At 39.8% G+C, this 286,165-nt stretch overlaps 15 protein-coding genes and 2 long non-coding RNA genes across 21 annotated transcripts; 8 read left to right on the top strand and 9 right to left on the bottom strand.

Moving 5' to 3' along the window:
• Positions 1-26,320: 26,320 nt before the first annotated feature.
• Positions 26,321-29,227, bottom strand: LOC130186507 (beta-1,3-galactosyl-O-glycosyl-glycoprotein beta-1,6-N-acetylglucosaminyltransferase 4-like). Its single transcript, XM_056403681.1, has 3 exons — positions 28,655-29,227; positions 28,508-28,560; positions 26,321-28,360 (listed from the first exon to the last, which is right to left on the bottom strand). Exon 3 carries the CDS (start codon positions 28,357-28,359, stop codon positions 27,028-27,030), a length of 1,332 nt encoding a protein of 443 aa, XP_056259656.1. The 5' UTR covers position 28,360; positions 28,508-28,560; positions 28,655-29,227; the 3' UTR covers positions 26,321-27,027.
• Positions 29,228-31,675: 2,448 nt separating this feature from the next.
• Positions 31,676-38,902, top strand: LOC130186897 (3-hydroxy-3-methylglutaryl-coenzyme A reductase-like). The gene is made up of 20 exons (XM_056404226.1): positions 31,676-31,815; positions 32,303-32,506; positions 32,590-32,701; positions 32,808-32,895; positions 33,311-33,395; positions 33,509-33,614; positions 33,717-33,823; positions 33,918-34,037; positions 34,140-34,273; positions 34,388-34,674; positions 34,774-34,925; positions 35,013-35,207; positions 35,524-35,682; positions 35,766-35,923; positions 36,015-36,120; positions 36,214-36,384; positions 36,493-36,633; positions 36,850-37,008; positions 37,480-37,634; positions 37,724-38,902. Exons 2-20 carry the CDS (start codon positions 32,345-32,347, stop codon positions 37,776-37,778), a joined length of 2,652 nt encoding a protein of 883 aa, XP_056260201.1. The 5' UTR covers positions 31,676-31,815; positions 32,303-32,344; the 3' UTR covers positions 37,779-38,902.
• A 56-nt stretch (positions 38,903-38,958) lies between these two features.
• LOC130186541 (ceramide transfer protein-like) lies at positions 38,959-58,908 on the bottom strand. 2 transcript variants are annotated; one of them, XM_056403732.1, is made up of 18 exons: positions 58,226-58,908; positions 56,540-56,674; positions 49,166-49,282; positions 46,460-46,567; positions 46,110-46,248; positions 45,026-45,109; positions 44,696-44,853; positions 44,310-44,402; positions 44,129-44,215; positions 43,900-43,992; positions 43,640-43,708; positions 42,886-42,981; positions 42,554-42,686; positions 42,388-42,458; positions 42,169-42,297; positions 41,948-42,077; positions 41,031-41,167; positions 38,959-40,944 (listed from the first exon to the last, which is right to left on the bottom strand). In XM_056403732.1, exons 1-17 carry the CDS (start codon positions 58,334-58,336, stop codon positions 41,040-41,042), a joined length of 1,881 nt encoding a protein of 626 aa, XP_056259707.1. In that variant the 5' UTR covers positions 58,337-58,908; the 3' UTR covers positions 38,959-40,944; positions 41,031-41,039. The 2 variants fall into 2 exon arrangements, with proteins under 2 accessions (XP_056259707.1, XP_056259706.1); XM_056403731.1 differs by lacking the exon at positions 43,640-43,708 and having other exon boundaries at positions 58,226-58,907.
• Positions 58,909-67,121: 8,213 nt separating this feature from the next.
• Positions 67,122-69,376, top strand: LOC130186742 (uncharacterized). The gene is made up of 4 exons (XR_008830343.1): positions 67,122-67,217; positions 67,342-67,388; positions 67,751-67,871; positions 68,537-69,376. It is a non-coding gene; the product is annotated as an uncharacterized LOC130186742 (long non-coding RNA).
• Positions 69,377-83,020: 13,644 nt separating this feature from the next.
• On the top strand, positions 83,021-119,696 carry LOC130186639 (synaptic vesicle glycoprotein 2C-like). Of its 2 annotated transcripts, none has more exons than XM_056403861.1 (13): positions 83,021-83,248; positions 92,319-93,239; positions 101,613-101,793; positions 103,651-103,802; positions 108,803-108,936; positions 109,598-109,687; positions 109,839-109,949; positions 110,056-110,144; positions 111,484-111,648; positions 112,788-112,921; positions 114,550-114,753; positions 114,837-114,996; positions 115,981-119,696. In XM_056403861.1, exons 2-13 carry the CDS (start codon positions 92,633-92,635, stop codon positions 116,162-116,164), a joined length of 2,211 nt encoding a protein of 736 aa, XP_056259836.1. In that variant the 5' UTR covers positions 83,021-83,248; positions 92,319-92,632; the 3' UTR covers positions 116,165-119,696. The 2 variants fall into 2 exon arrangements, with proteins under 2 accessions (XP_056259836.1, XP_056259837.1); XM_056403862.1 differs by lacking the exon at positions 83,021-83,248 and adding an exon at positions 83,861-84,088.
• Positions 119,697-122,512: 2,816 nt separating this feature from the next.
• LOC130186029 (proteinase-activated receptor 3) lies at positions 122,513-125,172 on the bottom strand. The gene is made up of 2 exons (XM_056402722.1): positions 124,704-125,172; positions 122,513-124,073 (listed from the first exon to the last, which is right to left on the bottom strand). Exons 1-2 carry the CDS (start codon positions 124,768-124,770, stop codon positions 123,025-123,027), a joined length of 1,116 nt encoding a protein of 371 aa, XP_056258697.1. The 5' UTR covers positions 124,771-125,172; the 3' UTR covers positions 122,513-123,024.
• Positions 125,173-133,357: 8,185 nt separating this feature from the next.
• On the top strand, positions 133,358-136,750 carry LOC130186535 (proteinase-activated receptor 1-like). The gene is made up of 2 exons (XM_056403724.1): positions 133,358-133,564; positions 134,910-136,750. The coding sequence occupies exons 1-2, from the start codon at positions 133,492-133,494 to the stop codon at positions 136,163-136,165; spliced, it is 1,329 nt and encodes a 442-aa protein (XP_056259699.1). The 5' UTR covers positions 133,358-133,491; the 3' UTR covers positions 136,166-136,750.
• Positions 136,751-138,085: 1,335 nt separating this feature from the next.
• f2rl1.1 (coagulation factor II (thrombin) receptor-like 1, tandem duplicate 1) lies at positions 138,086-140,209 on the top strand. The gene is made up of 2 exons (XM_056403726.1): positions 138,086-138,431; positions 138,775-140,209. Exons 1-2 carry the CDS (start codon positions 138,359-138,361, stop codon positions 139,830-139,832), a joined length of 1,131 nt encoding a protein of 376 aa, XP_056259701.1. The 5' UTR covers positions 138,086-138,358; the 3' UTR covers positions 139,833-140,209.
• A 1,913-nt stretch (positions 140,210-142,122) lies between these two features.
• Positions 142,123-144,550, top strand: f2rl1.2 (coagulation factor II (thrombin) receptor-like 1, tandem duplicate 2). Its single transcript, XM_056403725.1, has 2 exons — positions 142,123-142,331; positions 142,848-144,550. The coding sequence occupies exons 1-2, from the start codon at positions 142,265-142,267 to the stop codon at positions 143,942-143,944; spliced, it is 1,164 nt and encodes a 387-aa protein (XP_056259700.1). The 5' UTR covers positions 142,123-142,264; the 3' UTR covers positions 143,945-144,550.
• Positions 144,551-147,325: 2,775 nt separating this feature from the next.
• On the bottom strand, positions 147,326-148,897 carry ch25hl2 (cholesterol 25-hydroxylase like 2). Its single transcript, XM_056403903.1, has one exon. It carries the CDS (start codon positions 148,667-148,669, stop codon positions 147,773-147,775), a length of 897 nt encoding a protein of 298 aa, XP_056259878.1. The 5' UTR covers positions 148,670-148,897; the 3' UTR covers positions 147,326-147,772.
• A 7,251-nt stretch (positions 148,898-156,148) lies between these two features.
• Positions 156,149-159,309, top strand: s100z (S100 calcium binding protein Z). The gene is made up of 2 exons (XM_056403859.1): positions 156,149-156,313; positions 158,366-159,309. The coding sequence occupies exons 1-2, from the start codon at positions 156,173-156,175 to the stop codon at positions 158,519-158,521; spliced, it is 297 nt and encodes a 98-aa protein (XP_056259834.1). The 5' UTR covers positions 156,149-156,172; the 3' UTR covers positions 158,522-159,309.
• A 1,228-nt stretch (positions 159,310-160,537) lies between these two features.
• Positions 160,538-163,700, bottom strand: LOC130186145 (uncharacterized). 2 transcript variants are annotated; one of them, XR_008830254.1, is made up of 4 exons: positions 163,612-163,651; positions 162,464-162,481; positions 161,587-161,674; positions 160,538-160,619 (listed from the first exon to the last, which is right to left on the bottom strand). It is a non-coding gene; the product is annotated as an uncharacterized LOC130186145 (long non-coding RNA). The 2 variants fall into 2 exon arrangements; XR_008830255.1 differs by lacking the exon at positions 162,464-162,481 and having other exon boundaries at positions 163,612-163,700.
• A 2,975-nt stretch (positions 163,701-166,675) lies between these two features.
• crhbp (corticotropin releasing hormone binding protein) lies at positions 166,676-170,706 on the bottom strand. Its single transcript, XM_056402776.1, has 7 exons — positions 170,548-170,706; positions 170,350-170,443; positions 169,866-170,023; positions 169,118-169,328; positions 168,437-168,582; positions 167,159-167,276; positions 166,676-167,055 (listed from the first exon to the last, which is right to left on the bottom strand). Exons 1-7 carry the CDS (start codon positions 170,635-170,637, stop codon positions 166,901-166,903), a joined length of 972 nt encoding a protein of 323 aa, XP_056258751.1. The 5' UTR covers positions 170,638-170,706; the 3' UTR covers positions 166,676-166,900.
• A 10,565-nt stretch (positions 170,707-181,271) lies between these two features.
• pde8b (phosphodiesterase 8B) lies at positions 181,272-234,232 on the top strand. 2 transcript variants are annotated; one of them, XM_056403712.1, is made up of 22 exons: positions 181,272-181,660; positions 196,025-196,081; positions 202,353-202,543; positions 204,577-204,636; positions 204,740-204,797; positions 205,081-205,169; positions 205,305-205,383; positions 206,135-206,275; positions 206,396-206,484; positions 206,582-206,636; positions 209,392-209,443; positions 209,862-209,939; positions 210,496-210,572; positions 212,442-212,606; positions 213,516-213,561; positions 214,459-214,588; positions 215,111-215,309; positions 215,704-215,921; positions 216,013-216,151; positions 216,342-216,509; positions 217,050-217,179; positions 231,032-234,232. In XM_056403712.1, exons 1-22 carry the CDS (start codon positions 181,607-181,609, stop codon positions 231,139-231,141), a joined length of 2,385 nt encoding a protein of 794 aa, XP_056259687.1. In that variant the 5' UTR covers positions 181,272-181,606; the 3' UTR covers positions 231,142-234,232. The 2 variants fall into 2 exon arrangements, with proteins under 2 accessions (XP_056259687.1, XP_056259686.1); XM_056403711.1 differs by lacking the exon at positions 181,272-181,660 and adding an exon at positions 183,350-185,565.
• An 8,262-nt stretch (positions 234,233-242,494) lies between these two features.
• On the bottom strand, positions 242,495-251,132 carry wdr41 (WD repeat domain 41). Its single transcript, XM_056404372.1, has 14 exons — positions 250,915-251,132; positions 250,731-250,806; positions 249,272-249,387; positions 248,347-248,395; positions 248,107-248,235; positions 247,958-248,020; positions 247,131-247,242; positions 246,968-247,030; positions 246,769-246,873; positions 245,912-246,096; positions 245,713-245,834; positions 244,463-244,548; positions 243,134-243,267; positions 242,495-243,035 (listed from the first exon to the last, which is right to left on the bottom strand). The coding sequence occupies exons 2-14, from the start codon at positions 250,776-250,778 to the stop codon at positions 242,895-242,897; spliced, it is 1,353 nt and encodes a 450-aa protein (XP_056260347.1). The 5' UTR covers positions 250,779-250,806; positions 250,915-251,132; the 3' UTR covers positions 242,495-242,894.
• Positions 251,133-261,168: 10,036 nt separating this feature from the next.
• Positions 261,169-266,105, bottom strand: otpa (orthopedia homeobox a). The gene is made up of 3 exons (XM_056403857.1): positions 265,899-266,105; positions 264,942-265,354; positions 261,169-262,301 (listed from the first exon to the last, which is right to left on the bottom strand). Exons 1-3 carry the CDS (start codon positions 265,933-265,935, stop codon positions 261,780-261,782), a joined length of 972 nt encoding a protein of 323 aa, XP_056259832.1. The 5' UTR covers positions 265,936-266,105; the 3' UTR covers positions 261,169-261,779.
• Positions 266,106-270,956: 4,851 nt separating this feature from the next.
• On the bottom strand, positions 270,957-283,298 carry tbca (tubulin cofactor a). The gene is made up of 4 exons (XM_056404154.1): positions 283,140-283,298; positions 277,322-277,427; positions 274,010-274,096; positions 270,957-271,967 (listed from the first exon to the last, which is right to left on the bottom strand). The coding sequence occupies exons 1-4, from the start codon at positions 283,190-283,192 to the stop codon at positions 271,887-271,889; spliced, it is 327 nt and encodes a 108-aa protein (XP_056260129.1). The 5' UTR covers positions 283,193-283,298; the 3' UTR covers positions 270,957-271,886.
• Between the last annotated feature and the right edge of the window lie 2,867 nt (positions 283,299-286,165).

Below are 286,165 nucleotides of genomic sequence, written 5' to 3'. Positions count from 1 at the left end.
AAACAAGAAGTGATCAAACAATCATCTTATGTTTGTTTATTACATTATTTCTAAACAGATGTTTGAATTTCTGCATATTTTAGATCACCCACAAGATTGTTGCATATGAAAACATGGTACATATTATATTAAATAATTATAATATAATATATAATACACAAAATATGTCTTTTTATTTTAGGATACACAATAAAGTCATGTTTTAAGCTTCTTGTAAATGAGGATAGCTTGATAAAAAATACATATCTGGTCACTTTCAGGATAAAAACAAGGGTTAATACTACATGTACAGACACTATCCATGTGTATTGTTAGTTCTTTAATATAATAGCTATGAAACTGTTCAGCTATGTTTTCACTTTCATTTCATCAGTCACCACTTTCCCTCATTTTCCAGAGTCAAATCTGTGGGACGTGAAACCCGGGGACGTGACAGTTTTTGTGTGAAATAAGACAAAAGAGGAAAAGCAGCGCTTCAGAAGAATATGTGCCGAGCTTTCCACTGGCACACAGCCACAGCGCCACCAAGTGGATCCACACTGCCACCGCGCAGATGCGACCCCGAGCAGGGCTGACCTCTCCTACTCTCCAGGTCCCTGTGGTGCGTGATAAGGAGGAGGGGCTGATTTCAACAGAGGAGCCAAAATCTGTGTTTAGCATCAATGAAGAGATTCAATTCAAATATATCTGAAGTGCCTTTATTTCAATTTAATTTACTTTGCCAATGCATATATTTTGGTATCAAGGTCATGGGATGAAAAATAATGATTCAGATATGAAAGAAAAAACAGGCTTTTTTTTTTTTTACTCATGAAAGCCACAATCCCAAAACGTAATGTGAAAGATTCATTTGAAAGAACGAGTCAAATAAAAGAAGTGAATCAAACTTTGGAGAGAGACAGAGAGAGAGAGAGAGAGAGAGAGAGAGAGAGAGAGAGAGAATCCATGCAGTATTTTGTCTCCAGCAGGGAGCATGATGTTTTACCGTTTCAATATCCAACTTTTCAGCCCAAGTCTATTTAGAAAAAACACAACTGAGGATGATAGTTTTCTATATTCTGATGAAGAAATTTCACTTATTGTTCCGCGTCTTCCTGTTTCCTTTTAGCCAGATAATGGAGGAACATCGGTGAATGGGATTTTCTTTAAAGCACTATTTGTCAGCTGCAGCTCCGCTATCAGGTGAATTATCTGTACAGAAAGAAAAGCAAGTACATCAAACCACATGTCGCACGTGGACTACGAATTAGGAGTCAGCACAAACACCTGTTCACACAATGTCGCCTGTGTAAACTAGACACTATAAGCAATAGTTTGACATCTGGGAAATACACTTGTTTTAATTCTTGCTGAGACTTAGATGAGAAGATTGAAACCTATCGCAGGTTAAAAAAGAAATAACAAACCCTGTAATGCTCTTTAATTAACATGCAGGATCTTGTTTGTTTAATCAGCCCAAAAAACTGAAGAGGGAGCGAGTAAGTGACTTAAACCGCAACTTTTAATTTTTACACTTTGGTTTCTACTGATTAAACAAATGAGATGCAAAGTGTTTTTTTAACCTTTGGACAGAGCCGCACTGGTAATTTCCCGCTGCTCCCAGTCTGTGCTAAAATAAGCTATGCTAAGCTAACTAGCCTGATATTTAACATTGCTGGGGGACAGGATGGTTGTTCTTTTTGCTTTGTTTTTATAAGAAATAAAATCCCAAACATCCCGCACCATCAGTTTTTATCTTGTTATAATGTCCACAACTTTAATACGAGGCATTGAGAGGTTGTTTTTTACTTCCTGTCTAAAAAAACGAACGTGAAGCGACGTTCTGTTGTCTACAGAGGAATAGTTTACCATCAAATATTTAACATTTAACAAGTAAAAAGAGTTTAAAGAAATATGTATTGGCACAGAACACCAACCCCTTTATAGATAAGACTTGTTTTACAACATAATATCTGACTATATGATCATTAAGGAGGTTTTTTGTTAGTTATTTTTTCATTTTTTTAACCTCATTTCATTCATTTTTCCCCCTCAGTCACTGTTTATGCTGCTTTTAGTGCGCTAATTGTTTTTGAGCTGTACCAAATATTTTACTGACTGTTTGGATAAAGCGTGGATGTTTAGGATTATAATTTACATTATTGTTTTGTATTAAGATGTAATGCTTGGGCCTTGAGTGGCGGAGGAGTTGCTACCTTGGTACTGGCTAATAGCGATCCAAATAAATGTAAAAAATAAATAAATAAATCTTTGTCTTGGCAAGGAAACAAATTTCCCAAAATGTCAAACTGTTCCTTGAATAAGATGTTAAATGAATAATGCAGTGATGGAGTGATTAATTAATCTGTGCAGAGAAGCACAGAGTTGTAATGGTGCTACAGAATATTGCACATTCACCTTTACACGGTTTGTAAAGAAGGGTTCAGGGAAACTTAATGACTGATTGATTTTGTGACGCTCTGTGGAAGTAGCTTTTTCTTTAATCTCATAGTTAAACTGGGCCAAGTGGTAAATTACATTTACTCGTGTGTTTTGCGAGGTATATTTAAGATACAGTGTTTATACAGAACAAGCAAAATGCAGGCTGTTGTCTCCGGAAACCGCAATCTTTCTATCTGCGTGTTTGTGTTTGTGTGTGTGTGTGTGGGTGTGTGTGTGTGGGTGTGTAGGTTTAAACATCGAAAGCTTTGGTTGCAGTTAAGAAAAGATTCGGTTAAACAGACACGTTCTGTCTTTAAGTCACTGATGAACATTTAATCAAGATTTTGATCTTTCCAGAACCCAAACACAACCAGAGGCATGTTAATCAGGCTTTAGCTGCAATTAATGGATGCTGTGTGGCTGGAGCGGCTATTATAGGAAACAAATGAAATACATGTGTCTGTCTTCATTAAAAAGCTCTTATTATTATGTTGTTGAAAAAATGTAAATGGGGGACGGGGAGTTGTGTTTCTATTAAATGCTGTTAACCTTATCAACCTGGTTTGTTGTTTAGGTTTTCTTTAAACTTGGTGAAAAACACTGTAGGATGATGATGATTATATGAGTTGATTATCATGGAGCGACTGTCTGTGGGTTTGCAGTGTCTCATGCTCCTTTCTTGTTTCAGTCAACTCCATCTAGTGGCTGCTGGCTGGAGTGGAAGGGCCCCTGGGAGATGAGATAAGGGCGGGTGTCGCGACCTGGAGGGTGTGGCCAGAGCAGGAGGACGCAGGCCCAGTCCCAACGTCCACCCTCATGGACTCCATGACTTTGAGGCACGTCCTCGAGCAGACAGTCTGAGCCCCTTATGGACACCTTCTGTAAGTATGCGTTTCTGCTGAGGGAATTACCCACAGTTCATAGCGTTGTCATGTACTATGGTAACCTAGGAAAGCTCAGAAGTGTTAAAACGATAAACAACGGCCCATAAAATGGAAGAAACAGGAAGAAACAAGAAGAACAGTTTACAAACAAGCATGAAAGGAACGAACCCAAATGTTAACGTTTGGATATAAACACAGAGCTCACTGGTTGAAAGCCAGAACTGTGTGTATTTATTATATCATATGAACATGATGATGAATCATAAATATACTTTGATCAGATCTGATCCAACATTTCTATTCTGTTTACAAACAGGCAGCGAAGGGAGGGAGTCAAAGTTTGCTCAGTTTGCTTTACCTTAACAAACAGGAAATAACTGCTACAAACATAGGAGAGAGTTTGGAGAATCTAAATGTTCTTGTGAGGGTGAGACAAAGTTCAAATGAGGGCAAAAGCTGTCGTATAAGACGTGGTGTGGTGTAGGAAAGGAAGTATGTGGGCTGTGCGTGTTATGCGAGGTGCCTCTCTTGGTTTGACTCCAAACACCTGCTTCTCTCGCCACCATGTAGTATCCCACTGTCAGTGTATTTAAAACATGTGGAAAATCAGTTTAACTCAACATAAAAAAAGATTTAAGAAAAAATGAATGTCACATATGTGATCAGCTCACCACATCTGTTTTAAAGGCCTTGAAGTGTGCTCTGGAAGTGTTTCATGCTTTATGTGTTTTCTGTCTGTCTGTCGGCGTGGAGACGTCCTGGTAGAAAACCCAATCATCACGACCGTTTTAAAATATTTTCTGAAAGTCCAAATCTGATTCCAACAAAAAAAACTAGCTGATTAATTTAATACCACAGATCACACTCTAAATACCAAAGTACATTGAACAGTATTTTCCTTTTCTCTAGAGAGGTTACTGTGGAAATACTATAAAAAGGCAGAATATTTGGATCGACCCTGGTAATCTTCGAGGATTGTCTTGGCACGTTTTTCTTCATCATTTCTTCCCAGCGACTCCTGCACTCCTTTATAGTTTATTCTATTGATGAAATATTCTTAATTTCTTATAATAAAAAAGATCAACTGAAGGAGTAGTTTATATATTCCTTTTTAGTTTCACAAACCATCACACAATGCATTTTTTTCCAGTCATTTTCTGCTTGTAGTAAATGAATTTTCTAAGGAAGCAGCATTTTGTAATAAACTGTCCTTGTAATTCAGCTCTAGAAAGTAAGTGCTTCTCTTTGTGAGTGACGGAGTTCACAAGGAAGTAGTCAGCGCCTGAACTTTGAATTTCATCTGGCATTATTTGAATGTCTAGAACACCACATGACTTTTGTATTTGTTCCTCATGTTCTTCCAGGAACCATTAAACAGCAGACATGTTGAAAACTACAAAAGCCAGTTTGAATGGAAGAAAGGCTTTGAATTATCTCAGAGAAATACAACGCTGCCATGGAGACACACATAAACTATTTAAATAAATAGAGTGCACCCTGCTGCTTTAATCGGCCATTAATCTGTTCAGTACATTATACTCGAATGGAAATTGCATTATTTCTAAAGGAATGTTTACGCTGAAAACTGTGAAATCATGTGAAAGTAATTCTGCAAATGATTATTCCATCTGTTCATATAAATGTGTCCGTGATTAATGCAAGCAGACAAACAATTAACACACGCACACACACGTGAAAAGGGTTTGCACAGGATATATATAACTGTTTAACAGCTTCTGCGTATTATATCAAAGTTACACAACAACAAAACAAGAGCTTTTTTACATTCACTTGTGTTCCATTGTTGCACTTTAATATCATGCTGCTTTTTATGTCCTGGCTGTTTTCATTTAATTGTTTAATGGATAAATATGCAGAAGGTGAGAGCAGAATTTTATGCTGATTTTTTTAAATTTATTTTTTTGTTTATTTATTTATCTAATAAGGATAATGCAATTTAACATAGATCCAAAACGCAGCATGAAACTGAGTTAATAGCTATTGCTAATTTTCAGCTCTGTTTCATAATAGTAAGTGTATGCTTTGCTGTTAGGATGATGCAGCTGCAAAGGATTGTTCGGTGGGTTGCTGTCAACATGCTGATTAGCTTAGCATGTTAGTTAGCTCAGCTAGGCTGGTTAGCATGGCAATATTAGCCAATAAAGCCTGGTTACTAGCTAAAATGTGCTTGGTGATGCTGGCTATCTTCATTGTTTGATTGTGCGGGTGCAAGGAGAGGCCTGGTGCCTGACTCACAGTTGCCCAATCTCGGTGGCTAATGGTTTGCTGATGGCTGTAGGCTATACATGTAGGCTAAAATTTTGCCATGCTATGCTATGGTAAGGTATGGTAAAGTTGAAACGGGTAAAAATGTCAAAACCAAATTTTTTGTCGACCTATTATCCCACCACTCCGTCCTCCGTACGTGAACTTTGTCGCTACATGACACATAGCTTGACTTCCTCCTTTGCTCTTGTCATAATCACTACGGCGACTAGAGAGCGTTGTCATTTGAACGTTAACATGTATTTGCTGAAAAGACTGATGCTATCTCACAAGATGTCACTTAACAATAGAGTGTAACTATGGGTCGTTGTTTTTTATCAGAGGACAGTCTCCTGAGTTGTGGTTGTTTAGCTTAGCTAATGTTAAATATTAATGCAGCTTTGTCCCCTGTCGGATCAGATTTGTGTTGTGACTTGAAATGCTATGATTAAGAGTGCGAGTGGATATATTGCATTAAATTTGTCATATGATGTGAAATTGTGCACAGACAAGCTAACAAGCTAACAACATGTTCTTTCATACTGTGCTGGGTCTGAGCCAACTGCAGCACTGACCAGTATGTATTGTATAGGCCGTCGTGTTCCAGACTATAAATGGCAGCACAGAAATAGACACGGGCCTCTCGCTCTTGCCTCTGCCCTAACACAACGCATGGTGGAAAGGGTTGCAAAACATGGCAGTTTCAGTTCCAGTCTCTGATGACACGAGTACAAGTAGCATGTGTCCCAGACACTGATGTTAGCCAAACAGAACTGTGCTGAGTGTGTTGGCTTGTCTGCACTTTCATACACTTCATACTGAAACCATTTTTTTCTAAGACTGGCCTATTGGGGCATGGCAGTTTATGCATAGATAAGTTTCAGCATCAAAGCATCATTTAACATGAATACTGAGCTTCCATTTGTGACAACGCCCTCACTTTGTCTCTTTTGCTCTGCTGTTTTTCCCCTGCAGGTAGTTGATAGGCGGAGGTGGGAAGCTTAAACCTGCAGCACTGGGACTCCTGCAGGATCATCCTCAACCTCCCTCTTTTCAGTGAAGTACATTTTGTATCCAGATTCCATGTGTGGCATCTCCTTTTTTTTTTCCAGCCTTGAGCCAGGTGCTAACACTTAAAATAAATAAATTACAAGCGCATTTTCTTTTCAGCGTCCTTCTGAGATATTTGACTGTATATTTGAGGGGTTCATGGTGCTGAGAAGATCATGTGTGTGTGTGTGCTTTATCATGTTTTTTTTATCCTCTTCATCCTTTTCAGATTCTTCTCCTGTAGTCTCTGAAGCTACAGTGACATTGCCTGCATGATACACGCCCCAAACTTCGCCAAGATGAAGTATTATGGTGAAATGCTCTCAAATAGATACGGGCCATGTTGGGTTTACAGCTGTGAACTGAATTTTAAAAAAAGCTGGTTGTCAGATTGAGCTAAATACTCTGTCAGCAGTGGGTTGTATAATCTTAAAAAAACTATCATGTTCCATGTTTGAGGGGATTCGCATAGTTTGGATCAGGCCCTGACTTTGAAAAACAAAGCTGTCAGAATACAACAGCGTAGGTTTGGCTTCAACATTCATGGGAACCCAACAACAACCCTGCCACTCCTCAAAAGCATAGAAGTTGACTTTTTTATGCTGTCAACCAAACGGTTTATAAACATATGAGATCTGAGTTTACATTAATAAATGCCCAAAGACAAATGTAACATATTTACAAGTGTTGAATTTCCATACATGAAAAATCTGTTCATAGGAAGTAAAATCATGTATGAATATACAATATAAGTTATATATGTAAAAATTAGATGTGAAATATGTAATATATATCGTAACATATAGAAGTTTAATGAGCATGTTTTAATAAAGATGCATTTTACTTTGAGTTTTTCATGTAGGTTATGAACTTGTATCTTCATATATCTAGATTATGTATGAATATCATTATAATATATCCTCTTCTAGATGACTCATATGGTGACATCACTCTTGCTTAAGTGACAAATATTTAATATATATGACATAAGTCATAATATAGAAAGATATAAATTGTCATAGTATAGTAAAGCATAAAAATGTATGCCAAGGTATGAAAATGTCATAAAAATGTCATGATATATTAAGGCATAAAATTTTTTTTAAATGTCATAGTTAGGAAAGACATACAATGGCATAGTGAGGAATAAAACATCATAGTGTGTATGTGTGCTGCTCTGCCCTCTGCCTTCCATCATCTCCGCCAAGTGACTCAGCATGTCTATACCTGATCCCCAATCAAGACCTGGGGCAATGAAGGTGGAGAGAAGTAGGTTGGCCAGCACCAGAGTGCCATCCAGCAGCTGTGAAACTGTCTGTGTCTGTGTGTGTGTCTCACCCAGGATAACTGCGAGGATCTATAATGGTTATGATCACTGATAGTGACAGTGATCCTATCGAGTAAGGCAAAAAAATGTCAAAAAACGTCATAATATCGTAAGGGATAAAAATTTCAAAAAACTTCATAGTTATAGTAAGGCATAAAAATGTCAAAAAAAGTTCAATTATAGTAAGGCATTAAAATATCAGAAAATGTCATAGTATAGTAAAGCATAAAAATGTGAAAAAAGACATCATGGTATAGTAAGGCTAAAAAATTTTTTAAAAATGTCATAGTATAGTAAGGAAAAAAATGTCATAGTATAATACAGCATAAAACTTTGTAGTATCATAAGGGATAAAAAATGTAAAAAAATGTCTTAATAAAGTAAGGCATAAAACGTCATAGTATAGTAAGGCATAAAAATTTTAAAAAAAATCATAGTATAGTAAGACATAAAAAATGTAAAAAAACCCATCATAATATAGTGAGGCATAAAAATGTCAAAAAAAGTTCAATTATAGTAAGGCATAAAAATATCAGAAAATATCATAGTATAGTAAAGCATAAAAATGTGAAAAAAGACATCATGGTATAGTAAGGCTAAAAATTTTTTTAAAAATGTCATAGTATAGTAAGGAAAAAAATGTCATAGTATAATACAGCATAAAACTTTGTAGTATCATAAGGGATAAAAAATGTAAAAAAATGTCTTAATAAAGTAAGGCATAAAACGTCATAGTATCGTAAGGGATAAAAATTCAAAAAACGTCATAGTAAAGTAAGGCATACAAAATATTTTAAAAAGTTAAATTATAGTAAGGCATAAAAATGTCAAAAAAAGTTAAATTATAGTAAGGCATAAAAATATGAGAAAATGTCATAGTATAGTAAGGCATGAAAATTTGAAAAAACGTCATAGTATAGTAAGGCATAAAAATTTCAAAAAAACGTCATGATATCGTAAGGAATAAAAATTTCAAAAAACCTCATAATATAGTAAGGTACAAAACGTCATAGTATAGTAAGGCATAAAAATGTGAAACAAAATCATAGTGTAGTAAGGCATAAAAATTTTTAAAAAATGTCATAATATAGTAAGGCATAAAAATTTGAAAAAACGTCATAGTATAGTAAGGCATGAAAATTTGAAAAAACGTCATAGTATAGTAAGGCATAAAAATGTGAAAAAACGTCATAGTATAGTAAGGCATAAAAATTTGAAAAAACGTCATAGTATAGTAAGGCATGAAAATGTGAAAAAACGTCATAGTATAGTAAGGCATAAAAATTTGAAAAAACGTCATAGTATAGTATGGCATGAAAATGTGAAAAAACGTCATAGTATAGTAAGGCATAAAAATTTGAAAAAACGTCATAGTATAGTATGGCATAAAAATGTCAAAAAACATCATAATATCGTAAGGAATAAAAATTTCAAAAAACGTCATAGTATAGTAAGGCATAAAAAGTCATAATATAGTAAGGCATAAAAATGTTAAAAAAAATCATAGTATAGTAAGGCATAAATATTTGAAAAAACGTCATAGTATAGTAAGGCAAAGAAATTTGAAAAAACTTCATAGTATAGTAAGGCATGAAAATTTGAAAAAACATCATAGTATAGTAAGGCATAAAAATGTCAAAAAACATCATAGTATAGTAAGGCATAAAAATGTCAAAAAACATCATGATATCGTAAGGAATAAAAATAAAAAAAAAACGTCATAGTATAGTAAGGCATAAAACGTCATAGTATAGTAAGGCATAAAAATTTGAAAAAACGTCATAGTATAGTAAGGCATAAAACGTCATAGTATAGTAAGGCATAAAAATTTGAAAAAACGTCATAGTATAGTAAGGCTAAAAAATTTTTTAAAAAGTTAAATTATAGTAAGGAATAAAAATGTCAAAAAACGTCATAGTATAGTAAGGCGTAAAAATTTCGAAAATTGTCATAGTACAGTAAGGCATGAAAATTAAAAACAAAACCCATCACAATATAGTGAGGCATAAAAATCTCAAAAAACATAGTATCGTAAGGGATAGAAATTCAAAAAACGTCATAGTATAGTAAGGCATAAAAATGTCAAAAAACGTCATAGTATAGTAAGGCATAAAAATATCAGAAAATGTCATATTATAGTAATGCATAAAAATGTCAAAAAAAGTTAAATTATAGTAAGGCATAAATATTTGAAAAAACGTCATAGTATAGTAAGGCAAAAAAATTTGAAAAAACGTCATAGTATAGTAAGGAATAAAAATGTCAAAAAACGTCATAGTATAGTAAGGCATGAAAATTTGAAAAAACGTCATAGTATAGTAAGGCATAAAAATTTCAAAAAAACGTCATGATATCGTAAGGAATAAAAATTTCAAAAAACCTCATAATATAGTAAGGTACAAAACGTCATAGTATAGTAAGGCATAAAAATGTGAAACAAAATCATAGTGTAGTAAGGCATAAAAATTTTTAAAAAATGTCATAATATAGTAAGGCATAAAAATTTGAAAAAACGTCATAGTATAGTAAGGCATGAAAATGTGAAAAAACGTCATAGTATAGTAAGGCATAAAAATTTGAAAAAACGTCATAGTATAGTAAGGCATGAAAATGTGAAAAAACGTCATAGTATAGTAAGGCATAAAAATGTGAAAAAAACGTCATAGTATAGTAAGGCATAAAAATTTGAAAAAAACGTCATAGTATAGTAAGGCATGAAAATGTGAAAAAACGTCATAGTATAGTAAGGCATAAAACGTCATAGTATAGTAAGGCATAAAAATTTGAAAAAACGTCATAGTATAGTAAGGCATAAAACGTCATAGTATAGTAAGGCATAAAAATTTGAAAAAACGTCATAGTATAGTAAGGCTAAAAATTTTTTTAAAAATGTCATAGTATAGTAAGGCGTAAAAATTTCGAAAAAAGTTAAATTATAGTAAGGCATAAAAATTTGAAAAAACGTCATAGTATAGTAAGGCATAAAAATGTCAAAAAACGTCATAGTATAGTAAGGCATAAAAATATCAGAAAATGTCATATTATAGTAACGCATAAAAATGTCAAAAAAAGTTAAATTATAGTAAGGCAAAAAAATTTGAAAAAACGTCATAGTATAGTAAGGCATAAAAATGTCAAAAAACGTCATAGTATAGTAAGGCATAAAACGGCATAGTATAGTAAGGCATAAAAATATCAGAAAATGTCATATTACAGTAAGGCATAAAAATGTCAAAAAAAGTTAAATTATAGTAAGGCATAAAAATTTGAAAAAACGTCATAGTATAGTAAGGCATAAAAATTTGAAAAAACGTCATAGTATAGTAAGGCATAAAAATTTGAAAAAACGTCATAGTATAGTAAGGCATAAAAATTTGAAAAAACGTCATAGTATAGTAAGGCATGAAAATGTGAAAAAACGTCATAGTATAGTAAGGCATAAAAAATTCAAAAAACGTCATAGAATAGCAAGGCATAAAAATGTGAAAAAAAATCATAGTATAGTAAGGCTAAAATTTTTTTTAAAAATGTCATAGTATAGTAAGACTAAAAACGTCTTAGGATAATATGGCGTAAAACGTCATAGTATAGTAAGGCATAAAAATGTCCAAATAAGTTAAATTATAGTAGGGCATAAAAATATCAGAAAATGTCATAGTATAGTAAGGCATAAATATTTGAAAAAAACTTCATAGTATAGTAAGGCATAAAAATGTGAAAAAACATCATGATATCGTAAGGAATAAAAATGTCAAAAAACGTCATAGTATAGTAAGGCATGAAAATTTGAAAAAACGTCATAGTATAGTAAGGCATAAAAATGTGAAAAAACATCATGATATCGTAAGGAATAAAAATGTCAAAAAACGTCATAGTATAGTAAGGCATAAAAATTTGAAAAAACGTCATAGTATAGTAAGGCATGAAAATTTGAAAAAACGTCATAGTATAGTAAGGCATAAAAATTTGAAAAAACGTCATAGTATAGTAAGGCATAAAAAATTCAAAAAACGTCATAGAATAGCAAGGCATAAAAATGTGAAAAAAAAATCATAGTATAGTAAGGCATAAAAAATTCAAAAAACGTCATAGAATAGCAAGGCATAAAAATGTGAAAAAAAAATCATAGTATAGTAAGGCTAAAATTTTTTTTAAAAATGTCATAGTATAGTAAGACTAAAAACGTCTTAGGATAATACGGCGTAAAACGTCATAGTATAGTAAGGCATAAAAATTTCCAAATAAGTTAAATTATAGTAGGGCATAAAAATATCAGAAAATGTCATAGTATAGTAAGGCATAAATATTTGAAAAAACTTCATAGTATAGTAAGGCATGAAAATTTGAAAAAACGTCATAGTATAGTAAGGCATAAAAATTTCAAAAAACATCATGATATCGTAAGGAATAAAAATTTCAAAAAACGTCATAGTATAGTAAGGCATAAAACGGCATAGTATAGTAAGGCATAAAAATGTAAAAAAAAATCATAGTATAGTAAGGCATAAATATTTGAAAAAACGTCATAGTATAGTAAGGCATAAAAATTTGAAAAAACGTCATAGTATAGTAAGGCATAAAAATTTCAAAAAACGTCATAGTATAGTAAGTCGTAAAAATTTCGTAATTGTCGTAGTATAGTAAGGCATAAAATGTCATAGTATAATACAGCATAAAACATTGTAGTATCATAAGGGATAACATTTTTTTTAAAATGTCTTAATATAGTAAGGCATAAAACGTCATAGTATAGTAAGACATAAAAAATGTAAAAAAAAACCCCATCATAATATAGTGAGGCATAAAAATCTCAAAAAACGTCATAGTATAGTAAGGCATAAAAATGTCAAAAAAAGTTCAATTATAGTAAGGCATAAAAATATCAGAAAATGTCATATTATAGTAAGGCATAAATATTTGTAAAAACGTCAAAAATTGTCATAGCAAAGCAAAGCATAAAAATGTCAAAGAATGTACTAGTATAGTAAGGTATAACACGTCATAGCATAGTAAGGCATAACATTTTTTTTTAAATCTCATAGTTAAGTAAGACACACAACAGCATAGTGAGGAATAAAACATCATAGTATGTATGTGTGCTGCTCTGCCCTCTGCCTTCCATCATCTCTGCCAAGTGACTCAGCATGTCTATACCTGATCCCCAATCAAGACCTGGGGCAATGAAGGTGGAGAGAAGTAGGTTGGCCAGCACCAGAGTGCCATCCAGCAGCTGTGGAACTGTCTGTGTGTGTGTCTCACCCAGGAAAACTGCGAGGATCTATATATATATAGTTATTCTACACTGATAGTGACAGTGATCCTATCGAGTAGTTATTGTTTATTTGGTTTGTATTAGTTTAGTGGTTAAGTAGTGATTTAAGTTAGTCAGTGTTATTGTGAGTTTTCGTTTGTGGTATTTTTTCTTTTGTAAATAAAATTACATCTTTGTTTGGCTGAATCTGTTGTCCTGTTTCTTTCTGTTTTGCAAAGTTCATTTTATTAATTGTTACTTTACTCATCCCCTGAAATCTTTCTGAGAGGGTAACAGTCATATTATTGTAATGCCTAAAAATACCATAGTATAATAAGGCATAAATATTTGTAAAAACGTCATAGTATATTAAGACGTAAAAATGCCAAAAATTGTCATAGTAAAGCAAAGCATAAAAATGTCAAAAAAATGTCCTAGTATAGTAAGGTATAACACGTCATAGCATAGTAAGGCATACATTTTTTTTTTAAATGTCATATTATAGTAAGGCATAAAGATGTAAAAAAAAAAGTCACAGTATAGTAAGGGATAGAAATTTAAAAAAACGTCATAGTATAGTAAGGCATAAAAATTCATAGTATAGTAAGGCATAAAAATCTCAAAAAACATCATAGTATCGTAAGGCATAAAAATATCAGAAAATCTCATAGTATAGTATGGCATAAAAATTTGAAAAGAAGTCATTATATATTAAAGCATACATTTTTTTTTTAAATGTCATTGTTAGGTAAGACATACAACGGCATAGTGAGGAATAAAACATCATATTGTGTATGTGTGCTGCTCTGCCCTCTACCTTCCATCATCTCCGCCAAATGACTCAGCATGTCTATACCTGATCCCCAATCAAGACCTGCGGCAATGACGGTGGAGAGAAGTAGGCTTGGCCAGCACCAGAGTGCCATCCAGCAGCTGTGAAACTGTCTGTGTCTGTGTGTGTGTCTGATCCAGGATAACTGCGAGGATCTCTAAATATATATCTATATCTAGAGTTATCTACATTGATAGTGACAGTGATCCTATCGAGTAGTTATTGTTTATTTGGCTTGTATTAGTTTAGTGGTTAAGTGGTGATTTAAGTTAGTCAGTGTTATTGTGAGTTTTCATTTGTGGTATTTTTTCTTTTGTAAATAAAATTACATCTTTGTTTGGCAGAATCTGTTGTCCTGTTTCTTTCTGTTTTGCAAAGTTCATTTTATTGATTGTTACTTCCCTCATCCCCTGAAATCTTTCTGAGAGGGTAACAGTCATAGTATTGTAAGGCATAAAAAAAGCATAGTATAATAAGGCATAAATATTTGTAAAAACGTCATAGTATATTAAGGCGTAAAAATGTCAAAAATTGTCGTAGTAAAACAAAGCATACACATTTTTTTTTTTAAATGTCATTTTATAGTAAGGCATAAAAATGTAAAAAAAAAGTCACAGTATAATAAGGCATAAAACATCATATAATAGTAAGGCATAAAAATTTCAAAAAACGTCATAATATAGTAAGATATAAAAATGTAAAAGAAAACCATCATAGGCAAAAAGAAATTCAAAAAAGATCATAGTAAAGTAAGGCATAAAACGTCATAGTATAATATGGCATAAAAAATTCCAAAAATGTCATAATATAGTAAGGCATAAAAATGTCATAAAAAAAACATCATAGTATAGTAAGGCACAAAAATTTCAAAAAACGTCATAGTATAGTAAGGCATATAAATTTCAAAAAACGTAATAATATAGTAAGACATAAAAATGTAAAAAAAAAAAAAAACATCATGGTATAGTAGGGCAAAAGAATTTCCAAAAAAATGATTGTATAGTAAGGCTAAAAACGTCATAGTATAATACGCCATAAAAAGTCATAGTATAGTAAGGCATAAAAATTTCAAAAAACGTCATAGTATAGTAAGTCATAAAATTTCATAAAACGTCATAATATACTAAGGCTAAAAATTTTTTTAAAAATGTCATAGTATAGTAAGGCATAAATTTTTTTTTAAAATGTCAGATTATAGTAAGGCATAAAAATGTCAAAAAAAATCATAATATCGTAAGGGATAAAAATTTCAAAAAACGTCATAGTATAGTAAGGCATAAAAATGCAAAAAAAGTCATAGTATAGTAAGGCATAAAAATATCAGAAAATGTCATAGTATAGTAAGGCTAAAAACGTAATAGTATAATACGGCATAAAAAGTCATAGTATAGTAAGGCATAAAAATTTCCAAAAATGTCATAATATAGTAAGACATAAAAATATCAAAAAACGTCATATTATATTAAGGCAAAATAAATTAAAAAACATCATAGTATAGTAAGTCATAAAACGTCATAGTATAGTAAGGCATAAAAATGTTAAAAAAATGTCATAGTATAGTAAGGAATGAAAATGTAAAAAAAAAATACATCATAGTATAGTAAGGCAAAAGAATTTCCAAAAAATCATAGTATAGTAAGGCTAAAAACATCATAGTATAATACGCCATAAAAAGTCATAGTAGAGTAAGGCATAAAAATTTCCAAAAACGTCATAGTATAGTAAGGCTAAAAATTTTTTTTGAAATGTCATAGTATAGTAAGGCATACATTTTTTTTTTAAATGTCATATTATAATAAGGCATAAAATTGTCAAAAAACATCATAATATTGTAAGGGATAAAAATTTCAAAAAACATCATAGTATAGTAAGGCATAAAACGTCATAGTATAGTAAGGCATAAAAATGCAAGAAAAAGCCATAGTATAGTAAGGCATAAAAATATCAGAAAATGTCATATTATAGTAAGGAATAAAACGTCATAGTATAATACTGCATAAAAATTTCCAAAAATGTCTTAACATAGTAAGGCATAACATTGTCAAAAAAAAAAACATCATAGTATAGTAAGGCACAAAAATTTCAAAAAACGTCATAGTATAGTAAGGCATATAGATTTCAAAAAACGTAATAATATAGTAAGACATAAAAATGTAAAAAAAAAAAAAACATCATAGTATAGTAGGGCAGAAGAATTTCCAAAAACGTCATAGTATAGTAAGTCATAAAAATGTCAAAAAACGTCATAGTAAAGTAAGGCTAAACATTTTTTTTGAAATGTCATAGTATAGTAAGGCGTACATTTTTTTTTTTTAAATGTCATATTAAGGCATAAAAATGTCAAAAAACATCATAATATTGTAAGGGATAAAAATTTCAAAAAACATCATAGTATAGTAAGGCATAAAACGTCATAGTATAGTAAGGCATAAAAATGCAAGAAAAAGTCATAGTATAGTAAGGCATAAAAATATCAGAAAATGTCATATTATAGTAAGGAATAAAACGTCATAGTATAATACTGCATAAAAATTTCCAAAAATGTCTTAACATAGTAAGGCATAACATTGTCAAAAAAAAAACATCATAGTATAGTAAGGCACAAAAATTTCAAAAAACGTCATAGTATAGTAAGGCATATAAATTTCAAAAAACGTAATAATATAGTAAGACATAAAAATGTAAAAAAAAAAAAAAACATCATAGTATAGTAGGGCAGAAGAATTTCCAAAAAACGTCATAGTATAGTAAGTCATAAAAATTTCAAAAAACGTCATAGTAAAGTAAGGCTAAACATTTTTTTTGAAATGTCATAGTATAGTAAGGCGTACATTTTTTTTTTTAAATGTCATATTAAGGCATAAAAATGTCAAAAAACATCATAATATCGTAAGGGATAAAAATTTCATAAAACATCATAGTATAGTAAGGCATAAAACGTCATAGTATAGTAAGGCATAAAAATGCAAAAAAAAGTCATAGTATACTAAGGCATAAAAATATCAGAAAATGTCATATTAAAGTAAGGATAGAAACGTCATAGTATAATACGGAATAAAAATTTCCTAAAATGTCTTAACATAGTAAGGCATAACATTGTCAAAAAAAAAAACATCATAGTATAGTAAAGCACAAAAATTTCAAAAAACGTCATGATATAGTAAGACATAAAAAAAAACATCATAGTATAGTAAGGCAAAAGAATTTCCAAAAAAATCATAGTATAGTAAGGCTAAAAACGTCATAGTATAATACACCATAAAAAGTCATAGTATAGTATGGCATAAAAATTTCAAAAAACGTCATAGTATAGTAAGGCATAAAACGTCATAGTATAGTAAGGCATAAAAATGCAAAAAAAAGTCATAGTATAGTAAGGCATAAAAATGTCAAAAAAAGTTCAATTATAGTAAGGCATAAAAATATCAGAAAATGTCATAGTATAGTAAGGCTAAAAACGTCATAGTATAATACGGCATAAAAAGTCATAGTATAGTGAGGCATAAAAATTTCCAGAAATGTCATAATATAGTAAGACATAAAAATGTAAAAAAAAAAACCCATCATAATATAGTAAGGCATAAAAATGTCAAAAAACGCCATATTATAGTAAGGCAAAAAAAATTTCAAAAAACGTCATAGTATAGTAAGGCATAAAAATGTTCAAAAAAACGTCATAATATAGTAAGGCATAAAAATGTCAAAAAACGTCATATTATAGCAAGGCAAAAAAAATTCAAAAAACGTCATAGTATTGTAAGGCTAAAAACGTCATAGTATAATACGCCATAAAAAGTCATAGTATAGTAAGGCATAAAAATTTCAAAAAACGTCATAGTATAGTAAGGTGTAAAAATTTCAAAAAACGTCATAGTATAGTAAGGCATAAAAATGTCAAAGAAAATCATACTAAAGTAATGCAAAAGAATCTCCCAAAAAATCATAGTATAGTAAGGCTAAAAACGTCATAGTATAAAACGCCATAAAAAGTCATAGTATAGTAAGGCATAAAAATTTAGAACAACATCATAGTATAGTAAGGCTTAAAAATTTCCAAAAACGTCATAGTATAGTAAGGCAAAATTTTTTTTTAAAAATGTCATAGTATAGTAAGACATAAAAATGTTAAAAAAACGTCATAGTATAGTAAGACATAAAAATATTTAAAAAAAACATCGTAATATAGTAAGGCATAAAAATGTTAAAAAACGTCATAGTATTGTAAGGCTAAAAACGTCATAGTATAATACGCCATAAAACGTCATAGTATAGTAAGGCATAAAAATTTCAAAAAACGTCATAGTATAGTAAGGTGTAAAAATTTCAAAAAACGTCATAGTATAGTAAGGCATAAAAATGTCAAAGAAAATCATACTAAAGTAATGCAAAAGAATTTCCCAAAAAATCATAGTATAGTAAGGCTAAAAACGTCATAGTATAAAACGCCATAAAAAGTCATAGTATAGTAAGGCATAAAAATTTAGAACAACATCATAGTATAGTAAGGCTTAAAAATTTCCAAAAACGTCATAGTATAGTAAGGCAAAATTTTTTTTTAAAAATGTCATAGTATAGTAAGACATAAAAATGTTAAAAAAACGTCATAGTATAGTAAGACATAAAAATATTTAAAAAAAACATCGTAATATAGTAAGGCATAAAAATGTTAAAAAAACGTCATAGTATCGTAAGTCATAAAAATGTTAAGAAACGTCATAGTATAGCAAGGCATAAAAATGTCATAGTATAGTAAGGCATAAAAATATCAAAAAACATAACATAATAGTGAGGGTAAAAAATTTCTAAAATTGTTATAGTATAGTAAGGCATAAAAATTTTAAATACATCATAGCATAGAATGGCAGAAAATGTCATAGTATAGTGGGGCATAAAAATGTGTAAAACATTATAGTATAGTAACACATAAATATCCCAAAAAAACATCTCAGTATAATACAACATAAAAATGCCCAAAAACATCATAGTATAGTAAGACATAAAAATGTAAAAAAAAAAAAAAAACATCATAGTAAAGTAAGGCATAAAAATGTAAAAAAAAACATCATAGTAAAGTAAGACAAAAATGTGAAAAAAGAAATCATAGTATAGTTAGGCATAAAAATGCAAAAAAAAGTCATATTATAGTAAGGGATAAATATTTCAAAAAACGTCATAGAATAGTAAGGGAAAAAAAAATCATAGGAGAGTAAGACTTAAAAATGTAAAAAAAAACATCATAGTATAGTAAGGCATAAAAATGTGAAAAAAACATCATCGTATAGTAAGGCATAAAAATGTGAAAAAAACGTCATAGTATAGTAAGGCATAACATTTTATTTAAAATGTCATATCATAGTAAAGCATGAGAATGTCAAAAACATCATAATATCGTAAGGGATAAAAATGTCACAAAACGTCATCGTATAGTAAGGCATAAAAATGAGAAAAAAAGTCATGATATAGTAAGGCATAAAAATGTAAAAAAAATCATAGTAAAGTAAGGCAAAAAAAATTCCAAAAAAAACATAGTATAGTAAGGCTAAAAACGTCATAGTATAATACGGCATAAAAAGTCATAGTATAGTAAGGCATAAAAATTTCAAAAACGTCATAGCATAGTAAGGCATAAAAATTTCAAAAAACGTCATAGTATAGTAAGGCTAAAAAACTTTTTTGAAATGTCATAGTATTGTAAGGCATACATTTTTTTTTTAAATGTCATATTATAATAAGGCATAAAAATGTCAAAAACATCATAGTATAGTAAGGCATAAAAATGTCAAAAAACGTCATATTATAGCAAGGCAAAAAAATTTCAAAAAACGTCATAGTATAGCAAGGCATAAAAATGATAAAAAACATCATAGTATAGTAAGGCATAAAAATGTCAAAAAATGTCATAGTATAGCAAGGCATAAAAATGTCATAGTATAGTAAGGCATAAAAATATCAAAAAACATAATAGTATAGTAAGGCTAAAAAACTTTTTTGAAATGTCATAGTATTGTAAGGCATAGATTTTTTTTTTAAATGTCATATTATAATAAGGCATAAAAATGTCAAAAACATCATAGTATAGTAAGACATAAAAATGTAAAAAAAAAAAAAATCATCATAGTAAAGTAAGGCATAAAAATGTAAAAAAAAAACATCATAGTATAGTAAGGCATAAAAATGTCAAAAAACGTCATATTATAGCAAGGCAAAAAAATTTCAAAAAACGTCATAGTATAGTAAGGCATAAAAATTTCAAAAAACGTCATAGTATAGTAAGGCATAAAAACTTCAAAAAACATCATAGTATAGTAAGGCTAAAATTTTTTTTAAAAATGTCATAGTACAGTAAGGCATAACATTTTTTTTTAAATGTCATCTTATAGTAAGGCATAAAAATGTCAAAAAACGTCATAGTATAATACGGCATAAAAATGTCCAAAAATGTCATAATATAATAAGGCATAAAAATGTAAAAAAAAATAACACCATAGTATAGTAAGGCACAAAAATTTTAAAAAACGTCATAATATAGTAAGACATAAAAATGTAAAAAAAAAAACATCATAGTATAGTAAGGCAAAAGAATTTCCAAAAAAATCATGGTATAGTGAGGCTAAAAATGTCATAGTATAATAAGCCATAAAAAGTCATAGTATAGTAAGGCATAAAAATTTGAAAAAACGTCATAGTATAGTAAGGGATAAAAACTTGAAAAAACGTCATAGTATAGTAAGGCATAAAAATGTCAAAAAATGTCATAGTATAGTGAAGCTAAAAAACTTCAAAAATTGTTATAGTATAGTAAGGCATAAAAATTTTAAATACATCATAGTATAGAATGGCAGAAAACGTCATAGTATAGTTTGGCATAAAAGTTTTTAAAACATTATAGTATAGTAACGCATAAATATCCCAAAATAACATTTCAGTATAATACAGCATATAAATGCCTAAAAAAATCATAGTATAGTAAGACATAAAGATGTGAAAAAAAAAAAACATCATAGTAAAGTAAGGCATAAAAATGTAAAAAAAAAAAACATTATAGTATAGTAAGACGTAAAAATGTAAAAAAAAAAAAAAAAAAAAAAATCATAGTATAGTTAGGCATAAATATTTGAAAAAACGTCATAGTATATTAAGGAATAAAATGTCAAAAGTAAGTCTAAAAAATGTCATAAAATGTCATAGTAAAACCTCATAATATAGTAAGGCATAAAACGTTATAGTACAATAAGGTATAAAAATGTCAACAAAAAAACTCATAGTATAGCAAGGCACAAAGTGTAAAAAACATCATGGTATATTGAGGTATAAAATGTCATTATTATGGTCCGTAGTGTTGTGTATATGTGTATGTGTGCTGGTCTGCCCTCTGGGCCACCCTTTTCTCCACCTGGTGATTCGGCACGGGGATCCCTGATCCCCAATCAAGTGGTGGAGGTATAAAGGCGTGGGGAAGAGGCTCTATCCAGCAGCTGTGGAACTTTCTGTGTGTGTGTCTCTTTTCGGAGATAGCTGTGCGGATCTACATTAGTCATCTACACTGATAGTGATAGTGATCCTATCTGTTTGTTATTGTTCATTTGGTTTGTCTAAGTTTTGTGTTAAATTAGTGATTGAAGTTACCCAGTGTTAGTGTCAGTTTTCCTTTGTGTTTTTCTTTTTCTTTTGTGAATAAAATTACTTATTTGTTTGGATGAATCTGTTTTCCTATGTCTTTCTGTTTTGCACAGTTTATTTTATTCATTGTTACATCCCTCAACCCCTGGACTCCTTCAGTCTTAGTAACAGTCATAGTATAGTAAGGTGTCAGGGTTTTGAGGTAAGTAGGACCCAAATGCAGCCAAAACTTGGGGAACGGTGAAGACAGGTTTATTAACCAAAATCATAGACATGAACAGACGACGTGAACAAACCCTGAGCTAAACAGACGAACTGACCCAGACAAAGGGGAGCACAAGGACTATATAGACAAGGGAGGCAAGGGTGATTGAACACAGGTGAAACACATTATAGCGGGGCAGACAATCACCACACAGACACAGGACCAAGACAGGAAGCAAAAACACTGACACACAAGGAAACCAATTACAAAATAAAACAGGAAGTGCAAAAAGTCCAAATAAAACTAACAAAAGGTGTCTGCCATAGCAAACCATGACAGTAAGGCATAAAATGTAATTTTACAGGAAGGCATAAAAATATATATATATATATATATAGTGATATCAATATTATAGTAAGGTATAAAAAAAAACATCATAGTATTCATGGTGACATTTTCATGCGTCTGTCTTTTCTGTGCAGCACAATCAATTAGAATCTTTTGAATTTTATTTTGAATATACTGTTTCAGATAAGAATTTACAAAAATAATCTCACCACTCAGTAGATATTCTTAATTTCTTACATCATAATTTCCTTAATCGATTAAGCTGCTCAACAAAAGGCCAAGATACTTACTTGGTTGATAGAAAATCATTTGATCACATATGGATTCGAAATATCTACCATAACAATACAATAAAATAAAAGACATAATAGGAGATCAACATTTGCATGTATCAAATTTTAATTAAATCATCATATGTGTGCATTTTTGTTGGTTTTTGCCACAGACTGTATTTCAAGTCTCCATGGTTTTGGCATGGAAGGCAGCTATATGCAAAATAATGCAGTTCACACTGTGGCCACGGTGAGGCAGTGTGCCTAAATCACTGGAGTAAAGTGAACTCAAGGTATCAGTTCTTATTTTAGGAACCTATGTAAATATCATAAATGTGAGAAAACAGGTGTGACACTTCAGGCCGATCTTGAAGCTCTGAATGTAATATTGCTAAACACCAGTGTCTGTTAGTTGTGTTACTCAGCTGCTGAGATCCCACTCTTGATGACTGAGGCTCAAAATATTGTATATTCCTCTGGAGAGACAATCAGATGACACTGTGCAGTTGTTCTGAGACACGGAAGTCAAACTGTATTTATGTGTTCCTTATAATGTGCACAATGAACATTAACATCAGCTCTTGCTGAGCAATGCAGCCTGGAAGGAAACCTGACACCTTTGAGACACAAGGTTAGCAAAGGCTACCGAGAGATATTTATGGCTTTTGGTATGACTCATCTTTTTTTCCTAAACCACCATTTTTTTGAAATGTAACCAATCTGCAGAAGAGCATAGACAGCTAGCCTAATAAAAAAGTGAAGAACAAAACTGGAGGTGCACAGTTTAATACCCGTGCCTCATCTGTGTTTATTATTCTGACATGAAGAAAATCAGAAAGCCTTAAGTTCTGCCATTAACAAAAACTGTTGTGTCAGTATTCGCCAGCTATTTGTTTTTATTATATTATTTATTAAATGTATATTTGGTTGGTTCATCATTTGTCTGCACCACAGCTTGCACTAAATAAAGCTTGCAGTGTTACACTGTGGTTAAGATAGCAAGAAAACATCCCACAAGTAAATGTTTCCTCTAGTTGGTTTCCCCACTCTTGTATTCCTGTCTGCTTACATTTAGAAGTTCAGCAATAAAATACAAACTTTTGCTTGTTTGTGAATGAAAATTTGATATAACGTTTACTTGCTAAAATGCATCCTTTCATCAGGAGTGTCTGACATGCTGCTTAGTCACTGTTGTGACGCTGTGTCTAACCATGTAGCTATGCTCAGACTAGTGTTGAAGCTGATTAATGACTCTTTACCACAACTAACTGCAAGGCAGAACAAAACTAAGAAGAAGAAGTGGGTGGTTAACAAGAAGGACGGGGACTTTGCAAACTCGCTGCAGATGCTGTTGAGCTTGTGGAATTTAAACAACTTTAGCAAAAATGCTAACTGTGATTTGCTTAAATCTCGATTGGTGCACAGGTGTATGTGACATCACCTTTTTCCACAGAGATAAAAAGAAATATGGAAATCTCTCGCATGAAACAACCAAAACAGTTCTGACTTTGGCAGAAATTGTATGTTTATTTAAGTTCCCATTACTTATACTTAAAAGCTGAGAGAGAGAGAGAGAGAGAGAGAGAGAGAGAGAATACATTTAAAGGCCTTTAGAGCCCCTAGTTTTGCGATTATAGCATCTTACAAAGCACTGATGAGTTTTTGTTTATAGGAAAAAAACAAGATAATCGTGGTGATTTTCACACCTTTACTCTCAAAGTTAAATCCAATTATGTGACTGTTGGATTTTTAGTTCTCATAGTGGCTTTAAGTATCAGATTAAATGATATATGAGGGTTTGCCAAACAACGTCAATTCACTGACCTTTGCCCTCCAACTCGAACACACCTCGAACACCTGAACACCTGACACTCCTACAGGTGTAGCGTTCGCACGCCAGGTCATCTAGCTCACTCGCACACACATGCACGAACCTGAACGTCCACTAAAATCAATAATTTACTGGAAACTAATAAACCCTCTCGACTCCACCCCCCACCCCCACCCACCCCCACCCACCACCCACCCCCCATGTTCTGTAACTACACAGCTCATAGCAGGAGGAAAGACGCAGATCTGAAGTTAGTGACACTCTGACTGATACAGAGGTGTTAACAGACAAACCCATGTGTGTAAGCTACTTACAGCTTGTATACATTTCCTCATGATTTATAGTAATCAGGGGACATTCCTACTGCAAGTACATCTAACAGTCTGATGTGTGTATGCTGCACTTGAACACAGCGGAGACATTCAGGCCGTCCTCAGTTTTTCTTCCTTGCTCTGCTTTTCAATGACTAAAATACTTTGTGATCCACCTACTTGTTTGTAACCGACAGTGTTGACTATACCTCATGATAACACATGTATATTTCTTCCTGTCCAAGCGTTAGTGGAAGTGAGGCTTCAAAGAACCTTATCTTGCATCACATCTACATTCGCTAGCAAAATGTTATTCATGGTTCAAATTTCACAGTACAGAGGAGGAAGTTGAACTGTACAGCTGATCGGGGGAAAAACACTTGTTCCACTCTCCCTCAGCTTTAGGTGAATATTTTCAGAGCACTTCCTGTTTTCCTGCTTATCTGTAATGCCAAATAATCACTAATGACACGTCTTCTTTTTTTCTTCCAAGGATTCCCATTCAGTGTTGTAATAACTGTGTAATTCAATATGTCACTTCATTGTTGACCTCAGCAAATAAGTTCACACAGTGTTCATGTCATCACAATGATCCAAGTTTTTTTAAACATAGGCTTCACCGATCAGCCACAACATTAAAACCAGTTCCCGGTGTTAATGCTGATTATGTAGTAAAACAACAAATAGAGGTGGGTCGCTTTACTTCCTCCCATGTGCATCACATGCACCGACCACGCTCACAGACAGACACAGCCAAATGCAGCAATGTAGAACATGTATGCTGCACACCGCTAATAGACAGAAGAGATAGAAGCTAAGCTGGGGGCAGCGACTCTATTGTTTCCCTGCTGCTGTTATTAGTGAAAACAAGAAGGATTAGTTAGTGTACAGCATAAACTGCAGATCAGCACGTCTCCCATCCCAAACCACATGAAAACACAAACCATCTATCAGAGAGAAAACACTCTCACAAGACCCTGTTTTCTACAGTATATAACCTGTATGTGCTCAGCAGATGTTCACCAGCCGTGTAGCTGTGCGGTGGAGAAGTGCCGCTGACTGCACAAACAGAATGATGCAGTATTCATACATCACACTCCTCAAGTTTCTCTGTGCTCACCTTGGATCTGAATTTAAGCATGAGCATGATTTTGGAAACCGAGTCTATGATCTGAAATGAAACTGAACATGAAAGCTGAAAACGTCCCGCACACACACAGAGAATGACCTTTATGAAACCTGTGTTGTGTTCAGCAGTTCAACTTTTTCATAGATGTGAGATTTTTCATTGAGGGAAAATAAAGACTGTAGGTATCATTTAATCATTTTAAACTAAGTAATAAGTTTTACAACATGTCTGGATTTGTAAGCTGCACAATACAGATATTTTAGAGGAATAATTTCAATGGGTGACTTTTAAGCAGTTCCTTCGAGCTCCCACAGGTTCTCAAAATGAGAAAATAAACCACAATATGGTGGCATATACATAAAAGATATACATGCAGAGATGGTAGGTTGGTTGTGTGGTGAGCTGACATACTTCGCTGGCAGAAAGAATGCAGTTGGAACATGCAGCACAGAACTGTGTGATATTACGCTTCACTTTTCTGACTTGCTTATCTGCATTGTTCAGGCCACAGACGAGTTGTATCCACTTGCATTTCCTTATGTGGGAAGAACAAAAAGAAAAAAGAAAAACACAGTGCAAACCACCAGTTTTATTTAAAGTCACATTTAATCATTAGTTCAGAAGGTTGTGTATTTTGAAACCACCTCTAAATGACACTGACAGATTTTGAAACTCTTATGATTAAAATCTTTCCACATACACCAGAAGGAGTTCAGTCTCAAACATAACCACTGATTACAATCTTATTACCTAACCTTTTTAGTCATTCACCCTAATTACAAAAAAACATATTTGTAATTTGCTGTGACCACTAACATTTCCTTTCACTTTCACTGACTTGCTGGTGGAAGTAATCTAAGAGGCAAATATCTCAAAGCCTGGACCATATAAAAGCAAAACTACCTGCGTGGACACACACACCACTGGTCCTTTAATGGTGTCAGGTGTTAGTGTGTTTGAAACTGGCTGAAGTGAAGATGAACGTCCGTGAGAAAGAATCTCTCTCTAATAAACACAGCACTGTGGTAGAGCTGAAACTGATGATTATTTTCATTATAAATTAATTATTTGGTTATAAATCACCAGAAAACTCTGAAAACTTCCCTTAGAGCCCAAGATAACATCATCAGATATCTTTGTTTTGCTCGACCAGCAGTACAAACTTCATAGAGAATCAATTTCCCAGAATGTAAGACAAGAAAAAAGCAGCAAGTTTTCACATTGAAGATGTTTTTTCCTGGAAAAATAACTTAAATGATTAATTGACTATCCACATCGTCTCTACGTTGGTTTACCCTTACGACATGCTGCTGATTGGAATGACTTTTGATTCTCCTCCAGCTTCTCCTCCAGGCACTGAATGATGATGGGGTCGACTTTGGGGTCGAACTTATTGGCGAACCAGTGACCGTAGTTGAGTAACCAACGCATTTCTGCGGCGCCATAAATACAAACGCTGCGAACATGTTGCCCTGAGCAGGGCGGGTACAGGCTCTCCTCCAGGTAATGCCACTTCACCAGCCTGGTCTTACTCTTCAGGTCAGTGACATCGGGCTGGGATCTGGGCACCTCCCCGGGTACACCTGGCAGCCGCACCAGCGTGGCCCAGAAGTGCTCATCGGGAGAGTAGGTGTCCTCTGACCAGGCTAGAAAATCCTTCACCACAGCTGAGGAGTCCATGTGCACAACAAAGTCCCGTGACAAGACAAAATAGGCATTGCCAGAGAAGATCTCGATACCATGAGGCGGCGGCGTTTTCATCTGCTCTGTTTTCACGGGCAGTTTTTTATACTCAAAGCTGGCGTCTCTCAGCTCGTGGCGGAAGGTGAACCTCTTCTTCTTCTGCTCGCTGGGTCGGCTTGACTCCAGCATGTTTGCACCATTCAACTTCTTCAGCTCTGACACCAGCTCCTTATTGGACCTGAGGGGGAAATCTTGGCCGCAGAGGTTGATGACATACTTCCACTTGACCTGTGACCCCAAAAGGTCGGACAGACAGTTGAGGTCAGCCTTCAGTCGACTGATGCTCGCATAGTAGACGGACTCTCGCTTGGAAGCGATGAAGACATTGGGCAAACAGCGGGCCAAACCCTCAATGGCTGCAATGAACTGAGCGGAGGACTTCTGATCGTAGTGAACACAGTAGATGTTGCCCGGTGAGTACAGCACTTTGAGGAGTCTCTCCACCATCCATGCAGATTTATGCACAACCATAGAGTAAGCGAGAGGGAAGTCTCTCTCCTCCTCTGAGACGCACACGTCATCATAACCTCTGGACTTGATGAATAATGGGCAGTTCGACGTGACGTTAACAAGACTTTCATCCGCATCCTCCACAACTTGTTTCCTGCGGATGATCAGAGATTTACCCACCTCCACCGGGTCCATGTCATATATGTCTGAGCAGCTGATGTTGTACTTCTGAAACATCTGGATGTCATCTAAAGCTGCCAGAGGAGGTAGAGATTCGATGATGTAGCTGTACTTAAAGAAGAGCAGGACGCACAGAGTCAGCAGTACCAGGCATGACAGGCATGACAGGCGTGACAGGCGTGACAGGTGTGACAGTAACTGCCTTCTTCTTAGCCTCACACATGAACATGTTGTAATCATTCTGTGGTGAAGGAGAAACGCAATGTGAGGGAACAGAAACCAAAAACTAACTGCAACTTTTTTATAGAAGTCAAACCTATGAAACGTGAGAAACTGACGCGACTCCTGCGCTCAGAAGTCTCAGAAGCTTTGACTCGTACACTCTCACCTTGGTCCAGGTGCCGCTCAGCTGAACGCGTCGCAACCCGGTTCACCAAGAACCTGAAAGTTGTAAGAACAAGGACACATTCAGATTTCCATCAGCTGTTTGTCCCTGCTCACATCAATAAAAGCGATTTGATAATGAACAACTTACCGATGTCAGAAGAAACAACAAGAGTGGACATTTGTCTTCCGTGCCGTTCCACTTTTACGCATGACCGCTCCGACATCTGTGGACACTTTCAGCTTGAAAACATCTCTCCACTCAGAGATACTTCGCCACATGGTTAACCGGAGCGTATGAAGAGGTCAAGAACACGCTCTGAGTCACAGTGGCTTATTGAGAGGGAGAGGGAAAAAATAACCCGGAAAGAGGGAGGGGCTCAGGGACGCTAATAAATGCACCAATAAAATATGACAGATAAAAGCTGCAAGAAAGGTTGTTTGCGTGTCATGTCACCACCGGGTTGATTAAATGTGGATGTTACATGAAGCATAATGAAAAAGTGAATAAAGAGTGCGAGTGAAGAAGCCGAGCGTAAATTTCAGACAATCCCCGAGCAAATGATAGTGGAGCTGCAGCTGATTAAAGAGGATGAATGAAAACCCCGTGGCTCGAGTCATTTGAACTCTGCGAGAAAAAAAAACTGAGAAGATCAAGGAAACTGTGAAAAGTTTGGAACAGCAACATACTTGTTTTGTTTTGTTTTTTTTAGAGAATGTTTAACGGTGAACAACGTCTGTTTAAACCAGATCTACTTGTTTCAGGAGTGAAGAGAAAGTTATTTGTGATTATAATAACCCAAATCTGATGCTTCAAAAAAGAAAACTATTTTATAACTGAGCTATTGACTCAAAGTTTTCTTTCAGAATCAGTTGCACAATCTATTTTTTTTTTTTTAAAACTAATTAAATGTGAAAGATAAATACCAACTGAAGAGTTCTTCTCAACGACTTCAAACAAGCTCTGCTGGCTCAACTCAAAATGATGCAGAGCTTACAGTGTCACCTCTGGATCAGTAAATCAACAGAAGCTTATCCTTTCATTATGAGTGTATGAAATGATATGTCCTCTGTGTTTTTAGGAGCTACAGTTTGCAAGTAGTTTGAACAAACTTCTGCGGCGTGGAACATGTGGTTTGGCACCGAAGAGACACTGAGATTTAAGCTTGACATTATGTTCTTACCAAGCAGGTAAAACCTCATTAACACAAGGAAGAGTCATGTGCTGTCTGAAATTAACTCAATATAACACAATATAGCCTGCATAAGGAACATGTAGCAGTGAATGGGTGGTCTTGGTTCTGGAAAAGATTAATGGAGCTGTGGATTGCATGAAAAAACTTTTTAATTTCACCAACAGAATTGTTGTGGTGCTTAAGCCTCAGTCCCTGTGCCTGTTTAAAAATAGCAGCAGACAGGCCCAGTCTACATATCATTGCACATCATCCAGACCAGATGTTACCGTCTGTTAAAGCAATTTGCGACATTTACTGTGAAAACTGCAGAAAACTCCAATTTAAGGAAGTGGTTTTCACTCAGATACATTAAAAGGTAAAGACTGAAAAAAGTTAGAAGTCAGGCCGTGACCTCTGCAGAGTCACCCACAGGTGTCCAAGAAAACGCAATATTCAGAGAGATAGTGTGCAAAGAAATAAACAGGCAAAGTAAATATTGACACTATAAATGCAAAGTGTGGCTTATAAAATGTGTAATATATAACCAGGACAGAAGAACACCTGCAGGCTCATAAAGGACCTGTAGTGGCTTCCAGGCCCCGAGCTTTAATTTATTACTTAAAACTACTTGTATTGATGTCATATCATTTCTATGAATGACTATAGCCACTTACATGTTGCACTCAGAAGTTGTTACATCAGCCGAAACACAAAGGGAAAGATCAGATGTATATGATGCTTTGTTTTGTCCTGTATTTTACTAGATTTGGACCATTAAGGATGCATGAAATCATGAGCAATTAATGTGTATGTAAGTATGATTCATGCATTAATTCACAACAGGCTGTTTTGTGTGATGTAACCTGTAAGAGATTACACTGTGGAGCCAATTCATTATGTACTTTGTCGTCATAGAAATAGGAAATGTTCAATTTAAATGTCCACATGCTATAAGGAGCACAGAGCAGCTTATTGACTCTGAAACAAACAGGCTATGGTTTGCATAAGTCAATGCAAAGTAAAATATGAAAATTCTATTTGCAGAAAGGCAACATGATTTTCATAAAATAGAATAAGAGCCTCTTTAATCTGTCTCAATAACTCATCCATTACAATTAGAATAATATTTTAATGACTGTGTTACAGTCTCTACAAACTGTTGCTGATACTGTTCTTGAAGGTTCTGTAGATGATCGTCACTGCCACTAGATGTCGCACTACACCACCAGCATCTCAGACCAAAACAACTGCTTCATTGACCACAACCTCCGGCCTCCATTTGGACTTATTTGCTGGGCCCTAGCTGCAGGATTGACTCTGACGGGTCTGGTCAAAACTTCCAAAGCTAACGTGCACACGCTGCCAGATACCAAAACAAAGATCAGGGCCCTTCATAGCAATACTTTAGTGTTTAGCGGTGGAGGTTTTTAATATTTACTACACATTTGGACAAAAACCAAATGACAACAAAGCTCTATCTTGGGGTCCCAAGATATGTAACATATATAATGGAATGAACATTTACTTGCTCTGTTTAATATTGTTTTATGTATTTTCATGTATAGTCTGGAGATGAATGATCTGTGATGTAATGATGCTGAGCCCGAGAAAAGTTTCTCCAAGGGGAAAATAAAATACAGTAATGTGCAAAAGTTTTAGGCACTTTAAATGTTTAGATTCATCATTTATATGATTTTGTTTCATGTGTTATTAAGATTCATTATCATTGCATATGGCAGGAAACTTGTACTGAAACTCCCTAGTGGTCAAACAGGTTTAATATCATTCAAATATCTATCATATTGTATAATAATAAGATAATATACACATCACTTGTACATTGTATGAACAAATACATTATGAAACCAAAACTAAATAAGTAAAAGCTTAAAAAACTACTATTATTTGCCTTTTTTTAAATGTATTTTTTTTCCTATGCTTTCCACAGCCTTCACCTCTGCATCACCTCTCGCCACGCCCCCTTACGTACAACGTAAACATGACGTTGGGGTTTCCGCAAACGCCATGTTGGTTTCGTTACATCAGATCGAAGTAACCAGCCAGCTAAGCGATTTGTGGAAGAGACACTATTATGATGGAAAGGACTCTGTGATCACGGCGAAACTCACCTCTGGAAGTGCGTGAATGTAATTTTGTGTTTATAGACAGTAACTGAAAAAAGTGTTGTGACGATGGGGGGCGAACTGACCTTGGCGACGGTCTGTCGGTTGGTCCGGGTGTGACAGCTAATGTTGCTAATGCTAACCAACGCTAGCAGTAACTCAGCGTACAGTCAGGAGCTACGAGCCTCGTGTTTACATATAGATATTACTTGAGGCACCTGTCTTTGTCTACGACAAAAGGGAACACCTGAGTCTGTCGGCAAATTGTGAGCTAAAAGTTTATCTTTCGCGGTAGTTAGCCATTAACAAGAAGGTATATTGTGGTGTTAACAGCTGTCCGGTGAACATACAGACTGTGGGTTTGTCATCATCACTTAAAATACAGCAGCCACAGTTTCTGCCAACACCTTCTGTCTCACAGTCTTGCAAATTACCTGGACTACATTTTGTCTTGTTGGACTGGAAACGATGGGTTGATGTTATTATCCCTCTCTAATACAGGTGAGGCTGTGACCTTAGGCAGCAGGAAAGAATCCTTAGGCCATGTTGGCACGTCTCTTCAGGCTCCACGGCCTGTTGGTGGCCTCCCACCCATGGGAGGTAATAGTGGGCACCCTGGCTCTCACGGTCTGCCTCGTGTCCATGAACAGCCTGGCAGGGAGCAGCCAGATGTGCAGCTGGAATGAGTGCCCCAAAGTCGAGGAGGTGAGTCAGGGTGTGGGTGTGGCAGGTCGTCTCTGCTGCTCAGACTGTGACTACATGCTAACATGAAGACTGTTTTCTTGCAGAAAGTCCACAGCAGTGACATAATCATCCTGACGGTCACTCGCTGCATGGCCATCGTTTACATCTATTTCCAGTTCAAGAATCTCCGACAACTGGGCTCCAAATATATACTGGGTCAGTATTATGAGCTGGCACTGCTTCACATCGCCCAGCACTGATTTGAAAATGCCACGCTGTGCATATTTAAACTGCCAACTTTCTGTCTTTTCTCTTCTTACAGGTATTGCAGGTTTATTTACAGTGTTTTCCAGCTTTGTGTTCAGCACTGTGGTCATCCACTTCTTCGGGAAAGAGCTGACGGGTCTCAAGTAAGTGTTTCATGTGCACATGTAACATGTTGTTCTGCAGCCAGATCATTGAAGAATTGCAATAATTCAGATCCTAGTTCAGGATTTCTTATGGGTTGTTTTATAGTTGAGGTTACAAGTTACAAGTGCCATTATAATGGTTTGCAGTTCTCTGCAGTTGGACTAAGATTTACAGATTCAGGTTGAGACTCAGACTCAGAGCTGTGCAGCCATTTCACCTTCATGATGAGTCATTTGATTCAGTTGTAAAATCAAAGATAACACTGAATTGATCTTTGATTATTAACTTGTCATGTGACACTTTGCCCACTCAGAAACTTCAGTGTCACTTGTGGCTTTCTGGCGATGTAGACAGGCCGGCGGTGAAATAATACAATGTCATTTCCTGATTGTTATTGAACTGTTTTCCCTCCAGTGAAGCCCTGCCGTTCTTCCTCCTGCTCATCGACCTCTCAAAAGCTTGTGCATTGGCCAAATTTGCTCTCAGCTCAAACTCTCAGGTAATGTCACACACACTGTATTTGCATTTATATGAACTGTAACTGCTGAACTATGTGGTAAAAGTAGATGAGGTGTCACTGAGTAGTGCTTCGGCCACGTGTCTTGTTCATAGGAGGAGGTGAGGGAGAATATTTCCCAGGGCATGGCCATCCTGGGCCCCACCTTCACCCTGGATGCTCTGGTTGAGTGTCTGGTCATTGGGATTGGCACCATGTCAGGTAAGAAATGATAGTATTTCTTCACCTCCAAAACAGTGACAGCTGTGTTCTGTATATTTACTGATGATAAACTGAGCGGAAATCATCTCTGTCATTTTCCAGGTGTGCCTCAATTAGAGATCATGTGTTGTTTTGGCTGCATGTCTGTCCTGGCCAATTACTTTGTCTTCATGACCTTCTTCCCTGCATGTGTCTCACTGGTCCTGGAGGTAAGGATGATTTGTTGGCAGTTATAGTTGAGTCTGACAGGAACTCAAAATGAGTTATTGCATCTGACAGTTAATCTGTGTGTATGCTTTACAGCTGTCCAGGGAAAGTCGTGAGGGTCGTCCAATCTGGCAGCTGGGCCATTTCGCCCGCGTGCTGGCCGAAGAAGAGGACAACAAGCCCAACCCTGTGACCCAGAGGGTTAAAATCATCATGGTGAGAAACTGTATCCAGCTTTGTTACCACAGATGTGAACAATATACTTGAAAGCACGACGGCGTGTGGTCTAACTGGAATATTTCACGATCTCCTCCTCAGTCTCTGGGTCTTGCCTTGGTTCACGCTCAGACTCGACTAGCAGCTGAGAATCCAGGTCAGAGCCGGGCAGTGGACGGGCCCGTAGCGAAGAGACTGGACTCTGATGGAACCGTGTGGCCTCTGAAGCTCACCAGGTAAAAACATCAGAGAAGGAATATCGCTCGTACTGTAACTACATTTGACTCGTCGATTCCTGTGTGGTCACCCACCGATGCATGACTTCCTCTTCTCGGTTCACCCCCTGCCAGTATGGACCTGGAGCAGGTGATAACCCTCGGTCTGGCCCTGCTCCTGGCTGTGAAGTACGTCCTCTTTGAGCAAACGGAGACAGAGTCTTCCCTCTCGCTGAAGACCCCCATTATCAGCTCCTCTCCACCCCAGAAGCCCCGGGTGGCAGACGACTGTTGCAGGAGGGACCTCCCGGCCCAGAAATTCCAGAAGAGCGTGAATTGTGTCTCAACAACCAACCCCACCCCCGCGGCTGTCTCGGACCCCAAACTTTCAGCTGAAGCCGATACAGCGATCAGAGAGAAGGGTGAGACTTACGATGGGCCCTGCTAGCTTTAATAATGTCTGTGTTCACTGATGTTGCTGCTTAACACGACCGTGTGTTTGTCCTGATTCATTTCAATAGAAGTGACTCAGGCTCCAGCAGTCTCATTGGAAAACAGCCCCTGTGTTTCATGTCCTGAGGAGCCTCCTGCTCTGACACCTTTCCCTTTAAGTAGCTGTGATTCAGAGCCTCGTTCGCTGGAGGAATGTGTGGCCGTCCTCTCAGATCCTCAGGTAATAGAAAATCCTCTAAGCACACAAACATCACAAGTTCTGTGTGTGTCTCTGAAAGTTTAATAAGTCTACCGGTTTGCTTCCCAGAGAGGCGCCCGTTTCCTCAGCGACGCCGAGGTGATAAACCTGGTGACCTCGCGTAACATCCTGAACTATAAGCTTGAAGCGGTCCTTGAGACTCCAGAGAGGGGTGTGGCCGTCCGGAGGGAAATGTTATCACCCAAACTGCCCGTTCCCTCCGCCTTGTCCTGTCTGCCCTACAAGGACTACGACTACACGAAGGTATCGGGAGCGTTTTTGTAAAATGAGAAGTGGGATTTATTCTTTTGGTTTAGTAGTAGTTTTTGATTCAGTCATGTAGTTGCACATGATACAGATCACTCTTCAACCTAAAGTGAATTATACATTTTAAAATTTAAATTAGCATTGTTCCATAATTTGACCCGAACTATAGAAATACATCTCCTTTCCTTTTGTGCTGTAAACTTACAAACACTTCTGTATTGGAAAATGATTCTCTGCTGCTGGATTCCTTTAGTTTCTGTGTTCATGTTGCTGGAGCGCGACTGATATTCAGCCTGTGTTTATGATCCTGTAGGTGATGGGCACTTGCTGTGAGAATGTCATCGGGTACATGCCGGTGCCGGTGGGAGTGGCTGGTCCTCTTCTGTTGGACGAGAAGCAGTTTTACGTTCCCATGGCGACCACAGAGGGCTGCCTGGTCGCCAGCACTAACAGGGGATGCAGGGCGCTTTCTGTAAGTGACTGTAGCTGTGTGTGTGCGTTTGTGTGTGTGTGTGTGTGTGTGCGTGTGCTGACTCTGTCTTCCGTCCTGTCCAGCTGAGCGGGGGTTGCCGCAGCAGGATCCTAGCTGACGGTATGACCAGGGGTCCCGTGGTGAGACTGCCCTCGGCGTGCCGGGCTGCAGAGGTCAAAGTCTGGCTCGAGACCCCGGAGGGTTTCAGTCTGATCAAAGAGGTCTTCGACAAGACCAGCAGGTCAGAGGAAATGCTGTGACTGGCTACAGAATCACATACGTGATGTGTTTTTGAAGGACACACAGAACATATGAATATTTGGTCTCACTAGGTTTGCTCGCCTGGAGAAGCTGTTGGTGGGTTTAGCTGGGAGGAACCTTTACATCCGCTTCCAGTCGCAGACAGGAGACGCCATGGGCATGAACATGCTCTCCAAGGTCTGTTGTGAGGAAGTCGGCTGTCAGTGCTCCTGTCGCTTGTATCTCCATGACCATGAATCCTTATCAGTGTGTGCGCTGTGTTTTCCCCAGGGCACTGAACAGGCTCTGCAGAGACTCCAGCAGCAGTATCCAGATGTTGAGGTGCTGTCGCTCAGCGGCAACTACTGCACCGACAAGAAGTCTGCTGCCATAAACTGGATTCTGGGCCGGGGCAAGTCTGCTGTGTGCGAGGCCACCGTCCCCGCCAAGGTGGTCAGGGAGGTAAACACAGCAGAAATGAAACTTTACACTAGAAGACGTGACGGTGTAAAATGTCTGCTCACCAGCCACGATCATCAGTGTGTTTCTAATGTAACGTAACGTCTGTAGGTGCTGAAGAGCAGAACAGCTGCTCTGGTGGAGCTCAACATCAACAAGAACCTGGTGGGCTCGGCCATGGCGGGCAGTATAGGGGGCTTTAATGCTCATGCTGCCAACATCGTAGCAGCCATATACATCGCCTGTGGACAGGTAATCATCACTAGTAATAAATAGTAAATATAAATAGTAATATCAGAACCTTTAAATTGATTTCCTGAATCAAGCTCATGCATGGAAAAAATGAAATCTATGAAACTTTTAACTCTCACCAGTCAGACTGATTCAGCTCGGAATCAGAGACGTGCTGTGAAAAATGAGACATGAATCACGTGATCACGCTCACTGAGTAATACTGCTGCGTTTCAGGATCCTGCTCAGACAATAGGCAGCTCCAACTGCATCACTCAGATGGAGCCTGCTGGTCCAGATGGAGAAGACCTGTACATCAGCTGCACCATGCCCTCCATAGAGCTGGGGACTGTGGGAGGGGGCACCAACCTGCCGCCACAGCAGGCCTGTCTACAGGTAATGCACTTTTTAATTATTTATTTGTTTCAGTTTTAAGTCTCTGAACTCCACTTCACTTCATAACTCATCCTTCAGATGAGTGCACGAATGAATAATTCATTTCAGTACCAAATAAAACTTAATAAAACATTTCTTGAAAGATATTATAGTAGCAAATCATTAGAGAATTTACTCCCATAAAATATATGCACATGCATCCTCATTGTAAATTCACAAAAAAATGAAATGCAGCAAGTAAAGAGCTAGAGGAGGGGAGAGGGGTGATGACTCTGCAGGGACTGTGATGAATCAGGAGGTTTTTAAGGCAGATACTAAATAAGGAAACTGGACAAATATAGGATCTGATGAAATGTGCTTTGTAGAGGAACATAACTCATCATTTCATCGACCTTGCACAGCCAGGATCACACAGGAAACATATCTACGGTGTCACAGTAAATAGCCGTGTCCATTTCTGTCTCTCTTCAGATGCTCGGTGTCCAAGGTACCAGTCCCAACCAGCCCGGTGAGAACGCCCGTCAGCTGGCCCGTGTAGTCTGTGCCACCGTCCTGGCTGGAGAGCTCTCCCTGATGGCTGCTCTGGCTGCCGGACACCTCGTCAAGAGCCACATGAGCCTCAACAGGTCAGACGCCTTCACTCAGCTTCTCCCTGGTCTGTGCATGTTGTAGTTTTCCCTGTGAGTGCTGAACTTGTTCTGTTCTTCACTTCTAGATCCAAAACAAATTTGCCAGAAACACCTTCACAGAAGTCAGAGACAGCTGCGTGACGTTGAATGTTGACGGTCCATCCAGCGCTCCGGATACCGGCACAACACGTCACTGTGAGAATGGAGGGGGGGGGGGGGGGGGCTCCTGATCACCTGGGCTGTGGAAATCCTAAAAGACTAACAAGCTGATGAACAGACCAACACATGCTGAATCAAACAGCCAACGTGTGCTTGTTTTGCGTGTCGCCCGACTGACTGCGAAAAGAGACTTCCTGGGTTGCGTTGTTATGTTGCCGTTACTTATTTGTGCCATTGGTCTGCATCTTAATGCTGCAGTAAAGCCAGAGAAAGCCTTCGCTGTTGTCGACAGTGATCCTTCAGACAACTGGGAATCATGACGGAGCTTGGATCGACAAAATCCACCATTCTGCACAAAGTCTTGAACCAGTATCCTGGGCCTCTCAGGAGTCGTGAAGCCAGAAGCCATCCCTCCGTCACACGTGGGAACACTCAGCTTCTACATACAGTAAATCTCTGTGTAGCTCTCCATCTAAAATGCATGAGGTCAGACCTTCAGACAGCTATAACATGTTTATGTGAAACATTTGCACTCGCCACAAGCTTTGCTCGAGACAGCTCAGTTACTGCAACAAATAACATTAGATGTTTGAAATGCCAACTCGCTGCCTGAATGTATGTTGTACTATATCAGTGTTGTAGGAAATCACTTGCACAACTTTTCCTGAATGAAGGTGCTACTGTATACTGTGTATACTGTAGAGGGACTATGGAAAAACAAAAAGCACCTGCTGTCAGTTTGTCTAGACTCTGATCAACCACCCAGATGAACTGCAGAGGCAGGTTGTTTTTCTTTTCTTTTTCTTTTTTTAAGGCTCATAGGAAAACCAAAGCCATATTAATTTAATAAACTTTTATGGTACACTATTATATGTGTGCAATTATGGATTCATCGGCATGGTGGAGGTAAACGGACGGGTTTAAAGCATCACTGACTACAGGTACCGCAGGTTCTTGTATCGTCATTGATGCTGAAGTGGCCTTACGTAAGAGAGAAGCTGAGCCTCAGCATGTTCTAGTTAGAATATTCAATTGCAAGCTATCTGTGTGAAAAGATTGTCTTGAATGTTTTATTTAAAAAATAAATACCATTATGTTACCTCTTAGTGATGTTTCATTCGTCTTTGTGTAACATGAACAAATGGCTCCAAACATGGAAAACTGGAGGATAGACTTATTTATTTCTCTTTTAAAACAGGGCAGAAGTGCCACGGTGTCACAGTACATTAGTACGAACCAATTATTTACGAAAATGCATTTCTGATTACATTCAGCTTGAACAACCTGCTAAACTTGCTGTTAGAAACGTCTGCGTTTGGGTGAAAGAGCTTCAGCCGGGCGTCTCTCCACTTAGCTGAAAGGTCGAGTTTCATCTGGCTTCACTTTGTCTCTCACCCACGTCCCTCAGCTAGAAGCTCTAAAATCAAAAGCCTTAAGCGTGAAGCAGGTGACACAGCTACAAATCTATTGTCATTGATTATAACCCAGGAAACAACATTTTGTGACAGACTTTTTTCATCTTATAAAAAGGTCCAGATTTGGGTTTTACTCTTACAGAAAAACATATTGAAATTTATTAGGATGAGCACATGAAACTTCCTGTAGGTACATAGTTACTATAAAAACCAACTGCATAGTTGTATAGTTCATTTAAAATGTGAACTATAGAACTATGGATTTTTACTGCAAGATCAACTCAAGTACTTACTAAACTCTGGATTTTGCAGCCCTGCATGTGTCAACATGTTAAGACAGAAAATACAAAGACCTGACTGGACTATGTTACCAGAACGGTTTCAGTACTGTCACCGTCACATGTAACAAACAAGAAATACTGACAGGAAGGTCGAGGTGGCAATACTGCAATTAAATTTAAATCAATCTGGTGTTTTTGTAGCAGTAGGACTTGTAAAAAATATCCTGCTAGCCCTCAGGAAATGTATTGTAGGACACGTTTTAAATTGACTCCAAATGGAGAAAATACAATATTATGGGTAATTCAGCCACGAGGCACTTCACTAGTCATTTTATTGGTGCAGTAACGGCACCTTCTCCCCATCTGAAGCTACATCTTCTTGTTAAACTAAGGCATTTGGGCTCGACTCAGTCACAAAAATGCTTTGCAGACCTTAAGTGAAAATGTTAGCTACACTATTTACAACTTATTTAACATTCAAAATACAGGATGTGCTATGACACGAGAACATATTAACAATGACACAAATATAAAGCCAAGCAAATCATGTACATGAACTCTGTTTTGTACATTATATATACCAAAAACTCTTCGGCTCGTTTCTCCATCAGCGCCGACGAGGCGTTTTCATGAGAGACACGGAGTCAGAGGTCAAGTCTTATTTCATAGGGGTCACGTGTTGATGACAGCCCTCTGGACTTAATACAGACGAGATGAGAATCATCTCAAATCAATCAGTCATGTTGTTTTACTCACAAAAGTTAGCAGCTTCAAAAGAAAGCTGGGAAATGACTAATTAGGAAAAATATGAAAAATCAACACAAAATAGAAACTAAACATTTCAATCTATTAGCGAAGATCTTTTTGTTTATCTTTACAAACCTCTTATAGAACATACGTACATTTAAATATTAATATATATTTGTCAGAAAATAGACACAACCTGACATGACGGCTACTCTGACAAGTCACTCGTCTACATGAGCATGAAAGATGGAATAAACTGCTGCAGGAACGTCTGGGGAGGGAAGGTGACCGGCCCACTGCTGGGTGCATTCATTCTGGAGACAAACAATATCCTTCTGAATAACAGCAATTTAGTATTTGATCAACTGAACCACAATGAGGGGAAGAAAACAAGTAGTAACTGCTCTTGACATGATTACGTTAAATCATGATGTCACTGTCTGGGTTCAATTAAATCAAGAATTTTTTTTTCATGACTGACTCTCAGGGGTTATAAGGGTTGTCTCGCAGGTGTTTGATTGCAGCCACCAGAGGGCGCCATTATTACCCTTCCTCCCCTACTGGAACTAACTTGTAGCCAAGAGCTGGGAAAGAAAACAATCCCTGTGAGGTGCTTGTCTCGTCATGGCAGCAGAGCAGGCGTCAGTCTGAAGATAATGGGTCCTCAGAGCTTCATGGGGAGTTCTGTCCTTGTGTGTGTCAACACTGGAAACATGGAAGATGTACTGAATAAACATTCAGAGACGACACATGAAAATATAAACTCAGATGAGTAAACTCCTGACACCAACCTGTGAGCTTTAGAATAAGATGGGTTTGTCTTCAGTTTTTTCCTGGACGTAGGAGGTGAAGCGCTTCAGGAACTTGGGGTACTCTCTCTTAGCAACGGCCCTGAGCACGGAGGCGGGAGCCCAGCCTCCTGGATTTACTGCACACACACACACACACACACACACACACACACACACACACACACACACACACACACACACACACACACACACACACACACACACACACAGACACAGACACAGACACAGACACAGACACAGGATACCAACGTCACTGAGCATGAAGGTTTGAGCTAATCAGCAATTGCACATTATAGTTTGTCAGAGCAGGTTTCCATTCGTTTGTTCTTTCAAGATGAACATCATATAATATCAGTTTACAGAGGGAAAAATATTCCCCCAGCTACCGGCAGGGTGTTGGCATGAAACAGCCAATGACGCTTAAGTGGATGGTTGATAATAAAAAGCCTTTTCCCTGTTTGAGTGTTTCTCTCCTGCAAGAGACAGTGGAAGAGCTCCAGAGTTTAGACCAAGCTCAACGTTTCAGAGCTTTTTAATACCACATAGAAATAATTTAATAAAAAGTATAAAAGCATGACTGAAAGCCAAGTAAAAATGTTTTTTTCCAAAACTGACACTTATTATGAGAGTCTGAGCTTCCTGGTTGCTATAGCTAGTAGTTGTGACGGTATTTGCTACAGGTTTGATCACCGTGGCAACAATCCCAGCGTAGTTTCTAGGTGTGTAACGTGTCCTGACAGCCTGCAGTCGGAAACACAAACACTTCCTGACTAACATTACGACCTACAGCAGGAAAGTCTTTTGTAAATGACATTTAAGACTTTTGATACCTCCTAAGACCTGCGCACACACTGATCATGTGTCAGCTAAAGCCAGCAGCACAGACGCACTCTCACCATTTGCCACATAGGTGATTTTACACAGGATGTTGTCTCTGCTGATTTCTTTATCTCCCTCCGGTGGACTGACCAGGGTCTGACAGATCATGGCGATGTTGATTTTGGCTCGGACACACTTGTTGGTCGGCTGTGGAAAGTGACAGGACGTAGAATTAAGAGAAGCTGCGGTATCAGAAATAAACACTGTGAAGTGGACCTGACTGGATCTGATGGCTCACCTGAGCGTCGTCATGATCCACGGAGAAATTGCAGACCAGCCAGGTGTCGGGGTCATTCTCGTTGTTGGCTAAGATCTTTCTCATGGCAGACAGGTACAGGACGTCCCGCTGAGACGCAGGCCACACCCGCTGTTGTGCACAAGAGGTGATTATGACAAACGGATCCATCTCACTGCTGATCAAACGTGGTGATTTTATCTATGATCTTGCTGCTCTTACCTTGTGGGCTTGATAGACAATTGCTGCGTTTTCCGACAACGTCTCCACAACATTGAAGTTTTCAATGGTGGCTAAAGGAAGCAGAGAACATGGAGGGTTACGAGGTTTTCACGGTATTTTAACAGTGAATTGTCTCTAAACTCTGAGTTAGAGTTAAAAGACTTACTCTCCCAGTCGTTGCGATAGGCGGTGTCCCAAAAGTAGTGGCAGACCTCGTGACCAGTCACCCCCTTTACTGAATGGGTGGCCTTCAGCGGGTCCAAAACAATCCCATTTTCCTCCACCTCTCTCCTGTACACCTGCACACACACAAGCAAAACAATACATAACCACATTTCCTAATGGAGTACTTGTATAAATCTAGTAGGCTCTGGTCCCATCATACATTCCAGATTAATGTATTTTAAAAACAAATTCAATGTACTTCAGACTTTTTTAAAACAACTTCATAATTTCCTGTGCCAGTCAGAGAATATGTACTTCCATATATAATCATACCTTCATTTCTCCCTCTTCTACAACCAGCTGCCAGTTGGCATCTCCACCAACATCCTGCAGGGAGTAGGTCATGTGACTCTGCACCATCTCCTCCACCTGTAACACAGGGTCAGGGACAGAACGAGGCGGTTATATCGATTATGTAACGACAACTTGAAAAGGTCCTCGGATATGACCAGGGCATAAAGGAGTCAATGTGCAGAGAAAACCAGACAAAGACATCAAATCAAACCTGTATCTCATGTCTTATATCTCTTCTTCAGAAGCTGCTTGACTTGTAATGGTAATGTCACTAGTTCTCGGAAGGAATAAAGTAACAGGACACATCCAACAATTCCCCGAAGACTTACAGCGACAACAAAACAGCCGGGACAAACCACAAACCCATGCAGGCAAGCTAATGTTAACATCATATTATCAAGGGCTGTGGATGGAACATTGTACTGTTACTTCCAGTGACAATCCTCAGAAAAACTTAAAATGAATCAACAAAATGAGACTAAAGTTTCCCTGATGAACACTAGACTAAAACTTTTTTGTCTGGACCTGGTAGCACATCGTCTATAAACAAGAACAATTTATTATTTCACACCACACACTCATGCTTCATGCTGCCACAGTGAGTTAGAGGCTCCTGCAGCATTTTCTTCAAGGAGCTTATGCAGCTACTGGAGATTCATGCAGACATGGTGTTTAGTCTTTACAGGTGAAACACAGGGGTGGGGTGACTGGCTGAGCCTTGGCAGTGAGTTACCTCTGCGCTGAATCTGTGGACATCATGAGGAGCACTGACTATCAGAGCTGGGGAGGGCTGACTATGAGGCTACAGGTGATGATACGATGATGGACAAACAAAATGAAGGGACGAAGAGTCAAAGTTACGCAAAACTGATGTGAGATGTAAAAATGAAACGTGTGAAATGAGAAAAATAAAGAACAGGCAGAACTGTAGGTGGAGCAGGTGGAATGATGAGAGTAGCTGGTGTAGTTTCAGGAAGTGAAGGATTTAACAACCTTGTCAGTGAATCTGTGTGAGCCGGGGCTGGAGTAGACGTCTCCAAGGGGAACAGGGCTGGACCTCTGTATCCTTGTCTTCTCGGTTTGAGACTGGAAACAATCAAACACAGGCAGTTTGATCATACTCGACACCAAAAATCATTTCATTTCACAATGTGTTTCACTATTTAACATCAACTTAGCAGTTCTCATTCTGTAACTTAACACTAATCGAGTTTATGTTCACCTGTTCCTCAATTTTGTCTTGTCTGTCGAGAGCAGCTTCAACTGCATCAAAAAACTCATCCTCATTAATGAGGCTGTTTGGACCCTCCTGCAAATAAAGACGAGAGGGAATGTTACTCTAAAGGATCTTACACAACACAAAGTTCATGTTGTTTAATAGAAGAATTTTATGATTACTTCACCTCATAGTCTGGACCTCCAAAGTGAGACTTTTTCTTCAACTCGTTGAGGGCCGATTTGTAGCTTTCCTCTATTCTTCGCCTCTTCTCCATCTCCTACACACACAAACATCCAAAATCAAGTCACGACCACAACAGCAGAGCAGAAGTTGGAAGGAGACAGTATGGACAGTCTGCTGACCAAGTACCAAATAACACACTAACTTCTCACACTTCTCTCCTGCATTCTCAATTTTACACCATCAATTCATCTTTTTCAAGCAAGAAAAACAATCAAAATTGTCTGACAAATAATGCATGTCATATGGGCTTTCTAAGAAGAAGTCCCTGTTTAAATAATGGATGAAACATGTCCATCTGGACTCTGCAGTGATCCAAATGTTACACACCTTGTCCAGTCTCTTTTGCCAGCTGTCCTCTCTCTTCACCATGAGGTCGATACAGTGGGACAGAGTGGCTAGGATCCCAGCTGTGGTGGCCTTGAATGTGATGGCTTCACCCTTAAAGTCTATGCCATTGATTCCCTTGGGAGTCAATGACTGGAACACTGCACAAAAGAGGAGCACAGGGACTACAGTAAATGCTACTTGTTTTAACAAGCATCACAGCTTTGATCTCACAGCTTTGATTGTTGCTTGTTTAGTCATGAATATTTAATGTTACAGAGAAATACTCAAGATTGGAAACCAGGTTTTCAGGAAGAATTCTGCACCACTCACATTTTTCTTTGCTGCCATTGTTGTTGTGCAGAAAGTCTCCGTCAGGCCGGGTGTTGGGGAAGTCATCTTCATCGTCCTCCACAACTAAAACAAAAAAGGAAAAAGTAGAGTAGACTCAGAGAGGGAAGGTAAGCACAAAAACAACAAACAGGTAGTTGGTGCACACAAGCCTTTTCTTGTAGGACCCTACTGAGAATCAACCAGGGTTCCAGGACAGGGTAGCGCCTTGTGGCCCACTCACAACTCAAACTACACCACACACACAGCACACCATCAGACTGACAGAACGCTGCTGTGCTGGACAGCATGACAATAGTCCGGTTTCATCTTCAGAATAGAGAGAGGGTGAGAGAGGAAGGGAGAGAGAGCGAGGGGCAGATAGAGGGAGGTGAGGAGAACAAAAGCAGGGCTTCATTCACTGTGGTCATCCACAGACGCTCAGCGCAGGCTGCCATGAACAAATGTTCAGCCAGCCAAGACAGGGTGAGGGTGAGGGGGCTTATAGAATAACTGTTTTCTGAGTCACAACAGATGCACAGGAACATTCCTCACAACGCTCACTATATGTTTCTTTAAACCACAAATATTTTCATAATCTGTGGATGGAATATGCAAACTAAAGATTCTCTTAGACGTACACACACACTGTATCCTTCAATTCTGTCCATATAGTGCTTCAACTAAAAATTAGTTTAATTGTAGACTAATCTATTGGTATTTTCTCAATTTCTTGATTAATCTTTTTGTCTATAAGATTCCAGAGAATAGTGAAAATGCTCTGTATCATTCCTCAAATTATCTATTAAGTATTAACAAAACAAAAAGATATTCAGTTTACTATTATCAATCCTTAACTTTGAGAAGCTGGGACCAGTGAATGACAAATAACAAAAAAATGAATCAACTAATGGATTCATTGACTAATAATTTCAGCTATATAATAAAATGGTATTTTCACAATTAAATAATCTTCAGTTCTTGTCAGAAACCCCCCCCCCCCCCCCCCCCCCCCCCCTAAAACACACAACTGAGGAACAAAAGAAAAGAACTGGTCAACAGAAGTGTAGGTGTGTGTGGTTCTTACTTTTGTCTCTCTGCAGCTCATCCTTGGACACGGCATCTGAGCAGCTATCAAAGTATTTCTGAAGTGTGTCCACCTGCCTGCACAAAATATCTCTGAAGGTCTCCATCTCTGCCAGCTTCTCCTTCAGGCTGTGACCCTTCTGAAGAAACAATAAAGCGTCAGAGTGGTTCGGCTTATGTTTATATTTCCATTGGACCACTATGCAATCATTCCAGTGTGTGTCTGCTGACAAAATTCACCACTTGTGTGTGTGTGCTTCTACAAATATCCAAACACCCCTCATGTGTGCAGTTACAAAACTGAAACCAGTGACTTCTTCAGCAAGAGTAAACATGAACCAGAAAGCTCACCTTAAAGGAGGATGTGGAGGTGGCAGAGTAGCCACTGGTGGCTGATGTGAGAGACAGCATGGAGCCATGTCTCCGCAGACTGGACTCTGAGCCATATCCAGAATCAGACTGTAGAAAAAGAAGGAAAAACAGACATGACAAAGGGAAACAAGTAGGCCAAAGCAGCTTTACTTAAAAAATACATTATCATTATTCATTTAAGCCAAAGATTTAATCAAAATTAAAGACAGAGTGGGAGAAAAGGAGACCATGATTCAAAAAACAGCCACAATTCATTAGTGACTTATTAAACAAACAGTGACACAAAACAAAAAAGCAGTAATGACTAATTATTCACTTTAACTGATCTGAGAACTGTCCATCTGACCTGAAGTGCTCCAACTACTATCATTAATGTTTTTATTTAGCAGGGATTCCATTAGAAACTACAAAAACAGCCCAAGAAAACCCTCATAATAATACTCTTAATGTTGTAATGAATCATTTTTGACACAACATAGTGACATCAACATCAGCACATGATACAGATTCAGTAACCATTGCAAAACCACTGAAATAATCAAGCGACTTCCTGTAAAGCTGATTGGTTCCCCTTTCGTCTTATGCAACAGCCTGTCGATAGATGGTGGGTGACGGTGGAGAGGGAAGGTTGACAGATACTGGCAGAGGTGCATGTCCCTTTAAGAGACACTTCCAGTTTCAACCACAGGAGGGCAGGACATGTAAACACACGTGACTGGCATTTGTAAGAGCTTAGGGTTACTGTCGGTCAACGACCAAAAGTAACTCCGCCTGAGTTCACATGGATTTCAGTCACTGCTGTTCACCCTTTAGCCAACATACTGCTACCCCACTGACTTCATCAGCACAGATAGTGCTATCTAACTGTGCCGCTTAATCTGTTTGTTGACAGAAAAGGAAAACAAATACATCTAAGCAAGCAGAGGCTTTGTTGTGGCTAAAGTATTAGATAGAAATCAGAAAATACAACATAAAAGAGCAGTAAAAGTAACATTTATCAGCTGCTGGGTTTCCTGTCAACAATCCCAACTGTTAACTATAATACCTATATACATGGACATGTTTTTAAGCTGCATGCAGCAGAGCAATACTGTGTAACTGTTGTGTAAGTGTGTCTGGTAATTAAAGCCTCAATGCACACATTTACAACAGAGGACATAAAGCAATAAAAGATGACCAACAACAAAACAACAACAAAACAACAAACACAGCTCACTGTAATAGAGACAGTATCCTAGAAACAAGTGTTGTTTTCATATTTAGATGTTTCACTTTCCCAAACTATAGGAGGCCTGATGTGTTAGTTGTGGTGTGTTGTGTCTCCTTGGAGACGCTAGGCTGTGAGTGTTGTGAGTAATGTGGGTTAGACCAGGAAGCAGGACCTTCTAGGAAGAAGAGTTTTCAGTGGTGACTCATTGTGAGTGGGATGATGGCTGGGTGTGCATGTTATGTGTGCAAGGCCGACTCCCCTCCTGCTTTGTCTGAGTCATGGTGGCTCCCTTGTGCTGGAATTAGTGGGGAGGGAAGCCAAAGGGAGGAGGAAGGGGGGTTTCCCAAACTGAGGTCCACAAGTGAGCAGCATGTGTTTTTGCAAATAGACTGAAGGTGTGGAGGCTTCTTTCTTCTCAACTATATCAGACAAACTCACAACTGTGGCTCCACTCTGGAGATTATGGCTTACAAACATACAAATCAGTATGTAAAAACATTTTCTTGATATTATGCACTTGGAAATCCTTCTAATCTTCCCTCTGGCTGGAATGACTAATACACACTGGGTTACACAGGTCACATGGGATTCTTTTCACACACACATTGAATGTGAACAATGGGTGCTACTTACGCTCACCCGGCATTACACAGCTTTTCACACACCACTTAAAAGTTCAACTTGTATTTCAGCCCTGTGTAAATTCACATTGTACTGGTATTTTAGGCAAACAACAAAGCACGTCTAAAGTCCAGGACTAGCTGACTGTTATCTGGGACAGGTTAACCTCAACTTTTCAGGTCTGTTCCCAGAAAATTCATTCAAACAGGGTTATCTTTTGGCTGTGTTTTCCAAACAGCATTGTCAGTAAGTCTTGTAACCCCTCTCAGGGTTAGCAAAGCAAAGCTAGCCCTTCGACAAATCATGCACCAGCTGTGAACCAATTAAGATTAAAGTTTTTCTCCAGACACTCTTTGAACAGTGTAAAAATACTCTGCTATGATTACTATTTTGCTAAATTCTGGATCGGGCTCAATCGGACCCAGACTCAGATGCTGAAATCGACTAGCAGACATTTCGAATAGTAAGCGTAGTTAGCATCTTTTATTTGCTTATGTTGTTTGTTAGCTTGTAACTGGCATTTGCTGACAGTGTTAGCGGTTGTGCTAATGCAAACTCTTGCTCTCTGCACTTACAAGGTTTCAGGTTTATTTTGCCATTACAGTTTACTGTGCTTTAAGGCAAGTAAGTCCTTAAGTCCTATAGACTTGACAACAAAAACAGCAGTTGTTGAAAGAGCATTATTGTTCCCTGGACTCCTCCTGTCTGCCACCACCTCTCACTGACTTTCTAACAGAAACGTACACACATGCATACAAAGATGATAGTTATTTGTTGCAAAAGTGACAATGATTTGGTTTCGTTTGATTCCAGCAGTTCATAACACAGCAGCTGTTAGAGTGTGCATGACTTACCATGTGCAGCTCAATGGAGTCAATCCACTGGTGTCTGTGCTCTGGGTCTTGTGCTCTTAGGTACCACACACTGTCGTTTACGCTTATGTCCAGCCGGCATTCATCAAACGCATGAAGCTAAAAAATACACAGAGGAAGAGGATATAGAACAAACAGTTAGATTAATCAGTGTACACTGAAAATGTACTGCATCAATGATTATATTCAAATGCTCTCGACTTCTGACAGAAGCTGGGACAGGATTAGATATTGGAGGGTTCTGTGAAATGATCCCTGTTTTGCAAAGTCAGCTGGCTTCACAAATATGATAACACTGTCGTAAAAGAGGAAAAGCCAATCTCTTTCTTGCCCAGGACGTGCAGAGAGCGACATATGTGAGTGTCTTTGATTCATGCAAATAACTATTAAAATGACACAGAAAAAGCAAACTGCTAATCTCTCTCCTGTGCCTTATATGGTGGGAGACAATCTGCTCTTGATGGCAATCCACCACAGTTACAGTGATGTGAGTCAAATGTTTCAGTGTAGGCCTATCTCAAAGGGATAGAAGACTAAGATGAGTACCAGAGGCACAGCAGTCTCCACTTTCAGGCACTGTCCCATAGGAGGAGAAGTGGCAGATAACTGGCCTTTTAAGGCAACTTGCAGCACGGAGCATATTCCTAATAGCCCTCCAGTGTACTGTCAGCGTTGTAAAAGTGCTGCGCTGGCATGGCTAGCAACCAAAGACTGTGTGTGTGTGTGTGTGTGTGTGTGTGTGTGTGTGTGTGTGTGTGTGTGTGTGTGTGTGTGTGTGTGTGTGTGTGTGTGTGTGTGTGTGTGCTGGGAGAGGGCGGAGGTACAGGGAGCGGTGGTGACAGCGATGGTATTTACCTGTGCAGTTTTCTCCAGGATTCTACAATGAGTCCTAGTGCTAAATCATTCTAAAGGTCTGATGGCAGTGAGAGAACAGAACGGTCTATGAGAGAGGGTCATAGTCGAGGACACAGAGAGAGGGACAGAGAAGAGATCTTTACATTCCAATGTTGGCCACAATAAGTGCAATCATTTACTATGGAGGGCCAAGAATCTGCAATTTTGCAAGAACCAATACTGCCACTCATTTCACTGAGGAGGAATTTGTGATTGCAGTAAACAACTGTTTGTTTAATTAAGCCATTTATCGATTATTCGGCTTAGTTAATCAATATGGTATTGTGAGTTTAAGTATTATAATTATACCATATTGATTATTCATTTCTAACAATTCTATTAATCGATACAAGATTAACACTGCTTCAAAATCTTATATTCACTGTGACAAGCTATAATAAAGCAGGCACATATGATCATTAACAATTGCAAGCTTGCAATCTAATATGAATGTATAGAGATAGTCTGAGCCCAAACCATTACTGAAGATTCTATTACTTTAGTGAATTGGCAGAATAATAAATGGCCCACTACGGTGCCTTTAAAGAGGTTTCATTGCAGGAGTGTGACTTGGCCATGTTGCCTGACACCTGGACGCCGCCGAGGCCAAGACCAGATGCTCAGCGTCAGTAATGCACAATATGAGGATGAATACTGAAAGCTTTCCAAATAAGATGCCCATTTAAAAGTTACCAGCAGCATTTGCATGTAATCAGCATCAGCAGCAGAGACGGACAAAAAGAGGAAGTGCAAGGAAACCAGCGGTAGCATCTGCCATCAGTTATAAGAAAGACAAAAGAGCAGCGGACAACTTCAGCAGCCTCCTTCTCTCTTAAACCCAGGATCACACTAACTCGTTTCAAAAAACAGCCTCAACAACCCACCAACTACCAGATCAAACCTGCAAAAACCATGTGAAATAAAATAAACATAAAACATTAACAAAGACAACTGATTTTTTTCTTCTGAATATTTTAACACACTTGTTAAGATCGGTAAGAATATAAATCTACTGCACTAAAACCATACGATATTATAGAGATAATGGAATTTTAATGCCAGTTGGTTGCTAGGACAGTGAGAAAATGAGTTCCTCTCAACAACCCCTGGACTATGGGGTCATGGTTATACTGAGGTTGAGGAATGAAAGCCTGCACCAGGTTTCAGAAGTTTATAGGGATCCAAGGCTACAGTAAACAGTAATCCATCACGGGAAGGTCATCTTAGCAGCCTTGCACTTCACTAGATGACATGACGTGCTGAAAATGATCTCAGCCTGGCTGCTATGTGAAAGTCAAGCAGACATAAAAAGCAGTAAAAGATGTATGGAGTGTTTAGTTTGCGTGCCTGTCTACTTGTGCAAAGTCAACGTGTAGAATTTCTGCAGCTCAGTGCATGGTGAAATACCTTTCGGCCTCCTGTGACCATGCTCAGGACAAGCAGATACAAAGAAATAGATAGATGGATGGATATTTTACATCTAATTGGAAAAAAGCACTTTACATACCATTACAAATGAAGATTTAGATCTGTATGACAATAAATCAAATAGGTAGTAAGTTGTTATCATGCCCAGAATGTTGCTACACAATAAATTCTTAAAAATATCCATGACAAAATGTACACTGTGACCATAAGGACATGCACTTCCTTAGCAGTAATGTTTATGTGTATGTAACAAAATAAACACTACAGATGACATAAATGTAATAAACTCTTTCCCTCCAAGATACCAGAGCAGACAGAGAGCTTTTTGTCTTTCTTTAATTCAGCCGACTGTATTGTCATCTTTGCTTATTTTTTGCCAGTGAGGAGTCTCTGCCAGCAACTATTTCTGATGTCTGTCAAATGGCCTCCCTTTTTGTGGGGCCCAGCAGTAGCTCAACCGCAATTATATCTGACTCTTGTGTTATCAGTGTCAGCCTTGTTGGGCTTGTATTTGTGTGTCTTGTTTGTTTTTAGACAGTTTTCAACTGTATGGTCTTGTAAGGGAGCATGTTAGGGAGGAGAGAAACATTTTATGAAGTTTTGTGTATCAAATAATATGAATGCCAAAATCTAAAATGATGAGACAAAGCACTCTGTCTCTGTTCTCTTCAAACATAAACTTCCTACACAGCTTCAAAAAGACTCCCAATCTGTCCTCTCCCCTCCAACCCCTTTTGAGCTGGTGTACGTGTCTGCAGTCACAGTCTCCAGACGTGAAGGGATGGGAGCTCCCTTTAAAACAGCTTGAGATTTTCAGTGCCTAAAAAAAAAAATACAGGGACTGAAACCAATGCAAACACTGAGAAAGCCTACAAAGCTGCTCCAAACCTAACTGAATTTCATTACTCATTTGTGCAAATTTAAACATCATAATTATGCTCTCTGGGCATTCAGACATACAGCGTCTTCTGTATTCTTGCAACATTACTACTATGGTCTGATGCCAGGAACATCTTTCTGCAGACTGGACACTAAAACGGGATCCCCATTGCCCTAGTGGAGGAAACACTGACTCACCAAGTGGTCAGAGTGAAAGGCAGGGGAAAGGAAAGCTAAATCAACAAGGGGACAGTAAGAACAACATTCTGTCCTTGAAACACACACGCGCGCTCACACACACACACACAAACACACTCACACACACACAGAATGGGGAAGGTGTTTCTTGACCCTCTTCATGACCCCCAATGTGTAGAGAATGTCACATCCTATGAGGAAGAGTCTCATTTCCTAGCAGAAGACACTTTCCACAAAGCCTTACGTCAACCCCCCCCCCAAACAGCATGTTTGACATCTACTTGACCCTTGATCTCTCTTTCACCACCTCAAGAGTCTCACTTTGATGTAATGAGGAAAAATCCAAATTGTCACATCCAGTTCCACTGCCTTGCAGAACTCAAAATAATCCAGCCCATAAACTACTACAGATCCAGTCTGCACTACTCACCAATTCCAGTGAGAGAAGGACTTACAAGTAGGCCAGTGTGCCCTTATTAACTAACCACAGATCTAAAAATGGTGTTGGTGGTTAGCAGCTTTTGTAGGGTACAGATGCAAACCTGCAACAAGGACATTGCACCATTGTGACTTTGTCATTCATGAAACAGGAACAAGAGGGGTATTACCAACCTTATATGGTCAGTTAGCAGGCCACCTCTAATACATGCTGTAGTACTGAGTATTCAATAATGCTAAAAGTCTGAGTAATTCACAAAATATTATAGAGGTATATGCATGAGCCTCTACCTCACGGTGAGCCACTGAATGTACAGAACAAAGGGAGATGAATGGTTAACATTAGAAAATGGTACAAATGTATTTCAAACTAAACTGGTTATAGTTTCTATTTAATCCAGTCAATGATAATTTTGACTTGCTGTCAACCTGTGTTTACTAATCTACTGTAATCTACAAGCGCGTCTATTACTAATGCTAATGTTGTTTATCTCTAACATGAATACACTCACAGTTACTGTATGTTGGCTGATACGCTGAACGTTATCAAATTCAATAAGTGTCATCAAGTTCCCTTGTAATGAAGGTGGCTGTGAGCACGTGAGGAGGGTGCGTATGACCTACCTACACTATTGTATAAAGACAGCTGGTGGACACAATGAACTGAACAGTGTATAATCATTAATGTAATCCAACCCAGCAGCTACTCTGCAAGAATACTGCCGACTTCAAAGTTTACATTGTCCAATTTTAGTTGAGACTGTGTCAAACAGATGCTGTTTCAAATCTGTTGAAATTTCATTGTACCAGACCAAACATAAGAAATAAAACAAAGCAGAGAGGAGTGGGCCACCAGCAATGAGCTGCAGGAGTCTGTTATTATATTGTGTTGAGTTCTGAGAAATGATTTCAAAAACTTGCTCTTCTACAATGAAGAAATCAAGTGTTATCTTACAGTTTCTCAACTAGTGCGGTGCAGTTTTTGAATGACTCATATTGCAGTTTAGACAATTGACTTCCCTCTGAGATAATACTATATTTGCTCACGTGTATTCACATGGTGTGACAAGGTCTTATATGGACACTCTTTTACCCGATCCAGAATTCTAATCTTATAGTCATATCTAAATGGTGTCACAATGCATGTGAAAGTAGCTATTACCAGTTTCTTTTCTTTACATTTATCTGAAGAAATACATCTGGACACATCACTAGTCCTGTGTCTGAGAACACTGCATCTTGGTGCATGTGTGTCTGATAGTTATTATCAGAGCTATGAGGAAAAATAACAAGATGGAGAAATCAAAGAAATAAATACTGACGAAAAACAGAGAATATTTTAGTTCAAAAAAGGCAATAACTGTCTGTTGATGACCATCACCAGCTGTAACTCTTCATTATTTACCCCATAAACTTCTGAGGCGTATTTCCATTGGAATGAGAAATGACTACAGTAGAGCACCACATGGAGGTTAATATTTACATAGGCTGGGAATGGATAAAGCTGAGCAAATACAGCTAATAGCCAAGCCTGTTTCATGCCGACTGGGAACAGTAACTTATTCATTTCCCTTGTTACTGTTTGGAGAGAGACACACAGACTGAGCCTCAGTCAATGACTGACCTGGGCTCCCACTGAAACATGATGAAAGGTGAAACAGTGTGAACAGCCGTCATTAAACACTGTTGACACATTTGGATTTATTATATCTGTGCTTAGCAAAGTGTGAGTTCTTTTAAATCCTTGAGACGGGATATTATTAAAAGTCTGATAAGTATGGAGTGTCTGCTTTGATATAATTTGCTACCTCTATCTCAGCTGCATTTCACGGTCTAGCCTATACAGTGACACAGCATTACTAGTCTCATGATGAAGTGTTACCACATAGCATGCTGTTTTGGGACTAGAACAGTCACCTGACAAGCCAGTTACCCTCAAGCGAGCTTGGGACATAATCAGGAGTTCTTTGGAAAAAAAAAAAAAATAGGGTAACACCTGCAGGTGAAGATCGGGTTTGAGAAACTCCAGGGTAAAGTTTCTCATTAGAGTTGCCAACAGTGAGTCGAGCCTTAGGCCTACATATGGATCCAGGAAAGAACAGAGGCTTTCCTTCATGAATTTAAGAGAAACATATGGTGGATGCAAAACAACTGAATCATATCTTATACATCACGTGACAAAAATGCTCAAAACCATGTGAGAGGCTAATGGAGAAAGACTGGGGGTGGACTGAAGGCCTCTGGAAGCAGAAACAGAAATGTCTGACTTTGCTCTTCAGATTTCACCACATGAGCTCCTCAGGTGATCAACTTTGTTCCATTCATGTTGAATTTCACAGTATATTACAGTGTGGCTTTGAGTATATGTAAAACAACTTTTTATACCTTTGTAGGTAAAGTCAAAGCACCATTTTATATTGAAAGGTTAAGACAGCAACAACTGCAGAAACAATGACACAGCATTTTCATCCCTGCTGAAAAAGTTCTTCTGAGCTCCTTAATCACACAAGTGGAGCTGTTCCCACAGGCAAGCCAAAGCAAATGCAATGTGCAACACACAACGAAAATTGATTTTCTATAAAGAAGCAAATTCCTTTTTCTCCAGCACATTTTGTCATCACTTGTGACAAGAACAAAGCACACAGTGTGGGAGAAGAAAGTGTGGCCAAAGCTGAAATCCAGTGAATATTACACAGATTTCTGACCAAAACAGACATAGATGATTGTACAATTATCCTATCAGCTTTCTCCTACTTTCTGATCACCACTAATACAATAACTGCCTAAGCACCATTTAGTCAATGGCTACACAGACTAAGACAAATTTACCAGCCAGTTCACCTGATGGCAACTGTTATTCCTTAACTGATTTGTAATGACTTAATCTTGTTTTCACAAATTTCTGACCTGATTATCAAAATGTTTACACAGCAATATTAACCCTAAATATCAAAATAATTGGGTCAGACGGAATTGATTAGCCCCTACTTACTACAGCTATTCAACCAATATAAAGAAAAGGTCAAGATTGACATTAAATCCTTTCTTTTGGTATGGCTCCTCTGTCAGACACCTCTACTCCATTCATGAACAACACTGTACACCATTTGTTGTGGAGGGAATATACCCACTGTGGTTATCATGGACATGCAACCAAAATGCTTGAACACCAGACCGCCTGGCTGTCTGGCTTTTATAGGTGGAAGGTCAAACTAGAGCGAAACATAGCCAACAGGGTATCAGCTGAAGCTGCAGGTGAAGTGACACAAAAGTAGTTTGTGACTCTACTTTGCAATTTAAATATACACACACAAAGTATCCTCTTGAGTCTTGAAAAGCAGCCACAGTAAGTTGTACGGTTTTGGTGGCTTAAACAGCAAGAACGTTGTTTCCTCCCTCTTAGAAAATATACAGAAGAATTCTTACACAAACAGCGATGCTCATTCTTGTTAAGACATTTTGAAAAACACAAACAACAAAAGAGTGACACTTCTAGGAAAGAGTCTCAGTGCTACTTACAGTAATAACAGCTTTACTGAGGCAGAGGGACCCTCGACAGCCATACTCGGTCTCGTCCTGAGACTTGTAGTAGCTCAGTGTGTTGTTTTTCAGCACCACCCAACGGTCCTGCCAGCCGTGGATGTAGTTTGTCCACTGAAAAAAAAAGTATTTTTATTAATATCTTTGTAAACTGGTGGACAAGTAAAATAGAAAAACCTCTACAATGTAATGGAAGCTTTGCATAAACACCACCTTACTTAAAATGTTCAGTCGTCACTGAGACCTTCTACTTTAGTTCTTGGTATGTTGGTTCAAATTGTATGTTTAGAGGTTGTACTTTGTGGTGGTGTTGTGTTGAAAAGTGTCCACCTCATGTTCTCAACTTTGAAAACATATTAAACATCTTACAATATAATTTAGTTTACTACAACAAAACCACAAACTACAACCTCAACAATCACCACAGAGCTGAATCATCAACACAAAAGTAACAGAAAGCTAGTCTTTATTAGACTGTTAAATTAGAGAGTGATTTCCACTTTTCTGGTAACTCAGAAATTACAAACAAAAAATGTATATCCCTAATCTGAGATGCTTACACCTCTGGGAAAACCTGTGTTAGGACACGTGAGATTTTATGTAAGGTGTAGACTCATTAATCCTCACAAGATTTATGACGTGTAAAGGGTTTAGTATGATTGAACAGGTGAGCTTTTCTGGATGCCAATCTGCTTAATCTCACAATATGCTTGGTTAGCAGGTCAGCATGCAATCTGTTTAGAAACAACCAGTCTACAGTAGGATTAATACCACATTATCTTGCCAGGGGCTTAACAAATTAAAACGGCGGCCAGTTTGCCCAAAACAAAGTCTTGCCCAAGTGAGCAGAAGCAGATGGCAAAATAGGTTACCAAGGCTTTGTCTAGCAGTAGACTTAACTGTCTGTTTACCAAAGAAAAACAGAACAGGTCACCAATAGCCTGGAGAGTTGTTATTTACACAGTGCACTCAATTAAGCACTCATACTTATACGAGTACCCCAATGAATGTTTTCCAACACCTTGCATGTTGTTGTCAAAGTATTTTTTACAGTATCACTGGACATTTGCTCATAACACTAACATGATAACATTTGCTGTATCCACATTGTTATCATAGTAATGTGTAAAATTGCTTCAACCTCTGAAATGAACTCGTCTGTATTCAACCACAATATCTGCACAATGTACCCCAGGCAAAAAATACCACCTGCCCCAATTATCTACATTGGTAACAGCTTTGTGGAACCAACTGTGACCACCACATGCTTACACAGTAAACCTAGAATCAACTATCAACGTCACCCACTCCTGCAGTAAATGAATGAGAAACTATTTTTGATGGATTTATGAGCTAATGTAGCTAGCTGTGCATTACATACCCCACTATTCAATTTCACTAGGGGGCTTTCCTTTTGCTTCAGTGGGGATTACCGATGTAATATTACTGGGCGCCAATGTGGAAACGTTCATGGACGGTTGCAGGATGCCGGATAACCCTTCCCTCAAACATACATGCCATGATTTGTCATAACATTGGCAGAGTGCCTCATTTCGCCCTGATATGAACACAGGCGCCTTCTTGACAGTTGTGCCCTTAGCACTTGGCAGTGACATTGACCGGTGCATTTAGAGGATATTCGGTTTTGATCAAAACATGACTTACCTTGCTGAGGACTCCACTGAACTGGCCGGTACTGACAGGATGTCCAGACTCCTCTCTTGGCTCTAAATCTTCCTCGGAACCGGAGGAGTTCCAGCTCTGGTTATCTGACATTTCCTTAACGTTTTGTGGCTAACGCTTCTCAAGCCGAGAGTAAAAACAATATGAACTTGGCATATATCGCCAAGGTAGCTACGTTTAAACTGACAGTATTAAATGAGATGCGTGTGACAAGAAAAATAAAGAGCAGCGGTTCACGGAATCATGTTGTATTGTTATCGACTGGCTAATAGCTCTCAGTGCAAGAGGGGTTAACCCAAATAGCTGAGGCTAGCAAGCTCCAACCGCGTAGGTAGACGTTAGATAGACGTTAGGTAGACGATAGTTAGCTAAAACGATTGGCAAACATTCTGTGGTCGAATAATCCAGGTAAACGTTAGCTGTCAACTCTGCGCTACCGCCCCTTTTCGACGGCGTACGTTGAGTCCCAAAAGTGGCAGAAAAAGGATGAAACGCGGATAAATGTGGTCAGGCTGGCTTCAGCAGTCACAGGTAATCCGGCGCTGACTGTAGGAGAAATGCTGGAGGCTGTGGCAACAGTTGTTTACCTCTGTAGACTGGTGACAGCTCTCCAGCTCAACGCCATGTTCAACTGACGTCTGCTGCTTCTTCTTGCTTGGGTGAGCGCGTGTTTCAACTTGTGTGGTGCGCAGGGGCGCTGGCTCGTGTGACGTCACCTAATCCACTCCTTATTTGGACCAAGGCTCCGCCTCCTGTTTATGGCACTGAAAATAGACCGAGGAGTAGTACAGAGCAGGAAGAGGAGTAAAGGAGAATAGACTGAGGAGTAGTAGAACATAGACTGGGGAATACTACAGAAAAGAGTGACGAATACTAGAGAATAGACTGAGGAGTATTTTAAACTAGGCCAAGGAGTATTTGAAAATACACTGAGGAGTACAGAGGTGTAACAAGTGTGATGCTCCAGATTACTGAAAGTGCAACTATTAGTCCAATTTAGCTTTAATACACTGAAAGACAGGACTTTAATAAATTATCATTACAATGTCTTTCTTAATAAAACAAACAATCATTTATGCTTTCAGATAAGTGCTGTTTTTCAGCAGGTCCAGGGACTAAAATTCTCTGTGGGCCTCCACTGACCCCCTTTTTCTTGGTGTGTATTCCAGAATCCAGAATAAATTTAGACATAATTTTGGCACCATGTCAAAGATGGGCTATAATGCACAACTGCTTTGTATCATTTGTGTTGTAGGTACAACTTCGTAATCAATCAAATGATCATAAATAACTCACACACAGTGAATATGGAGCATTCATGGCCTCTGAAGGACTGAGGTTCTTCTTGCCCACTTTGCCCAGTTGACATTTGTATTTGTAAATTACACGCAGTTATGATAAGCAATTCACAATAACATAGTGACCTACTGTATGAGGACATTCAGAGATGTCAACCAACATACACAAGACTTAAGAGGAAAAAAAATCAAATTCATAATAAATGATCCAGATCTGCCCCGAAATTTAATTGGTTCTTCCCAAGTCCAGGTCCCATCCCTCCACCAGGGTCTGTGGAAATTGTTTCTTGTACTTGATCCTGCTGAAAATTGAACAGACACAGGTGAAAACATATGCTCCACGGAGGATGTTAGTTAATTTTATATATTTCTCTACAACACTGCATATTCATCAAGACTGTGAGCTTGTTGTTTAACTGTCATCACATTTTGATTAAACTGATGCTAAACTCTTATAACAGATGTTAGTCTACACTACGGTTAAGTTTTAATCCCAAAAAACAGTTTTCTAAATGACTATTAACTCTTAGAGATCATCTGTTTCCTTTACACCTGGGTTAATATTTTTAGTGAATTAAATCATGGTGAAAGAACACATCTTCTTTACAACGCTTCTTTATAATGAGGGCCTCTGGAGCTCCACCAGCACCCCTGGGATTGTGCCTTTAACAACCAGCAAAGACTGCAGTCAGGATCAGCACTTAGTGTTGACATTAGTGCCTGTCCAGTAAGACATTAGCATATATAAATATATATGACGTCAAATTATTAGAAAGGTTCATTTGCAAGGAAATGAAAAATCTATTCATACATCCATATACACCTGTGTATTTAATGGCTATACAATCTGCCGGCACGCAAGTCCATTATTTCTGATGGGATAGAAACTGATAGTGGAAATAATAACCAAAGATATTCGAGATCCCATTATAATTCAGAATAAACAACCACTTTACTTTACCACTTGTTTTTAGGTTGTTTATGAGGTCAATGGAGCTACAGTACCTGGGTAGTAAAAAGTATTAAATTAACTGTAGCATAAATCCTTTTATCATGGGGTCAGGGTTTAAAATAATGATGTTTCTCTGATTTAATGAACTAAACAGCCCAATAAAGAAAAATTATAAAACACATAAAGTCACTTAAGGATAGGGGGAAAAAGCACATAAGGCATAATTCCAGGTTAACAGTAAAATATTTAACCTCATGATGCTAAATGACATAATACAGTCATTCATGAAGAATGTTCCCTTTCTCTGTCTCCTTCCTTCACATAAGCCTCTACCAGGCCTGTGCTTATGTACACCGTGAGTCATGTGATAATCTTTATGCGATTTGCGACACACACACACACACACACACACACAGTACAGTAACAGGAGAGGAGAGGAGAGGAGAGGAGAGCCTTTAGTCATGTCATGGGTTTTGTGAGTCTGATTCAGTTCCATGAAATCATGAGACCTGGAAAGGAAGAAACCACAAGACTTCCATTAGCTGCACAATCCAACTCTTCTCTGCCATTAAAAGGAAAAGTCTGAGTGGCAGGATGCTGAGACTTCAGCCAGTTGACAGGTTTTTGAAAGCTGTATCCACCACAAAAGTCAACTCACTAATCCAAATTATATTTGCTAGAATAGCTTTATCAGTGGTTTCTGGAGTTATTGTCTGTTTGACAGATTATTCGCTCTTCAAATCTTTTATTTTCAGGCTTTCGGGTGTGACAGTTTAATCTGCACACTACATGTGATAACCACACTGCACAGGAGAAGAAAGTACAGTACAGTAAAAGAGGGTGAGACGAGACAAGGGTCTTATCTCTCAGCCTTTTCCAGTGAAATCAGCTTTGATTCAGCCTCACAGCCAATCCTCTTGTTTCAGATTGAGTCCCAGAAAACACTAACAGTCACTTGGCAACGTGGTGGTATAATGCCACGGGGAAGGGCTTGTAGATAACCTGTTGTTTGGATGGATAAGCTTTCAGCAGTTGATTCAATCACAGTGACATACAAATCGCTCCTGACTTAGTGGCTCTGTGATTCATTTAGAGGCCAGGAGTCAAGGACCATGACTCAGGCAGGGCTGATCAAGCAGTAATGTGATTAAATCACATCCTCTTCTGAGCTGCAGATTCCTCATGGGTCAGCAGCTCCAAGTGGGTGAAAAGGAAAGGAAGCAGCTGGTCCACCAGGATGGATTGTTATTTTTATTTTTCCTCTGTGTCAAGCACTTCCTTGTGGACAGGAATATAACTGTTCAGTTCAGAGGAAATATTATTCTTTTAAATTCACGTCCCGGCAGCCACTCCTTTAAGTGGGCTGCACTCATTGTAGTTTTCTCTGATTACAGCAGTTAAGCCTCAGAGTGCTTTTTTTCTAAAGATATTTATTAGCAACAGGCTGTTTTACACCAGCTGCTTGTGGACGTGACTCATGGAGCACAGCCTCTGGAGGAGCTTTACATAAGAAACCTCAGGAAAGGTTGGAGGAGCAGAGTGTGACCTGCCTCACAAGCTCACTCTGCCCTCTGCTGGCGGCCGCTGCTATCAGACACACACTGTAGATAATTATAAAGGTGTTTGTGTGGTTTTATCTCATTAAGGTGCAACAGCTGTGACACCGATCCTGACATCATGACGTGCCTTATTTGCCGACTTGGAACGAGTTGCCAGGAAACGAGGAGGAAGTGTTAAAATGTTTACTGGCTGCATATGACCTGGTACACACTGTACGTGAGGCTTGATTTGATTTGAGGACACAGAGTGGGACAGACAAACATTATATACATTATACACACTATATGTAAATTATAGCAGTTAGTTTAATGATACGCAATAAGATTTTATTTTGTAAAATATTTCATTCTGTGAATGTTGTTTTGAATTTCACCCAAAAAAATAAAAATAAACCAAAAATAAAAGTAAAACAAGTTTTGTACTTTTTCACTGTGACAGTCTGATTACATTGTAATTTATTTCATTTTGTTTTAGTATTTAGTTCAGCAATTTGTTACAGTGAATATACAGTGGCAAATAAATAAGTCCCTCTGTATTTCCTTATGATAATAATACCATATTTCACAAAGCTACAAAAAACAAAGAGCAGAGTGAGGAAAAGCCTCTCTCTGTGGGCTGATGTCAGTAGATAAAGTCTAAACCTTTTTCCTATGGAAATAAAAAAATAAATTGCCTGCTTTACATTTAGATACTTTATACATCGCCTGAGGTTTGTTATTCCCACACAGTCTGTCTTTGATGTCTGTGGAGCACAGACAGGTGAGAAAGGAGAAAATAAACTGTTTCAGGGAACTGGGGAGTTTCAGTGGCTGAGAAGCAAAAGGAACACTAAAAAATATGGTTCCCGTCACATAGATCAGTGTGGACTCATGCATTATGGATACTAGTTGTATTTCTGTCCTTGCTGCTGGACAGATGAGAAATATTTACCCAGAGTGGCTCCAGTTTCCTCCTCAGCAACAGGAGCTCTCACTTAACACACCCTCTTAATACAGACTTAGTCTTTGTTTGAGTAGGTAACTTTATAATATCATAAATGAATGAATCATGTTTTTACAGGAGCTCTGCTGTTCACATGACCTGAATACACAGTCCCACCTGTGTGATGCTTTGGCCTTGGTAGAACGTGTTTTGTTTTGTTCTGTACTGAACTCAGTCTTCATAAAACCATGACAAATAATACATTGTTTGAAAGCTGTAAGTCTCTTGATTCTTATCACTATATCATATCAGTGCAACAGCTGTTGACACAGAGGTGGTTCGGACTTGTGGCTGTGGCTCCACAGTGTTTACTACAGGCCTTTTATTCCCTTTGTTATGCCACTGAAACCAGCGAGGCAAACAAACTTACATTTCTATCATGTTTTTGCCTCTTTAACTTTGATTCAGTATCACTTTTTACTCATTCTGACTTTCTAGCTATAAAGTTTAAAGAGTTATCTTTCAAAGGAGACCAGGATTATGACTGTAATCAAAAGGGTTGCAGAACAGTAACGTTTTTAATTTCTTTTGGGCTTTGCAGGTTAAACCTCTCAATTCCCAAATTCTTCACAGTTGGTTTTTATTTGATTAATAAAAGAGCCTCCAATTTTGAGATTTCTATGAATTAATACATATTTTTATTATGTGTTTATGATTAGTAGTCAGTCTGCATATACAAAACAGAGAAATAGGAATAAAGGAACAGATTCCCAAAGTGTTTTTATTGCTACTAAAGGTGAGTTATGGAACTATTCCATGTTCTCACATAATCTTTTTCCTTTCAACACCATTTCACATGCATAATTCAAAGTATGGCAGTGTCATTGTATTACAGTGATCCAGCCTTTATGGCCAGGACAGCTGTGCTGATAACATACTGTATGTTATTAATCTACTTTTCTTTTTAAACAGAGGGATCCTTATCACTGTCTTTTATTCTTTTGATAGACTATTTTCATGTGATTACAAGACTGTGCATGTTCTGTGTCTTACCACAGGTATTGTCTGTTTTATCTATTTCAGTCCTCAGACACTCAGGGTCATTTCTCCTCACAGTATAATCCAAGTGTCATTGTTAAGGCTTCCCAAAACTCAGCTGAACAGACAGGCCTTCGAGAACAAAATGTGTGTAAACGACTCTATGAAACGACATGGACTGCTGCAAACTGAAGAATGAAAACGAATAGTTAAACGTGCTCAACTTCAATCATGTGATGTGATAAGAAAACAGAGAGTCAACCTGCAAATTGAATGTTTATGACTCTCAGCAGAAACAGTGGTTTTGTGTGAAACTAAACTTAAAGGTTGACTGATGGATTGTCATGCTAAACTGTGCTAATGATAGACAGTTTGTGTGGCTCCTTCAGTAAATTCATGCGTCACTAGAATAATCCAAAATCACAGGGAGGGAAACTAGTGTCCAGTATGACCAGTAGGAGGCAGTGTGGTATTCTGGTTCACTGTAGATTAACGTCTGGCTCCGCCTCTGGTCAAAACCAAGTATATGTATACTGTATGTGTGTATGATGCATGTTCATTCATGTGGAAATGAGAAAAGTTGGGAAAAGTTATTTATTTTAGTTATTTTTACATTTTTAGTTTATTTATGATACATTGACTGGTTCTGGTAAAACCCAGTTGAGGATCTAGAGCTGTTTTACCTTGTTTTCCTCAGTGAATTCAATTTTGCAAACCTTAGCCTTCCATCAGGACATCTTACTGTATTGAATCTTGAAGAATCAGGGGAGGAAGAAATGTCAGAAAAGAAAAGAAAAACATTGAATATTATTGGAAAGTATGAAAATATAAAAAACTGAATACATCCCATAATGTCCTAATTGAGTTGAACATTTTAAAGATTGAATAGAATTTCTTTGTTGAAGTGTCTAGAAGGAGACAGTAGAATAATAAAGAATGTCAATGTATGTAGTTTAGCATCAACAACGCTGTGAGAAGTAGCTGTTTCTAATGGCAATGATTACAGTGTGCATTAGCACAGACCATAACACACACTCGTTCACACCTGCAGTCCCCCATCAAAGCACTCTGTCATGCTACACTTGCTGAGCTATTTCCATAATTGATTTACAGAATAAGACTTGTCTCCTGACAGAGGAAACACTGAGCCACTGAACTGTGCGAAGCTTCCTAATGGAGAAACCCTTTCATGGCTGCCACAGTAGTTTGCCATTATCCACAATATCAATGTGTGTCACTCAGTTTTAGTCAATTCTATGAAAGGCTGTTAGACCAAAACTGAATACTTCACTTGCACATACAAATATACTGGTACCAAGCACTTGCACATACTGTACATGCATACTATCAGGCATATACTGTACATGTATACATACAGTTATGCATGTGTAGGGCAGTAGCCTAAATAAGCCACTGGGTGTCACAGTTTATTCCCAGGTGAATCCCGGTTTTGGTATGACCGCTGTGGGACACCGTAGTTTTGAGAAGCGTTCCGTGCGGGACGCCATCTTGGTTTAATGTTTTCTTCGCTCACGGTACAAGGTAAGCAGTGTTCACAGCAGCCTGTAACATCTTAAAATAGCTTCATTTAACTTTCAGTCTGTCATGGGTTTGAGACGTGAGCAGTTGTATTTCCTGTCTTAAGCTTGTTCGTAATATTGGCTAGCCGGCTAGCTTTCTGTTCCTCACTGCAGCACTCGAGAAGTGGAGATGGTAATCTGGTTGATTACAAGTACACATGCTATTCATCTGCTAATTACCTAAGCTTAAATGTTAGTGATGGCTTCTCTCTCTATTGCTCGGTGTTTCAGAAACTTCAGTGTAAAAGATTGTGATGTCCGATGTTAGCGGGTCTTAGCGGGTTTTTTGACCAGTGGAGTGGACCAGTGTTTATTCTCTGAGCCTCTGGTGACTCGGTACCAAGCTAATTGCTAATAGTTAAACGGCTAACGGTAACGTGTGCTGTTGGCCAGGTAAAATGATAATGGAAAATAATTCCAAACGGCACTTTTGCTTTTTTCATTTTCAACTAAAACGGGTTGAGAAGGTCCTTCAGCAGCAGCACAATTTAGTTTTATGCTGGCCATACCAGCTCAGTATTGTGAAAGTCAACTACCGTTGGGGAGGGATTGTGTGCCTGTCTGCAGTGGTGCTGTATGAAGTTGTGTGTCAACTGGAGAAGGTTAAGACAGCACCCTTGATGTCGATAAGGTTGCACATGAATATCTAATCCGATACAAATTTTTAATACTTACTCATACACTTATTTTCACATTATGCATGCATATCTACCTACGTGTTTATGAATACGTATGTATATATATATATAGCATATGTATGTATGTACATGCATAACTTTATGTATGTATATACATGGTTGTATGCATGTATGTACAAGTGCTTAGTACCAATATATATCAGGGTTTTCCTGCATAGAGAATTCAAATTTCTGATACTTGTTTTCTCGGAACTCGGTGGATTTGACGTTCGTAACTGCAATTGCGTCTGTACGCCACTATGGCAATGTAGTGGCGCTGTATCGTAATCTGTGCATCAAGCGGAGCCATCCGAAATAGGCAAAGAAGAAGAATACGAACGCGCTGGATTTTCTGCCTGCAGAAGGAAGCGGCGACCTGATTTGAGTGCAGACAGCATTAGTTCTTCTAATACGGTTAATTTGTTAGGACTGAAAGTAGGCCACGTTCTCAGTCTACAACCCATTCCCATATAGGCTCAAGTTAGGGTGCTAATGATTTTGAGCTTGTAAAGTGATGTTCACAAATAATTCTGAAGTTGGTAATTGTAAATTAACCTTTGTAATCCTGTAAAATAAATCTGCATGAGAAACAATTGTGCTTGTGGCAAAGAGATTTATGTTTGTGTTAAAAAAATGGTGTGATTAAAGTGTGCATCTGTGATGAGGTTTCACAAAGACACTGAATGATGAACTGCTTTTGTTAATGTGTACAAATACAGCGCTCAAAGTTCCCACACAGTGTTTGACACCGTAGTTACAAGTACAAATTTTGACGACGTTTTTACACGTGAATCTGATTTGACAATGACAGTCCAATCACAGAGTCCACCTTTTTAAAATCTTTCCAGGATTCCTGTTAACAGTACCTGCAGTTGGAGCTGTGCGGCTACCTCATTTGAAACTGATAGGAGCTTCCTGCAAAACTTGCACCTGACTGAGTTAATAATGGTAAGTGTAATGAATTTTAGTTAAATGTTACTCCATAATGTGTTGTGAACAGTTGCCTAAAATGACCTGGTTTTCCCTGCAATGGAAAGTTTGCTTTATTTTGTATATTCATGTGTTTTCACAGGGATACCAGAATCCAGCTCAGGCCAGTGCCACAACCAGCAATAAATGGTAAGTCATCGGCATGACTACACCCCAACAAAATAAAATTATATACTGTAAATGAGTGAATAAGTAAGATGTGGTGGAGTTTCATGTTGTTATACAACCCTCTGTCAAATGATAAATACATGAACTGTGTAACCTTTATTTCACTTATTTAGTATATATTTTGCATTATGACATATTCCTTATTATTACCACCTGTAAACGATGAGTTGGCTGTTCTAGTGAATATGCAGGACAAGTGAAGATAACTGCCAACTGAGTGTAGCCTACATGTAGAAAATACCAATTATGCTGTAAACAGCAAATGGACTGCATGATTACAATAAACTCAATGTAAAGAAATGACACTAGTTATCTCTTTACAGGTTGTATGGGTACGAAATGTGGTCTATTTACAATGAGTCTTCATCAGTATGGAATGTCCGAACCCTGCTTCCCTCAGTCTTCAACATGACTGTTTACTGTCACCCTGGCAACGAGGTCCAGGTAAGTAGTTAACGTTAGTAGCCTGCGTATTAACAATGAACAATGAAATTGTAATTTCTTAACAAAACAAATATCAAAACCAAAAGCCAAAATATCGAAGACCTTAACCAGGTTTTGTCACTTAATATCTTACAACCGTTAACGTAGCGCACGTTACTTGTCGCCGATTATTTGAGGAAATGAAACAGCTCAAGGAAGACCGTGTGCTCTTACTTTGAAAAGCGGAAATGGCGGCGTCAGCAAGCGATCACTTGTTTTCCGATACAAATTGATTTTCGTTCAGACCGGCAGAAGGTTGGTCTCAAAACGTAAATCCACAAGCGTGATGGAAAAAAAATTGATTCAAAAATGTTTGAAAGTTGTAAATATTAGGAAGATATTCACTCATGTTTTTCATTTATTTGTAAATGAATTGAATGTATTCACAGGTATGTTTTTATTTGGGAAATTTGTTTGTAGATCCGTTCTATATTTGCAAGATACTTTTTAAGAGTTTACAAATGTATTTTTTGTATTTGTGGAAGGTGTTTTATATCTGCAGATCACACATTTACTCACTGATTGTCAATCAGTTCAAATAAATATTGAGACAAAATCTACCTCCATACCCATCCCTCTTTCCACCATACTCCCTTTCTACTCTCTTCTTCACTCTTCAAATCCAGACTTCCTCTTCTGTCTTCTTCTCACCTGTTCTCCACCCCTCTCCTCCTGGTTCTTCCTTTCTATTCCTGCTTCCTCTCCTGGTCCACAGGTTGTCCTGTCCTGTCCCCGCGCTCTCTTACTCATTTCCCCCCATGGCTAGTCCAGCTTGCTTAAAATAAATAATAATATAAATGGCTAATTCCCCAGTACAGTACTAATAGAGCTCCATTGATTTTCTGGTCCAGTCAGAGAGACTAAGAGGAAATGAAACCAAGTTTAAGACATAAATATAAATAATGTTATAATAAACTTAATAAAAGATTATTTTGGGAAAACATCCATGGCTGGAGCCTCATAAGCTGCCACCTCGCTCCGCCTATCCTCTCCTCCCTCCATCCCTGTTTGAAAGACAACAGAGCAGAACGGCAGCGAGTGGCAGCCTGAAATACAGCTCATTTGTCAGTGACACGGGAATGCTTTGACCTTCCCAAGACAGGCAGGCATTGCCAACTCAGCAGTTTCTCTTTCTAGTCGAATTACAGTCGTCATTCGCATGAGCGAGACTGGCTCCCCTCGTTTATACGGCCGAGAAGCGCGGCAGACACAACACGCAGCTTAACCATGACGTGTTATTTATTTATTTATTAATTTGGGTGTGTGTGTCTGTGAGTGTACTGTCACTTTTGTCTTCCTTTTACTTGGTAGTTTTGTGTATTTACTAGCTTTTGACATGCTGTTTGTGTTATGCATAGTTGTTGGCAGCACTGGAGCGAATGTGCAGACTGTAACTGGGTTGACTGAAACTTAAAGTTGAATAAATAACAGGTGACAGGTGTGCATAATGAGCTTTCAGTCTCTATTAACCCCCCCCCCCCCCCCCCCCCGCATGATCATACAGGACTGTGAGCAAACAACCAGTAGGCTACACTGCTGCACTGTCCTCAGATATGATGTTCCTTTCTTCCTCTCTCTGTGTCTGTTTGTTTTTCCTCCTGTAACAACACTAACAGCAGTTATGATTTCATGAGGTTTACCGATGATGCTATAATCACTACTGCTGATCTTGAAACTCATCTGCAGTTAATGTACCAAAAATTTTTATTTTTAAATGTATTATTATTGTTACTCATCTCAGGCTGCTTTTGCACTGGGTCAGTGTTATACTGATAAAACAAGGAAACTATACAGTGCAATATGTAAACAAACCAAAAATAAATGCAAGCGGACAGTTCAAATTAAAGCATTTGAATTTTTGAATTTTTTGCTGAAGACATTTTAATATTCAGAACAAAGAATGCACAGGTGTTACTAACATTAAGGATGCATCTGCTCCACTTAAGCGTCCCACGCTACCTGAGGTAGACATAAGTCAATACTGGGCCTGGAAGTGCAGCCTCCATTATTGTCATTAATGTGCACCTGCGTTTGACAAAGTCAAGATGTCTGCCATGAGAAAGGCCTATTGGGACAGACTATCTCTCCTCATGGTGCTGAATATTTTAAAACATCAAGAAACGAATTAAACAATTGCAATTTCATACATTTTTTGTAGTTACTTAGCATAGAGACTAATAACATTAGCAGTTGCTTTGTTGCATTAAAGTGTCCTGAAAAGTCATGCAAGTGTGACATCATCATGTACAACACCAGGGACCTGCGACCGGCAAAAATAGATTCATGACATTGGTGCTTTTTCTGCTGCAAAATGTGAAAAAGGTTGGCAGATTAACTGTGTTATAATAGGCTATGTAACAAATTCTTAAAGGTATCACTGATTTATAGCTGACAGTATTTAGATATCATAATGTAGAGTGTATTTTTAGACCTTACAGAACTCTGCTGGCAGGCTTTTAACCACAACCGATGTTTTAGCCTGTCTACACTGGCTCCAAATATGTTTTAGAATAGATTTTAAGATTTTTCTGATTAGTTTTAAAGCTCTCTCCAGAGTTTAGTCAGGACCCCCGAGGAAGTCAGGTTGGCGTAATTTGTGATCTCCTTTAAGTCCCTGCGTAAAACTTACTTTTATAGTAGAGCTATTGGTTTTCTTACATACTGATTGTTTTCATTGTTTTATCTGTTTTTCTTCTATTTGAAATCTATTGATTTCATTGATTCAATTTTATTGCTACCTTTGTTAAGCACTTTGTAACATAGATTTTGAAAAGTGCTCTATAAATAAGGATTATTATTATTATATTATGATTTTTTCATCAGAAGTTGGAAGTAGTGGTGGAAGAATGAGGTTTGGTGCTTTATGGACAGAGAAATCCATCAGATTTACTTGATAAATGAATGAGTGAATAAATGTTCATAATCAATAGATTTGAATCTGTTGGAAGGCTGACATTTAACCCATGGTTCTCCAGGGCAGTTAAAAGATCAGGGTAAAAATAGTAAAGTCGGTGAGTAAGGGTGTAGTCAAACTTTATCAGTCACGTGTATGAGTGGTCCAGGAATGATTTATGAACCTGCTTTAACTCACTGGAGGAGAGCTGCTTATATAAGATGACGCACTGTTGTGAACATGAGATAAGTGACCCTAACTCATTGTATATTCTGATAGAAGACAAGCTATAGATTTTCTCAGAGAAACAGCGTTCTTAAAACTCTGTGTCTGTGGATGACGCAGGCTGTGAATATTAATAAGTCCTATAAGTATGTCTGCGTACAAGCTTCCACGGCACACTGAGTTTGAGGAAACCTGTGGGAAATGCTGACTGACTGAAAAAAGGGAACTGTCTGAAATGTATCACGACAATGACTCCTCTCATTAATGAATTGTCTAATGATTCTCTACCATCGTCAGTCACTGAATCTGTCACAGGAGTGTGTACTGAAGAAACCACTTAACCTTCTGAGAGCCGCTGACAGTTGATAAGAGGAGAGCAGGCCTGAAAATAAAGTCTGCATTTACAGATCCGCAGCTCATATGCAGTCATACAGAAAAGTGTGTGAATGAGCGCATGAACACGCCCCCTGACTGTGAGCTGTGTTCACTCAGAACAGCCTGAGAGATGCTATAAGATCTGCTGTACAGACCTTTCTTCAGTCGGCAGATAGACCTTTTCAGTTTAATCTTAATTAAATTACACACAGGACCAAGAAAAATAGCTTGGGGGCAGAGGCTGTCACTTCCATGTCATTGTGCTGGATTGTTACCTGGATGGTCATAAATCCTTGCATTCAGTTACTGTTAATAACCTGGTTTCGGGGAAAATGGTCCCTTTATCTAAGGTGTGAGGAAAACTGAAATCCTGACCTTCCTGCTATGTTCACTTGTCTGTTTCTTTCCGATGGTCACTCCAATCTAAAACACACAATCATTGTTTATTAAATCACAACAACAATTTTTTGTCCAGTTGCTATAATGACCTGTTTTTGTCCTTTTCCCACTAATATGCTCATATTTTAAAATGTATGGCTCAAAATTAAATGGCCAAATAGAATTTTACATCTTTTCGTCTATCAAGATTAGAGCCAGAGGGAATGATCTAAATAAAAATATTAAACAAAGAACACAACTTTCTTATTTTTTTCCAAACTTAAAATAGTTTTAATGTACTGTTTGGTTTAATTTTCAAATACTATTAATAAAGGTTTAAAATGGCTAAATTCAGATTTATTGATATTAAATTTCTCATGAATAATCACCAAATTGATTCTAGTTTGTTAATACTGTTATTGAAGATACCAAACGTTACATTTTCCCAGTAAAGAGAAAAGGCCGACGAAGCAGTTGTTTTGGTCCGAGATGCTGGTGGAATAGTGCGACATCTGGTGGCCGTGACGATCGTTTACAGAACATTTAAAAGCTGATAAAGGGAGCATGTTGGCAAACATTTGACTATGTGCACATCCAGATATGGAGCAACATAACCATTCATTTGGGGTCATGTTTGTGTCCACCTGATGATGAATCTAATATTCGTTCGCCTTTAAGCTCTGTTTTGGTCTCCACCAACTCCTGAACGAAAAAAATAAAACAAAAGACACTAAAACGCCGCAGGAAACTGAAGTAGGTGATAGTTTTCTATGGGTTTATTACCATCAGCAGCCCGTTTGCACACTATAATTTGATCCATTGTTACTATAAAAAATATTGTGTAGCCAATAAAATTTGTGCAGTGTTGTTATCCTGCTGTATACAAAATAATTGTCTCCTCGAAAGTGGAAACTGGCTCCAGCTGATTCCAGACTATTTCAGAGAGAAAGGTTCACAGTTACAATGTTTAAGTCGTGTTCGGGTTGAAATGTGAAATAGATTGGCAGATAATGGCTAAAAACCTGCTGAACTTGTTGTTTTATGGGGGATTCCAGCTGTGTTCATTTAGCCATTTTGTTTTCGAGCTCGTGGCAGACATTTCTAGCACCTTCTGGATATATTTGAAAGGATAAAAACAACCCTATAATACGTATAGAGCTGCATAGGATGCCACTGTCCTTTCTCCTCCACACTCTGCAGCAATCAGTGAAGAGTTTGTGCGTGTGGGTGAGTAGGAAACTGGAGGTCTGGATGATTATGCTGGGTCTGTAATGGCTGCTGCAAGAACAGCCCTCATGGATGTAACAAACCAGTGTCCTCTCCTTCCCTTGCTCAAACTAATGGCTGCTCGTTATGGAAGTAATTAAGAGAAGGATTCATTGATGGCTTTAACCTGTCAGCTCAATCCAGATGAAAGTGCTGAGCCAAGGATGCACTGTAGCAGCCAGATTCACCAGCCGAGGAATCCCCAGCTGTGAGTCACACAACGCTTTATTGTTGTATGAGACATTAGGGAGTGGGAGGGAAGCCGCCCTGCGGAAATCTTTGATTCCCTTCACTGCTCATCTGCCTCAGTTTATGAAAATGGGATCCTCAGTGTAATGCAAATCAGCTCTGATCAATGTCAGTGAAGAGATGATGACACAAAGCAAAGACAGTTCACAGTATAACCATATGAGCTGATTATGTTTCTCCTTTTTGCCTTTTCCTTCTGTGTTAGTACATTTAGCTTATCCTGCTGTTGTCAGCAGCACTTTGAAATCTTGGAAAGGTTCATGGTGACATTGATATGGTCTCCCTGTATGTTTTCAAACCTTCTTTCAACAGAGGAGTTGATGGATCCGGTTTAATCACATGACAGTATTTTTTTTTATTTCAAAGACAATTTCAAAGGCTTGGGGTGATGACGACCCCTCAGCTGTAGAAGGACACTATAAATACAGCCTTCTTGAGGTATTGTGCGTTGACTATTGGACCGTGTAGAAATGCACTTCTGTTCTGAATAGCCCCAGCTGCTGCTTGTGCACTTAGATCACGTATCCATCCCATTTCGGGCCTCAGCACCCCCTCCAGCAGTTACGGCCATCCCCAGCTCATTGCCTTTGGGGGGGGGGGGGAGTTTGGGTAACTTCCTCAACACCCCAGTGACCTTCACAAATGCAACTGGCTTTTATGGCATTGTGCGTACAGGAGGAAACAAGAAGGAACACTGAACAATGAGAATGTGATCATGAGGTGAGCAGTTTTTATCATGGTTTGGGAGTTACTGCACCGGCAATATTGTCACAGCCCATATGGCTTGCAGTAAATAAAAGCAGTGTTAAAGCTCAAAGCACATTAGAGCCGAGCCTGAGAAGTATAAGGTTTTATTTTCGACAGGTGAGCCAAAGATGCTTCCCTTCGGTGATATCAGCGGCCTGTGTGATAAGGTTCCCTGAGTGACTGTGGGCAACATGTTGGGCTCTCAGGAGCAATGTGGGCTTTCACTTCTACTCCATGGAAATCCTCCATTGATCAGAGATTCCTTTATGTCACTGTGAATCCTTGACATTTTTGACAGGATGTCTCTGACATTTCAAATATTATTTTTGAAGCGTCAAACAAAGTGAAGTGTGTTACTTCCCTGCATATGGGGAGAAAATGATCTATAGCCGTCTTGTTCTCGGTGACGTGTCTGGCTCTGACCCATTGGTGAGTTAAACCAGTCCTGGATGCTATCAGAGTTAGCAGCCCTGTGTAGCTCTTTGTTGGATCTGAGGAAGTTGCAGCTTCACCCAACAATGGCATCATGTTAGCTAAACACTTTCCTCATCCTCAAAGCTTTTTCTCTAGTAATGTTAAGAATGAAAACATGGGTCCAACAGGGTGATATTACAACAGAATAACAGTCAAATCTTACACTTTTCATGCACCTACGAAGAACAATGCTGTAATTTCCATGTCTTCTACATGGATCATCAACTGATGATGATGCTAACTTTTTTCCTGTGACATGAAGGTTTAGCCTCGCTCTTTCTTTGCAAGATACGAAGCCTTTTAAATGCATATTTTTGAAACATTTTACAAGTCAGCCAGCGACAGGGTTTGCAACCATTAAGTCAACGTTGAACTGCTTGTGTGCAAGAACCACAGTAGAAAGCTCTATAGACGTGGCAGTATGGAGTGGACAAGGCTTAGAAAATGTTCAACTTCACCTGCGATCCGTTTATTTTGTCATGACTTGTCTCTCATCGCTTTTGCAATGCTTCATTTCTCCAGTGACGATGAGGACTGACGTATGGCGATGATTCTCACGATCACAATCCTCCTCTGTCTCCGTCTCCGCTGTCCTCTTCAGACATGACCCTGCTGTTTTTACATCTAAACTCTTGCTGAGTCACACTGACAGCAGTGGTACAAAGTCTTTGACACTCACCAGGAAACTGGTCAGTGATTCCAGCGAAATATGACTGCAGATTGCTTTTCGCCTGTTGTTCCTCTAAGCTGCTGCCATATGACATCAGTAGACTGTGAGGTTGTTAGAGCAGGGCTTGAATAGCATTGTAATAGGATTAGCCTTGTCATATGCAGTTATTTCTGGGAAAGCTCTGCACTGTAATACTGGCCCCTGTGCGTTGATTCAATTACATACTGTATATTATGTATAAAAACTCGCACACCACCACAAACACTCTCTTCCTTCCAAACCGAAAGTGTCCGTACGACATTCACACACCACTGCTGTAACCTCTTTAGAAGGTCAGTGTCTGACATGAAAAACGTAAGTAATGGATTGACAAGCGCCCTCCTTTTCCACCGGTTTCCACCCGTGATGTTATATATCGCTCCGTTTTCTGCCCCCACTTTGTTTACCACTCTGCCACTGATCAATATTTGTAGTCTCCTCTTTAACCCTCGATCTAGCTTCTCTTATCACTTCTTGTCTCCCCCGGACAATAAATCTAACACGAATCCCCGTGAGCTGCGGTCAATACTTCATAGTGCCACCGACACTTCACGCTTCATATTTCACCCAAAGGTGTGCAGCCTTCTTGACCAAGCTTTCCCGAATAATGAAATTGATTTTTTTCGGTTGTGAAATGGGCTATTCAATTGTCTTTGGCGTTCAGTAATCGCATTAAATGAAGCTCTTGTGTTTGTGAAATGAGTACAGATCAGTCTACACATTAAGGTGCAGGGTTAGCGGTATTTAAAGTCAAACTTAAATTAGAATTCTCCTCATGTTTTGTGTTTGGAAATATAAACTGTAAATATACTGCAGCCATTGTGGGTGTACTTTTCCATTTTTTAAGATTTGTAGAAATTATTATTATTATTTTTTTTTTAGAAAGACTGATGAAAGATATGTTGAATGAGAGATTGCATTGATTACGCCAGGACACGCCCTTAAGTTTTTGCTAAGAAAGCAAAAGTTAGCAAACTAGGCTAACTCGTCTTTGCTAGGAAAGGGAAAGCTAGTAAGATTGATTCCCAGTCAATAAACAAAATATATTATAAACCCCTTCTGGTAACATCCAGTCATGTTGTTTAGAAGCTGCTGCATCACGCTCCACAGCAGTTTTAAAAAGGCTGCACCAAATTCAGAAACACATTCCCCATAAAATAAAACAGACAGTTTCCTTTATTTTCATTAGAGACTTTGCAGTGTCACTAAATGTTCCTGGTGCAAAAAACAACTAGGCCACTGGCAAACAAGTAGTTCAGTGCTGTTTCTTTAAACTCTCACACACAGTTAGCTTGACACATATTTCGTTGTCTGTTTGATATGATGGGCTTTCTTTCTATTGTAATACGGAAACAATTAATGTTGTTTAGAGGCTTTTAGGCTTTTTGTTTACAGCTTTTTGTGCTTAAAAAAATGGAATTCATCAAGCCTTCATAGTAGTTCCACTTAATGTCCTGAATTGCTCTTTCTTTACGAGAAAACATTTGAAAGTTTTGTTCTTCTCTTGTAGCACGACATGTTTTCGGAGTGAGGTGACACATAGGTTCTTCAGAAAAGCAGAGGAGTCATGCACAGGATCAGTAATGAGACAATGTGATTAAAAACACAGGAACTGATGTAGGATGGTTTCAGACGACCAGGCACAGCAACAGAGTGGAAGAAAACAAGAGTGTAGTGGTGGGAAACGGGTAAGGCTAATTGTGTCAGTTCTTTCTTTCTTTCTTTCTTTCTTTCTTTCTTTCTTTCTTTCTTTCTTTCTTTCTTTCTTTCTTTCTTCACCCAACCTCTGGCTGACAAGGAGGTGGAAAGCAATTAACATCACTGTCACTATCCATCTATTATCCTCCATCCTAATGGAAGATGACAAATTATTGAGTGTGATATAGGATGCTATGGCCCACCTCCTAAACCTCGTGTGTGTGTGTGTGTGTGTGTGTGTGTGTGTGTGTGCGTGTGCGTGTGCGTGTGTGTGTGTGTGTGTGAGAGACAGATAGGACAGAATGGGGCAATGTAGTTTGCATTCACCCTGAAATAATTTAAACTAGGCCTGTGCAGTTTTGTGTTACAGTATCTGAAGCAGGAATCACAGGGACACAGTAACTTGCTGGACACATAATAAATGTCATAAATGACAGGTGAAGTGATGCTACGATGTGGTCACCATGAGCGGTACAACACATTCTTTGCTGCTGTTATATTCTGCAATCACCTGAGTCACAAGCACTGTCATTATAAACTATTTAAATGCTTGGTTCATCCATATTACTGTGGATTATCCAGAGCTGTTAGCTAAGCTAAGGGAAGCTAAGCTAAGTTAATCGTCTCCTGGGTCTTGCTTCATAGTTGACGCACAAACATGAGTGGTATCAATCCTCTCATCTTACTCTTGACAAGAAAGTAGATAAACGTATCTCCAGAAAATATCAGACTTTTTTTTTTAAGGTCACTGCAACAGTCTCTTCCTTCAGGACACTTCCTCAACTCTTTTCCAGTTGTTCCCCACCTCCCCCACTTCTGGTCACCACCGTTGGTTTTTTTTTATCCCCACACACTGACATGTATGACTGACTGTACCTGAGGGTATATTTCCCCTCTAATAGAAAGGTCTTCCTCTTCTTTACTGCGGGCCACAAATGTTGTTTCTTATCTTTGGGACCATCAACCTCCAGGCCCCGCCCCTCTCTCTCCCCTCTCACTGCTCTAATCTCTCCATCTCTTTTCCTTACACTTCACATTTAGCAACTCCAGAGGATGTTGCGCAAACAATCCCTTTCCTTGAAGTTTTATGAATTACCACCTGTATGTCAATTCAACTTCTGTCCGTGCTCATGAAAACTCCTACTAGTCCAGAGGTCGCCTCGGCAACCTGAGTGTGATTACATGTTGCGTTGACTGATGTGCCCTGGCTATACCGCCGCCCACACTTGCCTCATTGCATTATGTTTCACATGACACTTACTCACGCATGCACTTGACAGCATCTATACACCCACATACACACAGATGTCATTTGCAGTGTTTGTAATAAGTACACCGGTGGCTTTTTCTTTTTTTTTAAGGGTAGAGACTTTCAAAGATGGTATTTTTCTCTTTACTAACCCTCCATTTGTTCAACTGATGGGAAAAGAAAGTGAAAGAAGAGAGGAATAGGTTATTGCCCTGAGGCCTTTTCCAGCATCACCAGATTCATGTCGTACAGGGTTGTGTGGGTCTTTTAATGCTCAGGAAACAGGCTGGTCTTCTGTGATATTATATTTGTACCTTTTATAAAGAAGATGCAGTTATTACTGAGAAAAATGATAATGGTAAGATATTAAACTAAGATGATAGTGAGCAGGAGAATAAAAGGAATTTCTTATACTTAGACAAAATGTTTATCTGATTGCTTTCTGCTTGCAGATTTTCAGCTGAGTGTCATAATGTATAAAGAAATATGGTGTCAGCATCAGGTAGTAAACAGATGCAAAGAGTAAAATGGCCATTAGCTGGTTCCACATCAGTTATCTTACATAAGAGACAAACAAACAAACTCTCAGGCCTCTAAATAAGCATTTGCGTCATTTTTCTTTCTCCAAGGAGGAAAATGACTTGACACTTTGACATTTGCAGGAGGTTTGTGGACAAAAGTATCTGCTCTCAGTGGGGTTTGGAGACGTGACACATAAAAAGATCACAGGGCAAAGGCAAATCAGGCTGTTGTCATGGAGCTCTCCCAGGTTACGGAAAATGAATAGATATCAAAAATATCATCTCCACCGGCTCATTGACTGTATTTATTCTATCCTCCATTACGGTCGGAGCAGCCCAGGTGTGACCACTGATCGAAAACAAACATTATACTATTGCTCTATTTTATTCACAGACACAGGAAAAAAAACTCTGACATATTATAGTGTAATAATAAGAATGAATGGCACTGAGGCTGCTATTATTAGGACAATGGTAACATGACTGAAACCTCAAGACACACACATTCAAGTAGAGCAACAGAGGAGTGCTTTTGCTTCTAAATCCTGGTTGTATCTAACAACATAAAAAATACAAATGATAATATATGTGATAATAATAATAATAATATATGATACAATAATTATAATAACAATTTGGCCTCTTTCCCGCACTCTTTATGCTAAGCTAAGTAAGCTAAGGTAAAATAAGTTAAGCTATGGTAAGATAAAGTACGCTAAATTAAACTAAGATAGGATATTCTAAGCTAAGAGAAGCTAAGCTAAACTAAGATAAATTAAGCTAAGCTATGCTAAGTTAAACTTAACTAAGTTAAACTAAGATAATATAAGTAAACTAACCTAAAGTAAGCTTAAATAAGCTAAACTATGTTAAGATAAATTAAGCTAAGTCAAAGTAAGATAAGCTAAGTAAACTCAGATAAGACTAATGTAAGCCCAACTAAGCTATGCTAAAATAAACAAAGCTAAGATAATATAAGATAAGTAAACTAAGATAAGCTATGCTAAGCTGAACTAAGCTTAGTTTAACTAAAATAGTATAAGCTAAGTAAGCTAAGCTAAGATAAGCTAAACAAAGCAAAGTATGCTAAGCTAAGAGAAGCTAAACTAAGCTAAGGAAAGCTAATCAACCCCTGGGTCTTGCTTCAAAGTTGATGCACAAACATGAGAGTGGTATCACTCCTTTCATCTCACTGTTGACAAGAAAGTAAATACGCACATCTCCAAAAAATGTCTGACTGTTTCTTTCAAGGTTTCTGCTACAGTCACTTCTCTTAACTCCTCTCTGTGTTCGAACATTGCCACTCCCCTTCCTCTCATCCTCCTGCAGCATCCTCCTCTGTAACCCTTCACCCCTATGTGTTGAGAAATGTAATTAACCTTGCTTTAACCCGGGATATTCCAGAGGCCATTTGTCTTGTTACTTAACACACCACTCAACAGTATCTCAATCCTCACAAGCCCTTTTATGTAGCTTCGCGAGAGGGCGGAGACAGAAGCCAGAGATGAGGCCACTGTAGTGTGGTTGGCTGAATAAGCAGCTCCGTTCACTATCATCTTAAACAGTTTAAATGAAGTTTGCTATTTTGACAGTAAAATCTGATTCATTCATTCAAGCAAATGCTGTGTAGGTAATGATTTTAGTAAAGTTTAGAAATGTTAATTCCTACCTGGAATAGAGTTTGTCCATTACTTTGTATGAGTCAGTCTTGTTCCAATGTATTTACTCAGTGGTTTGGAAGTTATGTTAAAAAGAAGTAATTACCTTCCTCTAAAAAATACATTTTTCGAAGGTGTGTTTGTGTGTGTGTGCGCGCAAAGTATGAGCAGGAAGATGAGTGGAGTGTGTAATTACACGGAAAACAAAGTAGTGCATCCCGATTCTAAAGCAGACCTTGCTAACAACCCCCTTTGTTTTTTTTACGCATGAAATTATGGGCCCACCAGGGCATATAATTAGAAATCAATTAAACTCCATATCACACATCCAACTAAATTGCTCAAAACAATTTTGCAGTATATTATCTAAGTGTACTCCCCGAAGGCTGTAATATTGAGAGGTCTGGAGAAGAGTGCAAAAAATGTCAAGTTTATTCATGAGTATTGAACAGGATACGAGGACGGTTGTGCGCATGTACTGGTGCAGATGTGAATGAGAGTTTAAAGTAGCGATGAGTGTGTTTACAGTCATATTTCAAAGTGTTTGTGTGGATACTTGTGCAACAGTGATTGTTGCCACACAGAAGCACACAAAATGTTTCACTTAATATCTTCTTTTTTTTAAATTCATATTTATACAGTTGGACAATATCTGAGGTTTCAGGGGATCATCAAGTATCATGGTAAACTTTATAGACATTGTACAAATGAGTAGTCCTCCTCAAGACAAGTAAAGTGATGTTCATGTGTAAAACTATAAGTGGGGGCTGACCAGTTGGATGCAACACCCTGTTCCCCACACTGAACACCACCGGGACCCTTCAGGGGAGACTTCATTCATTGTGACTTTCACATCTATTACATTAATATTACCACAGCCACGTCCATTACATGTTCAACAATAAGGCTTTGTCTTACAGGAGCACACAGAATTTTGAGATCTCTTAATCTTGCTCTTTCTCTCCAGTATTATTCTCCGTGTCCACCCACTCGCTGCATCCTGTACATGATGAAAGTCTGCGAAGGTTCATGAAAAGGAAAAGGAAGAAAGAGAGACAATAACGGAAAAAGAGAGATCTTCATTATGTTGCAGTTCATCCGTTTGCCTGCCCAGATTGTGATTCCTAACATCAAGAGCACATCTCCTCTTATGTTAATGCAGGAACAAATTAGTGGCGGTTCGAGTACTTTCGTGTCGTGCACGTGTGCAGGCATGTCCTGATATGTATAATGTGTGTGTGTGTGTGTGTGTGTGTGTGTGTGTGTGTGTGTATATGTGGGTGTTTTGGGTTTTATTCATTTCAGCCCCTCAAATTCAACAACAGCTGCTGGATAGAAATGCAAATGGATCTGCATTTTTATTGAATGAGTAAGAGGGACGTCCTTCCCGACTTCCTTCCTCACTCCTCGAGATCCCAAAGGTTATTTTTGAGAGCAGAGGAGAGGAGTGCTCATTCACTGCAGTTCATAATGGCCCTTCACTAGCCATGCAGAATAGCATGGGGGGGGGGGGGGGGGGGGTTTACTCTCTGCCCAGACGTTCACACTTAACTCGAACTTTTTGGGGAACCATTTTGCACCGCCCGATACAAAGATTGATTGATAATGAAAATGAGTGTTAAGTGAAGCCCTCATAGAAGCCAATGATAAAATCTTGATGATAATCCATTAAAACGATGGATTGAGATCATAAAGTGTAACTGATACATTGATAACAGCTGAGATGATTTGATTTGGCTGAACTGAGCTCTGGGTTTTGGCAGTTTTATTGGTGCTCCAGTGGTTTTAAAGGTCCCATACAGTCTAAAGGTAGATGTCCAGGTGTTGTTTGATTATAGATCAGGTCTAGGTTCTGTATTAATACTGTGAAAGTATCAAAGCGCTCAGTCCACAGAGAAGAAACTGAGCCTTAAAACCAGCCGTCTGTAACTTTGTGATGTCACAACAAAGCATTCACCGCTCTCAGCTGTGCCCCAAGCCCCGCCCACCTGGACCCACCATCCAAACCTTGTAGGATTTGGTTTCTCTGAGTGTTTTACCTGAAATCTGCTATATTTTTATTTCAGCCAATCAGAAGAGAGGCTCAGAGCCTCCTCTCTTCTGATTGGCTCACCAACCTGTTGTGACAAGAGCTTCATGAGAGAAGCCTGAGAGATGAGATGTAAAACTACACTGAGATTGGGTTTCGGTTCTTAAAACCACAAATAAATCTTCTTCAGGATCAACACCTCAAATAAAACACAGGAAAGTGTAAATTGTGGGACCTTTTAAGATGATAGATTGAGATCATAAAGTGTTATTGATACATTGATAACAGGTGAGATGATCAGCATCAGCATCAGCAGCAGCAGCAGCAGCAGCAGCTGGTTTCCTGCTCCACTCAGTGAACTTCTGATTCCAGCCCTGACTCCTGCTCCTCTTTGTTCTCCTCCTCCAGTCTCACTCAGCAGCTTGTGATCCTGCCAACCTCCCTGCATCACCGGAGCCTTTGCACACAGATACTGTTGCACTACACGGAAATGCTTCACTATTGTCCCTGGCATTCAGGGCCTATACTATTTGATTTCAGTCTTGCCTATTACTCCAGCTCCCCCCCCCCCCCCCCCTCCTCTCCTCTCCTCTCCTCTTCCTCCCTCCCTCCCTCCTCCCCCTCCTAACACACTCACGTTTCCCACCTCCCCTCAGCCTCCCTTCAGCCTCTCTCTCGTCTTCCTTGGACTGCAGCAGAGAAACCGCTGCATCGAAGAAGACAAGAAACAAGAAGAAGAAGAAGAAGAAAAAAAACCCCTTGGCGCGATGCCTCCTGCCTCTGTTGCTGTGTAGAGGAGGGAATCGGAAAAACACACTCCAGACTCATCGAGCACAATATGACGGATCTGATTCTCTCTGGTAGATTGTAAGTATTTCTCTCTCTCTCTCTCTTTTTTTATTAGTATTACATGTGCCAAACTGTAACTTCATCTCCCTCCGCACTCCGCTTTAGTGTAACATAGATCTTATCATTATCCGCCTGTTTGGAGCATTTCATACGCAAAATGGAAACAAGGAGCTGTCTGATGATTAGAAATGTGCTAATAAAATCACGAATAAAGCCTGTGTGCGCGTGATTGACGGAAAAGTTGGGGAACTTTCTAACTTGTCCAGCACGAGCATCACCCGAGTGTGATCAGAATAATAAATTCACACCACATGAACTATGTTTGATCTGAGGGTCCTCGTGCATTTTAATCAGCAGAGTCTGAATCGTGCACCTGCTTCGTTTGTTCTTTGTTTTTTGTTTTTTTTTGGTAAAGTTTATAGAGAAAAGGGGGAAAAATGAGTGTGTGCACAGTGTAAGCAGCTATGTTGTGACTTCTGGGGTCTAACGTGTGTGTGTGTGTGTGTGTGTGTGGGGTGTTGGTGGTGATGGTGCTGAGGCGGGGGTGTGACCGTCCTGACGTGATCAGTGGTCGTGGTAAAGATGAATTGGTACACACGCACGGCGGAGGCAACCCCGGAGCTTTCCCGTCCCCTCGGAGCGCGCACATGCGGTCAGAGTGAATCTGCAGTGAGCTGCGCAGAGAGGCGGCAGATCCGTCCATTACTCAGGGAGTCGGTTGCTCGATGCAGTGAGGGGAGAGTCATCAAACTGTATAGCGCACTGTGCCGCCGCTGCCGCTTCGCAGCATTGATTCCCAGGCAGCAGGACAGCCCGAAATCTAATTATGGGACGCGACTTGCGTCAAAAGACTCCGCGGTGATTGATGCTCTCTTCCTGTGCGTGGTCTGTGCTCAGCCTGTGGAGCCGCTGTGAATAAGGCTGCAGTAGTAAATGGTGCAAGTGGAACAAAGAGGAGGAAAGTGACAGATGAGTTTTGCATAAAGGTGTCCCAGCAGGCTGAATGGAGAGTTTGATGGGATCAAACGTGTCGAAATTCTGAGCAGGCAGGTGTTTGCTCCAGGGCAGTGCTCTGACTGGACAAAGGTTCAGTTTTAATAATCAGTAGATTCATGTTTGCCTTATGCCTGTGTACCTCGGTGTTTGCTTTAGCTCAGCAGATGAGAATCCCAGGCATCTATTCAGTCTGTTTAACCATCTTCTATTGTGTGTGTTATCTCGGCTTCATATATTTGATAGAAAAAGAATAGAGGGTTTGGCTTGAATAGGTCTGCATCACATTTCATGATGAGGGGCAGAAAGCCTGGGAAGAACAGAGAGGTGAACAATATCAAGCCACTCAAAGGTGCAGCTGCTTTCTGTCTGAACACACCTGAAGAGCTGCAGATTTTGTTATCTTTTAACACAAGCAGGCTAGCTGTTTCCCCTTGTTTCCAGTCTTTATGCTAAGCTAAGCTAACCAGCAATTGGCTGTAGCTTTGTATGATCTTCACATCTAAGAAAAAAATGAGTGTAAAAAAGTGTAAAAAAACAAAAATGCAGGTGTAATTTTATCTGTAAAATAAATAATCATAATTTTCTCACAAACAAAAAAAAAAGGAAATACTGATGAGATTCGACAACATTTAAAAATACACAAAATGTAATTTTAACATTTAACATTGCACTGATGACACATGTTCTGGGCATCAGCACAGGGACCCCCACAGCAGCTGGCTAAGCTCCAGCAGTCTGTAAACCCTCACAGCCATTATTATGTACAAGCAATCAGGCAGCTGTGTGTGTGTGTGTGTGTGTGTGTGTGTGTGTGTGTGTGTGTGTGTGTGTGTGTGTGTGTGTGTGTGTGTGTGTGTGTGTTGCCTGCATCGGGAGGAAAAACCCAAGTTAAGTGCTGCGTCGTTTGGTGGTTCCCTCTGCAGCAGTGCTTTTTGCAAAGTTATGAATTCATGCGTTTGTGCTCTTCATTTGTGTTGGGTGGATGTCGGCGCCGTGAGGCACGACGCTGCTGTATAATGTGGTGTGTGCTCATTAGCTACTTTTACTCTGAAGCTGCTCTCCACTGCTCCCCCAGCAGTCATGCAACTTCAACCGCCCCTCGAGGCTGTGTGTTTTAAAGCGCTTGTTCACCAGCCTGTTTCTCCCTTTGGGAAAGCAGAGAACACGTTTCCGGTGCCTTTTTTAAAAAGTTCCTCTTTACTTTACTGGCATGTCTTTAGTTATCTGTGAAAAGCTGTCAGTCAAATCACCATCTGTACTGGTTTGATCTCATTGAGTCACCCGTGCCAGCCTTAGGGGGAAAAAAATCAAGAAGTGTTTTTTTATTTTTTATTCGCCATTTTCCAGCAGTGGTTTTGCAGCGCTCATGATCTCGCAGACGTTGCAGTCAACTTGGGCTGACAGAATGATTTTCCACAGGTTGTGTGAAGATAAACAAGGCTAAGCTTCACTGGTAGGTCCCAGTGAGAAGATGAAATGTGACCCAGGAAGTCAGAGGTCCAAGAGTTTTGGAGGCCTGTCAGACTTTTCAGATCTTTGCAGCAATTATTTTATCTTTCACACAGTGAAACAGTGCACAGTAGTTTTAAATCACTGTGTTACAACATAAGATACCAGGAATGTGCACCTCGTTGTGTTTGAGCGGCCAATACAGTGCGGCGCTGGATGATGACGCATTGCGGCCCGACAAACACTGGGTCACGTTCAATTTTTTGGATGGTTGGCCCTGCATTTTTTTTAGTCTGGAGCCAATCAAATGGCCTCTCCTGACCTCACAATGATGAAAAAAAAAAAAATCAGAGACAGAAAAGAAGAAGATGATCTGCTAGTTCATGTTAAGGTATCTGACTCTGCTATTCCCAATCGGTTTATTAAAATGACAAGACTGAAGGAACACCATTCTTCTTCTAAGTCTTTTAATGGTAGTTCTTACTTTGACAGACAAAAAGCTGATGAAGCTTTTTCCATTTGACTTGAACTCATATTGTGCTCATCCTGCTTCATCTCTGTCAGAAACTAAACCTCTCTTGTGTAGCATCTGCAGATCTTGGCGTGTGGCTTCATTCACACGATGTGCATTAGCAAATGCTCACTGCAGCCATCTGTGGGCACCGCAGAAAGCCTGTAGGGCTCTGCACACACCGCTTGCATTTACATATTGTCAACCAGTATGTCGCATGAAGAGACTGGATCTTGTTTGTCTGACTTGCATGTTCCTGCATTGTTCATCACTTCACATGCACAATGTGTTCGGTTTTGTGCTGAGAAAGTTTTTTTTCCTCTTTCTTTTTTAATGTCCTGCAGAAAACATTTTCTCCATATTCCCTCTGCGCAGTATGAGTGCATCTACCGAGCTCCCGGACTATGCACCTGCAGAGTGTGTGTGTGTGCGCGTGCGTGAGTGAGCGTGTGTGTGCGCGCGTGCATCTACTGTATGCTTGTGTGTGTTTCCGTGAGTGATTAATGAACGTAGCTGGATGGCGTCAGCGGGCCATGACAGCACGACTGCGAGGAAATCATTTCTTCTCTCTCCGTGGACTGCTGATTCAGAGCTCGCAGGAATTTTGCTGATTGCTAAAATCACATCATAAGGGTGCTGTTATAATAACCCCAATCACAGCATCACAGCAGAAGGCGAGGGGAGTCGCCATCAAAACGGAAATAAAAGCGCCCATAAATGATATTAGCTTCCCCGTTTATGGGGGGGAAAGGCCAAGGTTGTGGGTTGAAAAGTAGTGGCTTCTTGTATAACCGTATGTGTTTCCTTACATCAGCAGTATCAGCAGCGTATAAAAAAAAAATGACTGGACATTTGGACGAGACTTTTAAGAATTATCTCTGTAGCTCGAGCTGCATTGAAAGACTTCTAAATGTCAGTAATAGTGACCATTTGCATATGGAGAAGAAACAGTTAGCCTATCATGAATAATGAAATGTCAACAGAAGAGGGACGTCTTTCATATTTCTGCGTTGCCATCAAGACGATGACTTTGAAATTCTTGCCGCACTCGGATGAAAAGAGAAGAGAACGGGTGGAGAAAGACAGAGGGAGGAGAGATTGACAGGAAAACCACAGATCAGCACGGAGGAGGTGAATTCAGACCAGGGATTATACACAGACCAGGCTGCCTGTTATGCACCGTTGTTCATTTTCCCCTCTATTATCAAAAGTTCTCTGAGTGTTGCACTGCAGTCAGTTGATTGGTCTATTTTCTACTTGGCCATTTGGTGCAAGAAACTCTCAGAGCATATCATGAGGTTTATCACAGAGTTCGACCTTTAGTCTCAGACGTCAGGCACTCAGCTGGAGGAGCTGCGCTGCTGGAAATGAGTTCAAGGGAAGTTTGCAAAGAGGAGTGTGCTTACTTTCAGAGAAAATGTCTGTTCCTCTAATAGGCTTTTTTAAGGATATTTTCAACTGTATGAAAAGTACAGCATCTAAAGCTTTAAATAGGTAACCAGCGTTGTTGTGCATGGCCTGCGTTTCCTCCGGGGACTCCGTCTTCCTCCCACAATCCTGAGACATGCAGGTTAATTGCCGTTGAGTGGTTGTTTCTTCTCTCCACGTCGGTCCTGTGATAGACTGGCTCCCTGTCCAGGGTGCACCCTGCCCTCACCCAGTGTCAGCTGGGATTGACTCCAGCACCCCTGCAACCCTAAAAAGGATAATGATAATGAATGAAAAAAACTTAGCTTAGCATAAAGACCAGAAGCAAGGGGAACAGCTAGCCAGCTAGCTCCCTCCCAAGTTAAAGATGAAAATTCGGTGTTTAACCTCGTTAACGTGTCCATGTGGTGTTTTCTATATAATACAAGACATATCATGAATGAAATAATCAACACCATGACTGAGTATTTCCACCTTGAACTGCTGTGACAGTCTCATGAAAACAGATTCAGTCAGTTGGGGGTTCATACACCAGAAACTAACGAACCAATCATGACATTTTGTGGGGACGAGGGGGCGGGGCTAAATAAACCTGAAACCTTGTCAGTACAGAGAATTATAGTTAGCAGCCACTGCCAGTTACAAGCTAACTAACTAGATAAACAGATGCTAACTGTGCTAACCGCTCTGATCCGTCTGTTAGTCTCTGGTCTGACGGGGCTCAAACATGGCTGAGTCTCTTTGATGTTTCCTCCTCTAACCATCTTGATGCTCTCTGCTTTTTCACCTGTCCACCTGGGGCGAGCAGGTGGTGGGCGGGGCACAAGGCCTGAGCCACATTTCTCAATAAGGAAGTAAGAAGTAATTAAAAAGTTGTATCTTGTTTTTTCTGCTGCACAGAAGTGCTGAGTCGACTGACAAACAATTATTTGTCAAGAAATAGTTATATTACATAACTTTACCCTAAAATCTTTGGACAGAGCCAAGCTAGCTGTCTCCACCTGCTTCTAGTCTTCATGATAAGCTAAGCTAATTGTCTCCTGGCTTAATGCACAGATATGAGTGGTATCGATCTTCTCATCTCATCCTGGGCAAGAAAGAAAACAGACATATTAACCAAAGTCATTTTGACAAATGATATTCTCTTTCTGGTGGATACGGTCTTATACAACTATACTGACAAAGTTTTATTGTGCAGCATGTTGTAGCGTGAATCCCACTAGCCACAGGAATTGGAGTTATTGATCTGAAGCCACAGGATGGTGAGATTTTGCTGCTCATCCTGGTGCTTAGATGCATCCGTGACCAGAGGGAGTTAGTGTCTCATCGTCTTGGCCGTGCACAAAGTTAGTTAGAACACATTTCCTACTTCATTTCATTGCTGCATTGCACCAAAATCTCTTGGGCTGCTTTATGTCGCCATGGAGCCCCGGGCTCTTTGCGTTCAAATGACAGATCCCGACTCATGTTTTATCTAATCCCGCAGAGCAAAGGTGAGCAGAAACACCATGCATCAACCTGCCACGCTCTGTTTGGGCACTAACCCAGTCTCAACACTTCAGTGTGTGCTTCCCACTCCGGGGACTGCAGATACAAATAGAGCATGTTAGCATATTGAACCTGATGTAGAAAAAATGGATTCTTTCTTTTCACAGTTATTGTTTGTTACATGACTGAAAGGCTTTGTTGTATCATCTTACACTTCTGACACCAAGACACTATGATACTGAGTGCTACTTGAGTAATACTTGGATTTCAAGGCCTGTTTATTGACATCTTTCTGTGCTGGTTAATTGAAACTGTGCTGAGGACGTCTGTCGTCTGTATGTGAGTCATTTCACAGTGTTTTTGATTAGCTGATACTGATGACTGCTGACAACATCGAAGTTAAAAAAGATGCAATCAATAGTAAACACATAATGCAGAGATAGAAATCTAATTTCAAGAGAGACTTGAATGTGAAAATACATTTAACATGATAAAAACAATTCATGAGCTGAGAGTCCAGAAAGAATTTACAATACAATTTGAATAACAAACAATAAAATTACCAAACTGTAATAAAAATAACACACAAGGAAAATTTTAAACATATAAGATGCCAAGATTAAAAGCAGCTAACAGTCTCATCAGTTAAAACAATTGCATTCTGTTTTTGGGAAGGTTTAAAATCCTTTTTCTAAAATCTTCTAAAACAACTATTTATATATAAACAACGTCAACTTTTAAAGCTGGTAAACTATTATCATTAATTATAGAGGATTTAACTTTAGCTAAAATACATGAGATCAGTGTTTTCCAGTCAAATGGCAAGCCATGAAAATGCTGCTTCACATGAATTGTGCATGTGGCGTATATTTGTATTTGTGCAGTTTGTAATTGCCCTGTCAGTAACAGCGAGCTGAAGGGCTTCGGAGTGTAATGTGAGGGCCCGTAGCTTACTGCAGCGGTCTTTGGGTCTAGTGGCTGCCGGCTGCAGCTTGGCAGACAGACGGCTCGGGCCTGATGCGTTGACAGCTTCTCTGAGAGGCCACGCCAGTGTCACAATTGAGAGAGCCCTAAGGGGAGTCAGTCATACAGGCTGACATGTATTCTGGGCCTGGGAATGAACCAGAGATGAATAAGCTCTGACAGGAAACACAGCCGGTCAAATTTCCAAGAATGTAATTTTCTTTTTCTGAATGTATAATAGTAATGAATAAATGATGACGGGTATGACTAATATTTATTTAATCCAACTTTATTCAGTTCCATTTGACTTGACACAAATGTGCACTGAATTTAAAAGTCTTTGTGTCGAACCAAGACTGTTCTCCCTTTGAAAAATAACCTTAAAGGTTGAAAGCAGCTTATTTCAACCCATAATTTCGTTTCATTGTTGCATGACCTTTCCTTAAACATAACCCTGTAAGTTTTTGTGCCTAAATATAACCAAAAAAACCTGCTCCATAAGCTTAACTGTGTGTTTGTTAGTGTAACCATGACGACAAAGGTCTGGGGCGCCTGCTGCCATAGGGATGCTATTTCAGTAAACAACTGACAAAAGATGTTACAAAACCAGGCAACACAGTGCTGCAATACAATTTATCGTTCACATAATTTTAAATTTTATTTTACATTAACAATGTAAAAACAAAAAACTGTTAAAACCCAAAAATTATAATAATTATTATTATGTATAAATTTAAAAGAAATAGTTTGACACCACTCTCATGTCTGTACTGTAAATACTAAGCTAAAGCCAGGACATGGTTAGCTTAGCTTAGCATAAAGACTGGAAGCAGGGGGAAGCTGTTAGCCTGGCTCTGTCCAAATGTAACTCTAAACTAAGACCAGGACTTTTCTATTCTTTCAAACAGATACAACATGTAAATCAGTGAGCTTTAGAGACTAGCAGGCTAACTCTTCCCGCTGCCGTCTCCTGGCTCTAGCTACATACTTTAACCTGCAATAACTGATGTTTTGGCCAGTTGGGGGCAGCAGAAACAAGCTGTGAACACTACACTGACATCTCTTGGCCTCATTAACAATGAGAACAACTGGCTGCTGAGATGATGCATTTTATCACCTTTTGCAAGGCAATGCAGCCAGAGAGCATGAAGTCTAAAGCAGTGCTGTGGAGATTGAGGGGGGTCACCATGACTTTTGTCAGACTGCTGCACAGAGCAGAGATGTTTCAGGCCCTGAGCGGTCGTCAGTGAAGCTGCTGACTCTTGTGTGTGGCCCTGTGCCATGGTCCTGGAAGAGCTCCAGAAATACTTCAAGGACATCAGTTGTAATTAAAAGGAACTCTGTTGGTTTACAAGCCTGACTGACAGCTTACAGACTTATATCACCATTATACTACATAGCTTCTTTTTTTTTTTTAATGCAGTCATTTTTGTTTGGACTTTTTCTTCTTTTCATTCACACTGGGTTATTGATGGGCTTGTTAAAAGTTTTTCTCTGTATATTTCAAAATAAGACTTGGCACACGTAGGTCAGGCAAACTGCAAGTTTAGTTGTGGGCTGGAGATTTCTCACTACTTCTAAAAACTCAACGAGTCATGCAGTTTATTATCTACACCTTGCTACTTAGCCATTAGCAAAATGTCAGCAATTTGCAAGGCTTTACTTTGGAAAGGTGGCACTAGTGTGAGGACAACTAGTGTCGGAGTATTTCAAGTTTTATTTTTTTATGACTGACAGTCAAATTAGAAAATAAAATCTGTAGCTCCATACATCCAAATATAGGAGCTCTTCAGTAAAGCTTACCTTGGTGAAGCTCGTCTTACTCAGTTTTTGTTGACAGTGTCAAAGAAGCCCTGATTCCACTATAGCTTGTGCCGATTATGAATTGCATTACAAAATAAAGCATTCACTCTTTATAGGATATAATGCAAATATTCTTATTGGGTAATTTTTTTTTTCATATTACAATAGACTGAAATCATCAGATATTTTTCAGCCTGAAAAAAACTCAATGACATTTCACATTTTGTTCTCAATGAATCATTTTCTTTTGTCATTCCCATCTTATTGATGCATTTCACTTCACTAGCAGACTTCAGCTCGTATCAGCTTCAGTGGGAAGTTTGGCTCTCTCCAAGCTGAAATGTTCTTTTTGAAGTTCTTCTCAGTGTGCCAAGAAATGCTGCAGTCAAGTGTTTGTGACGGACAGCTTTTAATCAAGCTAAATGTGCTTTTCTCTCTCTGTCCCCACAGGCTGATGGTCTCCTCTACTGAGCTCTGACACGACTGAGGATCTCTCCGGTTTGAGATCAACTGTCTCCATTTCAAGACTGTCTGGCTTCTCCACATCCAATGGAATCAGACATCATTACTTAATCATTAGTGTCCTGGCAGCTGAGTGGCTTTTCTGCACTGACAAACTGCCTTAAGTCTTGCTCTGTCGGGGGATAGAAGATCAGAAAGAAAGAAAAAACAGGTAGCTTATACTTGCTGCACCTGGCGGACCTAATAAAAGCTCTATAGAGTTGAAGCAAAAGTATTTTAGTGCCAGTTATCCCCGTGCCAAGATGGATGAAACGCACAACAACAGGACTTCCTTGGTCAAAGGTGCCAAGGACATTGCTAAAGAAGCCAAGAGGCACGCTGCCAAAAACTTCAGCAAAGCTGTTGATCGCGCCTCAGATGAATACTCCACTCATCGCAGCTACAACCGCTTCAAGAACGAGGACGAAGAAGAGAACAACTACAACTCTTACACTCAGCAAGACGGCCACTACGCCGACAATGCAGCCAATGACGAGGACGGGGCCTCCAGCGACGCCACGGAGGGCCACGACGATGAAGACGAGATCTACGAGGGGGAGTACCAAGGCGTGCCCGCCTACAACGATGGGAAGCTGCGGGACGGTCAGGTGGCTCTGGGCCAGCCGGTTTCTGACAGCGCCAAGAGCCGCAAGGAGCTGGAAAATGAGAGACAGGCGGACGAGGAGGAGCTGGCCCAGCAGTACGAGCTCATCATGCAGGAGTGTGGCCACGGGAGATTCCAGTGGCAGCTGTTCTTTGTACTCGGGCTTGCGCTCATGTCAGACGGCGTGGAGGTGTTCGTGGTGGGCTTTGTCCTGCCCAGTGCTGAGACAGACATGTGCGTCCCCAACTCTGGAGCCGGATGGCTGGGTAAGGATCTGCAATACAGTGGATTAAGTTATTAAGTATCAACACTTTGCAGAGTTGTTTGTTCTTCTTACACAGATACATTACAAACACTTCTATGACTCACCTGTTTGGACTTATGCCAGGAACACACAGTGTGCGTGGTGGCTGCGTCACTGCTACTGCCAGCTCTATATTCCAACATAGAGTTTGCCTTGGATAATGGTCATCAGCAGGCTACTCAAATGTTGGATTTCTTTTCATTATAAGTTAATTATTGATTTATTTTTGACAGAAAATGTCACTAAAGTACCAATGTCTCCACATGCAGCTGCTAAAATGGTTAAAGAATGTAATATTTATATCACAGACAGTGTGTCTGTTCCAACCTGTTTAAAGGGCACTGAAATGAAAACCCATATGTGATGCAGCCGCCACGCACATGCCACCCAGCCAGTGCGTTCTGGCCTCATACTGAGGGAATGACATATGAGGAGATGGGATAAAACACAAAAGCCTAAAGAGCAATTTAACACCCTTTGAAAATCTTAAATTTGCTAATCTGTAGTTGAACTTGTCACCTTGCTGCAGTGATGTAAGAGCGCACTCCAGGGTGCACCAGTACACCGTGACATCACTGTTGGGTGTGGCTACAGGTGAAGCAGATTAGCAGAGTTTTTTAACATCAAACTCTTGATAGCTGAGGATTTTTTGTCTCCAAACTTCTGAAATCTGAAGTCTAAAATATTTAATATTATAGAAAAATGTATATCACTTGAAACCACACTTTTGGGACTTTATAAGAGAGATGCTGGTTTAAAACATCAAAGTCCTCTTACAGGTCTTGGGAAGTACTACTGCATATGTGAAAATTGTATAACCTTTTGATTCAAGTAATGTTATTTGAAGCAAAATCAATTAGGTCTTTAGAGTAGAAGTTAGAATATGAAAAAATAATCAGAGGGTGCGTAGTTAGAAAGAAGTGAAGCTTACCGGACCTGTGTAGTCTGCCAATCATCTTTGCTTGCGGCTACATTAGCACTAGCATAACACAGCCCTGTCTCTGACCGTGCTGTTGGTGGTCAAGTTGCATTGTGGGAAATGTAAAAGCCAGGCTTTGACATGGAGAATTTGTTGATTAAATAAAAAAAGGACGATATCTCTGGTTCTCTGGATTTTGACACCTTTTCTTTTAAACTGTTCATTGTGACTCCAACAATGTTACAGACGTGCAACGGATCAGCTGAGCGAGCCTCAAACTCACAGGAAAACATTCAACTTAATTGAATGACACTATTTGAAGTGACAACCAAACACACCGTGATGGAAGACAGTAGTGTCTGCGTTCGGAGACGGAAAGAGGAAGCAGCTTTTCAGAGTTTATATATTGATTACAATGAGTCGAAGCTTGAAGCACTTCACTTCACCAGACGTGTTGTTTGCGAGTCTGCGTGCAAACTATCTGAGGTTTGGATTCATTGCCAAGAACAGTGTGACTGTCACACAGTTGACATCCTGAATATCTAATGGGAGAAGTGACAGTGAGAAATCCTGACTGTGGAGAGGTGCAGTGTGACAGCACAAATTCTTCTGGCACCGTTTGCAGAAGCCGTGAATTCAGCTGGAACGACTCTGTAGGCACGGAAAATGTTTTCTGATTGGTGCAGATACAAGAAGTAAAAATACACGACATGTACAGACTGGTGTTACTATTTGGGTGTTGATGGAATTAGTGTCCCCGCTAACAACCTGCTAATGACCCGTGTTGTTCATAACACGCAGGGCTGTGCATGGAGAGCAGCGGTGGGTGACACTTTCAGCGCTAATCTCATTGCTTTAGGAGCTGCGAGCAGGTTGTCATGGCACCAGGTATTTGGATACATGAGTAGGAGGTGTGTTAAGCACGATGGATCTCTCCCACACGAGGAGGGGAAAGTTGTGTTTGTCTGCCGCTAATGTGTCGGCATGTTTGTGAATGTGTGCTGTGTTCGATTCGGCTTCATTATTTTCTCTCGTTAATATTAACAACAACAAAAAAAAAATGGCTGCAGAGCGCTTGCCGTTCTCTCAGCGTTGAAGTCACAATGTGACTGTGTGGTTTCATAAGCAGAAAAGTGAATGCTAACCTTATTTTGTTTGGGTTGCTCTTTTATTCACACAGATTATTCTGACTCATCTCTCAGAGGGAGACAGGAGGGAGAGAATAGAAAGAATGAGTCATTTTACCAACTCACTCGCTCACTGCATAAATAAAAGGATGTGTGTGTGTGTGTGTGTGTGTGTGTGTGTGTGTGTTCACTTGTGGATGTACTTGGAAGAATAAACCTTACACAATGGAGCTGATTGGTGTTTTACCACAGTTTCTCCGTGAAGGTCACAGACTCTTTAAGTGGACAAGAAAAGGAGAGACTGAAGAGAAATAAGATGAAATAAAACAGAGATCATCCTGCACAGTCACTTCTGGTTACAGCTCAATCTTTAGCCAGAGTTTCAAATAGTTTGAGCATTAATAGGTTTATTAGCATCATTTCAATGAACATAAATCATTCACGTTCTCATTGCAAGTAACTGTAGTACAGCACATGCACTGAAAATGTATTAGTTGTGTAGAAATAGTAGTTTTCGTGAGACTGGGTTGTTGCAGCTGTTCTGAACGGCCACACTGGGAACGTCTGCCATTTCAGAGGGGTTGAGATGCAATAAGCATTCAAAGAGGGATAATCCTGCACACTGTTGGACCGTCTCTCCTCTGAAGGGATTCATTGGTGCTGCATTTGTCTATGCACCTAAAAAGTGGAGGAAGTAGTTTTGTGAATAATGAAAAAAAGAGAAACGCTTCTTCCTCTCTCTCTTCTGCAGTATCTTCGCTTGTCAGATTTTTAATTTGGGAAAGTTACAAAAACCTGCTGAACGCAACCTTGCTTTTGATTTCAGATGCTGTTGGACCGTCTGACAAGCTCTTTGACGGTTTTTAGTCTGAATATGTTTTGAAGAGACGGTGGAGATCTCATAATGCATCAACAATAATCCCCAACATCCCCATTAATAATTTCAATTCATATGGACATATTCAAGAAAAATGCAAACTGGAAATGGAAATTTACCTCCCGAACATCTTCATTTATCACCAGTACCAGAGACTTTGTTGTTTTCTTTATTATCACCATATTATCTCCTAATTGTGACTAATCGCCTGTTCTTAAGCAGCATTTTAATTCAGCATAAATTAAGCAAACTTAATAACTACCTAATGTTATTCACTGGTTAATTAAGCATTGCTTTAATAAAAAAGTGTTACCTACACAACAGCACATACAATACGTGACAAATATTAAAAGACACACCAATCTTCAAAGGTGAATAGGAGCCACTACTTAAAAACACAGAGTCTTTTGCATATCATGGCTTTCCCTTTTTAATATCATATAAAAGGTGAGATGTCTCCAGATATGGGATGTTCCTTTTTTTTTTCTTCTTTCTTGTCTGTCCTCTCTTGTTGCCCTCCTGCTGTAATCCCTCTCTTACACTCTCTCTCTGTCTCACAGCCATGCAGCCGATCTGAAGATACGGGCTGGAGTTAATCTCTGCAGCATTGTGCTTCACTGCAGTTTAGCCATGGTAGACTGGCTCACGTACCTCCCCAGAGAAAGAGAGGGAGAGCGCCGCTTTCATACACTTCCTATCACATTTCCCCCCCTCACCTCCACCTCCCCTCTCTCTTCCACCACATACTGTTTTAATTTGTCTGCAGTTGGCATTTTGTTGGGTGTTTGGTACAATGCGTGTGAGCCCTGCTGCAGGTGCTGCACAGAGTCAGGACCTGAAAGGAGCACGTCTGCGTCAGGGTCAGTGCGGGTGAGCTTTGTGTAGCTGATGTTGCGGTTACTTTGCGTGCGCGATCGCAAAAACGCCATCGACAGCCGAAGTGAACCAACACAATGCCAGTGATGAATAGGCTCTGCTGCAGCCCGGGGTTAGTTAATTAAACAATCCAGGGACAACAACATTTGCTAGGATCTCTTCATTCCCCCGTCTCTCTCGCTTTTCTTCTTCACAACAAAGCACCACCACAGGATCTATTCACCTATTCACCGTCCAGGCGAAGAGCTTTGCAATTCAATGTGGCTTCACCGTAAAAAAAAAAAAGAAAAACCCCTACGATTGAGTCGTTGTGTGTGTCTCTTGTGGCGTCGAGTATTGATTTGAGTGGACAACGTGAAGAAAGAGGAGTCGTGTGTGAACGCTGCGACTTGTTTCCACAGTGAAGATGTTGAGCAATCAGAAAAGACTTAGAAATCAATCCCCGCATGAAAGAATTTCTAATATAATAAATTTATCACGTGAGAATGGATGGATGATGTCATCCTCTTCGCCAAATTCAACAAAAATATGTATTTTTTTTCTTTTGATTCTGAACAAATGAAAATGACCGGAGTGAACGACTCATCGTTTCTGCCTCTTTGACAGTGATTAGTTTCAAATGTTTTACAACAATAATTAGAGGCTGCACAATTAATGGAAGTTATAATTGAAACTCAGTCTGGCTGAGTGCAATATATAAAGGTAAAGATAAAGGTAAAATGTGTCACAACATTATCATGCATTGTTAGCAAGCGCTGTGGTGCTACAGAGACGCTCCGAGCTACAAGTGCATATTTTTCCAGACGTGGAGGAACATGTTTGTTTGGTAAAATCCCTACAACAAAAATCACATCATCATTTTTTACATCTTTCTCTGTGAAAATTAAATGGGGAAAAAAAAAAAAAAAACTACCATTCCAACTGAAATTGCAAACGCAAATCTCAAAATGCAGTTCACAGTTAGATGAACTTAATTTAACTCAGACAGAAGTGCTGAGTGTTTCTGAGTGAACAGCACTGTTGCGAAAACAAATCAGCAGGTGTTGATGTAATTAATATCTGAGGGATATGCTTTGTTTCCAGGGCTCTGCTCTTCCCTCCCTCCCTCCCTCCCTCCCTCCCTCCCTCCTTGCCTCCCACTCCTCTGCTTTCTCTCCCTGCTGAAGCCCACCTGTCAATCAACGCACGCTCCTCTGGGAATCCCCTCATCTGTTGAAATCCTGAAGCTCTCACTTAATGTCCTGAATGTTCCCACTGAGGAAATTAGAGCTGGATTCTCCCGACTGCTGTCTGTCTGCCTGCGCTCTCCTCTCATCCATGCCAGGACACGGCATGGTGGGGGCGAGGAGGGGGAAAAAAAAAGAAACGCAGAGCAGAAAGTTGTCAAGAGAGAATTACACTTACACATAAGAGCTAATTACTTCTGGAGACAACTTAAGCGTTAGCTGAAATAATCCCTGTAGATGCAGAGGGAAGCTGCACAGTGTACCGTTAAAGAGAGCGTAGACACCGTCTGCGGGGAGCGTCTGCTTCAAGAGAAAGATTAGCACCGCAGTTCAGGTGGGCTCAGCACAACTTTACTGAGTCTGACTGTGTCGCGGCATCAAACCACAGAGTTCCTGCTGGATTTTAAACACATTTAAAGGACTGATTCACTCAAATTGTATATCTATATTCATATCTAGACATCTTCTTTTTGAACTACTTTCTACTGAGATGTCCAGGTGCTCTCACTGGGTAGTAAAATCACATCAGCTAGCAGCTAACGTTAGCACCGAGCCTGTTAGCGAGATCATTGCTTCTTCTGCAGCAAGTTCACGAGACAGGCTGCAATGCATGATGGTCTAGCTTGATCGGTTTAGGATACATCTTCTGTACTCTACATTTTTGTGTGCTAGTTGAAAATAGGAAAGTAGGATTCACTATATAGAGAGCGAGTGGATATTTCAAACACGGCCTTGTTTTAGTGCAGTTTCTTAATGTGAAGGACTTTTAATACTTTTTATCTCATTAATCCGTCATTAAAAATAATATAATACAGAATCACATCATATACCACAACGTAGACTCAGCTTAGGTTTGGTTGTTGGCTGCTCACTTTGCGTTGATAGCAGGATAAAAACCTTTTCTTGTGGTGGTGGACACCAGATATTCAGTTGTTAGTGTGGTTCCCTTCACAAGGCCAAACACTTGCTCTACTGTTTTTAATTGACCCTTGCGTATAAAAATAAAAACCCTGCTTTTCCTAAAGCGAATGGAGGTTATAACATCTGACCCGAGTTTGAACCCTGCAGCAAAGCATAAATCCAGTCCCTGAAAGATTCATACTGCATCTCAACCCCCCCCCCCCTCCCCCCCCAAACACACCACCATCACCCTCCCCCTTTATTACAGATACAAGAAACCCAGCGTGAGGGGAGCCATAAAACAAATGAGCTGATGTTCCCAGATAGCATCTTCTTCGGTACACGCGTTCACACTCATTGTTTGTGTGTAGCAACACCAATCAGAAGATGTCAGCGGCAGCTTTGTGCAGAACGCAGCAGTTTTGATATTCACTTTGATATTTGTAAGCTAGCGGCGGCGGTAGCTCGCTCTTTCCGTCCCGCTGCCTACAGGAGAGCCTCCTCTGCAGTGGCGGTGCATAGATAGATCCAGTGGCTGTCACCTGTAATGAATCACTAGCTCTCAGCATCATGTCTGCGCAGCTCGATAAGACCTTCTACTTTCAGTGTATCTGTCCCATCGCCTCAAACAGAGCGAGGGAGGAACACAGAAAAAGAGAAAGGAGGAGAAGGCTTCCTTTTCTCTGGCCGCTGCCTCGTCAAACAATCACATCTCCCCCTCCACACACATTAGCATTTTTATTAGCACGTAGAGAGTAAAGTGGATTATTTACTGGCCTGAAAACCCCCCCCTCCCCCCCCCCCCAACCGCACCTCAGCCTTCTCCACCACCCCCTTTTCCTTTATGCCGCATATTCCCGGGGGACAGGAAGAGAAATGACCCCCGACTTCCTGCGCACAAGCAGCAGCAAGAGACCAACGCCTGGACTGTAAAAAAAAAAAAAAGACGGGCTGTGAGGTCAACTGCTGCTCTGTTTCCCCCCGACAGTCACTTTACGGAATATCAGTTAGCAGACAGAGTCGTTTCACTCAGACACAATTAAAGCTGAGTCAAATCTCGATTATCCCACGTGAGATATTTGCTTTAAAGGCATCGAATTTCGATATTAGATACCAAACGCAAACATCTCCAAAGCAAAATAAACCCTCCACTGAAGCACATGAAGAGAGACTTCAGTTTTTATCGTGTAACACGGCACCGAACTGTTTGTGTTATCAGATGCTGATCCTGCCGCCGTGAGTTCATCTGAGTTCATGCAAACTCAGACATATCGACTTCCATAATTACAGGCAGGAAATGGAAAACTCTGCCTCCCGGTCGAGTAGATCCGCGGCGCCTTGGCCTCACGGTCTTGCATCTCGTAGCCGCTCCAAGCCAAACTCAACTAATCGATCCCAACTCTGCTATTTATAGAGACTTACATTTTATGTGACCTCTCAGTGTTCTGTCGATAGCCGGGAAATAACAGAACCAATTTCAGTCTGAGCTCTGTTACTCTACTGATGCACTTGGAAAGCACCACTTAATGCTTCAGGTGATGGTTAGCAGGTGTGTGTATTTGTGTGCAGCTGTGTGTGTGTGTGTCCAATACCAATGCAATAATAGACCACTGGTATCTGCAGTGGCACCAGTTGTGAGAGCAATCTAACAGAACAGCAAAAAAAGTTCATGATTGAATACGGTGTAATGTTGCTGTGGCTCGGCGTGCCTGTGTGTGCTGCGGCTGTGGCTACATTAGCTTTACCCTGTAAAAATGTAGATGTTTGGAGGACTCACAAAATGCAGTTTATTAAAGAGCCAGGCATTTTCCTCAGGAGCTGGTGGAGACCAAAGCGGAGCAAGAAGGAGAGCTCCACGTCTGCTGTTTGTTTAACAGTTCACCATATTAACTTGAGAGGTACTGATATCTCGGTGTTGTGTTTACAGCTGATTTCTGCTGTTCCCAAGTGGCCCAAAACAAGGTTACGTCTAGGTGTAGTCCACGGCTGGACTGTGTCATATTTGCATTCAGCCTCGTATCAATCAGCTGGTTTCTCTTATTTAGATTTAGTGCAAACTGCTTGTTCGCACTAAATCATTTTGGAAAGGGCGACGACCAAAAATATCATCTGTTTATGTTAAAAGACAAAACAAATATCAGCTGATACATTATCAGGTTTTTTGAAGCCTCAGACATCAGTGTTGGTTCTGGTTCTGGTTCTGGGACTGTGAATGTGCAGTCAGTCAGATCTGGTTCTGTTCTGGTTCTCTGACGGCAAACTGTGTCTCCTTCTTTCCAAAGTTTAATGTTTTTCTTCTTTTTTTTTTATCCACTCAGCAGTTTTCACTTACAAACATTTGACTCCAGATGGTTGTGATCATTTACATCTTTTTCCTCCCCTCTGTCTCCCCCTCCCTCCCTCCCTCCAGGTAGCATAGTGTATCTGGGGATGATGTTTGGAGCCTTTTTCTGGGGCGGCCTGTCAGACAAGTTGGGCCGTAAACAGTGCCTGCTGATATCCATGTCCGTCAACGGCTTCTTCGCCTTCCTCTCCTCCTTCGTTCAAGGCTACAGCATGTTCCTCCTCTGCCGCATGGTGTCTGGCTTTGGGTGAGTCCTCTTAACGCTTCTCCTTTTTCTCTCATCTCCTGTCTCTCCCCTGGATCACCCCGTCCTCCCCTGTGTGTGTTTGAGGCGACTGTAGCATCTCCGAGGACTTTTCCCCCCCCCCCGCCTCTCCGGCCCGATCTGTCCTCCCACCGGTTCCTCTGCCGTCTCCCCTCCTCCTCCAAAGTCAAAGCACATGACAGGAGGTTATTCTAACTGCCTGGCACCAGCCCATCCTCATCCCCGTGTGTGTGTGTGTGTGTGTGTGTGTGTGTGTGTGTGTGTGTGTGTGTGTGTGTGTGTGTGTGTGTGTGTGTGTGTGTGTGTGTGTGTGGGTGTGGGTGTGGGTGTGGGTGTGTGTGGGTGTGTGTGGGTGTGTGGGATGGAAGGAACACTTGCAGAAATGAGCCGAGCGCGCTAAGTGAACATCTGGCGGTGAGCGCTGGTGTGGTCTGCTTGGCTGCCCACGTCCTCGATGAATGACACGCCCCTCCCATCAGATCAGTGATCTGACATCCCTGTTCACACAGTACATGTCTCACAGAGGTCAGCTAAAGTTCAAAGGTCATTCTACTGAGGGAAATGGAAAGTAAATGCTATGAGACACAGTTCTTAAATTTGACCAGTGACGATGAGTTGAGGTGATGCAGGTCGATGATGAGCCTCAGTTACAGTAAGGTGTATTACCTGTACTGGGTAGAGCTGTCAAAACCAGGAAGTGTTACTGCTCTTCTATTTTCAGACATATAAAATCATTAGTGTAAAGTGTACATACCTCCACATCACCCATTAGAGGCCACCAGTCCAGCCTGTTTCCAGTTTAATCATCACCAGATTCACATTCGCTTCTGTTTAATTACAGTTGTATAAGCAACTATAAGGAGAAGAAAAAAAAAACTGCCACTTCCTTAATGGCTTTGCTTTAAATTTTTAATCAGTAGCTTTTATTTCATCTCTTAATTCTCAGGTTTATAGTGAAACACATTCATTCTTTAGCTTTAATACCTTTGAGAATCTGTACGATTGTTGTGGAAATGTGCCTGAGCGAACGGATCTATAGTGTTTGGAGCTGTGGTGGTATTGGTGACGGTGTAACGGATCTCTAAGGGGAATGCTGGGACTTCTATTTATTTTCTTTTTTTTATGTTCTTTTTACACCCTCAGTCCGGAAGGAATACGATCCAGCCCCGAGAGTTGTTGTCAGATTGACTTACCTCATTAACTCGGTGACCGTGATCATTTAGACCGTGATCTTTAACGCCTTAAGAAGATAAATATGTGGGAATAACACATCATAAATCCATTACTGGATACATATATTTTATCTATTGTATTTACATATATGTAACAAATATACTCAACTCACTATAATCCAAACATTTATTCAACAGCCTCTGATTCTGTCCGGTAATGCAACAGTGAAGACGCCTCAGAGATTAAATTACACACTTGTAATATCCTGTGTGCTGCATTATGCTTCTTCTTTCATTTTCCCCGGTCAGTTGATGACAACATGGCTTCCTCCAACAAATCTGCAGCGGACAGCGTCGCTGCTTCCTGATGGTTCAGGTTTTGAAACAGGCCTGAACAGCTGACCGCTCGACCCTGTTTCTGCCCTGATGGCGAAAATTAGTCGAAATCTGACGTCCTCAAAGGCTCATTGCATAATCACAAGTTGCATGTTTGACTTATTTACAGTATTTTAAGAGTTCTTATCATTCACAGTTCATTTGCTTCTATTATTTCAAACCCCAAACGCCCTGATGATTTTACGTAACCATGAATCTGTTTTGAATGTTGTTGTTTTTTTTTGCATGCGTGACCGAGGCACACAGAGTTAATTACAGACTGTGTTTGCAGGATTGGTGGAGCTGTGCCAATAGTATTCTCGTACTTTGCGGAGGTGTTGGCTCGAGAGAAGAGAGGAGAGCATCTGAGCTGGCTCTGCATGTTCTGGATGATCGGAGGGATTTATGCCTCAGCCATGGCCTGGGCCATCATCCCACACTACGGTGAGTGACAGCTGTGACCTGATGTAACAGTCATGATGTGAGCACCAAGCTGTGGACACTGCACCACAGAGTTTTGTCATAATAGGAACATAACAATTACAACAAATTATAATCGTTAAAAGAAAACTGCTGCGTTCATAATTTATTCTTTAAGGTGCTGGTGAGACGTGAAGTCAGATCCAGGAAGTTCAGTCTGGGTTTATAGGCTCATCAGACACTAAAACCCTGCACAGCAAATTAACTCTAAGTATCATGAGACAAGATTTTACAACCAGGTTATCTACCAAGAATGTGTGCAACATGTATTTGATTGGCCAGCGTGCATTTGGCCGGATGATGTCACACTGCATTGCAGCAAAAGTTGAGTCAAGTTCAACCTTTTTGCCACAGGCCCGTTACAGTCGGGACATTGGCTGTGTGACCTGATTGGCTCCATTTGAAATAAATAGACAATCACATTTTAAATGAAAGGGGGGAGGGGCTGCATTGTGTCGTGAGGGGCTCAAGTTGGTCTGAATCCGGCTTTAGAGACAAGACAAGAAATTTGAACCACTACTAGAGACCCAACCAGAGGATCTGAGGCAGTAAACATGTTGTAGGGAATTACCAGATCAGGAGTTGAAAAAACAGCAATCAGGGACACAGAGACTGAAGTAAATACGCTCACTCATCTTGGAGAGAAAGTTGAAGATGAAGTTTTCGTGCCGCTGTGTTTTTTTCGACTCAGCCTGTCAAAACAGTTGTTCAGTGACTGCGGCTCTGGAGGAGAAAATAGCCGCGATGATGAAGGGCTGCATCGACTCGGGCTTCGAGGACACACATTTATAATACAAAGCTGTAAGAAAACACAGCGCACAGTCTCAAAGACTCGGGTGTCCACAATGCAGCTATTGAGTTGCATTATGGAGAATTTAAGATCCAGTGTTTCAGAGTTTGATCCGTACTGGAGACTAAAAGCTACGGATACTGACTATTAATTTATTCTGTATATTTTCAATTTATCGATAGTGTAATGAAAACTCGCTGGAGTACAAAGCCTGGCGGCAGCATGTCTTATTAGCTGTAGCCTGCTGAGACCACAATAAAGTGCATTACAATAATTTAGTGAGGATGGGAGATAAAAGCAAGGATGAAATTCTCCAGATGAGCGAATGAGTGAAAAGATCCTGGTTTTGTGCCTCAGCATAAAGAGAGTCAAAGATTACAGGCTTCAGACACCTGGACTGGACAGAGGAGGAGTCGTGACCTGGTCATTTAACTGTAGGACATCCAGCAGATAATGGAAGACGTAATACGTAATAATACAGTAATGTACTTTACGTAATGTGCGTTGCTCGATGTGCAAGAAATGAAGGAAGAGACCTTCTTCTCTGCACAGAGGACACAGATACAGATGGTGTGTAGAATTGGAGCAAATTAAAGATAAAGTGACTTAATGTGCATCTTTTCCAAACTGGAGAAGTTTCTCTCTGTCAGGAATCATTGGCGTCACTAGTTTAAACATTACAGCGAATAGAGATGGCAGTAAAGTTTGACTTTGCGGCACGGTTGTTGCTCTTGACGACGCTTCCCTGCTGTAGTGAAACACATACATCGCAACATGATTCATAAATCCCCCAGTCCCCGGGCTTAATTTAGAAATCAAGACCCTCCGGGGTAGCACACACACACACACACACACACACACACACACACACACACACACACACACAGAGACGCACACAAAGCAGGTGGCGGTGTAGGTGGAGGCTCTGACAATAGCAGCAGCAGAAAAAGCAGCAAAGCATATGTCAGCCTGCACGGTGGATGCGCACATGAAGGCCTTTCACAGCAAATTGGTCCCAGAATCAGTAAAGTGAGAAACCCAGGGGGGGGGGGGGGGGGGGGGACGTCAGCTGACACGGCGAAGAAGGATGAAATGTTCAGTTTTTATTTTTTTTGCAGCAACTTTTCCAAAACTGTTCCAGAGCAGCGTGCTGTGGTCTTAAAAATATACATAATGTCTATAAACGGTATTTGTGTTAATTTCATGGGATTTTATGTGACCGTGTTGGAGGCAGTAAAAGAAAAAAGAGAAAAAAAAAGTAAAAGCTCGGCTGATATTACAAATCTCATAAAACTGTAGCGAGGCCGAGCTGGAGGATAACAGAGAGGGGAGGAGGTGTGTGTCACAGGATAAGAACAAAATGAGCGAAATGAAATCAATCTGGCGAGAAGGGGTGTGGACGGGGAAAGAAGAGCAGAGAAAGAGATTAGGAGGACAAGGAGGGGGGGGGTGCGCTTGATTTATGTGGCCTGTGTCAGGGATAATCGAACGGTGGAGGGATACAGCAGAGGGCTGGAGGGAGGCGCAGAGAGAAAACAAAGAGAAAAGGCACAGAGTGAAACAGTATTAAAAGAAAGGAGGAGAGAAGGGATGAGCAAAGAGGAAAAGGACAATGTTCTCCTCCCAGACTGTGTGTGTGGCTCTGTAATGCAGAGGCGCCGGGTTGATTAAGTACCTCCACCGAGTGGCGTTCTTATCTAGAATAAAGTCACAAGACCGATGAAAACTTCTCCACAACATGTAAAGAAAACTTATCTGAACTTCTTCGGTCTTGGCCGCGAATCGAGACCCTTAAAGAGAACATCACATGCTGCGCAGGGAACAATCTGATGCAGCTGCACAAAGTGGGATTATGTCGTTTACAATCCCCTCGTCCCTCATGAAGGAAGGGAATTGTGGGGATGGAAAACTATGAGAACCATAGAGAGGTAATGGCAGAATCAAAATGCTGACACTTCAAATCAAAACCAGGGTTTGATTTTATCTTTAAAGGAGCTGTTTGTAAGTGTCGCTATCGCTGCATAGCTAACGTTAGCATCAACAGCTGTTTAGTTCAGCATCAAACGTCATACCTTTACTCGCCTACAGCTGTTTCCAGATGCTCACAGATGGATGCAAATGTTTGTATCTCTGTTCAAGATATAAGTTTCCATCTTCAGTCTGCGTGTCTGTCTTCACAAACTTTACTTGTGTGAGTGCGAGAGCGCCGACGGAGGCTCATAATTGAGGTCAATTGATTAGACGCCACTGTTTTAACTCATTTTCTTTCTCCGAGATGCAGCGGTGTGTGGGTAATAGGTTCCGCCGCAGTGCTCTTTGCATTGACTGGTGGACAAAGGTCAGATAACTCTTTGTGCGTGCGTGTGTGTGTTTGTGTGTGTGTGTGTGTGTGTGTGTGTCGTTTTGTCTTCTTTAAGGTGTCAAGAATGTGATGGAGAAAAAGAAGTGGGAAGTTCGACAAAAAGAAAATCTGCCTGCTGTGACTAGCTTTATACTGTGTGTGTGTGTGTGTGTGTGTGTGTGTGTATGTGTGTGTGTGTCGCAGTGTATGATGTTAGTGTTTGTCTGTATGCTTTTCTGTATAACAGTATATGTGTGTGTTCATGCACGCATAGTGCTTAAAAATTTGTCTGACAGCACTGAACGATGGCCAAGGACATTGTGTGTGTGTGTGTGTGTGTGTGTGTGTGTGTGTGTGTGTGTGCATGTCTCAGTTGTGCTCACTTACTGTAGAGTAGGGACATAAATCTTGCTGAGTATCTGAATCAGTCAGCCATCCCCTCCAGTCCATTATAGCTATAATCCCCCTAATGAGGTTTGTACTGGTACAGGCTGGAGCAGGCCCACAGGCCACACACACACACACACACACACACATTCCTACCCTACCACCAGCAGTGTTTGGACTACGCCAACCAGGTGTGGACCACCATTATTTTGAAAAACACAAACACTAAACTGCTTTTGTAATTTTCTCTTAAAAATTGTTGAGGGGACTTGCGGCTCTGGACGATGTCGACCTCCACTGTGTTTTGAGCACTGCTACTGCCGCCAACTAAGAGATTCTCCTGTTACTTCCTGTGTGTGGTCAACAGGAAACACACATACATTTCACCAGATTAGTAAAAAAAAAAAAAGAAGCAAATGTGGGTCATGTTCCTCTGAGGACCGCCAGGCTCCTTCCCTAATGTAACAAGCCAGCTTCACAGGGGCCGAACTAATGAAGCATGTAGTCAATTCTTAACAAGTTTTTCGCAAGGAAATTATCCTAAAATTGCCAACGATGTGCAAATATCAGTCTAAACTCAAACACATTTTTGTGATAATGAGTTCATAATGAGTTTTGATCTTTAACTCTGACTTACATCTCTCTGTCATGCCCAGGGATTCAAGCTCTTCCTTTGATAACATACCAACATTGTTCTTTTTCTAATGGAATAAAACAGAACATCTGAAGAGAGAGTTCTGCAGTGCGGAGAGCCCAGCACAAATAACGTGTCCCTGCTTTACAAGTTGACTTTGCAATTAAGGTATGAGTGAATCCTGCATTAGACAAAGTTGTGCAATAAATTGTTGTTTCTGGATTTGACCCCTGGATGGAAACAGCAGTGTCTCTGTCCATGGTGCTGAAAACTTCAACCTCAGGCTTCATCCCGTTCAGACCGCTGCACCCTATAGCAACTTCCCAGACCTCCCTAGCAACCACTTGAAGATGCCAAGCAGCCACGTCAATCACCGTAGCAACCCCCGGCACAGCTTGCAAACATGTAAAGACAACAAAGACAACTACCTGAACGCAGAGAAAGTATCCACGCCGTGTAGCGTTCACCGGCTGTAGCAACACCTCAGCAACTAAATACGCTGTCCCAAATATTCTGCAAACATCTCGGTAAAAACCTTTTTAACATCATCAGCTTGTGGCAGAGAAACAGCTGGTGTGTTTGTCCGTGAGCGTAACAGAGTGAAATATAAAAACCTGCAGTGACTCCAACCATGAAGGAAAGAGAAAAATAAATGAAATGGAGTGAAAACTACAGAAGCTATAAATCAAGTTTTTGTGTCATTAAAGTTTTATGTCTTGTCATGTTATATAGGATTGAACTTACGACATACGACATTATTTCTGACTATATATATATGTGTGTGCGTGTGTGTGTCCTCGTCCTTTGTGCAGGCTGGAGTTTCAGCATGGGCTCGGCCTACCAGTTCCACAGCTGGAGAGTGTTTGTGGTGGTGTGTGCGCTGCCGTGCGTCTCCGCAGTGGTCGCTCTCACTTTTATGCCTGAGAGCCCCCGCTTCTACCTGGAGGTGAGAGAGAGAGAGAGAGAGTTATAATGATACGTATGGATAAGAAAATGTATTTGCTTTATTTTAAGAAAAACAAACGCAGATTTCAAACTGTGGGGGGGGGCATGAAGGGAGAGATGTAAAACCCCACAAAAAATCTTTAGTCCTTCTCGGAGTCATAACTCAGTCAAATCTGAACATTTAGACATGACACACACGTTTTTTGATTCAGTGTAATTTATACTTCCCGATCATCTCTAATGTCCATGGCCATAAATCTGCTTAGAATCTTCCTCCTCCTTGTAAAAGTAAAGTGAAGTGATAGCTGTCGATACATGCGTGGGCACATTGCAAACAGGAAGTGCTAGTGGCTAATTTGGCATACTTTTTGATGGTGCCATTTTGCCAAACATGAATAAATTAAGGCTAAAAAAAACGAATTCACTCGGAGTTGTGCCAACATTATACTTCTAATTACGTCCCCAGAGGGAGATTTATGAGGAGGGGGGCGAACTTTGAAAACTCCTGGGCACACGTTATAATTTTCTCACAAATATATAGAGTATAAAGAGAATCCAAATCTAAGAAACCCTCAGGAATAAAAGCCAGATCAAGTCCAGCCACTTGAGATTTCTAATGTGCACACGTTAACATAATACGTTCAAGTTGTCTTTTCTCCTAGATGGGTAAACACGACGAGGCCTGGATGGTGCTCAAACACATCCACGACACCAACATGCGCGCCCGCGGAGAGCCGGAGAGAGTCTTCACTGTGAGTGTACACACACACACACACACACACACACACACACACACACACACACACACACACACACACACACACACTGGCCTCTACACTTGGCAACCCCCCCCCGCTGCTGCAGTGCCATCAGCAGGTGACAGATCAGTGTCTCCCCCTGCAGGTGAACCGGATAAAAATCCCCAAACAGCTGGACGAGCTGGTGGAGATGCAGAATGAGTCAGCCAACCCTGTGCTCAAGGTCCTCTTCAAGATCAAGGCCGAGCTCAGAGGAGTATGCCGCTGCTTTGTCTTTGCCCTGGTTTGTTTTATACTCCGTTTTTTTTAACGGTTGTAAAAGATTTCTAATTATGTAAAAATTGTTTCCCTTTTATAAATAGATCTGGTTGACTTTTATGAGATGCTTCAACTACCCAGTAAAGGACAACACTATGAAACTGGCTGCAGTCTGGTTCACTCTGTCTTTTGGGTAAGAAGTTTGCTGCAGAGTCTTTGGCCTCACCTCCAGCTCGACTCCTGCACCTCTCTGTTATCATTGTTTGCCTCCGTCATGTTGAATGATGCTGTATTCTGCCCCGGGTGATACTTAGCTGAGTCACCACTACTTTCCTGCTTAATAACTGATTTTCGTTGTAGCTCTCGTCTCGGAGGCAGATGCTCTCACACGTGTATCGTCCTGATGAATGTTGACAGGTTAGATTAGAAGGAGAGAACCGCTGCTTCGATGAGTTACAGTGTGAACATGTTGGAAATTTTCAGCCCTGAGGAAAATTTTTAAAAATTAAAAAGAGACAAAAGTAGGTTGTGTTATAATACAAAAAAATAATAATTTATTCTATTCTATTCTGGTTTCATATTTTCTTTTTGTCTGACTTCCTCGCTCAGACACCATCTACTCCACAACACTGTCATTTCCTCTTTATCATTTTTATATGGACATACACACACATGTACAGACATTTAAAGACACTCACACACACACATATTTAGCCGCTATGTTACCAGATTTAATTAAGATGAATCGCAGTCACAAAGTCACTATTTACTCTATTTACTTCACCCTGGCCTTTTGTTCAGCACTGTGCAGCATTTCATTCAATAAAGATTTATTGAAGAAGGAAAATAACTGACTTGCTAAAGGACAGTTAGCAACTTCTGCCGCTCTGTCACACACTTTTCTCCAAAATACCTCCTAACTGTGTGTAGACGCACAAGCAGATTGACTTCACCACTCATCACAGCGTTTCCAATGGAATTAACTGAATTTTCTGTAAAGTGTTGATGCTGGGGTTGAACAATTAATTGAAATATTATCGAAATTACAATATGACTAATTCAATGTTGAAATTGCAGGAGCTGAAAGTGTTGCGGTGCTACACGGACTCTTACTGACTGAAGGGAACACGCTAAGAAAAATCCCATCGCCAATTTTTAAAAAATATTTTTTCTGTGAAAATGAAACGTAAAAGTGAACACTCCGACTGAAATCAAGACTCGTGTCGCAATCGCAATATCTGCCGAAATATGATTCGTTTTTCATATCGTTCAGCTCTTAAGACCAAACGCCACCAGAGGGAGAAACCCCTCTGCTGATTGGGTCACCACCTCCTATCCTCAGAGGAGATGTGATTGGCTGCTCTGAAACCTAATCTGCGCCCTTATTAGGAAATGTTTTGTCCATTTCCTCTCTTGCATTTACATGTGCTTTCATTGGCTACAGGTGATCGGTATTAACCATCATACTAAAATGAGCCTCAGATGATTGAGGCGACCCGTAGCCTGATGACGCGCTGTGTCGTTGTGTCCAGGTACTACGGGCTGTCTGTGTGGTTCCCTGACGTCATCAAGCACCTTCAGGCCGACGAGTACGCCTCCAGAGTGAAGATCCACAACAACGAACGCATTGAAGACTTCACCTTCAACTTCACCCTGGAGAACCAGATCCAAAGAAACTCTGTCTTTATGAACGACAGGTAAAACAAAAAAGAAGTATGATTAAGAAATTGTTAAACCTCGTGAGCCTCGCTCTGCGCGGCGTTGTGTTTAAGGCTTGCTGCTTGTCCCGCTGTGGGATGGCAGGGACTATTCGTCATTCCCACAAACAGCACACCTCTGCTGGTAATATTCATCCTGCCTCCTTTATCTCTCTCACCACCAGGAAATTAAAAGGCGTATCTCTCTCTCTCTCTCTCCCACACACACACACACACACACACACACACACACACACAAATCTTACTTCTCCTCCTGGTTATGATTCTCACTTACACAAAGGCCACAGAGGAGATGCATCGATTCGCTGTTTTTGTTCTTTTCCATCCTCGTTGGAGACGTTTATTAAGAGGAAAAAATCAAAGAGCAGTATCATGAAACTGTGCAGCAGCAAACAACAGATACAGAGATCAATAACAGACTGGCAAGGCCCTGTCATGTTAGACATGCTGAAGGACACTTTATACTTAAGTAGCAGCATCCCTTTGTAAAACTGCTCTGTTACAAGTAGAAGCTGAGCATTTAAAGAACAGAAGTTGATACCTGATGTTTTCCTCAGGAGTCGGCAGAGACCAAGAGCGGAGCTAAGAGAGACGGAGCGTTAGATTCACCAGAATCAGAAACATGAAAACAAGCAACTGTTTGCTAACAAGTTCACTTTATCAATTTAAAAAGTGATGATGTGTCGTGTTCACTTGTACCTGCTGAACAGTGGTTCCCAACCTGTGGGCGGACAAATCATTTGCAAGCAGTAAAATGTACAAAATGTAATGATCATACCAATAATGAATCGATGAGGGATCTCTACCTGTCGAACAGAACAGAAAAAGCTTCCCCTGCTTTCAGCTCAGTCCTATCATTAAAAATACAAAGTGCTCTCAGAACGTGTCGTTTGGCCTCCGTGTGGTTACGAGGTCGCGTGTGGGCCGACAACATTTTGAGATTTTGGAGTGAGCTGTGAAATGGAAAAGGTCGGGAACCGCTGTGGTAGAGTCTGATCACTGCTGTCAGAAATATGTTCCCAACCTGTTCATCCTGATACTTACATCCATGTCCTCTCCTCCTCCTCCTCCTCCTCCTCCTCCTCCTCCTCTCCTCCTCCTCCTCCTCCTCCTCACAGGTTCATCACTATGAAGTTCAAGTCGGTCACGTTCATCGACTCGTCTTTCATCAACTGTTATTTTGAAGACGTCTCCTCAGTGGGATCTTCCTTCAATAACTGCACCATTGTGGACTGCTTCTTCTACAACACGGGTGAGTGTCCACCTGCGCTGAGGGGTTTCCCTCCACCCCCCCACCCCCCAACCCCCCCCCCCTCAGAAAATCCTATTATGTACTGTAGGTGCCTCACACATAAGTCTCAATCAGCTGCTGTGTCTCTCTCAGACAGTTCATTTTAGCTCTGATGTCCAAGAGAAGAAAGAATGGGTTTGAACATTTATGGCTTTGCTTTTTGTGTCACTAAATTACTGCTTAACCTCTCTGGCCCTGCACAGATTGGCTCTCTGAAGTCATGTGACTGTAGCTAGCTGAGGAACTGAAACAGGCTCGCTGCAGAGCGTTTGTTTTTTTTGTATTTGATGTTTTAGATTCAAGACAGTAAGGAATTTAAACTTCCTGCTTCTTCCCCTGTTCACTCGCTGAATAATTCATCACAGCTTGTTTTGTTTTGTAAAGACATCTGAAACCGAGGCTTCTGTATCTGACGCATCTGTGCTGAATCCCGGCGATGATATAAAAGTGCAGTCCGATCACTTTGTGGCTGAACCCCAAACACGAGCGGGAGGAAGAGGAAAAAGCAGGAGAGGCATTTTAACTGTTCTGAGAGAACCGGAGCTGAATCAGACCTTGTGGGAGCGCCGGGTGGAAAAACTAGTTCCCTCCAGCGCTGAACATGGAAACAGTAAGGGCACGTCAGGTTGCTGGTAATGCCCCATGGGAAATGCAGTCTCTTTGCCCCCAGCAATGTGTCTCTGGAGAGCGGAGCATAAAGAGAAACGAGGGGGAGAGAGAATGAGAGGGGGGAGGGAGCAGAGGTGAGAGCAGGAAATGTTTTCACACTGCTGCAGCTGCTGAAGTTTATTAATACATCTTTTCTATTTAAGGAAAGAGCCCACAGACATTTAACCTGCACAGAATATTAGTGTGATACAGTCACATACAGTAAAGATGCAAGATCCCATTGAACCCGCAACAGTTTGACACTTATGAATAAAATTCTGCTTCGCTTTATTATTTATTTTGACTTCATTACATGTCGAAAAAAAAGTTTGTTTTTAGACTAAATTAACTTTTCATCAAACCTGATTGGGCTCAAAATTTTGTAGTTTTTTCTAAATGTAATTCAGTAAGAAAAAGAAAAGGAGCAGAAACCAAGGGAGGTGCATGTGTTTTGCACACTGACAGCCAAGATAATAAAACTGTCAATTAAAAATTATATTAAAAACATCCTCAAAGCAACTTAAGGCGGCTCCTTAAGGTGGCTGAATTAATTCACTCACTACATCAGCTTCATTAAACGTCCAGACACCAACTAGTGTTTCTAAGACGGAGTAATATTACTAGTAACTACTTATAAAATACAACTTCAATTAGGAATATTCACCATGTGAGTATAAAATAAACTATTTATTATAGAAATTTCTTTCTGCTGCTGCACGAATGTGTGCATCTTTTTATTATTAGAAGCACGACACGACAGCAGCCAAGTCTAAAACCATCAATAAAACAAATAAACACTTCCAGATCAAAATCACCAGCAGTCAGAAGAATTTGTCACAACAAAATCTTACTGTGGAAGTTTTCCAGCTGATAAAAGCGTCGTCTTCGAGCATTAATTCAACACAGTGCGAAAACTGAACTCTTGTCTCTCACGTTTACAGATGTCGATGACACCAAGCTCACGAATTCAAGGGTGATCAACAGCTCCTTCCACCACAACAAGACGGGCTGTCAGATGACCTTTGAAGATGATTACAGCGCCTACTGGGTTTACTTCGTCAACTTCCTGGGAACGCTGGCCGTGCTGCCTGGAAACATCGTCTCTGCTCTCCTCATGGACAAAATAGGGCGTCTTAGCATGTTGGGTATGACATCACACTGTCCCCGCTCTCCTTTTCTCCTGCAAAATGAGGCTTGTCGTGTTGATGTGTCGCGTTGTGTCCTGCAGGAGGCTCCATGGTGCTGTCAGGCATCAGCTGCTTCTTCCTCTGGTTCGGCACCAGCGAGTCCATGATGATCTTCATGCTGTGTCTCTACAACGGCCTCAGCATCTCCGCCTGGAACTCCCTGGATGTGGTCACCACTGAGCTGTACCCGACAGACAGGAGGTGAGTGCCGCACACGCAACTGTAAAGGTTGCATAAGTTTGTAAGTGTGGGAAAGTTTTTGCTATCGCTACATAGCCGACGTTAGCATTAACAGCTGTTTAATTAACTGACTATAAGAAATCTGTCTCCAGCTTGTTTTGCTTCTATCGCTACTTTTCTTCTACTGAAGTTAGCATGCTAACCAGCTAGCTGCGGTCTGGCCTGGTCTCAGAATACTGAGTCACTGTGGCGTCCGGCGTCTGCCCTCAGTTCAGCATGAGAAGACGAAGAAGTAGAGCTGATCAGAGGCTGTATTCTAAAGAAAGGTGACAAAGGTCACTTGGTTAAATTTTGTTGACTACTGATGCCGTGAACTTGCTCTTTGTTCTTTGTTTGAAGGAAACAACTGCTTCAAAACACATCTGGTAATGTGACTCATAAAATCTCCTTCAGGGTCGTTCACGTCTCTCATTTCACCCTCCTGACAGACTGTTCTCACCTGTTTACAATCTAATCTTAGTCATTATTAGAAGAAGTATTAAAATCTCAAAATGTAATGACTCAAAATCTCTGATTTGTTTCAACAGTGGTGTTAATTTTCCTCTCTGTAAAAGTCACACATCTCTTGAGCTCAATTTTAGCTTCGAGCTACGAATCCAAACTTATTTGAAAAAGTTGCATGGAAAAGATGCGTATACAGTGAAGTAGGATTCTGCCACTACAGTGAATATGAGTTGCTCGCCTTATATTTAATTCTGGATGATCATTAGAAACATGACGAAGCCACCATCTTTTTTTCCAGTTGGGAGATTTGAATTTGGATCGGCCATTAAAAGTTCTTCAGACACTCTTAAAATAAAATCTATATTCTTCCATGAGAAACTTTTTCAGAATAAAATACAGTGCAGTTGCTACTTCAAGTTTTCCAGAGATGGAATGACACAAACATAAAGCACATATCTGACCCTCTCCTCTACATCTTCGTCCTTGTCTCCTTGTTTTCAGGGGCACAGGATTTGGCTTCTGTAACGCCATGTGTAAGCTGGCAGCCGTGCTGGGCAACCTGATCTTTGGCTCGCTGGTTGGCATCACCAAGGCTATCCCCATCCTGCTGGCATCGTCCGTGCTGGTTGGCGGCGGCCTGGTGGGGCTCCGACTGCCAGACACTCGTGCCAATGTCCTCATGTAAACCTCAACACAGAGCAGTTATGTTGTTTACCAGGTATTTACTCAGTTTTACTGAATAATTCGTTCGCGGGCGACAGTACGGTTTATTTGAATATCACTAACACGTCGCGTAGCTGTGATCATTCTTGTGTTTATTATTTGACAAATAATGTCAGCATGTCCACAAACTCAAATACAGGACACTGATTGTTATTCTGTTGTTTCTGAGTAAAATACCTGGTAAATTAGGAGAATGAAATGCAGTTTAACTTTGCAGAGAGCTGCGGATATAAAGAGTTTGAAGACAACAATCAAAGGTTTAAAAAAATCTGGAAATCTGTTTACCACAGCCCCCGGGTGTTCTTGTTACTCTGAGGACACAAGCTAGAGTTATTAGTGGTTAAAAAAACTCTGTATATCAGCAGCTCATTATCTTCCATGGGCGGTTTCACACATGCAACCCACAAACGCATGTGTCAAAGCTGCAAAAGGCTTGGACTTCCAACAACATCCCCCTTTTCAAAACCCTGCTCAGCCTCTCTCAGATGTGTGTGGGGGGGTGGGTGGGGGGGGTAATGTGGCTGATTAAAACCATGACATGTTTTTTTTACACTTTTTCTGTGCAAATTAAACAAACAACATATTACACGTTGGCTTTGCAGGTGCTGGTAAGTGGATTTGGTTCTCTTTGGACAGAGCCAGGCTAGCTGTTTCCCTCTGCTTTCAGTCTTTATGCTAAGCTAAGCTAACCGGCTGCTGGCTCTAACTTCATGAGGGTGGTATCAGCAGCGCTCAGCAAGAAAGTGAATAACTGTATATAATTCAACAAGAAGCACGAGTCATTTTGTAGCAGCTGAGTATTTGTGATTTTTTTTTTTTTTTTCTTTGTTATTTATTGCTTCACCAGTTTCTGAACCTGCGATCAATATCCCACTGATGTTTGATGATGTTCAAGCCTTTTGCCGCACTTTGCAAGAATGACAAGGCCATAGAGAAAAAAAAAACAGAAAAGAAAAAAGATCAATAACGATAAAGTAGTTTAGTCAAAAACCGGCAACTTCAGCAGCTACATTTCTTAAGTGAAAAGAAGTTTACATTTTCTGCTTTTTACAGTAAGAGACTTTTGAGATTGGAAACCTTTTGTCTGAATGCTTCCTCTCTCCCTCTCTCGTGTCTGTGTTGTGTTCGTCTCGTGGCGCCGAGCTCACCATGAAGGGCTTTGCTCTCAGTCGTAATCTGATCTGTCAAGAAGAATTTATACTGTAGGAAACCTCTGCTGTTATAAGAAAAAAAATCTGCTCTTCTCCTTGTGTTTTTCTTTTTTTCCTCCCCCTCCCTCCTCTCTATCTGTCTCACTGTCATGGTGTCTCTCGACCCGCCTTGTCCTCCTGTCCTCTCTGTTTATCTCTTCCTGCCTTGCTGCTGCTCCCTCCAAAACTCAAAGGCCTTTCTCAAATGTCGTGCCTCTCTCTCCATTGAGCTCGTCTCTCCTTCCAAACCTCGCTGGAAGCTTTGCTGCTCTGCCCTGCTTTTTTTGGTCTCTTCATCTCTTGATACTGCTGTGTGTGTGTGTGTGTGTGTGTGTGTGTGTGTGTGTGTGTGTGTGTGTGTGTGTGTGTGTGTGTGTGTCTGTGTGTGTGTGTGTGTGTGTCTGTGTGTGTGTGTGTGTGTGTGTCTGTGTGTGTGTGTGTGTGTGTGTGTGTGTGTGTGTGTCTGTCTGTGTCTGAGTGTGTGTGTGTCCAGGAATACGTGTCTTAAACACAGTCAGCATCTCATGTGTAGAAAGCCGAAGTTTTTCTTCTTTCAATGTTCTTTTCTATACCAGGAAACTGGGATCTTTGGAGGATCTGAACCACATGACGAAGCGAAATTAAAAGCCATGCGTAAAGGGTCAGTTCACCCAAATTTCATAAAGACATATTTACCAGTCATGCAGGTAGTTTTGGAGTTTTGGCGCTGAGTTTTTGGCCTTTTAAAACAATGGAAGTGAATAAAAATTAGTTTCTACAGCTCTAAACTTAATGCTAAATGCTAACATCACTATGCTAGCGTGCTCACAATGACCATGCTAACATGCTGATGTTTAGCAGGTCTAATGTTTACCGTATTCATAATCTTTCTTTTTTGTGTTACCATGGTAACGTACGCTAATCACAACCATAGACTGTAAATAAAGACGGACGGAGCTTCTGTGACGTCACCCACAGGTTTCTGAAGAGCGGTTTTGGAGCTGCTGCGCCATCGGCATCTTGGCAGTGCCTGACTCCGCCTTCTACCTCCTGGCTAATCCAAAAAAGGGAGGAGGGGCCGTGTGAGGAGCCAAGACTTCGGTGCATGCTGGTTTGTGGCAAGCATACGCTCACCCACCTGTCACTGAAAGCGGCCACGCCCTCAATTATGTTTTTATTACATTACATTTTTCAGTGCTGTGAGCGCCAAACACAAAACTTCATTCATCTCCATTGTACTGAGACACAGGCAGAGACCTTACAGAGGGACTTTTGGGCAAATTTAACTAAAACTATCTGCATGGCTAGATAATTACTAAATAAGAAAATATGTGTTTTTTTTATTTGGGTGAACAGACCCTTTAAAACCTCTTATGAATGGTACTTGCTGCTACAATGTCAATGCATCGATGTTAAAATGCATTAGGTAATTTGTAAAGTAAAATCCTGTGACATGTTTTCTCTCTCTGGGTTTGTTCAGTTGTACAACAAAAAGTCAATTAACACAAAAGTGCAGTACTGTTTCACTCATTTTCTTTTCCCAATGATAATTAGCGTCAACATACGTGGCGTTCTGTTGCTTCTATTGTATTTCTTCTTCTCTGGAAAAACAAATGAGTTCTCCTACATTTAGCGATTTCCTTTGAAGGCTTCATTTTTCTGACTGAAATGCAACTCTTTGAAGATATTACTCGGGTTTCCTGATGAATATGTCCGATGCTTTGTCTGTCAGCTTGTCTGTACCGCCCCCCTCCTCCCAACGCCACCACCACCTGTGCTGAACAAACTCACTGTTTCCAAAAAAAAGAAATCCTGCATGTTTGTTACTGAAGTTCCTCTGTTGTGTGTGTGCTTTTTTTTTGTTTGTTTGTTTGTTTCGGTGTCTTCGCCGCTCCTCTGCGGGAGGAAGCAGACGTGCGAGTCCCCCGGGTCAAAGGTGAATGTATCATTCTCGTGTGTTGTCAGATTTGTCGTGGACAGGTGTTCATTATACCGAGTTGACTTCTAGGTCATTGTGAAAGGGCATGCCAGTGGTTGAGATGACTGTCTGTTCTACAAGGTGTTGTGTAGCAGGGGTGGTCAAATCTGCTTTTATGGGAGGTTTCCTGTTTGATTTAATCGTTATCGTAAAGTCACTGAAGCAGCAACATTGTGACTCTCAGATTTGAAAACCTCTGCTATCGAACGATATGTGGAGGTGTGTGTAAAAGCAATTACCTGTCCTTGATATGATTTATTTTGATAAGAAAAGGCTCAAGTGAATGCAGTGTTAAGGTGGATTCCTCTGGTGTCTACATATTGAATAAAGAATTTCATTTGAAAAGCTGTCAGGCTTTTGTTCAGTGTGTTCAGTGTAACCAGATGTGGCTGCAACAACTTACACCAGCAGATGGCGCCATTTATACAGCTTTCACCCGATCAGGTTGTCTGTTATGGAGCCTTATTTTATGACTAACATCTTGATAAATTTATGATGGCTTCCTGGTGGGTGTTGGTGTTTGTTTGAAGCTGTGTGGGAGGAAAAGTCATTAAGATTCAATCGTGCGATATCAGCGCTGGTCACAATCCTTGTTAAACCACAGGGGGACGTGGGGGAATTAGATGTTCATTCAGAGGGGCCGAATGAAAACAAAACAATAGATCAGTTACAGGATAATGGTGAATAATGTTCACTCGCATAAGATAACTTAGCCACTACAAGTTACTAGCCGTATTATACCAAGTACGGCAGCAGTATTAAAACCCCTCAGTGTATTAATGATAATAATAACAATAATAATAATAAACTTTATTTGTATAGCACCTTTCATACAAGAAATGTAGCACAGAGTGCATCACCTGAAAAAACATAAAATGAACTTACAAACATTGATGTAAAATGAAAAACATCAAAAGAACAACGGCGATTTATTGTTTATGAATTCGGATGTTAATTTTTAAGAGGAAAACTTGTTTCTTCCTTCAAAAGCTACGTATTCTGAAACAAATCTTTTGTTTTAGCAGTAAAGTTGGTCAGAAACAATCATCTGAAGAAAGTAAAAAGTAGGACAATATGTAATTTTACCAACAAAATAAAGAAATTAAGATTCGTATTATCGCTTCATCGTCATGTGATACAGCAAACTACATAACATCCAATGAGTAAACTTTTATATAGATTTATATTCAATTAAAAAATGAACCTGTCATAGAAACATGACTGGCATGCATTGCTTATGTATTTTCCTATGCATACAAAATATATACAGTACCACAAGAGCTTAAACCTAGAAGGTCTAAAGGAACTTGAGTTATAAAGAGAATAACAAGAACGACAAAACTACTGTGGGCTTAATTTTTCACAGGATCGCCCACAGATCAGCAGGTGACGTGTCGGTGTGGACAGCGTGCTGTGAGCAGCCAAGTGACTAATAAACCAGCACAATAGATAATCTATATTGTCATCAGATCACACCAAGAGAACCAACATTGGAGGTAGGTAGGTACATGCAGGAGCTATATGCAAGTTCTGCTATTGCTACATGGCTAACATTAGCAACAGCTGTTTACTTACCAGTCTAGAAGAAACATGAGTTCAGCATCAAACTTCATTCCTTTACTCACTGAGAGCTGTATCCAGAGGTGGAAAGCAACCCATTTGTTTTGCTCCTATTTCTATCACTTCTTTTCTCATTCTGAAGTTAGCATGCTAACCAGCTAGCCCCAGTCCGGGCGGCTCGCCTTGTCACTTTCCGATACCGACTCACTGTAGCATCTAGGCTGCCCTGAAGAAGCAGCGCTGCTCAGGGGATGTATTACAACCTCTTGTCTTGTAAAAGCAAGAATGGCTGAAGCTCAGGGCAAGACTGGTAAGTAAACAGCTGTTGATGCTAATGTTAGCTATGTAGCAATAGCAAAACTTACAAATAGCTCCTTTTAAATCTTTGCAAGTACAACTCAGCCAGACCGGCTCCAGTCTGGTGGCATTAATTACCCAAAACCTACAAAGGGTCTCTGAGATACTTGGAGCCTCTGTTGTCATAAATATTAAGTAGTATGGAGTTAGACAGCTCAAGCATTCAAAGCAACCGCCCTGAACTGTTGGAATCTACTGTTGGCCAACATGTGCTTTTGGTTTCAGACCAAACCCAATCTTGACACAACTAGTTCTGAGAAAAGTGTTTTTCCCAGGCCCCAACCCATGAAAAGATTGAGTAATCACAGCACCTCAGGGTAACAGATTCTTTTCTCAGTTAACTAAGAGTCTACAGACACATTCTCAGCTCTGTGAGGCTGTGCTGAATGCTAAACGTTTTGACTTGATGATGCCGTCAGGTGAGAAGTGAGGGGATCACCAAAGTTATCACAATTCATCCTGAGGGGAACATGAATGTCTGTGCAAAACTTAATGACAATCCATCCAGTAGCTGTTGAGACATTTCACTCAAAACTACAAATGTCGACCCTCATGGTGGTGCAAGAGAAAATGTCAGGGCATCGCTAAAGTCAGTAGGGTTCCTCATCTAGGGACCATGAATGTCAGAGCGAAAGTTCATTAGAATTCATCTAATACTATAATACAATACTCAGAAATGGACCCGACCTACTTTGCGTCAACAGTCGAGGTCGGTGGTGGTGGTTTAATGGTGTGGGGACTTTTTTCTTGACACACATTGGGCCCTTAATACCAGTCAATCATGGTCTGACTCCCACAGCCTCTCTGAGTGTTGTTGCTGACTGTGGGCAGAATTACAAAGTAAAGCTTACCACATCTCGTGGAATTAATGGCATGATGAGCTGAGGCTGTGTGAGAGCAGAGGGAGGAACTACCGGATTCCTTTGTTGCATGTACCTAATATAGTACAGTAATACAGTGAGTGGGGGTGGGGGTGTTATGTCAGCCACAGACCTGTCACATGCTGTGCAGGAAATGCTAACTATGAGGAAGGCGTAATTGGGGGGGGCGGGTAATTATCTTCCTGAGTTGTTCAAACCGTAAGATAAACAAAGATTAGATCTACAGCTATTCTATATAGTGAAGCTCTACGTTGTAGAAAATGTACATATAGCTTGGCAGTAGGAACAGGGATTCAAATGAATTTGGCTTCAGCGATATCTAAAACAATATAAAACATCTTAATAAATAATACAAAGATACAAAATCAAGTTTACATTTTAATGTACAGACATCATGGCTCCATACATGATTACAGGAATAAACACATCTGCTATGCTGCTCATTTTCTGACTGTTTCACATGGCTTTTGGCCAGCTATAGATTTCAAGCATAAACACCCCTGGTAAGTAAACTGCTGCTAATGCTAATGTTGGCTATGCAGCAATAGCAAAACTTCAAATAGCTCCTTTAAACCATGAACTCTCATGTCTGTTACTTTAAAATTAATACATCATATCTTTCATATATACACGTATTTATAATTCTCGCTTCTATCTCTGTCACAGACAGACTCACACATGAAAAAACTATATTTTCTGTATTAAAAACAATAATTCTATTTACAGGAAAAACATTGCTTGTTTACTACAGTATAAATACAACACAGATCCTTTTTCTTTCTCTTTGGATTCCAGCCACAGAGAACATCTGCCTTCCTCATCAGCTACAAAATATAAATCAAAGCCAGGTCTTGGTAACATGTACAGCGGGTCTCTCTTAGACGGATAAGCTGAGGGATATGCCCTTAAAGCCCCTCAGGTATTTCCTGGAGCCTGCAGACTTGGACATGAGGAGAAAGAGGAAAGGGTCCAGGCAGGAGTGGAGGCAGCACAAACACACCGCCACCTTAAAGTACATGTACAAACTCTCTGTTCCGTCCACGAACAGCTGCACGTAATGGAGGAAGTGTAGGATCCCGGCGGGGAGAAAACACACCAGGAAGATCACGAACACCAGCGAGCTCGCCTTGATGTACATCGCCCAGTCGAGGTGGGATTGGTTGAGCTCGCAGATGATTCGGGCGTAGCACACAACAGTGACCACCAGCGGCACCAGGAGGCCGAAGAGGGTCAGGATCAGGTTGTAGTAGAGCAGGAACATATGGGAGTCATGGTCCAGAGGCAGTACGTCATGGCAGGTGATGCGCTCCTGCCCCTGGAGCCTATAGCTCTGCTGGATGAGGAGCTCGGGGACGATGGCGGCTCCGAACACCAACCACAGGGCCAGAGTCACCCAGGCGGTGCACATCCTCTTGGGGAGCGTTTTGTACATGAACGGGTGCACTACAGCCAGGTAGCGCTTGATGCTGATGCAGGCCAGCGTCTGGGCCGAGCAGTAGAGGTTGCCATAGAAACAGGCCGTGACCACTCGACAGGCAGCCTCTCCGAGAACCCAGTGGTTTCCATGGAGATGGTAGTGAGCCTTGAAGAAGAGGGAGAAGAGGAGGAAGAGGTCGGAGACAGCCAGGCTGCAGTACAGGATGGCAGAGGACACTTTCCTAATTTTAGAGGCCAGCGAGCACAAGATGGCAAGGTTGGCCGGGACCCCGACAGTAACCACCAAAATATAAATAATGGGGATGACCCGGGTGCTGAGAGGGCCGTCGAGGTACTCTGCTGTGCCGTTGCTTAGTAACCGCAGTTCTGGACGGTAATGAGATGAATTGGGAGCTTGAGTCCCATTCGAGGAGAATGTCGGATAGACTGGATCCCCTTTAAATACTCTGGGCACAGGAAAGACATCCGCAGGTCTTTTCCTGTTATTATCTGCAATGAAAACACAAAAGTTCATGATAGTTATGATATTCATTGTATTTAAACACATTTCATCAAAACAAAATTCAACTGTCATCATCAATAAACAATATCCTGAAAATCGAGACATCAGACGAAGATTAGGGCACAAACTAACAGATTAAACTGAGATGAATCCTTCAGTTAATGTCAGAATAAGTGAAATAACACTCCCCGAAGAACAAGGAAACACCTTCAAAAGACGTGTTTTGTCTGAGCAAGAATCCAAAACCCAAAGATTTAATTTAATACTGAATTCAAAAAAGGGAAATAATTAATAACTTGTCAAAACAGTTTTTTCTGCTAATTTTAATGGTTTGTTTAATCAATGAATTGAATTGTTTCAGCTCTAATCCTGATAAAGAACCATTTTGAATCATAATGATATTACACAAGCCATGATGTGAAAGTTGGTGTTACAGTGAGTGAGTGAGTGTGAAACTACTCTACAAGTCATAGCTCGCCTTTAAGGTAAGTGATGAAGACATCAGTGAACAAATCAACCCAAACACAGAAGATCTGATATGATACATAGATGATATGAAAATATTATTAAAGAAATATAATCACATCTCAAACTAAACTTTAATGAGCATCTCTTACCTTCCTCCTGAAGTGCGCCACTTACACCGAGAACCAAAAGGAGAAAAAAGAGATTTAGTTTCCCCATCTTTTCTGTCGGTTGAACGGCTCTGAGCTCGGCTCCTCTCCGGTGTTTCTCAGCTCCACATCTCAGCGCTGCTCAGCGTCACCTCCGTCTGCAGCCGCTCTGTGGGAGTATTTCAGTCACAAACACCTCCCCCCTCATGCAGCCGGGTGAGTGTGGAAAAAACAGACAACTGACATCTTCAGCAGGGTGAACAGAAATGTGGGTTTCCTTTGGTTCTTGTTTTAACATGCACCAGGGAAGTAAACGCCCCCACACTTGGGTCTCTGTTTTTATGAGATACAAAGGTGACAGCGCTGAACCACATTCTTTTTGTTCATGTATGTCTGCCATAAACTATTCACACTATACCTTTTTTTTTTCTACTTTTCTTCTTAAATTCCTCCTTTCAGCGGACTGAAATATTCGCCCCCTGAAATGTCCATATTCTCATGATTCAGCCTCACACACAGTATTTACTACAAGGCCCATCAGGAATCTGTGTCCCAGCTCTGTGATCCCCAGAGGGACGTGGGACGAGGTAATAAACGGAAAGGGGCCACTGGGTGAGCGAGGAAATGTCTGTGTCAAGTGATAAGCTTGTCTCAACACAAGCAGTTTCTTTTCTCTTCACTTCCTCTATCTATTTTAATATTCTAAGTAATTTTTTTTTTTTTTACATGGAGATATTTTACCAGATGGTTGTCCTATTTTAACCCTTTAACCTTTTAGAAAGTTCGCAGAAAAGTTAAGACGTACGCACTAAGTGACATAAAAGCTAAATGTTGTCTTCAGGACACTATTTCAATATTTGTACTTGCCTCTTCCTGCCTCTGGATATTTCTATTATTTATTTATTTATCTAACATCCAGCTGATCACAGATGTGACCTGCGTCTTGTTTTCGTCTTAGTCAAGAAACCACCATCTGTGCTGACCTCCGATTCACATAGATGAAGATCCAGATGTGCGCTATCTATTTCCTGCCTGTGACGTCACAGATCGCAGCATCTATTTCGAGGTCACAGACAACAAATAAACATGTTGTTTTCAGGCAGCAGAAAGTCTGACACCTTATCTTTACTGTAAGATACAGAAAAGGTCAAAGAGAGTTAACACAAATTCATTGTTACCAATATAATTTTTCCAATACATATTTAGAATATTTACTAGACTGATTCATGAACAGGCACAAAAACAAACATGAAACCAATTCACTGTGAAATACACAGAAATGACTATGTAAGGTCTTTTACATAGGAAGCACGATGCACATCCTTCCCCTCTGCTCAACCCTCACAAAGACCTCAACGTCTGCAGATAACATCAGTTTCCTGTAGTCGTCATATCCCAGAATTCCCCTTTCTGTTTCTTATGTCTCTAAAACAGAAACCTGAAAAAAAAACAGGTTAATTAGAAACTATTAAAACTATAAATGTGCTTTTTACTGGTTTGTGAAAAGCACTTTATGTTGAAACTGGGAAAGTAATAGAAAATGTTAGAAAGAAAACCAGCTTTTCCCACCAGAGGGCGATATTCATCTTTATTATAGGATTGTTTTTCACTTATTGTACATTTCATGAATGTAGATTCATGCATTTAATGTGGGTCATTGCTGGTACACTGTAAACAACAGTCCATCAGTGACAGAATATTATTGTGTATAACTGTTAAAATGCCATAAAAACTAAGTTCATTTGTGAGCTTAGATTTATAAAGTCAATATATTGGAAAAATACTCACTAAATGTTTTTATGTTCGTATGACAAGTAATCACTTTCCTGCTCAATCAAATGAAAAGTTTGTGACATTTTTGGTATAATACCAAATATATAGCATATATTAAGATCAATGGATATAATTTGTCCACTCTGTAGAAATTTTCCCATTTGTTTGAACTTGAGGAGCAGTCATTTTCCTGTACGGCGAAATGAAAGATAAAGGATGAGAAAGTGGAAGGAAGAGTGACCATAAGTAGCAGAAACAGCTCGTCATCACTGGGCTGTGTCACTGTGGTTTTGTGCTTCTTTGAAGTTTGAGTGCAAACTGTGTCTTTGGACAGGACTGACAGGAAGTGTGAGCTGTGGGAAAAACAACAAAAAACTCAGGATAATAAATAAAAACATTTCTTCTCCCTCTCTGACAAAGGTTTCCACTGAAATCAGCTTTATTTGGTTTTTACCTTCAGACTTCAACAGTTCTGGTTTAATAAAATAGTTTAATGATTCATGTCATGACAGGAAATGAATCATAAAGCAGAATGAATGACATGACTTTTACAGTGACTTCACAAAAAAAAGAATGGTTTAAAAATGAGAATTCGTCAATGTGATCTTATCTACAACGGAAAAATGTCATTATTGTCATTGTACCTGGTTTGTCCGACGAAATGCACCTTAAAAATACGAAGCATAAATATAAATACAAGAATAAGTTAAAAAAAACGGAATAAGAACGATTTTTTTTATAACTATACGCCAAAAAAACAACTCCCCCACAAAAACCATGTAAAAAAAGTAGGAGGATGTTGCACGGGGGGGGGGGGGGGAGCTATTGCACAAGAGAAGTATTGCACATAATTGTTATTGCAGAGGATAAGTATTGTCTTGTCTATGCCAGGCGGTTTTTCAGTGCACAGTTTATTGTGGTCGTGGCCTTGGGGTAGAAACTTCATTCATCTGAGGGCAGAAGGGTAAAGAAGTCATGGGCGGATGAGATGAGTCTTATAAGATGCAGCACGAGAGCTATGGTCTCCGAGGGCAGGCAGATGTGCTGGTGATTTTCTGCAGAGCCTCCCCACACCGGGACACCAGCAGCCGTTGTGGCACGCTGATCTTAGAAATAAAGTGGTTGCTGTGTAGTTTTAACCAGAGCGTTTCTGCTGGTTAACCACGAGAGATCCTCAGACACGTGGGTGATCGGATCAGCCTCACCACTGTCGAGTCGTCTGCAGATTTAATGTTTGTGTTCATGTTGTGGGTCACTGTGCAGTCAAGAGAGTAGAGGAGAAATAAAAAAAGAATAGAGAAACAGAATCTAAAATAAATAAGATAATTAGAAATACTATATACAATAACATATACAAATGTTAGGTAGGCTTTTTCTGTACATGTACAAATAGGTGCAGTGTGAAGTTGATCAGTTGGCTCTGTGATTATACTGAGGACCAGTCATGATTACTGGTGTTAAAGCATCTGGACTGTAGTCATGGAGACGGGTTATGACTGTCTGCTTCAGGACTGGAATCATGTTGGAAGATTTTAGACGTGGGAACAATTCACTGTGCCAGGGACAGATTGAACATTTTTGGGAACACTCAGCAGCAGCGTCTCTGAGAAACCCGTCCAGACCAGCTGCTTTCCATATGTTGATATGACTGAGTGTGCGTGGGACCTGAGCAGTCTGAATGATAAGTATCTGTCTGCAGTGAGTATGACTGGCTGTGTTCTCGGTACTCAACCACTTTACTTGCAGAGAGATGGGGGTTTTTTTTATACTTCTACTGCAATATTTTACAGAGATATAATCTGCTTTTTACTCCACCACCTTCACTTCATGGCGTCATGACTTGGTTCAAGGTTTAGGAAAAGAAGTCACACATGTTGGGGTAAGAAAAAGAAGAAATAAAAAGCCAAACACAGTGAGACAACCAGCTTTCAAACGCTGCCAACCCAACAGCCCCGATGACTGATGTACTTCCTATGTCTGATCATCACCATCACTTTACCAAGTCACTTCCTGAAAGGAAATGAACCTGAAGAGAACAAAGGACAACTCAAATTAGACCGAACAGAGAGGAAGGAGTGGTGACAGCAGCCACAGTTACTGGACGTTTTCCAGGTTCACACAATCCAAACAATCCAATATTATATAATGAAGAGATTCATATAAATAATTTATGTAGCGATGTTACTGTTTTGACATTTTAAATGTAAGCACGAAGAGACAAAGAGTCGCCCAATGAGACGCTTAAATAATTCCACTATCCATATCATTACCTTATAAAGGTAATATAGTGAAGGTGTCACACACAGTGGCAGTGTGCACATCCCGCAGGCACAAGGACACTGCAGTCGTTTCTCCGGCCACATAATATTTAGATTTGGCTCAAAGATTAAAAATGATTCGTTTGTCATGGTGTGACAGGAGCAACACACTAAGTGGCATCTATTCTGCTTTGTTATGAAGTTTATTTGAGAGTGATGATGACTTGTTTAGGAAGTTGGAAGAAGAGTTGGACTTGATGTTGTACTTCGCTCAATACAAGATATGAAAAGACTTTTTTTATTAGCTCTTCTCTAAAACACAGAGTGAATGCCACCATTGGCCCTTCAGTACATAAGAAGCTTGACCTCTCAGCTCTGCTAACACTCTGGCTTCTCCCAGTGACAGAGATCTTACACAAGAGGCTTTGGTTTTATCACTCAAGTGAATGTGTAAATGATATGTGTGTGTCCAGTTTAAACCAGGGGTAGCTTGCATGTTACATATGAGCAGAGAACGGTTGTGACAACACCAGATCATCCCATCAGAATCATATCTCACATTGAAATCACAGTAGCCACCTCCTCCTTTTCTTCAGAGAGCACGCAAACTCTGACTCTACTGGTAACAGCGGTATCACCGGGGCTCGAAGTGCACGACTCTTACAGAGATCAGAGGCAGGTTCTTTAATACAAAGTACACAGGTAGCCGAGCAGGTACGGGAAACAAACCAAAGGGTTGAGGCTAAACACAAGGTCAGAGAGGAAACTGGAACGATTGTTTATGGGAACGAAGACGAACTGGCACAGGAGACGGAGCACACAGAATAAATACATGAGGAGGGAGGGCGGAGACAAGTGGCCACAGGTGCAACACGTTAGGGGGCGGGGTTGACAATCACAGGAGCGGGAAAAACACAGTGGCAAGAAGTGTAAATCTAGAATGAGAGGGAAAGGTTAGACAAACCAAAATAAAACAGGAAGTGAAAAATAAACTTGAAGAAAACAGAAAACATAAGGTGCAGGACGTGACATGACAACCAGGACAAGATTGTTTGCTGAGGATATTTGAGGGAGACAATTCAGCAACGGACATTACATTACATTAACAACACTCTTATCAGAAGGGAAATTTGGTCCATGCTAAATACTGTTGAGGAAATAGTGTTAAAATTACGACTCTGCCATTAAGGCTGCAAGTCGTCAGTCGCCTTTTCAGCATGTCAGCACTTCCTGTACAGTTTGCTTCATGTCTAAGTTTACACAGTTTATTTTGTTAAGTTATTTTCATAAGTTTCCTCTGTCTGATGGACCAAAACATGAAGTTCCTCTTTCAGTGATGTATACACACCCTGATGCAGCCTATATCTAACTGCTGGTTTTCACAGTTTTACATGTGAATCATACCAGATGGTGAAAATCTGATATACTGTGTGTGGGAGGCTCGTCTCTCTGTGTCTGACCCTCAACGTTTTGTTGCCAAACAGAGACGCTGTCCATACTTTTCTAACTCAGTAGCATAAATTCCTCTGTGATAGTATCGTAGTTCACCTCTGTGTTGTTGTTCTTTTTCTTCTCCCAAGGCCGGTCCTGATCGGATGATGCCCAGAGAATGATAAAATGTGCTAAAGTGCACACAGAAAAAAAACAACAGGAATTTAACTTTCGAAACAGAGGCCTGGAGCTGTGCCAGAAACTTCACCGTGGATGTAATCTCCCACAGTCTGTATCCTGCCTCCTTTTATGAGCAGGAATGAGCTTATGTTAGTTCAGGAACGCCCAGGCCCAAGAGGCTCCAGGAGCAACATGACCTCAGCAGTGGACGCCATGTCCAGCGGCACATTGTTGTATTAACACAGTGTCACATGACCACTTGTATAATGGTGATGAACTACAAAATAATTATGACTCTGGAGTTTCCCTCAGCTCAGTGAAGCTCAGTGAAGTTTTATAGCATCTCTCATGTCATTGTTTTGTGGTATTACCTATCACCTGTCCCCTGACAGGTGAAGTTAGCAAGTAACTGGTGAACATGGTGGATCATTTTTGGGTGTTAGCTGCATAGCAAGTGAGAAGAGAAGCCATTTGAGCAGAATAATAATAAGGGGACCCAGTACTGATCCTTGGGGCACTCCTGTGGGGAGGCAATGGGATGGATTTGTTTGTTTGTTTGTGCAGCAGCTTATTATGACCCATAGTTACGTTTTGTTGCTAGGCGACATCTAGTGGCCGTTGTAATTATGACCGGAGCAAAGGGAAAAGTGCGGTGACGTAGTATTAAGAGAGACAAAGTCCACGTCAAGAGGAGGTTTTGGTGGATGAATGGGTCAACAAAACACAGCAACATGACAGAGGAGAGTAGTGTTCGATGCCCATGGGAAACTAGCTGTTTATATTGTAACCACGACAACAAAGACCGTGTAATGTTGAGGAAGTGCTTATTTCAACCTAAATCACGATCTTTTCCTAAACCTAACTAAGTAGTTTTAGTGTCTAAACCTAAGCAAGCCATGACCATTCTTATTGTAACCATGGCGACAGAGGTAGGTAGGCTACTGTTGGTACAATCTGTGTGTTCATTGTTGTTACCCCGACAACCGAGGTCTGGTGCGCCCCGTAGGGATGCGACTTCAGGAGACACTCCTATGGGGTCGTATCAGAAGACTGACAAAAAACAACCTGACTGGTTGTTCAGGTTGGAGGACTTGTTGCTAGGTAACCGTAGCCTCAGTTTTTGCCTCTCACACGGAGCAGCCAGTGACGTTAGCATCAGCAGAGCTAGATAAAGACCATGTATCTCTCTGCAGCAGCAGCAGCAGCAGCAGTAAACACAACTCACGCTCCTCACTGGTAAGTCTGTATTCAGAGTCTAACAAGATACAGACAAACAGTAACATTAACCTCGGCCTTGAGTTTCCCCTGATTGTCAGGCAACCTCGTAGTGACAGCTGACTCCAGGAAGAATATGATGTGTTAATGTGTGAGCTTCAGAGGTGTTGATAGCTGGATTTTGTTTCCTTTGGACAGAGCCAGGCGAGCTGCTTCCCCTGATTCTGCTCTTCATGCTAAGGTAAACTCATCATCTCCTGCCGCCGGCTTCATGATTGAGTGGAGAGAGTGGCATTAATCTCCTCGTCTATCAACAAAAGTGATTAACGATAGCCACAAAAAATAACAAAATATTACTTTAAGGAAACAGCAAAGGGCCTCATAGGCTCAAATTGATTTGATAAGAAGTAAGAAACAGGCGATTCTGAAAATATTTTTGTGAGGAAGTGTGTTTAGTCTGTGAGTTCAGATATTCAGTCCCAGTGGATGTAAAGCTCAGGATGAATGAGTCAGACAGCTCCCACCTTATCCTGGTCCCATTATCTCCTTCCCTCGATGTCAGTAACTCTCATTAATCTCATTAAGAGAAACTAACCAGCACATTTCTCTTTATTTCTAAGAAAAATACTTTCTGTGCCCCAATGTTATTTTGTTATTTTGTTATTTTGCGTGAGTACAAATTTCCCAGACACAGACACATGAAGGCAAACTCTCCCATGGCTTCAGCTTGTGTGTGAGTGATCCTGATCTCTGCCAGGCAAAACAGAAAATAAATACCACGTGATCTGCTGGAAAAAGAGGCCATTAGAGTCTGACCGGCTAGTTTATATAAGCAAGTAAATAAAGACTATAAACAGGACTTCTAATCTGCTCTGAGACAGGTCATTTTAATGGTTTCGGCCCATCGCTGTCCATCTGATGTGGTTTTTGTATTTGATTGCTACAAATAGAGGAAGTACTTTAGCTTCTCTAGGGATATTGCTTCATGTCAGAAACAGAGTAATGGTGTGTTTATGTAACACAAACTGCACTGTACACTGTGTCCCCCAAAAACTGATAGTGAAAAGTTTTCATCCTAAAGTTAAAAAAAAAATATATATATATATATATATATATATATAGTACAAAAATGTTCACACAACTCAGTCTTCTCAGATTCAGAAACAACACTGCAGTTAGTATTTATGAAAAGTATGTTGTTGTGCCTCACACCACTTTTATATAACTTCCAAATAACAGATATATTCCCAAGGTCAGACATATAATGAATTAATCTGTACTTTTGTTGTCTTCACTATAAGTTTATCTCTGTTCCTCATACTCCGGCCTAGACGCCACACTTTATGTCTGTATCTTCTAACAAAGAGAAAGCACAGGGACCACATTACATTCAAAATAAAATAATCATAATTATGAGATTAAAAAGTCAAAATGATGAATTTTAAACTTTTTTATCTCGTATTTTTTTATAAATCAAGGCGTTTTTATCTCAATTTTATTTTACTGGCAGGAATGGACTTCCACTTACTTGTGAAACCACATTTGTTTAAAAAGTACAAAAACAAAACATCACTGTTCTTTTTATTTATTTTATTTATTCTACTGTCCCTCCATGATGAACCCAGTTTAGTTGAGGTTGATTCAGTGACACATTAACTGTTAAACTGGATCCGGCTGCTGCTGCTGCTGTGAGACGGGAAAGGTGACATCATACGACAGGAATGTCTGTCCGCGTGCATATCTCGCTGCTGATTGGCTGTTTGTGTTTCGGACTCACTGGACTGTGGGCGGAAATCAATCAAACTTTGGCCGACGAATGATCAACAGCAGAGAGAGGTTTGAAGAGGAGCTCGACACACGGAGAGTCCGACGCTGTTTGAGACTGTTTCACTGTTTTTACTCCTTTTTTTTTTTTATCACTTTTCACCAGCGAAATGTTTCCAAAGTTTTTACGAACCTTGCTGGTGGTTGCGGTCTGCGCACGTGCTGCTTCAGCGGTCAGAAACGGTAAGAAGACTTAAGTTATTCTCTAATATTATAATAACAAACGCTTCATTCAAACAACACTGTTAAAAAGCCTTTTTTTTAACAGGTATCTGACAACAAATCTGTAACATTGTCCATTTATTAGTTTTGGTATGAAATACAGGTATGATATAATTTACTATATTGATATGATAGAAGAAGATAAATTGATTTATTAATAATCAGCAGCTGTTTTGGTAATAACCCAAGTGCTTATGTTTCCAGCTTGTCAACGTGATGATTAGTTGTTGTTTTTTGTTTTGTTTTTTTGCTTTAAATCATTGTAAACTTAAAACAAGCCGTCTGATGATCCTAACACTTAGGCTATAAAATGATTATTTTTCATCTTTTGATCTTTAATCTTTTTCATTTCAATCAATCCTTTAGTCTTTGAATTTTAAGAAAAAAAAATCCACATTTGTCTTTTTGTTTTGTTTTGTCAATTTTTGCTTTAAAAAATCAATGAAACCAATTAATTGATTATTCAAAAAGTCAATCATTTTTTAAATAACACTTGGCTAACTGATTTATGGCCCAAGCAATAATTAATCGTTTGATCCATAACCATGAAATGGTAAAAAACCTGCCTATCATGATTTTTCATGGTCAAAGTTGTGGTGTTCAAGTTTCTTGATTTCTCTTCAGATTAAATATTTACAGTTTACTTTTCTAGAGAGAAAAGTAAACTGTAAATATTACTGTTTGAGAGTCTGGAACCAGTAAGTTATATTTTCCACTTTTCCTGTTTGAGGTTTGATTTGAGGTTTTTATCTGAGGAAGTCTATTTGTGGTCCCAAAGTACCAAAAACCATCTCAGTGTAGTTTCACTTCTCCTCTCTCAGGCTCTGAGCCTCTCTTCTGATTGGCTGACTGTTTTCTGAGCGATCTAATAAAAAAATATAGCAGATTTCAGGTAAAACACTCAGTCCAGGGGGGCGGGGCTTGGAGCATGGCTGAGAGCTGTGAATGTTTTGTTGTGACATCACAAAGTTCCAGAAGTCCTGACGGCTGGTTTTAAGGCTCAGTTTCTGAATACAGGCTGTGTGCATTTCTCTGTGGACTGAGGCTTTGATACTTTCACAGTATTAATATAGAAGCTAGACCTGATCTATAATCACACTACACATGGAAATCTACCTTTATACAATCAGTTAGTTGATTCAAAATCAAAACAGTTGCCTATTACTTTTCTGTTGATAGATACTCACTCAATCATTTCTGTTCTATAATATAAATCATGATATGAATAAAAAATACCTTTCACCTCTCACTGTAATATCTTGGATGCCCTGACTCTTTCTCTCTCTCTCTCTCTCTCTCTCTCCAGACACCGTAAGATTGCGGACTTTTGGCCTTTATGAGAGGTCATTCACAGCTGAACCAATACCATTGGATTATATTGATCAAGATAATGTGGTGACCAGATTTAATAACTCTACAGACGCCCGGGTGGCTAACAAAACCAACACCTCAAGGATGGAGGTCTCAGAAGAGGCGCTGCAGTTCCTCACAGGCCCTCTCTCCACCGTCCTCATACCGTCCTTCTACACACTGGTCTTCCTCATCAGCGTGCCCATCAACATCTGCGCGGTGGTGGCGTTCTCTCTGAAGATCCGGCCCAAGAAGACGGCGGCGATCTACATGTTGAACCTGGCCTGTGCCGACCTGCTCTTCGCCGTGCTGCTCCCCTTCAAGATCACCTACCACTTCGGCGGCAACAACTGGATATTCGGGCCGCTCATGTGCCGTGTGGTCACCGCAGCCTTTTACTGGAACATGTATTGCTCTGTTCTGCTCATAGCTTGCATCAGCGTGGACCGTCTTCTGGCTGTAGTCTACCCTATCGACTCCCTGTCCTGGAGGAGGCCACGCAACTCAATCATAGCTTGCGCCGCCATGTGGATACTATCCTTCGTCGGCACCCTGCCCCTCGTCCTTTCCGACCAGACTGTCCGCCTCAGCCAGTTGAACATCATCACCTGCCACGACGTCCAGCCTGCGCATAAGCTGATGTGGCACTACAAGCTCTACTTCATCACCCTGTGCTGCACCCTCTTCTTCCTGCCTCTGCTCGTCACGGTGGTGTCCTACGCTCGGGTGATCTGGTCCCTGAGCCGGGTCCCGCGCGGGGTCGTAGGACGCTTGCGCAGAAGAACCAGAGCAGTGGTGATGGCTCTGACGGTGCTGGTGATATTTGTGCTGTGTTTCACGCCCACAAACTGTCTCCTGCTCGCTCACTACCTGCAGTTTAACGAAGGCGTCACACACCAGGAGAACCCTGACGGCTCCTACGCAGCCTATCTAGTCTTCATGTGTTTGGGAAGTCTGAACTGCCTCCTGGATCCCCTGGTCTACTACTTTGGATCGTCCCAGTGCCAGAGACAACTCTCCAGCATGCTGAGGTGTCAGAAGACCTCAGGGGGCAGCAGCTTCAGTCATTCATCTTCTGACTCGTGCAGATCCAGCTCCAGAGCGATTCTGAAATCCAGCCGGATAGAAAGCTCCAAAATCCACACTACAGTTACGGGAGTGGACTCTTCGCAAGAAAACCTCAACAGCCAGTACAAGAAGCTACTGGTCTGACGGACTGAGCAGACATGACTGCACCACTTAACTGACTCTTTGAAGGTTTTGAAAAGGAGACATGTTTTATTATGAAGTTCAAGCAACAGCAAATAGAGCACAAAGCTAATCTGTAAGGTTTTAGCCGACTGTGTGTGTTTCACTTTCATGATTAGAAGGAAGGAAATCCAGGTTGGAGATTAGATAAGAATGTGATTTCTAGAAGCTGAACATTTGATACTATGAAATGCTTTTATTTTTGCACGGCATGTGTAAGAGCTAATGAGTTTATAACGCAAGTCTAAAGGTATAACATTTAATGAATTTTTTTTTTGTATTTTATTGTGTATAAATCTGATGAAAAGCACTTATGTTTCATGTTTTACTTTGTACTTTTTTGAAAAGCAAAACATGTACAACACTTTTTTTTTTTTTTTTTTTACGTCTTATTGTGTCCAGATAAATGTTCTCATTGTGACAGTGTTTTAAAGAAACAACAGCGATACACAGAGTGAACGAAGCAGCACTGTAGTTAGTTTCATGTTGCCTCCTGCTGGTGTGAAATGTGCTGTACTGAATGTGTGTCCCATTAAAACCGTCACTCGACACCTGTGTCATGGCTCTTCACTCCTCCAGCAGGTGGCGCTGCATTACTGTTAATATTAATGGTAACTGGAGATATAAGGTTGGGGTTAGACATGAAGCTACTGTTTAACTTAACAGTTATTTTTTCATCACTCGATTTATGAAATGTCAAAAAAAAAGAAACACTTCCCATCTCCAAATTTCCAAAACCCAAAGATCTTCAGTTTACAATAATATGAAACTGTGGATGACTTTTTGCCAAACAAAAGGAAAATATTTTTTAATGCACAGCCCATTTTAAACATGACGCCAGGTCAAGCTTTTAAACCAGTGCAGCTTGACCAGCAGAACACACATGTTCATGAAAGACTGAAGGAATACACATCTACTGTATCTGCACATAGTCTCATGTGTAGGTGTTAAGTAGATTCTGCATTTCATCACATGTAAGTGCGTCTACATGTGCATATTCAGAATAAGACGTTTGCATGTAAAAGGAAAAACCTGATTATTTATACTCAGGTGAAATTAATGGTGGGGTCTGATTGTGTGTCTACAAGTGTGTTTTGATTTCTCTACAGCTCATAAATCTGGATAAGGTGTTTACGTGCCACAGTGTCCTGGCTTCTATCGGAAATCCAGGTTTCTCAAAACTAAGATCTTATGTAGGTTTTTCTGAACCCTGTTTACATCTGCTAAACATACTCCAAAACCCCCAGACACGACCAGCATCCTGCTGTGCATGTAAACACACTCAGTGATACAAGAAAAAATACGTCAAACTATCTTTCTATCTAACTTTCCTTTTGCAAACTGCAAAATAACTCCATCAAACTGCAGCGTGCTTTAAATCAAATCACAGCAGTGGTTATTATTTCCTGTGATATTAAGAATCTCCTCTGATGACACACAGGTATGAGATATTATCAGGTTTTATCTGACACAGATCTACAGATATCTTCCCGCCACCGAGAGCTGGTAAAGAAGAAATGTCTGCCAATATAGAAATGTAATATATGACATATATGTCCCAATATCAAGACAGGTGTTCTCATATATGTCACATATAAGAAGATATATTATTATCACATGTATACATCCTCTGGCTATATGAACATATAAGTTTATAACGTATATGAAATACCCATAGTAATATGCAACTGTATTAAAACAACATACCTATAAAAAAAAATGTGTGTGTATCTTTTATATTTGAATATATAATATGAACATATGGTGACAGGCTTTGTAACATATATCTGCAATATAAGCATATATACATGTTTCTATTAGCTCGACATATATGTCAATTTCTAACAGGTTCCATATGTAATTTTTACATATATATATATATAAATATAAATATACATAATATGATTATAGAAATTCAATACATGTACATATATTACATTTGCGTATGGAAGTTCCGGAAGGAAGGAAAACACACTCACACCGCCGACAACATCATGATGGGTGTGTGTTGTGTGAGCCACGCGCGGTCACCTGACCGGGTGACATCACGCAGGTGTCTAAACCAGCTATATTGAAACCGTGTTTAAACCGGCGTCGGGGAGAAGCGAGGCAGGAGCGCACCCGCGGCGGACATTACTATTACTTCCGTTTGCCACCATGACCTTCGGGACGCGATGTTTCCAGCTGCTGCTGCTGTCCAGCTGTGTGACGACCTGCCTGTTGCAGATAGGTAACGTGTCTTCCTCTGTTGTTGTGAATATTCAGCCGCTTCAGGAGGAACAGGATCCAAAACGCGCAGCTCTGACCTCCAGACGTCGAGTTCAGGCCTTGTTTGTTTGGTGTGTGTTGGTTTTTGCCGCCTTTATAGGCTGGATTAGTAAAGTCAGAGTAAACTGATGATAGGAAATATTCAGATGGATCATTGTAACACAGATGACTCAAGTTGAGAGGTGTATTGTCCAAATGCTCACAGCTGACAGGAAGTGAGTTATGTTTTGAGTGTGAGGTGTTTCAGCATGTTCCTGCACACTGAACAAACCGGTTTTACTTCTGCTTTTCATACGTGTTCACAGACGAGAGAGGCTTCACGGGTACGGAGACCAACGACGGGGTGTGGGTCGGCACCAGAGCCAAACAAGTCCTGAGCAGCCGACTCACCACCGTCTTCCTCCCCATCATCTACATCATCGTGTTTGTTGTGGGGCTGCCCACCAACGCCATGGCGATCTGGGTGTTCCTGTTCAGGACCAAGATCAAGCACCCGTCGGCGATCTACATGGCCAACCTGGCTCTGGCCGACCTGCTCTTCGTCATCTGGGTGCCCCTGAAAATAGCGTACCACTTCAACGGCAACGACTGGATCTACGGCGCGGGGTTGTGCAAAGTGCTGGTGGCGTTTTTCTACGGCAACATGTACTGCTCCGTCGCCTTCATCGCCTGTATAAGCATCCAGCGTTACCGGGCCGTGGTGTACCCGCTGTCCCAGCAGCGGAACAGCAACTGTTTGGCGGTTTCCGTCTCCGTCACGATCTGGGCGGTGGTGTGGCTTCTCACGATCCCCCTCTACCTGTACGATCAAGAGGTCCGTGTAACGAACCTCAACATCCTCACCTGCCATGACGTCACCAGGCCCAGTCAGAAGAAGATAGCGGCGGGCTACTTCCTGACAATGGGAACACTGGGATTTGTGGTTCCCACCATGGTGTGCATCATATCCTACGTCCTCATGCTCAAGTCTCTCAGGAACAGCATGGCGGACCCAACCATCGCCAAGAAGCGACGCAAGGCCGTGGTGTTGATCGTCACCGTGTTGGTGATGTTTTTGGTGTGCTTCGCCCCCAGTAACATCATGCTGCTGGTGCACTACATCCACCTGTTGGGCGGGGCCACCAACAACATGTACGGCTTCTACATCACCACCCTGTGCTTGGCGAGTCTCAACAGCTGCATCGACCCTTTCGTGTACTACTTCATCTCGGAGGAATTCAGGGAGCACGTGAAGAACACGCTGCTCTGCAGGAGCGAGAGGACGGTGGAGCGGATGAGGGTTTCCTTCAGCGCCCTCAAATACTCCAAGAAGAGAAACGTGTACACGTCTGATTCAGGGAAGACGCAGAGCTCTGAGTGCTGAGCTCATCCCGGATCATTAAACTGAAATAAAGTGGATTTCTTCAGGGAGAGTCGTCTGCGGTGACGACCTCCGAGAAACTTTGAGCTGTCTTGGTTTTGTAAATTAAGTTTATTTTTATATCATTTATAATACAACTTGTATTATACAACTTGTTGTTTCTTTGATGGAGTTTGATTTTATTGCACTTGGATATGAACATTTGGTCATTTTATTGTGTCTTATCTTTTAGTCTGTGTTGACATTTTATTGAGATGAACTGTATTTGCTTTCAGCCTTGACCGGAAATGGGCAAAGTTCAGGATATCATGAGCTTGTATGTGTTTTTTAAAGTAATATTTTACAGTTTGCCAATAAAAGTAAATGTCCTACTTACTGTATTTCCCTCCTGTCACACTGTTTGGTTCACTGCCATTTTCTCTAAACACAGGCGGTTGGAAAGGTCAGGCTGCGTGTTCCTTATTTTCAAAACCAGTTCTGATATTTAATCTTTACTGTCAGAGTTTGTGTCGGTGATGAGGAAATTCAACTTTGGTTTTCTTAAGTGGAAAAGTTTATTTCATTTTCGCCTTTTAGGACCAAATCACAGTCTGTGTTTAGGTGGCGTATATGAAACTTTACAGAGCAAGTAGGGCTGTACAACTAGTCGAAATATTGAAATCGCAATATGGCAATAAGTGGAGTTTCAATTTTTTCGGGAGTAAAAATCTCATGATCATCATTTTTCCAGTGAAAATTAAATGTGGAAATTACCATTGCCAATAAAATCGTAGCTCATATCACGATCAATTCAATTCAACTCAATTCAATAAACTTTATTTAATTTAAAAGGCACATAGAGATGAAATAAACGCAGTAATATAATACAAAGAACACACCACTAGTGCGAGACAACTGCAGACATTAACAAAAACGTTTTAAAATCTTTGCTTCTTTACATTCCTGTAGCTCTGAGTTCCTGCCTCGGAGTCTCGAGCTTGAGGACGGTAAAACAGTTCAGATTCCTGCAGCGTCAGAACAGCAGGGTGACGTCACTGTTACAGTTTCAGAGTCTTAACTGATCATCTTAGATAATAAGAGCAGGAGAGAGGGCGAGCACATGACCTCACAACAACCAAACTGTTGTCATATCAACAAAAGACAAAGACCAGGCCAAGTTAGCAAAGGATATGTTGTCTAATAATGTTAAATTGGTAGATTAAATATTAACAGTTTTGTTTCATAACATCTGTTGTGCCACACTGTGTGATTTCTGTAATAACATATAGAAAATAATTAGTCAATTAGTCTGTGGACAGAGAATTAATCTGCTATTAATAATGATAAGTGAACCCCTTGTTTCAATCATTTTTCAAGCAAAAATACCAATAATGTTTATTTCATAGATATATCATGGATATATTTGGAAATATCAAATGCATATATTTAGTATGAGTTTAATTTCTGTCGAAAAATCCCATGAAAATGTCACTATTAATACAATTACTTTTTTTATGCCTTATTATACTGTGACATTTTTTGACATTCTTATACTGTACTGTACGTTTGCGTTTATATGCGGTTTTTCTGCATTACTATACAATGGCATTTTTATGCCTTACAATACTATGACTTTTTATGGCTTACTATAACATACTAGAGTTTTTTCAATGTTTTTATGCTTTACTATGAAGGATTTTGAAATTTGTATGCCTTACTGTACTATGACCTTTATTTTGCCTTACTATACTATGATATTTTTATACCTTACTATAAGATGATTTATTTATGAAGCGACACAGTGGTTCAGTGGTTAGAGCTGTCACCTCACATTGAGACGTTTATGGGTTTGAACCCTAGGCCTGGTTTGCATGCTCTCTCTGGGTATTCTGACTTCCTCCTGCAAAAACATGCACATTAGCACATTATGTTATTATGACATAATCTGGATATATGAAGAGATAAGTTTATACCGTATGTGAAATACTAATGGCAAAATGCAACTTTATTTGGAAAACAGGCTCATTAAAAATTGTTATGTTTGTATATGATTTTCTTAATAATTTATAAATTTACACACACATCTATTTTTTATATTAAATATATATATGAACATATACTGACAGGCCTTCAGATGGATATATATTCAGGTAACATATGTCTATAATATAAACACACATACTAAAATATAGCCAGTGTGTTTGTTTTGGAGAGGTGGTGTTGTTGCTGCCTCTCTGACTATTGTCTCTATCCGTGTCCCTTTATTGGGGAAACCGCCACAGAGCAGAACAGGTGGGCGGATACTCGACCATGACGTAAGCGACCAGACAGACAGGTAGTCTCGGGGCGTTTCCTTTTTCTCGGTTGGAGAAGTTAAGCTATATTTAAGAGGTTGTTTGTTGGGGAGAGTGCACCAAAAGAGAAGTGAAGCAGCGACGTGTTGAAATCGCACAGACATGGATTTACCTCGATTATTGACGTTGCTGTTAATTTTCTGCGGCATTTCAGCGTCAGACGCCACAGGTAAGCCCGGAAGTTCCTCTGTGTTGATCGTGGTGGAGGGTTGCGTCGTTTACATAACGATCTAATGGGACACAATTAGTCTTATCTCAAGAGAATACATCGAAGATATTACTAAATAAACTAGTCACAGACAAGATATAAACTACAAGTATATACTACAAGTTTAATCTTTTTAAAACGTGAATATTGGAGCGACTTTTTGACAGAAGTATTTTTAACCTTGGGTCGTGGTCAACTCCCAGACTGACAGGAATGTTGGGAAATGTAGGCGTGCAAACTTTAATCAGCTATTTTATCAGTTCAACCAATGATTATTTACCTATCAGTAGTTTATATTTATTTTTTAGCCTAAAAATTGTCGGAAAATAAAGAAAAATGTTCAACTTCTGATCAACTACAATGACTTAGATGATTAATGTATTATCAGAATCATTTACAATCAATATTCTCCCTATAAACTAATCAGTTGAATCAATAGTTTCAGCCCTAATATATATTTATTTTGTTATGTTTAAGGTGGGTCTAAAACACGTGGGTTCTTCGGGGTTGTGGACCCTGAAAACTCGGGACAAGTTGTCGTGGACCACACAACATCAGAAACGTTGAAGAGTGGCCTCACCACAGTCTTCCTCCCAATCGTTTACATCATCGTTTTTGCGGTGGGGCTTCCCGCCAACGGCATGGCGGTCTGGGTGTTTCTGTTCAGGACCAAGAAGAAGCACCCGTCGTCGATCTACATGGCCAACCTGGCTCTGGCCGACCTGCTCTTTGTCATTTGGACGCCGCTGAAGATCGCCTACCACTTAAACGGCAACGACTGGATCTACGGAGAGCCGCTGTGCAAAGTCCTGGTGGGCTTCTTCTACGGGAACATGTACTGCTCCGTCCTGTTCATCACCTGCCTCAGCGTGCAGAGGTACTGGGTCGTGGCTCACCCTCTGTCCCAGCAGAGGAAGAACAACAAAGTGGCTATCGGTGTGTGTGTAGCCATCTGGGTTTTCATCTGGCTCACCACCACTCCTCTGTACCTGTACGACCACACCGCCAAGCTCAAAGACCCCAACATAACCACCTGCCACGACGTCAGCGTCATACATGACCTGGAGAACCCGTTCCCTTCCATCCAGCTGCCGTACTACTACTTCATCTTCATGGGAATGGTCGTGTTCCTCGTCCCCTGCGTGGTGATCATCGTGGCGTATATTCTGTTGCTCCGCGCTCTGGGGAACAGCATGGAGGAAAGCACGGCGTCAAAGAACCGGCAGAAGGCCGTGATGCTGATCGTGACCGTCCTGGTGACGTTCCTCGTGTGTTTCATCCCCAGTAACATCATGCTGGTGGTGCATTACTCCCTGCTGAAGGACGGCGTGATAAACAACGGCTACGGCTTCTACATCACCACGCTGTGCCTCGCCAGTCTCAACAGCTGCCTGGACCCGTTCATCTACTACTTTGTGTCGGAGGACTTCAGGAACCACGTGAAGAACACTTTGCTGTGCAGGAGCAGCCGGACTGTGGAGAGGATGAGGGTTTCATTCAGCTCCATGAAATACTCCAGGAAGAGCAAGTCGTACGTGTCGGACACTGGGAACACACAGAGCAGTACCTGTTAGCCACACCGTGATACTGATGCCGATAACACGGCGTCATACAGGCTGTGTGGAACTGGGACGCTGTAATATAGGGCCATACATTAAAACCAAGTAACCTCAGAAGCATCATGTAACCAAAGATGAACTTTAAATGTGAAGCTGGTTTTGCTGGTATGAGGTTTGGTGCTAAAATGTGAAACATTAATACATATTTTCCTTTTTTATTATAAATATATACATATATATATGTATAAATGAAGAGAATGCCTGGTAATCGCTGACAGGTAAATGTGCTTTTGACTGACTAGTTTACTGGATTTAAAGCCAATGAAATCCGTAATAAAAACCGCCACATGAACCAGATGTGTGCAGAGGATTTTGGAGCTTAAAGTATCAGGCGTTACGATGCGACTTGTGTTTTGTGTTAAGCTGTACTTATTATTCACTGCTGCCTTTTTCCCTTTCTTGCCTATTCAGCACATTCCTGCAGCAGGTTTTGATTTGCCATTTAAAACCACTTGTACTGACGTGATTTATGTTTGAGTTTTGAAATGATGAAGAAATTGTTGGTATTGTTACTTAGTTATTTTTGTTTTTTTGTTTTTTTAAATAAATGATAAAACAGGATGCAGTTTCTGTGAAACTCCTTTATAGTATTGTGTAACTGATTGAAGCCTGTTAGTCAGTGATATCATGCAGCTGGACAGGAGACGTGACTCACGGCTCTGTGCCTCCTGGAAATGTGAGGAATTCGTGGAATGTGTTTTGAGTCTCGGACCAGTTTTTTTTTGTATATTTTATTTTTAAACGCACGTTAATCTTCACTTGGTTGTTAATGATTGTGTTTTCTGAGGAAGGAGGGAGGGTGAGAGTGGAGGGGCTTGAAGAATGCTTGAGAGCGTGATGAGACATGTTAGGACCGACTGGTTTCAGTGTCAGACCACGTTCCAGCTGTATGTGAAACAGCTCGCTTTCCTACTTGTCCTAATTTAAACTTGTAGCTCATATAATCTGTGTTTCAGTTAAAATCTGCTGCTTAATACGACTAAGAGACAATAGAGTGGCAACAAAGGCTTATTGTGAACTCAGTTGAATGGCCCTGGTCTTTTATCTCCTGATAAGGAGAATGTGAACAGATCGTTTGAAGCAACAGCCCCACCCAAAACAGTCACCCTCCCCCACGTACACACACACACACACACACACACACACGGCCTTTGAATAGTCGCTGACTTCCTGTTTAATGGCTGGTTGAGGCAGAGCTGTGTAAAAGGGTAAATGATTGTTGTGGAGTGTCGTCTTACCTTTTGTCAGCGGTGTGAGTCGATCACCTTGTTTTGTCATGCAGGGCACGGACGGGGCCACTCCCTGGCTGCGTTACACTTACACAGCTCCTTTCAAACATTCCTGAGTTACAGCGTGTTGATGAATCACATGTGAAATAAAGAAATAGCTTAATTAAAGGGATTATACACTACAGGCCTCATATGGACTGGAGAAAGGAATTTGAAACCTGTTAAATCATATTTGTAAAAGTCGACTCTCAGGTTGTGATTTGTAAAAGTTGCTGAACAGTTTGGTGACATCATGAATCGCGATTTCCCGGAGCAGAGTTTATGATCATGAACGATTAGGAAGGAACAACAGGCAGGTCACTGATTACACATTTCCCTGCACTGTATTGCCATGACGGCTGTGAGAGGCGGCGCTGGTATGGAAAGTAATGGACAGTCGTCCATTGTTATGAGCTGTGGTGACTTCACGTGCACAGAAACACTGACAGCAGCAGCACGAGAAAGAGCTCAATGCAACGCAGAGTCTCAATGTTAAATGTATGTATGTAACTTCTGCTGAATTCAAACTATAACAAAAGACGACATTTGGTGACGTCATGAAGGATCATGGGAGTCGGTCAGGAGGTTTTCTTTAAAGTCTCCTCCTCTATATAAACAACAAACTCCAGGATTAAAACCAGGAGAAACACAGAATAAATAAGTTTCACTTTAAAAATCAGTGATTCACACGTGTAGTTCAGTGGACACGTGACGTCTCCGAGCTGAGCTGTCTAACATCTACCTGTTTCTCCAAGGTATGAAAAGAAGTCAGTTAGCTTAGCTTAGCTTAGCACAAAGACAGGAAACACTGTGTGAACAGCTACTCTGGTCCTATCTAAAGGCAACAACCACCAGCACCTCAACATCTCTCTATTTATAACTTTATATCTTGTTTGTTAATTTTTATCCAAAAATCAAAGTGTAAAAAAAAGAAGATGCGGGCTTCTGCTCCACGTGCACGTGTGACGGTTTCTATTGCACATTTCTACCATGCAACATTTTATGGCATGTCCGTAAATTGCAACAATCCTGTGACGACAGCCCCGACGTATGCACGAGTGTATAGATTTCTTCCATAGGGTTGTGGTAGGTTGCAGAACAAACCACTGGTGTACAAACCTCACTGCACACAGTCTGTAGACATTAGTCTTTTCACAATCTTTCATGTTGAAAGAAATAGCTTACACACACACACACACAAACACACACACGCCATCACCAGACGTGGGCGTAAAGTTTGTTTATTTAAACGCAGGATTAATTTAATGAGACATTAAATGAGCCTCAGGCAGGTGAATTCAGTTTCTAAAAAAAGCAACAACATGTTGCAACAGTAACGTGCTGAAAGAGTCCTGACTGCAGGTAACGTCACCTGGTGAAACAACAAAGAGGGAGGAGAGTGATGACCTGCAGAGTTGTGACTCACTGCATTTCCTGTAGGTTTAATCTGTTGAAATAAGTATTATAGATGCAGGTTTCTGTCTGATTCTTGTTGGGAGGGAAAGTGACCTCTGCTGGTTTATTTGCTGAAGGTTAAGTTTTATCATATGTGAGTAAAAGTTGAGTAAAACTTTATTTTAATGAGGAAATCCTGACTCCATATGCAGCCATGAGATTTTATGTGTTTTTTTTTCTTCACAAAAGGTAAAACTAAAGGGGAAAACCTGTTGATTTGCACAGTAATCTCTTTGTTTTTAGCATTTCAAAGATCAACACCTGCTGCTGTGAACATCCTTCAAATATTTCATTCTCACTTTCACAGTTGGAGACTTTGCATCACAGACATTGTTCTCCTCTCGTCTGAGTTTCATGAAGAACTCTTCCAGTAAGAGCATTCATTTTTTTTGTCTGAAAGGGAGGATGATCGATTAGTATTGCGCCCACGCATCATACTGGGGTGCAGCTAAAAGACGGCTATTCATGGGTGTGAGTGAGAGGGTCGGTGCTGAGGAGGGAGAGAGGGAGAATGTACGTGCTAACGTGTGTGTAATCGCTCTGACAGATCACGCCATCGACCGTCGGCTAATTCTCCATCAGAGCTGCTGAGCGGAGATTAACACAGAAAATCTCAAATAGGTGCTTTTATTTATTTTTACTTTTATTTTTCAAAGTAGCTCAAAACATGTTACACATGTACTGAAACGGACCTGAGAATAACAAGGAGACACAGTAACAATACATTAAGATAAATGGAAAAATCTGCAGGGTTGTCTATGCAAAACAAACATTAAAGATAATTCTTCTCAACAACTTACCAGAGAGAAATGTTAGAGAAATAATCAGCTCCTAAACTGTGGAGAATATCCTTGTTCTGCTAGAGAGCAGTGGAGGATTTTCAAAATAAGGTGAGTCTATTTAATAATATGAAAGAGAAAGAGAGGCAGAGAGAGAGAGGACAGAGAGGAAGTGGCCTGCAGGAGAGAGGAGAGAGAGGAAAAACAAGATGAGAGCAGGTACAAAAGAGGCAGACTGAGTACAAGAGAGACAGAGTCAATGGGAGATTAATTCAAGCTCTTTAGTCCTTTCTCCCTTTCATCTCGTCTGGCTCTCCCGTGGCAGGGTGGCTGGAGGGGGTTGGCACAGTGTGGGTGCCCCCCAGCCAGTCCCAGTGAGAGAAGAATGGGGCAAAGTTAGTGCCGGGCCGCTGGTGGTGCGCGTCATGCTTGGGCGTGCCGCCCCAGAGGCCAAAGGGCACCAGGTTATGCACGGCCCACGGGAAGTCGTAGCCGCAGTGGTCCTCGGTGGAGACGTAGACGTTGAAGACCATGAAGCCCCACGTTGTGAGGCAGTGGCACTGGAGCAGGATGGGGTCTACCGTGGCCCAGAATCCCACGCTGAACAGCTCCCAGCCAGATAGGTACTGGGTGACCAGGCTGAAGGGCTGGTTGTACTGGTGGTGCACGGCGTGGAAGGTGCGGTACAACCAGGGGACCCGGTGGTGCAGCAGGTGCCACAGGTAATACTGGAAGTCAAAGACCACCATGCAGCCCAGGATGCCCAGGAAGAAGCTCCAAAGAGTGGGCGCTTCACGAGGCAGCGGGGTGGGCGGCCTCCACAGCCACTGGGCGACCGCAGCGGGGAAGATATAAAGCAGGTGGTTGTAGATGGTGACGCCCAGCGTGGTCCAGATGTTAGGCCAGGTGACCGGTCTGTCGGGATGGAGCCTGTAGCGGTTGATGCAGGGCCAGGCGGGGGCCAGCAGGTCCAGCACGGTGTAAAGACCAACCAGGAAGAAGTAGGTGGAGACGGAGAGCACCACGGGGAAGAGAGGGCTCCTCAGGAGGTCGTGGTGGTTCTGGTGGAGGTAGTCCCAGGCAGGCTGCAGGACCAAGTCCCGGGACTGGCCCCCAGTCACGTTGTCCACATCCGACATCCAGGATAAAGCCTCAGTTTTGAGTAAGCCTGTGCTCATCACTAACGCGGCGTCTCTCTTCCAGAGGAGGGCCGTTCCAAGAGGATTATTTTCTTACAAGCTCCAGGAGATAAAGAGAGTCTAAATGAAAGGAGAGACCCAATCAGCTTCCTCGTATAGGTTAAGCAACAGCAAATTGTCTGGTGATGTTGTGCCAAATTGGACTGGCGGACTGTCTTAGCCCCTTATGTATATTCAAGCCCCACCTCCACCCCCACCACCCCCCTGCATTTTAAAAGAAGGCGCTCTGTAAAGGCTCTTTTTCATGGGCACAAGGAGCGCAGCCAGGACTCAGGAGCCAGGCCACAACAGCTCTCATTTTTGACCCAAATCATGGAGAGAGAGCTTCCGTTTACTGGTGAATTTGACTTTGTCAGCAAACGCACGGGGCTGCTGCGGTGTGGCTGTGAACAGAATAAACTGAGTAAACATTATATCTATACATTAACTACAGCAAGTGACAAATCCCCCACCGTACATGTGAGTTAATCAGCCTGTTAATGTTCCTGCCTCTCTCACTCTCTCTCTCTCTCTCTTTCTCACACACACACACACACACACACACACACACACACACACACACACACACACACACACACACACACATTCACACAAAAGAGTAATTAATCATAGACAAGCTGTCAAATGAGAAATGAATTGAAAAAGCACTTCCTGTCTGATGCTGGATTTTGGCTTTTTGCTCAGTCTGACTTTTGTTTACGTAAGATTTCATTTTTGAAAACGGAGCTGGAGCGGGCGATCGCAGCGCCCGTTTCCATGGTGTGACACCATCATTCTGCAGACATTAATATCATGTGATACCGTGTCTGATGCTCTCCTGCTCTTTACACGGATTTTTCATTAAATGGCATCAAAGTGAAGAACCTGTACGTAGGTTTACACCAGGGAGCCAGTGAGAGGGTCAGACTCTGTCTCACTACAAACTACAACAAAGAGATTTAACATGACATATTGAATTAATTAATCAGGGGCGCCTGTGGCTCAGGAGGTAAAGTGAAGTCTGCATGTTGAAGTGTCCTTGTGTGAGTGTGTGTGTGTGTGTGTGTGTGTGTGTGTGTGTGTGTGTGTGTGTATAGAGAAAGTGCTGTATGAATGGATGAATGTGGTTGAGTGCAAAACACTTTGGGTGTTCAATAAGACAAGAAAAGTTCAATAAGACAAGAAAAGTGCTACATAAGTGCTACATAAGTCTACCCTGCTTTTTAGATTTTATAGTTAGGTTCATTTGTGAGCTGTACAGGCAATGCTTCAGACAGAGCCCGGCTAGCTGTTTCCCCCTGTTTCCAGTGTTTATGCTAAGCTAACTGGCTGCTGGGGAGGAGTTTCTTATCTAACTCTCAGCAAGAAAACATCAGTGTATTTCCCAAAAACTGTTCCTTTTAAGACTCCCTGTTGTCTGACCATATTAATGCTATAGCAACGTAATAACAGCAAGTCAATGTGTAACAAATACAACACATGGCATTTGATAAATAGTTGTGGATCTGCAGGCTAATAGTGCAAAATGCAACTTTAGTTTTTCCTTATGAATTCATGCGGATAGAAACTTCCACCGTAAAACTCAGGAGCCTGTCAGAGATTTCAATTAGTGGTCGTAACAAACAGTGGGTGTTTTTTGACCTGAGAAAAAAGCAGATGAAAAATACATAAGATAGTTTTTCCACGGAGAGGAAGGAACGTCCCTTTAAGACTGGAATGTAAAACACAAACAGGAAGAGAGAAGAACTGTAAACAAGTGCAGTGTAAACAATGAGAGCCCACTGCACAGAGCATTATAAAACACACACACCCGTCTCTGATACCTCAGATCAGCAGGTAGAGGGCGATAAAAGCCAAGTCTTCACCAGACATACACTGCAACATAATGCTGAATGAGGAGAACTGTTGCTGCGTTTGAGAAATAATTCTCCGGCTGCCTTTATTACTTTGATAGGTTGCTGTTTAAGGAAGGTTGGGGCAGGGGAGACGGAGAGGAAGGAGGTGGGAGTGTTCAGTTACAAGAATGAAGTTTTGTGTCAACACTAACACAAGATTTCTGTTTCAACCTCCCACCCTGTTCACAGGTAAACTGGTTTTACCGCACTGACGATATCTGTGCATTTTACAGCCACTACACTGGTTAAATAGGAGGGAAAAAAGTGCCTGAGTAATAAGTGAGCTCGTTTCCTGTGGGACCTTGATGTCAAACCCAAAAGAAGAAGTAAGAAGTCAAAAATAACTATGAGCTCAAGGCAGAAGATCTGACCACTGACTGACTGACTGACTGACTGACTCATCACATCCAAAAGTAGTGACCCAGGAAATCCAGCGCAGCTGTTGGCATGTTGTCAGAAATGATAAGAACAAGCTGCTTCAGAGCCTCAGTGATCAGCAGTGTGAGTAAACGCCGACGATCATAAAACCACATTCGGATTTGTGTTACCACTTGTTGATAAAATACAAAAAGTGGAGCTCGCCACATCACTAATGTTCACCACTAGGCATCTGAGGAGACAATGACAAGGTGTGAGACTCCTGCCACAGCACGTTCAAGAAACACTGTCCAGACTCACCCTGGTTCTGGACGGTCGACACGGGTCCATGCTGCAGAACAAAGACATCTGTTGTATAACCCACAAACGACCCTAAGATGAACTCTCGCTGACACATACAGTGGGTCATTTACTTGTTTGTTATTGGATCCCTATTAGGTTCTGACATTGTGGAAACAGCAGTGTTCAAATCTGGGCCAAGAGAACAAACATTTACAGAATAAAGGCCGACGCCAAAAGGAGCCATCTTTTGTTTGAGACACTCACAGTGTCTCAGAGCCAGCGGCTGTTTACACTGAACTCACTACGCTAACACCTTGTGTCAGGTAAAGTTTCACTTTACTTTACCACCGTACCCTTAATAAAGGGTTTAACACACTATCATGTAGCTATGAGAACATTACAGCTGCTTATTAATAGCTGTAATTACATGATTACACACAAAAACAAAGGTTTGCAGTTTAACACTGTGAGTTGAGCTTGAAGGTTCAATCTCCACCTTGGAAAAACGTTTTTACCAAAATAGAAAAGAAAAAGAAAACTTAACTCAAGGTCCTCTTGCTACATTTCTGTCTTGAGCTTTCTTGAGCTTTCAGACATATTTAATATTAATTTAATATTAATAGTCACTCATTTTCTCTTGCGTGGGCTTCACAAGAGGAGATACACTAGATGGTGGCAAATCCTTTATAAATAACATTTGATTACACATGATAGTGTGTTGGAATATGTTAAGCTATTTGCTTATAAATGCTAAATAGTGAGGAGTGGTTAGGGTTAAAATATATAATATACTGCAGGGTTATTAACACTGGGAACAACTGAAGTCTTGATTTCTTTTACTCCACTTTTACCAAATACAAAGAGAAACGTTCCTGAGGGGGAGTTTTGATCCCTGAATGTTGCCTGTTCAACAGGAAGTCAGCAAAAGTGACATGGAGCACATCACCTGGAGAAAAGGAAGGTCACACCTGGTGTCAGTGTCAGTGTAAATACTGTAGAGCAGGAGAGTTCAGATCAGGCTCAGTACAACGGAGAAGATGATCAGTCCGTTTCTCTGTGCAGGAAAAAACAAGAGGTTGAATCAAAGCTGAAGAATGTTATTTTAAATTAATAATTATCACAAATAATCAGTCAGTGATTTTCAGACTTAGATTCAGACCAGATTCCTCCACAACATTTGAGATGTGTGGAAGAGATAAAGAAGATACAGCCGCCACTTCTTCGTCCTGACTGTGTTCCCTTCTCCGCTTCAGGGTTTGTGACACCTCGTGTTAACAGTATACTGAAGGTATGAAAGGAGCACACCTCCAGGAGCAGAATCCTGTCAGGGCTCATCAACAGGTGCTGCATGGCCTCATCCACTCCAACAGTCTCTGCAAAGGTGGGAAGACAGAGTCCCCGGTGAGCTCGGTGCAGAACAGAGGAGCGGGAAAATCTGAGAATTCAGTGATGAGACAAAAAAACAAGAGTAAGAGTCTGCCGCCGTGCTAGCAGCTCTGTTCTTTCTGAGCTAAATGCTAATATCAGCATGCTAACATACTCACAATGACAATGCTAACATGCCAAAATGTCAGTGTGTTAGCATGCTAACGTTGGCTAATTAGTCCAACAGAAATCACAATGTCATTAGATTTGCAGATAAGTATAGGTGGGAAGTCAGAGGATCACCAAGGTTATTACAGTTCGTCTTCAGGGGAACATGAATGTCTGTAACAAAATGACAATCCATTGAATAGTTGTTGAGATATTTGCTTGTGTGGCTGATAAAATAGAAGGAAATGAATAGATTCATATAAATACAAATAATAACTAGTCATGCTTAAACTGTAAAGATAAGACAAGATAAGATAAGACAAACTTTATTGATCCCATAAGAACAGATCCAAAGAAAAGATAATCAACTTAAAATGACAAAGCTTGAATAATACACACATAAATTACGGATATCAAAAAATTGCACTTGAAATCCAGTGGTGGGTAAAGTGTCTTGTAAAATCCAGCTATTGCATCAAACACATAAAGTGTGTGTCTTACATTTAACTTACGCTGTAGCTGCTGATTTATACTTTACATTTAAGATTCAGCAGCAGTTAATGTAAACATTTCGCTGTTCTCTGAGTCACCTTCCCCGCACTGCAGCAGGACGTTTCCCCGCTCACATACAAAACACAGAACAAATGCATCATCTCCCATTGTCTTTGCAGTGACATTGAAGATACTGCGGAGGACCTGAGGGCCTCACGAGCGGATATAAAATCATACATCATCTGTCAGGTAGGCAGGAGGCGAGGTTTTTTTATCACCTTAAAGACCAGGACCAGGGCTTTAAAATCTCCTGTAAGAGACACACACACACACACACACACACACTCAGTGTTACTCATGTTTTGTGTTTGTATTTAAATGAATCTTGTGATAGCCTTGTGGTTGTTATTAATATTAATGTCATTTCTGCATGAACATGTTGAGTGCAGCTGTTCACCTCTAGAGGGTAGACATGTATCATTGAGATAAAGGCAGTAAATATGTCCTCAAATAAAAGATTAATACACATGTGATGGTGTAAAACACACAACAAGACTTTTCACATTATAATAAATTGTCTTTCTGGTAAATTATTTACTGTTTCCTGCAGAATATAATGTAAAAAAAATTCTGTGCAATGCATGCACTGAGGATCCACAGCTGATATCTAAAACATTATTTTGGATTCTGTTGAATCATTTTAAGAACATTTCAGTATTTGACGTGGTGTCACTGTGCGTCAGACGCTTCACGGTCCACAACACTGACTCTCAGCAGCTGTGAGGGGAAACTGTTTCATCACCTTAATAAATGGAAAGTTCTTCTCTGCGTTGCGGTGGCTGCTGGTGGAGGAAAAGTTGCAGACACACCTGACAACTACAACGTCCCCTCGGGCGTCGTCTTCGGGGGCTGCGGGCTGAATGGAGTGTTATTCTCTGCTGTCAGTTGTGACAGTCGGACACAAAATGACAAAGGATGAAGGAGGCGGCTGCTGCTGCTGCTAAAAATAAACCACTACAATATGAACATGGTGATTCTGAAACCTGATAGTGAAGAAAGAGTCACTGCAACATTTCTAATTCAACTTTATCAAAACCTGAATGACGTGAAACCAGTGGTTGATTTTGGGGCAGAAACATTTGTTGTGATTTTTTTTCATCATTATAAATTATACACATTGTGAAATAATAATATGAGCTAAAAGATTAAACAGGAGGATTAAAATTACACTGTATGTGTCACATTTGAATAAACAATCCCACATTTAAACAGAAAAGAGAGAGGGAGCAGAGTTAAGCTAGTTTCACCAGATTTATGGTTTCTTGTCAATATAATAAGGAACCAGCTGTTGATGTATTTTCTATGTGTTTTTACCACAATATTCACTTGCCAAACAACATTTGCTCATTTCTTTAAGGTTATGTTTCACATCACTTGGTTTATGTTAGAGAATAATGGTCTGGGCTAAAATACAGACATGGTCAAAGTGACTTCAAGCTTTATAAACGTCTATATGAAATCACTTCCTTCCACTCGACCTTAACCAAAGTGCTTTTGTTGCCTAAACTGAATCACATCTAGGATTCAGGTTGAGAACTCAAAGTCCTGCCGTCCAGTAGACGCCTTCGTATCACTTTCTACACTCAGATAAAAACAAATCTTTTACCTCAAAGGGTTTTTTGGTGAAATAAATCAGTAGTGTAGACCAGGGGTGTTTTTCCCGCCCTCCTATTTTGTCTTGTTGTTTTCCAATAAAGCAGAAATACACAAGAATATAATTCAGTGTTCATTAACTTGAAGTTTTGTTTTCCCTCTGTTTGTGATGTGACAGTGTGACACATATTTACTTTACAGAAACAATGTCTTCCAATTCAAATCAAGAGTTTTTGACCTGATACACTCGACAATAAGTCTCACAAGAACTCTGTAGTTATTATTGAAGTTCTTTTTCTAAATGTCAAATACAAGTGGTGTAATAAAAAAGGACACTGAAATGTAACGAAGTAGAAATGTTAAATTAAAATACTCAAGAAAAACTTCAAGTATGTTAAAAAAGTTTCACATTTCACAGCTTTTCTTTTCCGTCCACTTCTGTAAAAAGAAAACAAAGATGGAAACCTGTCGAATCCCCTGAGAGAAATACATCACAGTTCTCGTCCAGCTGATGTTTTCCCATGTGCCGTTTCTCATCCACCAACATTAACCACATCAGTAATAACGGGCTATAAGTGTCTAGAATAAAACAAAATGATGTCACCAGTTTATCACTCCTACAGTAACAGTGTTTTCCTGGGTCGTGCACTAAGATAACTGTATTTACACGTGACTTTAATCAGTAAAAACAGATATTAAAAAAAGGAAAAATGAGCTAAATGCACCTGTTACAGACACATTAAACAATTAGATCATCTTCCTTTCAGATACAGGAGAGATTTCTCTGACAGGTCTGAACCCATCCTCCCTCTGATGAAGTATTGCAGAGCGCTGGAGTCACTTCAGGGATGTCGGCTATCAAGCGATGTGGACACATGTGTGAAGGCCCACAGCACGGCTCAGGGTGTGATGAATACCCACGAGGCCCGCAGGGTTACACTGGTGCGCGTTTTGTTTTTCACTTAACAGCATTGATTAAAACCTGGAAAGGAAGACAGTTACCATGGGCGTCTCACCTGTGGAATTAATTATCAGCACACGGATAGAGGATGGCCCACACGGCCTCTCCTCACTTCCTGATAAACAAGCTGTGCCGCGGCGTCTCTCGTCACATTTGTGCAGGACTCTAACCAGGTAAGGACTCCTCTCCCACCGACAAACAATTAGTCCGTATGTGAATATTGTTCATTTGATTCAATTAAATGTGTTAAAACATAAAAACACTTCCTCCTTTTCAGGAAGCTGCAAGAGTTTCGATCCTTCCAGCAGAATGCCGAGCCAGCTCGAGGGTGCGATGGACGCACTGATAGCAGTTTTCTACAACTACTCTGGGAATGACGGAGACAAATACAAGCTCAACAAGGGCGAGTTGAAGCAGCTGTTGAACAGCGAGCTCACTGACTTCCTCACGGTAAAGTAGACTTTAACATTTTCTTTTCACCAGCGTCTGTTTGTCGGTTTCTTTGTTTGTCAGGAAGATAACGCAAAAAGAAAAAGTGCTGAGCTGATCTGCACCGAGCTCAGTGGAGGGAGGCTCAGGGGTCACGGACCAACTCCTGTATTTTGGGGCAGATCTGGATCATTCACTGTGAATTTGAAAAATGTTTTCAGATGACGTCCGGTGTGTGCTGTTTGACATCGGCCTCGATGGAGGTCTGATGCATCAGAACAGATATATGACCATCCTCACAGTGAGCATCCATTTTAATTACGGGGAATGTGTTGGTGCACCAGAGTGTGGCCGTTACATCTCCCTGTATTGGCTCAATTGATTAATTAATGACCAGTAGTGATCACGGTACTTTAACAATTAAGGATCTTGCTTCACTGGCTCAACAGTGAAATGAGATAACCCTGTTTTCAAATGATCCAAAAAAAGAAAAAAGAAAAAAGAAGAGCGCTCTGACCTTGTTCGAGGAAAATTGTTTTTCATCGATTGCTATCCTGCTGTCAAAGTGTAACTGCTGGTGGCTCTCGCAACAAAGCACTGTGGGAAATAAAGGATGTGGAGACAGAGATAGATAAGGGCATTTGTAATAAGCCCCAGTGTGTGTGTGTGTGTGTGTGTGTGTGTGTGTGTGTGTGTGTGTGTGTGACAGCAGCGTGTGCAAGCCTGAGATTTCAAATGATTGAGACCAACGTGTCAACCGAACGGCCGAGGCCTAAAACCTCCGATGCCTTCAGATACATATATATTTTCTCTTCACTTCTTGTCTTCCCTCATGTGGATGGGAAGCCTCAGGTGCTCACACATCATCATCATCATCATCATCATCATCAGTGGCCCATATCGCCTCCAAATATAGACGCCGCCATGATGTCATCACATCCCCGCGGGCTATAGTCTCCTCGGAGACCAACATTCACCCTCAGTTTCCTCTGACTGAAAACTTTGACACTTGGAAACCGCGTCCTGGTAGATTACTGTATACTTATGGTTTATTTTAGAAATGAGGTGGTTAATATTTAAAAGATGCTCCCCACTCTGAAACTGCTGGACAGCCATGTTTTATTTTTTGTTTACCGGTACTTTAAATTACTCTCTATTATTAATTTATTTTTTATTTACACCGCTTTTTAGTTTAAATTAAACTCATTTATTTTATCAGGTCAAAGGAGACGATTTGACAAACATTATTCAAGACTTCATGAAGTGTGAAGTTGTTGAAAAATAATTTTGAATTCATAGTTTTTTAAAATAAATTGACAGATTAAGTGTTGCTTCATGATTTGAGGAAATTCTAGTGCTTTTATAATTAAATACACCATTGAAACTCCACTGAGTTGGTTAAACTGTGCTGTCACAAAGCTAAAACAAGGCTGGTTGGTTGAAATGTTGAGAAATTTACAATTATTTATATTTATTATTATTATTTTATTATTACTTCTTATACTTCCTTTACAAGTCAAATTTATCTTGATGCTGATAACGATGGCGAGGGCAGACCTGCAGGATTTATCTCAGTGTCTGTGGTTTCTCAGCTCTGACACAAACTAACTCTCGCGCTTGAACGTAGCTTTGAGTCTTTTTGACCATTAAAAATCACAATGCAAAAGTTCTCTGGTGATATTCACCTAATGAAGTGTTTGCCTTCAGTGTGGAGTTTTAATTTCAACCTTTGGCTTCAGCGACGGCCACAACATAAAGATCACGTTGCCCCGTGAGACGGCGGGGAAGGAGAAGCCATGTCTTGTTTCTCAATCCTGGAGGAAACGACCAAAGCAATAAATGTCGAGTGTGATCAGCTGCAGCTCATGGGTCATTTAACAGCAACATCACTCTGCTCTCCACCGGACACAGTCAACACTAAACTCCAATAGCAATCAAACGACGACACGAGTGTTGCTCATCCTACATGTTTCCTGTATCTTGACCTACGTCTGTATGTGTTGAAGGCAGCTTTAATTGCTCAAACAGGAATACAGTGTCCGTCACATAACATCCTCTGTGTTTTGTTTCCAGTCTCAGAAGGATCCGATGCTGGTGGAGAAGATCATGAACGACCTGGACTCTAACAAAGACAACGAGGTGGATTTCAATGAGTTTGTTGTGTTGGTGGCCGCCCTGACCGTCGCCTGCAACGACTTCTTCCAGGAGCAGAAAAAGAAGAGCAAGTAGACGTCTGCACGAAAACCATCTGGAAACCAAACTGTAAATTTTTCCAAATGTCACCACAGTGAATGTCGCATCAGTTGAACAAGTTGTTTTAGCATCTCCCACAGTACAGGATAATGAATGTAACATATATGAACGTAGACACTCACCAAAGTTCAGCCTGGAGCTGTTAAACAATGACGTTGTGATCTCGCACCAAGCTTGTTTAACCCAAGTTATAGTCATTTTTGTAGTAAAGTGCTGTTAGAAACAAGAAAACACAAAGACACCCTTTCCTAAATCTTCCATGGCGTTGTCATTGTAACTTTTTTCCCACCTTGTTTTATCCCAGACTTTCACAGTTTCACAGTAAAAACTCCTCTCGTCTAGTTTTCCCTGTGAAAAACAGCATAGAACGATCACGACTGCCGATAATTTAGTTGCATTCACCTTTAAAAAGACACCTGCGTCGTCTAAAACTGTCTCCGAATCATCCGTCATCATTTTTCTTACAGTTTTCTGCCCCAGCTGACGCCCCAGCCGAGACCCTCCGTCTCGTTCGATTATAAATGTCAAATGTTAAATATCTAATATTTTCCTTTTGAGTCATTGTCAGAGCCTGAAGGTGCAATTACTCAGAGACATTTCTGTGCCTTGTCAGTCTCTGTTGCCCAAGAAGAAACATTTTTTCCCCTCATGCTGATCCAAAGTTAGACTCGTCAGGATTGATACTGAATACTGAACTCAGTGATGAAGATTATGAATGTTCACGGTCTGTAACAGTTAATGCTTTCCTGCCATGTTTAGAAACATTCACCTCCTGTAATGAATGAATCACAGCCACTGAAGACTCTGGGCAACATCATGTAAAAACTAAATAAAAACTATGGTAAATAAAATCTTCCTGGGATACAATAAGTTGTAATGTACTGTATGTTTAGGCATGTGCAGGTATTCACATCCTTTAAGTACCAATACAATAATACAGGGGGAAAGTCCTGCATCCAAAATACTGCCCATGTAAAAACAAAATACTGAATTTTAGATATTAAAAAAGGAAACTGAAGCAAAATTAAAAGTTTTTTCTGCAGAAAAATGGCCCCTGTTACTGATATATAAGACATTATTAGGTTGTTAATGCATCAATGCATCTGTTGTAGCTGGTTGAGGTGGAGCTAGTTTTGACTACAGTCAGGTCGTCCAGTGGTTCAGGTTCAGCCCTCATTAAGACTCAGATTTCTTGTGAAGGGTCACAATCCCAAAACGAGCCAATGTTGTGCATTTGATCAGTTTATGTGAAATCTGAAAACGGATTAATAATTAGGTCGATAGCTGGTTAAACAGTTATCCTCTGAGATGCAGTGGAGGTAAAAGTACATGCAGCTCAAAATAGCTCACAGTACAGTACTTTCCAAAGCTGTGTGTGTGTGTGTGTGTGTGTGTGTGTGTTCCCAATATGCACTGGCCACCTGCGTCCAGCAGCATCAGCCTATCTCTCACACACACACACACACACACACACACACACACACACACACACACACACACACACACACACACACACACACACACACACACACACACACGTCTTCCCCCTCGAGCAGAGATGCTGATACTCTCACCTTGGGAAGGACAGAAGTGCAGACTGAAGCTGTATTTTCTAAGGGTTTTCCTCTGCACGTCCCCTCGTCCCAAAATACCAAACCAGACAGTTAATTAGCGATGACATTCTCGGTTGTGACGTGGAGGAAAATTACTGAAGCAAAAATACAGTTGCTTTCATACGCGCAGATGGTGCTTGCACAAGTCCTCACCGTTACAATGCAATTTGTGTGTGATTGGCTGTAATGGAGCAGGATAATCACGCTGTCTCCCATGGGAAGATGCCATGCAGCAATTATGCTTTTTTCTTTTTGTTCAATTTTGAAAAAGGTTGCAATCAATCATAAGTGTCATTTGATCATTTTTAAATGTGGATATTTATACCCCCCCCCCCCCCCCATTTCCACAGAAACTCTTCAAAAAAGAAATTTCACTGTGATTGCAACAGTTTATTTCCTGTGAAGCATCATGTTTTCAGCAGACGTTTGAGTCATCGGTCGTGATCATCTCTCATCGTTTCCTGTAACAGTATCATCATAAAGGCCCGTTAGTGTGGCGATTAACAAACAATTTAAATGATAGAAGCAAAACTAGGTGCAAACTGAGTTTGATAAGCAGATTCTTCTATGTTTGTTTTACAAATAAAATATCATTATTAAGTTTCTGTTATTTTGTATCAGAAACCAAAGGGAGACCAGAAACACTGACACTGACAAAGAGGAGGATGATGGGATATCATGGGATATGATTGAAATAAAAATTAAAGGCTGAGGTGGAAAAGAAGCACAAAAAGCCGAGAGAAGGCTGATTAAGGATTGAATTAGACAGAAAGACAGCTGAGTCTGGAGATGTTTTATATTCACTAACACATAAGTCAACATTTCTATATAGGGTTGTTTATATCTAAAGGTTTCCAGGACAGTTTCTCCTCACTTCAAGTGTCACTCGTCCGAATGTCGCCGCTACCTGCGACGAATGTCTTTAAAATACGCCTGGAGCCCTTATCTCCCACATGCTGTCTTTTCCCTCGTTTCGTCACTTTGTGCGTCACTGTTTGTGTCATAACTCCTCATTAGGAGTGACCTGTATCTGTGTGCTTACAGTATGTAAAGCCTCAGCTGATGACGGGGAGAGTGTAAATTGAGTGGAAATTGAATGTGATGAGAACCGTGCTCCACCAATAAAAATTATAATAACATAAAGGAAATAATAAAGATATCATGTGATAAATCAGACAGGGCGTATAAATTAAATACCATACAAGGAAATAAAAGAGAAAAACTTGTTCAGAAAAGATGCTGTTTTCAACATTTAACAATCATCCTCTTTTAAACTTAAGCTTCGAACACCTGGACATGAAGAAACACGGGAATCTGAACCCAGATACAAACAATGGAAACAGGTCGAGTGTCATGAAAAGAGACTTTACTCCTCAGTAATTTTCAGAAGAAAAGGGTCAGTTTTCTTTCGGAGCGACGGACACTGACCTTGTTAAAATAGCCGTGGATGCAGGCAGAGGTGAAGGACTTGTACACGGTTGTTGGTCTGACGGAGGTAATAACATCCAGGACCTCGCTGAGGAATCAGACAGGGATAAGATAAAGATCTTTAGAGGACACTTGCGTTGAGACACAACAGTGACAGGATTGCACTGAACAAAAATGAGTCTTTAATGCAGGAAATGGCAGAAACACACCCTTATAGCAAAGACAAAGTATTAATGAACTGTAATTAATTATAGTTTACAAAGTGTGCATGTTTTTACACACTAATATATCTATGGTATATCTATGTGCACTGCAAAAACGTATATTCTAAAACAATTAATTCTTATGACTTGGTCTCAAAATAACACAGTTACTGGTGAAGTATAGTTTAACTTGTACTACTTATATCATTAATGCTCTAACTATGAAATCAGCACATCCAAAGTAGCACACACCTATATTTTAATAGCATAAAGCTTTTATTTGCAGTATGTTTAAAGTCAATATGGCAAAGTATATTTAACAAATGCTCTAAGGCACATGAATGATCTGCCAATTATTTATTTTAATTAATGCCCTTCTACATTTTACTTTCCATCTTAACACGGTGCGAGATGTGAGTTGTCACACGGATTATCGTTGTATTTCTGAACACCGTTTAGTAACAGATGGAGCATGATCCTATTATGAAGCACAGCACGTGAGGATGACAGATTTTCCACAGCAGCTTGCTTTACCCTGGAAAACGGTGTGGTCATCCCTCAGGGGATGACGACAACACACCGGTGAAGAATGTCTTCGTGCAGCCCCTGATGGGCAGTGTACAGCCTGATCTCTCTTTGCATCACGTATGATGCCGCCTGTGATTCATACTCACATGTATGATGTTCACAGTCTGTAACAGAGATGAGAAAGTAAAACTAAATATATATATAATATATTATGGTAAAACTTGTCACATTTGAGCACAAACAGTATAATAAAAGATTTCTTTACACAAATGTTTCTTCATTCTTTCACTTGACCTTTTTAGTCTCTTGTTTTTATAGATAACGTACAGGTTGGTTAAAACTATGACTTATACTCCCAGCCTTTACACTGACTCATGAATAATTACAAGTGAAAATATTAGGATTGTGTTTGAAAGAGTAAACCCAAAATGGAGGACCTGGAAAACATGGCATCAAGGTCTTCATGTTTATACATTTGCCATTAAAGCAGTTGTCTTTAAATGTTGTTGTCGGTTTTGAGCTAAATGCTAACACTCACAGTGAGAATGCTAGCATGCTGATGCTTTCAGGCTTAATGTTTACATATGTTGACCATCTTAGTAAAAACAAAACCAAAAAAAACACCATTCAATGAGTAAATATTCAAGTAATTTCAAAAATATATTTGCCAAGGAAAAGAAAGTGGTGAAATAGAATTAATACAAGCCGACATGGTGATAGCTACATTTGCATTTAGAGCAGTTCTCTTAAAACAGGAGTCTACAGCCATGCTAGCAGCTCCTACATGCTAACACTCACAGTGAGCTGATGCTAGAATGCTAGCTGATGCTAGCTGATGTTTTCGTGTTTAGCATGTTCACCATCATGGTTTAGCATTTTAGCATGCTAACGTTTGCTAATCAACTTAATGTTTGCTGATGCTAGAATGCTAGCTGATGTTTTCAGGCTTAATGTTTAGCATGTTCACCATCATGGTTTAGCATTTTAGCATGCTAACGTTTGCTAATCAACTTAATGTTTGCTGATGCTAGAATGCTAGGTTATGCTGGCTGATGTTTTCAGGCTTAATGTTTACCATGTTCACCATCATGGTTTAGCATGATAATTAGCACTAAACACAAAACACAGCTGTGGCTGATGGGAATGACACTATTTTTGCAGATATTAAACCAAAGTAGTGACAAATTGTTTTCTTGAGGGGAACATGAATGTCTGTGCTAAACTTTATGAATCCATCTGTTTCTTCAGTCTGGACCAAAGTGGTGGATTGAGCAGACATTGTTATAATGATTACCTCAGTCCACAGTCCGGTTCACTGTCCTGTCTCTGTCCCTTCCTTCAGTCATTACCATGCTCTGTCCACTAGATGCCCTCAGACTTTCCTACCTGTCCAGTCACCTGACTCCTACCTATACCTGCCCTGCAGTAACCCCTGATCACCTGATCTCCCCCGCCCACTTACACACCTGTTCCCATTTCCACATGAGCCCTGTCAGTATTTATATCAGCTTATATCCATGTCCTCTCCATGTTGCTTATGTAAGCTTGTTGGAAAACTCCTATTTCCTGTTTAAGTCACCTGTACCTGTGTTTTGACCTACTGCCTTCTTTTGTACCTGTCTGCCAGTCTTGTCCTTTGGACCCTGTTGCCTGAATATTGTAAAGTTAGATTTATGGCACTAGCATAAAAGGTGAGCAAATTTTTCTTAATCTGCAATTAAAAAAAACACCATTCAACAAGCAGATATTCAAACATTTACATATTATACAAAAGTCTTTCCTAAAAAAAAAAACAAACATTGAAAATTACTTGTATTAAACAGACAGTGAGTATAGTATGTCATCAAAACAACAAACATTTCTGCTTAAAAACTGGTTCCTGAATGTGAACGTGTGAAATATTGAGTCTGTATCTGCTCTGAGCTCCTGCTGAGTGATCGACAAATTATTGATAATTTTCTCTCTCAGAAAGGCCAGATTGAAATGTCATGCTTGATTTTCTTAATCTGTAGAGTAATAGAGGAGTTCAGTAGAACCATCATCATTACAATCAACCTGTCAGTTCACAGCACACTTCCTGCAAGCGTCAACTGTTTCAATGAATAAAAGGATGTAAAGTGGTCACAGCAGAGCTTGGGACCGGACTTCTGCTGAGTGTGTGGAAGACATATACTGTATAACTGTGGATTAATCCGCCACTGAAAATAGTCCCCAGCAAATGCATTCTTATTTGAGCAGCATTTGTGCTATGGAATACAATTTCTACCACAGGAAAAATTATGCAAGCTTTATTATTTAACCCATTACAGCACTGAGAAATTAAAGAACTGTCCCTTTAGACAGCTGCACAGCTGCTTTTCTTCCCCTGTACTATTCACATTCAAATTAGTGAAAGACCACTGGAGGTGTTTATCACTACAAATGTACACACACACACACACACACACACACACACACCACACACACACACACACACACACACTGATTTTTCCTGGAAAGACAAGTGTCATCATCACATGCTCGTTCGTCACCAGCTGTGGCTGCAGGTGTCTGTCAATGATAATACACCTGCGGGCCTTTAATCACTGGTCGCCCCATTGGTTTGTGCCATTCAAGACATTATTTTCAGAGATATCTCCTGCTGTTCTCTCTGCAGTGACAGTGAGCGGTGTTTTATAGGGGGGGGGGGGGGGGGTATGATTAAGTTAATGATGATGATGATGACTCTTATATAAGCAGGTGGAGATAATGATAACTGGGACTCAGATCATCTCCATGTCATGAATCAGGTGAGTGACAATGTTTTAAGAAGCCTAGAGAACAACGACCTGTGACCTGTGCCAATACTGTCACTGGAAAAAAAAACATAGTGACACACATGAAGTCAACAGTCCATTGGCTGTGATTACATCATCACTGTCATATCTCCTTCATTCCCCGTCTTTCCTGCTGTTTCCCTTGTGTTTCTTGTTTGTCCCCAGTGGAGGTCGAGCGGGTCATCGACTAATCATCGCAGGTATGATCCCCGGCTCCTCAAGTCCGTGTCTCAATACCCTGAACCCCAAATTGCTCTGGATGGTTGTTCCACCAGTGTACGATGTATGTATGTATGTATGTATGTATGTGGGGGTGAGTGAATGTGGCAAATATTGTGAAGTGCTTTGAGCGGTCGATACAACTAGAAAAGCGAACAGCCTTATATAAGTGCAGTCCATTTACCTTCTATAAATAGATTTCATGGTGGTGCCAGGAGACCGCCAAGGTCATCCGGACACATCGTCTGCGAACCTTGGAAGTCTGTAACAGATTTTATGACAGATATTTCAATAGTAGATGTTGAGCTATTTTACTGGAGGAAAAGTCAAAGGATCAACAAGGTCAGCATACAGGGATCAACAATGTCCGTACAAACTGTCATGGCAACCCAACCATTAGCTGTTGAGGTGTTTCAGGCTGAACTAACGTGGCGGACCAAGCAACGGTCAGACTAACCAGCCATCACAGAGATAGTAGCTGTCACTCAAACCCCTTCATTCATTTCTAAATTTGCCTTTAAACTTCTTTAACCTGAGTAAGAATCGGCCTCATTTCAGTACGCTACTGAACAAATCGAAAACAGAGCTGTCTGGGAAGGTGGAGCAATAAATACCTCCCATATGTGTCCCTCCACTGAAACTGATGAATTGAAAGTAATTTAATGCAGCAGTGAACAGAACAGACAGGGATAGTTGCAGGAAGTGGTGAATATCCTATTTATAGATATACATTTATAGAAAATATGTAGAAAAATAAACATGCTTTCGTGTCACAAACAGAACAGAAAAATAAATGAGAACGCAACATCAGTGTAGATTTATTTTCATTTGCCACTGCTCTGTTTTGGTGTGTGGTCTATTCTGATGAGACTCAAGTCCATTACAGGAACATGAAGCTTTTGTGAAGTGCAGAATGACACCTGGAGACACTTGAATGATCCTTGTGGGAAGTCTTGTTTACATGCTGTTTAGTGCAGCGCTGCTGTGCACAGCAGAAATAAGAGCAACACCACAGTTGAGTGCTTTGTCATGCAGAATAATTTTATTACAAAAAGGTTTTTATACAAATTTAACTGCGTAATGGCAATGAAATGCTTGTTATATATAACACTTGACCTTTCACCCTCCACGTCACCTGCGGCAGGAAATGACTCTTCGTGTATCGTTCGGCAAAAATAATCAGAAGGTAACATTCATTTTTAGCACCATTCCTTTTCAAGAATGTTGACTGTGAACCCGTACGTAACATAAAAACATCATCTTAATAAATACACGTATTGTACACAAAGCAAAAGTAAAAACAAAAGCAGTTCCACCAAACACAAAAGTGATGAAGCTTTATTCAGCAACAGACAACTAAAAAAAAAAGAAGAAACAAACAAACAAACCAAAAAAAGGCGGGTGAATTTTGTAGTTTTAAATATGATAATATCTCTGCGACTGTGTATATTTTATTCTTGACCGGGTGGATCTGATGCTTTTAATAAAATAATTTAAAAAATGTTTGCAGTCAAATGATACACCTGTCACTTTATGATCCTGCAGGGATCAGGTGTTGAAGCAGAAATCCTCCACGTTGTTGAGTTTGATGGTCTGAAGTTCCTGGCTGTCCAGTAGCCGGTAGCTGAAAGACACTCGGTTGACAAACTTCCCGCTGGACACCATCCTCACCACCGTGTTGTCACAGCCGATCTTCATGTGAGCTGCAGGAGGGCGAAGAACGAAGAGTAAGAGTCAGTTTGTATGATGAGAAGGAAAGGAAAGAAGGAAGTAAGGAAGGAAGGAGGGAGATCAATGTGTGCTCACTGGGGCCAGTGAAGGAGATGCAGAGGTCTGTGATGGGCAGCAGCTTCGATGTGTCGATGCCATTTCCTCCCAGCAACTGCACGAAATCTCCAGACTCTGCACATCCAGGCATGGACCTCTGTGGACACCAACACATGGCTTTTTAACACCTGGCAAATACTTTACTTCAAAAGGAGTCAGTTGGAGTGACATTCAGGTTATCACAGTGAATTCATTTAACTGCTCCAGGGTCTATGTTACAGAAAAATACAGGTGAACACAATCAAAATTTAATCTAATAATGATGTTTTAGACACATTCAACGCTTTTGACATCATATTATTCCTCTTCTGATTAAAACAACCCATCTTCGCACTTTCTGGACAAGCAGCCTCATGCACTCACTCTCCTCTTCATTCAACAGCTTCATCGGTCACTTCTTCAAAACGCTTGAGACGACTTGTGCTTATATTCGCAAGGAAAATACAAAGTATAGCTTTTATGATCCTGAAACCCTGTAAAAATGTTACGGAGCAGCTCTTCAACCTCTAACATTAAACCTGCATGAACTGATTTTTTTAGCCACTCGGGGGCAGCAGAAACAAGCTTTAAACACCACACGAATATATAAAAGTTTGAAGTTTAAGTTGCTTATTTAATTTAATCCAAATCCAGTATTCGCTCTCTTTTAGCTCAGTGTTTGGTCTCCAACCAAAACAACGAGCTAAAAGATGCTAAAAAAGCTCTGCAGAGCTGGAGAGAGCTGCAGGGTTAGGGTGTTAGCTCTCTGTGGGTCGGCTGATATGAGCCAAATTCACATTTTCACACATTTCATTTCATCCATTGTTGATGTAACGTGTTGATTTTGGACCTGTTGTGTTGAACAGGTGTGAGCAGGTGTTATTATTATTATTTACTTCTGCATTTCTAAAGCATCAACACAATTATGATATTTTGCAAAAAAACCGGAGTGAGTTAAAAGTAAACTAATCATGACAGAAATTATAATGTGAACCGAGGGCAAAGAATATAAATACACACATGCAAGAACTGTACTTAACGTTCTGGTTTTAAAGGGTCAGTTCACTCAAATCACAACAATAATTTTGAATGCACCAATTTTTCCTGAAGGTGAATACTAAAATGTAACTGAGACATTGTTTCTGGAAAAGACACATTACTGTTGTGTTTTCCTCGTGTTATTTCTCTCTGTTTTTAGAATCATGAACAAACACAGAGAGGAGACGAATCAAGAGCAGTGAGGTCACATTAAAGCAGATGCTACACCTTCTTTCTCACCTTGGGGAAGTCGTTGTAGTGTCCCAGGCTGAACTCTGAGATCTCGATCGCCACTGGGTAAATGATGGAGAAGCTGCAGTTCCTGTGCTGCTGCGGGATCACCATTGTGTAACTGCCCTCTGGTGACTGGGAGATGACATTACAGGCTGCGAAGAGACGAGGAGGGATGTTCGATGGATTCTCAGGTGGAAGCAGAGGAACACACACACACACACACACACACACACACAGCCAGGACCGTGGGCCAACACGAATCATTTATATAGAAGAAAATAGTTATAGTTTTATTTCTGATGATTAGAATTTATTTGTAAAAATCTAAATAAGTGTTCGATGTATTTAACTGACTGAAACTAACTTTGCTTTTTTACAGAATTTACATCTGGTATCATGACTTTAAATGATAATTTTGAAAAATCCTCACACAGGTCGAGTAGAAAACTAATCTGAGATTCAGTTTTGCCTTTTTCTTACATGTTACTGCAAGACTTCACTCAGTGTGCCATGTGGTCATGGTGCAGATCCAGAAACACAGAGATGACAAGCTGTCCCCCGTTGGTGCACTTGATGACTACAGCACCCTGCTGGGCTCGTGTCATCACCACAGACTCGCACATTCATCGCTGCACAAATGGACTGAAATCATGTTTCCACTTTACCAGTGTGACAGCTCATACTCACGGAAAGGGTTGATGTGCTTCCTGACCGTCAGGGTGAAGCTGCTGCCGGCGCTGTGAATGCGGAAGAAGACCATGGCCACGTTCTGAGAGGAGCGCACGCTTCTCCTCAGCGAGCCGGAGTCGCAGTAATCCACGTAGCGCTCGTACAGAGGCAGTGGGTGATCCTGGGAGCTGGGGAACTTCTCTCCTTTCATCACCCAGCCGTCAAACACCTTCATGGGACACAGTGAGAGGGAGAAGCTGAAAGTCAGACATGATTTCTGCAAGGTTTTGCTTAAAGTTTAAATGAACTGTATGTGGAAATATTCGCTCTGTGGGAGAGGAATTGAACATCATGATAGGTTCAGCACGTAGAGAGCATCAGCATGCAACCATGAAGGAGGGTTTTAAAAGGCAGGTCACCTAACGTAAGCAGGTTTATATGCAGTTGCCTTATGTTAAAGGAGCTTTTGTCTAATCAGGAAGTTTCTAAGCTTAGCAAGTTAACTGAGCGCAGTGTTTGGTGGCTTGAAAACAAACACAGCCTGTACCAGAAAAACAGAAGCTAACTCACACTCCATCACCAGTGAATATACAGAACATTATATAACAGACCTAAGACGTTTCTATGCAACAGGAGCTAATGATTTATACTTAAATAAAACATCATTTAAGTTGATAACAGCTTCATTAGATGCTGTTTCACACCTGATGAAGGTGACGTTTTTATCATAAGGAAGAGGAAAATGTTGTTGCAGTTGTTAGTTTACCGTGATGAAGTCTCCCGCCCTGCAGTCGATGTCCACACTGTCGTAGTCCACAGTGATCACCTCAGTGGGCTCTGCCATGAGGAAAGCAGCACAGCTGAGCTGAGGATGCTCCGCTGTGAAGGTGAACTGACCCTCCACCGCCACCATGTCCAGACAACCTGAGAGACACACACATTCACATGTGGATGCAGTTGTACAGAAGAGAACAGCAGACATAAGATGTATTCTCATGATACTTAAATAATAATGATTGTACTATAATTTTTTTCCTTTATTGTCCCTTCCTTCTTTCCTTCTCTAATCTCTATATTCATGAATTTCACAACATTATAGCAAATTTAAATTAGAAACAACTGAGTCCTATGTTTTTATTTTCTTTATAATATAATATGGATTAAAGACAGTGAATGTGACAGAAATAAATGCAAATTTATTTTTAAAAGCTAAAGATAAAAAGCTACAGCCTATGTTTTATATGACTTACGTAAAGGTCGGCGATACATCAACTCCTCAGGTATTTCTCTCTTGAGTTCCGAGTTGAAAAATGAATATAATTCATCTTTTGAGATCTCGTTGTTCTGCAGCGGGAGAAAGTGTAAAGTTTAACAACAGGAGCTTTTCCGCTGTGAATCTTATAAAAGAGCCGGTTCAAAGTTATGATGAAGTATTCTCTGACACTCACCTCGATATATCTGGAGTCTCCCTTGAGGACGGACAGGCACAGCACCAGGAAGAAGAGCTGCTCTCGGAAAGTGCGCTCCATAACGCGCATCTCTGTGTGGAAGGCGGCGCACCTGAGCGGAGAAAGTCTGAGCTGCGCTGCGACCTGCGCCGCTTTTTATAGGAGCAAGTTCTGTAACGACCCACCGACATGGTCGCTGTCACACACCGTGGACCGACACCCCCCCCACCCCCCCTCTCCCCTCACCCTCCCCTCCGGTGCCCTCCATTGCCCAGCCAATTGCGCGGTTGTGACGAGAGCAAGGATGGACAGGTTGAGAGAGAGAGAGAGAGAGAGAGAGAGAGACAGAGAGAGAGAGAGAGAGAGAGAGAGAGACAGAGAGAGAGAGAGAGAGAGAGAGGTGGGCAGATGAAACCTCACAGACATCAGAGGTCATCTTACCTCAGACTCTCTCAGGGATCATTAATCTGCTGATCCGTGATAAAAACTTATTTTAATGTCACTTCACTCCATTTTCAATTTCACCTGTAATTTCTCTATTTTTCTAGGTAAAAAAAAAAAAAAAAATCTGGACAGATTATTGATTGATTGATTGATTGATTGATTGATTGATTGAGCAACACAGTTCCAGTCCACAGTCATGTTATTATAGGCTGTCCAACCAAAGGGTTCAGCTGAATCTGAATTTCACATTTAAAGCAAAACAACCACTTACAGAAGCTTAATGTGAGAAAATGTTAATCATAATAATGTTTTTTTTTTTTTTTACATAAATCTTAAATATCTAAAATTGCATGACAGCTGAGGAAACTGGGTAAATGATCATGTGATCATTTATAAAGTTTAAAAAAACTTCCTAGTTGTATCTATAAAATTCATCAGGCATCAGCTAAGTTTACATCATGGGGCCATAATGAAAACAAAGTCTGGTATTAATAACAATGTTTTTACTCTTTCACAGTTTTTATCATTAGCATACGTGTGGCTAACAAGGGTCAAAGGTCAAGGTGTATTTATCGTTATTCCTCTCCATCTGTATGCAGCACTGACAGCTGCAGTGAACACAATGAAGAAAGAAACAGATAAATAAAGTAAAATACTGAAAGATTCAAGTTCTGCTTATTATTAGTCAAGTTCATTTTATTTCTATATCCCAAAATAACAAAAACATAACATAAAAAGCTATTTACTGTATACAGCTACACTATATGTCGCCATCTATAATTACAGCCTTGGTTTGGATGTGAAAAGCGCAGATGAGGAAGAGGAGAGGAGATGTAGGATGGACGTGGAGGGTGGTGTTTGTGTTTTTCCCCACTGTATTTCTTTGACTGTGTGATAGTAAAAACCGGACGATGAGAAGTTCATATTCACACACCAGCGACAACTCCTGTAACAACCTGCTGCGATTTATACAGCGTTCACTTCACACCCGCAGCACACTCACTAAGCTGCTTTCACGCCTGCCTTGTGTGGCGCAGTCCTGACAAACCCCGGAGCCTTCAGCGCTGTGCACTGCCTCCATGTTTTTTTGAGGGGTGAGAAAACAAGGCAGTTTCTAAAAAAAAAAATGGTCTTGTGCTTTAGTTTCCAGTAGAGGTTAAAATGAAATGTGAATAATAAACAAAATCCAAATGATGCCACACAGCAGGTTCCGTGACAAACTGTGCACACAATCAGTTTTTGATCGTGAATCAGACGCTATAACGAATCATTTCTCTCATCATGTTAAATAAATATTGGGATTGTGCCTCTGTCACACATCTGGTTCTCCTTTTAAAACTACACTTCAGCATCTGTAAAGCATCATTTGCTCGTTCATGGGGATGAGAAACTTATAAACATTCAAATGAAATGAAATACTTGGTTGCTGAAAAGTTTGAAGTTGCATTCACTGACTTATTTTTTATTTTTTTTGACAGTCAAGGACGGCGAGTTCTCGTCTTCCACCTGCCTGAGCTCCGTCCCTCAGGTCTGCAGGTGCCTCCGGCTGCTGGAAAAGGTCAATCCATTCAAATGCAGAAATTAGGCCTCAGTGTAATCCACACGCTTGGTGGCGAGTTGTACAAAACAACATGTTTGCGACTCTGAGATAAGCTAGGTGTCCCAGCATATATATATATATATATATATATACATATATACATATATATGTAGATTTGACGAATCAGAGCCTGGAAAAACCCATTAAAATATTTGCATAAACCCGGAAGGCAAATAGGAAATAAGGAAGAAGATTTTAAAAAAGACGTTTTAATTTAAAGCGAAAAAGTATGAACTGCTCCTTCAGCTGCTTCCAGCTCCTTTTGGACAGATTACATCTCTTCAGTTAAACTCTTTTGTCCCCCCAAGTGTCGCTGTTTAATACAAAAACTAATTTAAATGCTTCTCCTTTCTATTTTGATGCTGAGGAGTTGAACTGAGCCTAAGAGAGACAAAGTTCAGCTCCTGCTCTGGGTTAAACTCAGTAGACTGTTTCTCTCACCGGCCTGACTGACGGACTGAAACATGAAACTCTGGTTTTCTATCCAGACTCACGTTAAATAGGAATCTACCACTGAAATATTTGATTATTATCATCTTAACAGAGAAACAATGATCAAGTTTAAAGATTAACTTCAGACCCCATGACTCTCTCTTTTTAGAGAACCTCTTCACGTTAAGATTAGAACCTGGAATTTTGTCATAATTGCTGTGTGAAGTCCAGGGTTATGGCTAAAAAAAAAAAGAGTTTTGTGAGGTCACACTGAGCTTGACCTTTGACCACCAAAACCTAATCAGTTCATCCTTCAGTCCAAGTGAATGTTTGTGCCAAATGTGAAGAAGTTCCCTTGAGGAGTTCCAGAGATATTGCGCTTACAAGGCCAAAACCGCATTTTGTGAGGGCTCCGTCACCTTGACCTTTGACCACCAAAACCTAATCAGTTCATCCTTGAGTCCAAGTGAATGTTTGTGCCAAATTTGAAGAAGTTCCCTCAAGGCGTTACTGAGATATTGTGTTCACAAGAATGGGGACGGACGGACGGACAACCTGAAAACATAATGCGTCCGGACCTGATCCATAAAATCTTACATCCTGCAGCTTTAAGGCGGGGATATGGTTTGTATGACGTGTTATCTCTGATTCATGATGCTGCAGTTGTTTGTACACACACACAAAAAAAGCAGCAGCTGAAATAAGTGTGTGGAAAATGAACGAAGAGAGCTTGAGACAGACACTTCTACTTTCTCATCCCTGCAGCGCTCACACCTGCACACATGTACCTGTCTCCTGCAGGAGGTCTGAGGTCTCGGTTGTCGACAGGCGGCAAAGTTTCTGAGATTCAAATTGTCCAATCAGGTGCGTTTGAGAATCTGGACCAGACAGAAGTTTAAACTGAGATATTCATTAGAGAAGCTGCTGCTGTGCTGTGTAATAGTCCTGAGAGATTTTTCATTTTTTATTAATGATGTATATCTCACACGTCATCTACTAAATCTGCCTGTTCAGCTTGGTGAGTCTGATTACTCAAGGCCAAAGTGTTTTCCATTATAAAAAAATACATCAGTCTTATGGTATGATTTCTTCACTATAGTCAAATATCAGTAACATACATTTTAAATCAAAACACACTTTTCATTAAGCGCCCTATTTTGAGCCATTTTGAAATGTGTACACACTCAACAGCCACTAAAACTACTTCCTTCCTTCCATTTGCAAAGATGCCGGCCACTCGAGAGCTCATCACTCGAAGCTTCATTAGGCTCCGTCAAATCAGATGCTCCCGTCGGTGTCCTCTCTGGAAGTTATGTACATTATCTTTCAATGGAGCCGCTTCTCTCATAATTAATGTCCACTTTCAGTGAAATATGCTTTTTGCCATCGCAGGAGGAAGGAGTCACATCTGCATGAGTTACAGCTTGTCACTTACGTTTGGTTGAACTCAGTTAGACATCTGTAGATTATAGCCAATAGTAGAAATCTATTCCTTCCTATATTTATCTCAGCACGATTGCTCTGATAACAGCGGCCTCTGTGAAACAATTTGAGGCGAGTGATTTTAAAACAAGTCTACGTGTTCAGACAGAACGTGATGTGAATCATAGAAGCTGCACTGCGACGCCTCATCGCCAGTGGAAAATGTTTTAATGTAAGTGGAAATTTTGCTCAGTATTTCATACTGAAAGTGAAAGTCTCAGGGGCTCACTGAAGTCTTCAGGATTCATCCTCTGGGGGCCGTGAATGTCTCTGCTCCATTTCATCCAACAAGTCCTCCAACCTGAACCACCGTCCAGGTCGTTTTCCTCCAACCCTCAGATCCGCCCCGTAGGAGAGTCTCCTGAGATAAGCGCCCTTACGGTGGCGGGCGTACCGAACATTTGCTCGGTTACATGGTTACACTGATAAACACGCAGACTGTTCCGACATTGGTGTACCCACCTTTGTCGCCGTGGTTACCATAATAACTGCCAAGGCTTGGTTATAGATTTAGGAAAAGAAGGAATGCGAGCTTAGGTGTCGCCGAACAACAAAATCTAACTATGGGTCATAATGACCTGCTGCACACACGACCTTTGTGCTTGTTCCTTCACAGGAGGACAGTCTGGACCAAACGGATGGGCTGCACCAACAGACAGACAGACAGACATCGCCTCAGATAATATTGATTCATCAGTTACAACAACCCTCCCCCCACCCCCTCACCCGCCCTCCATCTCTTGACATTACATCTGACCCCTGGCTCTGATAATGAAAGGTGAATGAAAAAGCCTGGAGCCCTGTGCTGTTGACATTTCACCAATGTTTTTCTGTTTGACGTTTCCTCCATCTGACATATTTTTGAGACAGAAACCTGATAAGCGTATGTGAAAAAAAACAAACAAACAAAAATTATTAATCTGTTACTTTTCAGATGGAAATTCATTAGTGTCCAAAGTTTATACTCCCGATATAAATTCTGAACATGCTGCCCTGCAGGGTCGCGAGCCAAGCACTGTGGCTGAGATGCTGTGACTGAACAACCCTCACACTTAGTGGAGAAATTACATGAAAACTTAAATCCATATTTTCAGCAGCTAACAAGAAAATTGCATTTCTTATCACATGATAAAACTGTCACGCCGCGCTGATGGTCTCCTGTCGATACGTTTTGATGCTCAGACTAATACAAAGTGTGGGAGAGGTGAGGAGACAGCCAGCAGGTCCAGGTTTGATCATATCGTTTCGAGCTTACCGGTAAACTCCAGGACCATCTCCCTACATCTACTCTGACATGCCAGACGTGCAGCGCAATCTCTGAGCAATCTTCATCCAGCAGGTGGACAAGAGAGGATTATTGGTTCTTTGTTGAGGGTGAGGAAGAAAAACAAATTTTCATTTTAAACTTAAGATTGCACTTCATACATCACACGTCACATACGTGCAGGAAAACAAGGAAAAGACCAAGCCGAGAATATGTTACAGCAAAGGGTCATCTGAATGTAAGAGAGAGGTTTGCAGAGCCTTCAAAACATACTATATCCTAAAAGTATAACTATATCTAAAGATCTACAGGCCAGAACAGCCACAGTCGTGTGTGATACTGATATTGGTGCGATTATTTAGTAACAGCACCAATGAGGAGTAGACTCACAAATTATTTTCCAGACATCCATCACCTTTCGACAGTTTCCTACCATATGTGTAAAATTTTATAGGTTGCCATTAGAACTTGATGAGCAATTAATGGACTGAATTATTTAAGATAAGACAAGGTAAAATAAGATTATTAGTCCCACAGTGGGGAAATTTGCAATTAATTAATTTCAAATAATCATCCTCGGGGGTAGAATCAGTTTATAAAGGATTGGATTCCTACATGAAAAAATGCCATTTGTATGCCATATGTAATTTTATGCCATTAAAAGTCTCTTAATCAAAACAATAACAAAAGAAGGTGTTTGGTGACGTCTTGTTTGGATCATGGGAGTTGCCGTCTTTGCAGTCAGCTTCTCCCAGTTTGGATTCCTTCAATGCCAGTCCTTCAGGAGGTTTGTTTTTTTACCTTACATGTGACCAGCTGCCTGTGATAATGAAAGGTGAATGAAGAAGCCTCGAGCTTTGTGCTGCTGACATTTCACCAGTGTTTTTCTGTTTGACGTTTCCTCCGTCTGACAGAGTTTTGAGACCAAACCCCGATAAACGTATCAAGTATGTATCAGGAGGTTTTTATCAGCAGCTGAGTTATCTGCAGAGGTCTCCTCGCCACCACTACAAACGTACGAGGCGATCAAATCTGGTAAAAACACTGAATAAAACAGTTTCACCTTAAAAATCTGAGTTTCTCCAACACTGTTCAGCAGACACATGTCTTGAAGCAGCTGGGAAGTGACCTGTCGCTAATTGTTTGCTCAGTTTGTTTTCTCTGATAACTTAAGATCCAGGCATGCGATGACTACAATTAAAATAAATAGTTAAAAACAACCTGGATCGAAAAAGTATATCTTAAAAATGTGGCTTAAAATTGGATAAAAAGTCAGTTTTGATCACTTCTGTCAGACAACCCACAATGCTGGCTCATGCAGACGGGGATATGACGTCATTGCCGCGAAACCAAATGAAACCGACTGTTACCATGATTGAAATCAGGTATTTCTGTTTATTTTTCGGTTTGAAAATTGCTGGAAACATTGGGGATAATGTAAGTACACAACTCAAAAAATATATATAACATAAATCTAGTTCTTTTTTTAGACATTTTAATGTGGAAAAGTTACATATTATAACTTTAGTGGGTGAAGTAATTCTTCAGTCATTTTATTATCATCATCAATAACTTCATAAAGAACCTCTAAGCAGTACAAACACAGAAATGTGTCTCTGATCCGCCAGACATGTGGTTACTCATCAGAGCGATATCAGTTGGAGAGTTTGTTTCAGAATAAACCGCACTAGTCATCGTGTTGTAATATGCCCCCCAGTGCAGTGATATGACTCTTTGATGTGGTTTTTAAAATAATTTTTAGACACTAATGGTACACACAATAGTGTCATGGAGTGTAAATGTTACAGTAGTCACAGAGTCTGGGTCTGCTTAACGCCCCAGGGAAAAACTGAACTGTGCTCCTCTATTGTCCCTCCCGTGTTCCTGCCAAACTGTGTGTAATGTCAAGTATCCTGCTGCAAGCTACTGACATGCATCCATCAGGTGCCGCACACACATGCTGGAATACTTCCCCTTGACGGTTTGCCAGGTGTCAATTAACCTGTGTAATTGAATTAGACATAAATGCATGTAGGATTATGCACCAGCGTGATATCAAAACTAGATTTTCTCTACAACATAAGGCAACACAATGTGGCAGGACGTGCACTTAATATTTCAGTTTTATTGTGCTTTAATGTTGCTAATTTTTTGCACTAAAACCAAATAACCACAAGCTAATTGCAAATCAATAACCCTGCTACCCAGGGGCATCTTGGATTCTGTGAATAGATGTGAATATGTACCATCTTTCAACTGCAAGTCTTTTATCTACATGTATTTTGTAGTAATTTAACGCCTCTACCAGGTGCCCCGAACACTTTCTTAGAAAACTGATGACTGCTTTTTAATGCACAGCCGAAAGGTCTGTGACAGCCTGATGACCTCAAACCTCCTGTATGTATGCGCACATGTGTACTGTATATGGATGAACACATGCACACACAAGCAAGTGTGAAAGCCTCCTTCAGGCATCAAAGTGTAACATAAGCAGTCTGTAGCATGTGTGTGTGTGTCTGTGTGTGTGTGTGTAAGACGGATTCAGTTCAGCCGTGCATAATTCAGATTTAGGGAAACAAAGGCCTGCTTATGTCATAACAGGGTAAGCTACACAATCTTGCAAGTTGAGCAGAAGAGAATAAAATCCAGCTTCCTGGTAAACAGGATGAGAAGCGCATTCAGCATCTTTAGCCGTTTTTGTGTCTTCCAAGAAAGTCTCTTTAACACATTTATACATCTGATAAACCGACAAAGGCTGATACTAAGAATCCATTTTATTACTTCACTGAAAAATACTTGCCTATAACTCAGAGAAGATCATTTATATCCTGTTTATTGGCTTGTTTGATTTACCACCCACCTGCGTGGTCTTATGTACAGTCTTACGTATTTACAGTCTCTGATGAAAATGTGTCATCTCATAGACTCAGTTGTTGTCTGATTACTGACCAATATGAAACGCCTTTGTTTGTTTGTTTCCCTGTTGTGATCTCAATCTGCTGCCTTTGTTTCCAGAGGAAAAATAGCACTTTTTTATTTTTTTCATCAAGACAATCTTCGGGTATGTCACTTTGTTGTGTTTTATTACTTCCCTCAACACTTGGGCATGCCCCCTTTTCCATGCAATGCTCAAAAAAAAAATGTAAAGAAAGAAAAAGGAAACACCTTAGCGCTCAGGCTGTGGAGCTGATCTGCTGATCTCACCTGCTGTACCTCTCCTGCCATCTGCTGGCCAGCTGAGGAGCCTGCAGGAGTTACACCCCTGTTTCAAATTGAACACTAAAGCTTTTACGCATTTTGTTGGTGAAATATTTATGGAACAGCATTTAATGATAATCTGTCAAATTACATAAAAATGCATCCAAAGCAGTTGTTTCACAGCCCTCATTCAGACGTGCCACACGAATTTGATTTGATGAGTTTTGTCGACTGCTGTTTCTCAGGTCAAGAATGAACTGAAAATACAGGTTCTGATGCATGATTATTTGGCCCTGTTAAAACAATGTGTGACTGTGATCTGTTCAAATGAACACACACACACACACACACACAACTCACACATTCTAGAGACGATCAATAACGTGACCTCTGACCTCCATGAAAAGGAGAAAGCATTATCCCAAACTTAAAAAAGAGAAGTTCTGACCTTAAACCTGCAGCGTAAAGTTAATGGTCACTGTAATTGTTCCTCCATATTAACCATGAAGTTGAGGACAACATTAAGCTGTAGTTAATTATTCTGTTTTTAGACAAAGGAAATGAACATTTTCCATGTAATTAAAGTCGTTTTTAGTACAAATTGACTGTAGCTTTATCACAGCAGCAAGGAAACATTGAAAAAATATAAGAGAAATTTTATTCTGAAAAGACTATGACTTTTAGAGAGACTCACTTGATTTGACTAACTGGCTTTTGAAGTCTCTAAATATTTTAGTGTCTTTAGGAAGGGATCTTTTCAGAGCCATTACAGCCACAAAGAATTGTGTTAATGTAGTTATTAAGCCAACAATGTTTACCACTGTCACCATCTCCATAGTTCGCATGCTAACACTTGCTAATTAGCACTAAACACAAAGTCTATTTGAAGCTGATGGGAATGCCATTAATATTTTTTTTTCTGGTATTCAGTCATAAATCAAATTACTGTACAAACTGATATTTGTAGCTGACAATGGCGCCACATGAAAACCCAGAAGATGATCAAAGTTATTTCAGTTCATCCTCAGGGCGATATAAATGTCTTTACAAGATTTCACGGTGATCAATCCAATAGCTTAGATATTTTGGTCTGGACCAAAGTGGTGGGGTAACCCTCTGACGATGAAATCCCCAGAGCCATATGCGGGTACATCGCTATAACAGTGTAAGGCTGCTTATCTTATGTAGCCTATACTTAATTATATCTTATAGCTAAATATATGTCAGATGTTTTTAGACTTTGAATCTGCTGTCTGCGGGAAAATACACTGAATGCTGACTATATATCAAGACAATATTGAAGGATCAAGAACCAGCAGCTGAAACTTGCCCTGATCTTTGACAGTCACATAAAATAATATGTTTACATTTACATGGCCCTCCATTTGCCAGTACATCTGGACTATTTATGATACTACATTAGTGCATTTTGCAGTTACTGTTCTTTTGGCAGAAGTTATTTCTTACACAAGGGGACTCTCAATTAAAACAACACCACAAGACTGCGTTTGGTGATGGCTGCTTAGCTTTGTTTCGATTGATTCTCTGATAACTTATGACCCGGATGTGCAGGGGAGGTTTAACCGCAGCCGAATTATCCGCAGAAGTGTCCTCCTCTATATATCGGATGGACAAAGCGATCAAAGCCAGTAGACACACCGAATAAAACAGTTTCATTTCAAAAGCCGGAGATTCTCAGATGCTGTCCGGTCAACACAGGAAGTCCCTGAGCGGCTGGGAAATGAGCTGCCTAACATTAGCCTAGCTTTTTTCTCCGATAACTCGAGATCCAGAGGTCCGATGACTAAAATCCTTCAACCTGGGATAATAAATACAAAGTCGAAAACTACCAAGATGTAATCTTAAAAAAATTTGGCTTATAACCGAATAAAAGTCAATTTTTAGTCTCTAGCAGGTAACAACAACGCCGACGCATGCGCATAGGAAATATGACGTCATTGACTGGCGACCAACTGAAAACTGCCGTTAAAATCATGATTAGCTAAATTGGAGAATTGCTGGAAACATTTGTGATAATGTAAGTACAAAATAGAGAAATTAAAAACACAGGTTTAGTCTTTTTAGACATTTTAATGCGTCAAAGTTACACATTATAACTTTTAAAGTAAAAATACTCCCACGGAATTGCACCTGAAGAGCAACAAGCATCTTAATATCACAAGTGGAAAAGATTTCAACTGATTTAGTTAATCTTTTATTTAAAAGTGCGTCATATTTCATAAGTTCATATCTTTTTAAGGTAAATCTTTAAAGTATCTAGTGACTAAAGCTGTCGCGTAAATGCAGTAGAGTAAAAAGTATTTTTCCCCTGAAATGTAGTGAAGTAAAAATAATAAAGTAGCAGTACTTAAGATTATTAGAGTAGTGAGGACACTAGGGCCGCACGGACACCGAGCCTGCCGGTGCAGTCCGGACCTGGGAGGTTATGAAGTTCAGGGGCCGACACTAACTAACTATCCACTCGGTACCTGTGGGACCCCTCGTAAGTCGGCAGCTACTAATACAGTTTTAGGCTATAGTGTCACATATGTATTTACATTGTAATCAGTGCACGCTTAGGCTGAATTCCCCATTATTTTGATTTCACATTGAAGGACAAAACATCGTGGCTTAAAGACATGAGCGGACTGTCAACAGAGGAAAGTGCTATATTTCCCAATGGACCACGAAAGGTAAGAAGTTACTGCAGTTTTAAAAAAAAGTGTTGCTTCGTGCTTCAAGGGAAAACAACTACACAGTAGACAAATCATTAGGGTTAACGCACACAGAGCCAAACCAATGCTGCACCACATGCCTGTAACTTATCTCTTATGATGGGCATTTAAAGCAGAGTCAGAGGAGGAGGGTGTGTGTGTGGTTGTGTCATGGAAAAATATTATTATATAAGCAAAGGTGTCCTCCAGCAGTAGCTTTATATATAGTACATATTTTGTCAGACTATTCCTGCTGTGGTTTTACCTGCAGGTTTCTTCGTAAGACTCCTTTTAAACTGAGAAATACCTGAAGAAAAGTAAATTGCTGAAGTGCTAGAATATGTCTATTTACTCTCATGATGTGTCTAACTTTCATGTGCTTAAGCAATGTCAAAATGGTGGATTAATATATTTTATTGGTTAGTTGTGGACAGCTATTGTCAGCTTGCTGAAATTTGTATATGTGGTTTGCCAGGCTGCCAAAGAAAAGTGGTACTGCAGCCTAGAATATATAGAAAGATATGAAGATAATTAGTGAATTCAAACTTGTATGAAGGTATTTGATCTTGAATCTGCTGGTTTGATACGGTGCTAGTAATCCACAGTTTAAACCCCAGTTGAAAATGTGTGAGGCCTGCCACCAGGGGGCTGTCTGCAGTCTCAACAGGAGATCATTTAATAGCATGTTAAATAAGATGTATTGTACACACTCTCAGACACAAATAACCACAGTGACAATAGTTTATACCTAACAGAGGTGTTGGGAAGAGTGTTTAGATCATTTATTTAAGTTGAATTTGCAATACCCTGTTGTAAAAATACACAACTAGATGTCAAATTCCTGCATTAACAAACATACGTATCAGTAGCAAAATGTATTTAAGTATCAAAATATATTGATATTACTTATTAATACTATTATAAGCCACATTGTTGGAGTATTATTACTGATGTATTGATGTGTGCACAGCATTTTAATGTTTTGTTGTGCTTGAAATGGAGCTAATTTTATAGGGTTTTATATGGAAAATCTTAGTATGTCAGAAAGATACTTGAGTGCAGTGCCAGAGTTAAATGTACTTAGTGACTTTGCACCACTGCTTAAAGGAAAGCAGGGATTATTTTCCTATAACACTATAGCCTCATGTGTCTTTTCCTCTTTTATTAGAGTTATAGAAAGTATTGGGACTTGTTTTCCAGCTCGTACTTATTAGGTATCTGTAGTAGATAAATCATATCAGCCTATGGTGTATTTGTACATATGGCTACACTGGATGAAGTGATGCTGATGGTCTTTTCAGTGTCACTCACTGAAATGATTATGTGCTGCTATAATCCCAGCCTGGACACCGGCCCGGCCTGCCCATATGTAAAGTGTTAAAGCTGCTTCTCTTCACTTGTTGCAGGGTAGTAAACCAAGTGTGTGTGTTTAAAAACACGCTTTAATTTCCTGACAGATGAACTGTGGAAAGTCAAATTTCCTCATTTGATTCATACCTGTGATGTAGGGCACATATTAAACAGCTTCAAATTACTCACTCATTCAGGCATCTTTTTATTACAAAGGTTTTATACATTACTACTAACTTTAGTAATGGTTGATAAATTTATTACTGCTAAATGTTCAACAATAAACATTTACAACTGCAGATGTGATGACTTATTAGAAAGTCAGAAATGGCATTTGCTAACAGTTTACAAACATTTATGACTGCATACTTAATGGCTATTAAAATTGCATACATAGATTTTTTTGGCCACTTGGGAGCAGCAGAAACAAGCTGTAAACACAACACTGCCATATTGTTGCCTTTTGAGTTGCTATGTGGCAAATGTTTGTTTATTTACACGTCCAGCAGACGCAAAGCGACATCATTGTACATTTGGAGTCATGTTTGTGTCCACCTGATGAATGAAAGTACAGTATTCGCCCTCTTTTAGCTCTGTGTTTGGTCTCCACCAGCTCCTGAGGGAAACATCTGACTCTCTAGCTGCTAAATGCTCCACTATGTTCATTAGCTTGTTGCTCACTTTATGTGTTTGCCGTTTGGTGCTGGACAGGTAGTGAATATATGGTTTATCAGAGGTGTTTCACCTGCCGGTTGCATCTGAAAATGAGGTTAACAATCCCTGTCATATTTATCTATATTGTGTAATCCATTGTTGATATAAAATGTTGATCATAGTTGGTTTAAAGGGTCAAGATAAAGCTGGAGGGATGGCAGAGCCAAATGGTGGCCAGTGGTAACCATGACTGAAGCTTTGCTGTGCCATTGGCCACCACACACTGAGCTGTTAAACCAATCTATTGAAGGTTTAACAAAAAGAATAGCCCATTAATATTTAAATGTTGGCTACTTGGTCCTCATTTAGCAGTCACTGTTGCCTGAGTGAGTTAATGAAACACTCTGACTGACATAATGGCTACTCGGTCTAAATCGTGCCTCACAGCAAAGAAATGAACAAGGCACACTAAAGGAAATACTGGTCTCTGTCCTGGAGGTGGATGAGCTCCAGCCAAAGGAAGTGGAACAGTGCTTTTGGATCAATCCAAGTAGGACTGGTCCAAACTGTTATTTTCATGATCTAATAATGTACTTTTTGATTAATTAATTAATAGTTCAATCTATGAAATGTCAAAATTCACAGCTTGAAGCAACAAGCAGCCTCAGATGTCAAAGGTCATTCTTCTCTGACCCCCCCAGACCAAGGCAGAGTTAGACAACAGCACCATTTTGTCAAATTCAAGACGTATGAGATTATATCACGAGATATAAATAATACATGAGCTTAAAGAGAAGGTGAGAAATCGGCAGTGAGTGGTTTTTCATCAGGCCTCCATTACTTTGAAAGCATTATGTCTAATTCAGCATAGTGGGGCCCTTAACTGACTCCTGGAGTCAGGACAGGGACTCTGGGGAGATTAGAGGGTCATGATGGAGAGACAGCTGTGATATAATGTCAGTGTGATGTAAAGAGAGAGAGAGAGAGGGAGAGGGAGAGAGAGAGAGGAGATGGACCGTGGCCAATGATCGGCAAGCAGAGAATAACTAAAGTAGAGACAGAGAGGAGATGTCATAAAGCCAGCTCTTCTCCACAGGCCTAAAATGCGAGCGAGTCACATAGGATGAGCGGAGACACAAAGCCGGATATGAAGCAAGAGGTGATGAGGAGCAGCCAGGTGGTTTAGTCCATTTATTAATTTGATTCATTAGTCCGGGTCATTTCATAGACGCGCTGGCGGTTGATACAGAGCAGCAGCCAGGTCGAGATTATATCCTGAAACACCGTTTGTCCTGAACATGATGTCGAATTCCAAGATCCTACAATAGCGGAGTCTGAGGAGGAACCGGATTCACGGGACGCATGAATTAAACAATCATCTGCACCTCACGTTTCCCCCCCCCCCTCCTCCTCCTTCACCCCCCTCCCTTAATGTGCCCAAACGGAGGTGTGTGGAGGAGAGAGCGATTCGAGCCCGCAGCCGATGCCCGGAGAAAACAGCAGCCTGTGTGCAGGCAGCTGTGGACGACAGGAAGGTGGTACCCAAAGCGTCGGTGTTTATTATCTGGGATCTGACTCTGGAGGCGCGTCGCTGAGGTATGGGCTGCGCTCCCAGTATCCACGTCTCTCAGAGCGGGGTGATCTACTGCCGAGACTCAGACGAATCCAACTCCCCCCACCAGACCACCACCATCTCTCAGGGCACCGCGGCCACGCTACACGGGCTCTTCATCAAGACCGATGCGGCCGAGACCATCCCCTCCGTCATCACCTACCAGAGCCGGCACTCGCGGAACAACTCGTACCGGGATCGCAAGGAGAACAGCGGAGGACAGAGCCGCATCGAGGCCGAGACGCAGACCAGCCACACCAGCGTCAAGGTAGAGTACAGCAGGGAGCAAACACGGTGTACTGGCACTGGCACAGGCTCAGCATCATCACCGGGTCGTGAGTGAGAAATCACACGTGAGGAGGCCTTAATGTTTTTGTTTGTTTGTTTGTTTATTTGTTTGTTTGTTATCAGAGGAGGCCCAAGCCTGTTGGTCAGATTACAGTCACTGTAGTTCATTCAGTCGGATCTCATTCACTACCCTCCCTGCTGCCGGCCATTAGTGAGCACAGTGATTATCAGTTAGTGTATGACATGATATGACAGTGGTTGTGTTAGTGGAGGATCTGATGTGTTTCACTCTGCTGTAGATGTATTTATACTAAATGACAGACGGGCTTCAGATTCAGTGATTTATCAATAAAAAGTCTTTGTAGTTAAGCATCTGTCTGACTTAACGGACCCCAGTTTAGCATCTGCAGGCACTATATTAACATTTATGTTTTATAATACTGTGATGTGGTTGTAAGCAGCTGTGTTTTGTTGTACGGTCATTAACAGCCTCCACCTTTGAGTGCTTATAGTTGTTGAGAAATACATTTACAAACACTTATATCTACGTTCAAGAACATTATAGTGTGTTATAAACCATTGATTAAATGTTATCTGTCATCTATCTTTAAGTGTTACTTAAAGATCAGCTTTGACGCTGAAGTTTTGGTGGAGTTTTGACCACTTCAAACTATTTCCCGTCTCCATGCATCTTATAGACGTCGGTGAAGTTGTCTCACAAATCCCTTCCCTTTTCCTCACTATCAGCTTTGTCAAGAAGCGGTGTAGTCTATACTCTCTGTCTTATAGCAAAAGTTTCTTTACGGACTATTGTTTATTATCTGTAAGCACAGCCCAGCGATCTCCAGGCAAAGGTTCCCAGAAACAGTATAAACTGTCAAATGAGCAGAAACGTGGATCCAGTTGGTTCGTTCTTCAGCAGCAGAGTGTGTGCACCAAAGTGACAAAACTCATCTCATCCGGCTCATCTGATGTTTTACAATCTGACTTCATCCCTTTATTAAACTGTGTTAATTCCAGTGGACAGTTTAAGGCTCTGATGGCTCTGCGTGGCATCCTGAAGTTTGCTTCTGCTAAAAGTCGCCAAACTGACAGATTTAGTCAAATTCAGCATGGGAGGCAAGCTATTAGCCGAATAATCTAAATTATTAAGAACAGATTAAATGAGTTATCAAGTTAACAGCTCATTACATCCATCACGGGGGTTGACTTCAGACTTAAATTAATGTTTGAAGAAAAACTCAGGCTGTACTTACCTGGTTTTTCTGGAGCTTTCAACAACATGTGAAGGTCTTTCTCCGCGGACAGAGCTTGTGATGACAAAAGAAGAAAAAAAAGCTAAAACATGGACCGAAGTTAAGATCTTTTGTCAAGAAAAGGTGAAGAATGAACTTCGACACACAAAAATCAGCTTAGCTCTTGTGTAATAGCTCATTGCATTTAACATGGAAAATGTGCTTAACGTGATGAAACAAATTAATAAGTTAGTGAACGAGTTAATACATAAAAATCAGAGTTTTAAAACATCAGCCCTCCTCAGCAGTTTCACTCAGCAGTTGGGAAGTGTTTCAGCTTGTTGAGTTGTGTACACATCTTGTCATATTAATTGTGTGCTTTTCACTTGTTGATGGATCTCTCTCATGAGGGAGCATGTGAACAGATACTTCCTTATATTTATGATCGAACCCTAGAGGATATAGCTGTGTTTTGTTAAGAAGTAGTGCAGCAGATGATCGTGTCATCAGACCCTCAGAATAGATTAACCCATTCAGGCCTAAAAGAGATTTGGACAGTTTAACAAAACGAAAAACTGCCGTTGTTTGACATTTGCAGATGTTTCTTTTTTAAATAGAGTGTGATTAATATAATTCTGGACTGAACGTTTAGACTTTACAGAGGCTCAACAAGCCCCACGCTCTTTAATTCTCACTTTTCATTAATTTGTTACTTATACTTGTCTTGTCTGGTCCTAATATGGAGGGAAATTGGCACAGTGTGTGGACTGAGTGAAAACATTCAGTCGTCTTAACAGGATGTTTCTCATCAGCGGCTGAAATCATAGAACATATTGCTGCAGCATAGTAACATTTAGGTCCAGCATTTTTATACCTTTTATAGATTTGTGTGTGTGTGTGTGTGTGTGTGTGTGTGTTTGTCAGCTGTTCCTCCGCTCTCCCTCAGCTCCCCTCTGTCTCTGAGGACTGAGAGAGGATCAATGATACCATTTATTATTAAAACCATCTGCCTTCCCCTGCAGGATCTTGATAATCTGCCATGGTGTTGATCACGCTCCCGTGTGTGTTTGTGTGTGTGTGTGTGCGTGCGCGCGCGCGTGTGTGTGTGTGTGTGTGTGTGCATGTTTATATACACAAGTCATTTGTTTACCCCTCTGGTCAGTACAGCAGGGGTGTCAACAGTCACATGTGAAGGAGCTGATGCTGGTGGCCTGTACGGCGATCCCCCCAGGGCCTCTCCAACAGACTCTGACTTATAAGAATATAGAGAGCAGAGAGTGAATTAGCAGTTTCACAGCATCGTTGTGATCACGTCTCGTTTAGACGCACAAAAGTTCAGTGAATAGCAGCAATACATGTTCACTAATCTAATGAACGCTGTTCTGACCGTAGTTTTATAGAAGGATTTTTTATATTTGTTTATCTTTGCAAACAAAATGACATTATTGAGAATAGAAATAGAAAGATAACACAAACAAAGTGTGCATGTGACAAAAGGCAACAGGTGACACGATACAAGAAAGAAGAAGAAAAAACAGGTCAGCAACAAACAGCGGCACAAAAGACCAACATCATGATGACAAGAAACAGACAATCAGAATCTGCATCAAAATGCAGCCAAGAGTAAAAAAAAAAAAAGTTCTCAGATCTTAGCGGATACAGGGAAACGATAAAGTAACGGTGACACACTCCTGAAGGAAAAAAAATGCTGATTCTAGTACATAAATTCTGAAAGAAAAACAGCTGTTCTGGTGTTAGATCCACGAGTCCTTGTTTGCGTAACTGTCCAGGTTTTAATTTTGGTTTACACGTTACAATAATGTGAGTGTATACACCAAAGCTGAGTGTACACAGAGCCCGTATATCCTTTGTGATGTCTCAAAAACAAAGCCGGAGCAGTACGGGCATCACATTCTCTCATAGGTTCACATTATCATTCTCACCAATACTGACAAAGTACAGCTACGTATTCCTTGTGCTGTTTGAGAGAACCTGTGTAGGAAGTGGATCCACGTTGGATCACGTTAATATCCGTTCTCAATAAGCCAAAGTTTTCACACAAAAGACGGTTTTTCAAAAATGCTCAAAATGTTTTGTTTTGTTTTTTGCGTGTATGTGAAAATTAGCTTTTGGAAAATGTTGCTGTTTGTCTGCTCAGAAAAACCTTTGTGGTCTATTAAGCTGTAGTGTGAGGCAGACAGCCCCCTGTCGCCTCTAATCCTCTCTGTGAGCATCACTTTAAATGTCACTGTTGGAAAATCCTGAATCCTGCCCAGGCAGAGGTGGGCTGGGGGCGGGACTCCAGCTCAACCTAACAAGGCTCACCTGAACTGATAACAGGCCTTTGTTTGCGAGAGCATGCTGCAGAATCCATTGTTGTATAAAAGTAAATCTCCTCCTGCTGTTGACTGTAAATTGATGCACTTTGCATGTAAGTTCCTGTTTGTCATCTTGTTGTACTGCTCTTTCTATCAGCTGCTGTTTTCATTGACCTTATAGCTTCAAAATCATCTGTAGTAGTTGTCAAATGAAAGAGAAGTGAAATCCTGGATATAAGAGAATAAGCCAGTGTGATATTGTGCTTCATCCGGTGTCAGTCCCGAGACTCTGGAAGTGAAAACAGCCACTAAAAGACTCACTTTCTCCTCTATTCATGTTTATTTTGTCGCACAACGTCATGGTCATGAAATAGCAGTTTGATCAAGAGCTGCAGTCCAGTCACCATTGTTTTGCTTGTCTGACCAAACAAAATTGATAAATAGGTAAATGAGATCATTTTGTGGGTTTGGATGCATTGAGACACGATGTAAGTGGCTGTAGAGCAGCAGTGGAGAAAGTGGAGTTTTTAATGAGACATTTTCCTGTCTTAGCGTTTCAGTGTTGAGATGTGAGGCTGCACGTTGTTGTAAACGGTGTCTGAGACTTTGCCGACTTAGTTTGGACGTAGTCTGAGCTCAGATGGAAAAGGGGGTGTGTGAGAGCAGGAATGTCATCCGGGCTGTGAAGTGGAAAATAGTTTGGATGTTGGACTGGGACAGCTGTTTACATGCAAAGAAGTTCCTGTAGGTGTGTGTTTACATGCATGTTATCTCACCGGAGCACAGTCTGAATTTTTATTCTGCACAGTCATGTTTCCATGCTCTTCTTTTTTTTTAGTTTTGAAATGTAGTGCCGAATAAAGAGTTTAATACCAGGGATCGCGGTGGTTTCAGGACAAGAGACTTAATTAATTTGGTCAGTGCTGTACATAAAGTCTTGATTGAAAGTCTTACTTTGAGACTAATTCAGATGCTGCAGAATTTTGGGAGATTTCCAAACCAGATTCATGCAGGGCAGTTGGGGAGTAGCACGCAGTAACAAATTGCATAAATAAATATTGAAATAATCAGGCAGAATCTTTCCCAGGATTATCCTGGATCCTCAGTCAAGAAGGATTCATAAGAGGGTGAGTGAAAGCAACTCTCTTAATAGTACCTGTTTATTTTCCATGCCAGCATTTCCCAGCATACCTTGGGTAGAATGAATAGAATTCACTGGACTGGTCACCACTCCATTGCAGCTCATCCTGACCAAAACTGGATTTCTTTTGACATCGATAACTATATTGAGTTCAGTCTGGACCAGAGTGACGGACTGACTGACCAACATTGCCATCCCTAGAACCGCTAGCAGGGCTAAAAACAAACATATCACTTTCCTTTGATGGACAACAAACGTGTATTTGACATTTCTGTACTGGCTGATTTACTGTAACAACAAGGTTTTACTGTTCTCATTGTACTTTGGACTGTGGTGGGAACTTTGAGGAGAGAGGCCAAAACACAATGACTGCACAATATCTAACAAAGCAGAGTAGAAAATAAATGTGAAGCCCCTTTTCCACCGGTCAGAAAGTCCACAAAGACCCACTAACATGTTGCTTTTGTCGGCGTTCACTCCGAAATCAAATGATGCTGCGGTAGATGTGGGTCCCACACGGAGGCTCCGACACTTTCAGGGTCGCTAAACCAGAGATGAGACGCGACAGATCCGTTTTAGTAGTAGCTAGTAATAGCTAGTAGCTCAACTGTGTGTGTATGTGTGTGTGATTGCTCCTTGCAGTTGTGTGTGTGTGTGTCCTCTCCGGCAAACTCGGCTGGCAGTGTAAAAGAAGTCAATCGCCTTTTTTTAGCAGGTTTGTGCCTATCTGCACAAGAATATTGAATTATTTGTCAAAAACCCATGAGAAAAAAAGAGGATCTAATCAACAGTTACTGTAACATCAGCTATGCACAGTAATGTCCTCTACAGCGTGCTATTATTGGCAGCACGATCATCCAATCTGAAGGCTGCATCCAAGAAGCCTGCTCCCGTGACAGAGTTGCCCCACGTCCAAATATCAGTTGATCAGTGAGAGCTCATTGTGTCTAAAGGACAAGAAAGGTGATAACTGCAGCAGTGTACAGACTGAGGCTGACCTCAGGTCCATCTAGGCTCGACAGAAGGCCACCTGCGCTGCAGATAAGCCGAGGCCTTGATGCAAGGACTGTGATTCACGTAAACACCGAGGCCTGGTGTTCACAGTGATGAGTAATGTAAGACGATGAAAGCCGACTGCTGGGTATTTATCTGGCATTACCAAAATAAATCAAACAATGTTTCAGATACAGATGGAAGTGACATAATCCATAGGAGCAGAAGAAGATTTATCCCTGCCCTGAAGGCCACAATAACGTCATCCTGTATCATTTCTGATTTCTAAACAGTGTGCTGAGTTTCAAAGAGCCACACACAAGGTCAAGTCTTGATGAGAGCTACGCCCCTCTTTGTCACTTACTCAAAATGATTAGACATTGGCCTGTAAGTGTAAACAACTCTTTCTGTTCTCCAGCCATAGTGTAAACTAACTAGTCATCTTTATAATCTGCAATCAGTGTAAACAGTGAAAACACCTTCAAAAGAATACGTTAAACACACAGTAACTTTGTTAAGTTTATTGCATTCTGAAGAATAAACCGTGCCATTATATATGCAGTGAAATGGTAGAGCAGGCCCTCCACAATGAAAGCAGTGTTTAATCTGTGTCCTAACAATGTATACAGTATATACAATGACATGATGTACCTGGGCCCCAGTAAGTAAGAGTTTATTTATACAGCACCTTTCAAAGCTAACATTACCAAGTGCTTCACAGAAACAAACAAAGACAATAGAGTTAGCTGAAATCACTCCCAGAGGAAGCTTTAGCATGTTAGCGATTAGCTGAAGAGCTAAGTGAGGGGGTTTCATGCAGGATGCAGGAGAGTTGAAGAGGGGGGTTATGTGAGGCAGCGATACTGCTCGAGGTGAAAGGTGACAGGTGCATGGCGGTGGTCTCAGAGACAAGAAGTTAGGCATCGTAGATCGGCTCATTGATTTCACAGTGGATGGGAAAACGCAACTCAATCAAATCTGAACACAAAGATTTTTTTAGCTTCTCTGCGACTTATACAATTATTGTCTGTGAATCTGCTCAGAAATCACAGAAGATACAACAACGCTCCAGAGAAGAACTGTGATGGCTGTCTTTGTTTTTAATGTTTGATCTGAAAACAGGAACAACTAACGGATATATCTGCAGACTTTTAATGGTGCCAAAGTGTAAACAAAGCTCAAAGCTAACTCCTTTACTCCATGGCAACAATATACATCCTGCCTGCGTCCCTCAGGTTATGGAAACTGTAGTGGTGGCATGATGGTTTTGGTGGTGGCAGGGTGTAGTTGTCTGGATTTTTTCTGAGGGGAAAAGAGAAAGAAATCAACACACAACATACCAAACTTACCCGGCTTATACAGCAGCATATCACCAGCTTCCAGTTTCACTTAAGTTCAGTTTCGAGTTGAGGATTTGAGCTTATTATTTATTCTCCCTCTCTGAGTGTCCTTACAGCGCGTTTTAAACTAATTAGATCTACTGTACATCTTTGTAATGTCACAGTGAAAATTATAAAGGTCTTTCTCTGTGGTTTAGTTCTTCTTTCCTCTCTTTCTTCCTTCTCTCCTCTCTTGCCTTCCCTCCAACTCTCTACGGACTCCAACATCTCATTTCTTTCTACTTTCTCACCTCTTTTTAAATATCTCTGTCTTTCCTCACCTGCCTGTTTTTTGAATCCTTATGAATCAAGTTTATGAGCCCACTTTCAGCCTTTCTCATTTTTCTCCATTTTGCTTGTAACACTCGTCTCACCTCTCAAAGGCTCTTGTCTGTGTACTCTGTCCTAAATCTTCCTTCCCCTCTCCTGTCTTTCCATAAGGGTTTTGTCACCCCCACTTAAGAGGAGGTGGTGTCCTGTGACAACTTCCCCCAACACTTCCTCCATCATCTCCTAACTCCACCGACTGATCTCCCTCCAAACTGTTCTCGCAGTGCCGAGTTGTCCCTGTTTCTACCGCCTTCCTTCCTGTTCTGTTTCACGTCGAGCTGTGTTGTCTTCGTGAAACACAGGATTGCTCATTTTCTCGTGAAGCCTGCCTGAAACCACACTGATGTATTTGGAGTCCCTTCCTTTTTAATTATCGTCACTGACGCACTGCCTTCAACACTGACCCAGCAGATGCTCCTTATCTCGATGGCTCTTTCTCTCCCTCTCACCGCTCACTCAGGTCATCTCTTACTTGATCGACATCAAGACGTCACCATGATCACCGACAGCGTGAAAGTGATTCCTGCGAAGCTTTGCAATAATCCCTTTGTTCCCAGAGACAAAAAGCTGGGATCTGAGGTCCACATGACTTTTACAGCTCAATCTTGCGAGTCTGCTTTCAGAAACCATAGTTTCCTTCGGCTTTCTTCAACATTTCTACGTCCAAACAACCTCCCCAGTTAGAGACCCCCGGACTGTAAAATGCGCTTATAGCTCTTCACCTAAATGTTTAAATCAAGTCCTATAAATGAAAAAACAATATACTGTATTTTGCGATTGCTTTCTTGACCAGCAAAAGTTTGCATAAGCATTTCCTAATCTGATGTGCCAATCAGCAGGAGGTTATAATCTGTCAGTGACCCATCGCTGTTACAAAAATAAAAGCCTTTTCAGATCTTACACCTCTGTTGTTGAGGTTTGGTCAGATTCAGGTACAAAAACGACTTTGTTGGGGTTAAAGTACTTAGTTACAGTTGGGGAACAATCTCCCATGTCGAAGGCTACGTCCACACTGATACGTTTTAGTTTGAAAAAGCATCGCTTTTGCTGCGTTTTCGCCTGCCGTCCACAATACGTCGGAGTTTTCGAGTGCCTTGACGTTTTGCTGACCCTCCCTGGACACCTCCCTCTGAAGGATTTGTGGCTCTACAGCAGTGTCACTCTACTTCCTCCTTTGTTCCTGAAGAGCCATAGCTAGAGTTTACCCAAGACGAGGTGCTCCCAGTCAATTAGCAGTTTTTTCAGCTGCTTAACAGTAGAAAACTCATCATCTTCACTTGTGGATTTTTAGTGTGAAGCAGCTCGAAGGAAGTGTTTTGTGTGTTAACAGCTTACAAACGTCACAAACAGCCTTCACACACCTACTTCCTGATAGCTGTTACTCTCATGCTGCAGCTGTGCTGTGTCCCCATGATGCACTTTGTTTACGGCAGCAAAGAGGCCCGTCTTCTGCACAGGAGATAAGACGTTATTATTATTATTATTATTATTATTATTATTATTATTATTATTATTATTATTATTACTGGGCACATTATGCCTTATATTTTAAAGGCCCTGAACACTTCTGTTCTCAATCAGCATGTTACTGTGAGTGATGTGTTCAACAGGAACACTGTCAGTCCATCCTAATACAACCTCATCCACACAGTCCTGATGAAGCTTTTGAGGGTGAAACAATCAATAATATGTAATGATGATTTGTCAACTTTATTTATACTGCATACTGTCTCAACACTGTTGCTTACGAATGCTGCAATTTTTTTAGTTTGTTCACACATGAAGCAACATGTATGTTTCCCAGAATCACACAGCTGAGGTTCCTTGTGAAGCACCCACAGGTTCTTGATGACGTTAGTGGTCAGTAAGTGGTTTGTAGTGGCTAGTTGAGACTAGGTGTGGGTTGAGGTATGTCCACCTTTTTTTAAGCCTAATTACCACCGACAAGTACTACTGTAATGATGAGTGGTTGAGTCACCGTGCAGCTCCTGTCTACCTCACTGCTTCAGTCACACAGCTGCTCTGTGACTGTGAGTGGAGTTTGTGCGTAGCATGCGTTATTATGGAGCTGGTGCCTCTTGTAGAATTAAGTTAAATCCCCCTCTCAGTATTTTCTTTATCTCTCTTTTCTCTTTCTGTTGATACCTCTGGGATATTTCTCTTCAGCTGGAGAGAGACCTTAATCTGGAGGATTCACCTGTGGGCTATGAGTGTTTGCTTACGAATATGTTACTGGTAAAAACAGCATATTCTGATAAATCCTTTTCAATGAGGGAAAAATGACTCACCAACACAACTCAAAAATAACTGAATAACTGCTGGTTAATTCCCTGGCATGACACAGAGCTGATACAGTATGTTATGGTACACAGCTGATTCACCATGTGTTATGGTGCAAGCATGTGTGTGCATGCATATGCTCAAAAGGAAGCACATGTAGCTGAGTTGCTTATTCACACCAGAATGACGCATGTGCTTAAGAAGCCTGCAGAAGCTGTCCGGGCAGGCTGCAAGACAAAAACACACTCAGACACATATATATACAGCTCAGAGTGCGATGCTCCTGCAGTAGGATTATGCAAGTAAACCTGTGAGTTCAATCTGGTGGTTGGCTGCTAATACCTTCTAAAGAAGGTTCGCAGTGGACAGCTCCATTCTGGGCGCTAATACTGCATGTAAACATCCATGTCTGCAGCGTAGGAGAGGCGATCACCAAACTCTGTATTGAAGAATCCACACGTACGGATATTTGTTGTTTTTTTTAGGAGGCTGTTGTTCTTGTATCCTGTTTCACTCCAGACATCTGCCTTATGAGAAGTCTTATGACGTCTTAAAACTGACGGTAGGAGGTGAGAAAGGAGGTGAAGTGCAACAGGGACAGGCAGGGTCGTGCACGGAAAAGTAATATGCCAATATGCTTCTGGACATGAATGGTAAAATGGTAAGACGTGTTCACAGCTTTCTTTTGTTTTGGTCTGTGTGTGTGTGTGTGTTATGTGCTCGGTCTGTGACAGTCACTCACACACTCATCTGTTGCCTGCAGGTTTCAGCTACAGAAGAATGTGTAGGACCTATGAGACTGACTCAAGAGCCAATTCAGGTAAGACAAACACAGACTCTGTAACATCTGGAGTCATTTTACTCACCACCAGTGTTTGAGGGAGGATGTTTGATGTTAACAGATTTCATGATTTGAACAGCAGACAAGTACTATAAACACTTATGTCCTTCAGTCTGACATAAATGATTGAATCTGAGTTTTAGAAGACAAAACTATGCAAAATGCTGATTTTAAAACTATGAGTATACAACTTTACATGATACAACTTTAGATGATTATTGATATTAGTCTCAGTTGAAATGATTATTTCAGTTCTTGTTGTCATAATAATAATAGTAAACTTTATTTATAGAGCATTTTTCATACTAGAGATGTAGCTCAAAATATAAATTGTACATTAAAATAAGGGCAAATAGGACAATGAAATTAGACAAAGACAGTAGATGATAAAATATGTAAATGACAATACAATTATAAATGGTTATGTGTTGCTTCTTTCTTTGAAAGCAGCAGTACAGATAATGCAGTTGGCAACAAGTGGACCTACTTACATCTTGTGTAACTTGTGCATCGATATGATGATCACCAGTAGAGGCTTGTGCTATGTTCAGGTCACAATGGGATTTTGTTGTTTGTTCCACTTGGAAACTAGTTACATCAGCTGATTAGTGGTCAACACAGATGGCTGTTGGAAGTTGTTTTACCTATCCTGTATCAGAGGACAATGTTTACATAATCTATACAAGAGTATGTTTACATAATCAGAATAAAAATGTTTATATAAAATGGGTAAAAGGTAATACAAGTCTGTCCTAAAACAATAGTCAGGTGCTCATACTGAAACAGGTTTTGCTTGCTCCTATTCAGTTAGATCCTAATGTGATTTCAGTGGAAGTGAAGGAGGGACAAAATCCACAGTCTGTGTTCTGTGCAAAAATGGATTCAACAGTTTGATAGTACAAGTCCTATATGTTGTTTTTTGTTGATTTTAAAGGATATAAATACCAGTTATGGATGATAATATGGGCCAAAACTGGAATCTTGACTCTTTGCTGAGTTTATACTGATTAATTGTACGGTACGTTTGTGGCTTTGAGAGGATGCAGAGTTTGTTTGATGGTCAGATGTTCACCTCCGACTACCTGCAGACACCTTTTCGGTTGTCCGATCATCTTGGCTGTCAACAACTTGGGAATATTGCAAGGTTAGGTAGAGTTGAGTCAGGGATTGTCTGTGCTCATCCTCCTCTGGTTAGGGATTAGGACGTGTGCTTGTCAGATTTGCCCTTATGCAACAAAGAAAGTAAGAGCTCCTGGAGGTGACCAGCTGGTGGAGATGCAGGTAACCGCGGAGCATTCCCTTTGTTCTGGCGGATTCCTACGTCAGGAATCGGCTTCTTTATTAGGTGCTTTGTTTATTGCTTTGATTTAATTTGCTTCGGTTTGAGCTGCGCCGCTTTGACCGATCTCCAGGGGTTTCTGAGTTCAGCCCAGTTCCCACTCCACTGCAGTGATGTGAGAGGCCTGGCATGCCACTCATGTTCATGTTGAGCTACAGTATCCTGATCTATCCCTTCAGCCCCTCCTTCTCCTCCTCCTCCTCCTCTTCCTCCTCCCTCTCCTCCTCCTCACTCACCATGCCAAATAACATCGCACCAGGAATCTCTGACTGCGTGCAGGCAGGTGGAGGGACCAGGGGCTTTATTAAAAAGCCTTCTAAGACCGCATCTCATGCCCCATAAAAACCTTCACCCGCTCTCTCAAAGCAGCACACGAAAGTCGTACCTCCAGCCTTCTGCTGGATCCATGACCTCACCTGACCCTCTCCTGTTTCACTCCTTCCACAGGAACGGAGAGATGAAAAGAGGGAGATAAATGCTCTGCAGGAGAGAGTTATATATTGCGAGTTCTCCTTGACGTTTACTGTTAACTGCCTCACAGTCCTGGAGAGTTTCAACCTCTCTAGATACTGCAGCTTATCTAATGATTCATGTGCTTCGCTCACTGCACAGATAAGTGAAGGTAAAGCCGCACACATGTTGTATATTCAACATGCACGTTCCTGCAGTGAATGTATTATATCTTGTTGGAAAAATCCAAAGGTTTTGTAATTGTGCTACTTTAACCTTTAACCTGCAGGATGGAAACATTATGCAGAACTTTCACTGACAACCAGTGCTGATGACAGGAAACATGACATTAAAGAATTTATAATTCAAAAGATTTGTCAATTAATTGATTAAATCAATAGAAAGTTAATTGGTAAATGATGTTTTTCGGGCTGCCGGCCCGTCTCATTCCCGTGAACGTGATATCTCAGAAACGCCTTAAGGAAATGTCTTCAAATTTTGTACAAACATTCACTTGGACTCAAAGATGAACTAAGTTAAATTTGGTGGTCAAAGGTCAAAGGTCAAGGTAACTGTGACCTCACAAAACACATTTTTGGCCATAGCTCAAGAATTCAAACACTAATTATGACAGAATTTCACACAAAATAATAATAGTAAATTAAAATTATGAATTGTGGACATTTTGATATCCAACAGGTCAAAGATCAACTTCACTCTGACATCATAATGTCCTGCAAAAACACATCTGGTCATTATTCAACGCTGTAGCTCATGAACAGATGGGGAGACTGTGTAAAGTGGTGACACTGATCTTGAAGCTGTAGTGACTGTGTAGAGCTTTCTTGGCTAAACACATGAACACAAACACGGAGTTTGTTTTGTTGGATGAACATACACATTATTACAGTAGACGTGCGGCAGAAAAACAGCAACAAAGCTTAACTGTAAATAAGTCAAGTTAAATCAGTTTTATTTATATATCCCTAAATTCCACAGTCTTCACTACATATTTTGCATGAGTCTGGATGGACTTGGATTTAAACTGGTTGGCAGAGGCATAAAACCTGAGGCGGTGATTCCAGTTTAAGCTAAAATGCCACGAATTCACTGGTTCCAGTTTTTCGAATAGAAAACGAAACTGGTTTTCTTCATCTCCTGTGACAGAAAACTGAATATCTGTGTGTTCTGGACCAAACAAACAGATTTCAAGTTTCTCTCAATTAATATCGAAAAATGTCAATTAAAACTGTATTTATTCAAACTACTTGTTTTATCCAACAAACCAAGTTTAAGAAATCCAGCAAATATTCATGTTCCAGAAGTTGGAATCAATAATTTCTGTGTGTGTGTGTGTGTGTGTGTGTGTGTGTGTGTGTGTGTGTGTGTGTGTGTGTGTGTGTGTGTGTGTGTGTGTGTGTGTGTGTGTGTGTGTGTGTGTGTGTGTGTGTGTGTGTGTGTGTGTGTGTGTCTTTTGTTGAAGAAAAGACATTTCACAAAATCCAATTATTATTATTATTGTTCTTAATATTTTATAACTACTACAAAAACCTTTCACAGCAGAAATCTTATTCACTCATATTGTGTATAAAATGCCCTGAGATTCTGTGCAGTATAATGACATAAAAGCTTAAATCCTTAAACATAAACACAGGATCTCAATGGGCCGCCTTTTACTTTCATGTGCTATCTCTGATTCGCTAAGACTGTGTTACACTCCCACACAGATGAAGCGCTCGCAGTTAGTTAGCCCAATGACTGACTCTGTGTTTGGGAGTCTCCTAACGTCAGGAGGCATCTGGCCTGGGTGTGCAAACCTGGAGGATTAACCTCTGAACTCTAAAAATGTGAGTCAGTTCGCAGCAGAAGTCCGGGATAAGCCTCGGTGCCAGCTGAGCACTAACTAACTGCACAGTGTTTTCATACAAACCACCGAGCCGATAAGTGACTGCGTCGTTTGTGAATCTAAATATGCTGTAAGTTAAAATATGTATTTACTTTAAGGATGATGTAATCACGTAATTGTGGAAAACACAAGTTCATTTGTGTACAATTAGCAGTGAGTTAACACAAGGCTGTGTGTGTGTGTGTGTGTGTGTTGTGTGTGTGTGTGTGTGTGAGAGAGACATGATGGAGTGCAGCCATGTGTTTCAGTGTGTTTGACTGGGTGTACATCGGATGGGGGTTATTAAGACCAACGGCGCCCCCTCCATGCTCGTCGCTGGTGACATATTTGGGTGGCAGGTCAGAGATGTGTGCGGTCGGCGTTGTCCCGGGGTCGGCTGGGTACTCTGTGTGTGGAATTTCACATGCTAGCACCATGGTTACACAAAGCAGTGCCATGGTTACACAAGCCAGCACGGGATCAAAGACTGTGGACCTTTCACAGGCACTCACCAATACTAGCTCATTTTCTCCCCCTCGTTCTCCTCTTCTCCTTCTTCTTCTCCTTCTTCTTCTTCTTCTTTTACATCTTCTTCTTCTGACGCTCCCACCTGTTCTTTTTCCCATATTCCATTTTCAGTTTGCCCTATCTCCAAGTGTGAAGGACGCCATATCTAGATATCGTACTTCTCTTCCTGATTTTAAAAACTGTGCAGGAAGTGTTGGGAGTGGTGACTCTGTTTTTCACCCACTCTCTCTCTGTGCTGCACCTCCCTGCACTCCCTCTGTCACTCTATCCTTTGTTGTCCTTAGAGGGAGTCAGGAGGTGATGCTGCTGCGAGGCAGAGCTGAGTACTGTTGGTTCTGGCTGCAGCCCAGCTGCCTGTGTGTGCGTGAGAGCGTGTGTGTGTGTCTCTACTGTACGTGCCTCTTACACTGCTCTATTTCCTCACCACTGTACCAAAGGTGGCTGGTGTGCTCGTGGTCAAAACACAGTGTGGGATCAAAAACACGAGTCCGTGCTCCGCAGGCTTCAGGTCTGTTGGTGTGAAATACAGAATTCATTTGCGATTGTGCTGCTCGCTTAAACGCTGGAGGAACAATCGGGGGGGGGGGTGTTAGCGTAACATACACATGATGACGCCGTCTGTTCAGCGGTGCCATCCATCCATCCATCCATTTTAAATACCCGCTATTCAGGATCATGGAGGAGGCTGGAGTCTGTCCCAGCATGCACTGAGCAAAAGCCAGAGAGGCGTCCCGTACAGGTTGCCAGCTTGTCACAGGGAAAACAAGCAAACGCATGAACATACTCGCAGGAGATGGACAGTTCACACTGAAGTCTTCAGTTCTCCTGAGATGTGCGTGTTGTGGGACTGTGGCAGGAAACCCACATATAGTCAGAGCAGCAGGGCTGAGACTGAAAACCGGGACTGTCTTACTGTGAGAGGACACAGCTGATCACGAAGCCGCAACCGTTTTTCATTTTCTAAAATTTTCAGATTTTCTGATCAGTTTTCTTTGATTTTTCTAAAAGAAATTGTGTTTGTTTGTTCGCTTCTTTTCTCAAAGAATGAATGAAAGACATTTATAATGACAAAACAAAATTTAATTAAATTGAATTTATTTAATAGGGACAATGGCATTTTACATAGTTCCAGTACAAAACATGAAACTGATGTGTTGCAAAGAGAGTTCATAGCTACTGCTAATCTTCAACTCTTGTCTCTAGTTGGGCTTTTGATTGGTTGTTTTATTTTGTATATGCGTTTGTGCTGGGACAGCACTATAAGTGTTTCAAAATAAAGTAAAATAAAAGAAAAAAAGAAATGAATCCCTTCCATACAGTGACCTCAGAGCACTGGACAAGATGCTTGAATCATCCTTTAAATTGTTTTTAAACTCGTCATTATAATTCTTATAAAAACACACTGAGGAGCATTTAAAGCTTCACTTTGGTCTTTAAAGGATCAAATTCAGTTATTTTACCCCCTAAACTGACTTCTTCCACATGTGTTTTCCAACTTAAAATTTTAATGTGAACAATTTACAGGTCTGTAAAGGTATAAATTAAGCGGTTCTGTCCACTATAGTGGATATAAAGCCCATCCATTAGCTATACCCTCTTATCCCTGTGGGTTGCGGAGGATCTGGAGCTGATCCCAGCTGACATAATATAAGTCTCACATTTTTAAAATAGCCTCAAACTCCACAGGGTTTGTCTCCGTCCATCTATAGCAGTCTGGCAGGCCGGGAATGTAATGACTCCTTGAAAACTGTATGTACAAAATGAGTGAAAGGGTCTAACGGTCAAACCTAGTCCACCTTCAGAAGGTTCAATAACTCGGAGCTGCTGTCACATTGGAGGGTTTTGGCACAAATTTCTATTTTTTAGGTCTTAAAAGAAGGAGGTTTAGCAGTTGCACTTAGTGGCTATCCAGATCTTAAATGTCAGTAACCTTGGTAGTGCTTTAACCTTGGTGTCAGTATTACAGCTGCTGCTCTGTTACCACAGTTTATCACAGCAGTAGCATCCCCGTCTCACCTGGGCGTCCCGCTCCCTTCTGTCTCTCTCAGGTCCTGCTGGTGTTCGCCAAGGAGGACAGCCAAAGCGATGCCTTCTGGTGGGCCTGCGACCGCGCTGGCTTCAGGTGTAACATCGCACGGACACCCGAGTCCGCCGTCGAGTGTTACCTGGACAAGCACCACGAGATTATAGTCATCGATGGACGCCACTCACGCTACTTTGAGCCTGAAGCCGTCTGCCGGTGAGTTATAACTGTGTGACCGACGTGGCAGCTGTTGTTTCACTTCTCCTAGAAATTTGCTTAAAGAAATAGTTGCATGAGAAGACTGACAACGCACTCATGTCTGTACTGTAAATATAAAGTCATAGCCAGCTCAACTCATCACAAAGGCTGGAAACAAGGGGAAACAGCCTGGCTCTGTCCAAAGGGACAAAATCCACCTACCAAAACCTCTAAAGATCAGTAATCTGACCAAGAAACAGTCTGGCCCATCCACCTGATGTTTTTACACTTCACTACAATGTGTTTGTGAGCTTGAGAGGTGTTGTGTGGACCTTTTGGACAGAGCCAGACGAGCTGTTTCCCCCAAAAACGTCTATTCCTTTAATCATTGCAACTGCACATTGATTCCTTCGAGCGCTTGAACTTGGACCGTGATCTTGGCTTCTTCTCCTGTTGCTGTTTTCAGACCAACATGTGTGTTTGACATTAAACAAAGAGTTTGAAGGGCGGAGAAGTTTTCAAACAAAGAGCGAGTAATTCCTCACTGCAGTCAAAAATAATCAATAGCAAAATTATGAGGGTTTTATTTCACTCTAAATGAGTAATAACGAAGAATATCCAGAGTTCATGTCTAAGGCAGCTGCACGGTGTGGAGGGCTTGTTGGCGCCATCTGGTGTTCACTTTAAAGCACCACAGGCAACTACAACCTGAGGCTGCACAAACTGCACGGACTGACGTCTGATAGCTGGAGGCTCAGTTCAGTGTTTTTGCTCTAAAGAGAAGCAGCGGCGGACGCGGCGTCTCACAACTCATAAGAGGCTATTGAAACAGAGTGGCACTCGAGTGAGCTTCATCTACAGATTGTGAGTTTGTTGACATGAAGGCTGGATAGCGGCCCAGGGGGAACCGAGAGGAGTTCAATTGTAGAAGCTTGAACATTTTTTTTTATTTATTTTTTTTCCACAGCAAAAAGCCCCTGGACACTTTTCAGAGACCTCTTTGATTGTAGAAATAACCTCACGCACTGCCTTGTTCTTGCCAGCTGTTTATGTTCACACTGGTAAAACGGGTCTGTGCTATGTTTGTCCCCATTACTTTCTGGCGCGCATTGGCATTTCAAGATTTGTTTAGGAAGTATTTATAGTTCCATATTTTGCACAAATTCCTCCAGATTCATTCTTTGTGAAATTTAAAGTAAATAAAAGCTGGATATTCTTCTGCTTTCCGACGTCTTATTATACAAAGGATGTGTGTTAGGGGCCTTTTGAGAGGGGGGGTTTCCAAGGCCCAAAGTGTTTAATGGTTGTGTTAATGCCTGTGTGAATACCTTATTTATGTTTAAACATCCTCTCTTTTCACAGCCTTGGTATTAAGCTGGTGAAACAGTTGTATCGCTCATTATTTTTAGCTGAGACGACCTCTGTGTTTAATTCTGTCATGATTTCTGCAGACTGCTGGGCTGTAGTTATTGTTAGATGATACAGTGCGAACCCATCCAAAGTTCTTGGTTACACTAAAAGCCACCACCGTATATTTTGCGGAGTGATTTATTGTAAGTGCTTCATTATTTCCCCAAGTAAAGGAACAGATCCATTCGTCTCTCCTGTCTCCTGATGACCACAGTTTGGCAGCTGCTCGCTGTTTGTCCATTGCTCCTTCACTCCTTTCCTTGTCACTATTTTTTCTTTCCCTTTTTCCTCCCCCCTTCCAACCATCCCTATCCGTCATCTGCTCCCTGTGTTCCTCCTCTTCATCCTCCATCACCGTCTTCTTATTCCTCCTCCACCTCCGGTGCCACTTTCCCGTACGAGGTGCCAGTGGTGTGGCTTCGTGGTCGAAACCTCTGAAGCAGATGTTGTGTTTGGTGTTTCTGTGTTAAGCACAGAAATGCCCTGCCCATCTTTTTGTGGCAATGACATCACCCCCCCCCCCTCCTCAAATCTGCCCACATGTTTACCCTACACCTGAGTCCAAGCCACTTCTCCTGAGCTCAAAGTGTTGATGAGATGAACTCCTGTTGACTTTTAATCCATGTCTGTTTTATTTCCAGGTTGATCCGCGCCACAAAGCCCTCGGAAAACACAGTCATTCTCGCCGTCGTGCCACAAAAGTGAGTTTTGAAGTCTTCCATATAGCGTGAACCACTGACAGCATGTTTCTGAAAAATGATCGTGGTTTGCACATGGTAATAATTCTTTTCTGTCACTGTATAGACCGCCTGACCAGGACGAGCCATCTGTTCTTCCTCTCCTCTGTGCTGGATTTAGCAGAGTACGTCCAACGTCTTGCTTTAGCCTGTGACTGTGTTTATAGCAGACGAGCGTAGGCCTCGGCGTGTTGTCCTTGTTTCTCGTAGATGCTTTAAGAGACTTGAGGCGCTTAAATAGCTGCACGTATTGAAAGAGGCTCTTATTGTTCAGCTGCGTTCGATGGTGTGAAAGTGACGTAGGAGGTTGCAAAACAAGTCGCTGCTGAGTGAATCCTGACTCATTCAATTTTCCTCTCGTCTCTCTCCGTCTCCTTCAAACACCACTTAACCCGCTTTGGCCTCCAGAGGTTTGTGGAGAACAGCAGTGTGTCCGCCTGCTACAATGAGCTCATACAGATTGAACATGGAGAGGTGCGCTGCCAGTTCAAACTCAGGTACAGCAGAGCAAAAACACCATCATGTAGTCATATATACACGCATAAATATATATATTTACACATACGAGGTGGTGTTGGTAGTGAAGGTACTATTCCTGCATTCTGAGCTGCTGTGGCTTTATTCATCCGCAGGGCTTGTAACTCTGTCTTCACTGCTTTGGAGCATTGTCAAGAGGCTGTGGAGATCACCAGTGAGGACCACATAATACAGGTAGGGATGACACATACGCACATACATGCACACGCAGTACAAACAGAGCCGAAAGGCACAAAGCTGGAGATATTCTAAATGTTATATTGTAAATAATTTCCCTGTCCTGTCTGTGGGACTCAGCTCCAGGCTCATTGCTTCTCACTAAAGGTTAGGGCTGTCGAGAAATGAGTCACCATCTCAGTTGAAATGATCGTTTCTGCATTTCATTTTCACAGAGAGTTTTTGATACTGATGATTATGATGTTATTTTTTGTTGAGGCTTGTACCAAACAAACGTGTTCCTTTACGTCTGGAGAATATGACCTGAGGGCCGGGGCGTCTCTGTAGCACCACGACGGCACAACCTTACCTTTTCATCAAAAACATTGCAGCTGCTGCAATCGTTGCCATTTTTGATTATGTTTTGATTAAATGTGGAGTCCAACTAAAGATGTGAATCTTTAAAACAGGTCACAAATGTAGGCCCTATGCTTTCAATTACAATAGAAGGCTGAATGATTTCCTAGAGCAGCTGCATCTGTAGTTCCCATTAAACATTATAAACACAACTCAAACTGAAGTGAACACTGTAATTGTTGGGGACTGTTTTTAGTTGCCGATGTGATGCACTAGTGACATTGTATGTGGAATCTATATAAAATAAACTACGGTGCCCGTGTCTCTTCCTAATGAAGAAACATGACGACAATAATAGAAATATAGAATATAACCGTGTTTTAACTTTAACACCTTCCTGGTTTCGTCCCAGTACGTGAACCCGGCGTTCGAGCGGATGATGGGTTACCACAAGGGGGAGCTGATCGGGAAGGAACTGACTGAACTCCCCAAGAGCGACAAGAACAGAGCTGACCTGCTGGACACCATCAACACCTGTATCAAAAAAGGAAAGGTCAGTCACACAGTCCATCCATCCAACCATCCGTCCATCCATCCGTCCATCCGTCCATCCGTCCCTCTGTGCGTTAACAGATCTCTGTTTCATGGCCTGACTGTTCTGTTGTCTCTGAAGGAATGGCAGGGCATTTACTACGCCAGAAAGAAGTCAGGCGACAGTATACAGCAGCATGTGAAGATTACACCTGTAATCGGCCAAGGAGGGTAAGATCACCTTAAACAGCCCAAAGTAAAGACTGTAAGACTGTAGATTCTCAAGAGGTAAGAAATCCCTGACAGGTTCTTCTCTCGCTCTCTACAGTAAAATCCGACATTTCGTCGCCATCAAGAGACCTCACATTGACAACAACAATCAGGTGAGTCATTTTGGTTATGAAACTCTGTGCTCAGTGATGATTTCAGTCATCACTGGATGTTTAGCTGCGCTCTAATAACATCTGGAGGCTGGCTGAGATCAGCAGAGGCTCTTACAAGAAGTCAAACAAGAGCTTTGAACAAAGCGTAGCCATAAAAAAAAAACATCTCCATCACTGATCAGATATGAACCTGGGCTAAAAATTCAAACCTGGAACACCCTTTGTTTATCTGCCCAAAACTAACAGCACCTGCACATTAGCAGCACTTTGAAACTTGAAACCGCTCGCTCTCAAATCTGTCCAATCTGCTGCCGATTTGCAAACTCGGATGATAAATCCTCAGTTTACTAGCAGCTGTTTGGAGAAAGAAAACGCTCCTACAAAATTTACAAAAGCCTTTGACTTCAATAAGCCCACTTTTGAAGGATCACAGTGAGCTGGGTTTGCTGTTGTGTAGCTTAAACAAACGTCAGTCCGTCAGCAGTCCTAATGCTACGGTGCAGCTTGGCCCAATCAAGCCGATGGAGAAATGAATGATTGAGTCCAAACTGGACTCAGGCATTGATTTGATTGAAAACTCTGCTGGCAGTAAGTTTTACATAAATACTTCAGATGAACTGGAGGCTAGAGTGTCAGATTTAAATACTCCCAACAGGGCATGTAGCCTCACAGGCTGCCAGCTCTGCTGAGGAGTGTGCACAGCTCCTCTGAAGCAGCTGTGTCGCTGCTCTCAGCTGGGTTCCAGGCCAATAACGTCATACTACGCTAAGCTACGGCTAAGCACCAGGATCCCCGGCTAAGGCCTGGGAGGGCTAGCAACCAGGCGCCAGGGCTATTTATACCTCAGGCAAAGCTGCACAGGGACTAGCTTTAGCTCATTGCTCCCTTTCATCGTGTGTACATAAGGTGAGTCAGCCGTTGGCATCTGCCTGCCAAAGCCAAATAGCATTCATTCCTGCTTGTTGGGATTGGGAATCCTTCGACATGGCAGCAACTGAGCCCATTGCCGAAATCATGGAAGTCACCCCACACACACACACACACACACACACACACACACACACACACACACACACACACACAACCTGAATTCTGCACCGTCAAACTGAGCGGTATTATCACAATTTCCCTTTTTTTAAACTTCATTTTCAGCGCACGTTATGCGAGTAGGAACAAACGTTTAGTATTCAGTGACATTTTAAACTACAGCGTGTTGTGAGGCGTGTACTACATCCCCACTGAGACACCATTATCTACTTGACAAGCCAAAGGCCGTAGAGGTCTTTTCAGGAGACCACTGATCTGATACTGTTTCCCTGGTTGGGACATTTTCCTCCGAGCAGCTAAAACCCGACATTATTCCTCATCTTTTCCCACCCAGACGTTTTGGCTGTAGAGCACGGTTTCCATTTCATTGTGTTGTTTAGTTAGCAGTATTTGTCTTAAGCGCTCCAGACTTACAGCAGGTTTAGGGTCAGTTTTGTTTGTCTTTCCCTCTCAATTAAGGGCCATCATAATCTCAACTATTTCCCAGCTTTTAGTCAACTTAATTCAAAAACTGTTTTTTTTTTTTTTTTTTTTTAGATGTCTGTTTGTGCTTTGCAGCCCATGAAGCCCATTAAAATGCAGCCAGCTAAATCTGGCAACCTTGTATGTCATTAGAAGTGTTTATACTGTCTTAATCCTATTTACTCAGTATGGGACGCACTGGAGACCCGAGAACAAGCAACTCAGAAATCTAGAAAGGAGTCCTTTTTAAAAAAGAGAAAATGAGCAATTGTCTCACGATGGCACGGATCCTGAAAATGACATTTTACATACACACACTTCAGGCACCCATTTCTCCATGTTTAATTAAATTTGTCTGATTTTTTATATATAAAGATGAATTAATAGTTCATTTGGATGAACCCTTTCATCATCACATGACTGTGCACGATGCGCTGTCAGCAACATGTTAAGGTGCAGTGAGTCACTGGCTGAGGAAAATCTGCTGTAACCGGATTAGAGGCTCTTCATCTCCATATCTACATAACATGAGCGTGACTAACAGGATGTACTGTACAAATTGTCACCTGCATGAAAATATATTATTATGAACAGTGGGAAATGTGCTGTCAGGTTCATGTAGCTCAGAATCTTTTTTAACATCTTATTACGTTTATAAAGTGTCTCTCTTGTGAATCTTAAGCTTCTATTTAATGTTTTTTTTTAAATTAGATGATAGTAAATATTTTAGTCATGAGAGTTAGAGACATAATCTAACAAACTAGTATTTCGTCTCCACTTCTAATGTTCTGTATTTGGCTCCACACAGAAAGTCACCTGCTGATTTTCTGCATGTACAAACATGGAGAGAAACTGAGGAGTTAGAGAGTTTAAAGTTTTCAGGCTGACGGGTTGCAATGCCTTCAGTTTTTACCTTTAGTATAATGATATAAAACACAGATACTGCACTCTGCCTTCGCATAATCTTCAGGGAATGTAAGGAGCAAATACAGAATATAAACAAAAGGCTTTTCTTTCAGTTTTCTTAAACCATTCTTTTAAGAAAATAACCTGTATTTGGATTATTTACAGTTTATAGTTGAAATGTATTTGCTTTGCTGGGGTTTTTTTCTACTAGTAAAATACATTAAAATCAATATTATAAGAAACGACACTTAGCTGGAGTCGCGCAGCTGTTTTCAGGTCGAGTGAGTGTTGACATATCAGAGACTCAGACTTTGATCTGCTCCTGCTCTGTGTCCATCAGGTCCACAAGTTCAACAAAGAGGAGAGATGCAGTGGGGAACATTCTCAATCAGGTAACTGACCACATCACAGTTCTTAATGTCATTTGCGCCTCTTTTCTAATTCAAACAAAGACGATAGCTGGAAATGACATTTCTCTTTGCTCTGTTTGTACGACGTGAACAAAAAAAACAAAATGTCAGCAGCAGCGTTTTATCAAAGTAGACAGATTTACTGTCCAGACAGTTAGAGGACACTGAGGGTTCTGGAAATACCTTTGGATCAGTATGTGCTATGAATTATGTTAGAAATGATGAGTTATGAATAAATTACCTTCTAGGGTTTTCAGTGTAATTGTAATGTATAAGAGGCACAAACTGGGACGAGGTTTAGAAGCTCTTTACAAGCAAATATATTTAATCCAAGACTCTCCATTACTCTAAACATATTGCGTACATTTAATGTCCATGACTTCCCTGTGCCTCTCTGCAGAGTGCCATTCTCTGCGTCACCGGGACAGGAGGAAAGATTCAATTGACGCCCGATCGCTCAGCTCCCGCGGCAGTGACGGTAAGCCCATTCAAACGCCATCATCTGTTTGGATGAATGGAGAGACTCTGCAGAGGAGATGAGCAGGAGAGGCAGAGAATGACGAGGGGCAATGGGATAAATATGCAATGGGAGGAAAAGGAGAAAAAAAGTTCTATTACAAAGGCGGGAACACAAAGGAAGAATGAGATGGAGAAGGGGCAGATGATTGGAGATGGCAAATCAGAGAATGAGTCAGCCTGTGTTGTGGTTGGTACTTGAACTAAAGAGATCTTAAAGAGAGATACTGTGGGCTGATGACATTACAAACCTCCCTCCTCAACTCACTTTGACGCAGCTGCTGCTATTTTCAGGTATCTCAGCTGAGTGCTGCTTCTCCCGCTTCCTTCTTCTCTAATCAACTTGTTTTTCTAACTCTTCTCCTCCTGACATCCTCATTTTCACATTTCTTTATTCTTTACATTTTCTATAAATTCTTTTTTTTATCTTTTATTCATAAGCCCTCTGAGTAAATAACCAGGGTTTGGCTCATTGATAATTATAATACACAAAATCTTTTGTTTTTTCTGAATCACAGCTCCCAGTTTACAGAATCGAAGATATTCCTCCATTGCCAGGATTCACTCCATGACCATCGAGGCTCCCATCACCAAGGTACGCAGCGTTCAGCGTTCAGTCGTTTTGCAAAGCTAACGGTCCCACACGGAAAATTATCTTTGACATTTCAGTTTTGAAGTGTATTTACATTTAAATGTGCACTTTCAACAATCTGCATACTTTATTTTCTCCATTTAAGTGAAACAAAAGACATTTTAAGTACAGATGTATTTTTGTGAACAGGAGAAATTAGTAAAACTTACTTCTACATATGATTTCTTTTAACTACATCATACTTGTTCTTAACAGTTGTTTCAGCATTTCCTATACACGTCAATTTTGAAATGGTTCGTCAATATCCACATCTGTTTTTGTACTTAAATGTCTCTTTGTTTAATCATTATTAGCTTTATTAACAACTGGATTTACATCTTCAAAATTTCCTGAAAACTTTTCAGATAAATTAATTCCAATTTTTTTGAATGGTCAGATATTTTTGGGCCTTACATCCTGTAGTTCAAGTGCTACATAAGACAACATTAAATGTTCTGAGAAAACCATGTAATGGGGTTAAAGGAAGCTATCGTCTGTAGGGATCTTCCTCCAGTAATCAGTTTCATACTGAATCCTTTACGTAAGTCCACGCCTTCAGCAGTGAGGAGAAATCACTGAGCTCATTCTTCGTTCTTCACATGTTGGGTTTTCCCTGTGAATGCAGTTCTCTTATGGCCCATTACCAGCCTGTTTCATCAGGAAGTGCACACAGTTTGATTGCAACACCTCAGTTCTGTCCGTTCGAATCCCTACCACTTTAACGTATCATCCCAACACCACAGAGCCATTCAGCGTCCATTAGGAGCCGTCTTCACTGCCTTAATGTTGTTTGACCGAGCCAATAATGGAGGGTTTGCCTCTTAACAACTGCTAATAGGCAGACATAACAACTAATATGATATCCTATTAGTGAGAAGATGTGTCACTGCCTTGCCTCTCTTTCTGCCACATGATATTTAAACTCACTTTCTTGCTGAATAACCAACTTTATGCACATATTTTCATACTTCAGGAAGTGCTGCTGAGAGGAAGCTGCAGTAGACAGACATAAATACAAACATAACCCCCACCCAACCCCACTTTCTGCAGTATTCGTGCTGTTCTGCACTGTACAGTGTTTTGAGGATAATTTAATTCTGACTGCCTGCTAGATTGTCCCTGAAAAGTGTCACTGTTAATAATTATGAGGTTAAAATTAAAGCTGTTAAACTGTATTCCAAACCAATAACTTTTTAATGGTGAAACTAAATATTCAACTTTATTTTGCGGATGATATTATTTCCTTGCAGGAGACGAGATAATTAGCAGTAAAAGATAAATTTCATTGTTCCCGTGCTCTCCAGGAAGATACATTTCTGGGGATTATTTACAGCATGGATGATGATGTTGTGAAACACACACCGTGTCTTTGGACTCCTTGTTCTGCGCCACTATTTACAGTTGATGCTGTCAACATCAGGGGATTTGTTCTTGTGCGTTTATTTGTGAACATCACATTTTAACAGAAACATTCAATGATTGGGTTCTGTGAATTTTCCATGACGCCACTGACCCCACTGTCATGATGCTGTGAGCAACAATAAACCCAGGTCAAGCTGTCGGCTGGGTCATAATTTGATAATATACGGTATAGAGTATGTCGCATTGTCTCTCTACTTCCTGCTGCAGGTCTGGTGATGTTCTTATGTGTTCAAACAGCAGCTGTATTTAGCTGTTTCGCCCCAGTCAAGATTTCTCCAGCATCACATGCGCATCTCCATGACACATGCACAAAGAAAGGAGCGCTCTGTTACGCTCGTGTCTTGCAGAGGGCTCTTTGTGCATCTGTCTTTGTGTAATATCGGGACTTTTTCTTTCCCCCCTCCACCCCAGGTTATAAACATCATCAATGCGGCGCAGGAGAGCAGTCCGGTGACCGTGGCCGAGGCCCTGGACCGCGTGTTGGAGATCCTGAGAACCACCGAGCTCTACTCCCCTCAGCTCGCCTCCAAGGAAGATGACCCCCACACCAACGACCTGGTTGGGGGGCTCATGAGCGTAAGAGGCCGTATAGATTCTTAGTTTATTCATAAGTGTAGAAGCTTGAAACACTTTATAAGGTTAGAAACACGTTCTCACCTCATACATGTGACACTGAACATTCTTGTTCAACAAAGACATTTTTGGCTTCCAAACTCTGTCAAGTCTGTATTTTCAGAGTGGCAACAGAGACTTTGTTTATTTTATTTTATTTTTTTATTTGTTGAATAAGCTGAACTATGAGGTGAGTCACCGAACACAGATGTTTACGTCTGTTCTGAAACAAGTTTTCAGATCCATCAGATGAAACATCCAGCACGACAGATTTTGTTTATTCTATTTAACAGATAAAACGGTTGAAATTCTTTCTTTTCCTTTTCTTCTTTTTTCCCAACACTGTTGCACTGGGTGAAATGTTCCCTCTTTACCATGAACACACACACACACACACACACACACACACTAGTTTATTTTGCATACACAGTCCTGCTGCCAGAAACACTCACCAAACGTGTGTTAATCCGCAGCTGAAAATAGTCTCTGACAAATGTACTATTTACAGTACAACAATCTGAAGAACATCTCTGAGACACAACACTGATGATTAGGAATTACTGAGTCTTTTAAAAACACAGTTACAGATGTGTATGAGGTTGTTTTTTGTGTGTGTGTTGAGAAGAAACAAATGGGTTCATAGCTCGGAGCTGCAGACTGGCTGCCGAGGTGGGAAAGTAGTAAGAGATGGACTAACATATTTGTCTTTGTGGTATATTTTTACATAAGAAAATAACAACAGAATCTTTTATTCTCTTGTTCCCACTGATAGTAAATATTTATCTTTTGCAGGAAAGTTTTATTGCATGAATTGTGGCACTAATGTACTTCTATATTTGTAATTAATGGAACTGTTTCTCTTTGTTTGTCCAGGATGGGCTGAGAAGACTCTCTGGGAATGAATATGTCTTCTGCAAAAGTAAGTTTTAAGGAACCAATAAATTATCATATTATGCCACCAACCATGTGTAATTATAAAATAATATAATACAATATAATTACTTCTTTGTGGCTGATTAGACCTGAGGTATTAAGTGACGTTACCGAACACCGTGCACTGATTTGAAGTTGCACGTTGTCCAGCTGCTAACAGATGCAACAAAACTAACAGAGGGAAGAAGACGCCATTTAAACCCTTATAGTTCTGAGAAGAAGAATATAAAAGAAATGATTATTCACACTATAATGACTAAGACGAGCCAAACAATGTTGAGTTAATGTCCGAGTGAAGAACATGTAGGAGTACAGACCCTCATCACCACACAGATTATGGAACATGACGGCCGCTGCCTCCGGTGAATCTCATGAATAAATGTTGAGCTTAAGGTGGTTATTGTCAAGATGAAAGCCTCACCATCTTCTTTTAGTTTTCTACCCTGTGAATTCTTCCATCTGAATTTATTATTATGAAATACCCATTATGATGATTAAAGGCACAAGAACACTTAACCGAGAGAAGATCAAAATCAAGAGTCTATTAGCGAAGAGATTCTTCTTTTTCATCAAGATGAAAACAGTGTCCTTACATCAGAACTGCAGCTCCGTCAGCTCTCGCACAGTTTTTTAAACAATCTTATCACACACCATCTTTGACCCACACTCTCAAAGGAGCAGATTTACAAAGTGAGACTCTCAGTCAGTATGTTTGCACATGTATATAGATGTTAAAGAGCCAAGACTGGTACAGTCATTCATTATTTATCCGTCAGATCTCATGCAGAACTGCCTCTTGCTTTGCCCCCTTTTATGGTCAAATCACCTTGAACCGTGTGTGTGTGTGTGTGTGTGTCTGTACACGCTTCTGTCTATCTGCTAGATATGAGCCAGAGCCAGCTGGCCATCCCGGTCACTCTGAATGACGTGCCTCCGTCCATCGCCGAGATGCTGAATGATGAGGAGTGCTGGGAGTTCAACATCCTGGAGTTGGAGGCAGCAACACACAAGAGGTAGACAGTGAATAAAGGAAGACAACATGAGGAGGAAGACTGTTAATCAAAATGTTCAGTATACTGCTTATGTTGTGGATCATGTCAGTTAGTTTCATAGATTACACTTTAACATCCTCCATATTGGCAGTTAATGTCTTCTTACCTTCAAAAAAGCATAAAGACTGGAAGCAAAAGGTTTTTCCAGATGCATAACCCTTACACTTAGTTTTATTGTTAGCTGTTTCCCCTGTTTCTAATCTTAATGCTATGCTAACTACCTGCTGGCTGGACTGGTAGCGACCTTCTCATTCTACCCACAGACAGTCGGCTTTTCTCTACAGAAACTGTGATGTCAAATGATTATCCAAGTGATTCAGGGTAAAAGGATAAAGATTTACATGTGCAAAAAAAGACTTTAAACTCTATGAGGATGGAGGAAGAAGAGACAACAAAGATACTTCGATGTAACGAAAAGAGCAACACACAAAGTATTGGGTAAAGTTCAGGAAAACACTGATTAAGTGTGTGTGACCCCTGCAGACCGCTGACTTACCTCGGGCTGAAGATCTTCACGAGCTTCGGCGTGTGCGAGTTCCTGAACTGCTCGGAGGCCACGCTGCGCTCGTGGCTGCAGCTCATGGAGGCCAGCTACCACTCCTCCAACTCGTACCACAACTCCACGCACGCCGCGGACGTGCTGCACGCCACCGCCTACTTCCTACGCAAAGAGAGAGTCAAGGTTGGAAGAAAAACACGCACACGTTTGAAATGTTGCTTACAGATGCAACAAAACAGTATGAATCCGTATGAATATGATTGGACATTCACAGTCAGCTGTTAGCCAATTGTTAGCCACTGCATCTAAACCAACGCATCACACCAAAGTAGATTCTACAAAAATGGTGTCTCCTTCATGTTGCTAAATGCCATAAAGCCCTAAATAATAACATGCATGCATGTAATGTGGACCACATGGATCATGTATTAATCATCTCTACTGTCATCCAAAACAGGCCCCAAAATGTTTATGATAATCCAGCACATCCTTTAACAACATATCCAGGAAACCAACACGCTCTGGTGCGGCTCAGTCCAGTTCTGACGTCACCCTCTGTCTCTGCTGTCTCTCTCAGGGCAGTCTGGACCAGCTGGACGAGGTGGCGGCGTTGATAGCAGCCACGGTGCATGACGTGGACCACCCAGGCAGAACCAACTCCTTCCTGTGCAACGCTGGCAGTGAACTGGCGATCCTCTACAACGACACCGCCGTGCTGGAGAGCCACCACGCCGCCCTCGCCTTCCAGCTCACCGTGCGGGACAGCAAGAGCAACATCTTTAAGAACATTGACAGGTGTGCAGCGGCAGCTAACGGTGGTGCTGTACTGTTATCTACCGGTGTGCTGCTCTTACACTGATCCAAATCGTTCTTCATCCTCTGGCAGGAATCAGTTCCGAACACTGCGACAGGCCATCATCGACATGGTGCTGGCCACGGAGATGACCAGACACTTCGAGCACGTCAGCAAGTTTGTCAACAGCATCAACAAACCGATGGCTGCCATAGAAGAGACCAGCACAAGTGTGAGTGTTGAACTCAGCAATTCATTGGAAATATACAAATTAGGTTCTTCTAAAGAAGCATTTTATTAGAAATTTACAGACACGTAAAATACAGTGTAACTGAAAGGACTCCGTGTGTCAGTAAATGCTGTACATATATTATTTTTCTGTATATGTGCAGATTCTTATGTGTATCACGTGTTTCCAACAGAGCATGAACAGCGACTGCGACAGTCAGGCCAACATCAGGAACTCTCCAGAGAACCGTCTGCTGATAAAGAGGATGTTGATCAAGTGTGCAGATGTGGCAAACCCCTGCAGACCGCTGGAGCTCTGCATCGAGTGGGCCGGACGGATCTCAGAGGAGTACTTTGCACAGGTGTGTGAACAGCACTAATACAGCTCAGTGTGATTGAACAATGCAGTTAAAAGCTGAGAACAGAGCTGTATCTATAAAAGGGGGACAGGCATTTGTTTCTTTTGATCATTTTCATCGTCTCAATTTGCAGAAATTATCTCATTTATGGTCTCTGACCTTCCAAGCTACAAATATACCTCGAGTTTCCAGTTATTACCTCCACCGAGCAGGTGGTTTTCACCTGAGTCTCTTCGTCGGTTTGTTTGTTTGATTGTCAGCAGAATTACAAAAAGCACTGAACCGATTCACAGCAGACTTGGTGGAGGGATGGAGGGAGGGCCAGGAAAGAACCCATTGAATATTGGTAGAGATCCTGTTTAAGGGGCAGATCCAGGAATTTTTCATCACTTTTCTTAACATTGTGAGATATTTTGGGCATTTCTCGACACTTTTGTCAATTTCTCAGGAAATAATATTTGGATCTTGGTGTAAATAATCAGACATGTCTTTGGTGTTGAGATCGACGACGTTCATTATGATCTCTCTGTGTTTGCCCTGCAGACAGATGAGGAGAAGAGACAAGGGCTGCCAGTGGTGATGCCAGTGTTTGACAGGAACACCTGCAGCGTGCCCAAATCTCAGATCTCCTTCATAGACTACTTCATCACCGATATGTTTGACGCCTGGGATGGTAAGAACATTTTCTGTTGTGTGTTTGCATGCCTCTGCGTTTTGTGTCACACACATGTTTACCATTGATTGATTGATAGATGGCTTATAGCTGAAACCCGTTTGCCCCATATTAAATGTCAAAATTATTCAAGTGTGAGTGCCGGCATCTACTTTATGCAGCCACGACCGTGCACCTGATACAGGAGCCTAATCAGGATTTGGATTTGTCCGCGCTGCCACACTCCTCATATTTACCATGACGCCGGATGATGATGACGTTAGTAAAAGGTCAGGGTCACATTCATAGTTTGGGAGTCAAGACAGGTGCTGCGATCCCGTTGCGCTACAAGCTTAAATGTTTACTTTCAAAGAAGTACTTGCTCCAGAAAAAGTGGTGTGTTTGGAGGTTGTTGCTCTGACACACGTCTGAAGTTCACTTACTGTGAACAGTTTCAGCTGGTTAAAGTTTTTTTTCAGGAACAGGTTGAGCAGAAGGACAACAAGTCAAGAGAAGCAGAGAGGAAGAGCATGGTGCTTGTAGCTCCCCATTCCCACTGAATATCCCTTTTAGTTTAGTCTTCCCAAGAGGGAACTTGTTTACTGTAAACACAACTCTGTTGTCACGGAAAGATTCCTAATGTCAGTGGGACAAAGAGGAAACTGCGTCGGGGGAGGGGAAGTTGGGAAAATAGTAGAGGGGATGGGGGTTTACGATCACTCGGTTTGGGGAAAGACGAGCGGCCAAGCAGAACTTCACTTACACATAAACACAAAAACACAAAAACACACACACATGCAGCCGATTTCAATTCACCAGGGTCACTGTGAGGTCATTGCGGGGTCATCGTTAGGCCCAGAGGTGCAGAGCGGGTCGTCAGTGAGCCGGAAATGAGGATGTAAATAACAAGCTGAGAGAGAGTCTTGCACACACTCTTGAGAACACAAGTGTGTGTGTGTGTGTGTGTGTGTGTGTGTGTGAGTGGAATAGAGGCAGTGAGACCTTTCAACCCCAGCAGTCCTATTATGTGGGAGCCATTACAAAGTGTACATAACATTACATTACCACTGTGCATGAACTAACCACACACACAAACACATGTGTTCCTGCCTAATAGTTCATGTGGAATGATAACAGGAAGAGACGATGGCAGGTGTGTGCAGTCAGTTGACATTTCACTGTAGGTGTTTGTGTTTATTCCTGGTTTCCTGAGGGATTTTTATTTAACCATAAAGGATGGGGGTCACAAGTCTTCCCCAAAATAATAATCACATTTCCATTTGTGCTCTGAAAGAGTGACTGATTATATCTGTGGGCTCACATCATGTGAAAATATCACAGTGGTACCTAACGTCACCAGAAAAAGGCAAATGGTGTTAATTTTTATGCCTTACTATACTATGACGTTTTTTCAAATTTTTTTTGCCTAGCTATACTATGACATTTTATGCCTTACTATACTATGATGTTCTTTCACATTTTTATGCCTTACTATACTATGACGTTTTATGCCTATCTATATTATGATGTTTTTTCAAATTTTTACGCCTTACTATACAATGACTTTTTTCACATTTTTTTGCCTTACTATACTATGACGTTTTTTCACATTTTTTTGCCTTACTATACTATGACATTTTATGCCTTACTATACTATGACGTTTTTTCACATTTTATGCCTTACTATACTATGACGTTTTATGCCTTACTATACTATGACGTTTTTTCATGTTGTTTTGTCTTAATATACTATGACGTTTTTTCACATTTTTATGCCATTTTTATGCCTTGCTATACTATGACGTTTTTTCACATTTTTTTACCTTGCTATACTATGACGTTTTTTCACATTTTTTTGCCTTACTATACTATGACATTTTATGCCTTACTATATTATGACGTTTTTTGACTTGCTATACTATGAAGTTTTTTCACATTTTTTTGCCTTACTATACTATGACGTTTTTTGCCTTGCTATACTATGACGTTTTTTCACATTTTTTTACCTTGCTATACTATGACGTTTTTTCACATTTTTTTGCCTTACTATACTATGACGTTTTATGCCTTACTATACTATGATGTTTTTTTCACATTTTTATGCCTTACTATACTATGACGTTTTATGCCTTACTATACTATGACGTTTTATGCCTTACTATACTATGACGTTTTTTCATGTTTTTTTGCCTTAATATACTATGACGTTTTTTCACATTTTTATGCCATTTTTATGCCTTACTATACTATGACGTTTTTTCATATTTTTATGCCTTACTATACTATTACGTTTTATGCCTTACTATACTATGATGTTTTTTTCACATTTTTATGCCTTACTATACAATGACGTTTTATGCCTTACTATACTATGACGTTTTTTCACATTTGTATGCCTTGCTATACTATGACGTTTTATGCCTCACTATACTATGACGTTTTTTCATATTTTTATGCCTTACTATACAATGACGTTTTATGCCTTACTATACTATGACGTTTTATGCCTTACTATACTATGACGTTTTTTCACATTTGTATGCCTTGCTATACTATGACGTTTTATGCCTCACTATACTATGACGTTTTTTCATATTTTTATGCTTACTATACTATCACGTTTTTTCCAATTTTTATGCCTTACTATACTATGACGTTTTTTCACATTTTTATGCCTTACTATACTATGACGTTTTTTCACATTTTTATGCCTTACTATACTATGACGTTTTTTCAAGTTTTTTTGCCTTGCTATACTATGACGTTTTATGCTTTACTATACTATGACGTTTTTTTCACATTTTTATGCCTTACTATACTATGACGTTTTTTCAAATTTTTTTGCCTTGCTATACTATGACGTTTTTTCACATTTTTATACCTTACTATACTATGACGTTTTTTCATATTTTTATGCCTTACTATACTATGACGTTTTCTGCCTTACTATACTATGACGTTTTTTCACATTTTTTTGCCTTACTATACTATGACGTTTTTTCACATTTTTATGCCTTACTATACTATGACGTTTTTTCACATTTTTTTGCCTTGCTATACTATGACGTTTTATGCCTTACTATACTATGATGTTTTTTTCACATTTTTATGCCTTACTATACAATGACGTTTTATGCCTTACTATACTATGACGTTTTTTCACATTTGTATGCCTTGCTATACTATGACGTTTTATGCCTCACTATACTATGACGTTTTTTCATATTTTTATGCCTTACTATACAATGACATTTTATGCCTTACTATACTATGACGTTTTATGCCTTACTATACTATGACGTTTTTTCACATTTGTATGCCTTGCTATACTATGACGTTTTATGCCTCACTATATTATGACGTTTTTTCATATTTTTATGCCTTACTATACTATCACGTTTTTTCCAATTTTTATGCCTTACTATACTATGACGTTTTTTCACATTTTTATGCCTTACTATACTATGACGTTTTTTCACATTTTTATGCCTTACTATTACTATGACGTTTTTTCAAGTTTTTTTGCCTTGCTATACTATGACGTTTTATGCTTTACTATACTATGACGTTTTTTTCACATTTTTATGCCTTACTATACTATGACGTTTTTTCAAATTTTTTTGCCTTGCTATACTATGACGTTTTTTCACATTTTTATACCTTACTATACTATGACGTTTTTTCATATTTTTATGCCTTACTATACTATGACGTTTTCTGCCTTACTATACTATGACGTTTTTTCACATTTTTATGCCTTACTATACTATGACGTTTTTTCACATTTTTATGCCTTACTATACTATGACGTTTTTTCAAATTTTTTTGCCTTGCTATACTATGACGTTTTATGCCTTACTATACTATGACGTTTTTTCACATTTTTATGCCTTACTATACTATGACGTTTTTTCACATTTTTTTGCCTTGCTATACTATGACGTTTTATGCCTTGCTATACTATGACGTTTTATGCCTTACTATACTATGACGTTTTTTTCACATTTTTATGCCTTACTATACTATGACGTTTTTTCAAATTTTTTTGCCTTGCTATACTATGAAGTTTTTTCACATTTTTATACCTTACTATACTATGACGTTTTTTCATATTTTTATGCCTTACTATACTATGACGTTTTCTGCCTTACTATACTATGACGTTTTTTCACATTTTTATGCCTTACTATACTATGACGTTTTTTCACATTTTTTTGCCTTACTATACTATGACGTTTTATGCCTTACTATACTATGACGTTTTTTCACATTTTTATGCCTTACTATACTATGACGTTTTTTCACATTTTTTTGCATTACTATACTATGACGTTTTTTCATATTTTTATGCCTTACTATACTATTACGTTTTATGCCTTACTATACTATGATGTTTTTTTCACATTTTTATGCCTTACTATACAATGACGTTTTATGCCTTACTATACTATGACGTTTTATGCCTTACTATACTATGACGTTTTTTCACATTTGTATGCCTTGCTATACTATGACGTTTTATGCCTCACTATACTATGACGTTTTTTCATATTTTTATGCCTTACTATACTATTACATTTTATGCCTTACTATACTATCACGTTTTTTCCAATTTTTATGCCTTACTATACTATGACGTTTTTTCACATTTTTATGCCTTACTATACTATGACGTTTTTTCACATTTTTATGCCTTACTATACTATGACGTTTTTTCACATTTTTATGCCTTACTATACTATGACGTTTTTTCAAGTTTTTTTGCCTTGCTATACTATGACGTTTTATGCTTACTATACTATGACGTTTTTTCACATTTTTATGCCTTACTATACTATGACGTTTTTTCAAATTTTTTTGCCTTGCTATACTATGACGTTTTTTCACATTTTTATACCTTACTATACTATGACGTTTTTTCATATTTTTATGCCTTACTATACTATGACGTTTTCTGCCTTACTATACTATGACGTTTTTTCACATTTTTATGCCTTACTATACTATGACGTTTTTTCACATTTTTATGCCTTACTATACTATGACGTTTTTTCACATTTTTTTGCCTTGCTATACTATGACGTTTTATGCCTTACTATACTATGATGTTTTTTTCACATTTTTATGCCTTACTATACAATGACGTTTTATGCCTTACTATACTATGACGTTTTTTCACATTTGTATGCCTTGCTATACTATGACGTTTTATGCCTCACTATACTATGACGTTTTTTCATATTTTTATGCCTTACTATACTGTGACATTTTATGCCTTACTATACTATGACGTTTTATGCCTTACTATACTATGACGTTTTTTCACATTTGTATGCCTTGCTATACTATGACGTTTTATGCCTTACTATATTATGACGTTTTTTCATATTTTTATGCCTTACTATACTATCACGTTTTTTCCAATTTTTATGCCTTACTATACTATGACGTTTTTTCACATTTTTATGCCTTACTATACTATGACGTTTTTTCACATTTTTATGCCTTACTATACTATGACGTTTTTTCAAGTTTTTTTGCCTTGCTATACTATGACGTTTTATGCTTTACTATACTATGACGTTTTTTTCACATTTTTATGCCTTACTATACTATGACGTTTTTTCAAATTTTTTTGCCTTGCTATACTATGACGTTTTTTCACATTTTTATACCTTACTATACTATGACGTTTTTTCATATTTTTATGCCTTACTATACTATGACGTTTTCTGCCTTACTATACTATGACGTTTTTTCACATTTTTATGCCTTACTATACTATGACGTTTTTTCACATTTTTATGCCTTACTATACTATGACGTTTTTTCAAATTTTTTTGCCTTGCTATACTATGACGTTTTATGCCTTACTATACTATGACGTTTTTTCACATTTTTATGCCTTACTATACTATGACGTTTTTTCACATTTTTTTGCCTTGCTATACTATGACGTTTTATGCCTTGCTATACTATGACGTTTTATGCCTTACTATACTATGACGTTTTTTTCACATTTTTATGCCTTACTATACTATGACGTTTTTTCAAATTTTTTTGCCTTGCTATACTATGAAGTTTTTTCACATTTTTATACCTTACTATACTATGACGTTTTTTCATATTTTTATGCCTTACTATACTATGACGTTTTATGCTTACTATACTATGACGTTTTTTCACATTTTTATGCCTTACTATACTATGACGTTTTTTCACATTTTTTTGCCTTACTATACTATGACGTTTTATGCCTTACTATACTATGACGTTTTTTCACATTTTTATGCCTTACTATACTATGACGTTTTTTCACATTTTTTTGCATTACTATACTATGACGTTTTTTCACAATTTATTGCCTTGCTATACTATGACGTTTTTTCACATTTTTATGCCTTACTATACTATGACGTGTTTTCACATTTTTTTGCCTTGCTATACTATGGCGTTTTATGCCTTACTATACTATGACGTTTTTTCATATTTTTATGCCTTACTATACTATTACGTTTTATGCCTTACTATACTATGACGTTTTTTTCACATTTTTATGCCTTACTATACTATGACGTTTTTTCACATTTTTATGCCTTACTATACTATGACGTTTTTTCAAGTTTTTCTGCCTTACTATACTATGACGTTTTTTCACATTTTTTTGCCTTGCTATACTATGACGTTTTATGCCTTACTATACTATGACGTTTTTTTCACATTTTTATGCCTTACTATACTATGACGTTTTTTCCAATTTTTATGCCTTACTATACTATGACGTTTTTTCAAGTTTTTCTGCCTTACTATACTATGACGTTTTTTCAAATTTTTTTGCCTTGCTATACTATGACGTTTTATGCCTTACTATACTATGACGTTTTTTTCACATTTTTATGCCTTACTATACTATGACGTTTTCTGCCTTACTATACTATGACGTTTTTTCAAGTTTTTTTGCCTTGCTATACTATGACATTTTATGCCTTGCTATACTATGACGTTTTTTCATGTTTTTTTGCCTTACTATACTATGACGTTTTTTCACATTTTTATGCCATTTTTATGCCTTGCTATACTATGACGTTTTTTCACATTTTTTTACCTTGCTATACTATGACGTTTTTTCACATTTTTATGCCTTATTATACTATGACATTTTATGCCTTACTATATTATGACGTTTTTTGCCTTGCTATACTATGAAGTTTTTTCACATTTTTTTGCCTTACTATACTATGACGTTTTTTGCCTTGCTATACTATGACGTTTTTTCACATTTTTTTACCTTGCTATACTATGACGTTTTTTTCACATTTTTTTGCCTTACTATACTATGACGTTTTATGCCTTACTATACTATGATGTTTTTTTCACATTTTTATGCCTTACTATACTATGACGTTTTATGCCTTACTATACTATGACGTTTTTTCATGTTTTTTTGCCTTAATATACTATGACGTTTTTTCACATTTTTATGCCATTTTTATGCCTTACTATACTATGACGTTTTTTCATATTTTTATGCCTTACTATACTATTACGTTTTATGCCTTACTATACTATGATGTTTTTTTCACATTTTTATGCCTTACTATACAATGACGTTTTATGCCTTACTATACTATGACGTTTTTTCACATTTGTATGCCTTGCTATACTATGACGTTTTATGCCTCACTATACTATGACGTTTTTTCATATTTTTATGCCTTACTATACAATGACGTTTTATGCCTTACTATACTATGACGTTTTATGCCTTACTATACTATGACGTTTTTTCACATTTGTATGCCTTGCTATACTATGACGTTTTATGCCTCACTATACTATGACGTTTTTTCATATTTTTATGCCTTACTATACTATCACGTTTTTTCCAATTTTTATGCCTTACTATACTATGACGTTTTTTCACATTTTTATGCCTTACTATACTATGACGTTTTTTCACATTTTTATGCCTTACTATACTATGACGTTTTTTCAAGTTTTTTTGCCTTGCTATACTATGACGTTTTATGCCTTACTATACTATGACGTTTTTTTCACATTTTTATGCCTTACTATACTATGACGTTTTTTCAAATTTTTTTGCCTTGCTATACTATGACGTTTTTTCACATTTTTATACCTTACTATACTATGACGTTTTTTCATATTTTTATGCCTTACTATACTATGACGTTTTCTGCCTTACTATACTATGACGTTTTTTCACATTTTTATGCCTTACTATACTATGACGTTTTTTCACATTTTTATGCCTTACTATACTATGACGTTTTTTCACATTTTTTTGCCTTGCTATACTATGACGTTTTATGCCTTACTATACTATGATGTTTTTTTCACATTTTTATGCCTTACTATACAATGACGTTTTATGCCTTACTATACTATGACGTTTTTTCACATTTGTATGCCTTGCTATACTATGACGTTTTATGCCTCACTATACTATGACGTTTTTTCATATTTTTATGCCTTACTATACAATGACGTTTTATGCCTTACTATACTATGACGTTTTATGCCTTACTATACTATGACGTTTTTTCACATTTGTATGCCTTGCTATACTATGACGTTTTATGCCTCACTATACTATGACGTTTTTTCATATTTTTATGCCTTACTATACTATCACGTTTTTTCCAATTTTTATGCCTTACTATACTATGACGTTTTTTCACATTTTTATGCCTTACTATACTATGACGTTTTTTCACATTTTTATGCCTTACTATACTATGACGTTTTTTCAAATTTTTATGCCTTACTAATACTATGACGTTTTATGCCTTACTATACTATGACGTTTTTTCACATTTTTATGCCTTACTATACTATGACGTTTTTTCAAATTTTTTTGCCTTGCTATACTATGACGTTTTTTCACATTTTTATACCTTACTATACTATGACGTTTTTTCATATTTTTATGCCTTACTATACTATGACGTTTTCTGCCTTACTATACTATGACGTTTTTTCACATTTTTATGCCTTACTATACTATGACGTTTTTTCACATTTTTTTGCCTTACTATACTATGACGTTTTATGCCTTACTATACTATGACGTTTTTTCACATTTTTATGCCTTACTATACTATGACGTTTTTTCACATTTTTTTGCATTACTATACTATGACGTTTTTTCACAATTTATTGCCTTGCTATACTATGACGTTTTTTCACATTTTTATGCCTTACTATACTATGACGTTTTTTCACATTTTTTTGCCTTGCTATACTATGACGTTTTATGCCTTACTATACTATGACGTTTTTTCATATTTTTATGCCTTACTATACTATTACGTTTTATGCCTTACTATACTATGACGTTTTTTTCACATTTTTATGCCTTACTATACTATGACGTTTTTTCACATTTTTATGCCTTACTATACTATGACGTTTTTTCAAGTTTTTCTGCCTTACTATACTATGACGTTTTTTCAAATTTTTTTGCCTTGCTATACTATGACGTTTTATGCCTTACTATACTATGACGTTTTTTCACATTTTTATGCCTTACTATACTATGACGTTTTTTCACATTTTTATGCCTTACTATACTATGACGTTTTTTCAAGTTTTTCTGCCTTACTATACTATGACGTTTTTTCAAATTTTTTTGCCTTGCTATACTATGACGTTTTATGCCTTACTATACTATGACGTTTTTTTCACATTTTTATGCCTTACTATACTATGACGTTTTCTGCCTTACTATACTATGACGTTTTTTCAAGTTTTTTTGCCTTGCTATACTATGACATTTTATGCCTTGCTATACTATGACGTTTTTTCAGGTTTTTTTGCCTTGCTATACTATGACGTTTTTTCACATTTTTATGCCTTACTATACTATGACTTTTTTTTCACATTTTTATGCCTTACTATACTATGACGTTTTTTCACATTTTTTTGCCTTGCTATACTATGACGTTTTTTCACATTTTTATGCCTTACTATACTATGACGTTTTTTCACATTTTTTTGCCTTGCTATACTATGACGTTTTTTCACATTTTTTTGCCTTGCTATACTATGACGTTTTATGCCTTGCTATACTATTACGTTTTATGCCTTACTATACTATGACGTTTTTTCAAATTTTTTTGCCTTGCTATACTATGACGTTTTATGCCTTGCTATACTATGACGTTTTATGCCTTACTATACTATGACGTTTTTTTCACATTTTTATGCCTTACTATACTATGACGTTTTTTCACATTTTTTTGCCTTGCTATACTATGACGTTTTTTCACATTTTTATACCTTACTATACTATGACGTTTTTTCATATTTTTATGCCTTACTATACTATGACGTTTTCTGCCTTACTATACTATGACGTTTTTTCACATTTTTATGCCTTACTATACTATGACGTTTTTTCACATTTTTTTGCCTTACTATACTATGACGTTTTATGCCTTACTATACTATGACGTTTTTTCACATTTTTATGCCTTACTATACTATGACGTTTTTTCAAGTTTTTCTGCCTTACTATACTATGACGTTTTTTCAAATTTTTTTGCCTTGCTATACTATGACGTTTTATGCCTTACTATACTATGACGTTTTTTTCACATTTTTATGCCTTACTATACTATGACGTTTTTTCAAGTTTTTCTGCCTTACTATACTATGACGTTTTTTCAAATTTTTTTGCCTTGCTATACTATGACGTTTTTTCACATTTTTATACCTTACTATACTATGACGTTTTTTCATATTTTTATGCCTTACTATACTATGACGTTTTCTGCCTTACTATACTATGACGTTTTTTCAAGTTTTTTTGCCTTGCTATACTATGACATTTTATGCCTTACTATACTATGACGTTTTTTTCAAATTTTTATGCCTTACTAAACTATGACGTTTTTTCAAATTTTTATGCCTTGCTATACTATGACGTTTTTTCACATTTTTATACCTTACTATACTATGACGTTTTTTCATATTTTTATGCCTTACTATACTATGACGTTTTCTGCCTTACTATACTATGACGTTTTTTCACATTTTTATGCCTTACTATACTATGACGTTTTTTCACATTTTTCTGCCTTACTATACTATGACGTTTTTTCACATTTTTATGCCTTACTATACTATGACGTTTTCTGCCTTACTATACTATGACGTTTTTTCACATTTTTATGCCTTACTATACTATGACGTTTTTTCAAATTTTTCTGCCTTACTATACTATGACGTTTTTTCACATTTTTATGCCTTACTATACTATGACGTTTTTTCACATTTTTATGCCTTACTATACTATGACGTTTTTTCACATTTTTTTGCCTTGCTATACTATGACGTTTTATGCCTTGCTATACTATGACGTTTTATGCCTTACTATACTATGACGTTTTTTTCACATTTTTATGCCTTACTATACTATGACGTTTTTTCAAGTTTTTCTGCCTTACTATACTATGACGTTTTTTCAAATTTTTTTGCCTTGCTATACTATGACGTTTTTTCACATTTTTATACCTTACTATACTATGACGTTTTTTCATATTTTTATGCCTTACTATACTATGACGTTTTATGCCTTACTATACTATGACGTTTTTTCAAGTTTTTTTGCCTTGCTATACTATGACATTTTATGCCTTACTATACTATGATGTTTTTTTCAAATTTTTATGCCTTGCTATACTATGACGTTTTTTCAGGTTTTTTTGCCTTGCTATACTATGACGTTTTTTCACATTTTTATGCCTTACTATACTATGACTTTTTTTCACATTTTTTTGCCTTGCTATACTATGACGTTTTTTCACATTTTTATACCTTACTATACTATGACGTTTTTTCACATTTTTATGCCTTACTATACTATGACTTTTTTTCACATTTTTTTGCCTTGCTATACTATGACGTTTTTTCACATTTTTATACCTTACTATACTATGACGTTTTTTCATATTTTTATGCCTTACTATACTATGACGTTTTCTGCCTTACTATACTATGACGTTTTTTCACATTTTTATGCCTTACTATACTATGACGTTTTTTCACATTTTTATGCCTTACTATACTATGACGTTTTTTCACATTTTTATACCTTGCTATACTATGACGTTTTTTCATATTTTTATGCCTTACTATACTATGACGTTTTCTGCCTTACTATACTATGACGTTTTTTCACATTTTTATGCCTTACTATACTATGACGTTTTTTCACATTTTTATGTCTTACTATACTATGACGTTTTTTCACATTTTTTTGCCTTGTTATACTATGACGTTTTATGCCTTACTATACTATGACGTTTTTTCATATTTTTATGCCTTACTATACTATGACGTTTTCTGCCTTACTATACTATGACGTTTTTTCACATTTTTATGCCTTACTATACTATGACGTTTTTTCACATTTTTATGTCTTACTATACTATGACGTTTTTTCACATTTTTTTGCCTTGTTATACTATGACGTTTTATGCCTTACTATACTATGACGTTTTTTCACATTTTTATGCCTTACCATACTATGACGTTTTTTCACATTTTTTTGCCTTGCTATACTATGACGTTTTATGCCTTGCTATACTATGACGTTTTATGCCTTACTATACTATGACGTTTTTTCAAATTTTTTTGCCTTGCTATACTATGACGTTTTTTCACATTTTTATACCTTACTATACTATGACGTTTTTTCATATTTTTATGCCTTACTATACTATGACGTTTTCTGCCTTACTATACTATGACGTTTTTTCACATTTTTATGCCTTACTATACTATGACGTTTTATGCCTTACTATACTATGAAATTTTTTCACATTTTCTTACCTTACCATACTATGACCTGTGGCCATTTCGCGGGTACTCCCACTTCCTCTCACAATCCAAAGACATGCACATTAGGTTAATTGGGATTCTAATGCCTTACTATACTATGACATTTTTATGATTTACAATATTATGACTTATGACATATTTGTCCCCATATAAAGAGGAATGTACCATATGTGTCATTTATAAGAGGACATGTTATATGACATACATGCATCATCTGGATATATAAGGATATAAGTTTATAACATATGAAATACTCATAGTAAAATGCAACTCTATTCAATCATGTTCATTAAAATTCTACGTTTTTTTATGATTTCCTGAATAATTCCTTATTAAATTTAGCTATACATGTCTATCTTTCACATGTACATATAAAATGAACAAATACTGACAGGCTTTGGGAGGGATATATATTTATTTGACATACATCTATAATGTAAACAGAAATACTCAAATACAAAAGTACAGTCAATATATGATATTGTTCCCATTTCTAACAAGTTTTCATATATATAGGCTACACTGTATTTGCATACATGATTTAACTTCATATGTACAGTATATATATTAACATATATTAAAAACAAACATAGATAAGGAGCTTTACTACCTTCTCACTCCACACCCTGAGATTTTTTTTTACTTTTCAAACTTGTAGTTTTCAGACACAACGACGCTGACTCACATGACATCACTTGAGTCGATCAAACACACTTCACACAGTTTCCTCTGGAGACACTTAAACTTTATACAACTTGTCACATATGCAGGATTACTACATGAGACCTGCAAAGGAGGAGGACTGTGGATTTTGTCTCATTCACTTAGACTGGACTTGGATTATGAAGGTTTCTCAGGAATGATTACATTCAAAAAACCCATTTTAATGTACATATGGTCATGGGAGAATTGTTTTAAGGCAGACTTTCTAAAAAAAAAAAAAAAAAAGTGCACCGATACTTCAAATCAACCAAAGCATGATTATCTTCTCTGCATCTCTTCGCAGCCTTCGCCAGCCTGCCTGGTCTCATGGAGCACCTGTCGGAGAACTACAAGTACTGGAAGAACTTGGACGAGATGAAGTGTAAGAGCCTGCGCCCGCCCCCTCCTTCTTGACCAAGTCCTCGTCACCTCCTCTCCATCCATTGCTCCGAGCTGGGTGGGACGCCGAACGCAGCCCTGCGGTGGAACAGTTAGTCTCATCAGCTGTGACTCTCTACCCCCCCACCCCGAGGACTCTGAGACGCTGAACCCTGAGACGCTGTTTCCATCTCAAATCACAGCCTCTTTTCTTGTGTGCTTCTAGCTGGAGGAGGTGTTCTGCCAGTGGAGAACAGGTTGTCATTTGAGGGCCCCCCTCCCCCACCGTCGATACTCAGTTGTATTCCTAACAGAACCTCTGTGAAACTGTGTGGGCCTCACGGCTCGCCTGACAATCTGTACCATACAGTGTAACACACCAGAAACCTGCACTTTAGCTGATCAGGACACTTTCATTCTGAGCTCCCTCTTGCTTTAGTTGCTTCTCACAGTCTTTTTTTTATCAGCTGTTGCATTCACTCTTCTGTCTATTGCTGTAAAAGAAACACGTGAATAAGTCGGTAACCAAATCTAGAGGTACTGACTGAAAATAAGGACCTACAGAGGATCTGTTCATGCGTGGCGCTGAATGTGTGTGTTCATTTTCAAATTGCCAACATGTGAAGGTGCTCAGCTGGAATTATTAACTCTGATGAGCTGTGGTATGAGACACACTTTGACTTGTGTCTGGGACCAGATTCTTAACCAATCAGAGGTCCCTGTTCACCTGCAACTTGTTGGAAGTATTTAAGAACCGGAGCAAACCAGCCAGCACACAGGTTTTCCTAAATGTCCAGCTCCATATGCAGAGGGGGAGTCAGAGAAGGGCTGTTTCTGTGATCAGTTCTAGATTTAAAAATTCATGTAGCTGCGTAACAAACATCTACCGTTGTAGTCATTTCCTCTACGTTGTGGTGAAAGCAGCCGGTGGAGATCTTTGTCAAACCTCGAGGTCGGAACAGAGCTGCGTTGTATCAGGGCTGTTTTAAGTCGGAGTTATCAGATGTTACATTCATAGCTCTGCGACACAAACTGTAGACGTTTGCACCCAAGAAAGAAACAAATCTGACATGTGAGTATCTGAACAATATAGATATAAAAGCCTTCTGACTGTTGTATGGTGCACAAACCTCTAAAGTCTTTATGTATTTGTATGTCTGAGGCAGAAATTGGCCTCACAGCGGCCGGACAGATGTGTGAAGGAGCAGAGGATCCATGTTTGGATCCAGCAGCTGCAGCTCTCACGTGGCTTGTGTTAAACTGACTTTACTGTATTTCCAATCCTTTACCTTTTTTTGATTGGAGGTGTCAGACAGAGGAACATCAGATCAGGAGATTTCTATGCTGTGTCTGCCCTCTGGTGGCTGAATGGGGGCGTTGCAGAAGTCTTGCATTAACAAAAATGCATCCACAGGAAATTAGTTATTACCCCACTGGGAATGGTAATAAAAAAGACAATGATTAATCAAAGTCAGCATTTATGAAACAAACTATCATCTTTAATATCTGAGGTTGAACCAGGCACCAGTATTATGACACTTTTAGACATTTAATTACTTCCTGTATTTTTCAGAGCTTTTATTTTAATGTTGAGGTGTAACAGTATTGAAAAGCACTACTGCCACAGAGAACCACAGAGTGAAATCATTTTATAAATGAAAGAAAACTGGATTTGCAGATATTCCAAAACCTGCCCGAGCTTGCTTGGTGAAATTTCATTACTATCCATTTACCAGTTGTTGTCCCCTAAGGCTCCATCTGAATGATAGGACACGTTGCTGCGTCTGTGTACAGTATGTGTGTGTGCGTTAATCCAGGAAACGCACATTACAGTATTAACCAAAGGCACAGAGAGCTCTTTACAGGTGCCTTATTCTTTGGTCATCTTTACAGAAACAAGTATTTTTTTTTTTTGGTTGAAATAGTTCCTGCTCTAAAGAGAGAAAAAAAATGAAGAAAAAGCCATAAATGTTTTAGATATTTAAGAATAAAATCTGCGCTATGGTCTGTGCTACAGTTTTGGGTTGAGTCAGTGTTCACAGTTCATGACGGTCCGGACGTTTCACCGTTTCTTTTTGTACGACGGAGGTTTTTAAAGACGTGGACTGAATCGGGTGCAGTTGGCTCAAATGTGAATTTCATAATTGTTTTGTCAGCTACTGGTTTCAGTTCACTTCAAAGACACAGAACTGGTCACATCCACGTTCAATGTATTCACTCTGACGTAGTTATTTTATTGATGATGATCAAGGTCTTAATCAATGCCTTAATCCTGTCTCACTGTTTTAGGTCTGCTATTGTTGCAATACACTGTAAAAACTACCTAATGTAACTGCTGTTCTTGTAAATACTCAGCCTATATATCTTTTTGTTTTTTGTTTTTTTGCTTTGCATTTCACAAAATGTGCGTGTGTAACTTTTTTTGTTTTTTGTTTTGGCTGTTTCATGATTTCCAAAATCTCTAAAAACAAAAACGTTTTGATATTTTCCAGTGGCTCCACCTCTGAATGTTTCACAACTGCTATCACTGATCATCAGATGATATTTTTGCAAAGATTTCTATTCTACAGAGACGATTTAAATATTTCCTGCCTTTTCTGTGAGCAGCAGCAGTGACTGGAATGTGATGATGCGAATTAGATCGGATGACAGCCAATCGCTTAACGCCTCGCTCCGAGTGCGCTGAGGCAGAACCGGATTGTATAACTGCTTGTTATGTAATGATAAGCCTTCATCACTTACAGTGATTTCTACTTCCTCTCCCTCATCTCTTGACACTGATGGCCGTGGCTGCGACAACGTGCCAATTCTGTGTTTTGTATCATTCCTATAAACCAAACAATAATTAGAAAGTGATGATATATACGGTACAAATTATTTTTCAAAGAAGGAAAAAAAAAAAAATCATTATCGGCCATGAGGAGTGTAATGTGTTGTTTTGAAAGATTTTACTGCCTCATGCAAAGTAGTGACAGGAGCTTTCTGTCAGTCACTTAAAGTCGACCATGTTTGTTTGAAAAATGTCATGTATTTTATGCTCTCTGGATGATGATGTCTTATTTTGATGTTCCCTGTCAAACACAAAAATGTATTGTGAGAGACAATTAAAGAATTCTTTGAAAATGAACTTGTTCTGTGAATGGCAGCCGCGAGTTCACAGGAATATTTTGACACCGTTGGAAACATGCTTAATGTCTTCATCTTGCCAAGAGTTACGATGAGAAAGTTGTTACCGCTCTCATGTCTGTCCAAAAACATATATATAATGCACAAGAGAGACGGTGCCTTCAAGTGCTGGTTGGCATTAAGGCTACACATGAAATATGGTCACAATCTCCCCTTCCTGACTTACAGCGTTGAATAATAGCCAGTGTTTTTATAGAACATAATGGTGTTGAATTGTAAAAAATAACAATATGCCTTACTATACTATGACGTTTTTTCAAGTTTTTTTGCCTTGCTATACTATGACGTTTTATGCCTTACTATACTATGACGTTTTTTCACATTTTTATGCCTTACTATACTATGACGTTTGTGGACATTTTTATGCCATACTATACTATGACGTTTTATGCCTTATTATACTATGACGTTTTTTCACATTTTTATGCCATACTATGACGTTTTATGCCTTACTATACTATGATGTTTTTTCACATTTTTATGCCTTACTATACTATGACGTTTGTGGACATTTTTATGCCATACTATACTATGACGTTTTATGCCTTATTATACTATGACGTTTTTTCACATTTTTTTGCCTTGCTATACCATGACTTTTTTTCACATTTTTATGCGTTACTATACTATGACGTTTTATGGCTTACTATACTATGACGTTTTTTCACATTTTTATGCCTTACTATACTATGACGTTTTATGCCTTATTATACTATGACATTTTTTCATATTTTTATGCCTTACTATACTATGATGTTTTTTCAAGTTTTTATGCCTTACTATACTATGACGTTTTTTCAAATATTTATGCCTTACTATACTATGACGTTTTTTCATATTTTTATGCCTTACTATACTATGACGTTTTATGCCTTATTATACTATGACGTTTTTTCACATTTTTTTACCTTCCTATACTATGACGTTTTTTCACATTTTTTTGCCTTACTATACTATGACGTTTTTTCACATTTTTATGCCATACCATACTATGACATTTTATGCCTTATTATACTATGACATTTTTTCATATTTTTATGCCTTGCTATACTATGACGTTTTTTCACATTTTTTTGCCTTGATATACTATGACGTTTTTTCCCATTTTTATGCCATACTATACTATGACATTTTATGCCTTATTATACTATGACATTTTTTCATATTTTTATGCCTTGCTATACTATGACGTTTTTTCACATTTTTTTGCCTTGCTATACTATGACGTTTTTTCATATTTTTATGCCTTACCATACTATGACGTTTTATGCCTTATTATACTATGACATTTTTTCAAATTTTTATGCCTTACTATACTATGACGTTTGTGGACATTTTTATGCCATACTATACTATGACGTTTTATGCCTTATTATACTATGACATTTTTTCATATTTTTATGCCTTACTATACTATGACGTTTTTTCAATTTTTTATGCCATACTATACTATGACGTTTTTTCATATCTTTTTGCCTTGCTATACTATGACGTTTTTTCACATTTTTATGCCATACTATACTATGACGTTTTTTCACATTTTTATGCCATACTATACTATGACGTTTTTTCAAATATTTATGCCTTACTATACTATGACGTTTTTTCATATTTTTATGCCTTATTATACTATGACGTTTTTTCACATTTTTTTACCTTGCTATACTACGACGTTTTTTCACATTTTTTTGCCTTGCTATACTATGACGTTTTTTCACATTTTTTTGCCTTGCTATACTATGACGTTTTTTCATATTTTTATGCCTTACCATACTATGACGTTTTATGCCTTATTATACTATGACATTTTTTCAAATTTTTATGCCTTACTATACTATGACGTTTGTGGACATTTTTATGCCATATTATACTATGACGTTTTATGCCTTATTATACTATGACGTTTTTTCACATTTTTTTGCCTTGCTATACTATGACGTTTTTTCACATTTTTATGCCTTACTATACTATGACGTTTTTTCACATTTTTATGCCTTACTATACTATGACGTTTTATCAAATTTTTATGCCTTACTATACTATGACGTTTTTTCACATTTTTATGCCTTACTATACTATGACGTTTTATGCCTTATTATACTATGACATTTTTTCATATTTTTATGCCTTACTATACTATGACGTTTTTTCAATTTTTTATGCCATACTATACTATGACGTTTTTTCACATTTTTATGTCATACTATACTATGACGTTTTATGCCTTATTATACTATGAAGTTTTTTCATGTTTTTATGCCTTACTATACTATGACGTTTTTTCCCATTTTTATGCCTTATTATACTATGACGTTTTTTCACATTTTTTTGCCTTACTATACTATGACGTTTTTTCCCATTTTTATGCCTTACTATACTATGACGTTTGTGGACATTTTTATGCCATACTATACTATGACGTTTTATGGCTTACTATACTATGACGTTTTTTAAAATTTTTATGCCTTATTATACTATGACATTTTTTCATATTTTTATGCCTTACTATACTATGACGTTTTTTCACATTTTTATGCCTTGCTATACTATGACGTTTTTTCAAGTTTTTATGCCATACTATACTATGACGTTTTTTCATATTTTTTTGCCTTGCTATACTATGACGTTTTTTCACATTTTTATGCCATACTATACTATGACGTTTTTTCACATTTTTATGCCATACTATACTATGACGTTTTTTCACATTTTTATGCCATACTATACTATGACGTTTTTTCACATTTTTATGCCTTACTATACTATGACATTTTATGCCTTACTATACTATGACGTTTTTTCACATTTTTATGCCTTACTATACTATGACGTTTTTTCATATTTTTATGCCTTACTATACTATGACGTTTTATGCCTTACTATACTATGACGTTTTTTCAAATTTTTATGCGTTACTATAATATGACATTTTTTCATATTTTTATGCCTTACTATACTATGACGTTTTATGCCTTACTATACTATGACATTTTTTTAATTTTTTATGCCTTATTATACTATGACATTTTTTCAAATTTTTATGCCTTACTATACTATGACGTTTTTTCAAATATTTTTGCCTTGCTATACTATGACATTTGGGGACATTTTTATGCCATACTATACTATGACGTTTTATGCCTTATTATACTATGAAGTTTTTTCATATTTTTATGCCTTACTATACTATGACGTTTTTTCACATTTTTATGCCTTACTATACTATGACGTTTTATGACTTATTATACTATGAAGTTTTTTCATATTTTTATGCCTTACTATACTATGACGTTTTTTCACATTTTTATGCCTTACTATACTATGACGTTTTTTCACATTTTTATGCCTTACTATACTATGACGTTTTATGCCTTATTATACTATGACGTTTTTTCACATTTTTTTGCCTTGCTATACTATGACATTTGGGGACATTTTTATGCCATACTATACTATGACGTTTTATGCCTTATTATACTATGACATTTTTTCATATTTTTATGCCTTATTATACTATGACGTTTTTTCACATTTTTTTGCCTTGCTATACTATGACGTTTTTTCAAATTTTTATGCCTAACTATACTATGACGTTTGGGGACATTTTTATGCAATACTATATTATGACGTTTTATGCCTTATTATACTATGACATTTTTTCATATTTTTATGCCTTATTATACTATGACGTTTTTTCACATTTTTTTGCCTTGCTATACTATGACGTCTTTTCAAATTTTTATGCCTTACTATACTATGACGTTTTTTGACTTACTATACTATGAAGTTTTTTCAATTTTTTTTGCCTAACTATACTATGACGTTTGGGGACATTTTTATGCCATACTATATTATGACGTTTTATGCCTTATTATACAATGACATTTTTTCAAATTTTTATGCCTTATTAAACTATGACGTTTTTTCAAATTTTTATGCCTTACTATACTATGACGTTTTTTCAAATATTTTTGCCTTGCTATACTATGACATTTGGGGACATTTTTATGCCATACTATACTATGACGTTTTATGCCTTATTATACTATGACATTTTTTCATATTTTTATGCCTTATTATACTATGACGTTTTTTCACATTTTTTTGCCTTGCTATACTATGACATTTGGGGACATTTTTATGCCATACTATACTATGACGTTTTATGCCTTATTATACTATGACGTTTTTTCACATTTTTTTGCCTTGCTATACTATGACGTTTTTTCAAATTTTTATGCCTAACTATACTATGACGTTTGGGGACATTTTTATGCAATACTATATTATGACGTTTTATGCCTTATTATACTATGACATTTTTTCATATTTTTATGCCTTATTATACTATGACGTTTTTTCACATTTTTTTGCCTTGCTATACTATGACGTCTTTTCAAATTTTTATGCCTTACTATACTATGACGTTTGGGGACATTTTTATGCCATACTATACTATGACGTTTTATGCCTTATTATACTATGACTTTTTTTTAAATTTTTATGCCTTATTATACTATGACGTTTTTTCACATTTTTTTACCTTGCTATACTATGACGTTTTTTCACATTTTTTTGCCTTGCTATACTATGACGTTTTTTCATATTTTTATGCCTTACCATACTATGACGTTTTATGCCTTATTATACTATGACATTTTTTCAAATTTTTATGCCTTACTATACTATGACGTTTGTGGACATTTTTATGCCATACTATACTATGACGTTTTATGCCTTATTATACTATGACGTTTTTTCACATTTTTTTGCCTTGCTATACCATGACTTTTTTTTCACATTTTTATGCCTTACTATACTATGACGTTTTTTCACATTTTTATGCCTTACTATACTATGACGTTTTATCAAATTTTTATGCCTTACTATACTATGACGTTTTTTCACATTTTTATGCCTTACTATACTATGACGTTTTATGCCTTATTATACTATGACATTTTTTCATATTTTTATGCCTTACTATACTATGACGTTTTTTCAATTTTTTATGCCATACTATACTATGACGTTTTTTCACATTTTTATGCCATATTATACTATGACGTTTTTTCATGTTTTTTTGCCTTGCTATACTATGACGTTTTTTCACATTTTTATGTCATACTATACTATGACGTTTTTTCATATTTTTATGCCTTACTATACTATGACGTTTTTTCATATTTTTATGCCTTACTATACTATGACGTTTTATGCCTTATTATACTATGAAGTTTTTTCATGTTTTTATGCCTTACTATACTATGACGTTTTTTCCCATTTTTATGCCTTATTATACTATGACGTTTTTTCACATTTTTTTGCCTTACTATACTATGACGTTTTTTCCCATTTTTATGCCTTACTATACTATGACGTTTGTGGACATTTTTATGCCATACTATACTGTGACGTTTTATGGCTTACTATACTATGACGTTTTTTAAAATTTTTATGCCTTATTATACTATGACATTTTTTCATATTTTTATGCCTTACTATACTATGACGTTTTTTCACATTTTTATGCCTTGCTATACTATGACGTTTTTTCACATTTTTATGCCATACTATACTATGACGTTTTTTCACATTTTTATGCCATACTATACTATGACGTTTTTTCACATTTTTATGCCATACTATACTATGACGTTTTTTCACATTTTTATGCCTTACTATACTATGACATTTTATGCCTTACTATACTATGACGTTTTTTCACATTTTTATGCCTTACTATACTATGACATTTTTTCATATTTTTATGCCTTACTATACTATGACGTTTTATGCCTTACTATACTATGACGTTTTTTCAAATTTTTATGCGTTACTATAATATGACATTTTTTCATATTTTTATGCCTTACTATACTATGACGTTTTATGCCTTACTATACTATGACATTTTTTTAATTTTTTATGCCTTATTATACTATGACGTTTTTTCACATTTTTATGCCTTACTATACTATGACGTTTTATGACTTATTATACTATGAAGTTTTTTCATATTTTTATGCCTTACTATACTATGACGTTTTTTCACATTTTTATGCCTTACTATACTATGACGTTTTATGACTTATTATACTATGAAGTTTTTTCATATTTTTATGCCTTACTATACTATGACGTTTTTTCACATTTTTATGCCTTACTATACTATGACGTTTTTTCACATTTTTATGCCTTACTATATTATGACGTTTGTGGACATTTTTATGCCTTACTATACTATGACGTTTTTTCAAATATTTTTGCCTTGCTATACTATGACATTTGGGGACATTTTTATGCCATACTATACTATGACGTTTTATGCCTTATTATACTATGACATTTTTTCATATTTTTATGCCTTATTATACTATGACGTTTTTTCACATTTTTTTGCCTTGCTATACTATGACGTTTTTTCAAATTTTTATGCCTAACTATACTATGACGTTTGGGGACATTTTTATGCAATACTATATTATGACGTTTTATGCCTTATTATACTATGACATTTTTTCATATTTTTATGCCTTATTATACTATGACGTTTTTTCACATTTTTTTGCCTTGCTATACTATGACGTCTTTTCAAATTTTTATGCCTTACTATACTATGACGTTTTTTGACTTACTATACTATGAAGTTTTTTCAATTTTTTTTGCCTAACTATACTATGACGTTTGGGGACATTTTTATGCCATACTATATTATGACGTTTTATGCCTTATTATACAATGACATTTTTTCAAATTTTTATGCCTTATTAAACTATGACGTTTTTTCAAATTTTTATGCCTTACTATACTATGACGTTTTTTCAAATATTTTTGCCTTGCTATACTATGACATTTGGGGACATTTTTATGCCTTATTAAACTATGACGTTTTATGCCTTATTATACTATGACTTTTTTTAATTTTTATGCCTTATTATACTATGACGTTTTTTCACATTTTTTTGCCTTGCTATACTATGACATTTGGGGACATTTTTATGCCATACTATACTATGACGTTTTATGCCTTATTATACTATGACGTTTTTTCACATTTTTTTGCCTTGCTATACTATGACTTTTTTTTCACATTTTTTTGCCTAACTATACTATGACGTTTGGGGACATTTTTATGCCATACTATACTATGACGTTTTATGCCTTATTATACTATGACATTTTTTCATATTTTTATGCCTTATTATACTATGACTTTTTTTTCACATTTTTTTGCCTTGCTATACTATGACGTCTTTTCAAATTTTTATGCCTTACTATACTATGACGTTTGGGGACATTTTTATGCCATACTATACTATGACGTTTTATGCCTTATTATACTATGACTTTTTTTAATTTTTATGCCTTATTATACTATGACGTTTTTTCATATTTTTATCCCTTACTATACTATGACGTTTTTTCATATTTTTATGCCTTACTATACTATGACATTTGGGGACATTTTTATGCCATACTATACTATGACGTTTTATGCCCTACTATACTATGATGTTTTTTCACATTTTTTTGCCTCATTATACTATGACGTTTTTTCAAATTTTTATGCTTTACTATAATACTGTTACATTTTATGAACAATAAAATTGTTACTACTTTCATGTCTGCCCAAAAACATATATATAGTATTTTATATAAGAAGTTCCCTCAAAGTGTCCTGAGATATCGTGTTCACAAGAATGGGATGAACGTTCATGCGTAGCCCACCAATTAACTTTGTATCTCGTTTTTTTGTAATCCGTACAAAAGATATTCCACTCACAGGACCGGGTCTTCTAGGGGATCACAACAGGGTATTTGGGGAGAACTGTGAAACCAAACATGAAGAGGCACCAAAATTAGATCTGCAGCAGCCAACAACAAACACTAGTGGCCACTTTATTAGGTACAGCCTGATGCCTGATCCTTGCGATAAAGGTTTTCATTCAATTATAAGCTTTAGCACTGAGGTCACAACTAACAGTCATTGTACTGGACTGCATCATATTGAGGGGTGTTTATAATAATCTGACCCCCCCCCTTAGAAAACACCCCTCAATATAATGCTGTCGTTTCATTTAAATTTTTACTAACATACAAATGTGGAAAATTATAATGATACTGTGGAATTCCATTATAATTTTAGTCTCCTAAAGGCTTCCATATATGGCTGCAGTAATAAAAAAATAATTAAAATTGATACATTTCCAACAAAAACAAAATTTTATAAACTTTATAAAAGGTTGAGTTACAGCAGATCTGTTGTATTGAATTGGATCAGATTGTACAGGTGTAGTGACCAGTGCAGGCACCAGCGTGTGACCCCTAACAGGAAAAGTCCTGTTGATGCTTCACATCAGCGTCAGAGCGTTTAAACACACAAGGCTTGAAATAAAAAAATATTACAATTTGTCTGTTTCTGAGGTATTTACTTATTTTTCTTTTTAAATTTAAGTTAAACACGTGTTTTCAGTCAAAAGGCAAACAACCGTTACATTATCAACGAACGCAAACAACAATCATCATTACACTTAATTGAAATTATTCGTGACCTGCATCAACCTCCCAACTCTCCTTTTTAAAGGCTCAAAGGTCAAAGTTCACAGTCCTCCGTTCTCCTCCAGCTTTTTGAAAAGTGCCAGGCTGCGGAGGTGGGACTGCCTCTCGCCGTTCTTCCACAGAATCAGCAGCTGGTCCGTCGAGCACGTGACCAGACCGTTCTCCTGGAAGCTCACAAACATCTGACAGGGAGACGACAGGGATTCAGTTCATTAAAGCTCTGCTGTCACAGCGCGTTGGAGCTGAACACACAGTTTGTTTGTACATCATAAGATCGTACCTGGACCGCCCCCGAGTGTCCGATGAGGTCGCCCGTCAACTCCAGCATCCGGATGTTGGGAACTTCCATGATTTTCTTTGACGGAGGACCGGCCTGTTTGTTCGACCGGCCGAAAGTCCACATCCCAAAGAACCCTGTAGGATAATGGATGAAAGAGGAGACAGAACTTAAGCACACTATCATGTCTGAGGGAGAAACTACTCTTACATTTGATCAATTGAGCCTGTGAATTTAAAGCTGCTGTAATCAATGCTTTTATATTTACTGTGGATTAAATGATTACATGTATTGTGAAAGGGAAGTTGACTTGGATGTAGATCCCTGTGCTTTTAGCCGTAAGGGCTTTCAATCAAACTCAGAGGGAACGGTTTGAAATGATTCATGTGAGATTGATACAAACCGTTTGTCCTCAGTCCTCGTTTCCTGAATCTTTATACAACGAAGGAGGTAAATGCAAAATCAGCAAAACCGACAGAGTCGCAATGAGCACCTTTAATCATGATAGAAAAATGTTAGAATTTTTCCTTTTCATTCACTATGCTGCCCTCTGCTGGAACCAGCTCTTATCTTACAGTGAGGTTATAGAGGCTTTTCATTGAAAACAGCTGTTTGCTTCTGCTGGAAACAAAGCAGATGAGTGTAAAGTTGTAGAGATAAAACCAAAACAATGAGCTAAACGATGCTAACCCGCTCCACAGAGCTGAACAAAGGTGGCTGAAAGTTCTCTGTGGGTTCTTCACTATCTGCAGCTCCTTTCACTTTACAGTGTAGTTTTGTGAAAGTCTCATTTATGGGAAAAACACCAGGTTGAAATATACAACAATTTTCCTTTAAAGACCACAGGAGATGCAAGTGATTGATTTCTGGTTTTCCTAGAGAGACATAAAGCAAACAACAGACAAATAATTGTCCTGACTGTTCTCTCCGGCCAAGATCTGCTCACCACAGCTCTGCACTGACTGCAGACAATCAGACCATCAAAGACAAGAACGACCACACACACAAACACTCCACTGTACACCATCACCCCAGTCCTGAGTGCAGGGAGAGGACACTTCCCCTTTGATGAACACAATACCACATCTGGACTGCATTAGTTGCACCTCCACACCACCCACACATCAAAACTCACAACTGTAAACACACACAAGTTGATGAAGGTCTTTGAACTTTCTCTTTCACACTCACATGTACGTGATCCGTCACTGGGAACGAGACCCAGTTTCCTTATGATGATAAATCCACAGGAGGAAAATGGGGCGATGCTGTTACGTCTACATGTTTGTACAGAGTCATCCTATCAGCAGTGTGTGTGTGTGTGTGTCTCACCTGGAGAGGCGGGTTCAGCGGGCAAAGGCAGGTCCTGGATCTCCCACATCCTCACACTGCCGTCCTCGGAGCAGGACATCAACTCGCTGAAACAGAGACGGCGTCACAGTCACAGTTTAGTCTCCCAGCTGCTTGAATAATAACCACAAGCTCTTCTGTCTGGATCCGTGTCTAACCCCCGGCTGCTGCTTGTGCAGACGTCTTTACGTTTGTTTTGTTGTCGCCTGGTGATCTCCTCAGACATTACGTTCGAATGACGGAAACCGCACATTAAAGATGATTCACGGAGAGGATCCAGGTTCCTGTGCGCCCATTTCAGAACTGACACATTACTGAGACACTAGTTTCACTGCAACATACACAGTGAAGTGAAGGTCATATACACTGAGCTGGTTGCTTTTTTTAAATGAGAAAACATCATCTCACAGTTTAACGTCAGATAATCTCTGAGATTAAAGTGGTAAATTTATGAGAGAAAATTAACATATTTATGATAAAAGGATCTCAAATATTCTCTGAGATTTTGAACTGTATCTTGTCGACGCGCTGCACCACCGTGCGACTGTTCCAGAGAAGTTACATTCAAACTATTAACAGACGCTTTGTGTTTCACTGAGGGAGAAAACAAACTGGATTTAAAGCTTCTTTAAGATCTCGAAAAGCTGCTATTAAAGAACACGGGTAGTGGCACACTGATACTGTTCAGTCCAGACCACTGGATCACTGGTTTCCTGCCAAGAGGAAGATCAACCAGAGATGCTGCGTGACGATTACACAAGAGGAATAACAGGAAAAAAAAAAGATATGATATATGTAACCCAACCTATGTAAGTCTCTTTAGGTTTCTCTCTTTGCTTTCTGTTGCTGTAAACGACTGAATGATGCGTCTCCAGGAAAACAAAAACAAAAAGTCAGTGTTTGGTTGAACAGGTCACAGCTGGCAGCAGTACACAGCTCCAGGCAGGGGGTCACAAGTATAGATTGCTTTGTTTAAAAGGGATCACTGGCTGCCCGGTTCATCATTTACACTGTTGTAAGTCTCCAAATCCAGGTTTCATGATGGAGAAAATTCTTCTTGCGCTCGGTCTCGAAGCAGATATCACTCACAGAAGCAATCAGCGGAAAATAAACTATTTATCCAAAGACAAAACTAATCATCTTCTGAACTTGATCACACTGAAATCCTACTTTTTTGTCACTTTAAAGAAGGTAGACGCATGAAGGTGTAAGAAGAACGCAGCATGTGTTACCTGTCTGACAGCAGCATGGTGTGGAGGACATTGGAGTCATGGGCGACCTTCCTGTAGGCCAACACTGATTTGGTGAGAATGCTGTACACATAGAGGCCGCTGCCCACCGCTGCCAGGATGAGCTGCAGGACACACAAACCTTTACGTTATTTTATGAATCACAGCAACAAATCAACGTCTCACTCACATCCACCTTCACCTTTCCATTGGTGGTCAGATGCTGGATGGACATCTCGCTGGGTTTGGGAGCCCCGAGTCGTATTTCAGCCTGGGCGCTGGTTTGTGACTCCTCCCACAGGATGTGCTCATAGGCCAGGATGTTCCAATCGATCGCGTCCCATAAGATCAACTCGCCCGCGTGGGAACCGCTCGCAAAGAGCCCGTCTGAGGACGACACGGTGACAAGCAGAACTGGGATTATACACAGTGTACACCTACAGAGGCCCAACGCACTGCCCTTTGCTGCATATCATCCCCTCTCTCTCTCTCTCTCTCTCTCTTTTGTCGCTATCAGAATTAAGGCAAAAAAATAACTTAAAAAGAAAGAAAGAAAAACTAGAATTACCACCGCAGGTTTCTCTGCCTCCTCCACTCCACTAAAATAATATAAAATATGAACCATTTGTGTGAAATTTTGTCATAATTGCTGTGTGAAATCTTCAATAATGGCTAAAAAGTGTTTTCGGATGTCACTGTGACCTTGACCTTTGACCCTTGACCACCAAAATCTGATAAGTTCAACCTTGAGTCCAAGTGAACGTTTGTGCCAGACTTGAGAAGTTCTTGAGATATTGTGTTCACAAGGCCAAAGTCATGCTTTGTGAATTCACCGTGACCTTGACCTTTGAACTCTGACCTTTAGCCACCAAAATCAAATCAATCTGTCAGTCTAGATAACATTTTTACCAAATTTGAAGAAATTACCTCAAGGCGTAAATGTAAAATCTATGACGATGTTTTCTGAATTAGTTTGTGTCTTGTCTCTTTGCGTGTGTTTTCTTAAGTTGCAGTGCGTTGAGCTCGTGTGTCGACTGCAGTTTCCTGAGAGAGACCGACCGTTGATGTTGATCAGAGCTCGAATCTGGTCCTGGTGGTCGGACAGACAGCGGAGTTCAGCCACCGACACGGAGGAATCATGAGAAACCGTCAGCCTGTAGATCACTGCACGGAAGAAGAAACACGGATTCTTTTAAAACCATGAAGTTTTCTTCTATTTGTGCATATCGTGTTCTGTCGGTACTGAACGTCCTCTCACTTATTTCTTTATCCATCGCAGCAGCGATGCAGTTCTTGGGCAGCTCGATCAAAGCGGTTATTCCTGCAAGATGCCGACAACATTAATCAGTTTGTGTGCAAACAGCAGAGTCGGGGGTGAAGGTGTTTTGTGTTTGTTTTTGTTTGTTTTCTCTTCTGCTTACCCGTGTCACTGTGGTTCTGTTTGTGACACTGCAGCTGAAAGTCTCTGTTCCACACACACAGTTCCTCCCCGCCGGAGACCCACACACACAGCCGCTCCAGCACCAGCAAACACTGAGAGAGACACACACACACACGCGCACACACACACACACACACAAATACAATTAGTCTGTAGATGCAGCAATTAACCTCAGTGTGTAGTGTAAGAGTGGAGCTGGATGCCATGGTTGGAATACACATGACAATCTAATGTGTGGATGAACTGTATAGTAAAACACATAAAACACTGATTTAATATTTCTATAGTTACAATTAAAAACCTGTTTCCTACTTTTAATCTTTTAAAAGAAAAACATATATTATTGGTTTGATGCTTTTCAGAGTGGATCGTCATGGCGAACACAGAGAGAGCAGATGTACCTCGACACCTTGAATTGCACAAAGCAGATGTGGACAACACAGACACAACATCAGGAAAGTCTGGATGATGGACTAGTTACAAATCACATGAACAGCATTTCTCAAGCCTCAGGTGAAAGAAAATTCTCCGGACCACCCTGTGGATTCTGCCCAGGATCCCCTCCCTCCGGCACCATAAGACAAGTGCGCCATGATTGCACCAGCACTTTACTGTATTATACAGTATTTTACCGAGTTCTGCTGCCTTCACATTAATCTCTCAGTGTTCGGTTCAGAACTGTGTCGTGTTGGAAGTGTTTTGGAAATGTTGCAAAGTCCGATCTAGAATAATGGCCGCGACTCAGGTTCTTATTCACATTCATGCGATCGCAGTTTTAAGAGAGCATGAAAGAGGTTTATCGTTTACCTTCACAGAGGACTGAAGATCTGAAATGGTCTGGACCCTGTTGCCTGTATCAGGGTCCCACAACTGACAAATAAGATTAAGGAGAATCAAGTTTGAATCACAAACAACAATAATCACACATGGGTGAATTCAGTGTTTGGGGGGGATACACTGAGACTCCTGTCTGAGGAGGCGGTGATGAGGGAGGTGTGCGATGTGAGTCCATCGTTACAGGTGAAGGTGGTTATGGCTGTTATTTGCTGGGAGTGGCCCCTCAGCTCCTGCAGCCTCTCGCCGGTCTAACATCCACACAGACACACACAGAAATAAAAATAAAAATTTGCAATTAGTGCCACCGTGTTGGGTGCAACTTCACACATCATAAAAATAATGAAGCGGCAACTTATTACCTCGATATTCCACACCAAGACAAGGCCATCGTCTCCTGCCGAGGCACATCTGGAAGAGAGAAGATGAAGACTGGTGTGACACAAATACCTCAGTGGAGATGTGCCTCATCTTTAGCAGGTTGGGCTCGTCAAACGCCGCCAGACAATCTCTATTTATGTGAGGAATCATTTCCCGTAGTTCCATCTCCCACCTGAGAAATCTTAAAAAACATCTGTCCCGGGGCTTACCACCTTCACTTGCCCTTTGACCCTGAACCATCCACACTCCCTGCTCCCAAAATCAACAGACAGGATGAGCGGATAGAAAAGAGAGATAAAATGAGAAGAGAGGAACTGTCGAGGATATATTTTCAGACTTCAAAAGCAATCCGGAGAAAATTTTCTGGCCTTTGCCCCCGACTGTGGACCTGTGTGCGGAGAGGACAAGACCCAGAGGAGGGGGTTATTACTGGAGGAGACCAGGCGTGAAGCAACCCCCACCTCCTGACACACACACACACACACACACACACACACACATACACACACATATACTTAGAACTGTTATAAATCCCAATCTGACCACTTATGCAGAGCCACTGTACCATGCCAGTGTGCAGCATGCTTCCACAAAGCAGTGCAGAAAAGAGAGCAGGTGCAAGAGCCTTATACGTGTGAGTGCATGTGTGTATGTGTGTATGTGTGTATGGACAGCATTAAAGGGCTTTGGTCATACTGTACTGTGCACACACAATCACATAGTGGTGATGATTGGGCTCTTGTCATGCTCTGTAGGTTTGCTGTAGGTGAGGATCTCCTGTCAATCACAGGGGGATAGAGGCCAGCCAAGGGTAGAGAGGAGAGAGGTTAGAGAGAAAGAGGGGGAGAGAAAAAGAGGGGAGGGTAGGAGGGGAAGGGAGAGGGGGTGGGTTTGTGGTCTGCTTACCTGAAGTCATCAATCTGCACCAGAAATCGAACAATGTCAAAATGTCCTTTCAGCACCTGCAGCTCAGTGAACCAGTTTTTGGGCTGTTCCTCGCCAATGCACAACACGGGGCTTTTCTGCAGACGTAAGAGGGAAAGTGTTGAGACGAACAGGCTGAGGAGGGGAGGCAGACAGAGGAGGGCTGGAGAGAGTAGAGCAGGGTCACTCCGTGGTGGAAAGGAACTCAATTACTGTGCTTCAGTACAATTTTAAGGGAGTATTTCCTTTATATTTCTACTTTTATACTTACCATAGGGATTCATTGTGCTTTTGACTGCATTACATTTACCTGACAGATTTATAATTCAAATGTTAAAGGCTGCAACTATCGATTATTGTCTCAGGTTCATCTACAGATTATTTCCTAAATTAACTGACTAATCATTTAGTTTCTGAAATTAGTTTCTGAAACAGTTGTTAATTAATTCCCATTAAAATCTGAAAAACAGTCAAAAACCCAAAGATGTTCAGTTTATGATGATATATAACAAAGAAAAACAGCAAATCTTTTCATCTGAGAGGCTGGAACAAGAGGATATTTATCATTTTCACTATTTCTGCTTTAAAAAATGACAAACAATTAATTTATTATCAATATAGTCACTTTTTTTCTGTCTTACGACTAATAAACCAGTAAAGTTCTTATATTAAATATTTATTAAACTTGTAGAAAACAAAGATTAAGCCAGAAAATTATACAAAAACGACCATTGTGAGTGATGATGTAGCTGCTGTAGGTGAAACTGGTTTTAACTACTTTACACTTAACAGTTAACTAGTCCAGTGGTTTCAAACGTTGGGGTCAGGCCCCTACAGAGGGTCACAAGGTAAATCTGAGGGGTCATGAGAAGATTAACGGGACAGGAAACAATCTTGATACACAAGTTTGCTTTCTGTTTTTGGACTTTTTTCAAATCTTCTAATTTTTTTGGGTGAAATACTAAATCATTTTACTTTGCTGAGCCTTCAACAGTTATTTAAATTAAACCATCCGAGCAGCTGGAAGAACTGTTGGTTAAAGAAAATTGGTTATTGACATCAAGTCACGTCTCATCATTCCTGTTCAGAATATTATGTGCAGTTCAACCAAACAGTGACTGTGGCTCTTTACTTTACCTGGAGGATTTTAAGGAGGTGAACTACCTCTACATTAAGAACAACAGGTGTAAATGATAAACATGTGGCCCCTCCTGCTTTTCTTTTTTGGAAGGGCTCCCAAGGCAAATAGGTTGGGAAGCATTTCCTTTAATGTTTACAGATGTCAATGTTATGTTTTTATATAAAAATCAGAGGAGCTATGGCTGTCAGAAAAATGCAGGTAGTGGAGTAAACCCGCTGTGGAGCTGGAAATAGTACTAAAGGTGCAGTACCTGAGTAAATCCGAGTACAGCTAACCGTTACATGACTGTTCACATCTCACCTCCACGGAGCTCTGAGCTTCACGACCCCCGAGAATCCACCGAAGCATGACTTGGTTTGTTAGCAGCTAACGTTAGTTGAAGACACAGAACAAAGCCAGTTTAGACAGTTATATCACTGTTTATGGACCAGAAAACACGGCTAATCAAACAAGCTAACGCTACAGCCGTGTGCGGTATCGTTACCGGTCATTAGCGTAAAGAAAATAAAAAAAGCGCTGTCACTTCATCAAATATCGTCCAATTTATCGCCCTCGTGAGAAGAGTTTGACATGAAACGTCCGGATAATTTCCCCAAAGCTGAAAAAACGTAATGTTGACACTGTTACGTGTAAAGCTACATGATAAAAACAGCTGAATTTCAGTCTCGACCACAACAAATCATTCATGTGACTGCAACTACGGAAGCTTTTGTAGGACAAACTTCATTCAGGTCGATTTATATTTGGGAAGTGAAAGAAACAACAGATGTACACCAAATCATGTTTTTATGATGGGAATGTAGAGATTTAAGAACTCTACTTTTAGCTTCGTGGCATTTATTTATTTATTAAGTTTCCTTAAATATCACCTCCAGACATATTTAAATATATATATATATATTTTGCCTTGAATAATAAAGAAAAATGAAGTTTTTCCATTAAAAAAAGGTTCCACCGGAAGTAGTATTCAGGTGATTTACATTACGTAAAGTACCAATACAACAATGTATCTTAATCTTAATGAATCTTAATGAAGTAAAATTACAAAATTATTCACAGACACACTCCTAAAGTGTTAAAGTAAAAATGCAAGTCCTGCAGAAAATTATAATTATATTAGATCATCAAAATGATCGTAATTGATGCATTAATGTGTAAAAAAAAAAAATTATTTATTGCATTATTATTCTTTATTTATGTCCACAAAAGCAAAATGAACAAAAGAAATAACAACAGCACTCTGAAAAAAGTCACAAAAAATAAGAAAAGTTCAAATAAAGAAACTGAATAATTAATTCAGGCTACAAAATGGTAACACAAAGAATGAGCAAAACACATGCTTTTGTAGTGGGGTCGTAAATGTTCAGAGTCAGCTGTGCATCCTGTATTTAATTTAGTGTCGTTCTCCTTTTTTCAACTAGATGGCAGTGTGTAACAATCCCATGAGATCAGGCAAGGTTCAAAGCCCTATTACCCAGACACGACCTCATGTTTTTGCCAGTCGTTTCCTCTTTTATTGACCTAAATTATGAGTTAAATCCTAAAAAATAGAATAAAATATTTTGTTTGATCTCTTGAATTCATGATTTCAACATCCTCCGCCTACAGTTTTTTTGCTTCACCTCATTTTATCACTTCCATCCCATGACTTTTGCATTAATGTTGACCTGTTCTCCCCAACCACATTTTCTTCCTTCACTCTGCATTCTCCTCCTCTCGGTGTCTCCCCTGTTAAAACACACACACACACACACACACACACAAACACACACACACCAGACACACAGTCACACATCACCCTAGCTGTGTCTACTCCTGCTCCCCCGATTGAGACGACACGCAGTGTAGGGCCTGTGACCTTCATGGTGGCTCAGATCTGCGGCTGGCACTGATTTCTGATTTAGTGTCGATCCGCCGCGCTTGTCAGGGGCTGCGAGGTGCTTTCCATGTGGTAATAGAAAAGCTCAAGGGCAGCTAGAGAAAGGAGGAGGGTTAGGGAGAGGGATTGGCTGAGGTGGAGGGAATGGGTTTTAGATGTGAGGATCGGTGATGCTCTGTTTGCTTAACTACCTGTCAGATGTGTGAATGAATGGGTCAGATATGTAGACTCTAGGGAGTGTGTGTTTTGAGTCAGTATACAGTTAATTCAAAAGATGTGAAGGAATGTGATCCGAGCACAGAGGCAGCTCTGTGAGGCTGCGCAGCTGTCCTTTGAGCTACATGCTTATGTCAGTGTGTTGACATGTCACAGTGCTCACAATGACAGCGCTCACCGAAGTTACTGCTCCTTGTCCTGAGGGGGGCCTGAGCGTCCACGCCAAATTTCATTGGCTCAAGACGTAGAGCGGTCATGGGACGGTTCCTGGTTCAATTCCAGGTCTTTGTGCAAGACACTGAACCCCTAACTGGTCCTGATGCTGCGCCATCAGTGTGTGAATGGGTGATTGAACTTTAAAGCACTTTGAGTGGTTGATAGACTCACTAAAGGAAAAGTCAGAGGATCGTCAGAGTCAGTAAGATTCATCCTCTGGAGACCATGAAGACTGCACAACGGGATGGCGCCACTAGAGCTACCAGGAGCCATTAGGATGGCACGAAGAAATGGGTTGGGAAAAGTGAGTGGTTCCTGAGTGCAGCGGCCTCGGTCTGGAGTAGACGAGGTGTCAAACATGACCAATGGCAGGAATCAGCTAAGAGGTGAAGTCATGATGCGATGGGCACCAAAACACTCACAGCGCTAAAGACCAACAGAGATTCAGAGCACAGAGTAAAAGAGCCCGCTCCTTCCCCCCGGCGCCATGGCGCCTGGTCGCGTCGTCCTATCTCCAGCCTGTAAGGAAAACAAATGGTTATGATGATGGAAAAGGAATTAAGCTGTAATTTAACAATGGGCCAACAACAGTATTCGATAACGGGCTCCCTCCCTCGCTGCTCGGAGAGGTCTTGTAGAAGAGGGAGTCTCATTCCTGACCAACACACTTCACTGTCCCTCTTCATCAGGCTTTCACTGTGTTCTGCTTTACCTGCTGTGGCCTCCGCCCCCACCTGAGATCTGCTCTCAGACCTCAACACCTGACTTCCTCACTCATTTTTTTGTATGTTAAGAACATAAAATCATTGTCCAGTTTTTCTAGATAATCCACAGACTGATTTGTTAAAGGTCCCATATTTTACATGTTCATAATGAAGTACATATAAACAAAGACATGTCCCTGAATCAGATGTTGCATGATGCTTATGAAGAAGTCTGTATCTTTACTTGCACTGTTCAGATCTGTCATTTCATTCCTTTAAGTTTTCAAAGGGGAAATAAAACATTATCACACATTGATTATATAAAACCAACTGATTCATTTGTCTATAAAAGTCATACTGTAAGTCTCCAAAACACGTCATGACTGTATATGTGAGCTGTGTGATTTGAGAAAAGAGGACAGTGGACGTTTTACTCTGTATTGTACAAATGATCAATTAAGATTATTGTTTAATTTTGTCTTTTTTATCAAACAAAATCAGACGAGAGGAGGCTCTGAGCCTCTCTTCTGATTGGCTGACTGTTTTCTGAGTGATGAAATAAAAATATAGCAGATTTCAGAGAAACCAAACCCTGTGAGGTTGGATGGCGGGTGCAGGTGGGCTGCGTGGGGCTTGGGGCGTGGCTGAGAGCACTGACTACTTCATTGTGACATCACAAAGTTACAGAAGTCCTGACGACTGGTTTTAAAGCTCAGTTTCTGAATACAGGCTGTGTGCATTTCTCTGTGGACTGAGGCTTTGATACTTTCACAGTATTAATATAGAACCTGGACCTGATCTATAATCACACAACACATGGAAATCTGTCTTTATACAATATAGGACCTTTAAATTGATCTTTATTTCTGCCATAAGATCCAATTAAAACAAAGAGAATGTGCATCTGATTAAAATATATATGGCTTATAATCCAGGGGATGATGGTCTGAAACTGACCAGGGGGACTGTCTGAGTGTGTTCAAGCTTCTGTCACTTTGATTTGTCACATGAGTATGACTGTAATTGCTGTGTTTCAGTTATCATAGGTTAATTATCAGCCTTGACCTATTACATACACACACACAGACACTCACACAGTCCAGACATAGGGCGGGAAGGATTGTTTTTGCGCAATCCCAAAAGTTGGAAGCCATTACAGGACAGTAATGTAAAGCTGCCAGTTCTCTTTTGCTCTATATCTTCCTCTTCTATGTCTAACTGATCATCACTGTCTGTCTCTCAACTCTCCCTCCCTCCCTTTACCTCCCTCCCCTCCTCCTCCCCTCCCTCGTTTGGTGACCCACTAATGTTCTGTTCATTTTCTCTTATGAATAGATAATGGGCAAAAATCAAATCTCTTCATTTGCATGTAATACAATTAAGACCTTTTCAAACAATGACAAATGGAGGGAGCAGCGAGACGTCAGTCAGCCCCGACAGTGAGAAAGCAAAGACAGCATCGGGCGAACCTCTCCCATTTTAACGAAAATTAATAAAACCTTCAAATGGGATTTTCTCGCCGCCATCTGGAATAACAATCACCAAGACACTGCTAGTCTCTGCCTGTCAAATAAAATTAAAGCTCTCATGAATTTTGGATTTATAAGGTGGATGTGAAGCCACCAATGTGTCTCTACCTCAAAAACCCAAATGATTAGATTTTTTTTTTTTTAAATATATCAATAATAATGGGATGTGACTTCAATGATCAATTTCTCTTTTTCTCATTGGTTGAATTATAGACATTAGAAACATAAACTTTGGAAAACACAGGTCAGGTGTTGAAAGTTTATTCATATTATATCACGGATGTACATCTGGTCTTATTTGTCCCTACTCTTCATACTGGCGCTGAGGAGATCCCTTTATGCTAAGCTAAGCTAACTGACTGCTGGCTTTGGCATCGTGTTTACATGAGAGTGAGCTTCCTACATTTTTTCCCTTCTTTTCCTTCAGTCCTGGATGTTCTATTGTTGTCATTAGAATAAGAAATGTTCTGAGAAGGCTTTGTTTGGCCTCCATATTGTTACGGGGACATGGGCCGCCAACATGAGGACAGAGGAGGGATCCCGCTAAGCTAAGCTAAGCTAAGCTAAGCTAATCAGCAGCCTACTGTAAATAATAAAATATAAGTGTATTTCCCAAAATGTCAAACAGTTCTTTTTGTTAAGATAATCACAAAAACATGAACCTTTATAAATAATAGTTTTTGATTTTGATTTCTAACAGGAGCTTGATGCATATTCATAAATATTATTTCATTCAGACATCCTCTCCTCATACACATCTGTAAACATGTGGACATAAACACATATGCACACACCTATGCATGCATACAAACACACACACACACACACACACACACACACACACAACACACACACACACACACACACACACACAAATTCTCTCTCTCTCTTACACACACACACACACACACACACACACACACACACACACACGAACGCACATGCAGGAAAATTAATGAGCTCTCATTCATAATCCAGGACAGAGAGAGCCATATTCACCCTTGGATGGTTTATTGACTGATTTCATTTATTTGTGTGGAATAAATAGGAGGTAAATATTGGCTCGCTCTCACATTTTCCGCGACACACTCGCTGCACAGCATTCTGGGAGAATGATCCCACCAACAGCAGGGTCACTGATTGGCTACCTCGTCAGTGTGTGACAAATTACCCAATAAGAAATAGGTTACCCATTTCCACAAACTAATTAACCTGGGCGATAGTGAAACAAATTATTACATTTATGTAATATTATTTCACATCTGTCGCCAGACTACAAAAATCTTTATCCCTGCGTTTCCCCGCCCCCTAATCTCTTCTTCCTGATTATAAACACATCTAGACGTCGTGGACGCCCCACACATGCTGTATGCATCTGTAGCATACATGACTTTGTTTGTTTGTTTGTTCCAGAATTTTAAAAATAACTGTTATATTACTTAAAAGTTTATGAAATAAAATAAAATAAGATTAGATTAGATTAGATTAGATAAAATAAGATAAAATAAGGTGAATTATTCAATAGTTTTGCCTCCTCAGGCCTCTAAGAAATATTCAAATATAACATGGAAGAAGTCTAGTCACCTTCAGCGAAGAGGTTTATGATACCAAACACTTCTTTAAAACGTTATTAATGGATTAAAAGAGAAAAAGAAAAAAGAAAAAAGGACCACAAAGTGACTGTAAAGACGACGTGCAGATTAGACAGTCACAGAAAACCACATTAAAAATAGATCCTGGATTAGTTTAAAATGCACATGATCAGAAACAGCAGATGTGACACCTGTACTAATAATAAAAGGTAAAGTCTAAAGCATGGATGTGATTCTCAGTCATTTATAGGACAATAGCAGCTGCCTAGATTAGCAGCGGTAGTCTTACTTCTTATTATATTCCTACATCTTTAAGCAGGTGAAGGTTTAGTTCTTTATCAGGTGGTTGTTTAATCAAACAAACGTGAGATGATTTATACGTTCCCACTTCTGAGAGATTAATCTCATGACACAAGGATTCACAAACTTTCTCTGTATGTTCTTATGACTCACTGGAAATAGACGAGTGAGAAGATAACAAGGAGGAAGAGGAAGAGGAAGAAGAAGAGGAATATAAGGCAAACACAAGTCTAAAGGAGGGTGGTATGAAACTGATTAACAAGGCTTTTCTACGGTTGTAATGTTGATTCAATGTGCAGTTTCTCTTTGACCTGTGAAATACAATTGATTAATTAGATAGTCAATATACAAATGGATTAATGAGAACTTTATGTTTTCTTTGGATAAGTGAAAGTGGAAACTGCAGTTTTCCTCAATAACCATCCAACTGTCTCATGTCCCATTTTCCTTCTGAGTCTATTCTGACTGTTTGGATCCACACGTGTGGTGTTTCATTCACTCTGCCTTCTACAGTAACACCACCCTTGTGTCACAGAGGTGAAAGACGCCATATTATTTGAGTCACAGTACAGATCCTCCTGGTCAAATATCACTCCAACACAGGACAACCTACTGACTGACTGACTGACTGACTGACTGACTGACTGACTGACTGACTGTAGAACCTGCAGAATAAACATCTTGTAGAACATGATACAAAGACAATAGAAATCGCCATAAGAACAATGAATCAACAAAAGGAGCGATTGTTGTTGTCATTGTTTTCGTATTTCTTTTCTTTTTTAGCAGTGATGAAGTTTGGTCGTAGTAAACAGAGCAAACATTTGAAACTAAATTAATCTTTTCTTTATTTCTAAACCTTCAAACACAGACCTCAGATCAGAGTTTCTTGTGAAGAACCTTCTGCCTCGTCTTTATCTAACGTCGCCATCGTTAGGACGCTGACAGTGGAGGAGTTGAATGCTTCTCCTGTGATGAACACTGTGTATGGTCTACAACATTTTTCAAAATAAAATAAAATAAATTCTGCTGACTAAAAGCTCTGCTTCAGAGTAAGAATACTTCAAAGAAGTAGTAGAAGAGTACTTTGTAGTAAGTATGTAGTAAGTACAGATACTAGAAAAATATACTACAGTACAGTAATGAAGTAAATGTACTTGTTATCTATCTGAGGTTGGTCCAGTTGCAGCAGCTGATGAGACAGAAAATATGTACAAAGAAATCTCTCACCTTAGCAGCTGTTAAAACGAACCTAGAAAAGCAAATTAAGAGTTAATTTAATTTCCTCATGAAAGTGGTTAAAAGCCCGCTCCTGAGTCTGCTCTTTTATTATCATTATGACTTATGACCAGAGGACAGCGGCTTCTTTCACAGCAAATACTGTGTCTTCATTCAAACCCAGGCTGACACAACGAGAGAGAAACTGACACTGGATTAACATCTAGAGCATCTGAGGGTTCAAAGGTCATTCCTCACTTTTAGGAATAATCTATACCAAAGATCCAAACTCTACTCATTTGAAAGTTGAATTAAATCATTAAAAAAATATATAAAATAATGTGGAATAACAGAGGACTTGGGTGTTGTCTCACAGACATCATCGCTAACAGAAAACTTTTCACACTGATGCAAAAGATCCAAGTTCACAAACTGCAACCAGGCAACACTGACTTCCCTCACTGCGGTGTTAGTGCCAAAAAAGCTTTTAACTGTCACTTCCTGTCATGAATCTCTGTCTGTATCTTTCTACTGACCAGAGTCAATGGAGGTTTCAAAGGAATTAATAAAGTCTGTCATAAAAAATAAAAAAAAAAACAGAAGAAGGTGAGTTGGTGTTTAAACCCAGATCTGTTGACGTCCCACTTTTCTCATTATTATTATCATCACTCCATTATCATTTTCTCCTTATTTGTGCAAGAGGCGGCTGAGCAGAAGCAGTGTGAGGGTTTAAGTCATCATCTAATAAAACCCAAAGTAAAATGATGCATTTACCTGCAGGTGGCAACAGAAGAGCTCAGTCCACACGGAAACAGTGAGCAGAGAAACCAACAACACTGACGCAACAGGAACAGAAAGCAGGGCGGTTTGATTTACTGATCCCAGATCCACTAATGGATGATGAAAATGACAGTTTTGCTGTCTGTCAGAGACCCTGAGCGCGGGAGTCACGTGGTGCAGTCCGGCGTCCTTCGGATTGGATCTGAAAAGGAAAAGAAAAGAAGAAACTGTTCTGTACATCCAGAGACGTCACGTGTCGTGTGTTTGACCAAGATCGTTCAGAGGAAACAAACCAGGTGATTTTACAGCTGCTCGTAAGAATCTCAAACCTCCTGAAATTCATGTTTATGGTTAAATCCATGTCACGGGGGCAACACTGTGTTAAGACTGTGTACAATCATTTAACAAATGGTTTATAACACACTATGATGTCATTGTAAGCAGATATAAATGTTCATTAATGACTATGACTCCTCCAGTGGAAACCTTCAGGTGGAGGCTGTAGGATAAACAGATAGTGAATGACAATGCGGTAAAACATGGTAATAATAAGTAAATAATAAATGAGTTTAATATAATAAGTAATAATATGAAATACGTCAACATAGGAGAAGTTATAATTACTGCATTACAGTGTGTTGTAATGTTACATGCTAATTAGGGGGCTTAAAGTAAAGTCTTATCCTGGGTCATTATCTTGTGTTTTCAGCCAAAATATATCAAAATGAGGAAACACACCTTTGGCCCTCGCTGATTTGTCAGTTTGGTCTCCAGGATTGACTTTGACAACTCTCATCTTGCCTAAATTAGTGACCGGGGATGGAGGAGTTTTGTGTGCAGAAGCTCCTTGATGACCGACGGTTCTGTATTTACACGGCTCCACTCCAGCTACTGGAGCAGACCTGTGTTCCACCTGCAAAAGGAGCGATGATCAGATTGTTACGTTTGCAGGATGGTTTGGTTTTGGATTTGACTCCACGCGGGAAACATGCAGCTGTTTAAACACACTGGGTTAAAGAGGAGTGCTGGTGAAGGACCCCCGGTCCCAGAGGCAGAGCGGGAAGAAGGAGACTCTGAGTAAAAGTTGGAAAAACACAGTATAAATCTGCTCCATTACAGATACATGTCCTGCATTTCATACTTCACTGAAAGAACAGAAATATTAAAAACACCAAGAGCAAAAGTACTCATAATGCAAAATGAGCCCTTTATTATTATAACATATATCAATATATTATTGAGCATTTAATGTTGTAGCCAGTTGAGGTGAGGATCAGGTTCACTACTTTCTATAATGTTGGGTTGTTTAAGCTTAAACTTTGCATATTTCATGCAGATTTAATAAATTTATTGTGCGTTTTGAACATGAATTTAATATCTGCGAAGTCACTGCGCTCCAGCTCCAGATAAATGTGGAGTAAAAAGTAGAATATTTTCCTCTGAAATGCATAAAATACTTGCACAAAATTGCACGTGAGTAAATTGTAGTAAAGTGCCCAGAGGTTTGTATTCCAGATGTTCACAGAAGTCCAGCTGCTGCAAAAAAAAAAACATAAAACATAAAATACTTCACTAAATTTTAGATTGAAAGTGGGTTCACAGCATCTTCCTCATGTCGTGACTCACTGTAGAAGAGTTCACTCAAACTCCTCATCTGACACAAGATGTCACGTGACTGAACAGAGGATGAGACGGAGTCAATATTAAACCACGGATGCAAATTTTAAGGTGAGTCGTAACTGAGTTTGAACCGGATGATACACGTGGAGCTGGGACATGCAAAGCGAAGCATTTGATTGGATGTTTCTCTGTGGGTTGAAAAGTTTGTTTTTACTTTTAAAAAAACCAAGTGGAAGGCCTGTAGATTTTTTGGGAGATACGAGGTTTTCACGGGACAGCGAACTGATGCCTTTTAAGCCGCTTCAAGAAAAGGAGGTTTGATTCGTGATGTGACATAATTGAAAATGATTTTTATTTGATCATTTACATTGAATTGATATAAACATGTCCATGAAACAAAATGGCTCAAACATTTAAGAAAGTCATATTTGATAATAAGCACAGACAGAATTTTTTTTTTTTTTTTTGGAAACATAACTTATCACAAACTGACCAAATGGGAACAAGAGAGCTTCCGCTACACAAAACATCCTATATAACAGATTATAGTTAGAGTCAGTTTCCATGTCTTAATTTATAGTATTTCCCTTCGTTTTTTTATTTTTTAATGTATTTTTTGCCGTGGACAGCTCATGCAGTCAAGTCCTCTTCCGTGTTGTCCTGATTCCTGTCAGCTCAGTCACCCCCCCCCCCCTCCTCACCCCCACTCAACACTCCCCCCCACCTCCCTCTCTCCATCTCCTCGTGTTCTCATTCTTTTCAGCTTCCAGGTTGTCTTGTCTCTGCACGTGCACCGCGCGTGCCTTTGGCCCTCCAGAGTTGCATGCTGTGCAGCAGGTTTGAAAACGGAAATCTGTAATAACCTATAGTTTTGTATTTCAAAGTATCCACTGCAAAAAACCGTCAGTCACCAAGCAAATGTCACTGAAGGCCCTGCAGCGGTAAAAGCGAGGGCTGCAGGAGCCAGACAAATAAATACTGAACAAACCAATAAGTTAATTTAAATAGATAAATAAATAGTCGTCATACGCTACATGCGAAATAATAAATTATAGCTTCAAACAGAACCAGCCCTATGCTCGATAAAGGCCAACGGGCCTGATAAATAGCGTCAGTTTTCCCTCTGGTTTGAGATGCGGGAGAAAAAAATGCCAGCTCTGCGGTTCGTGATGTGATCAAGTATCCTGGTTGTATTTTTCCCGGTGCACCGTTTGCATGGACTGGGTGAGTAAGAACTAAATGCAGAAGATCTCTGTGTGGGTGAAAGAAAAGCTCTTCCCGCCGGAACCTCGGCACTAGGTGAAACTCATGGATACTGTGTGCTCCAGCGCTTTGCGGCGCAGCGAGGCGATGCTTGTCCCTCTCCAGACGTCACTGTCCGGGGAGCTACACAGCTGAGGCGAGCCGGTCACGTTGGTCGGGCCGGATAGGGAGGCGGGAACCATCCCGGGGAACGTGGGCTGGTAGAGATGTGACTGCAGCCCGGAGCCGTTTGACGACATGTTGGATAGACCCATGGAGTTGGGCGGTGGCCCGGCGCCGAGGCTGCACTGAGACAGGGACTGAGCCATGGCCTGCTGGCGGCCCAGAGCCGGCGGTAGCTGCAGCTGAGACACGCCGGGCATCCCGGCCGTGGCCCAGCGGGTGTCGTTGGCGTGGAAGGAGCAGAGGCTGTCGCCCATGGCCGCCGCTGCTGCCGCGGCGGACGGGAACTGAGGCAGGCCGTGGTGCGTCGGCAGGAGAGTCCCCGGAGCCCGGAACACGTTGGTGGTCTTCTTGCGCTTCTTCCACTTGGCGCGTCGGTTCTGAAACCAGACCTGCAGACAGAGGGGGGGGGGGGGAGTGAGGGAGGGGGGGGCAGGTGTTAATGGCTGCTGCTGCTGCACTGACAGGTCATGTTAGCAGCGCGGGAAACGCACATAAAAAGGTTATGACATCAGCCTGTGATCATCATGATAAAGCGAACAACCAACAATAAATCAGCTGCAGGAAAAAACACAGATTTATGTTTTCCCAACAGCTGACATCAATTCACACTGTCCACATTTATGGATAAACGCTCCCGATTAATAACAAATAAATAAATAACACGTGTACGTGTTTATTTTACTGTTTACACTAAAAAATGGCGAAAAAAACGTTAAGACTTTGGTTTAACAAAGTTTACACACCAATCCACATTATAATAAACTTTCATTTTACACATAGTGGCATTTTATATTTAATTATGTTGAATTTCAGAAATGAGGGAAGTAGTTGTTTTTTTTTTGCGACAGTAAATCAGCAGAATTTCTATAGAAATATTTGGTGCAGGTCGTTTTTATATTGTGGAATTATTTCGACTTTTAAGAGATGTGAAATTATGTTTTTATTTTTGTGTAAAATCCATATTTTTACTGACACCATTTGACCCCAGTGATCTCTGCCGCTGTGTGAGGAGCCAATGCAAAGCGCGCTCTCAGATAATAAAGATAATGTTATTGCAGTGACAAACAGACTTTATTCCCGGAGTCCTTGAGCTGCTGCAGGTTTTGGTTGTAAGCGCGCGGGGCGTCTATGATTAATGTGAAGATTTGCTTGAGAAAGTGGGACGCAGTAATAAGAACGGGACAATCTCTCTCTCTCTCTCTCTCTCTCTCTCTCTCTCTCCCCCTCCCCACCCTCCACCCCTCGCCCTCCTCGCGTAGCCAGCCGTGAAATCCGGCCTGAAATGCATTACACTTCAACGGAAAGAAAATGCAATTTCTCATTGGGTTTAAAAAAGACAGAGAGCGCGCGCGGCTCTCCGTCCTCCTCGCGTCCGGCATTGAGACGTAGAGAGCAGCAGCAGCAGTGACAGGCCCATCGCCATAAACTGACTCTGGACCAGCTTCTTATTCTCAGCCCGGTCATAACAGCAAGATGAGCATCATTACACTAATTCTTATTTTATGTAAATAGCAGATCGGAACTGAATTGGCCCATGCGATAATAATAACGATTATTGGAGTATTATTTCACACGTGAGCAACCCGGCTGCATTTGCCTGTGCTGTAGTTAATAAGGCGGTGACGCTCTAATTCTTAATGTGGATGATACTTCATAAGTATTTTGAATATGTGCAGACCGGAAGTCACTGAGGGCAGCATTATAGGCTGCGGAGAATTAAATACAGCAGGATCACGAGGTTAAAATAGCTTATATTAAAAGGTTTATAACAGAACAGATTTATCAGAGGCGCAATAAAGCTCCATCATTTGTTTCCCTCTACATTTATTACACTCAGTGAGATGGACACAAAATGTGAGTCAATTAAGAATTAAGAATTAAGAGGCTGTTGTCCAGTCATGGCACACTGTTAAAATATCATATTATAGCCAGAATTTGATCTGAAGCAAATTCTTGCAAACAAACCTCAGGTAAAATTGAAATAAAATAAGCTACATGTTAAAAAAATAAATAAATAAAAATAAATAGGGTTTTAAAATAAAAACTTCTACTTTCCTTCAATAGTCTCAAATGTTGTAAAGTGAAGGGTGACAACAGGACAGGGTTACAGATGTCATCACGATATTAAATCTCAGGCTGAAGCCTTGTTATGTAGCTACAGTGTGTGAGTGAGGCACATGTGTAATCCACAGGGTCGCACGTTCGAATCCGGGTGATAAAGTCCAGACTGCATTTGAGCAAAGCACTGAACCAACACACACGATAACACACACACCTGAAACATGTAGTGTAATCAGTAACTGACTCACTTTACCCTATAATAATAATAATAATAATAATATTAACATGACACATCCTGTTGTAATAAAATAATAAAATACAGTTGTTCCAGCTGTGGTGTGTCAGGTAAAAGTCCTGATTGTTTTTAAAGGATAAAATAAATTACAGAGTAAAATTCAGGGATAAAATTATAATGTATATTTTAGCATTTTCTTTTTTCTATCGTAAACAATTATTTCAATGAAACCGAGAATAAATGATTATAAATAAGATTTTTTTTGTTGTTGTTTTTAAAAAAAAATCTATAGATCAGTTAATTTAACAGTTTACAAATAAAAATTATTTTCAGCTTCTCCAGAAAAAAAAAAATAATTTTAAATCAATGAAACAAAAAACTATTTTGTAAAAGCAAATTATTTTTTGTTGATGGCGCGTTTCAAATAGTTTATTTAGACACATCTGGCAACTGCTGCAGTGCAAAGAGAGAACACAATAAACTGCAATTTTGAATTTGTTTCCTGATTTGTTTTTATTCCTGTGTGACTGTGGGAGCTGTTGGCTGCCAGCAGCTTCTTATTTCAGCTGGTGAAGATTTAGATGGGTTTTTATTTTTATAGATTTGAATTCACAGAAGAATTTATCCTGTAATAAACTGCGTGTTTGTTGCTGATTTATCTGAAATAACGAGAGAAATAAAATGCGGTTGTTCGTCTCTTCTCTGCATGTGAGCTGAGTGCAGCACGGCCTACCTGCACTCTGGACTCCGTCAGGCCGATCCTCAGAGCCAGCTCCTCCCGCATGAAGATATCTGGGTAGTGCGTTTTGGCGAAGCTCCTCTCCAGCTCGTTGAGTTGCGCCGGGGTGAAGCGGGTCCGGTGCCGCTTCTGTTTCTGGGACTGCTGCCCTCCGGACTGGTTGGAGTTGTTGTTGTTGTTCTGCTGCTGCTGCTGCTGCTGCTTCTCCTGATCTTTGCTGTTCACCTGCACCGTGTTGGATCCTCCGCCGCTGCTGATATCATCACCCGGGAGCATCGTGGCCCCTTCCACGCCGTCCGGGCCCGGGCCGAGCTCCCCGGAGTGTCCCGGGTCAGGTCCCCCTCCGCCGAGCCTGCACTTCAAAGCCTCCCTGTGGCCCAGGAGCTCCGCGGCGGCATCCTTCATCCCTGCACAGACAACCACAGCTGGTGAGAGTGGTACAGTAAACAGCTGCTCTACAGGGGGAAAAGGACACGGTTAGGCATTTTAAAGCAGCAGCAGCAGCAGCAGCAGATACTTTACAGGCAAACAGGAGAAATCATGAAGAGTTGAAGCATCTTTTTGCACCAGGAGAAAACGAAGACACAAAATCTGCACATGCATTAAACGATCCAGGTTCAAAACATTTAAAACACAAAGGCAGAAATTAAAGCAGGCGACGGATGCAGCTCTTTGACAGAGACAACCACAGCATGCACATTACAATCTGCTCCTTAAATACTCTTAATTCAATTCGATCACGCCGATATCTTAGGAAATTGTTAAATCAAATTATGCAGTAATATAATAATAATAATTACTTTTCCAATGAATTAAGCGAGTTTGGTTCACTTCAGTCACATTAAGATGATATAAGAAGCAAATTGACAATTTTCTGAGCTTGATTTAAGATTAGAAGTGCCTCCAGCTTACAGTAGAGTTGAAGACCGGAGTTTGGTGATGATAACTCACCGAGGCGAGCATCCAGGAGGTCGGCATGAGATAGCATTGCGCACCGCTCCAGGGCGAAATGCTATTCCAAAAAAAAAATCTCTATGACTTTAACCTATTTAAGAAATATATATAGACTAAATGAAAGCAAATTCGGTTTGTGGTTAAAAGGGAGGTTGGTTGCATTATAATGTAGTTTAGAGAAATGGGGAGGCGCTTAACAGCGGAATGAACCCATGAGCTTCTCCAAACGAGGACCAATCAGAGCTGAAGCCTGAGGTATGTCAGCTTTAGCCCGAGACCCCCCAGCGCACCCCCCCCTCCCTCCCTCCCTCCCTCCCTCCCTCCCCCTCCATCCTCTCACATCCACAAGTTCATTCCTCCTCATTCCTGTAATTGGCTTTGATTTCTCCTCCAAATTACATCCAATAAAATAACCTGATTTAATATCTGTGTGAAAAAGCTTCGACCCGTTCAAGAAATGTTGGATCACCACAATATTTGTTTAATTGTGCATGCTGCTCTGCACTCGTCTTTATAGCACAGGCTTTACTCCAAGTTATTCATGAGGAATAACCACATGAACTGACACCACACTGTCTGGATGATAACACCTGGAACATGAACTCCAGTCTATAACAGGAAACTGCATTTATTATTATTGCCCTTTCTTCTTTTCTTTTCTTTTTTTTTTTTAGCCTCCATGATGATATTGTCGACCTCTTTACGACACTAAATGCCTCTTAGAGACCAAGTGAACCTCTTCTAATATCCTTGATTTCCCAGTCAGCCAAACAACAAACTTTATATAATTCTAACCAGGCTAATTTTCAAGGCCATTAGGCTTTTATGTAATTAGTGCCAAATCTATACGCCTTTATTGCAAATATCAGAGTAAGATCAGTATAAATTAGCGGTAATTTACTACTATTTAGGAGCAACTGTCAAGAGGGGAGGGTCTTGGTGTAAATGATGTGTGAGCAGATTAATTCGGCGGAAAGTGGAGGGAGTTTTACGCGGAGCTGTGATCGCCTGGCTCTGATAAAAGGGACACACGGTTAATATAGAGGGAAGCGCTGACACCTGAGCAGATACACGGGTAAACACATGATCATGTGTGGAGCACGCGGAGGAGGGATTCGCCCCCGATTTTTTTTTTTTTTTTTTTTTTACACGTATCAGTTTAAATGAAGGTTATTTGTTTTCAAGAGACAAGAAAACGCGTAAAAAATAAATAAATAAAAGGAAATAGACAGGACACACGCGCACACACACACACACACACACACACACACACACACACACACACACACACACACACACACACACACACACACACGCCAGGCTGCCAAATATTTAAGGACAAAAAAAAATAAAAAATCAGAAATGCTTAACAGATGCCGGGACGTTCAGGGAGCGCAGGTTTATTTATTATGTTGCTGGGGAAAAAAAAAGAAAGTGGCACAAAGGAGGCGTCCGAGCGTGAACCCGGGGCTCGTTCAGGCTCTTTTCTTCATCCATACAGGCTTCAGTCGCCCCTGCTCATCTTTTATTTGTCTGCAATCTGGTGGCACGACCGACAGACTGGGAAGGATGGATGGATGGAGGGATGGAGGGATGGAGGGGTGAGTGGATGGGTGGATGGATGGAGCGGAGTCGCGGACGCACCGGGATGAGGAGGAGGTTTCTTCTTTGCTCTGATCTCTGCGTCTTTCTTCAACGAGGAGGGAAAGGAGAAGAAGGAGATGCGCAATTGGAGATAATTCTTGTCCTCTCCTGTTTGTTTGTTTTTGGGTTTTTTTTGTTGTTGTTGTTGATTTTTTTTTAGAAGGCGAACTTGAGGTAGATTTCAAACCGGAACTAAACGTGGTTGATTCAGAATATTTAGTATTTGTCGGGATACAGCAGCGTGCGTTCATTTGTTTATTATTCCAGAATTACAAGATCTGTGACTATTTATGGTCTGTGATTATTCCACTTATTAATTATGCTATATTATCCAAAGTACCCCCCCCCCCCAACCTCCCCACCCCTGTGTTTCCATATGTCATGCAGCTTCTTTTTTTTTTTCGCGGCGCGCCCACAGCTTGTGCGGATCATTTAAAAATCAGCACATTGCGGGATGATGGATTGCGCGCTTTCATTTTACGACTTTGCGACGGCTCCGCGCTTTTATGGCTGTACAAACAAAAAAAAAAAAAAGAACAGAAAAGTGAATGACTCCTCTCGCAGCAGCAGCAGCTCATATTTAACCCCAACAGCGACAGAGAGGGATCATGGGATGTCAGGGAGCATGAGATATTTGTGCTAAAAAAAAAGAAAAGAAAAAGAAAGAGGGATAAAACACCAAAAACTAATATTGACCCCTGTGATATTTGCTAGATTCTGTCCTATAGCAGGAAAAAAAAGGTGCAGCATAGTTTTTTAATGGTGAATAAGTGTTTTTTATTTGTATTTATTTGTATTTATTTGTGTGCACTGGCTGCCTGTAATACAATTTAACTTGTTTCTTGAATTGAATCTTGCAAGATTTCATGCTTTATTAGGTAGAATTAAACAAAAAATGCATTGTACACACACTGTATGTTATTATTATTATTATTATTATTATTATTATTATTATTATAGGGCTTTTTTATATGAACCAATTTGCTGTTTGATAAATGACCCTCCCAGGAAGTTGGTATTGCTATTACATGTAATGCATTTAGTTCCACTAATTCAAAGGCATCTTTTCACTTAATAGTGTCAATAGCTTCAGTGTGTTACTCTGTGTGTGTGTGTGTGTGTGTGTGTGTGTGTGCGCAGAAGGGTCTTGGTATTGCTGAGTTGATAAGGCTGTAATTAGGGTGAACAGGGACCACAGCACAGGTTGCTACATCTCTCCTCGTGCTCGCATCAATCTTCTGCATCATATAAATAAAACTAGACAAACAAATTCGCTTCTTGAAAGTTAATGCGGCGCATCTGAGTGGAAAGTAGACATTTTCACGCGGCGGTGGAGATGAGGAGTGACTTTTAATAAAAACTGCAAGAATAAATAAATAAATAAATAAAATACAACAAAAATGTTAAAGTACTGTAAATGGTGTTGCTGCTACTGGAGCGTCAGTGTCTGAGGCCGCTGCGTTTTACCTGCACGTCCATGTGTGTGTGTGTGTGACTGACGCTGCACAGTGGAGCCACAGTTGGGAGGCTGGCGCGGGGCTCGAACCTGTGACCTCCTGGTTACATTGCAGGTTCTCCACACCAACAGGCCCCGGTGGTTTTTGTGTCGTTCCTTTCCTCTTCGTTTTCACTCAATTAGAGATTTCTGAGGAGAAAAACAATCGATCTTCCATCTGCACGAGCCTCAGGTTTAACAAATGAGATTCTTGTTTCATGCAGCTGATCTGGTGACAGTCTGGGGGATTAGGAGCAATAATAAGTTACTGTGTAGGAGGAGGAGGAGGAGAGGAGGAGGAGAGGAGGAGGAAGAGGAGGAGGAGAGGAGGAGGAGGAGGAGAGGAGGAGCGGCTGAGGCTCCAGCAGCTGCAGCCACAGCGGTCTGCTCTGCGTCAAAGACACAAAGTTTAGCGGCAAAAAAATAAAAAAACATTTGCGCTGTCTTCAGGCTCCCACTGAGGAGGCGACTTGTAGGCGTCAACATCTGGACTGATGTGGTCAAATTCCCTTCAATTATAGTTTATTTTAATATCAATAAACATGAAAACTCACATGTGGCATATAGTCAAAAATCTACCCAAGTGAAATCAAATTAAGCAGCTTATTATGAGCAAAATGCACTAAAAGTCAAATTACTTACTGTTGAGAGAAAACGGCCTCTGTGTGTGTTACATTAAATATGCATCGTACTATTGGATTATGCATTAACATTAAAGCAGCTGTTTAATGTTGAAGCTGGATGCTGAAGAGTAATCTTACCCATAGCCTAGTTCCATTGGCAGTACTTTGTTTTATGTGCTGATAAATTATCTACAAATTAACAATACAACACAATAAGTTTATTTCCTTGTGAATTTTAGTGAGGAAGAAGTACTAATAAAACATATTGGACTTTACTGAAGTGCAGGATTTGAGTATTTGAGTAAATCAGTTACATTCCACATCTGAATAAAACATCTTTTTGTGCCACATCCTCTCAGTATTAGACTAACAGTTGTTTTCAGGAGGACTGCAGCTGGTTTTCCCTGCTCACTTACAGCAGGTAAGTCTGGTGAATCTGGAAGGAGAGAGGTTACTGAGTTACTGAGCAACTGCTCCACGGGAATATCAAGTCATGACTGATGTAGCTACAGGGCGGGAAGTAACTTCATTACTCCAGTACTGTTTACATTTAGTTTTATTATATTTTATTATATATTTGTGTTGAATATTTCCATTTCTGTGCTATTTTATATTTCAATTCCACATTTCAGAATGACAATATTGTATAAGCCTTTTTTTTTCTGTGCATTTATCTGAAAGCAGCTGCAGTTTGGCTTCTAGAGACTTTTCCGGAGTTAAAATTAAAATCCTGCTTTGGCGTTAATGCATTGTGAGCCTATGTGTTCACCTGGGAGCGTTGTCCACAGGATGTGGACACTTGTCATCCGGCGTGTTGACAGAGCGGCCCGCAGCCGTGCGCGGGTCCTCCGGTCACATAAACCCAGGTGTAGCGCCCCGCCGCCGCATCTCATGCCTCAATTAGCGGCGCTGCCCTCTGCACGGACTCGATTAGGCCGTGATTTATCCGAAAGAAATATAATTATACCTCCAAATAAAATAATCAGCATTGAAGAGCGATTTCCTTAACGAGATGGAGCGGGGTGGATGTCACGCAGTAGCAGCGCCTCATTAGGGCGGTAATGAGACTTTGGGGTGATCCCGATAATTATCGAAATCTGTAAAATAAGGATCAAGTCAAATGTAACCTTAATTTGTCTGGCAATTGGGTTCATTTATTAGTATGACTATTTAGGAAGGACTCCCTCAGCCTTAATGCAAGGTGTCGTTATTTTAGGGGAGAATAGATGGAGGCCTGTTCTGTCATTCACGGCCACAACCAACATTTGTCATGTGACTGACAGGGCTGCCAGAGGTGCTCTACTCTTTATTGTAGGTTTCAAACACAAGTCATTTCAGTGCTGTTAACAGGAAGACCAGCACGTGAACACACAAGGCAGGTACATCCACCAGTGTTTCAAATCATTAGATTAATCGATTAGTCGAGAGAAATGAAGCAAAAATGTCTCAAATTCAGCAAATATGATAATTAGCTTTTTTTTTCTTTTGTTTTTTTTTGTTTTTTTTGGATTTTTAGGAACTTGTGTTGGATATTTTTTAAATATTTTCAGACGTGTAATCGATTAATCAAAAGAATCACTGACAGAATTGTTAATTGCTGCTTTTGTTAGTATTGTGGGATACATCATCATCATCATCTTCTTCTTTGAGGGTTAGAGCCAATTAAAGTCCTGCAAGCATAAGATACATGTAAAATAAAGGCAAAGTTCACTCAAAAAAAAATATTAAGGAAAAGTGTCACTTCATAAAACACTGGAGCTTCTGCAGTGATGTGCAGTTGTGTTGTGTTTACAGTGTTTACAGTGTTTACAGTGTTCAGAGTGGACCCACATCATTCAAACCGATGGTTATTGTAGCAGAAAAGATAAAAGACAAACGTGTGTGTGTGTATTTAATCGTGTCTATTCAGTCCAGGTTGTGTATTAATATGACAAATAACATTTAAAAAAAAGAAAAACCCTCCACTCCTCTACTGTAATAAAGTCAAAGTTTTATCGTATTCTTGTGGGATTTCAAACGGGGGGGGGGGGGGGGGGGGGGTGGGGGGGCATGACCAAGTGTGGTGGCACGTTAACAGTAAACAGTAGAAATAATTACATCAAGAACAGAGACTTTGAATGGATTCAGTTTCCCTCCATGGTTCCACAAACCCCCCAGGCCTGATGAAAGGAATGGACATTTAAGCAAGTGAATCTCACAGTGAGAACAGAAACAGATCAGAAATCATCCTTCAAGCTTCACTGAGTCCAATACGTTCCTAGCCTCTTTGTACTCCTCTGACTCGGCCAAATCCTCTTCTGTTTCCTGGAGAGACACAAACACAAACACGGCGTTTAGTTTTATTGCCATTTTAGAAAAATACAGCCGTCTCCTTTTTTCACAGAATGAGGAATTACAGCTGATAAATCCACAAATCTTCAACCTTTTTGTGTAAAAAAAAACAAAAACATATATATATTTTTCAACAAACCTGTTTCAGTTCGTTGTCTTCATAAAACTTCAGTCGGTATCATGTTATCAGGATCTAAATTTAGCAGTAAAGGGCTGGACCAGGTGATAATGTGACTGTACGGTGTCCGTGTGCTTTAATTAAGTGTGTGTGAGTTCCTGTGGTGGTCGCCGCAGCGACAGCGCTGCTAATGAACTGTGTTGAGCGTGTGCACATGCGCATGTCTGTCTAAAGGAAGGAAATTGCAGGTTAGCTCCCTCTGCCTACACCCGTCCAGCTCTCACATGAGCAGACAAACATGGCTGACCGGGTTAAATGTTCCAAGTCGACGGAACATCTTCTAAGATACAAGGGAGGAGGACTAATTGTGTTATTAACTTGATTAGAACAAGCTGGATTCTTAGATATCAGGTCACACTTTCTGCTAGACAAAAAAACACAACAAAAACGCAACATTTTCTAAACTAAGACGTTTTTATTTTTCATAAAATAAACCACTTAAAAAGGCTCGATAAGAGATTCAAAACGCTGCTGAACTCCGTCCCTACAAGTTTCTACAAAGACACGTTGCTGTAATGTTTTTCCAAAAGACCATTTCACAAATCCCATTCAGCTCCGAAGTATTTAAGGTGTCAGATATTTCAAATATCTACCAAATAATAATAGAAACCATCTCTATGGAAAGACACTGATAGAAATGAACCGACTCATTCAGTTTTTGGTACCGACTGGTGTGAATAGTGTTGAAGCTTTAGAGGTGAAACATCTTGCAGTAAATGGTGTTTTTATTTTGTTTGTCCACCAACACAACTTGACAAGAAGTACAGGTTTTCATAAGCGTTCAGAACTGATCAATAAATGAGACGTACAGGAAAATGTCTGCATGTGTTGTGCTTTGTTGATAACACTGAACTCGTCAAAGCTAGCAATGAAGCCAAACACAAGTTCACTAAACGCAGCTCTACAGAGCGTTTTAGCCTCTTTTTGCTCATTATTTCGGGTTTTATGCCGCATGTAATCTATGGTTCAGTCTCAGTGCTGCCATCAACAGGGACAGGGGAAAACCCACATCTCATGAACACATCTAGGAACTCTCTGTCAAATGAATAAATTCTAATGTTGCTCTTTTTCTTGTGGATCTATAAAACGTACAAGTCTGTGCAAAGATGTTAGCCGCCGTGACGTCGCTAAAAAGCAATCTGGCAGCTTGCCCCTAGTGGCCAAAAACTGTCACTACATCTTTATTTAGAAATAAAGAAAAAATTTACTTTTATTTCATTTCTGAAATCTCCAAAACCGAAGCACAAGCAGTTAGTTGTCTGTATATTTTTAACCATTCAAATACACACCAATCAGCCACAACATTTAAACAAAATAACAGCTTTTATTGTTGTGGCTGATTGGTGTGTATCCGTGGCCTGTTTTAAGAGCTCATTCTGAACCTTTAGGAATTTGTTTTAAAACTTAATTTGCAGTTTGAATTATTTGCCACGGCGTCATGGCTTGACTCAGATCAGTCACAACGTTAAAACCAGTCACCTGTTTTAACGTTATGGCTGATCGATGTAGGTTCCAGATCACTTTCAGGAAAGTACCGAAGAGCTGGAACTACGTCTTTCCTCCTGTACAAGAAGAAGGAGGGACTAAAGAGATAGTTGTATTTTTTTGTGCGACACAAGCTGAAGTTCAGTGTAAATATATGAAGAGAGTTGTTTTTGTCTCCACGTGTGTGTAATACAATTACACCATGCAGCTTTTCAACACAGCCACAAATTAGTAACAGTGACAGCAACAAAATAAATGGGTCGAGAGTTTCATCAATACGGTTTTGTCCTGTTGCGAGATGAAAAATATTTTTTTACACTTCCACTTAATGGTGCCTCAGACTGTTACTTACTAGTAACTGGAGCAGATCTCCGTGTGCGACGGTCAGGCGGCGGTGGCAGTCTGGGATCATCATTCTGGACTCCTGCAACACCTCCATCTGAAACCACACGGAGACCACATCAGCGCCATCACCATCTTTATTAAAAAGAATACCCTCGCCACTGCTGCCGTTATCACTTTTCATTACCCGCCTTCACAAAAATCAACACATTATTGAACATGTATTTCTTCCAAGTTCAGAACATTAATTTGAACAGCCAGACGCAGGAATATTCATTCGCTGAAGCCTTGTTCCTGACAATAACGTGCAGGGTGTCCCACACACACTCCGCTGTGGTTAACATCTCCCCAACAAGCCGGCGCTATGAAAAATGTTATTGAGTTATCGATCGGGCAGGGAGCTGGGCAGCAGGGGACCACCTCGATCTGACTGCACACCTGAATGAATGAAGAAAACCCTGAGCCGAGGGCGCTGTGATCAGGCGTAAACAGGTATTACTACGCCTGGAGTGAAACTGTGTTATAGCCTGGGGGAACTTTCACAGCCGCGGCTAATGTGGAATTCCCCCGGCTGGCACCCTAAAGAGCAGAGAAGAGTTGGCTAACACTGTCAGACACACTCACTCATGACAGATGCTTCCTCACCTAGCCCCTCTGTCGAGCTGGAAAGTCAAAACACAGAGTCGCACATGTACATTACACGGCTGTGCGCACTAACAGGCGCTCAGATGAACTCATGCACATGCGGGCTGGCAGACTAACTGACACGCTGAGAGACGGGAGACAACTAGTCGACTTGGTTGCCATGTAGATGTGACAAGGTGAGCCAGACTAAGCGGAGGAGTGCTGAAAACAGAGAAAAGTCATGGTGCCCTCCCAGTGCAGTGGAATGATCCCATCAGCGCTGGATAAGGATGACACTTACAGCGTATTGATTCCATTAAAACAAAAACCTCTAATCCATCCTGCCTCAGACCTCTCATCTCCAACCATAATCCATCTGGCCTCCCAATCTCCCCATTTAACACCAGCCAAGCCTGCTGCTCAGACCCGAGCCGCCGCTCCATGAATGAACAAACAAAACAAAACACACACTGAATTTTAATGTTACCAGTAGACATAATCAGATGTGGTGACTGAGCAGCAGCTCCTGCCTGAAACATGTAGGAGTAAGATCCAAATCAACAGAGACCCAGTAGTCAGTTAATTTGGAGGAAGTGTGTGTCCGTACTGGAGGACCATGCCCACGTATTTTGTTACTGTCCATAAACTCATCTTTTTCTGGGATACAGAGGGGTATTTAGTTTTACTGTCACTGGGTTTTAGTAATGAAGTTTTGTTTCTGTCTCTTTGGAGACGGCTGTAAAATGTTTGTGTACATGTGAAATCTGCCTCCAGAAGATCTTCATGGCTGCAAGTGAAAAAAACATTTTGCTTCCATAGAGACATGGCCGACTGTAACTCACAGCCTTCGACTAGAGAAAGACACGAGTCTATGCTAGCACCTCGATGAAGCTTTACTTTAGTCATGAACCAAAGTAATGGACAAAGAGAAAAGTTAAGAGATCATTAACATTATTACAATTCATCCTGAGGGGAACATCTGTATCGGCAGAAAATTTCATGGCAATCAATCCCATAGTTATATAACGGCTCTATCTTAACGATCCAAAGCACATGGCGCAATTACGACATTTACGGCGTGTCCATGTCAGATTTGCTATCGTATTTTAGACAATGTGTCCTTAAAATAACCATGAAACACTGAGCCACTCACTTAACACCAGGTTTTTGCTGGTCAATTGCGCAATCTCTTTCCTATTTGCTATTTAAACAACTTGTGCACGGGATGGAAAAATGACAACTGCATTGGTCTGAAACTAGAAAAGACACTTACATTGCGCTTTGCGCCGTGTGTAAGATAAAGGTCCTAAGGCTGCGACCACACTACTACGTTTTCATTTGACAACAGTGAGAACAGACTACCACACATGAAAACGCATACGTATATAAGCTTTCACATACACTGGGTGTGCGCAAGCCGGTGTAAACAGGAAGCAGATTGTCTCGTCTGCAGTTGATTAGTTGCAACAAAAAAAAAAAATACTAGGAATGAGGAAGAGCAAAGTCAGGTGCAGAATTTAACTCGTCAACAGCTGCTGGCAAAGACGACACAGTCGGTAACGCTTGTATTTCATTAATCCGTGTTGCTTTCACCACTGCTAGTCGAGGCTGATAAGAGCCAATCAGGGAGCAGCCGTAGTTGTTTACACCATCGTTTCCAAAAGTCTCGGTTTTTCGAGCACCAAAACGCTGGAGAAATGTGGACGGGACGCGGACACGTAGCAAAAGAGATGCATTTTAAAACGTAGTGTGGACGTAGCCAAAGAGTCAACATGGTGGTAGCAGAGAAAAAAGCAATGAGGGGGATCAACAAAGTCATTAGGATCCATCCTCTCTCACGAATGTCGGTACAAAAGTTTCATGACAATCCATCTAATAGTTGAGACATTTCAGTCTGGACCAAAGCTACCATCCGTAGAGCCACACGGCGAGCGCAGCTAAAAATACTGTGTGAAATGAGCTTGTTATTCTGAGGAAACAGACACTGATTAATGCCTTTTATTTAACATTCTTCTTCATTTCACCTTTTCTTTTTTTTTTTTTGCTCAAATCCCTGTGTAATGAACTGAACCGGTGTATCTGTCTGTGTTAATTGATGACCCTATCTTTAGTCGTTCATGTTATCATTCTGCATTTCAATTTTCTCTGTTAAATTTAAAATGTTATTTTTAAAAAAAAACTAGTTTAAAAGGAAGCAAAGAAGTCTCCACACACAAATACATAGACGTCAGGCGAGCTAACAACATCTCTGTCGTACAGATTTTCACAGTAAACGCAGCTTGTTCTCCAGCGCAGGCAGATGATGGAGGGCTGCAGGCACAGTGAGAGAGAATGGGAGAGCAGGATATGGGCCAGTGATCTGTTGGGGACACTAAATAACCAGCATGTGTCAGTAATTATCAAACTCCTCTAAAGTAACATGATATAATTACATCTGCATCAAGCACATTACAAAATCACTAATGATTCTCCTCTCAAAACCTAATTCTTCATTATCACTGTGGACTGACCTCATTACATGAATGAGGGGCTACTCAAGTCATCAAGATACAATTCGCTTCCTAACTATGGGAGAAGCAGAAAACCTCCTTCACTTAGCAGAGGATAGTAACAGTTGGTGATAAATGGATGATGCTAAAGTTTTCAAATTAAGACCCGTTAATGGTTGTGGAGCATCTGAAACATGGGAGCCACGTGCCTGTTTCTTGATGACATAATCATCTCCCGCCTCCGCTTTCATGCGCTCGATCTTCTGCTCCTGCTGCTTCGCCTCGGTTATGTACGCGACCTCCTCTTTGGCCAGCCTGCGAGAGAACAGGGAGAGAGAGTTCATAGTTAAAAAAGGTAGCGGCACAGTTGTCGTTCCATCAGACGTGAAACATAAATGCGCAGCCTCTCAAGACACATAATATAGGCTGAACCATGAAAAGGGGAGAAGGGGGGGAGGGTGGGGTGGTGGCTGTGATGGTCACCTTTTACAGACGAGGCCATCTATCCTCATTCCCTCCCAACGTTCTCCCTGACTGAGGGGACACAGTGAGATCATCTCCCGCAGGATGGCAAGATACACACCTCAATAACAAGCAGCGAACACATCATTCCTCCTCACTGCCGCAGGGCCTCACAGAATACTGGTTTCCAAGTCGAGACGAAACCTTATTTGTATCATGATCTAAAAAATAAAGCCAACTCAGGACAGGATGTATTTTTGCCTTCAGGATGAACAAACTCTCACTACTCCATTCAGATATTATTCAAACGCAGCTGTTTAAAAGCTCCTCTGATAGACACAATATCAATGATTATAAACTACGGTCTCTTCCAAAGCATCTGTGCTATCTTCTAAATATAAACTATTGTGCTGTCTGCTTTCACACTATTTCTTTACACGTGTAATAACTCATTTTCTGGTCTCCGTGGGGGCAGCAGAAACAAGTTGTGAGCACAGCATTAACATATTAGTAGTATGACAAACTTGTTGTTTATTTGGACATCCAAGCCCAGTGTTCCTTCTCTTTCTTTTAGCTCTGTTTTTGGTCTCCACCAGCTCCTGAGGGAAATATCTGGATCTTCAGCTGCTAAATGCTCCACTATGTTCACCAGCTGCTCTCTAACTGTGAGTGTCTGCTGTTTTTTAATTTTACAGCCGTTTCTTTGAAAACAGCTGCCAGCCGTGTGGAAATATTCAGTGCATTTACACACATATATATATATACATATATATATATATATCTCTGCCTCTTATTGATGAAATTAAAGTTGTTTATCTTCCAAAATATCTAAGCTCAGTCTCTGAGGTGACACAATTCACAACCAGACAACTTGCACAATACTGTTTGGCTGCACGAGTTTGATCAATGTCATTTAACAAACAACATTTTTCTTGATCATCTGTACTGTGAAACAAAAATAAATTCTGAATTAATGTTTTATTTATTAACAATATAGTTTTCCCATAGGCTCCAGCCTAAATTTACATTGTGGCTTCAATGACACGCAGCAGCCAGACAAACACAGAACCTGCTGCTGTTAACTTTACCAGGCTTTCCAGTTCAACCCTTATCACCATGCTCCTCTATCCACCTCTATCATTTCCAACACACACACACACATACACCCACACACTACTACTCCTTTTTAGAGATTAATTGATCATCAATTTAGTCCCTAATTTGGACCAAGTCAGGTGGTAAATGGGCCTCTTTTCCTTGATTGTTAGTGAAAATGGGCTTGAGTACATTGATAAATTTTGATTATTTATCAATTACGGGCCAAATGGAACAAAATCTATTAAACAGATTCCGACCCTGATTGGCATAATGGAGTTTGAAAATATCGCTATTGATAATGATTCCCAACTAATAGTCTTTTTCCGGCTGTGCCTGCTTGTCGGAATGACAACACAAATTTCATTTTTCATAAAATCAGCTGTGTGTGCATAAGTGAGTGATCCTTCATTAATCAGTCACATTACTGGAGACCCTTCCCTCCGTGTTGCACTGCTCCTTGCTTAGCCAAGGAAGCCAACGGCACTCTGTCATATTTTACATCAATTACCACTCATTCTAATACAGTTCTATCAAGAAGCTTTTAAACAGGCACCATATGCAATAGCGGCTCCTGCCTTCCACTCTCGTGCTTGATGCAGAATGAGTGATGTCACCTGTTTAGAGGAAAAGAAGGTGGCAAAGAGAAGGGGGGGGGGGAGAGAAAGATTGAGGAAGGAAGGCTGGAATAATTTGAATAAAACTGAAGGACAGTCTAATAACAAAATGTCCATTCCTCCCCTTCCAGTCCTGATGTTAATTTCTTATTTCTCCCAGACTTGGAGCGCTGTGTGAATGAGGGGTGGGGTCGTGGCTGGTTTTAAATAGACCTGCCACCTCCGGCTTAATGGAAAAGGCAGCTCTCTGGAAAATAGAAAAAAAGGGAATTAGAGTCAGCCGACACACACACATTCGGGCCGCCTCCTCTAGCACTGTATTTTTGAGCCACGATGTAGTCTGTGCTGGGACCGGAATGACAAAGGCAAATTACTGTTGTCATTTTATTAAGGGCATCCGCCTCGCTAGGGCAGAAAGGCACTGACTGGAATGTGCAAAAGCCACTGGAAATAGGCCTGGCTAAAAGAGCAGGCAGGTTTCCTCTTAACTCCAATATATAAAAGGGAGGAGGGACTGAGGAAGGAGAGAGGAGAGAGACACAGGAGAAAGAGACCGAATGGGAGGAACACAAGATTATGAAGAGACAGAAACCAATGACAGTCTGTACGTTTAAACCTAACAGCTTGATTAAGGGTCTGTGTTATAGCAGTGGCTACTTTTGGTCTAGAGGGGGTGAGATGTAATATCTCTTGCCCTATGTTCAAATACTACACTCAAAAACATCAGTACAGTGAATGGAGACAGTACTGGCTGATGAAGTACACTACTGCTACTACTGCACTGTAGTTTTTTCCTTTACTGGACAACACGTGGCATTCGCCTCTATGGGAAACCCAGCCTCCATCATCACCACGTCTTGGGAGCCTGTTAATAATCTGACCCTCATCAAAACACAAATCAATAACACATTACACAAACGCCATCGACAGGAGGGAATTAGAAGTCTGTGTGATCGACGAGAGATACGCTCAGACCACCACACAGCCCATCACCTCACCACACCTCATAATACCCAAAATATTTTATACTCCAGCATGGTAAATCTGGCCATGGTGCAAATTCAATGGATGCCAGCGCTGTTAATAGGCTGGCTTCAACTGGATGATGAGCTCAAAAAGTCCTTCATCACAAGGCCTGTTTTCTAGCACATCAAATCTATCTAGATGTAATGTACCAACCATACTGATTTTTTTTTTTTTTTTTTATTTTGGAGGTTTGGATCATCTATTTATCGTTTCGACAATTATTGACAATAATTGAGGCGGTAAATTCACCAGCGACATCCATCACCTGCTAGAAAAGTGAAGGAACTGAACTGGACCTGTGGCAAGAGACAACTTAGCAAAAATCGCCAAAAGAAATTCTCAAAGCCTGACGTGACGTCCTCAGATCGCTTATTTTGTCCAACCAAAAGCCCATTTATCAATTTATTATCATAGAGGAATGAGGAAATCAAAAGTAATACACATATTGAGAAGCTGGAACCAGAAAATTTGTCATTCAGGCTCAAAACAATGAATGAAATATAAAAATAGTTATAATAATAATGTCATCATAATCTTGTGGGTACACATAGCCGGAGCACTTGTGTATACAGCGACTTAATAAAGAACCAGTCAAGACACTGATTAAGGTGAAATATTGGTGACAAGCTTTGGGTAGAAAAGTGAACTAGGCTGAGGTTGAGAACTGGATGGAAAATAGAATAGATCATTTTTGTGCTAGGAGAAAGCAAAAGCCGATTTACACTTAACATTAAACTTTGCAGGCAAAGCTACTGACCAGATTATCAATATTAAATGCCTCAGAACAGAATTATGGGAAGAATTTGATCAGAACATCTCTTCACGTGTTTAATTCTGAGTGAGTATTGTAGCTGCTGAAAACACAATTTGAAAGAACAGATTTAAAAAAGGAACATTTCTAAATGCTAAATTTGGCTTTAGCATTAAGGACTGCGGTATTAGTAGCTATTGACTTGCACAAGTACTGCCAATTATAATTTTCCCCCTGATGTACAATAAAGTCAATAAAGTCAAACACTGACGTCTCTCTCATATTTATCACAAGTATCATGAATTCCATTGATTCAGCCTCCATCTGCCGATACTATAGTGAAGTCTGAAAGTATTCAGATGTTGTTATGTTGTAGATTGCTGTTGTGGGTGTAGATTGATGAGGGGATTTTTTCCCCCTTTAAAAACTTAACAAAATTAAAGGGGTCTGAATACTTTCCAAATGCACTGTAGATATTCTGTTTAAAAAAAACTGGTAGATTAACTGATAATGAAAACAACTGTTAGTTGCAGCCCTATAGTATTTACTGCAGGACTACTGTAGTACTGACATTGACTCATTCAGGTGTAACAATTTTCTTTGTTGGTGTAAGTTGATGGCTAAAATTCCCACACATCACTGTAGTCCTTTAATATCACCCAACTAAGTGAGATGTGCCAACTTAATCTGCACATACTGAAACAAACACTATGACTGCATAACTTGCCTGTTTCCAGGAGAGTACAAATGGGAGGATAATATAATTTTAACACAATATAACAAACCTGCAGATAGTGCTGACATGTTTCTCTCACAGCAGATCTACCAAAACAAAGACCTCAGAAGTTTTCTCTTTTTTTTTTTTTACATGGCAAGAATATTATGGACACATTGCAATATAATGTACACCACCAATATCTATGACCTCAATAAAAAACACACTTAATTATTTTGCCCAAGGTCCTTGGATCACCCTACCTGCCAAGTACCTTGAAAAAGTGTGTGCAGGTGCACTGAGGAGAGCTGGTGCTGTTTTAATGGAAAAGGAGGGGTCACAGCAGGGTTTATGTTCACTGCACTTTGCATTCAGTTAACTAATGAATAAAAACTATTCATGGGATTATTTTAAAGGCAACCTCACTTTACTTTTACTGTCAGAAACTTTGGCAAAGGTACTGTCCTTAATGACAGGCTGTAATATTGTGGGCCTCACTCCCATGTGATGACCTGCCGCCTGGGCCATACCTTGAATTTAACAAGACAAAATGAGGATGTCCCTGTTGTTGCGTCATGACTGTGCATATATTCCCTACATCATCACAAATGTCCACCATCAGTTCAGACTGGGTGTGGAAAAGACTTGCTATATATAGATAAAAACAAAACAAACTACATAGAGCTGTGTTAAAAACAGCAGTGTTTATCTAACGTTAGCCAAGATATGCTAGTTTTTAGTGTGAGCATCTCTGTAGCTAGTGATGCTTTGATTTGTGTTTACAACCACGTAAGCAAATATAATATCATAACAATGTAATGTATACAAACTTGGTGGAGTGACTTCCACCATTGGCATAAATGACAGTTTGAGCAACAATGCAGCAGGCGTTTCCTCACCAACGAGCCAACAATGCAACTTGTTCTTTGTAATGTGTTAGCTAGCTAGCTAACTAGCTATCCAACTAGCTATCATGAGTCGACCAATGTTAGCTTCCGTTACAAGTTACAGTTTCACAAGTTATTTATTCATTTTAACGCCATCTGTTAGAGTAGAATGAGCTTTCATTATCACGCCACAAGCATCATTCAAGCATCGTCAAATAACAATGAGGTGTAGCTACTGCAAACAAAAGAACCCGCTTAGCCATCGCATTCCTGACCACAGGCCACGACAAAGCACCGGAGAGCGGTTAAAACCTCTCCGGCAAACAGCGTCCCGTGCGCGGCGTGGTTTCAGACCGAGCCCGCCGTTCCGCTAGGCTAAGCTAATTAGTTCGCTACCCTTATTTTAACGTCAGTAGCTTCCCCAACATGCTAAAACAACTGCGACTGGAATAAAAAAAAAAAACCCAACCGTACCTCTTGACGATGCCAGTTTTAATCTTAATTTGCCGTATTCTTGGATCTGCCATGGCTGTAGACGGTGTGTTATTACTCAGTTGTAGCGTGTAGCAGGTAAACGTATGAACGCTGTGCAAGTGGAAGTAAGGGATGACGAGCTGCACGCAGATAAATCGATCCTCTATAGAGGATTATCGAGCGTTTGGATCAGAATGACAAGTTCAGTAGGAAAATACTGACTGAGCTCCTCTAGACCTTTTGGTCACATTTAATTAAATCTGCCCCATAATTATTATATTTATACAGTTGTGATTTTTTTTCTACTTCAGTAAAATAAAATAAATAATGCAATTCAAAAGAAGTCTGCATTCAAAAGTACAGTGTCAACAAAATATACTTATATCAAAAGTAAAAGTGCTGATTATGCAACAGAATGACAGGGATTTAATTAGGGTAGTTTAAACTGTGAATCATATTTCATAAAGCGATCATGTCTTTTGTCAACAAGGTAGGAACTATATATGTGTGGAGTGAAAAACACAATATGGAGTAGAAAAATGAAGTAACACACAGTAAATCGAAAAAACCCAAGTACAGTTACTTCAAAATTGCACTTAACATACATCTTTCATATTCTGTTAAATGTTTTACAAATCTTTGTTTCTGGTGATGTCTGTGTCTGTTCTGTGTCTCACCAAGCTGCAAATCATTTCACCCAAAGAGACAATTAAGTTACAGTTGAAAGTTATAGTGACAGCTGTGTGCTGAATTTACATATAAAGAGAAAATGTAAAAGTAATGACATAACCTCTGCCAGTCCTGAAAAATTATACAGGAGAGTCATAATTAAGATTTTCACAAAGAATACTGAGTCTACAGACAGTAATGTCAGTTTTTCTCTATGGGAGGCAAACCAGAAACATGAGACCATAGACTCAGTGCTTTCTTTAGTACTTTTGGAACTTGTGTTTATTATATATCCCTTGATAAACTTTGTACAGAGGTGTTCATAATGGTACAGAAATGCAGCTAAGTAGCCACAAATATTTAGGTGATGCAGGTTGTGCAGTACATATTAGTGTCAGGATTCAAAAAGTTCAACTGTCTGAAGGATGGAAAACTGTCATCTGCAGGCCTCTTACCTAATGAAGGAATATTTATAATACTAATGTAAATGTGTCCAGTGTTTCTCAACATTTCTAAATCAAATTCCCTTTATTTTTACTTCCTGGAGATGCAATGCATCTTTTACTAGACATGAATAAATTCAATGGTAGCTTATAAAATAAATCTGTCTATCTATTGAAGAGCACGTACTGTCTCCTGCCTTTATGCATGATGGCCCTTATCTGACAAATAACATAGTAAGGGATAATTAAATAAGGCAGCAGTAGTTTTCCCTTTGTTGCCTGCCCACTTTGGATCACACTGTAGGAAAACATGGGTTAGAAAATACATTAAAATGAGATTCTATTGTCTTTCAAAAATGAAATACCTGCCGTTTGGGGTGCACTTAGAACTGAGTGTCTTTGTCACAGGCAACCTCAAAGTTTACTCTGCTGGTGCATCTTGTTCACTGTGATCTATCTAAATCTAACACAGATCTATTTGTAGGTCAATGTATTTATTTATTTTCTACATTAACTTGGCTTTTCACATTCAGTTTCAACGAACATTAAACTCTATATACAGACAAATATTTGACACCCTGTGTGAGGTAAGGTTTTATGAGACTCAGAATAAGCCAATTTCTTTATCCACACAGTTTATCACTTAAGCTAAACAATTGACATGCCTTATAAAGCTGTGTTACAAAGACAGCACATTCAATATCATTTGAATCTTTGTGCATCTGATATTGATTTGTGTGATCTGTGAAAAAAGAATCAATTTCATAGTATTCTTCAAGGCTGCTTGTGTCAAATATACATATATTTATTTTATTGCAATGGAGTCTTCAGCCTGCCAACGCCATTAAAAGTTTATAGTTTACTCAACTACATTTCTAGATAGATAGATAGATAGATAGATAGATGATAGATAGATAGATACTTTATTTATCCCCCAGGGGAAATTCATGTAACAGCCATTTTTCAATGACAACATAATGCTAATTATACACACTATGTTAAAAACAAAGGTCTTAATTGCTCATCACAACTGATCATAAGAACAAAACCTAAGACTGATGAGCAGAGCAGTTGTCAAGTGTGTAACAGAGGGAGGAAATTTACACATATTCTCAATGCAGTGAAACCAGTTCCTGTATCATTCAAAACACTACATCCTCTAAATTCTCTCCATGAAAAAGAAATTGTGTTAAACACGTCCTCATCATTGTATTTAGTCGTGTAATTGATTCTATTCTTGACTGGTGGTACTCATGCTGTCATGTTTTGTCATCTGTCAAAATGAAAAATATCTTATGTTGTCGCTGTCAGACTGAAGGATGTAAAAAAAAAAAAAAAAAAAAAAAATCCAATCTAAAGGTGTTTTCACAATTTATAATCAGAGGATAGAAACTGGCAAATGAGAAAGGGAAGGTGAAAAAACAAATATGACCATAAATACAGTTTGTTTTAAGAGGGGGGTCAAGTGGCATTAAGAGCAGTCACCAGACTGTATGGAGCTTTCTTGTGATATGATTTTCATTTTCATTTTCAATAAAATATCACTGTCAGTGGTTTAATCATGTTTTTCATGTCAAGTCTCAAATTAAGTAAAAGTAGAAATATACATTTGATAAATATCTTGCAAATATCTGAGTTTTGCTCTCACACAGGAAAACATATACGGTGGTTAATGTGCGTGCATTGATTGTTCCACCACCAGAACATCTGATTTCATTTAGACGTGACATCATTAAAACCTGCAAATAGAAAGAGAGTCTTCAAATATTACATCTTTCAATCCACAATAAATTAGAAATATATATAAAACTTTGTAGGATTGTTGGAGGTAAACTGACACGGAGAAGTAAATTATTGGCACATTTATCAAAGTAAGACATTAAAGACGTTTTTTATGCTCCATTTGTAGGAGAA

Source organism: Seriola aureovittata, chromosome 18 (assembly GCF_021018895.1).
Source record: "Seriola aureovittata isolate HTS-2021-v1 ecotype China chromosome 18, ASM2101889v1, whole genome shotgun sequence".
Taxonomy (NCBI): Eukaryota; Metazoa; Chordata; class Actinopteri; order Carangiformes; family Carangidae; genus Seriola; species Seriola aureovittata.
Note: the sequence above shows the minus strand (reverse complement) of the source record. Positions and strands in the feature narration are given on the sequence as shown.

Excerpts from the sequence above, each read along its gene's own strand:
- crhbp (XM_056402776.1), bottom strand. The coding sequence starts at position 170,637 with ATGCGCGTTATGGAGCGCACTTTCCGAGAGCAGCTCTTCTTCCTGGTG. Across the intron at positions 168,583-169,117 it reads GAAGCACATCAACCCTTTCC|CCTGTAATGTCATCTCCCAG; the intron begins GTGAGTATGAGC and ends GTCTCTTCGCAG. Across the intron at positions 167,056-167,158 it reads CATCTCCTTCACTGGCCCCA|CTCACATGAAGATCGGCTGT; the intron begins GTGAGCACACAT and ends GCCCTCCTGCAG.
- pde8b (XM_056403711.1), top strand. The coding sequence starts at position 185,284 with ATGGGCTGCGCTCCCAGTATCCACGTCTCTCAGAGCGGGGTGATCTAC. Across the intron at positions 209,940-210,495 it reads CAGCTCCCGCGGCAGTGACG|CTCCCAGTTTACAGAATCGA; the intron begins GTAAGCCCATTC and ends TCTGAATCACAG. Across the intron at positions 215,310-215,703 it reads TACGCAAAGAGAGAGTCAAG|GGCAGTCTGGACCAGCTGGA; the intron begins GTTGGAAGAAAA and ends TGTCTCTCTCAG.
- tbca (XM_056404154.1), bottom strand. The coding sequence starts at position 283,192 with ATGGCAGATCCAAGAATACGGCAAATTAAGATTAAAACTGGCATCGTC. Across the intron at positions 277,428-283,139 it reads AAAACTGGCATCGTCAAGAG|GCTGGCCAAAGAGGAGGTCG; the intron begins GTACGGTTGGGT and ends GTTCTCTCGCAG. Across the intron at positions 271,968-274,009 it reads GAGATCTGCTCCAGTTACTA|GAAACAGAAGAGGATTTGGC; the intron begins GTAAGTAACAGT and ends GTGTCTCTCCAG.
- s100z (XM_056403859.1), top strand. The coding sequence starts at position 156,173 with ATGCCGAGCCAGCTCGAGGGTGCGATGGACGCACTGATAGCAGTTTTC. Across the intron at positions 156,314-158,365 it reads AGCTCACTGACTTCCTCACG|TCTCAGAAGGATCCGATGCT; the intron begins GTAAAGTAGACT and ends TTTTGTTTCCAG.
- LOC130186507 (XM_056403681.1), bottom strand. The coding sequence starts at position 28,359 with ATGATTACAACATGTTCATGTGTGAGGCTAAGAAGAAGGCAGTTACTG.
- LOC130186029 (XM_056402722.1), bottom strand. The coding sequence starts at position 124,770 with ATGGGGAAACTAAATCTCTTTTTTCTCCTTTTGGTTCTCGGTGTAAGT. Across the intron at positions 124,074-124,703 it reads TGGCGCACTTCAGGAGGAAG|ATAATAACAGGAAAAGACCT; the intron begins GTAAGAGATGCT and ends TTTTCATTGCAG.
- wdr41 (XM_056404372.1), bottom strand. The coding sequence starts at position 250,778 with ATGCTTCGGTGGATTCTCGGGGGTCGTGAAGCTCAGAGCTCCGTGGAG. Across the intron at positions 249,388-250,730 it reads AAGCTCAGAGCTCCGTGGAG|AAAAGCCCCGTGTTGTGCAT; the intron begins GTGAGATGTGAA and ends TTACGTCTGCAG. Across the intron at positions 244,549-245,712 it reads ACCATGCTGCTGTCAGACAG|CGAGTTGATGTCCTGCTCCG; the intron begins GTAACACATGCT and ends TCTCTGTTTCAG.
- LOC130186639 (XM_056403861.1), top strand. The coding sequence starts at position 92,633 with ATGGATGAAACGCACAACAACAGGACTTCCTTGGTCAAAGGTGCCAAG. Across the intron at positions 93,240-101,612 it reads CTCTGGAGCCGGATGGCTGG|GTAGCATAGTGTATCTGGGG; the intron begins GTAAGGATCTGC and ends CCCTCCCTCCAG. Across the intron at positions 109,688-109,838 it reads AGCCGGAGAGAGTCTTCACT|GTGAACCGGATAAAAATCCC; the intron begins GTGAGTGTACAC and ends CTCCCCCTGCAG.
- LOC130186541 (XM_056403732.1), bottom strand. The coding sequence starts at position 58,336 with ATGTCAGATAACCAGAGCTGGAACTCCTCCGGTTCCGAGGAAGATTTA. Across the intron at positions 42,298-42,387 it reads TTGTCTATCAAGCCCACAAG|CGGGTGTGGCCTGCGTCTCA; the intron begins GTAAGAGCAGCA and ends TGTGCACAACAG. Across the intron at positions 42,078-42,168 it reads TGGATCATGACGACGCTCAG|CCGACCAACAAGTGTGTCCG; the intron begins GTGAGCCATCAG and ends CACTTTCCACAG.
- LOC130186535 (XM_056403724.1), top strand. The coding sequence starts at position 133,492 with ATGTTTCCAAAGTTTTTACGAACCTTGCTGGTGGTTGCGGTCTGCGCA. Across the intron at positions 133,565-134,909 it reads TGCTTCAGCGGTCAGAAACG|ACACCGTAAGATTGCGGACT; the intron begins GTAAGAAGACTT and ends CTCTCTCTCCAG.
- f2rl1.2 (XM_056403725.1), top strand. The coding sequence starts at position 142,265 with ATGGATTTACCTCGATTATTGACGTTGCTGTTAATTTTCTGCGGCATT. Across the intron at positions 142,332-142,847 it reads TTCAGCGTCAGACGCCACAG|GTGGGTCTAAAACACGTGGG; the intron begins GTAAGCCCGGAA and ends GTTATGTTTAAG.
- LOC130186897 (XM_056404226.1), top strand. The coding sequence starts at position 32,345 with ATGTTGGCACGTCTCTTCAGGCTCCACGGCCTGTTGGTGGCCTCCCAC. Across the intron at positions 33,824-33,917 it reads GTGTCTCACTGGTCCTGGAG|CTGTCCAGGGAAAGTCGTGA; the intron begins GTAAGGATGATT and ends TATGCTTTACAG. Across the intron at positions 35,924-36,014 it reads GTCTTCGACAAGACCAGCAG|GTTTGCTCGCCTGGAGAAGC; the intron begins GTCAGAGGAAAT and ends TGGTCTCACTAG.
- otpa (XM_056403857.1), bottom strand. The coding sequence starts at position 265,935 with ATGCTATCTCATGCCGACCTCCTGGATGCTCGCCTCG. Across the intron at positions 265,355-265,898 it reads CCTCCTGGATGCTCGCCTCG|GGATGAAGGATGCCGCCGCG; the intron begins GTGAGTTATCAT and ends TTGTCTGTGCAG. Across the intron at positions 262,302-264,941 it reads TGACGGAGTCCAGAGTGCAG|GTCTGGTTTCAGAACCGACG; the intron begins GTAGGCCGTGCT and ends CTCTGTCTGCAG.
- ch25hl2 (XM_056403903.1), bottom strand. The coding sequence starts at position 148,669 with ATGAGCACAGGCTTACTCAAAACTGAGGCTTTATCCTGGATGTCGGAT.
- f2rl1.1 (XM_056403726.1), top strand. The coding sequence starts at position 138,359 with ATGACCTTCGGGACGCGATGTTTCCAGCTGCTGCTGCTGTCCAGCTGT. Across the intron at positions 138,432-138,774 it reads GACCTGCCTGTTGCAGATAG|ACGAGAGAGGCTTCACGGGT; the intron begins GTAACGTGTCTT and ends ACGTGTTCACAG.